Genomic DNA, 248,857 nt, shown 5'->3' with positions numbered 1-248,857 from the left:
GGCGAGGTGCGGGGCAGCGGCGGCGCTGGGCGGGCCGGGTGCGAGGAGCGCCCCGCCCGGCCCGGCCCGGCCGCCGAGGAGGGGTGTGGGAGCGGGTGCGGGTGCGGTGCTGGTGTGGCGGAGGCGGAGGCGAAGGCTCCGTGTCGTCCAACTTTGCTGCTGGCTTTTAAAAGCCGCCGCTGAGGAGACCGCAGCCCCTTACCTTATCCGCAGGGATAGGGATCGGGGCAGCTGAATGCTGCCGAGCATCTGTGAGGAGAGACTGCGGGAGTCTGGAGAAGGGAAGACTGAGAGGGGACCTCATTAATGCATATAAATATCTCAGAGGCAGGTACCAAGAGGAAGGTGCCAGACTCTTTCTGGTGATGCCCAGCGACAGGACGAGGAGCGATGGCCATAAACTAAAACACAGGAAGTTCCACCTCAACATGAGGAATAACTTTCCATTGAGGGTAGCAGGGTACAGGAACACGCTGCCCAGAGAGGTCATGGAGACATTCAAAACCTACCTGGACACGTTCCCGTGTCACCTGCTCTAGCTGACCCTACATTGGCAGAGGAGTGGAACTGGATGATCTCCAGAGGTTCCTTCCAACACTAACTATTCTGTGATTCTGAGTTCTAGCACAGTGGGGCTGATACAGGGCTGCACGGCCTTTGTTATTTTTCTTTACTGCTTTTGAATCTGAATGCTTTCTCCGTGATGTTGAATGCTGCAGGACAGGATTGCCATTTCCAGCATAGGTGTGCACCTGTGAGTTACTGGTGGTGCTGACCTCTGTGAGTCAGCGCAGCTGCCCCGAGGACTGAGGCGATGCCATCAGTCGTGCTGCCACTGCCATCTGCGGGGCCCAAGCAATGCTAAAGGAACCTGGCAGCTCTCAGCCTTGGCTACGTTTAGGTTAGTGCCCAGTTAATGAAAGACTCAGTTGCTCATTACTAATCATCTGAGCTAGCTGTTCTGGCCTTTATTTCATTACAATGTTTATAGCAATTCCTACTACTGTGATGTTGCCCTATTTTTGAAGGGGTTCTTATGAAGAAACCTCCCAACACTTCTGCTCAGCTTTTACTGTTTAGAGTTTTGGATCTGGGATCAGAAATGGTAATTTATCTTCTTTCACTGATTGTGTAATAGGCAAACATGGATTGCATTAACTGTTGCAAATTTAACTCTACTAATCTGGGGTATGCTGTGGGGAGGTAAAATTACTTGGAACACCTCTGCCTGCATACTGAACTTGTCCAGAAGCAGCATAGCCATGCATAGGAGATTATGGTTTACCTGCACATGAGAAAGTATTCTTTTTCTCAGAACTTCTGACCAATAACACAAGCTAAACACTGCAGTATATGCACATTCTCTTATAGGGTTTTTTTCTTCCCCAGCTCTCTGTTACAAATGCAGGTGAAGCAGTGATCATAAATTCTGCTAAGAACTCAGTTGTGGTTTTGAAAATTATTCTAGTCACCACAGTGCTTTGAAGCTGTAGAAGAATTAAATGTCAGGGTAGCTCTAGTTGCATATGAGGAGTTAGGATGTAGCAATTTAAAGGCAACTTACTGTCAGAAAAGAACTGACTAAATTAAACTCACAGTTTAAAACTGAAAGTGAAAAGCTACTGATAACTGGTAGGAACAAGCGAGGTATCAGTCCATCATAGAGTAAACACTCCCTGTGTAGTCTTTTGGTTCCTGGTTAACATTCCTTTCTATGTAAAAAAAACATGGGGCCCAGAAACACGCTTTTTCAATAGCTTCAGTGTTTTCTTATTAAAATTTCCTTTAAATTAATTTTCCAAGTAAAACAAATTAACTTAAATTCCCCTATTGTGTCTATATCTCATTTGTAACTTAAAGTGGCAGTCAGTTTTTTTCCTATGTGTTACTGCAGTTGAAGTCTAACTATCGCACTTATACTGACTTAAGATTGCCTTAATAAGCTTTATATGCATTTTTTAGCTATGATTTGAATTGTCATGCTCAATTTTGGCACTGTCACAAGACTACCCTAGCCAGAGAATTATGAGCTGATGTGTATGAACTGTTGGGATATAGCTGATATGACCCTTACCTGGTTGGCTTGCATTTCTCCTCCAAGGCAGAAGCAGCTTATGCAAAACAATATCTTGCATTAAAATATGGCAGTAGAGAGAACTGAGGAAGATTGATGGTGCGTCTCCAGTAGTCACTTGAGCAAATAATCATAGTTTGTTAAACTGAAGCAGCTTATTCTTTGTCCTAGAAGGTGTTTGCCTGGGAGAGTATGTTGATATAGGCTGCTTATTGTGCAGTAAGTATGGTTAATGACTCCATGCAAACAAACTTCGCTGAGGCTTCTTCATAAATATAATGAGTAAAGGTTATTTAACCTGCTACTGACTCCTATACTTCAGCAAACCATACTGATAAATGAGTAGTGCTCAAACGGTGTTATGCACGAAAATGCCAAGCTATTGTAAATAACTTTATTTAGAAGAGGATCCATCTTGCTGCCATGCTCTCTGGGACATCATTCTGTCCTCAGGTTGTATGGGGAGAAAGAACTTCTCTTGCATGAGGCATTTAAGGTAAAAAGCTGCAACATTCAACGTTCAAGTTAAAGCCTGGTTTAAAACCAGGAGCTCCAATAAACTTTCAGAATTATGAAGGAAGAAAGTCAGGTACGGTAAGGCCTTTGACCTGAGCAGTTTCTCTAGTCAAACCCTGCCACATGGATGCTTTCAGTAGGTATATTTGGCTTAGTGGGGGAGCAAAGAACAAAGGTTCCCTGGAGCATGGGGCCATCTGGAGCTGTGACAGTTCAGTGGTAGAGGATGTGCTCTTGGTCTCCCTTCTGTTAGTGTGCAGTGCAGCAATTCACAGAGAGTGATATTCCTCAGGTGGTGCACATCTGCCTCTTCCTCAGAGGTTCCTCATCGTGCTTCAGGAACATAGTGCACCCTGGTGTTTTAATCAAGTGCTTTGGACTTAATGCTAATATGTACTGTATTTAAATTAAAAACAAAACCAATCCTCCCATGTACTATATAACTACTGCTGTTGGTCCATTTATTATTTTGCCAAAATGCTGATGAATTTAGTTAGCAGTGTTTGAGTGTAATTCATTACAGACTGAAAAAGATTAATTTAATAGAAATCATCTTCGTTAAGTGGCCTAAATACAAGACTTGTTGTTCCAACAGCAAAACTGATGTAGTATAAACACCATGTAATTTTGAACTGATAAAAAGGGATATGTATAACTAGATAATTAACAAAGGAACATTAGTGTGTTAACCTGTAGTGATACTGATATTAGTGCTGAGAAGGCTGTGGAAACCAAAACCACAAAAATTTCCCTTACTAGTATACCTGTGGACACTTTTAACCTGTATACAAACTTTCCAGTTTTCTCCTAAAGCATCAGAGTTTCTATTGAAAACCGTTGTTTACGTAAGATAAGGAGATAGAAAACTATGACCTAGTTCTCTGTCTTCGTATGGCAAAAGAGTTTGTTGCCTGGATTACAATTAAAACTGTATTTAAAATGCACTGAGATAGTATTTCCAAGTATATACTCTCCAATTCACTGTACTATTCGTGTTTCTGTTTAGGGTGACATCACTGAGGTTCTGGGCAAATAGAAGGTGAGAACAAATTAGCCTTTCTCTTGCTTATGTGCGATTTTCTTCCTGAAAATACAGAAATAAGGGGATAGACAGTGGAAGTTTTCCCTCTGCATAATAATTAGGTACATTAATGCATCTGCACTCTGAAATTGCTTTGTAAAATACCTTATTACAATGAGAATATGCATTGATAGGAATTGTTTGCCTTTGAAACAGTTTTCTTAATTGAAACTCTGAAATGTCTTTCTCTGAGGGCAAGCAGGATGTTGGGTATGTATAAATAACCTTTTATTAAAATACCCCTTTTGTGCTTTTTTAATTAAGTCAAAGAAATGTGTATATTACTGTTCTGCACATTTGTTATTACATAAATACTCGGTCTTGCACCTTCCTCTTGTTTAAATGTTTAAATTATGAAAAAAGTATGCACTCATTAGTTGGATTTGATATAGAAATCTGTGCAATTGTTCTCTGCTTATTAGTCTCCATGCCTAAGTGAGTTGAGAATTTTATTCAAGTCTTAGAACACTTGTAAATATAGGTCTGTCTAGTAGGGGGAAGAGAGAGAGACCAAACTTATCAGACATCTCTGTCAGTGTCCTCTTTATTTGACAGTAATAAGCTATCTAATCAGCATATGTGAAGTAGCCTGTGAGGTTTAACAAATGTAGTTCTAGGCTAGCCGTAACAGTCCTTCTCTTGTATGGTGCTGTGTCTCAACAAATCAAACACCAGAACAATTGGACACCAGAGCTCTTATGCCCAAGGATGGAAAAAGTTAAAGGTACACCTTGCAGTGAAACCTCAAAATACAAATCTATGAGGAATGAGGCTTCGCTACTTTTGATATTCAGAAATATTTTTGTAAGAGAGTATGAAAGCATTTTTTAAAAAAACCGTCGAACAGTATTGGAAGATCTGTGCAATTGTTTCAAGTACCTGGTATTTTTCTTGACAAATTAATCCAGGTCTACATTAAACTATAAACATCCCAAGTATTGCTGTTGGAAACAATTATGTTTATGCCCTCAGCATTAAACTATGGAAGACTTAGAGAATAATTACATTTAGAAAACCAAGGTAAATAATTTCACAGAGTGACAGAACAGTTGATTTTGGAATAGGCCTCTGGAGATCATTGGTTCCAACCTACTGCTTGAGCAGTCCCTGACCAGGTAGTTGTGCACATCAGCAACATTTCCCTGAGCCTTCTGCAGACTGAACAATCCCATCTCTTTTGGTCTCTCTTCATATGTCATATGTCATATGTTATCTTTGTGACTCTAAGCTAGTCTATTTCCATGCCACTACAGATAGTGGCAATGCACAGAACAGTGAAAACCAGGACTCTGTTGGCCTTGTTTGTCCAAAGGGCACATGGCTGCTTATGGTGAACTTTATGTTCAGCATCACCCCCAGGTCCTTCTCTGCAAAGCTGCCTTCCAGACAGTTGGCCCTCAGTGTGTACTGCTCACTTGAAGTATTTCTCCTCAGATGCAGGACTTAGCAATTCTCTTTCTTGAACCTCCTGTAGTTCCTGTCAGCCCATTTCTCCAGACTGTCAAAATCCCTCTGAATGGCAATCCTCCCATATATGTTATCAACCAGTGCTCCCAGCTTTGTATCATTTGCAAACTTTCTGAGGGTTATGTCATTAATGAAGATGTTAAACAGTAGTGGCCTCACTGTTGACATTTGATGCATTCCAATCGTGACTGGCCTCCAGCTGGACTTCTTGCCATGGATCACAAGGCTTGCAGCCTGGCTGTTCAAGCCAACTCTCTGTTTACTTCACCATATCCTTATCTGCTTCGTTCCCTGTCAGTTTGTCTATGAGGGTATTATGGGACACAGGGTTGAAAGCATTCCTGAAGTTCAGATTCAAAACATCCAGTTACCACCCCTTGTTCACAAACTAGTCATCTGGTCATAGGGAGCTACCAGGTTGGTTAAGCATTGTTCCTGCTGCATAAATTGATGTTGACTACTCACAGTTACCTTTTTCTTCTTTGTTTGTTTACAAATTGTTTTGAGGCTTAGTTGATCTATCACCTTCCTAAGGATTGAGGTGAGGCTAATCAACCTGTATTTTCTAGCTTTAACTTCTCGCCCTTCTAGAAAACAGGAGGAACATTTGCTTTCTCCCAGTCCTAAGGAACCTACCATTTTCTGACTGACCTTTTTTTGCCAGATGAAGAACTGTTTTGTCTGGTGGTAGGGAAAATACAGTGCTGCTTCTTAAAAATCACTGGCCTATGGAACTATGTAATGTGGATCATGCTGAACAGTAACCAAGAAGAGAAGAGGAGAATACCTGTATTAGTTGTGCCAACTCAACTCCATATTTGAGAAAGTGACATTGAGTTCATTGGGCAGTAAGGTATAACTTCAGGGCTGATGACCACCAGAGACCAGTGGAGGGACCCCAGGGACAGAAGAATGCTTGTGCAAAGGGGAGGGAAAATATGTTACTGATTTTGGGGAAATGATTATCACATGCATGTTCATTCTGGCAACGAATAGGTATGTAAAGTACAGTACATAAACAGGAGCCTTTTCTGTGGACACATGATACTTTGGAGGAAATATTCCCTTGTGCATCCAGCACTGAATAAAGAATGCCTGCTTCTTAATGCTACGTTGGTGTTAAGGAGTCTGAATATCTTCCCTTTCTTTACTTCTTTTTCCTGACTCTCCTTTAAAGTCTTATTCTTCACTTTGGTGGCCCAGCAGAGTTCAGTCCTCCTTGTATTTGTAGAATGTCTGTTTTTCCTGACTTACCCAATCTTCTTGTCCTTTTCTAAGTTTCTTTTTCTTCAGACTTACTCCATGCCTGCTTGCTTCCTGGGATATTAATCCAAAATGACCCACATTTCATAGGGTTTTTTTCTCCAAGGCTCTCCCCCAAATGTTTGCTCCGTCTTGTCTTCTGTTAGGTACTCCAGAGTTTCTCCTTTTAATTTCCAATTATCATGGAGAAAGGCAATCGGGCTTTGTTATCAGTAGGTGTTTTAACAGATCATTTTTTTCCCATTTTCATCTGCCCTCTTTTTATTGCTTTACCTTCTCTTGTCTCCATTTTTATTTTGAGATTTTCAGGACAAGGATAATCCCTCTAAGGTGAAAATACATTCTTCTTAATTATACAGACAGCCACAAAATTGTTATATCCACACACCAGTTTTTTCTTCCACTTTTAAAAAAATATAATGTCCTATAAAAAAGTTACATCTCCTTCTGGGGAATATCATGCTATCCTCACCTCCTGGATAATAAAACCATCTGGCCACAGTATTTTGATATTGCAGAGCCAGAGGCTAAGGAGGTTGGTCAGGAATCTGTCCCTGTGTGGTGGTATGAGAATAAGAAGGTGATGATCAGGGGTGAGAGCATCTGATCGAAACAGCTTGATAGTTATGATATTTTTCACATCTGAAGTTTTTCCCATGGAATTTATGTGAGTCCTTCATGGACAATGATAACTGAGGTACAAAAGGAAATGGTATATATATATATATTTAGATAAATAAACCTGAGGTTATATATATATATTTGTGTATATATGTGTGTGTATATATATACACACAAATATATATTTTGTATGTTGAGTTGTTTTTATTTTTTTAAAGCTCTAAATCCTCTCACTTTTGGGGGCTAACTTTGTTTCAAACATAATCTCTCTGTTCTGGTGTTTTAAAGGTCACCTCTCTAAGGAATATTAAGCAAACAGTTTCCCTTTAAGAGCTAAATATGTTTGCAGGTATGTCCATGGAATTTCACATGCTAAACAGCATATATGTCAAAATATAACTTTTTTTAATCCAAAAAACACATCCGAGAAGTACTGAATACAAGCATAGAGAGGGAAGGAGAGGATCATCAGGTCTTACAGCATTTTTCTTTGTTTACATAGTTTTAAATTTATGTTTTTCATTAATAGTTCTGAGAATAAACTTGGATTGTTTCACAAGTATCTTTAAAAAATAGTTATTGTTAATTTTCCAGTTGAATACACACTATGCATGGAATTTTCCCTCTGAATATAATTTATTTTTCTTTTCATAGTGCTTAATTTGCCATTGATATCACCTCATAATGGCTAATGTCCTGTATGGGCATTTCAGTTCTATAAAGATAAGGAGAAGAATCAAACAAAATTGCAAATTGATTAGATACCTACATCTTTTATTAATTTTGTAAAAACAAACATTTGTTCAATGGGAGAGTTTCAGAGAGCTTCCATCAATGCAAACCTTCTTGCAAATACAAATCTCCCATAAGTAAATGCTGAATGCAAGTTAAAAGTATACCATTTGAAGTGTATAGTCAAGTTTCTATTTTCATATGCTAGACCAAAGCTGACACTCCCAGTTCTTGGCATCTCTCAATCCTTCTTGGTGTGTTCTGTTGCATTCTTGTTAACCCAGGTAAGGGTAGTCAAGAGCACATTCCAAAGTTTTAGTGGATTCAATGAAGGGAAAGTTGTTCAGGGGCTTAGGAATAAAAGGCATCCATCAAGGGCTTGAACTGGGGGAAAAAATTTGGTCTGGAAGCAACAGAACAGAAATTGGGGTCAGAGAGCCCCCTTGGGCTGAGTAAGAGCTGAAAAGGTGAAATCAAGAGAATAGAGACGAGCCACAGAAATGAGCTAAGTAGTGATGTTTCATGACTGAATATGACACTAGATTTTAAGTAGATTTAAAATAGATTTTAATAGTTTGATGTTTCCATGAACAAATATTTGATGCTCCAAGAATACATATAGATACAAATAATAAACTTAAATATATTTATAGATACTGATACAGAAATTAGTCCTTAAGAAAGCAACTGGGGCACTTACGGGCCCCAACACTGGACACCTGTGGTACAAGAATGGTGGCTAGTGTAGGATGTTGTTCCTGACTTCAGTGGAAACAGATCCAGGAGTAGCTGGAATGCTCAGAGTCCTTTCTCATTACGGCATCCATGACAGCCTGGAAGCAAAACCACCTTGGCCAGGTAGGTGAGCAAAATCATAACAATGGTCGTTACTTATCAAAGCTTAGAGGCTGAAGGAAACAAATGCTTTAGAAAGATATCTAACTTAAAAATCAGGTTCAGCCCCGCCTTGAAGCAGAGTGCCTGGCAATTTCTGAAGTCCACGTTAACACTGACTACAAGATAACTCATGTGATTAAATATAGTCATCAAGATATCTCACAGGGTTTTCTCCTCATGTCTCAAGGGCTAGAATTACAGCATACACCATTAGCTTTGTCAGAGACATCCCTAAGGAATGCCTCTTTCCCAAACACCTCCAAAGATATGAGCTGTATTTGCATCTTCCCCAACCCCTGTAGAATTGTCAAGCATCCAGGAATCACTCTCATATGTTGTGCCGAGATCTCCGTTCTGATATCTGTGGGTATTTGCATGCAATTTCATAGAATGTGAGTGGAGGTACACACTGAAGATAGAAACAAAGGTTATGTATGAGTAGCCAGAACTACCTGAGACACCTGTTCTAGCCATATGCTTGGTTCTCATCACAAAGAGAGGTTTGTAACAGTGATTGAGAGATTGAAAGGGACAACTTGACTGGTCTGGACTCTATTTGGGAGCTGTTGAATTATCTGAGGACAGTGTAGCCTGATGACAAAAATAAACCACTAAACTTGTTAAGCAGAAAAGTTGCCTGGCATTTTACAAATAATTTTTAAAAAGCTATTTCAGTGGCCATTACTTAAGTGTTTTAGAAACAGTTGTTTCTAAATAGTAAACACAATATTTCAATCAGATATGAATGATTCCAGAGTTGCTCATTTAGCTGTTACTGCTGCTTCTCCATCTTACCATTATGCTTTCTGACATCCCATTTCCTTTATTTTGTGAAACCAAGCTCAAAAATAGAGCTCTATTCACAGGAACATGACAAAAGCAGCTGTGCAAATATATTTCACCACCATCTTCAGCAAGTTTTCTCAACTCTTTCTCGGGAGCACCTCTTATTAACCATGTCAAATGCAGATACACGTCCTGCAGAAGCAGTACCTGCATTTCTGTACCTTCTATCTAAAGTAGCTGCAAGCAACAGGCCCCTAGACCTAAGAAGCTCTCCTGTCCCAAACTACGGAATGTGTTTATAGCATTGTCCAGACCTGCTTTTTCAAACAGAGAAGTGTTTTTACCAGCACAAAATAACTGTTTTGTTCAGGACTTGCAGTAGCGCAGCCATTTTCACCATTGTGTGCTGGACTAGGCAATGCTGACAGATCATGACTTCAGTCAGTAGCTACTCCTGCACATCTGGGAGGTGCACAGGGTGTGGTGAACTGCGACTAGCTGAAGAAGTGCAGGGTCCTGCATGGGAGGGTTCCAAGTTGGTACCTGATATGTTCCTTACCCAGCTCACGGGGACCACCTATTCTGACCTATACCCGTTTTCCACAGCAGTTACAGACTCTGGGGTTTGCATGGGGACGTGCATCCAGTTAGAAGCAATGAAGGTGACCTGACATATCTGAGCTGCCAGATTTCCTGTGTAGTCTTTGTGGTCATTTGTATTTCTGCTGTGGTTATTTAATTACCACTTTCACAGTGAAGCAGCTGTTAGGTGGCTCAAAGACTAATATACATTGAGTCTAGACAGGCACAGTTTGAAACCAGAGTTTTCAGTTTCTCTCTAGATAACCGATGCTATCTAAGTTTCTGTTTCTAAAAACATTCAACATTTCCATAGTATTTTCACGTTCTTTGCAAATGAAAGATCATCCTTAGTTGTGATGTTACATCCTGCTTGACATGAGTTACTCCATAAGGAAGTGGGGAAAACTGTTGGAGAAATTAACAAGTTTTAGTTACCATTTAAGCCCATTACCAAAGCACCACATTTTAATGTTCTTCTAAATTTATTTGCAAAATTATTCCTATAATTAGCCGCACAACAGATGAGAGAGAAGGCTGAACTTTGATTTATTACAATGGAGTTGGCTCTGAAAAAAGAACTCCTGCTTTTTAAATAGTGATTTGACCAAATTCTACGAACATTTTCTTTTCTCTAAGCAGAACCTAATTTTGTTTGTTGTAAATATTAAATTGTTAAGTATTGTGTGAACTGGGTGTATGCTGGGGACTGCTAATTAGAAAAGATGCTAGTTAGAAGAGGGGTTACTAGAGCTCCTAGCTTCATGGTGGTTTTGGGTAGAGACTTCTGCTTTAGTCAGGACTTTTTTTCAAAGCTCGGTTTTACTGTGGCCCAAAGAGTGACAGGAATGAATCTGATCTTGTGTGGATTAATGGCAGAATGCTGTCTGAAAGGATGACCCTAAAATGGAATATCTACTCACCTCCTTCTGGAATCAACTGGCCTTAGCAATCATCAGTGTCTGTCATCAGGCTTGCTTACATCTGTAAGGGCAGAGTCTTGCTGGGAGCAGAAGTAGGAGCAGCTATTTGCTGTTGTGTTAATGTTAGTGATACCAATCTGGACATCAAGGATGAAACCGTAGAAACAGCTGCAAGTCCATCAAAGTTTCACGTGCTCCTCAGCATGATCTGAGTCAGATATTAAAAAAGTGAACAAACAAATGGTTAGCTAATTTCCCCCAATTCAATTTAATTTTAAAGCCTCAGACCAGAGTACGGAAGTGAAAGCCACAGGGTTCTTGATTTGTCTGTCTCGCTTGTCTGCAAGCCTTCTGCTCGCTATGTGAGCCAAAAAGCCCTGTGGTAGAAAAAAACTGCTCTTGAATGGTCTTATCTTGAGTGCACTTGGAGATGTCATGGAAGCCTTGGCACCATGTCTGGGAGACACAGCTGTTGTGCCCTTTGCCTAAGGACAAAAAGTTCAGTCCTTCACTGGTGAGTCATAGTTGGGTGGATCAGCTGAAATACAAGCGACAAGGTTCATTCTGTGTACTCGTCATCGTGAGCCATCATTGCATTGCATCATGTATTCCAAATCCATGGTGTCAGTGTAAGGTGTGACAGTTAATTTTGATAAATAGGAAGCAAGTGTCTACAAATTACTGTATCCTCTGAAAGGGACTATTACAAGATTACATCTTCTTGTCAATTTCTTTGTGACTCATTCTGTATTTTAAAGCTTCTTTTCAAGCATGTAATTGTGGTAAGTTTGGACATGTAAAGACTATATTGTTTCTGTGTATCACAACTGTAAGGAACTGGGCACCTGCAGAAACCAGTAGGCATTTTGTCTTCATCTGACTTCATCACAGTTGAATCAGAAACATTTTATGCCTCCCCTCCTAGTAACCTTGCCTTTCCCCTTTCTTTCTTCTTCCCTCTTAACCAAATAGAAATATTACTCGGGTGAAAAATACTGTGTGTGTGTGTAAGAGAGAGAGAGTGCAAACATTAGATATGGTTAAATGGACAGTGTTCCTTGACTGCCTAAAGACATTTCTTTGCTTACATATATGTTTTTGTGCTCAATACGGCCGTACCTTTTCATTGGGGTGTGACATACTGTTTCTCAATGCCATGAGAGAGCAGGCGGCTCGCCCAAGAGGCTTGTGTCACATGAACAGGTGTGGCTTTGAAAGAAACTCCAGACTATTTCCAGCAGGAACTTAGTCACCACTGAGTCTTTTCACAGTTACCTACTTGTGAGAGTGGAGCTGATAAACAAACTCTCATTGGGTGATAAAGCTATGCATGGCATGAAGTAATCAGTTTTCCCAAAAGGCTAAAAGAAAAACTCCTCTGGCTGGTTCAGACATTCACATGGCAACTTACGCTTTGGTTAGAGAGCTGTGTGGCTGAAGAGTTTGAGATGGCTTGACCACAGTGCTTCTCTCCATCCTGAAGGAATAAGGATCAGGTGACAGACCCTAAATGGGGAGCAGGCATATCACAGAGGGTCTGAATGCAACCTCTTTGAGAATCTTTCAGGAGACCTATTAGAAAGGAATAAGAGCACAGGCCACCAAAGCCCTGTAGGCAGGGTTTGGCAGAGTCTACACTCAGACAGTGGAAGGTTGTAGCTGTGTTAGCATCAAGGCTCCAGCAGGAGCACTCCCAAATATTCTTCTCTATCTGTTGTCTACAGATGTTCTTGCTTGTATGGAGGCAAGGCAGGGTGGAAAAGGTGTGACAGACAAAGCCAACTGGTTAAGAAATATGTGAATACTTATGCAGTATTTATCGAATTCTGGGAAAAGCAAAATAAACAACTGCTATGTTTTACCATATCTGTTAATATCCTCTGATAAAAAGGAGGGATATCAGCACAGTTAAATAGGTCCTGCATTAAGAGGTGGATAGGATGCTATTATCTTTTCATACATGCTGTTATGCATTAAATATGTAGTCCATGACGATGTATTGCTAAAGCAAAAGAGTAAGCAACTGTTGTAATTACTATCCCAAAGGTAACTCCACACTGATGCAATGCACTGTCAGTTCATCACAGAATGGGTAAGGTGGAAGGGACCACAGTGGCCCACTGCTCAAGCATCCAGAATTGAATGTCTCCAGTGAGGGAGAGACCACAACCTCTCTGGGCAGTCTGTTCCAGTGCACAGTCACCTGCACAGTAAAGAAGTTCTTCCTTATATTCAGATGGAACTTTCTGTGCATCAGTTTCTGCCCCATGCCTCTCATTCTGTTGTTTGGCTCCATCGAGAAGAGCCTAGCTCCATCCTCCTGACACTCTACCTTCAGATACTTAGAGACATTGATAAGGTCCAGTCTCAATCACCTCTTCTCAAGGCTGAACAGGCCCAGCTCCCTCAGCACTTCCTCATAAGAGAGACTCTCCAGTCCCAGTTGCCCTCTTCTAGACCTGCTCCAGGAGCTCCATGTCTCTCTTGCACTGAGGAGCCCAGAACTGGATACAGCACTGCAGGTGAGGTCTCACCAGGGCTGAGCAGAGGGGGAGCATCACTTCCTTATTTTCATTATTTATCCTAGAAGTTTTTTTAAGTTTTAAAGAAACTTCAGTGTATCTTTTTTTTCAAAGACTCTAATAGAACAAAACGACATTCTGCTCTTATGAATCTCACTGTGGTATCTGAAATACACACAGTGTTTGACATCTGATCATGCTGAATTAATTTGTCTTTTTCCACTTCACCTATATTTGTGAAATCGAACTTTGGCTCAACAGATTATTACTTCCCTAAATCCAGTGAATGCCAGCAGTCTTCCTTTTATATACTGTTCCTAGTTTCTATCCACATTTCTGAGGGCTAGGAAAATCATTGTCAAGGCTACAGTTTCCAATTAAGACAATTCTAAAATGGGTAATACAATAAAATCATGTCATAATTCACATAACTGGTTACATGCAAAATCTTTTTTTTATTATTTCTTTTATTATAATTACATTTCAGTTCCACTCTAAATATATTGCATACTCTGTGGTACTACAAAGAAACCAGACTGTTTTTCAAGGAGACTCTAGTCACAGTCAAAGACAGTAAACAAAGATGGGGAAATAAATAAAGGAAAATAAGGTTACAACTAAAACATTTAGTTTTCATACTGTGGAGTTTAGAGATGTCAACAGAAATCCATTTCATAGTCTCTCTACAGCAATATAAAAAATATAAAATACTAGAGGATAAAACTCATCCTTAGGCACAGTAGCTGAATCACTTTTGCTATGATAATTCTGGTAAATAAGAATGCATGTAGTTTCCATGTACTCAGAAATAACAAATTATTCAAAATTACAAAATTATTTTCATAATAAAGGTACAAAATAATTTTCTAACACACCATTAAATTAGGGTTTAATTTTAAATTATGCACTTCTTGAGAATGCAATCTCTCTGTCTGTTTTCACTGGGCATATTACTAGGTTCTTCTCTTTGTTCCAAACTTAAAAGTAAATTCAGTTTCAGTGAATGCAGTGGTTGACCAGTGAAATGACTCTCAGCAGATTTACGAGCTTTGTAAACAGAAAAAAAACCAATCAAACAAAAAAAACCAAACCCAAAACCAAAACCAAACAAAAAAACCACGCCAGTTTCAGGACACAGGGAATATTAAATATTTGTTACAACAGTTGTAAGCTGCTTACTGATTCTGAAGGTTACTGAAGTGTTTTGAAAAATGTTTTAATTAAAAGCAAATCTCTTTGTTATACTTTCCAAGACAGTTGGTAACATTAGAGTGGTTCCTATCTCATGGCTCCAATGTACTCAGGCTTCTTTTTAAGAGATAAACAGGAAGAGTAATTTTCTTCTATTACATTGTTTCTTTGTTTGATATCTAAATGCCACAGCTATTTTCTTACATACGTATCTTAAACGGTTTCATCCTTTAATTCCAAAGCTTTCTGCCCTTCTCTTATTTTTCTAACCTACACATTTTACTGAATGGGAATCTAACAGCTGGCTTTCCCATTTTTATGAAGCACCAGGTCTATCTATTGTACAGAGATTCAGAGACATTCTATATCCTCTTTGAAACTGCAAAGGAAACAACACATTAAAGAGGTTTCCTCTCAAGAACTGGGCTCCTATTCAGTGACAAGGGGGCACCAGCAGAATACCTCCAAAGTAGAGGTAACATGAGAGGTGACATTGATATATATGTTGTAGTTTATTGATTACAGTATATCTGCATATACTACAGTGCCATATATAGATTACTGTCTATGGATTTAACTTTTGGCTTCCATATTTGGGATGTCCCCCAGCAGAGAAAATGCCTCCCAAATGCTTTGTTTATTTTTCTGTGCTGTACTAGCTGTGCACTCTTCCTAATTCTCTTTTTCACGAACCTCAGTCCTTTCATATGTGGGTATAAGAGGAAACTCTGAATTTGAAGGGCCTTCCTAGACCCTGCACCCAGCTGTGCTGCTCCACATCTGTCCTGTAGTGGACAACATGCTCTGAATCTGCTTCTCTTTCTCTCCCTTCCAAAAATCAGTCCTATCCCACAGCTGAAGGAGATCTATTCCTGGGGAAGTGGGTTGAAGTGAGCTTGAAGGAAGAGGAAAGGAGATGCCTGCTTTAAAACATGAGTGAGTACTCCAGAAGTCAACAAGAGACGTGGCATAATTTGTTTGATGTAGATACCTTGAACAGTGATACCAGAATGAGGAGCTAGGTTTTCAAAGAGCTAACTTGACCTGCAGAGCCTGAAGGACCTCAAGACCTACCTCTCCTCAGTGATCCTGCTGTCCAAGCACCTCTCTTGTTGACAGTGTTCTGGCTTTTAGAACCTTAGATGTGCATTTTCTGACACAGAATATAGACTCTTGTGTTCTCAATACTCGCCACAGCTCGATGCTAAAATTTCCAGCAGTTGAGTTGCTTTGTGTTGTGTTCCTGTTCAATGGTCAAGAGCGTGCAATGCCTAAACTTTGTTCTATAACCCAGTAATTTCTCCATATCAGCCTAACTTCATCTCTCTTACTTCCTATTTGAAATCCCTTTTCAGGCCCTTGATTTATAAAGAGACTTAGCCAAGGGATTCCAACCTTAGTGATACAAATTACAGTAAAATTAAGTACATGGTAACTCTTACTTAAAATACGGGATTTGAGATTGTCTGCCATAGATATAGGCCAGGCAAAAAGAAGTTCATGGTAGCTGTAAACTCTCCTGGACAACTAGATGAAGTCCAGAAATCCTCCTGTAATGTTTCTACATGCTACAGGTCTGCTTAGAACCTACTCATCACATGCAGTTGGTTCCAGCTTCCTCACCATCCCAGCCTTAATCTGGTGCGAGGCAGAGAGAAGGTCTGTGGCTCAGAGGTCTGTATTTTGAAGTGCTTGCTTGGAAAAAATATCCCCCTGGATTGACACAGGAGTTTTATTATCACTCTTGCCTTAAATATGCTGTAAAGGAGCAAAGATCTCACCCCACATAGCTGAGAACAGAAGAGAGATCCCATACCAAAAAAGGAGGATGAAATTAGAATGTGGTAAAGGAAAACAAAAAGAAGAGGTTATTATTTAAACAGACAAACTTTTGTTCAGCTTAGGTTGGCTACTACAGGAAAAGTGGATCAAGTCAGAGAGGTGCAGGCCTTCATAAACCTTCACAAACATCAGGATATGTAAGAATGTTGTTCAGAAAACTAGGTGTCGATGTTTGGAAACACAGCCACGTGCTGTGTGGGTTTGGGCCATGCTGCTGTTTGTGCAAAGCCCATGTGTGTGTCTCGCTTGCAGTAAGCACTGTGTGTGCAGCTTACCAAACAGAGGCACTCTGATCACTGTTTTGCAAGTTGGATTTCTTATGGAAATGAATGAGTGGCCTGCTGGCACAGCAATGTGCAGGAATGTTTGGCTCACAGAATTACATATTTCTGCTGATATGTAATGAAGTGCAGCACTAGGAGTCGTTACTGGCTAAGAGCTTTACTAAGAATATCTGCAGCATACACTTGTAAATGTCTAATGGCTGTGATTATGATGCACATAGTGCCAACCATGCCATCAGCAACACATAGGGCAGAAAACAAACCACCTCCTTCTCCTCCTCTCCCAAGGTTCAACATATTTTTCCAACTTTTTCTCCCAACTTATATCCACTTGTGTGGGTTTTAAAATTTTTATTCTGTCTTTTTTAAGTGTATCAGGTCTAGAAAAACCTCATCTCTGCACAACAGGACTGAAGTGCTGTACTGATTTGCAGACAGTTCAGAAGGGAACAAGGTTTTGTTTATATTCATTCTGTCAGGGCAGTGGTTTTCTGTCACCAAGATCACACTAGCTGTCAAACCCACAGAAGCTTTTCACCAGCACAAACATTAACCTAACTCCCAAGTGTGTGTCTTTAGAGTCATGCCTTTAAAGATCTTTAAGAAACTTTTCAAATTTATGCCCACTCTTGCTTTTTCACTATGTGCTAAGCCCCCAGTATGACCAGCGGTATTTTAGTGCTTACACTATTTTATTATGACATTATTTTAGTGCCTTTCTCTTCTGTATATGAAGTAGATTTCTGACAAACCTTCTTAGAAGTAAGATGATAATATTTATGCAACAGATTTTGCAGTCTTAGCTCTTAGAAAAAAAGCTCACTGGTATCGCTGTCAGATCACATGAATTCACGTAGTGTGAATTTTGGTAGTGATTAAGCAAAACCTGAACACATTGATCTGAAGTTTACAGCCAATGAGACCTTGGACTTTAATTCCAATCAGATTAATTCCTTGAATCTAGGAGAGGGGAGAAGGAGCAGAAGAAATGCTATTCACAAGTAGTTTAACTAAGTGCTTGGGAAAGGTTAAATGACAACTGTTTGCTGATAGATGTCAGAAAACTTTGACACAAGATGTCATGACTTAAGATTTTAATTTCTCCCTTCTATTATACATCTCTTTTGCTTTATTAGATGTTGATTGTAGGCAGAGGTCCAGCATTCCTGGAGTTCCTCAGCTTGATGAACAGATAGACATTTTAAAAAACTTAAACCCTTCTGTGTGGATGCAAAAAGTCATCTCGAGAACAGCATGATACCACTCACACTATGGTATCATAGCATTGTCAGTGCTGTAATTATTTACACAGCAATGCAGATATTAGAGAATTTGAGTGTAAGAAGTCAGTGTGTTCTATGCTCTTTTATCTTGCCCCGTGCCTTATGATACTTTACTCTGTCTGTGTTAGTGTGACGAGCCCAGGTGACGATAGGATCTTTCTATCCATTTCTTGTTTGTACGAGGGTGTATGAACATGCAGAGACTTGCTTCACTAATTGCACAGGTAGAGCAACCATGTCCCATTTCCTGTTACCAAGTGTACTGCTATCTATAGAGCTCAGCAGTTTATAAATATTGCTACAGCTTCTTATCAGAACTACATCAACCATAGTATTTCATAACTGTTCCATATGAAAGTGTTCCCAGATACCAGGGTGTGTTCAAGAAGGCCTGGGAAGAATACTGCCCAAGCCCACATTAAGCAAGAGCAAACAAACAAGTAGCCTTCTCTTCCTTCCCTTGTATAACAACCCCCTCTCTTGTGTGCATTTCCCATAGCAATCCTGACAAGCCATGAGCAGACATTGCTGCAGCACTGGCCAGCACTGGAAATTCTGCCAGAAGTGTCTTAGCATTGTTTTCATGTACTTGGTCTTCTTTTGTCCTGAAGTGACTACTGTTCTGGGTGAGGAAATAGTAGGAAGCAGACTTGAGAAAGCAAAATTTAACTGTGTCCTTCTACTCCCTCTGCTCTTCTTTTCCTGAATGTTACGATTTAACTGTTCCTATTAACATACTTTTTTGAATGTTTAAAAGGCATCCTTTTTCAGCCTGCAAGCTGATTATGAACAATAATTTATTCTCACAACCATTGAGGGAGGCAAGCAGATAAAAGTATTTCCATTTTGCTCAAAGGATAATTGAGATGCAAAGTTCAAGAGACTGCTTAAGGCAACATGACAATTAATGTCTTATTTTTGACATTACAGTTTTTATATTTGACATTATTATAGATTTTTTACCAATTGGGAAAGTCACAATCAGAAAAATGAATTTCAAAAGCATTAATCTACTTCACAGAGATGTGAATGAGATCATTGACCCCAGACTAAATTACTTTTTTTCATGTTAGCCAGTGAGATCAACATTTAATTAAATTTCACTTAACAGTCCAGTTGTCACTCTCCAGAGCCAGTACCATCATCCTTCTCTGTGATAGCAACACTCAACAACAACATTCAGCACAAACTTTAACAAAAATTAGTTTGAAAGCGAGTTCATAGTATGAGTGCAAAATCTTCTTTAAGTAATCTTCACTCAGTGAACACCTATCTTCTATCATTCCTTTTACCCTGGTGATGGACTTCCTAAGCTACCTGACAATGAGCAGCTGAAGCACAGTGATTTGGTTTGGAGTTAATAATAGTAACTTCACTCTCCTCACAGATGTTTTACTCCCCTGTATCAACACGACCTTACTATCCAACATATGAAGAAACCCCAGAAGTCTTGAGCTTCTACACTCCTATTTCGTCTTTGCATTTTATCAGCAACAGAGTAGGGTAGAACTGTGATGTCTTGCCTGACAGTTTTGTGGCAAAACCACATTAAGATGCCAAACCATGACCAGTGAACACCAGTGTGCAATGGTCGTAACTGCATGGTGCTAGCAAAAGTATCAAACTGCATTTGCCAAATATACTCCTTTTTGAAGTTCATTGAGGTGCTGCTTCAAAGAAGACACTAGAGGGGATATTTTTTAAACCTGCCAAAGTTGTGAACTTCCAGGATGACAGAAATCAAATAATTCCCCAAAACTTTGCAACTAGTTTCTGCTAGAAAACTAGTTACCTTAGTAAACTAGTTGCCTTAGTAACTAGTTTAGCATGATTTCCTTTAATCCTGATAGTATTTATCCAGGAATATTATAAGAACAAACTCAGCAGTAAGAACAGTGGTCTTCAATTTTCATACGTATAATTCATAAAATTCCAGGATACAACTGTGTGGTCTTAATAAATAAACTGTACAAAACTAGTAAGTTATATTTCAGAAAAAGTAATTTTCCTGGTTTTTATTTTAATTGAAAGATTCAGTACATGGAGATGTTTGTTCATTTATCTATGTATTTTTGTCAATGGAATACATATCAAGTGACATTAGTCCTCATCTATTGCCTAGTCATGATATGTTGGTTATGGTACTTCAGAGGTAACATTCCTTCATTGGGTAACAATTTTAGAAGGACTGAAAGCCCTGCCAGGCAACAAAGCCTCAGGAAGCTTTGCCCCAGCTTTTATTTCTTCTGGGAAAAAAATATATTCTTAGTGTGGTAATAAAGGAGCAGGAGCTGGTGTAATATGCATAGGTGTTATCCCTGGCACTCAAGAGCCCAAGACATACCGTAAATCACAGGGGAAAACCTGGACTGTAGCCAGGCACAGTTTCTTCATTCTCAGGCCAAAGTTAAAGATGCATTGCTGCATCTTAGTTTCACATGCAACGTCTGTATTGCTTGCAACTTACCCTGTCAAGTAAATTTTGCCCTTAATACGGCAGTTTCAATAGTGCCTGGAGCTGCAAGTGTGCTATGTACTTTCAGCTGAATTTTGCCCCACAGGGACTGATGGGAACATACACTGAAAATATACAACTTTTTTCTGTGGTGTACAGATTTAATTTTAAAAGACTAGAATTTCTTCCATCCTGTCTCCTACTAAAGCTCCCTTTGTTCTGTCTCATTTCGGCCACATGAACAGCTCACAGCCGTTCTTTTAAACTGGCTTAGCCGAACTTTCTGAATCTTTCCTTTCTCAATTACCAGCAACAGAGTCAGAGATTCACTTGGAAACACTGCTGAAAACAATGCAAAGCTTGTTGATGGGCCGCCTGAGCCCCAGCTTTAAGTGGAGCTTCCCACTTGTATCCTGATTGTTCAGGGGTCTTTGCTTGGAGTGACCATGCTAAACTGTAACGCAGAACAAGTAAATGACAGCAGACTGACTTTGGGGATACGAATTATAAACAGACCTATACATTTTTGTCTAGTATCACGGAACCACTTAAGGAAGGTTGTTATAATGTATCTTTTTCACTGTTATCCTGTGTTTCATAGAATCGTAGAATGGCTTGGGGTGGAAGGGACCTCAAAGATCAGACTTGGGCAGGACCTATGCCAACTCTAAGTCTTGAGCTCACTGACATGTCTATATTCAAAGAGTGAATTTAAGCTTAGGATCCCTCAGTTCTGTCTCCTTCCCTGAATAACAGTTTACCTATTTCCCTGTTTGTTTTATCTGCACCAACATTGGCTCATATCAAGTAGGGGCTGGCTCAGTGCTGACTCTTGTCAATGTGAGTTCATGGATCGTGAGTTTCCATTTCATATGACATAAAGGTAAACCTGGGGCATGACACCTCTGACAGAGGAATACTTGGGGAATGTGGCCACAGGATGGGCGGTATCTTGATCATCCATGGCTTATGTCAGGTTTATGTCATGGACTGCTATAGGATTCAAGTGTCATCACTGTCAAAGTGGCATCAGCTGATCATTAAGGTGTCCTTAATCCTTGCCCCTTGCCCCAGAGCACGTTCTGTATTATTCACAGTCTTACCTACAGATCAATTCAGGATAAAGAATGGTTGTCATCTTTCATAGCTAAACCTAAAAACATTAAAAAATGGGTAAAATTCTGAAAATACATGACTTGAGTTTTATAAAGTGCTAAGGAGGATTCCACAGTTCTTTATTAACTAAAGACAAAAACGCTCTAAAAAAACTCAGCTGCTGGCATACAAGACATCACTTACTGTTCTTCTTAGTTACCTTTTTGCATTGTGGGTAACACACAGAAACTCCAGGCATGGATAGGGATGTGACAATGATTGATGTTGCACTGACAAAGGATGAAAAGATAGCCTTTGCTCTAAAGGGCTTAATGTTTATAGTGCCATATTCCACACAGCAAGAAGTGACAAAGACAATAAATCATACTTGGGAAGCAACTTCTTGCTGTCTGGGCAGCTGGACCCTGGTAGTGCCAGGGGTGTGTATCTGCTCCTGTTGAATACAGAAGAGCTGTGTTCAGCTCACACTTTTCTCTGTGTGGGCTCCACTGAAAAGCAGGTGAAAACATCTGTTCAGATGTTCCACAGGCAATAAACTAGGCATGTAAATGTTAAAGGAAGCAGATCTGGGGTAAAAATATTTCATTTTCATGGAGTTTCTCTCCTCCTCAAGGAAGATCCGTCACAGCAGATGCCTCTTAAGAATGCACTGGATCTGTATATCCTGCCACGGCACCTGCAACAGGGCTCCACTGGCTGCAGACCAGAGATGAGATTGCTGGCTTGTGGGACTCCTGCAGCTGTTCTGGAGGGAAATATGTTTCCACAAGATGTCTTTCCACAAGATGTGCTCCACAAGAGCACATGCCGTATTATGTCATTTATGTGGAGAACTTATTGGTCTTTCCCCCCAACTAGTGGTGACACTAAGGCCCTGGTGATCTGACAGCTGATAGCAGGCAGAGCAGGGAGATATTCTCCCTTCTTTGGGGCATTCAAAACAGTAAATACTTCAAGAAGAGATACACAAACAGAACAAATTTGTTCTAAAAACATATTCTTCATCAGATGTCTACCCTGGCTCTAAACAGGTGCTGGAATCCATCTACTTGGTGAACATGAGGTGAAAATTCATCACAGCCAGGAGCCATTTGAAAGCTATTGTCTCAGTGAGTACTACATTATTTCCAACCCAAGGGATTAAATAAAGTAAAAGAAGGGAAAGATCTGATCTAAACTCGTCCTAGTTTGACCCTTTCTTTCAGATCATTTAATCACCTTCACCAGCAAATAAACTTACTTCTGATCAAAGCAAAAGCTTGGACTGTAATGTAACCACTGGACTACAGAACAAACATCACCCATTTCAAGAGTCAGGGAGAGGTTTTAACCCCCCAGGAGTTCTGTGTTGTGAGGTAGTGCATGCACATACTGTACCATGCATTTCCAAAGAGCTAAACGTTTAGCTGTAGAAGACAAGATGAAAAGAAGAATAACTGTATTTTAAACACAGGGTAAAGGCAATACATTTAACTAATACCTAGATCCATGTTACCTATATCTGATAAGGCACAAGCTGAACATCTAAGTGAGCCAGTAGTTTTCTTCTGTGGTAAACGGAGAGAGAGAACCATGTCTGCAGAAGAGCATACAACTCAACCTAAATACATGTGAATAATTGCTCTCTTCAGAAGTAATTAACACAATTAGTTTTAATTAGACATTAATGCAGTGATAGCTGGGTGCAATGAATCATTCCCTAAGACTCACCCAAGGTCACATAGGAAGTTAATGCTGGAGTACAGACCAGAGTCATCTGTCTTCTTGTATGCCCTGTCCTTCACAACTGAATGTGCTGTGTTTTACTTCCCTTCTGACCCAGCAGAAAGTTTGAGTAGTTGATGTGACCTAAGAAGTAAATGGGAATTAATACAAAATGTTAGTAATGCTGGGTCATTTCTGTTCCTGTCCGCTGTAGATAAAGGTCATTCTTTTTACAGTAATTTAACAATAATATGTCTGGGAAAATTCTATGGAGTTTCCTTTTAATCTGAAGCCCAGCAAGTTTCACTGAAGCTCTCTTCACTGCAAAATACAGTTTTAAAATATATTGCTGTAAGGTAAAATATACACAGGTATTCTTCCCAAGAAGGCCAAGGCAGTGGAAGGATTAAAAAATGTTTATATCAGATGCAAGGACCACTTTATGATGCTGTACCCACCAGGTCCCCAGGGGGACCTTCTCCAAGACTTTTTGTATCTTCTCTCTCCTCCCACACTGTCTCTGGCTTCAGGAGGCCTTGTACGTATCTGCAAACATGTTATCTCTCTGCATACTAGGGAGAGAGAGAGCTTACTCACAGCTTCTCCCGGCAAATTTATCTGAAATGCAGAAGGAAGGAAAAAAACCCCAACCATATAATACATTTGAGAAGGCATTTTATTGTCTTCTTAAATGAAATCAAGTTCTAGCTTTCCATCACAAATTCTTCCAAAATTGTACCTATCCCTACAATTGCTATTCAAGCAGGGGACCAAAGCTGCACTTAAAAGCAGAGAACAGCCTTTTTAATTTAGAGATCAAGAGAAATTATCTTTTCTCTTTTCTGTTTTCATTGCTGTGTGCTTACAAAAATGCTCTGTCTAATACTTCTATGCCCTTGGAGGGTAAGAGATCATCTGCAGTTGTTGGAGATCAGCTCGGTCAGCATCAGGCTGGCATTTGATTTAGCAGATACCCAGCATTGTCTATTTCCCTTCCTATTCTGAGGAATGCAGCTGTTGTGGGTGTCAGGGGCTTGGGGAATGACACCCTGGTCACCCAGAGGTTAATCCTCTGGTAATGCTGAACCCACCAGAGGTTAACCCTCTGGTAATGATCTGAAGGTCCAGACAGAGAAAATTAAGGGTCATTGTTCACTGTCTGAGATCCTCTGACCCTGCATTAGCAAAGACTGATAAGGCCCTTCTGTCCTTGCTGGCCGTCAAATCATTCAGCTGGTGGTCATCAGCAGTCTGTCACAAGCCTGTTTCTTGAGGCTGTAAGCAGAGCAGTCCTCACGTGGTAAAAAACTAATGGATTCTAGTCTGGATTGAGATTTTCCACATTAAAGACTCTAAAAGCTCAGTTCATATAATTCACCTTCCAAGATAAGAGATGGTAATGAAAACTACATTATACTGGTGTCAGCTTGCTCAAGTTCCATAGATACAGAGTTTCCCATGATGTTACCCATGTCAAGACCTGTTGCTGTAGAGGCTTCATACAGAGAAACTATAGAGAAATTGCATGGACAATGACAACATTTCAAACCATTTTGTTATACAACCTCCCAACCACAACACAGGAAAGAATATGGGAGAGATGGTGGAGAGATGCCAAGTTGACTGCTCTACTGAAGCAGCTTTCTGCCCAGTGCAATATTAGAGAAGTGTCCTTTCCCTGGAAGGAAATATTTTTTAGCAGCATGCCTCAGCAGAAGAATCATTTTTTGTTCTGTTCTGTAAATTCTGTGTGGATTCTCTGAGAACAATCAAGGGTGTGATCTTCACCTTGGCTCTTTCATACCTAGAAAACAGCACGCTACAAGGAGTCTTGTAGTATTATTCTTCAGATAATGAAGAGCAGCTATGATCTTAGGCTGAGGATTGATGGCAGGATGTCCCAATTTTTTCATTGTTTATAAATTACCACCCTGCTATTTTCCTCCTAGTTGTATGAAGGTTTTATGTCATAAGTATCTGAGCTAAAGACTATGTGCTTATATGGTAGGAAAAGTTGCCACAAGCCCCTTGGCCTTCAGTGGTTCTGCTGAAGCCCTAATGCTTCCAACAGAGCAGATGGGCAGAGCCCAGAGGTCTGGAGATCCCTGAGAAACTCATCCTTGGAGATGGCCACAAACACTATCCCAGTCATGAACTGCTACCTGTTTCCTGCATGTGTGTTGATGGCTGAGTTGTTGGGACTGAGGTGCCTCTTTAGCTCATTGACTTCCCAGCCTCACAGCAGCACTTGGCAGCTACAGGTGCAGCCTGTCATCTTGCCTGACTTTAATGGTGGTGCTTGAGGTCAGGCTCTCCTTGCATAGCCAAGTGTCCCAAGCCAGCTGCATCTGTGCCATCATAGGAGACTCTGATGGGACATGAGCCTTGGGGTGTAGCTGCTGTCCCTCTCCTCCATGCAAACACTTTAAAAAAAATGTAAATGAGCTTCTAAAGTCTATATCTAATACTTGCTAGGAACAAAGGAGGAAGTAGCAGATACTGAAGAAAGGCGAGGACTCGAGGATGAGATTCAGTGGTGGAGGGAAGTATGCATATTGCTTTGTTCTGTTTGAGAAGATGGGTCACAGTGGGTCTGCTGGCCAGGTGAGATCCCCCTTCTCCTCTCTGCCCCCATCATTTGTCCCCTGCAGTCAGGGTGCCCCACACAGTCCCTGTGGTTGTGGGTGAGGAGGTCACCAAGAAATGTCCCAGCAAACTGGAAAAGCCTGGGAGAGGGAGATGTGAAGGATCAGCCACCTAACAAAGCACCTGTGTCTCCTCCTGCAACGGTGTGGAGACACCAGGCCTCTGTGAGTCAGTCCCAGGAGAGCTTTGCCCACCCAGCTTAGTGTTGATGGTGGCTTCTTCCCTCTGCCAGGGAGATGTGCTGTGTCTCGAGCCACTTTTGTTCCCACCTTCTGAGGCTGCAAGTTTCCTCCCTCAACAAAGGGTCCAACAGATGCCATAGCTGGCACAAGAGAAAGCCTGGGATGTACTCTTAGGGTGGGTGTCCAATTAGGACTGTGGCAATCATGCCGTATAAAGGCTTGGGAGCTTTAATGTATACTCACTGGAGAAATTATCTATGTAAAACTTAAAAAAAAAAAAAGAAAAAAAAAGAAAAAAAAATCAGAAGTACTCTGTTAGAATGGTGGTGTACCACAGTGCTCAACAGGATTATATAGACCTAGCAGACCAATTCCATAGCTTCACAGGGAGGAAGAAAACTGTGCTTTATGTCCTGGAGCTGAGATCTGCATCAGCTGATATTGATGCCAATGTCAGTGCCTTTTAAAGCCACCTCTCAATTCCCTTCACAACCGGAAAAAAATCAGCCTTTATATATGAAGTAACCCTACAGGTCTTGCAACACTATTGCATAGCACTATATGGTGATCAAAAATAGGTTTTGACTTGAAAATTCAGTTCTTTAGAAGGCATGAAGTAAATATATGTAGCATATTTTAGCAGTTTACACCACATTTTCAGACATGTCCAAGAACATATGTTTTATTCAAATAGAGAAATAGTTCCAACACAGAGTGGTCAGAACTGATACATACTGAAAGCAGAAAGATCAAAGCAGACACCAAAAGGGAAGAGGCAGTCTCTAACTCTGAACCAAGCAATAAAACAGCTGAGATATGCACTTTCCTAAATAGCAAAGGATGACAGGTTTTTTGTAGGAAAACAAGACAGTAAAGCTGGCAGCATAGTGGAAAGTTAGGAAAACAAGATGACAACTGACAGTACTGCACACTGGGAAAGCACACTGCCATCAAGCAGCATCTTTGTATAGCTGCAGTATTTGAAGCATTGTATTCAGTTTTGATGCATTATTATAATTATAGCAATTTAAACTCTGTACCCTACAATTAAGTATCTTCTGATATTTTCTCATCACAAAAAAGGGGGATGACTCAGTGATGCCTTTACTCCAGTGATGAAGCTCATCTGAGAAGCTCCTGTTCCTGCTTCCCTGTTCCTCTTGGCCTGCTGCTTGTCACTCATGGCCCTCCACACCCTTAGTCTCTGCCATGCAGCTGTCTTATGGCTTAAGAGATTATTCTGGTTAAGGATCAACCATTTTTTCCTATCTGGGAAGGCCTATTTGAGACCCAGATAATTCCAGAAGCAAATCTGTTCTCCCCAGCTGTTTATGTGTTTACACTTTGACACTTCGACATTGTGTCCGAATGCTGTGTCATTTGACAAGCCTTACACATGCTCCATCTTAGTGTCGGGAATAATTCCTAGGTTGATGTATACCCACAGAGAATTGCCCATGAGGGACCAACACAACACAAACAATAAATACTGACAAAAATAACATCAACTCTTACTCAACTCTGCCACAAGAGAAGAGAAGTGGATACAAGTGGCCCCTTTGTCAGTGTAACAAAAAGCAGCTCTCAGGCTTAGGGTATGGTACACATGAACTATCATTTTTGTCTAGAGCTGAAGACAGTGGTTAAATTATCCAGCTGCCCTACTTCTCACTCCACTCTTCTGTGCTTGCTGCTTCTCCTTCAACACCACTGGTTCTTGTTTGACCAGCCTGATCACAGAGCTAAGCTGACATAAGACCAGCCCTATCAAATAAGTAAGTGAATGGTTTTACCCTTGTTTGGCTTTTTAAACTGACTCACCTCACCACTTGACTCCTATAGTGTGTCCCGGTTTTTGTGCAATGTTTACTCCTCCAAACATGGCAGCAGTACCCTATCTCCCATATCAGAAACCATCACTATTAGCCTAGATGTGTGTGAGCCAGCACGTATTGGTTTGTCTGCGTTTGCTAGTATTTGATCTAATGGTAACATCTTTAAAAGCAGTTATATGACACAGAGTAAGCATTTTGCTTAATGACTTGGCACAGAGCTTTTGAGGACAGACAGGACAGAAATTGAATTCCAGTAAGTTCAGAGAAATGTACTCAGCAATTTCTGCATCAAGCCTGTACCTCATGCTTGAACATTTCTGCACTTCTTTTCAACAGAGCTCGATTCCTGGAGATGAAGAGTCTCTGAGCAAGTGTGATTTCCAGTGATTAATTGGCTTTATTATTAAAAATTCATTCCCTACTTCAAGTCTGAATTGGATTAATTTTGACTTCCAGCAACTGGACTTTCTTGTACTGTTGGTCCCTTGACACTGGTTTATTCAAAGCGATTGTGGAAACAGAACACTACAAAAAGCACTTTTATAAGATGTTATTTCACTGTTATCCACCTCAAATATTGGTGATAAGAAGTACATTCCTGCAAATCTTCATATTGTCTCCTTCACCTCCTTCACCTTCTTTCTAAGCTCTAGAGAGAGCCGTCAGGGAAGACACCCTAAGTGTACCCAAAACCATTTGTAGCTCTGCAAAGTCCATGTAGTCACACCACCCAAAACTTGGAATGATTTTGTTTTTCTTAGAGAAGCATGCTCAGCTGCATATGTGTTAAGTGGAGGTGGAGGGTGTGTTTAGCCATTATCTGAAGTGTTAGACAATGGCCACAGCTAGACAAGAGATATCAGATGGTTGTGATCACAGAGCAGGAGAGATGCCAAGATGTCTGTTCCTGGATGCTCAAAAGATCTGTCAACCTCATCAGCAAACTTACAATCTGGGATGATTTTTCTGAAGTTTGACTGGAAGAACCAGCTGGTTTTATACTTCTTTTGCAGGTGGAAGATAATATTCTGTTGGATCATCTGGGCATATGCCATCAAAGCAATTCCCTTAAAAGATCAGAGTGGCTTCACTGCACTGTGAGAAGAGGGGAAAAAAGGAGTCCAGGTTTGCATTGGCACCTATGTAAGCCACCCTGGTTGGTGGTAAAGGCTACTCCATTAGGATGTCATATATTCTGAGGGCAACAGGGTTATCGTGGCCTCCATGTCTGTGAGAGAAGCTTTTTTCTTATGGCATTAAACTTCCATGCACAAAGCCCACTTTCTCAGCCTTAGAGCTGCAGAAAACATTTGTGACCTTCAGTAAGAGAACCCCGTAGTAAAACCAGAAAGAAATCCTGTTGAGTGCATCTTTTCTTGGATTTAGGTATCAATGAGACTTCACAAATTATTTTGCCTTTAATGTAATGCATCTAACGCAGACACTGTCTTGGCTCAGTGGGACCATTCTACTACTACAAAACCTCAGCATACTCATCCACAGGACAAGCCCTACTGATGGCTGACCACCAAAATTGCCACTAAAGAGGTCTGAGACTGCACAGTGCATGTGCTGCATGCTGATGTATGATAACTAGTGTTATATCTAATAAAATTTTATTAAATACAATAACAATGAACTAGTCAATGTGCCAAAAATTTCCTAGAAAGGAACATCCTGGAATACGTACAGGCTTTCATATTGGATATTAACTAATTACAAAATAATCTTTGCCATCTTTAAATAAAGTTGTGTGCTATAAGGTTTGGTAAGTTCCTGAGATATTCCCAGGATTTAGACACATGTAGAAAACAGCTACCCCATACAGCTGCATGCATGTCTGTTCTCACAGCCAGCCATGCTGAGCCTCCTTTTGTGTGTTACTCACTAGGAGCAGCAGCTGGGATGACAATCTTTGCAGGTGTTAAGACAGTGAGCCAGTTTCACTCTTGAATTTTTCAGGCCATTAATCTCCAGCTGGCATTAATCTTGGCTCAGTGGGACCATTCTGCTATCCCAAAATCTCATCACATTCACCCACTGGACAAGCCCTACTGATGGCTGACCACCAGCACTGCCCCAAAGAGGGCTGAGGCTGCACAGGGCTCATGTTGCAACATGACAAATGCCCTTCAGAGCCCAGTCTTAGCCAGGAAGCTGAGTCCTGCCCTCTTCCCTTCCAAATCTGCTCTCTTACAACACTGAAGGAAACAATTCAATGAAGAAGGAGCTAAGTTCAAATCCAATTATCTGTTTTCCATGGTGAATTCTATAATCCTTCATCTTTATAGGCACTGTGCTTTTCAGAGCAGGGACTGGGCAAGTACTCTGCACAGCCATGGTCATGGTATATGTGTACAGTCCATGACAAAACTTAACTGAGTACTCCAGGCATGCTGATGGTACAGACAGACCACACAGCTTCCTCTCATAGGTGAAACCCAGTGTGCCAACACGCTCTGTGAACTGCTCTTTGGGCTGCTCTTACACACTGTGCTGAAAACTCATGCTGTCATCATGCAATGGACCCTTTGTGAGAGGAGGTCAAATAATGACTCACTTCTGCATGAAAGAGGTCTGGCACAAAATACAATGTGTCATACTCCTACACTCAAGAGCTGCTCTTCTGAGGAAAATATGCCACCTGCAATGCAAGACTACTTGTCATAATAATGCCTGCCTGAAATCCCAGCCTCAAATTGTAATAACTCAGTAAGCAAGACCCAGTGGGCTGCACTGAAGCATGATGACCAATATCCTTGCCAGGTAGTTTCAGTGTTTGAAAGGTCCCTAAAAACTGAAGGAAGAGGAAACCTATCTTCACCTGTCTACAAGAAAGACCAAAAGGACACACCAGGGATTCACAGGATGGTAAACATCACTGAGGCTGGAGCAAGCCCTCTGGAAGCACTTCTTAGGGCACATGAAGGGAGTGACTGTGGACAGTGTGGAAGGGAGTGACAGAATGGACTGTCAGGGGGTAATCTTGTGTGACAGTTGGGTGTCTTCTGTGAGAAAATGACTGGAGCTGAGGATGAGGGGAGAGTAACAGATGTCATTTACCTTGAATTCAGCAATGCTTAGAACACTATTTCTATCACATTCTTGTATCCAATTTGGGATATTACAGCCTAGGTGGATAGGCAACCAGATGGGTAAATGCCTGGTTGGGTGATAAACCTCAGAGGGTAGTGGATAATGAATTATATTCTGCCTTGAGGCTGGTAACAAGCAGGGTTCACAGGGGCCTGTACTGGGACCTGTCCTGCGTAAGACCTGTATCACTGACAAGGTGGACAAGGTGATAGGATGCAGTTTCATCCAGTTAGCGGATAACACCAATTTACAAGGACCAGTTGATAATGCATGAGGGCAGGCCTACCATCAAGAAGGACCTGGATAGGAAGGAGAAAGGGTTCAATAGGGCCCCTATGCACCTGGGGCAGGAAAAATATGCAGCTGGGCAGACAAAGTCCAAGCAGCAATACCAGTAAGGCTGGGGTCAGTGCTGAGGTCAAGTTCCAGTGCCCCGATGGGCAGCAGGTTAAGTTGCTATCCTTTAAGGTTACTTTCAGACAGAATGACTCTGTAAATGCTTTTGTTCTGAGACCTTTATGTGAAAAAACAAATTTCCTTGAGCCCAAAAATTCCTGTAGGACTTCTCATCCTCTGTGGTTATCTTTTCCAATGTAATGATAAGGTATTATTCCTATGAATTTATTGTGATAGAATTGTATTTGGGACACTTTTAGCTGTGTTTCTTCATGATTATTGGTTGCTAGAGATTCAACTCTGCTACAGTGTCAGAAAAAAAAAAAACAGCTTTACAGTCCTTGATACCAATTCCTGTGGTGTTCTCTGTAGCATTCTCACTTTCTGTTCATTTCTTTTGGTGATGGGTCTTTCAAACATGTATCATGCATGTTTTAACACCATAGTTGGAAAATTCAGATTCACTGATTACTTTCTTTGTTTTGTCTGTCACATTTTCTAAAACACTCTTTTCCTGATTTAGAGAGTGACACCTCAAAATCAAAACAGCTCCCTACTGGGTGCATTCCAAGATGAGACAGTCCTGATAACTGCTTATCAGTTTTCACTGTCACTACCCATGGATTGCAATGCCTCCCAGCACAAATTGGTGAGACACAATGTGCATCCACACAAAGAGTGTTCTATTAATAATAGTAAGGGGCTTAATATATGCATACTAGTAAGCAAGGAGCCCATTACCTTTCACCAGTAACCATCCCTCCTATTTCAATTTCCTTGTGTTATTTTTAGATCACATCCAACCTAAACTGCAGCCTCTTCAGGTTGGGTTCTTTTCTTTATCTGTTCACTTAAGTGACAATAATAAAATTATGCAGAACTAGTCATAAAATCAGAGGTGCAGCTTCTTATCACCATGTTTCGCATAGCAGAGCACTGAGTGGGAGGGAGTGGATTTTGGCAGGTCAAGACAAAAGAGCAATTGGCTTGGTTTTGCCCTGCATTGTGATAAATCTTCTGGCCATGTAGAAGTACCACCTCAAGACACAGAATCTCAGGATTGTTCAGTGGATATGAAAACTAAGTGAAATGTGAGTGTACAGTATAAATCACTGGGAGCTGACTCATCAACAGAAAGAGTTTTGTAATATTAAAAGTGTTCCTCTCTTCCAAAAAGATCCTACTGAGCAAATACTTTAGTATGCAATACTGAGCCTGACTAAGAAAAACCTGATTTGCTTACAAGCACATTGGAAGCCAAGGCTCACTCACTCATTAAGTGTATATGCCCAGTGCAGCATAAGGGTGCCTTAGTTTACACTGGTATCTCCTAACTACTGTAACAAGTATCAGCCACACTAAGGATGTCCATCTTGCAGGGGAAAAGGGGAGAGGGAAGACAAATTGCTTGATTAATGTAAGACTGGACAAAGTACAATGATATGTCATGTGAGGATCAGGGAATGGCATAGCTGACATTTTTAAGAGCGATTTTTATCTTTGCCTTCTATGATTTCAGTGTCTCTAACATTGGCTGTATTCATGGTCATAACTATCCTCAGAAAATGACCATCACACTGAAGAGTGCCTTTGCTGTTTTTATTTTTCCCAGCAATAGAGACTCTATGTTCCCTCTGTGTTCGTCTGTTTCTGTGTGTAATCTTAGAGCTACAAGTTACTTCTTTGCTTCTGGATGCTAAAAGCGTTATAAAGAGGATTACTTTGTTACACTACTCTTGCTCTTGTAGCTTTTATTAAAGAGTTGAACATACCAAAAGACATTTTGCATGGCACATAATTCAGGGGTGTACCAATTCACCAGAGCCCCTGGTGGTCTAGTGGTAAAGGCGCCGCGCTGTCACCGCGGAGACCCGGGTTCGATTCCCGGTCAGGGCCACTCCCGGGCAGGTGGGGCTCGTTAGCCCTTAAAGGCAACCCACCTACGTCCTGAGGACCTCGCTGCCACCGTCCAAGCTCGCTTGGCCCCGGCAGATGAACCTTAGGATTAAAGGGTGGGCTCAGTTCCGCGCACACTGTGTCTCACCTAAAAAATCCAATGCGCAGGCTGGAAGGTGGAAAGACCTTGCCCGGATCTTCGCTCGCGAAGACTGGCCATTATTATTATTATTATTACCAATTCACCCCAAAAGAACAGAAGGAACCTTTCGGCTCACTTTAATACCTGCTGTCTTACAGGACAAGTTTTAAGAATAAAAAAGATCAAGACTTTTGCTTCAAGTAAAAATTAAATAATTGGTTATTATAGTGCAAATGAAGTTAAGTGAAAGAAAAATAAACAAAATACTTCTATAGACTCTGCTTGGAAATGTAGTGTTGCCCATTAATTTCAATTCACGGCATGTATAAAAAGGAAATTTTCTTGGCTGAGTCTGCGTTAATGAATAACAAAGGGATGTTTCTCAGCTTTCATATCTGAGGGTCTCATTTCTAAAAAGAACAGTTTCCAAATACTGCATTGCAAAACAGGACACAGGTGTGGATGCAGCTTACTGAACATAGCCTGAAGTTTTTACCTTTTCCACTGAAGGACCTGTTCTTCCACTGCCAAAGACCTGTTCTTTCTTCTTTAATTCATATTAAATAAATTCATAAGGGGCATGAACATATAAGAAATATCCCTACATGGTGTTTTACCTTGCTTCTCTCTGCTTAATTTATGAAAATACAAATTAAGCAGTTAGGTTTTCTTATCTGTATAGAAATTTGATTTTTATGAATTTACTATTGAAGAGTTCCCTCCAATAGTAATTATCTGTTCTTGTCACTCTGCTCAGCAAATGACAGGGAGAGCTAACTGGACTGAAACTTCAGCTGTACTTCTTCTTAGGCACAGCACACGTCATGAAAACTTTCCTTAATTTTCCAATGCCGTGCAAAAGCTACAACCAGTGTCACATTTGTTACGCAGGAATTATGACAGTCTCGAAACTTCTGACAGATCCCATGAGTGAGATACTAAGAGCATGACATGACATATCAACATTGCCAAAGACAACATGTCATAGAGTCCTGTCACTCTGTCCCTGTCCTCCCTGCAGTACTGATAGAACATGCAATTAGGCTCTGGATGTGTAATATCACCTGTGTTATGCAATGTACTTCTTGCGTGACTCTGTCATTCTTACGCCTGTACATTCCCAATCATGCACTGCAAGAAGCTTTCTTATTCAAACAACTTACTAATTTTATAATTTAACATTGCTGTGTGGCATTGCAGGGAAACTAAACATGGCAAATGATATGGATAGATGCCAGGAAGTGGATGTCAGAATGGGATTACTGAATGGGATTACTTGGCAAGGTTTCAAGGTTTGGTACTTTTCTGTTCTCAAGTTTAAGGAAAGGATGTTTGATTTTTAAATTTATTCCTTTATGGGCTTGACTGTTCAGACCTTCTTGGAAAAAAAAAAAAAATGTGGTAGTGTGAGTCATTGTGGACTAAGCAGGCCCAGGACAGGAGTTAAAAGTCTTAGCAGACATTACAGCTGGAGCATGCTAACTGAAACTGCTCTCTCCTGCTAACTTTCTGTCAGCTGAAAAGTGACCCCAAAAATGACTACTCAAATGACAGTACAGGTGTCTCCAGGTTAGTAAATAGGCTTAAACAGTGCTACTGACACAGAACTGAAGGAGAGTAAACAAGAGGACATCATGACAGCACTTGAACCATATCTGTGTAGAAATTCATCTCAAATTGGTGACACCCCAGTACAAAAGCTCAGATGACATACATAGCAGGGATTGAATATCCCTGTGTAACAGAAGCAAATGCTACATGTCACTGCAAGCACAGTCCAGTAGTACTGGGGACACATGACATACTTCATAACCTACCCCTGTCGATGGGTACATCAGGAAGATTGTGATTTCACTGCAGAATGCCACACTCATTCTTGTCAAGATTCCCATTGTCTCTTTCAGCTGTTGCCATGTGAAATTTTTGCTACTGCTACAGTTTTCAAAGCTGTATTTCTTCCACCTTTTCCATAAGAACAGAGTAATTACAGACTATTGGGACAGATTCTCCATATAAGTTCTTCCAACTAAATTGATAACCCTATGAATTTGCACCAACTCACTTTCCCTCTTTTCCATAACTCTAGCTGTTAACATTAAATGTAATGTTTCAGCAGGAAGCCAGGCATCATCATTTTAATTAATTTCTGCAGTATTAAAAAATATGGCCTTATGCACTGCAGCCAAGATAGAAAGAGAGAATTCTGGCACAGAACATTAAATACCTTGGGAAGGTCTCACTATACCAAATAACTTGCTCAAATATAGTCACAAGCAGAAACCTGACTTAATAACATTTTGCAACAATTATGACACTTTTGATCCATGATCCTGAAAGTATTTAATGTTGAAATAATTTCTCAAAGTCAGTCTTGGATCTAGTAGTAAGAACTGGCGTCAGAAGTGAGAAGACAGCACTTAACAGATAATGCAAAGCACGTTGCATGTTTTTTATTTTATCTTTGTCTCTTGGGCAACTAATTGCCAGTCCCCAGAGTACATTAGACACTCTGTGTTAATAAAAGTTTGTGGCTACCAGCAGTAATGTACATGTCAGAAAAGCTGGACCTTTTCCTTAAATCAATCTATCCTTACTATGAAGTACCTACCTAGCCATTTTTTGTGTGATCATTTTTTTTCCCACATCAAAAAAAAATCAAACCTTTTTCATTAGATCTCGCAGACCATCATAAAGAGAATGCATTGGTGTTTACAAATATTTACTGAAGACCACAGTTTGGAAAATATTTTACTCAACAACATTTACAGTTTCAGGGATGTTACACTTCTGTAAACAGTAGAGCGTGGCTTTTCAATAGGTAATCTTTAATGGTATTTCGATGTCAGTTCAGAACAAAGCCTCCCTCTGTGCTCCAATAGGTGTGGAACATGAAACCAAACAGATGACTAACTAAAGTCTGAAGAAACAGGGTAAAAATGCCTGGAGACTTGAAATATAAAATTTAGCTTCTTATATTAAACCACTGTATCTATCTCCAGATAGATACTCTGCTCTCACATCTCCTCAAGCAGCTGTCAATACTCGTTGCTTCTGCCAAGGGAGTAAACAGATAATACCTGTTGGTGTGGAAACAACTAATGAAAGGTGAAAGGGGAAAAGTGACAGGAAGAGAAATAGTCTATCATTATTGATCTACGTGAGGCTTTCTGACCACAATTCTGCCTTTCACCACCAGCTGTTGGAGGGATAGTTCAGAAAGTGCAGCAGAAACAGCATCAGCACAGTCCTTAAGGCAGACATCTTGACTTCTGCTAAATTCAGTTAAGTTCTGAGCTTGATCATTATGTCAAAGCTTTTGTTTGAAGAACTGAGCTCTCCTTGGAGCCACCACTGGAGCCAGCACTACCACTGCAAAGCCTTGAAATATTTAATTGCAGCACTGTACTTACTCTAGCTCCATAAAAATGGTATCTTTTATGGCCTATTCTTAAAGGGCCCTTCCCTATACCAGACAAGACAGTTTCTGAATTGCACTCCAAATACCCATTAAAGTGCTATCTGATGTATCAGGACATGGCCTTGCAAAAACAACTGCCTTTGTTTTTGATTATAATGCCCAAGAAGCTATCAACACCTTATCATTCTGGAATTGTTCAGTGAACACTTAACCCATAAAACAGGAATTCATAACCAGTTGTTATTCCTCCTGAGATCATTATGTCACTCTCTGCTCACTGGCCACTGTAGTACAGACTGGGACATTTACCCCATTATACAAAGGATTTTTCCTGGCAATTTCTCACTTTTTCAGACTCCCCTGCTATGGGTTTTTGTTCAAGGCCCTGCATCCTAATGATCACAGGGGGCTGCTGATTCCTTTGGCAGAAGAAAAGACCAATTTAATTCTGAGGTTTTTTTTCATTATTGACTGAAGCCCCTGGGCAGTCTCTTCCAATACCTGACCACCCCTACAATGAAGAAATTCTTCCTAATGTCCAGCCTGAACCTCCCCTGGCACAGCTTGAGGCCTTTTCCTCTTGTCCTGTCCCTTGTTACCTGGGAGAAGAGGCTGACCCCCACCTTTCTGCGACCTCCTTTCAGGTAGAAAGGAGGTTGTCTACCTAAAGTATTTTGCTATTTTAATGGAGGACAGTATTTCAGATTCATGCCTTTATGTGAACTGTAGCCTAAGAGTTCCTGGCAGAATTTCAGAAGTTGCTTTGAAGACAGTATAGACAGGAACAGCAGCACAACAACAGCAACTCAACACAATGAGGGAGATGTGGATGTTGAACTCTATTATAAAGGCAGATGCTCTCTGCAGAATGGCATAATGGCATTTCTAGGCCAGAGATGCAATCCAGGACTTCTGGGAGTAATCTAACTTCACACTTTTTATATATCTGATTTAGGAGACAGATTTCTTAGTTAAAGGGAAGAGTAATACCTCCCCCACCCCCCAAGTCTGAGCAATAAAAGACACTGAGCACTCCCCCAGGAACTGAAATATAAAGGACTATACAGGGAGCCTGACTCTAAATAGATGGAACTAAACAATGTATTTGTTATTAAAAACACATGATGACCACTGAAAGGTCCAGAATTTGATAACCTTCCTACCTGTAGAGTGTAGAAAGGGCTTGTTGTTGTTCAGATTTAGACACAAGTCACCATAATTAAGTGTCCATGAAATTGTTTAATTCATCAAATATTGCTGCAGTTGTCCCAGGCAAACAAATATAAAGGTCTGCTGTGTTCTTTTTTTTTCCTTATCTATACAGTTATGACAGAAAGATTACTTTTTTCAACTCAGAAGAATGCTAATCTTTTGTCATCACATTCCTGCCTAAAGAGTTTAAAACATCTTATCAAATCATATATACTGAAGTAAGAAGTTGGTAGAAAACACAGCAACAACAACTACACTGCCTCTTTTTTTAATTCACTGAAAAGATACAAGGTGTTAGTATGCTTCAAACACTAGAATGAAAGTATCATAGTTACGACTACCCCTTACTGCGCCAGAATTTTCTGTGTCTGTGATGCATGAACTAAGAAATGCAAATTGAAAGAAATGCCATTGCAATGAATGTTTAAGCCCAGGTAAGATTCTGACTGACTGAAATTTGTTTTGAACTCCAAAGTGGACAGAAGTGGAAGATCAGCAAAAAGATCTGCAGTATTAGTCACAGCATATCATAACACACAAGGAGTTTGTGATGGTGGTGAGCAATTACAAAGAAAGTTTTATGGCAACAGATATTTTGTCTGGGATATGACTACAAGACTTTCAGCTCTTAAAACTAAATTTGTTCACTTAAGATAGTATTGTATTGAGTCCTTGTAAACTGCTGAGTTGAGTTTCTTCTCCCACTGTTGTCTGTAGTTTTGATCAGGATGGTCAGAAGAGGAGTGCCATGGTGAAAATCCTCTCTTAAACATAAAAGATAAGAACCTCCACAAAATTTATGACAACAGGGTTGGCAATGCCCATATTACTTACCTTAGATGTGTGGTTTCTGCAACATTTCCAGTGTAGGATTCTCTGATTTTGGGTAGCTGTGGAGCCCAAGAAAAAAAAAAGCATGTAAATTAAAGCTAAGCTCTTTCTAAGGCTACATGCATGTTACTATGCAATGCTGTTTTTTTCCTAATGTTTATAGTATCCTTGCAAGCTGTCACATTAAAAAACTGCACCATAGATTAAAGAGAAAGCAGTGGCCCATGGGCCATTATGAGGAAACAGCCAAACAATCAATATTTTCACACATATGTCTTTATGGTAAGAATATACACTTGAGAATTGCCCCTCAGCTCTAAGATTAAAATTGGTAATACACTCACTAAGTACTGTATGTATATAGCAGGAAAGTTAAATAGGCTTGGATGGAAAAAAGCACAGTGAAGGCAGGGCATAAAAATATGTATCACAGGTAAGACACCTCAAAAGACAAGAGATGCATTAAAAGCCTGTTAAATAGAAATTAGTCTTAGGCAGAGAGAGGTTCATTTTATAAGGTCATTATTGAACCTTGGAAGAGGCAAGGCTGAAGCTGTTGATGATGTCTTGTTTAGTGTTTCATTAGATAGACTAGTCAACAAACTGAAACATTTCCTTAATAAGCACTGTTATCTGCAATTTCTAAAAGTTTAATCTGACCCTCCCCTATGATTTCACAGAGAAACACTGAAACAAATCCAGCTATTTGGCCTTGTACTTTTTACTGAAACCACGCTCAAATGCTAGTCTCAGCTTGTTAAAATGGAGATGTTTGCTTTCACCAAATTTCTAAAGCTAGCATACCTGTGGCATAGTATAATACTACATTAACACACCACGGAATGTCCTAGACCCATTTATAAAATGAACACTAATAAAACTCTAAGCTCAAAGATGTAACGGAGTAAAAACTTTTCTCTCATGTTGCTAAAGATTTTGTGTCTCCAAGGTTGTCTGGGGCTGGCACGTCTTCATAGGGTGACTTTTAAATGGGTTTTCTCCACCATGCAAATGGCCCCTGCAGTCACCTTCTACTGTCAGTCTGATGCCTGCTGTGTTTAATATAAGAAGAGGTTTGCAAATGTATTTCAAAAATGTGTTTCAAAAATAATTCTTAATACTAGAATGCTATTATGCAATTACTTGAACTTCTTTCAGGGCTTAGTTGAGACACTCGTGACAGAAGTATTTTTCACACCAATATTTTAATTTCACAGAATTCCTGTGGCAGCATAATTATTTAGTTGTCACAAACTTCCATTTATTTTTTTTCCCCTTTAGAAGCAAGTAAATCAAACAGCAAAGAAAATACATCAAAATTCCATGAAAGCATTGCACTTTTATTTCAGGGACTATCACTAAAGCTAATTCCCCTTTTGAGATTTTTCTGACAGAGTGCTGTTTCTTTAGGCTGATACAAAGATCCCTTGATTGAAGATACCTGAAGATCTGAAGCCCTTCTTTTTCAGTCCGTGGCATTTTTCTGCCTACACTTTGCTCTTGCAAGAGGGAGCTGTTCACCTAGATGTATGACAATGACAGCCCCTAGTGGAGCTCAGTTAAGTCCAGAAGCCTTTCACAAAACCTCTTCCAAAACCACTGAAGGATTTGCATTTCTTGGACGTGTATTTTCTGCAAATGATGTTGATGAATGAATGTGACCACACGTTTCCTTGTTTTCTCATGCACTCTAGCTAGATATTAGCCATGTGCCCTGGTTCATGAATTCTTTTTTTTTCCTCTCTTTACCATTTCTAGACTTACCAGTTATATTTTCTAGTTACCTTTTTTCAGAAATGGAAGTCACTACAAAGTTTTATTGCTTCTCTCATTAATTCACAAGTGAAAAAAAAAATCTACTTGGTATTTGCTCTCATTTGAGGTGGTACAGCCATTATTTACAATCAGATATCTTAAATATTTCTGCTTTTCTTCGCAGTTTTCAGCTGTCTTGTTTGAAAGTGAAATTTTCGTATTTCCCTCTTTCATTAAGTTTTTCAATTTAAAAAGTAAACACTGATATATTACTGTAGCTCTGAGATGTGTTGCAAAACAAAACCAATTTAACAAAACATAATAGATTATAAAATAGAGAATATGATGACTTGTGGGATGAATTTAGTATTCCTTCATATTGAAACATCAATTTTAGAGGTGCATTATATAGCTGATGTAACTGGACTGAGATGTCTTTCCAGTGAAGCTAATTTCAAAAGTAGATCACTGAAAAGTCTTCAGATCCTTAGCTGGGTAGGAATGTTTTTGCATGCTGAGCTAAAGAGCTGAGAGTCACAATTTTCCCTATTTCATGCTATTTCAGACAGTGATAGCCATTATCAGCTAAACATGATTCATACCAGTAACAGATTACTTAAGACACAGGATTTAATTGCAGAAGGAAGACAGTGTGACTTTCTTTCTTCTAAAAATCTTGAGGGTCAGTCAGACAAGTTCTTTAAGAATCACGTTTATCCTCTGATAGCTTTTTCCTCACCATTACTTTTAACTCCAGCTGGTTGGATGTAAATTAATGACTGTAAAAAGTATTTAAATAAATGGGATTCACAAATCATGGTGATGCAGTAAAAGGGTCTTAACTTTTAATTTCCAGTATTCTCACCCATATCCTGTATTTGTAGGCTTGGTTTGTAAAGAATTTATCTTCAAAAAAAATCATTCAGATTTTGAATGACAGTTGGGGTAAATATGAGAAATTAACAAAAAGTCCCCTTTTTTTCTCATAAAAATTATGGGCTATCAAATAATGTGGTATAATGTTGAGCACATTACAACTATGGTTGAATTAATAAATGCACATGATTAGATTCATATTTGCAAAATAAAGACTGGTACTCTTGTATGGCCTGTTCAGCCATTTAAGTGGCTAGCAACATAAGTAGAATTAATTAGGTTTTTTGAATGTAGATTTTATCTAATGTATTTTCTTTCAGCAAAACCCCATTTAATTAAGATGTAATGTATTGTGATGGCAACCTACATTAATATCCAAATTCAATATTAATACAATAATGTATTAATACATGCTTTCATGCTAATACATAATTCACATTAAAACATATTCATGTTAATACATAAACAGGTACATGCTTTCTGTCAAGATAGAACCTGTGAATGGGTGTATGTTATTTGGTAAACATTGTCAATGAAATGCAGTGAAATGCGTGGATGGTTCTTGCTATGAGGAGCCTCTGTGGCAGATACTAAAAGATTTTTTCCCAGTTTCTTCAGCTACCACAGAGAAGTGAGAAATTCTTACAAAATCAAGGAGTTCAAATATCAGGGATTCCTTTTTCTCACAAGTTATTATTTAAATTAAATATGAATATTGCCAGTTCAGGTATGTTGAAGGAATTAGTAACTAGAAACAATTGCTTCAATTCACAAATAACTCTGTTATCTAAACATGTTGACAAATACAGTTTTGCATAAGAAAAAAGGTTTTTATAATACGGTTTTTATAATACACTGAATTTCAGTTTACACTCAGACACTGAGACAACAAAAAAAAAATTGAGTCAAACATTTTAAAAGGCATCACCTACCATTTTCAAACAAAATAAGCCAAATCAAAATGAAGAATCCGAGCAAGACCATCTGAAGCTATTTACTTTAGTAAACATACCCATAAATTTTTTCATTGAAAAAAAATGTATCGAGCACCATGTTCTGATTGCATTTAGTTGAAAATAATCTGGGAAAAAATGGGACAATGAAAATCAGCCTTTCTTTAAAAAAATCCTAAACAAAATTCAAAAAAAATATTGAAGTGTTAGGAGAGTAAGAGATCAAGTGACATTACTTGGGAAGAGTGTTTCAAAGATGTTCTCCTTTAATGCTTTGCTTTACCCCTCTTCTCCTGTCAGTCTTGTCCCAATTGATTCCATTTTTCATTTTGTTTGGCTTTTTAAGTACAGTATTTCTCATCTCTGCCATTTTTTATGTTGGAATCTTGTTCCTGTATCCATTGGTGAAGGCTGGTCAGATATACATATACATTATTCACTTTTTCCTACCTGTAAGGATCTGTTATTTCTTATGTTCTTGGCTTGTTCATATAACATAGGTTAGGGATGGCCACTTCCATGACTCAACATGATTTAGTTTATTTCAAACACAGTTACCTGATCAGGATAGATTAGATCAGTCACTGCAATGCTTTACTCTACCCTTCATGTCTACACTACACTGAGTAACATGTACTGTTTTATTCCATTTTTCATAGAGTTAACACAAAAGATGTATAATTACTTTATTTTCTGATGCAAATTCACTAAAGTACTTGAAAGAAAGAAAATATCTCCGTTCCCAGAGGAGCAAGGGAAGCTGGTGGCTGAATGGGCTGAATTTCACACCAGAGAGCAGCTGCTGGAGGAGCAGCTGGGACATGAGGTGGAGCAATCTCGGCAGATGGACTCCAGAATTACGAGACTGGCCAAGGCACCACAGCAGAGTCCCTTCCCATGGCCTCCAGTGCCAACTGCCAGGCTCAGGGGTGGGTGCTGGGCCTAGGGGAGACATTCAGCACTGCCTTCAGGTATTTAAGACAGAGGTGTCACTGTGGGTGGTGAGAACCAAGCTGTTCCAGGAACAGCCTCCACCAGCCTGTCTTAGGTGTTGACTGAAGCATCAGCCATCTCTGTCCTCTGCCAGTGAGGAGTTTGGGCAGCCATAGCAGGCACAGATGCCTCCCTTGTAACTCTAGTGAGGGGCAAGACCCAAGGTGGGCTAAGCAAAACCTCTCTGTGCCACGGGGGCATGTCCAGAGTCAGTTCTGCTCCAGCCCTGGGGCTGCTCAGAGGGAATATGTGGCACAGAGAGTGCAGCAGAGCTGCCTTTTTACCAGGTGGAAAATAACCATTCGGGCTGAGTTTCTCCACTGCTGACAAAATGCTATGCTTTGAGCATGTTTTATGGTGTGCAACATGGTAAGGGGCTCCATCCTTTACAGGGAAGGAGTGTGCGTGTGCATGTCTGTACAATCGCAGGTCTGGCAGCCCTGGCTCGACACAAGGGTGAATGGATGAGGCCACTGCTCAAGTACCTGGCGGTGTTGCCCTGCACCACAGTGGCCAACATGAGAAGTTCAGCAGGAACAGATCTCCTTCATGACTTGGGAAGCCATAAGTGAGACAGTGTTCAGAACAGAGCAGGTACTGCACTGGTTTCCCCCATTCACGTCCTAGGAGCAGGCAGAGCTGAAGCTGTGGGGCCATGAACTGAGAGCCAAGGAGGAGCAGCTGGAGAGGGACAGGGATCAGGTGGACTCCTGGTATAAGCTGAAGCTAGAGAAGGTGAAAAGAGCATGGTGCAAAGGCTTCATGTGTGCTGCTGTTAGCAAGTAGCTGTACTTGTATTCCACTTGTCAGGAGGCTTTGGGTGTTCCTGGCAGCTGTTTTAGTTCACCTGTGTAAATCTCAGCTGTGAGTTTGTCTCCTTATCCTCTGCAGCAGCTCAGCTGAGCTTTCTGGGCTAGGGCAGTGCCAGGATGGGAGCAAGAAGGAAAAAGCAGGTGGATTAAAGCCCGTTTGCCATGGTAAGTTGGAGAGGACTCTGCTGCTGGTACATGCAAGCAGCACAAAAAAAAGGGATGCTCTGTTGGGTCCACCTGCAGTTCCTTCAACAGCGATGGCACCACCCAGTGAGGTTTCTGTCCCAGGTGGGGTTGCACCCTCAGCACAGTCCTGGGATTGACAGGGACAACACGGTCAGCTCTGCCAGGCTCTACACTACACTGCTGCTGCTGAAGCTTCAGTTCTGATTTCTATGATTAACACAAAATGAAATGAGGAGAAAAAAAAAAAGAAACCAAATTCTCAATTAACACAAGTTGGTGCCACTTGGACACAGCTTAGCTGAACTGGATCAGCTGTGATCCAGCTCACAATAGACTATTTTCTAGAGAACAATGAGATATAGTCAAGATTATGACTGTATTCATAGTAATCTTGTGCTCAACCCTCCAATATATTCTCAAAAACTCTTTCTGGATTTCAGTGATTCATTCTGACAGTTGAGAAAAGAGCACAGCATTCCATAGCACTGGTCAGGGCTAACATCAAATATTTCACCATCATTTCTGATCTAAAAAGCAGCCCAACTGTAAAAGATGAGGATGAGAAACATGTGCAGCTGCCAAAATTCATCTCATCTCTTCCCTGCATTCCTTATCCTCATGGTACTAATTGGCATTCATGTTATTCCCATCCACAGCATTTTCAGCTTCACTCACAAGAAATCCAACTAAAATGCAGCATTGTAGTCTTGAGGAAAACATGTTCTTGCCTGGTGAATCCCAAAGCAACCACTTTGATTTCACGTACACCTCTCCCTCTGCAATCTTGCATGGAGGCAGGCTTTGCCTGTGTTCAGTAGTGTGATGGAAGGCCTTCTTCCCTTTATGACCTTAATTTTAACACCACTAATATACCTTGTATATAATTCTACTTAGCACTTTTTCTCAGTCGTACAAACAACTCCAACACAACTTTTTAGAAGTTGTAGTTTTACAGGTGTATCTGAGGAGAATCACATCATGGAGGTAACTATGAATTGCTGCCAAATTTCTTCTGCAGGATGTGTGCCCCCTTAACCCCTGGATGTGATGAAGAAAAACTAGAGATATAATTTGTCTAGGATACTTCTCTTCCTTTAATCACAGTATGTTTTGCTGCATTGTTTCTTGCAGTAGATGTGTAATTAAGGTACTTTTAACATTTTCCAGAAAAGGCTTTGTTACTGGGGGCATTTCTGTGCTATAATAACCTCTTCAATATGCATAATATACAATAATATATATAAATATTTATATAATATAGAATATATATTGTAACATATACTACAATACATAATATATTATATTTTTAATATACAATAACATATATACTATAATACATAGTATTTTGTGGTGGTAAAGGCAGCATCTGTTGTACGCTTTTTACTTAACTTTTTCACTCACTGGGATGTACAAATACTTCTGGAGTTATTGGAACCAGAGTGAAAAATGTCAATTTTGTTTTCCACAGAAAAAAACTATCCTAATCTGGAACTCAACCTGAAAGGAGTTCTTGGAGGAGCCACTTTTTTCCAGATTCCCAAAACTATTACAGCAACTGGCTGAACGCAGCACTGCAAAAGGTTTCTGCACTTCTAACGCGTACTCTGTGGGTATCCACATCTACAGTAAAAGGAGGACAGAAAATATAATGGCTTTGTGGTGCCAATCACAGCAATAAGGTGCCATCTCAGCAAGCAGAACCACGTCTGGAGCCTAGTTACAGCTAGCCTCTGTGTACAGTCGGGTGGTGTGGGATGGAGGTGGGGGAATGGAGCATTCTCACAACTACTCTTGGAATTTCTGCCAGACCAGGGATTAGCCAGAGTCTGGACAAAGCAGAAATCTGACGCTAGAGTGCCTTCTGGAAAAATACAACAATTTGTTCAACAGACAGCAGCTTGAGGGTTGTGGGAGAAATTTAGGCAGCCGTTTAAAACTAAGTAACTAAATGGCCCTTTTACCTAAGCTGATAGCTTTTTGCAGACACTGATATTTCACACATTTGCCGAGCATGTGAAGAAGAAACATACCTGGATGCTAAATTGTGGCCTCGTTCCGTTTCTGTTCTCCAGGTAGCAGGCAGAGGGTCAGCAGTTTCCGACACAACCACTTTAAAAGCCAACCCCATTCCTTTCTTCCTCTTTCGCCTCCTTTCCCTTGCACGCAGCTACCGGGGGAACAGAGGTTGGAATGTAGTTACTTTGCCGCATTTGCTTATGCATTTACTGCTTTAAAAAATGTGTTCAGCCTTGAAGATCGGGGAAGTTTTCCTAACAGCTAACTCCAAGCGATTCCTCTGCTCACACGCAGCGGTCTGGGACGAGCCGCTCCCGAACCAAGCGAAGGCGGGAAAGGTGGCTGGGGCGCTCAGGGCGGGAGGGGCGGCAGCCAATCATAGAGGCCAGCTCCGGGCGGCAGCCAATGGGAGGGGCGCGCTCGCGGTCCCTAGCGGGCGGGGCGGGGGCGCGGCGGCGCTGAGGGGAGGGGCGGCCGTGAGGGCGGCAGGGGCTGAAGGGGAGGTGAGGTGGGTGACAGATGGCGCGCTGCTTTCCGTCCGTGCTGCCTCTGATTTAAAAACATTTGGTAGAATGTTTTTAGAATTTAGAATTCGGCAGAAGTACCTCATACTGCATATTTCACTGAGAGCGGTGTTCCCTCGAGTTCTCGGAGAATGAAACCGGGTCATATCCTTCTGCGGACTCGTCTTGCCTTAATCCTTGTGTCCCCACAGACTAGTATTTCTAGGCCACAGTCTTTGAGTTTTGAATTAGAAATTTGGAACACACCCGACTGAGGTGGTTTTGATGTTGAGTGATTGACACACCATTCAGAAAGTAGCAGTACCTGAAGTGACTGCTGAGCAGTTCACTACTTTTAGCTATATTAATTGACATTATTTCCCTGGGAGTAGTAGCTGCTATTCTATAGCTACTATATTGCATGAATGCACGGTTATGTTGCTATGAGAAAATTTTTGTCAGTGATACACATAAATGCTATTAAATTGCAGTTCTATTCCCTGCCCTTCAGCACTCAGTGTTAGGCTACCAATCCATTCCCTCCTTGAAAACCCATCCCTTCTTGCTCCATTCTTCCACACCGTCTGTTGGATGTACAACGGATGGAGGGTCCAACAGGTTGTGCAAAGGGTTTTCTTTAGCATTCCATGGTCTTAATCCATTGTTTCTAACTATCCGCACTCCTTCCATCAGAAGGTTCCCCTCTACTTTGTTCTTCTCTTATTTTGTACCTTATTCCCTGTTCCTTTTTTTTTTTTTTTTTCCTGAACCTACCTTTTTACCTCTCCTATTCTTCCTTTCTCTGCCCAGACTCCTCTCAAGTAAGCAACTAGACCCTAATTATTTTTTCCTCCACTGGTTCCAGTTACAGCCATACCTGAATTTGGTATTTCCAAATTTTTTACATAGGCAATTTTAGGCTCTTGTTGTGTTACTGATACTTACTGATACATATATGAAGAGAGCCTTCTGTCACAAGTTTGCCTTATGGCCCTACAATTTAGGTTGGACACATTTCATGTACATCATATGCATTTTTGATAGAATTATTTTACTTAAGCTTTGACTCTTGTACCTTATTTTGATTAAGAACAAATATTCTCTAACCTTGTGCACACCTGAGCTGTGACATAGTCTGTTTTGCACTCACACAGTATCGCTGTCCTCGTATAGTTTTTGTTTCATTTCTGGTTCCCACTGGAAGCATCAGCTAATTTAAGAGACCTGGTGTTCTAGCAGGGCGCTGTGCTCCCAGTTAGTCTATAATCCTATAGTCTATACCTGTAATCTCCTTTACTCTTGTAAAACCGAAGGCGGGGGCGAGGGGGGAAGTCACTTCAAAAATACATGAGCCAGTGAAAAGTCAATAGTTTAGGAGGTAGTCGAACTACTGTCTTTAAAAGCTAATTTATAATCCATAAAAATTCATTGAATCAGATAATTTCTCAAACTTATTGCTTAAGGGAGGTAATTTGTATTACTTACATTCGCTTAATGACTTAAAAGGCTTTTTCTGTGGGATAAACAGCTAGAGGCATAACTAAAATAAAACCCAAAAGCCCAGTTCCTTCAGATAGAAATCAAGTGTGCATGGTCTGTCATTGCTCTGTTACATCCTTCCAAAGGAAGAACACTGAATACTTTGGGTAGCCTTCTTTATGGGAAATGCAGTCCAAGGTGCATATGCTAGAAATTACAAACCTATTCTTGTTGAACCTGAATTTCAACCTTCTTTTTCAACATTTTTAGAGGATATAAAAGGTCTTTAACTAATTCATATTCTGTATATATTCCAGACAATTGGAGGGTTGAAAACATCACAAAACAAGATGTTTGCAGCTTTACAGTATCACTCAACAGACTACTTATATGAGGTATAATTTTATTATTTCCCTTATTAGTCAGAATGAAATATAGCAGTAACTAAAGAAAAGATTGAATGCCCATTAGAAAAGATACTAAGAACTACTTTCTTAGGAATTCTCTTCCAGAGTGATTGTTGTACTGCACTTGCTGGGACAACAGTGAAGTGATTACAGGGATTTTTTTAATAAAAAATTTAAGTGCAGTTTTGCCAAAACTGACAAGCATCCACTATTTTTAGTGTCTGTTGCAAGTTTACTTACAATGCACTTATAAGTTTTCTGCTTACAGCTTTCTTTGGAGAATACTATGCTTCTAATGCATTAAATCAAATTAATTACTTTCCTGAGAACTAATCCAATATTCTATCTACTTTAGTGTGTACTGGGATGGTGATACACAATCCTGTATTTCCTAACAATTGTAGGGAAGAGTTTTTGTAATGTTTTAGCTTAAATTCATGGAAAACAGATGTCTTTTCACACCTACAATGAATATTTTGGCTTTACATGTTTTGATCAGTTAAGATATAGAAACCTTGTGAAGTCTTGCTTTATTTCCTGTCTCCATCTGTGATGTTGCCAATTGCTTATCCCGGAGGCACATGGTTGTAACTGGGTTTTTACTTTTTGCTATTTATGTTTTCAAAGAAAAGCTACAGGCCAAATAAAAGATTTCTCTCCCAGAGTGGTGCTTTGCTGAGAAGGGGTTATTTCTCGTGTGTAAGGTAGCAAGACATGATGTCTTTAAGAGTATAGGGAGAGCACAAGGACACACACAAGCACTCCTGGCACACAGATGGAGATTTGCAGCTTGGGAAGTGGTCTAGCAATAGTACTTGCAGTTAAACTGGGATCCATGTGATGAACCATTGCCCACAACCCTTTCCTTAGAGTAAAGGGATTGTTCCATATCATACCTGTGTGTGTGCCTACTGTTTTCTTAGACTGTAGAAACCAGAACTTTTTCTGTTGTAATTCCAACCGTATGCAGTCTATCGTTCAGTGTTTGTGTGGAAACCTTCTCGCAGTAGTTCCATTCAGTTTGATCTCCTGATGCTTCCATAATTTCTACAAATAGAAAATAGATATATTAGCACAACTTGCTGCAGTCTGCATGCAAAAGAGAAGAACTACATGGCTTTTCTTGAGTTTTGAGTTTTGAGTTTTGAGGAGGAGGACAGTGCTGACAGCAGGACAAATGAAAACTGTTGGAAGGGAAATGATGAGTGACCTTTGGGCTGGCTGCTCTGGAACAGAGTAAATCTTGCTCTGTAATGCTACCAGGAGGGGTTAATGGATGTGATCACACATTTAAAAGTGTTACAGATCTGGCTGTGCAAGGGACATGCCATGCTCAAACCACAGCTTCTTGTTCCACTCTTGTGCCTACCCTGTAGAGGAAGTTACATTGATTTTTCCTGTATCAAATGCAGTTGACTGAAGCTTCCAATTCATAGGAAATCCTGGAATTCAGTGAACTTATATCAAACTGATTCCTGCACACATCTGGCTCAACTGGATGTGGAATCCTGCTCTTAGTGTATTTGTTACACATTTATATCAATTCCAGATATAGCTTTTCCAGCTGCTCTTTAAAAGTGTATCTTTGAAGAGAGGAACCTTTTCAGTCATTAGAGATGCAAGAGGTGTGATCACAAAGTCATCTTAAAAGTTCAAGTTTTTCTAATGTTATAAACTAGCAATACATGCAAGCTGCATGGAACTATAAAAATGCATATTAAAAATTAACTTACAATTAGAACAGAAATTTTTGGAGACCTTAGCATTTCTGCGACAAACAGGGATAAACATGCATTCATTAAATACCATAACCATTAATAATGGCCTTGAAAAACACTTTTATATATTTGAGACAGGCAAGAAAGGTTGTGTGTTATCAGACATTATAAAATTAATCACTTAATCTTAACCTTTACATTTAGAACAATTTAATTTTTTTTTTTTTTTTGGTAAAATGCACAATTTTCCTGATTTAAGGCTGTTACCTGTGATTATGGTCCTAGGGTGTATTTGTTCCACTTCACAGCAGCAAAACTACATACTGGTATTTAAAATTCCCTTCTAATCTCTGTTGTATTATTGTTTGTATTTTTTGTTCAGTAGCTTCTATTTCTACAGTACGATGTCATTTTCCTTTAACCTAAGAGTACTTTAAGAGCTCTTACATCAGAATTCTGACAGTTTGCTTTAATCAAGAGAAGGTTATCATCAGCTCTTTCTGTTCCTGTGATCTCTATCAGAAAATTCACTTTATTTCCTGATAAATGCAGCTATTTCAGAAGCAACTTCAATACCAATTACTTAAACTTATGTACGGCCAGTAACATGTAGAAGACCTAAGTCCAACTACCTGTAGTTGTCTGACTCTGTCTTCTTTCTTCAGAATTTGTAAAAGAGATCACTGAGAAAATGCCACACTTTAACTTATGCAGAGGGGACCGCATTGGATTGGATCTGGTTTTTTACAAGGGTGTTCTAAGGAAAAGATAGTTTTTACATTTTTTGGTAAAATTTACTAGAATTTACATGATTGTAACTATGCCACAGAAGATTAAACTGAAATGGAAAAAGGATTTGTACTGGTGAAGTGACAGTATTTGTTCTCATTGCTTCCCACATCTCCCCCACCGCCCCCAACTTTCTGCTTATACAGGAAGTTTTGAAAAGTACACCAGTAGCATGGTAGTTCTGGGTGCAGTCCAAGTCAGTGAAATATTTCTGTTTTGTCTTCTGGGATGTCTAACACTGCAAACTGTAATTGGCTTGACAGCATATGCCGAGATGGGTGGACATTTCTAGGACTGAAGCAGCACAGCTGCAGTGAGGCAATGTACTTAGAACTACAGAGAAGTTTCTAGAGTCACTCATTATGTTCTCCCACGTGTCTGTAGCTAGTTGCCTTTTCCAGTGTGCATTTTACACCCCAGAGTTTTTGAGAACAACTTCTTTCTAAGCTATACACTCGTTAAATACCAAATCCTGTGTAAGAATAATTTCTCTCTGCTTCCCGAACAAACTGATTGTTCTGTGGCTTTGTGTTATTTATGCAGTACTGTCACATTTCTGTGACAAAAGAACTGTTAGATGGTTTATTGAACTTGGTCTTAAGTGAAGAGTTACTGCAGTTGCCACATCAACAATTTAATTCTAGAATTACATTGATTACTACCATGTCCCCCTGTTTTTAGTGAAAATGAAAGCACTTTAAAGGGCACATGAAAGATGAGAGGCTTTAGAATATTAAAAGTACTTGAAACAGCAATAGTAGGAATGATTTTAAATTGTTTCTGGTCATGTGTCCATTTAGCAGACCATTGCAAGTGTTAAGATAAGCACTTCTAATTGCACATTCAAAGTTTAGTTACAGTGTAGCTAAGCATATGTGCAGGTTTGCATACGCAGAGGCATAGATTAAAAGTTAAATAGCAAGTCAGGTAAATGTTAATATTTTCTCTTAGTCTGAACTGTGTCAGTATTACAGAAGTAATAAGGTTTAAATATAAAAAATCATGTTCTAGAAGAAAACACTTGAAAACAGCGGGAATGTTTGAAAAGGTAGTGCACAAAAAGAGTGGACTTGTCTCTCACAATTTTGTCGCATGCCTTGTTTTGTGCAGAGCACAGCAAGACAGAAGTTTTCCATCTGGAGATTATCACTTTGCTTTCCTCCCTGTTTATATCAAGATGAAAAATATCACCTCACAGGACTCTTCACCGATGATAAATATAGGAAGCCATGGACTAGAGGTAGGTTATATAATCCTTAAGTTTTAATTTAGATTTACTAAAGGAAAAGCTTGTGTTTGTCCATATTATGATAAGTCTGGTTAAAAAAAAATAATTCCCTGAGCTGGTGTTATGTCAGTTAATATATCTCTTGAAGGCAGAACATACTCATCACCTAAGTAGAAACAGGTGGGTAATGAATATTTATTTGTGTATGGGACCATAAATGAGGGTGATATTTGATTAGTTTGTAGAGACTTCTGGAAAGTTTCTGTCCAGAGAAGTGGTTATGGAAGAACACCAATGATCAGAGATAAATGAAATACTAAATCTGATAAGTTGGGAGAGGTTCCAAAAATGATGCTGAGGTTATGAGATATGGAAAAAATTGAGGGTTTCCAATGACGAAGGTAAACATGTATGAAAGTATTTGCATCTTTTGGTGTATTTGCATTACTTTTGCTAATGGAAAATAATAGTGTTGTTTCTTCTATACATCTTGTGTAAAGTTTGGTTAGCCTCTGCAATGGTTTGATCAATAAATAAAAATGAATTTTAATATTTTCTGTGTGATTTTCTTTCACTCTTTTTTGTCTCAGTTACTTCAACACAGAACATGGTCACTATTTCAGTATTGGATCAGTGGAAGAAAAGCTTACCTGTGGAGGATTTCCTGGAAAAGTCAGTAACCTTTAGTTAAAAACGCATATGATTTCTTTGATAACATTCAGATACTTTGTGAATCATAAGCTAATGATGATAACGGAATATGGAAATGTTTTCTGACAGTAGCAAGTGCACAGTGTGCTGGAGCTGTACGCTGCAGCAAACAGCTTAAAGATGGCTTTTTCACTAAAAGTAGTATTGGTGTTTTACAGAGTTCACTGCTTCTTCATATAATTTTTTTAATGGTTGTATAATCTATTTATGACATTGGAGAAAGTCTCTGGAAACTGTTTATGAACATGAAAACAAACCATGAGGACGTTTTGCCCCCTCCTCCTCTCTAAGACCATTATCTCTTGTAACTGTAGATGAAGCTGTTCGAAGGAGGGTATTTATAAATCTTTGAAAAGGTGTAAAAGGCAGCTATCAAAAGTCAAACATATTATAGCAATTAAATATAGATATATTTATTTTAAAATGTTATGTACAAAGTCAAAAGCGTCAAATGAGCTCTGAAATTGAGTTAATTTTAAAAACAGATTTGCAACACATCTTTCCAGCATATATTAGACTCAAAAGAAGATTAGGGTTCTGCAAAAACCAGTAAATTGTGTGTATTTCTGCTTTCAATCATCAGCATGAAAGAAACAGAGAAATTACATTTGTGCTTTTACAGCGCTACCTAAAATCTCTATTATCTTCAAATCTACATAAAAAAGCTGGTTGTAAGGAAAACTTATGACTGAAGAATTAAATACTCATTTACAGAAAATGCCTGTGCCAGGCTTCCCAATACCTCACAGTGGCACTCTTCTATGATTTCACTATGACAATCTTTAATTTCCTTGCTGTATACTAATTGGGCATAGCCCTCTGCTCATTCATGTCACAGAAATGGTCATGCTCATAGAGCAGATTAAGGCTGTGCAGGACATGATGTGGATGTCTGTTTAATTCTGTGCACTGAAATACAATTGAAATCACATTCTGTATCTTCAGAAAAAAATTAGACTATTATATGTAATATAACCATCTTTGCACCTTCAGGGAGTGAGATAAATATTAGGAGGACACTGCAAAACTCATGCAAAGATATCACCCAAGACATTTTCTAGACTAGTAGTACTAAGAGAAAAAGCAGATCCTGAAGAAGTTGTTATAAAGACACAGAGTGATTTAGATATCAACAGTGAGCACTTGAGGAGTCAGATGCCATCTCAAGGAGTATTAAATGCCAAGAATCAGGAATTTTATCAAACCAAACAACATTTACTTTTACCTATTGCTTTGGCACTTAAGTCAGTTATAACATTTAAATAAAACCAAGGAAACCAGTGCACATGGTAGGCAACAGCTACAGAAAATTTGAGACCATTTCACTTAATGTATTGTAAAACAAAGTGGGCTAGATCTCTGCACCAGTAAAAAATTGCTTGAACTGAGACAGGCAAATAAGGAGCAGGGAGTTAAACTTAGGAGGAAGGGATGTGTATTTGCTTCAGATTATTCAAGTGCTTTGCGTTTTGTTTAAAATAAGTAAAGAGAATGTAAGTTCTTATGTGTTTTATGATAGTGGTTTTTCTGGGGGTAGGACTAAGCAGTAGTAGTACACATAATCCATCACAGATCATTATAAATATTTGCAAAGCAAGACATAAACACATTAAAAAAAAGAGATAAAGAGTGTGCAATAAACACAGTAGGTGGTTTGTTTTGGATATTTGAAACGTGACCTACAGTAAATGTTTTTCAATAGATTTATTCTTAGCAAGGAACAGGGAGTGAGTAGTGTGACAACTAAGTTCACATATAGCACTAATTTCTTTCTAATACTCAAAACCAACAGATGAAAGAAAATAAGATGTTAGAATCTTTTCAAAAATTATTGGGAACGAGCACTAAAATGTTCTGCTGTTGTCATTTCAAGCAGTGGTAGGCATTTTTTCTGGAGTACATTGTTCACTGCTGGGTGTGATTCATAGGAGAACTGCAGTCCTGAAGTTGTACCAAAAAAATAAAACTATCTAGTTTAAAGATTCTGCACTTACTTATGGTTTGGCATAATAATTTATCAAAGGATGTCCCAGATGTGCTGCTGTGTAATACATTTGAGTTCAGTATCTTTGGACTGCTTATCATACAATTCAATACAGTCTATTCTAAGATTCTGCTCAGTAGATTTTGAGGCTTTTGAGATTTTTTGAGACTTTGTCCTATTTTCACAGTAGGTATAAGATTTTACTGCTAAGTAGGGGCTTCATGTAGAATTTTTGCTTTTCTATGTGTCTAAATGTTCAGGTAACTAGGTTAGGAGAAATGGTATTTTGAAATAAGCTTGTCAACTTGGTGGTTTGGGATTTGTGATTTTTTCTGAGTATCTCGTCTTGTAAGCCAGTCAGGAGTGTAAACATGAATGACAGATGAAACTGGTCAGTGAAGTGGCTTGATATATTAGAAAAAAATGGTTCAAAGTGTCAGGGAGTCTACTGTCTTCTTGGAGAGGCTGAGAAATAAGAAGACGACAGGAAACAAGTTGAAAAAAAGCACTGAGGGGGAGAAAAACGTTAAGAAGACACTGACTGCCTAAGCAGGTGTGAGAGGACACCTAGCAGTAAAGCAGATAATGAGGTCAGCCTGTAATTCCTAGAAATTGCCAAATTACTTAATTGGATAAAACCCCCTTAGTGGCTTTATTACATGCACTTAGTAGCTATGCTTATTTTGATGACGGAACACAACTGTCCATATTTCAAAGATACTGCTGAAAGTTTTGCTTCATATTGTGAAGATCTAATTGAAGCTAAATACATTAAACGTAATGTAGTTCTTTCTGTGTTCGAAACACTGTACAAGCATTACTTCAACATATGTTTCCATACTTAGAGTAGTTTGCATTTAAAATATTTACTGCTTTCCAGAACAGCCTTACTTAGGGTTTGACTTTGGAAAAGATGTCTCATGTAGTCTCAAATCAGCAACTCACTTAGGTATATTCTATTCTACAAAACTATAGTGAATTCTATCTATAAAACTACAGTGAAATCCACTGATTTCAGTGAAGTTGGCCCATGTGTAACTGGGCAGTGTTTTCAGGTTCATGGATTTTCAAAGGCTTATGCCATATGAAAGTTTTGATATCAGTTATCATCAGTACTGCATGGTTATTGCTTGTGAACTATACCACCTGCTGTTTCAAAATTACCTTTTGAGCTGTAGTCAAAATGTTGTAAAATAGTTGGTTTTTTAAAGATGTGTAGCAGATATTCTTCACTCTTGCTGTCTACACACAAAGGCCTATACTGAAATTCAGAGGTGACTCATATGAGAATTACCTTTAGAGGACTAGCAAATAGCAGGAAAATGCAGTGCAAAATATTATTAAAAATATGCATAAATCAGTAGGATGCACAGTTGAGAAACCCATTGTCTGAAATGAGAATAATAACTTCATTAAGTATAGATTAGTGTATAGCTGATCAATGTAGAGCTGATTTGGGTTCTTCAGAAATGTCAGTACTCATCAATCAGAGCCAATATATTGTTGCAGTCAATTTCAGTGGATAATGCAACATTAATACCTATTTTAACTTTTTATCAATTACAACCATTACAACCATTTTGTCCAGATGCATACTTAGCTCAGAACTGTGATGGTTGGTTCTTTTCCGTAGTCAAATTATTTTGCTATTTATTTGTCTAACAAGGTTTGTTTTATTTGTTCTCCTAAAGAAATAATAGTAGTATTGAGGTTAGTATGAAAAGTGACAGGAAATTGAAGTGGGTTTGTTTCTTCACTTATCTGTCTTTTTCCTATTGCTATTATTTGCAATTTCTTCGTTGTTTTTGAAACACAAGTGTGGTGAGTTGACCTTGGTTGAACACCAGGTGCTCACCAAGCCACTCTATCACTTCCCAGCTGGACAGGGGAGAGACAATAAAATGAAAAATGACTCGTAGGTTGAGATCAGGCCGTTTACTAAAGCAAAGTGAAAGTTTGCACTCACACAAGCAAAGAGGAAAGTAACAAGGTTTATTCTCTACTTTCCATCAGCGAATGATCTTCAGCCACTTCCTGGGAAAGCAGGGTTTCAGCACATGTAGCAGTTGCTCAGAAAGCAAACATTGTAAATAATGAATGCCCTCCACCCTCCTCCTTCCCTTTTATATCTGAGCTGATCTCATAGGGTGTGGAATATCCCTTTGGTTAGTTTGGGTCAGCTGGCCTGGTTGTGTCCTCTCCCAGGATATTGCCCTCGATGTGGGGAGGGGAAGGAATGTTAAGAGACAGTGCTGATGGTGTGCCAACACTGTTCAGCAGTACCAAAACACTGATGTGTTATCAACACCCTTCTAAGCTACCATTGCAAAGCACAGCACTGTGAGGGCTACTGTGGGGAAATGAACTCCAGCTCAGCCAGACCCAATACAACAAGTATACATTTAAATTTTTGCAGTAAATGCTGTGACATTGGTAGGTTTGGTGCTCTTTTCCAGCCGTTATCCTTATGTTCAGTTTAATTCTGGATGTAAACTTACAGAGCTTTTTCTTGGGGAAGAATTAAACATGTAATTGGACCATGGATCCAGTGGATAGTGATAGCAACTCTGTAATTTCTAACCTTCTTCAGTGAATACAGTGATTATCAGAGTTCTTAGAGTATCTTTATGAGTGCTGTTGATTCACTGAGAAGTCAGGGAAGTTATGACATTGCTTGTATAACAGCTTAAGTGCTAGATATTTTTTTCTGGTTTTTTAGGAGACCTATCTCTTCTGTAGAGCTCCAAATTGGAAATGAATTAATGGAAGTTATTCCAAGTTCAAATCCCTGCTCTCAGACTGACATAGAAGAACCCCTTTTACTTATGAATAAAGTTTTTAAGGAAGAATCCACTCAAGAAAAATATTTGAAGATTTACCATGTCACTGAATTTAAAGAACCATGGCAAGGTAAAATGTTTAATTCACTGCTTTCTAACTTTTGGTAGAATCAGCTTGTTGAGTTCTATCTTTTTTGTGCGGGTTCCATAGGCATTGATGAAGTTGTCTGGGTGATTGCAAACCTTTCCGGTTGCCTAGGGTATGACCACTGAAGGCATATATATTCCCTAGAGAAGCAGGGCTTGTATTAGCAGTTTAAGATAGGTGCAAACCAAAAGAATTTTAAGGCTGATGAAATATATGGCAGAAGGTGCCAAAAAGGTGTTACAATAAGTAAATCATATCAGGCATTGAACAAAATGATAATGATCCATTATACATCAATAAAATTAGATCCTTGAAGCATTTTCCTTGACCACATCAAGCAGAATGAGAATTAAGCAGTTTCCACTTTGTTGCTGGGATTTTTCAAACCTGTTGCTGTGATTGTTCAAATTGAGGAGTGTCCCTGTGTGTTTTCTGAAATTTTGCAATTAATAGCGCCCTAACAGATATAACAAATTCTGACCACAGAAAACCTAATGTTAAGAAAGTGTTTGATTCAACTATATTATAATCAAAGAAAGTGATGATATTGCATTCAAGTCACAATTCTGAAAAATAAGCATATTTAAAAATGTGGACCTGCTCTTCCTAGAACCGTAAAGTAGCAGCTCAGCTCAGTTTCCTATGAATTTCAAGCACTGCAATTTGTGAATTTCAAACTCTACCTGTTGCTTCAGTAGTAAAATTCTATATTAGGAAAGCAGTTAGGTATGTGGTAGTATCTGTTCCACTTCAGGAGGGCCCTTTAGTACACATATAAGTGCATACCTGCTTAGACATGCTTTCCTGAGATAGGGAGTAACAGGTTAAAGTGTGTTAAAATAAACAAAGAAATACAGTAATTAAAATATTTTAATCACATTAGGATAATTAGATTAATTGGGAAAATCCTCCTTTCTTTGTATACTTTAGGTACTATGGCTCCTTACAATAAAAAAGTGAATAAAAACTATAGCTAAATTGGGAAAATAAATGCAAATCAAGGCCAAAGCTGTGCCTTATTTGACTTGATTTCATGTTAGTATATTTGGAGTTGTCCAGCTTTCTTTGAGTTAACAAAAATTAAATTAGGTATTTGAGGACAGCAAGTTCAGGTCATTGATACAGTCTTTATTTTCTCATTGATTTTAGCACCTAATTTCGCAACCACTAGTTGACTGAATATTCAGGTACTTCCTACTTTGTTTTCCTGGTTGCCCAAAGAAAAGGAAGAGGAATAGATTAGGGATTTTATAACATATCAGAAAAAATGTCTTTTTTTTTTAATTAGAGGTACTTTCAGCTTTATAGGTTCCTAGAAGCCGTAGTAGCCTCTTCTGAACTGTTCATCTCAATAAACAGAGGCATTTTACAGTGAGGCATTTATTTTTCAATTGATAGATTTCTTTATGGGAATCTAAGTCAGAAGCATAGAACAGTCTAGGAGACGAACATAATCATTATCTGTCACTTCCAGCCACTAGGAAGGAAGGGAAGGTTATTACAGATAGGGAGTCATCCAAGGAATGAAAGGGGGATGTAGGAATGAGGAGACTTCCATGATGGTGAAAAATAAGAAAGAATAAAACCTGCACTTTACAATTTTATGTGTATTATATATATATGTAAAATGTGTATGTAAATATATGTGTATATTATGTTGTAAATGTAAGGGATTGCATCAAAAAGGGATGTGGTTACTGTCTCCGTTCTGTCTCAGTAGAATGGTATCTAAACTCAGAAGAAATGAAAGTCTGTGGAATCCTGTTATCATAGAATAGCCTGGATTGGAAAGGAGTTTTAAGGGCAATTTAGGCCAACCCCCTTCTTGATCACTCAGAGGTCAGCTCAGGGCACTCAGAGCCCTGCCCAACCTCACCCTCAACACCCACAGGGATGGGGCATCAACCACCAGTCTGGGCAACTTATTCCTGTGTTTTACCACCCTCGCTGTACAAAACTTCTTCCTAATACCTCATCTAAATTATCTCTCTTTTAGTTTAAAACCATTACCCCTTGTTCTGTTACAATAATGGCCAGTCTTCGCAAGCGAAGATCCGGGGAAGGTCTTTACACCTTCCAGCCTGCGCATTGGATTTTTTAGGTGAGACACGGTGTGCGCGGAACTGAGCCCACCCTTTAATCCTAAGGTTCATCTGCCGGGGCCAAGCGAGCTTGGACAGTGGCAGCGAGGTCCTTAGGATGTAGATGGGTTGCCTTTAAGGGCTAACGAGCTCCATCTGCCCGGGGAGTGTCCCTGACTGGGAATCGAATCCGGGCCTCGGCGGTGACAGCGCCGCGCCCTTACCACTAGACCACCAGGGGCTCCCTCTGTTGCAATAGGATCTGTCAAAAAATCTGTCCCGGTATTACTTACAGGCCCCCTTTATGTACCGAGAAGCCACGGCGAAGTGTCTCTGGAGCCTTCTCTTCTCCAGGCTGAACATCCCAACTCTCTCAGCTTTTCCTCATAAGAGAAGTGTTCCTTTCCTCTGATCATTTTTGTATTCCTCCTCTGGGCCTTCTCCAACAGGTTCATGTCTTTTTTTTCTACTGAGGACCCCAGAGATGGATACAATGCTCCAGGAGGGGAGCAGGGGAGCAGAATCACCTGCCTTGCCCTGCTGACCACGCTCCTTTTGATGCAGCCCAGGACATGGTTGGCTTTCTGGGCTGCGAGTGCACACTGCTGGCCCAGGCTGAGATTTCCTTCAACCATCACCCCCTAAGTCTTTCTCCACAGGGCTGCTCTCAATCACTTCCCCACCCAACCTGTCAGTGGGCCTGAGATTGCCCAGACCCAGGTGTAGAACTTCGCACTTGTCTTTGTCGAAAATGCAAACAAAGGAAAGAAAGGGAAATACCTTTTCTTTTTAAGAGGCATTGTATAGGAAAAAAAAAAAAAGGAAACAAAAAAGAAAAAGAAAACCAGAGCTTATCCTGTGGACCATTGGAAGTCTAGACTTTGTTGCACTTAAAGCTTTAAAGTCCTAAAATATTTAAAGCGAAAAGTACTTATTTTTTACTGACACTTATAGTATTCCAAAATTTGCTTGACAGTTCTCTTTATTCTGATAATTATTACATTTATCTTGTTTTATAATGTCTTTTTTCTTATTTTCCATCAGATTTATATTTGGAAGAGGAATTTTCTTTTATTGATAATCTTGAAAATTTTCGTAAAAACCTACCAACTTTATCTGTACTTCTGAGCAGACTACAGTTTTTTTTAGTGAAAGATCCCTTTTTAGATTCTGAAGGACAGATTTTAACAGAAGAGAACATTTTCAGGTACCTGCAAGTTGCTGTATAATATTGAATATAAAAAATAATGTGTGTAATGGCATTTGTTGAATTATAACTTTGTAACTAGTTTATATTTACAACAGGTAAAGACTTCAGCTTTTTTTCTTACTTAGGAAAAAATAAATCAGATGAAATTTATATGCATTAAGAAAACTGGATTAATGAAATTATGTCACTTTTGCATTTTGTAAGTGTGAAGTGTACTCAAGATTTTGGTTTTGGAATACTGAAAAAATCTGCATCTTTAAGGGACCTCGTCCTCCCTCAAACTGATTTTACCGATTCCTCCTCAGGAAAATGCCTTTAAATTTAATTGGGCTAGGATTTTATACATGCTTCCACGTTCCTTCTTTCTGTCATCTCAGTCATGCTGTCAGTAAGTCCATGCTCTTATGCTGTTGAATTGTACTTCAAGTCCAAAGCATTTCTTCAGGAAAACAGTGATGTCAGGGACTGAGGAGGAAGTTATCCCCATAAAAACTCATTGCAGTTTTAGTGTAGTGGCCATGAGTGGCAAGCCTGATGAAAAGTTTTCTTTCTCCTTGAAAAGTCTTCATCCCTGTTCTGCTTGTATTCTTGCTTCACAAGGCAAATAGTAGCTTCATTAGCAAGTTTTACTTCTAAGTATTTTTAAAGTTTTTCAGTTAAACCAGGGAACGTGATTTTAGTTGTCATTTTGATTAATAATAAGCACACTCTACCTTCACTGGTGCTGAATAATTCCTGAAAATAGAAACTAAAGGTGACAAAAGTGAATAAGGTCGGTGTTATAGATTACAGAGATTTTATATATATTAAAAAAATTTGACATTGGAAGAAATTTAGGTCCACAGCTTTTGAAGAAAGCATTTTCACGTGAGAGGACTTACGTGATGGGTGTTGAACAATTTTAATATGAGCGGTTTTTTCTGTAACTTTGTAAGACAGATCCCAATATTAAGTGATTCTACTCTGCATATAATGTATTATTTCTATAAAAATACTTCTGGTTAATTCCACAGGTCAGTATAGCATCACTTGGAATTGCCTTCTTAGAAAAGGCATGGATTTAGAAAAATAACTTTTTGCCATGTGTATGGCTATCAAAGCTATTGCTAAGACTTTCAGTCTCAGACATGAAGTAATACAAAGAAGTCACTTACTTTATTTTATGATCTTTTAAAGAGAATGTTTGATTTTCCAAAATGAAATGAAGATGGAAGAGAGTAAAAATGAATTGCAGGAGATTAAAGAGAACTTCTGTACCATACCTATAAAAGAGGAAGAGGTATCATCCTGTTGTTTCATACTATATATTATAGTAGTTGTTGTTTTGTGTTATGCATAGGTGTTTGTTCACTTGCAAGTCATCTTACTGAATTGTCTTCATATTTTCAAAGTTTTCTCAGCCTTCATACTTCCAAGGTTAGGAAACACCAGTATTATTGGTGTTTTTTTTATTCTTGGATGCTGCTGTTAGGAGTCTCCACTCTGATCAGCTTTTTCTCCTGCTTCCGGATGTGTTGGCACTGTGGGTACTTGTTACACTAAGAATACAAATTACTCAGAACAGGAAGGCATGATGTGCATGGGACAGGGAAAACTCCAAGGCGTTTCAGAATCTGGGAAGTCAGCTTTGCTTATTTTTTAAAAAGAAGTCAAACCTGCTTTTTCCTTAATTTTTCAAAATTCTAAAACACAGACTTTCAGTAAAGTAAATGAAGATTTTACTTGATTGGGAACTCAAAGTTCAGATGCACTCTTAACACTCCACTGACTCGATCTGAAATTCTATAACACTGTATTTGACTCTGTATTGAGCAAAGCTTTGTGTATACTGTGTAAATGTCATGTGATTTCTCTCCTAAACGCTTTGAAATTGGTTAGAATTAAGTTATTTCAAGATTTTGAAAAAGCTTTGACTATACAGTAACATCAAAGGGGCTTTACTGACCATTCTGTTGTGATTAATATTTTTTCAGTATTTCATGTTGCCCATTGAGTTAGAATTCAACAAACTCAGCAATGGCAGATCTGATTCTGCTAAGATTCCATCATACTTGGAACTGAAAGAGTTGTTAAATTTAGCCTCAGACACTATGGCTGATGAAGATCTCTGCAAAGAAGTGATCAAAGAACGTGAGAGTTGATTTTCTTAAATGCTTGACCTGATTTTACTTTCATTTGAACACATTTAACACAATGTAACTCTTTTATATTGAGTTCACTTTTGAATTACATCACAACCTATCAAATGAGAATTTCTCTGGAGGAGACTATGAACTGTGCTATACCCAGATTTCTGAGTGTATGTCTCCTCAAGGGGTAGTAAACTATTCGCCATTTGGTTCAATCCATGGTTGTGCTGTAATCTTGGAAACAAATGTAAATGGGCCATGATTTGTGGTATAAAACCTACCATGAATATAATAATTTAGTCATAATTTTTCCTATATGTTTTTAAGTTTACTTTCAGAGACATCCCTAAGAGTATTATATGCAGTACAGTCATACAGTAAAAAATGCTTTGTTGCACTGTAATTGCAAGCACAAAAGCAGATTTCTGAGGACAAAAAGGTTAAACATTTCCATGGATAACAGGAATACTGTAAATGACAGTAGTTATTTCTTTAAAAAAATTTTAGAAAAGTTTCTAAATGCTTTTATGTGTTGGATAAATACAACTGTAATGACAGTTATTGGCTAATGGACTGATTTGTATGACAGTATTTTGTGTAGTTAAAAGAAAAAAGCATTGCCTGATTTATTTTTTTTAATTAAATTTTTTTTTCCACTTTTTTGGTGGGCAAGAAGCAGCTCAAAGGAAGATTCATGCTTCTGAATGTGGAGAGTGTGTGCTGAATTCTGTCTGATAGGGCACCAGTTTGAAACAATCCAGTTTCTTGTTGATGATAGGATCTAAACTTTTAAAAGTGTATATTTGGCTAAGGCAGTTTGATTTGCATTCTTCTGATACACGTAGTAGATGCCATGTTCTGAGCTGAAAGACCCAACCTCTGCTGCAGAGATTTGAGGAGTTTGTACATAAATGTCAGCCTACTGGGGTTTTTCATTCTTTTTTAATAGCAAAAGAATCTACATACACAAACTCCCAGTAAACTATATTTAGTCTACTTAATTGCTCTGGAAATCACTGTAGTCATAAGATCTTGGAATAATTCAGGTAGTGATTATACTAGCTTGTGGGGGTTTTCTGTCACTTAAGGGACAAGACTGAGCACTGCTCTTGTCAGCTGCAGCGTTTGGGGTTACTAAGCATGACTATGATTTTTCATAACAATATATCATGGAGGTTCAATAAAAAGATTGAAAGCAAAAAATGCTCTGACAGGAAAATGTAAGAAATGGTTAATTTGTGGCACCTTTGAAAATCTGTTTTCAGATCTCAAAGCAGAAATTGCACACCAAGTAGAAATTTCCAAGTACTGTCCTATTCCACAAGAGGTTTGCTCCAGTAACAGCACAAGTATGCTGGAATTCTGTGAGTCAGGTAGGAAGATCTGTATAAATCAAAGGGTGATATTTAAAATAAATTCTTTAAACAATTGTTCCTATATTCTGTTCGTGGGAGGACATGCACTGTATAGGTAAGAACATTCTCTTTGTGTAATCTACTATTTTTTACCTGCACCATAAGGAGGTAGAAGTGCCATACTTTCTAGAGCTTTATAGTCTAAACACAACCAATTTTACAGTTCTCTCATGTTGCTTTTGGCTGCAAGTGATGTCTATAAATTTTGCATTTGATAGGCTTTTTGGATCTTTTTTATCTAGCAACTTATCCACCCAGAGAGGGAGGGTGAAATTTAAGGTAGATTGATTAACATCAATTCATGGAATCGAAGAGCTCAGCATAAAGTTTGTTAAAGTCTAATATAAATGCTTTCAAAATAGGGTGATGGAGAACAATCCAGGCAGAAGTGCTGAATTAATAACTTCTAGAGGTTCAAAGCTCCTGTGCAAATGGTTCTGTAATGATGTGTGATCAAGAAATTTTGTCACGTAATCAGCAGAGCTGTTTTCCACAGAAATAAACCAAAAGTGTTGAATATTTGAATATAACATGTGCATTGAATCCTTGATTCTCCTGCACTGGCATTTGGAAATCCTTTGTATGTGTCCACCTTTAATAGGTTGAAAACTCAAGTTGTGGTGTTTACTGTGCATACCAATGCTGGGCAGGTTTGGTGTATGACTGCGCAACCTAATTATCCAACCCTAGGTAAAATTTCCTCAGGTTCCAGGTGTAACCTTTGAAAATAATGTATATTCTTCGCCAGCCCAACTGTGTTCCCTGCTAAATTTTGGCTAGTGAAGTGAGGCAGAAATAAAATGGCTATGCTGGTGGCATTTTTCACCTTTAGTTTAGTGCAGAAGAACCAGTTCAAAGAGTGACATTTACAAATGGATGTGATCTGAGCAGAGTGGCAATACTTGAATGTATATGTACCTCTTGTCCTAATGTCTCTCCTATCTTGGAAAAAGTCTATCCATTATTGCCACAGGCGGCAGCAGTATTATCCACCGGTGCATGTTCATTTGATAGTTTTCCATCCAGCAGTTACCAAAATCCTTGAAAAATCTTGTGTTTTCTCCAGATCAAGATCCCCCTTACTGTATTCGTTTCAATATGCTTTAAATTGAACTGATAGTTGTCCTCTGCATGCTAATAGGATCATGCTCCTGATACTGTATTGTAGTGAAATTTTAGTTGGAGCAATCATGTCTGTTCAAAGTGTCTGGTATAAAAGCTCAGTGCAAATCCACCATGTGTTGTTCCACCAAGACAAAGTTAAACTTACTTTCCATCTGGAGATTATTGCCTAGCATGATGAACTAATCTGTGTCTAGTGAGCTGTCTGACTGCCCTTTACTTCTAAGGCTTACAAACAGGAGGAGCTTAAGTGTAGTAGGTCTGAGCATTTTGAGACCCTCCTCCTATATGCAATAGCGACAAGTTGACTTTGATCTACTCTAGGATATTGTCTGTTCTTCTGGAGCTGATGTAAGAAGTCAAATCATCTTGAATTTTTTTTTTAAAGAAAGTGACTGCATTAATCTTTACTGCCAGATTGGTGTCTTAGCTCTGCCACTGAATCAGGCAAAATTCAATTGTTAGGGCACAGTCAGCTTCCATCTTCTTTTTTTTATTTAGGATAGACTCAGATTTATAGGATAGAGACCTACAAACCTGCACATGCACTGCTAAGACACTGCTTGCTAATGGGAGTTTCTATATTGGGTGTCAAATTTCAGCTGAGATACCCGGCAGTCTTCTTCTTGTTCTAATTGATTTTGCTGTTTGTGAGTTACCAGAAGTGAAATATGTTTGCTTGAACTCAGAGAAGAAGCGATCATAATATAATGGCATTTTCTGTAAACCTTTCATTGTTTACCTTTCTCTCGTGCTAGCCACAGGAACTGTTTATTGATAAAGGGTCTAAGAGACAAGAGAGTTCACTAAGTCGTCAGTGTTACTCTGAGTGTAAAAAGCGTTTACCTACTGTAGCTGACAAAAATATTCCAGTCTTAAAGACAAAAATAAGTAGACAAGAATGAATATGAATATGAATAGTATTGCTGAAAGAGAAAGAATTGTTCTTTTTAGATATGGCAGGTATTTTCGCTGTGCTGAGATCAGCTCCTATCCTGTTCAAAGTAAGGTGCTAAAATTGTTTATCCCCAAAAAAACAGTCTGTGAGCTGAAGTTCACAGAGCTTTTTTCTCTTCCAAGTGGGAAAGAAATTATACTGATTGGAAAGATGTTGTTTTCTTTTGTATCCACTTTTCTTTCTTACCTTTTTTTTCTGCTTCTCTGGTATGTGTGTGTGTTCTCTGGCTTTCTAGCATTGTCCCTTACCCTTCCTGACATAAAATCAGCTTGCTAAGTCAGTCAAGGAGAAGCTGTAAGCAGCTAAACAGGTGACTGATTCATAGCCTGCTGTGTGCCCACTGGCCAAACAATGTGTGTATGAGGATTGCATCTACTTGCTGCCTGTTAGAATTAACAGGGAATCTGTTATAAGTGTTTTCCCTTACAGAGGCACTGGTTTACTTAAAATTTTTCTGACAGTTTTCTCAGAACGTAGGACAAGTGTGTTTTTTGTTATCTCTGCTTTCTGATTAGAAGACTGCCAGAGAGAAGAATTCCAGGGCAATCATGTAAACCACAAATTTTTATGAATTGACACCAAAATCAATGAAGTTGCAAATTCCTAATTTGATTTGAATAAAAAGCAATAATCCATTAATATGTCCACATGTGATACAATTGCCAAAAAAAAAAAAAAAAAGTTAAAAGTGACTTGAAGAGAACTTTTAACATTTGTTTATATACTGCTTTTAAAAAACTGATGTGGTAGTTCAGTTCAATGGTCATCCCTAGAAATTGCTAATTCTGCTTGAAAGAGTAATTTTGTCTTTAAAATCCTGACTGTTTCTGAAGTTCCTGAGTCCATTCGTCTGTATCTTACAGCACCATAACATTATCTGAAGTCTCTCTGCCATATAATTAACTTCATTTATGGGGAAGCATCTAAGAAGGCCAACAGGCAACCATGCTTAATATGAAAACCTCAGCCATGGTACCTGATGATTTAATTATAAAAATCATCTTACATATGAAGAGTATGCAGCCAGAATTACATGAAAGGAATGTAATCTACACATTGTTATCCCCAAACTGTTTGGAAATTGGATGTGAAGTTTTTGGGGCATATAGCTGAAACAGGACTTGTCCTATGAAAATATTTTGTAGTTTAATCCAAAATTTCACCAATATAAAATGTGCAAGCATGTGTATTTCATTCAAAAGTAGCTTTGTGATTTTGATTTTTTATTTTTGTTTTGGCTGGGGCATTACATAATTTCTAGCTGAATATATTCCATATTTGAAAGATGAAATGGAAGTGCCTTTAACTCCTCCATGCAGACAACAAAGTTCATGGTTTAATTTTCTGTGCAGAGGACTTCAGGAAGAACTTCTTCCTCTCTCTGGTAACAGGTAATGAAACTTTGGTAGTGACAAATCCTGTCATAAATCCTCTAAATCATAAATTCTCAAAATTATTAAAAAAATAACTTCATTATGAATCAATACTTAATGTTGTTGGACCTGCATATAGACTGTTTTGTGTGAAAGAGTGACCAAATGCACAGGCTGTATCTATGGCTTTCCAGGGGAGCTTGAAAAAGGAAATGACAGTGGCCTCTGTAGACCTCTTTCTCTGGGGGGATTTAATACCCTGAAAATACAGTCTCCTTTTTGAAGTAGGCAACTGTAAATACTTATCTATTTAGCAGGTGTGTATGTGTGTGTATGCATACATTTATAAGTAAGGAAAATACATACATTGCACAAGCATCACCTACAAAATCTCCAGAAGAGATACAGGAAGGAAGTATTGTCCGTGTTTTGGGGATGTCCTCCAGTAATGGGGTTTGGGCCTTTTCATGCTGCCATAGGATTAGGACTGCTTCATTTTTTCCTTCTCATCTTGTTTTTGAGACCAGGATTCTTTGCCTTGCTATCTTTCTGGCATATGCACAAAGAATTTAAATATTCTCTTGGGGAGGGAACCACAGTCTAGGCAGAATTCTCACTCTGTGCCACTTTAGTTCATGAACCAGCCTTGATGGGTCCTCTCACTCTTTCCTGTTTCCTCTATATGGATAAGAACAAAAATTTTAATGAACAGGAGAATGGATGAATTAACTGAAAATTTAAACACAAAGTAGATATTTAAAAGGTAGTTTAATATGAATCAAAATTCAATGGATAATGCTGTTAAACTTCATAACTGCAAGTCTTTTTTTTATGTTCCCCATAGTATTTTGGTTACAGGGCCCTCTAGGGAATACTTAGAATCTTTGGTATGGCAGTCAGAGAAGTATCGGGATAATATGAGCTCTCTTTTGCTTGTCGGTAAGGATTTCTAATTGATGTTACAAGTTCCATGTATACAGAGAAATACAGCAGAAAAGGTAATGTTATATTACAGAGCACATGTTTTGTTAGAGCATTGAAAATTATCCAATTAATGTAAGCCCCTGAAGTTTGGATTATCTGATTCTTTTAGTGCATATAAAAAGTTACAGTATGGCAACATAGAAATCGGTGTGTCATGTACCCTTCAGCGGAGGTAGTTTGAGTGAAATAAGAGTTTTATTTTATTATGACAGTGTTCAGCTCACTACTGCTAATTATATACAATAACTATAGTAACAGTTTGTTAAAAATTTGTTAATCTGTTGAACTCTTTCCTCTGTACTATTTTCCCTTAAATAATGTTTTAAAAAATTATTAATCAATAGAAGAGTACAGTTATTGGAAAATAATGTTATAAATTCACAAGACCAGAGTTTCTGTTAGGAAGAAAAATACACAAACCCAAAATAATCTGCAGGGTATTTATGACAGCATCAGAATGTGCATTACCATTATTCTTTCATTTCATTTTGCTTGCTTTCATTTTACAAGTCTCAGGATTAAGTTATGTATATTGACTTATTATGTTGTCCAATTAATCTGTGCATTGATTTGCAGTTGAAAATAATGTACAATATGCTCCTTAGTACTTCAGATAGCTTTTTTTCAGGTAAGGATTATGCTAAGCCTTTGTAAGCATGATGGGTTAGCCTACACATAATGAACAAGATAATTTGTCACTTTAGTAATGCAGCTACACATTATTAGATCTGAAAAAAATTTAAAACCCCACCTGATCTCACTCACAGACTCAGTAAGTAAAAAGTACACTTGCTCTGATAATGTCAACTTCTATACTCTTAAATCTGTTCCTGGGCACCGAGTTACAAATGGAAGTATAAACAATGGATATATGGTGTGTATATATATATATAGTAGGTCACAATACTTGGGAGCTTTTATTTACAAAATTACAGTCTGTTTCATGTTTCTAGATTGTTAATATTGTATGTTATTTCTGGGTTTTCGTAGAGCATCAAGCTGTTAACCTTGTGCCTCAGCATCATTCACTGACAGAACTGCAGGAAATGCTACCAGTTGAGATAGAAGCACCAATGCTTAGCTCACTAGAGAAGGGCTGGTGGCTTCATCTGGGTTTAAATCTAGCAGCCACAGAAATTTTGGAGCAATTACATATGGATGACAGTAATGCAAACAGTTTGATTCCTACAGAAATAGAAAAATTCACACGATTTACATCATATCAGCTGGAAAGTAAGTACCTTCTTTTTTTAAAAAAAAAGGTGATAGAAAAGCAAAGATAGGTGCCTAAACAGAGAATCAGGCAGTGATAATCACATATCTCCAAGAACAAAGAAAATTAAGTATATCTTATTTTTAAGAATAAAGTGTTTTACAGCAAAATGAAGTAGCAATACTACTGCAATTAAGGTGAACTTTCACAAACTTAGAACAAATTGTGGGAACAAAAGTGTTTAAGTACATAAAGTTAAGTTATTACCATGCAGGTGAAGAGTAGCCTCCACCAACCATACTATTTTTAATAGAATAGGTTCATACGGGAGAATTTTTAAACAAATAGTAGTTTTGCATTGGGATATTTTAATAAAGCAGATATTCACATAGTCCTGTTTGCAGAAGTCAGTGAGTGTTACAGTGAAAACTATTTATTTTGTGATGCTATAGGGTTTTTGTGCTGACAGTGGTTTCAAATTTGAACAGCTTGTAACTTCAGAATTTCTCATGGACCATTTTGCATACTTGTAATCAAACTTCAACAAAAAAATGCAAAATGTTATTTGGATTTTGTTATATAAGTATGGCTGGACTGCAAGGTACCAATTGTGGTTGTAGAACTCAAGGATTAGCAGTAACATAATATATTGTGAAACAAATAGACACTGCTCATGAAAGAACAGTTCCAATTAACTGCTTTTTACATATAAGTGTTTAGCTACTGTGCTGAAGATTGATGTGCGCCCACAATGCAAAAAATTACAGTTCTATTGAAGCACATCTTTAGAGGGAATGGATTGAATTCATTACTTCTTTTTTTCCCTCAAAAAAAAAAAAAAAGTCTGATAACTTTTCTTCCTAATGAAATGTACTCCATTCCAGTTCCTAGAAATCTAATATCAGTAAAGACCATGGTGAAAACTTCTTCAAACGATAGCATGACCTTCTGTGTCTCAATATTGTGCTTTATTGCTTAGGACTAGTCAGTGGAAGTTTTCTGAAAGTGGACTTTAATGATATGAGAAGGCAGAAAGAAGAAATTTTAAAAATTATTTTTCTATAATCCATCCTAAGTCGTTAACTCCAACCAGGAGAGAGAAAAGAAAAAAGTCTGTATTGCAGCGAATAAATTAAATTTTATTTTTCAGAATGGCTTGAAGAGAATTCTGTGACAAACCAAGAGCTGCTTTCTGATGAAAGACATCAGCTGGACAAAGTAGTAAATCCTGACTTGTCACTGCAGACTCAAAGGCAGTACTTTGGCCTGCCTATGAGTGATGCGTCATCTCCCAAAATTCACAGCACAAATACATCTGGGGGAGAGGTTACTGGAGGGATCAACAGGAAAATAAAGGCAGAAGAGGCAATTTGTTTCTTAAACCAAGAAAAGAAAACTACCAAACCACCTGAATCAGTCAGCTGTAAAGATGTATCCTCTAAAGTAGACAGCTCATGCTGTAGTGAAAAGCCTAGGTCACTTGCACTGGCTACAAAATGGGACAACGATGATTCTGATCTGAACAACTTTATCATGATGAGATCCAAACATACACTGAGACAAACAGAGGAAAAAAATTATATAGACAGACCTGAAAAGGGTATGTGAACCAGTTTATGCTGCCTTTTTTCCCAGATTTCTTTGCTGTTTAACCACTTACAGTAGTTGCGAGTTCATTCTAGTAGATGTATCCTTTGATGTAAATGATGACATTTTTATGGTCTTAATTGAAGCTGATTTTTCTTCTAAGTATCTTACCTTTGAGTTTTTTTCCTTTAGATATCTTACAGGATTTTGGTTGGTTGGTTTAGCTGGAGCGGTGCTTGTTTTTGGAATGGGTTGGGTTTTTGGTGGTGGAAGTGGTATTTCATAAAATAAACATATGAGTTTATTCCAAAAGTAACTCTAAATGATACTTCTGAAGATCTCCTCTGTCTGTATGTTCGGAATCAGATCACTGAACCTCTCTGGAGAAGAAATAGTTATCAAATTCCTTGTGGTTACCAAATAGTAAATCAGTACCCTTACTTCTGTAGAACCAACATAACATAGACAATAAACCAGAGTTGTTCATTTAAGCCAGTTACCTTGGTGCAAACCCCATCAAACAATGAAGCAGAATAGGCATTAGGAAAAACAGCGAGTTGTTGATAGCCCTGTTCTTGTTGATGACAGGGCTTAGGAAAGAATCTCAGGATATGTGTTCAGCATTGCAGAAATGCAAAACAACAGAGAAAGAAAAGAAGTGGAAGAATTTCCTTATTTGTTTTTAAAGAGAAATGTCTGTGTCATGAAATAGCAGTCAGCAGAGACATATTTCCATATTCAATTCTCAGGATAAAATGTATTTTAAAAATAATATTTTTCAAGGTTTTTTGGGCTTGTATGGTAGAATTTTAACATGAACTTTTATCTGTGTTTCAGTTACATGTCCCAGCATAAAAAAATAATAATAAAAAATAATTGTAACATGGAAGTTTTCAGCAATAATTCCTACAGAATAGAGTTGGGATATTTATTTAATTTAAAGCTTGTGGAGGAAATTATTTCTTGGTAAAAGTCATCTGCTGCTGACACTGGTAGAGACACATAAAACATTTCTTGGCCTTAGAAAGCAACAAGCCAAATTTTAATGGTAGGAGAACAAAGTACCTGAACTGAAGTTTTATGCTACCATCTAGTGAACTATGATTAGAACTGCACCGCCTAACAAGGAATCCAAATGTACTGAAAGACAAGCTATGTTATATTCAGGAATAGGCTTGTGGAGGTTTAGTAGGTTAAATGCGGACTAGAACATGTACAGGTACGACCCCAGTGTGGATGTTATTTCTGATATATAGAGAACCCATTAAAATGTGTGGGTCTTACCACATTGATGTAGAAATTATGTAAGTTATTGCATACTTTTGTAATAAAGAAAAGCTTTTATTAAGGGTCATTCTAAATCTAACTCAAAAATAGAAATGCCAGCACTTCTTGTAGGGCTCTTTGTTGACTGGCTTATTTTTTAAAGATATAACCATATTTAATATTTACTTTAGAAAATATAGAGGAGGAAAGTAGTAGAAACACTTCAGTGACCCAGTTTTGAACCCCCTATAGCTTTTCAAAATCAGAAAGGTTGTTCTAAGTTACCTAGAATAAAAATTCATTTTTTATTTTCCTTCTGTTTCTGTATGGTCAGTTTGTTTTCTGAGGAAATTGACATTCAAAAGTAGGAAAAAATCAGAAATATTTTTTTTATTACTTTTCAGTAAGTACTATTCAGTACTATTTTTATTACTTTTCAGTAAGAACCCCTCTCGGAAATAAAGAGATAGAACTGTCAGAAGGAGCTTTGTGGGCAGAAGTTGTAACTCATGCATCAATATTTATCAGAAAGAGGGGAAAGCCACTTAGAAACACTAACAAGTTGCAAAAGATAGGTAGAAGATGATAGAAAAATTGTTTTCTCCTTTCTCTTTTTTTTCTTCCCATTTACATCTTCCATGTTTCTTCTGGATGGTTTACAGTATCTAATCTTTTCTACTCCCACTCACTGTGATATTTTTCATAGTATCACCTCCTCAGTAGTGTCTTTCCCCTCATATGTGTTTTTTCTCCATACGGATGGCATATGATCTTTCTTATGAATCTGTATTCTAGAACTGTAGGACCAGCAACTTATTTTTCCCAGCTCTGTTTTTCTACACTAAGGAAGAGTGTCCTGTAATCCTGACTTCTTGGGCTGTGAAGGCAGACAGGGCCTAATCTGCTTTTGTGTCTCGATGTTTTTCCCATGCTGTGTAAGCCCATGAAAACAGTAAAGAATTCATGAGGAGAAAATGTGTATGTCATAGATACTATTTAAATTGAAAATATTTTTTGCATGTAAAGTAATTTATTGAAGAGTTTTCTTATTCATTGAGCTGGTTTTGTGATATTTGTGTCTAAATATTCCCTTGTGGTTTAATAATTTAGTGCTACAATCTGAAGAAAAACATATGCGTGTTCACAAAGAGGATGATTCTGTTTGTGAAATTGTAAAAACAGAGGAAAAAACCCAAGAGAATGAAGATGGTATCACGGTCAATATTCAAGCATCAGGTATACTGTTTTTTTTCCATATGAAGGTGGGGTGAGACTCCCAGGTAACAAGTATCAGGACCAGAGGAATTGGCCTCAAGCTTTGCCAGATTAGCTTTAGGTTGGATTTTGGGGAAAATTTCTTCATTGAAAGGGTGGTCAGGCGTTGGAACTGCTTGCCCAGGGAAGTGGTGAAATCACCGTTCCTGCAGTTATTCAGATGAAGTGTGACTGTGACACTTGGGTTTGTGGTTTAGTGGTGAACATCGTGGTGCTGGGTTAAGGGTTGAACTTGATGATCTAACAATTCCATGCGTCTATACATCTTTGCAATATAATTTTGTATTAGATAGTACTGCTTAGGCAAACACATAAATTATTAGGCTTAGTCTCTGCTCCCTGTGACTGGAATCATTGCAAGTAAGTGTGTGTTGTTTTAAAGGTAAACTGGCAGGAGAAATGAACTCAAGTCAAAAGAGATTATAAGTCAGAGTCACAATTTAATAAAAATAATACAATAAATACAATTATATAGACAATTGCTTTTAACCTACAAAATCCAGATGTATAACCCAGCACCCTGGGGCACGAACAGAATGGTGTTCTTTGGCCCACCTGGTCCCCCTGAGTCCAAAGTAAAAGGAAAGGAAAACCTGTTGATGAGAGTGGTGGTCGCAGTCTGGTCGAGGTTCTGGTCCTCCTCTGGATCCGAGGAGCGGTACCTGAAGTCCCAAGACCCCAAGATTGTATACACTCAGGTTCAAGTGGGAATGCCCAGTACCTCCCCCAGGAAGGGGAGTTCCACAGTGGGTGATTGTGAATCCTGAGATCTTTTTGGAATCCTTGATGGCCCATTAGCAGACATGACCCCTTAGGCAGGGTGTGGAGGTGCTAACGAATCCCGGAGGGGAGTTATCACACCTCACTCAGTGGTGTGAGGGCAGGAACATCCTCCTATCTCACAGGCTTCTTAACATCCAGCCTATAGCCTGAGGGGTCAGGTGTGTTCTGGGCAGCTGCTGCAGATGGTCTATTTTTAACAGTTCCCTGGAAATGACATAGAGGGTGTAGGATACACAGTTTGGGTTGCACCCATACAGTGATGAACTGGTCCCGGCTGCTCTAACTAGGACAGCTGGATATTTATTTTGGCACAGGTGTGAGAGCAAGCTATAGAATTCCATCTTAAGGCTAAAGCCAATCCCCTGCAAAGTAAAAAGAGTAACTGAGACTTTGAGTTATGTCTGATCTAAATTAGGGGACATGAAAGCTCTTGATGCCAATCAGTACTCTCCAATTTTCTTTACCTTTTCTTTACCTTTTCTTTACCTTTTTTTAAACTTTTTCTCTGACAGAGTAAATGAGAACTGGAGATGGAGGGGATCAGTAGTCATTTTGATAGGAAGTGTCTTGAACACAGTAAAAATGTGCTATGGATTGATCCATGACTGGGCCTTACCCTGTGAACTCTGGCTGTTGTACAAGGAATTGTATCAAAAAACATGTACTGACAACAATTTTCTCATGTGGCAGAAATGGTAGAGAATAACCTAGAAAATATTTATCCAAGCTGTCTTAGAGCCTCAAATCAAGCATATACAGTGCTAGGAAGTTGCAGGCCTAGTACAGATTAGTTTGGTTTTCCATGAAAATGCATTTACTCCAAGCACAAGCTTAATGGGAATGTCTTTCACAGAACCGGTGAAAGAGTAGAGAAGCATTTTCATCTGTTTCCATCTGAGATGGAAATCATAGCCATAAGATTATTTTTTAATTACATTTTTCTAATAAATTTTGAAGCAAGACTCCAAAAATTATCATTTTGAAAATGTTTGCAATGAAGAAGCAGGCTGTAGAACAATGGAATAGTAGAACAATTTTAGTGTGAGTCACAGGAGTAAAAAATCCTAGGTTTTTGTCATGGAGTTTGTTCTCTATGAAATGCATGGAGCAGCATGGATGCCTACCATGAAGATCAGCTTAATTCTACCACTCAGTAACTTCCATGGGGAGCAGCTCTTCCTCCATTAAAGTTACAGCTTTCATGAAGAAGTCAGTGTTGTTAGTGTTTTCTGGGTCTTTGGACTGTTCTTGTCCAATAGTAGTTTATGAAACCAAACTTTATTATCATGTTTTGTTTCTTGTGCTATGCAGAAAGCCAATGCCAGACATACTGCCTCTTGGAAGATGCAGCCATTCCTGTACTAAAAGATTTGACACGTCTGGGTGTACTTGCTTCTGTAAATTGGAGCTTTGACAGTGTTAAATTTGATCATACAAGGTTTTTCTTAAAACAGCAAGAAAAAGTAGTATGCGATAATTTTGAACAAGGTACGTCTCTTAAAAACCATCTCTGGGGTTTTTTGTTCTTTAATACAGATTTAACTGGTGACACAAGGTTCAAGATTCTTGAATAAATTAATGATAAAACTATTAACAGTTTGTCTTATAGACTTACAGTAATTGATTTCCTCTTTTAGTTCCAAACTATTATCTCCTAGTTGTTTAACATTACATTTATTAACCTCAATATTGCAATACAAAAAGTATTCTAATTGAATTTCATTTTAAAGTATTTTACATATGCTTCAGAAATATTTCCTCTGCAGCAAACAATACTTAATATTTTTCCATGCTAGATTTTAAAATTAAAAGCTGTTGTGTGCTTTTGTTGTTTCTTTTCTTTTAATAGCTATATTTCATCCTGCCTGCATGATGCAAAATGCTATGCCTGTGACAGAAATGACAATGAAAAAAAGTCCATACTAATTTGGGTTTTTGGAAAGAGTTTTGAAATGTTTGGAAAACAGGGTAGATGGAGTTACAGTGCTGTTGAAAAATTTAGTGATCTGACTAGTAAATAGTAATGTGAACAGCAGGGTTTGTATGATGGACCAAAAGATGGGAAATGTATCAGTTTCCATGTATATTTAGATTGCCTTACTAAAAGCAATAAAACAGTGAGGTTTTAATGGCACTCCCAAGGGTACTGTTATTCCCTACTCCAGTAAGCACCATCTATCCCTGCACACCTCTCAAAAACACTTCCCTATGTGCCACTTTCTCTGGGTCAGGTGGCATGGGAGAAGTTATACTACATCATAAGCCATTTGCCAAGACCACCAGATCTGAGCTTTTAAGGTTATCTATGTTTCAGTGTGTTTAAAGAAAATCCTGAGATACCAGGATCTTTTAAATTGATTATGTGTATACAGTGAGATTTCTGAAATTTTACACAGACCACAACCACACCTCAGTCTTCTATTTGTAAAGGTAAAATAGATGAGAAGGAGATCATGCTGTTCAGACATGCTGCTCTGGTACACCTGCTGGTGACAGTTCGAGATCTGCTCTTGTCATGTGGCTTGGACACAGCATTAGGTTTGTTTTTGGTAATAAATAATGGTACCCAGAAACACAATGCTTTGTGTGTGTTCCGCAGTCTGTTCTTCATGTTTGTAGCTGTGATTCTTTGCCATCACTGTATAGGCTCTGTTCATGAATAATATACCTCTGTTTATGTTATTCCATTAATTTGTTGAAGAAACATTCTTATGAATTTCCACATATATAATGTGTTGTATCTCAGAATGACAAATTTTCATTGTAATCTCTGTATGAAACTGAGAAACATACAAAAACGGCAAGTGCCTTTTTATTTACCATTTATTTTCTGTGAGTCTGGAATACTTCCCACCTAAAAATATTCTTAGGCTCCTTGGAAATTAAGTACTTAAATGTGAGGACTATAAAGCAAAATCTGAAATATTATCTAATGTGTCATAAGGCATGGAGTTTGAAGTTACAACTGGACTTACACAGAAGCTCTTTTTTGAGCTTTTCTGGTCCTACGCTATTCGGATTTGGAATATGAAAATCCACTGTAACCCAGTTTGATGCCTGAAATGATAATGCTGAGTTTATCAAATTGTCATAGATGTGTATTGTGAATCATCAGATACCTCTGTCAAAATAGATCCATAAAGAGCTGAAGTCAGCATTTATGAATGCCTGTAGGAAAGTCTGACTCCCTCTGTCTTTATAGGAGTTGTTCAGAGCATCTAACTTTGGTCACTCTGAATTATTCCTTAATGGATGGTGTTTCCTTAAAATTGATGTAAAATGGAAAACATCTACCATAAATGAAACTGTAGGGAAAATAAATTCTTTTGTGTTCCGTTAAATGTTTCTAGCAATAGAAGAGTAGGAAGAAAAATACAGAATGAGTAAATAAATAAAATCTAAATAAAATTATTTCCTACAATTACTGTAAACAACATAAGAGGATGGGAGGAAAACAAATGAACAGTTCCTCCTCCACTGTTTATTGTAGCAGAAGCACTCCTAGATGATATTTCAGAATTACAAAACGCCTGTATCTCCAAACCCCAGCAACAGCTGACACAGGAAATCATACAAGTAAAAAAGGTCTGGGAAAAACTTAGTAAAATGGAGCCTGGTTCTAAGTAGGCCTTGTATTCTTCACTACATCTCTTCTTGTGTTGTTGTGATGTGCTGTGCAATTCGTCACACAGTTATCTCAGATGTATGCATTTTCAAATAACCCCATCGTTGTTCACCAATTATATACAGAAGGTATCATTCAGAGTAGAGAACTAGTTGAGAAAGTTTGAAGAGTAGTAAACACACAGGACAAGTGAAGCTTGGGACAGTGATGGCAGAAATACTGATGTTATTTAGTATAAACTATATAGATTAGTTAACTAAAACAGTGCTGCTGCCTGCTTGTGCAACCATAGAATGTCATGTTGAATACCTGAAGTCATATGGCAGGTACTACAGAAAGTATAGCAGTTTTACAAAAGCCATTCACATACCTGATTACTGGCAATAGTATCCCTCCATTTTGGCAAGATATTAAATTTTCATCTGCTTTTGTGACAGATAGCCTTCATGTAGATTTTAAATTGATGTGCAGATTAATTCTCATCATTGTGCATGACAGAATGCTTGACAATCATCTTTTGTTGCTGCAATTGCTTCTTTTGTTGCTTTACTGACAGGTTATTTGTCCAAGGCAAAGGATATCTATAAAAACATCTTAGAATCCTGTTTGAATAACATCTGGAGGCAGTTGAAGATTGTACAGTACAGCAGCCAGAAAAAGCATGAAACAAATCCCAAAATAACAGCCCTTCAGTGTGAAATGTTAAATTGGATGAAAAGTTACGGAGAGAAACACAGTGTTAAGGTTAACAATATAACCAATTTCTTTAAGCAAACAAAATTGTTCCAGACTATGTGAATATTTATAACACCATCTTTTAACAAGATCTGGTTAATGGGAAAAAAGAAGTTTAATAATTACCTTTCCAACTCATACTATCTGTTAAATAAGAGTAATATAAATTTTAAGACCTCTGTCAGGAGCAGTGCAGGTTTCTGTTGGATCAAGTCTCCCCTTGTTGTATGCCTGAGATAACATGCATGTGAATTTTAACATTACCAGTGCTTCATTTCTCTGTAGGTGGTTTTATTTCCCTGGTAAGTATATTGTGTCACATCAGCTACTGAAAATTGTATATAACCTTTTATTTGAAGGCTTCAATCATCTGATGCAGAACGAATCATAGCACAAGTCATGACTGTGCAGCTGTACAGCTGACTTGGAGCACACACACCACAGAGTATGTGGGTATTGTTATCCGTAGATGATCTCTGCTTAACCAGTGTATCAGGCCAATCTCCTACTATTTTAATTCTATAAGAAGCAAATATGCATAATTGATAGCTATGGCATGGAGGATAGAGTTATGGAGGAAATTCAAATTATCCAAAGACTTTTTTTCTGGATATGTGGATATTTTGGGGGGTACCATGCAGTGCAAAATACTACTTACCTTTGCAAAATATTTATTATTTATTTACAGAATACTGGTCACATAATGAGTCAGACAGGATAAAAGGCATAATGTTTTAAGTGTCCTGACTGTTTGGAAGAGAATTTATGCTGCTAAATACAGAACCAAAAAAGATACAAAGCCAAAAAATCAAGTTTATTTTAACTACATTCCATACTTCACTACCTGGAGCTTTCTTCTTCTTTTGTTTCTGTTAAGAGTTGCAGTAAGAACTCAGAATAATTTTTGATCAAATTTTCCTGAGAAGAACAATATAATAGCTTATAATACAACTTTTTAAAATTTAAAATTGAAATGAAGCAACAAAAAATGGTGTTGATTGTTTTGGTGTCTGTCCTCTAACAGACACTGTAAGCTGATTTCAGCATAATTTTCTTCAAAGTAACGCATTTTGCTTTTTGATACGAGGATTATGTTTACTAGAAAACATGACAACTTTGTCATCTTGACGTCAGCTCAGTGACAGTTTGGCTTTTCTTCTGAACTCCGCTAGACTTTTTTCAATTTTTGACTATAATTCACCTGAGTTTTGTCTTGCTTCCTTGACTTGAAGTCATGCAAACATATGCATGCAATGTAAGACTATATATATGACTTTATTCAGAATTATAAATTTTTTACTGTTCCGTAAGAGAGGGAGGTTTCGGTGACTTTACATTTGGAGACAGGTTTCAATGAGCTCAGAATAGGCAGAAGGAGTATTCCAGTTTTAATAAGAAGTAAATGTTGTACTTAATGAACCATTTACTGTTCTATCATGTCACATCTATATCAGTTTATATGATGTAAAATATGAGAATCTGGTTATCCTTTTATTATGCAAAGTTGTTGATGCAGGATTGTAATGTGTCATTTCCTTTGTAAGCAAGAAGCTGCTACTGATTTAGAAAAAAACAAACTTTACTCTTTGATTTATTATCTTTTATCTTTATTATATTTTATACTCATTCTTGCCTTAAGCTTGTCAGGCTGGCAGTCTATGGCCTGGGAAATCTCTTAATTAGTTCAGCAGTTCCTCCCTCCAGTACATCCCTGTCTTGCAGGCTGAATTCTAGATATCCTCAGAATAAGTTTTGCCTCCATAAGGATAATACCTCTAATGTGACAGATATGTCTAGTGCAACAGTAATAATGGGTATAATGTCTTTAGATAATAACTTTAAGGAACATTTTTACTTTGAGACAAATATTCCGGTTTAATATTTCTTCTAGAACAGCTTTATTCATTATAACAATGCACACATACACCCAAGTTTCAAATTGCTGATGGTTGGAGAAAAATTACCAGCAAAACTTTGACTTTGAATATGGGGAGAGCAGACTTCGCACTGCTGAAGGAGCTATTTGATATCTGGGGAATCTATTTTTTAAAGTATTGAGGTTCAGGAATGCTAGTCGGTTTTTAAGAACCATCTCTTCCCAATGCAGGAGCAGGCACTGGAAAGATCCAAGGCATAAAAAACCAAACAAGCAAGGCAGAAGCCTGTCTTGTCTCAGCAGGGGTCTTCTTCTAGAACTTAGATGGGAAAGTATATGGACTTTGGAAGCAGGAACAAGTGACATGAAAGTACTACAGAGAGGTTTTTCACTTCTGTAGGGACAAAATTTATGTGGTCAAAACTCTATTAAAGCTCAAGCTAGCAGCACTGTGAAGGATGGCAGAAAGGGCATTTTAAAATAAGTCAGTTTCAAAATGAGAATCGGAGATAACAATGGTCTGTTACTTGATGAGGTTGGTCACCTCACAAAAAGCGAAGTAGGTGAAGCAGAGATGCTCATTACCCTTTTTTTACCTCGGTCTTCTATGATGGGCCCCCCAGAGCTACCCCCAGAGCCCAGTGTTAGCAGACTGTGACTCGAGATGATGATAAACTCCCAGCCAACTCTGAACTTGTTTGCGACTTGCTGCTCCAGCTGGCTGTGCATAGACCTATACAGCCCAATAGGATTCATCCAAGGTACTGAAGGAGCTGGAAAATGTCACTGTGGGACCTCTCTCCATTATTTTTCAATGATCTTGGGAGTCTGGAGAGATCCCAGCTAATTGGAAGCTGGCAAATGTTGTCCCAGTTTTCAAGAACGGAAAGAAGGAAGCCCCTGGTAATTACAGAACTGTCAGTCCCACTTCAGTGCCTGGTAATTATGGAGAAAGTTATTTTGGGAATTATTAAAAAACATTTGAGAGACACAGTCATTGTCCACAGCCAACACAGGTTCACAAGGGCAAAGTCCTACTTAACGAAATTACTTTCTTTTTGCCCTTGTGACAAGGTCACCCATTAAGTTGATCACACCAGTGAATGTGGTGGTTTTAAATGTTAGAAAAAATTTGGTATTATCTCTCACAATATCCTTCTGGATGACCTGTCCATCAGAAATCTAGACTGGGTGAGCAACTGGCTGTTGGGTTGGGCTCAAAGAGTTAAAATGAAAGGAGATACATCAGGCTGGTGGCCAGTGACCAGTGGGGTTCCCCAGGGCTCAGTTTTAGGACCAGTGCTCTTAAATAAATGGTCTGGATGCAGGAATCAAAAAATGCATGAAGTGAGTTTACTGATGATATGAAATTAGGAGGAGCTGTGGACTCCCTTGATGGCAGATAGGCCTTAGCAGAAAAATCACGATAGACTAGAGAGCTAGACAATCACCAGTTGTATGAAATATAACAAGAGCAAGTGCCAGATTCTCCACCAGGAATGAGGCAATGCTGGTTATATGTCCAAAGTGGTAGAGGAGAGGCTGGAGTGAAGCCCTATGGAAAGACACCCAGGAATTCAAGTCAGTGGCCAGGTGAATGTGAGTCAGCAGTGCCCTGGCAGCCAGGAGGGCCAACTGTGTCCTGGGGGAAATCAGGCAAAGCATCACCAGCAGGTCGAGGGAGGGGATTGTCCCACTCTGCTCTGCACTGGGGTGGCCTCACCTTGAATATTGTGGCAGTTTTGGGTGCCACAATATAAAGATGACATCAAACTTGTGTGTTTTGTGTGTCCAGAGGAGGACGACCAAGACAGTGAAAAGCCTCAAGGGCAAGACTTAGAAGGAGCAGCTGAGGTCACTTGGCTCATTCAGACTGGGGAAGAAAAGGTTGAGGGGTGATCCCATCACAGTCTACGCCTTCTTCAAGGGGAGCAGTGGAGGGGGAGGTGCTGATTTTCTCTCTCATGACCAGCAATAGGACATAAGGAACTGGAATAAAGCTGCTTCAGAGGAAGTTGAAATTGAACACTGGGTGAAAGGTTCTTCACTGGGAGTGTGGTCTCCCCTGCAACAGACTCCTAGGGAAGTGGTCACAGCAACAAGCCTGTCTGAGTTCAAGAAGCATTTGGACAATACTTTTAGTCACATGGCTTAGGTTTAGGTAGTCCTTTGAGGAGCAGGGATTTGGACTCAGTGATCCTTACAGATCCATTCCAACTTAAGAAATTCTATGACTGTCATTCTGGAAAGCTCCAAGGTTTCTATTTTTGCCACCTGTTTAATCAATCTCGTGCTTTCTGTGCAAAAGATAAAGATGTATGCAGGCTGAAAGAAGAATTTTTTATTATTACTAGAGTTTCTTCTGCTTGTCTTCTTACAGATACTAATCATTATAAGAATGGACTCGGAAAGAGAAAAAGCAACTCTTATTCACATGTTATCTAGGGTAGAAGGTAAATAATAATTTTTATATGTATTTTTTAAAGAAAAAATTGCTGTTATTCTGTGTTTTGCTGCATTCCTGTTTGAATGCTTCGTGCAGATGTTTCTCCCTTTTCTCCTCATCAGGAACCTTTCTGTATGTTTTTCTCACAGTTTAATGTTTCCTAACTCTTCCATGAGCTGTTTTTAATGTCTTTTAATTTTTTTTTCTCCTCATTAAGGTTCTGATACAATGTTTTCTTTTGCAGCAGAATATTAGTTCATCTGTCAAGTCAAAATTTCTTTAAGAGAACACAAAAGAGCTGTGGACAGCCCATTGTTTAATTACATTTGCATCTGTTGTCTTGATCAGATTGTTTCATTGCTTTTGGCTGATGGTTGGTCACAAGCTTTCTTCCTTGCAAGTTAATTAAGAACAATTAGAATTTAGAAGTCCTAACTAAACTCCCCAGCATAAAACCTTGAATGAGTAGTTAGTTATAGATCATATTTTTCCTTATTTCACTCGTTTGCTAATTTGTTAAATATGTCAGCATAAGCTGTAGCAAACTCAAGGTAAAAAAATACTGTTTCCAATCTGCCATCTCCCCACTGATACAAGCAATGCTTTCATCAGTTCAACATTTTACCCGTGAGTAATTTTTGTACAAACTTGTTCGGTGTCACATATTCAGCTGGTAAACCAAATATGCTTCAGGAAAACTGTTATTTGAGCCTGTACTTAGGGCCACAGATTCCTTTCATAGTGTTTTTTAAAATCTGTTTTCATAAATCCTTCTTGCATGAACCTTATCAAGTGTCATGTACTGTAATTGTTCTTTTGCCTCTAAAAATAAAGTTAAATTTCCTGTGCTTTTAAAAGAAGAAAACCTGTCTTTTAGAATGTTTTGAAAGGGAGGAGGCATGTTCGCAATGCTTTTACTAATAATAATATTTAATGAAAAGTGTTTATTTGTTTTAAGATCTTAAGGCTTGATTGCAAACCCGGATCAATCCAGCTAACTACCCTTCTGAAGAGAGACATTTGTGTTATGCCAATATTCCTCTTATATTAATCCTCCAGTTTCACTTGTAAAATTTCAAATGTGTAGAAGATGTAAAGAAATTTAACTTATAAAGGGGCAATGGTGCTTCCTTTTGCATTACCATTTAATTTTTCATTTTAAGGTAATAGAGTTGTGAGTTTGTGAGACATGAAACTTTTTTGCATTAATTCTTCTTTTGGTTCCCAGACAGAATTTTCCAAATCATTATACCCAACAGTACAATGCAAACTGAAATTGTGTGGAACTTCATCAAAAAAGACAATGTAGAACCTAAAATTTCAATAACCTGTGTTGTTCCACATTTGCTGCTTACTGCCATGCATTGATTTGTACTCACAGTGGCTCATTTATTTCATCAAGGGTTTCATTCTTTTAAAGCAGGTTTAAAAGCTGTGGATTTGAATTCTGAGAAAAAAGGAACCCTTTTAGCTTGTAAAGATATCATAAGCAAGTAAGTTAAATTCTTGATTTTTGAGAACAAACTCTTTAGTCAGGACTAAGGTCAGTGAAACTTGAGTTACTTTTGTTCATTTCCATGGGACTTTCCAGTCTGGAGTAAAGTTTTCAGAATATAGATCCACACCTTCATTTTTATTTTGTCCACAGTCTTGTAAAATGCTTACTGAGACTCAGAGGAACTTTTAGAAAACAAACAGTTGCATATTCCTAACCTTTTATTTTGTCTTGCATGTTTTAAAGAAATTTGGTTAGAGAAGCATAATTTTTTTGCATGTTTTAGAAAAAGGTGCTGAAAGGGCTTAAGCGAAAAATTGGAAAATTATGACATTGTGGGAATATATAAATGCTTCAAGAAGATAATTAGAGTGGGAGAATTACAGTTTTTAATTTTTTAAGTAATTTTTAAAGAAGTTAGAGTTTTAGATACAGGAAGGGTACTTTTTTTTTTTTTTAAGAATATACTTCACTTTAAACAGCCATAATTTATCAAAGTAAAAATGAGTTTATTTTGTTCTGAGGGTAATTCTTCCACAACTTAACTTTACTAACATTTTGTTGGATTTTTTTAAAGCCTTAATAGATATTCCTGCATTATTGTACATAATCAGCAAATTGGAGCTGACTTCCCTTGGACACACTTTTCATTAGTAATGGAATATGATTATTCTGAAGATTCTTGCTGGAGAAGTCTGTGCAAAAATCTGAATGTTGCTTACATGACTTTTAAAACTACCCTCCCTGAAGCAATACAAATGGGTAAGTGCTCTCCAGAATTGTAATAAACAGGCTGGCATATGAAAGAAAACATTTTCTGTTCCCTAAAATGCTGCATTCTTGTGCCTGTGGAAGAGAATAAGTTATGAAGGCTAATGCTAAGCAAACAGAGCTGGTTTATCTATCCAGCAAGATAGGAAGGTGTTTTTATTCAAGTGTAAACATAGTTTTGGCCAAGATGTAGTAGTACATGTTGGCTTATAAGGCCCTTGTACCAAGTTCATAAGTTGTTTACAGTTACTACAAGCTGTATCCACCCTTCCTCATCCTAAGGGAATGCTGTAGTTCTAAAGAAGTCTGAAATAAAGCCTAATTTCAAAGAGACTCAGAAGAGTTTAATTTGGGAGGGGGGGGAGACGCCTATAATGAAATTATTTTATTGAGGATGAATAAAAGCTTTGTTTTGTAAGTTATATCTATTTAAATATCTAAATGTAGCTTTAGTTTTTTTGCTCAGGAAACTATTGTCTTATATATACAAAATGTTTTAGGGAATCACAGCGATTCTTTTCTTCTGGAAGTACAGATTCCGTATGTATTTCTGACAACTGAAGGCCTTCTTAATATGCCAGATATTCTTCAGCTTTTTGAATCCAAGTGAGTGAAAACCACCTATTTCGTCATATTGACTATTTATTTTTCAATTTCCAGGACATGTATCTTGTCCCACGGTATCAGATATTAGCCATCTAATTGGCTATCAGGTACCTTTCTGCAATTACACTATTAGCATTTTAAGAGATAAAAAGAGAGCTTTTCTGCTGAAGCTGATAGCTTAATTTTGGAGATTCACAAGATGTCAAACAGAATTAAATTGTCCAATTTGCTCATTGTTAACAATGAACTGGTACTTCTAATCAAAATACTCTTTTAATTGTCTACTTTTCCCTGAAAATCATAATGCTATCCAAAACATTTTACTTTAGTGTTTCTTGGTGCTTGGAAGACTTTGGATTTAATTCTTCATAAAAATTGCTTTTGGATTTTTTTTGCTTTTTAACTACTGGACCTATGCTAAAAAAGCAAAGTGGACAATATTAAAACATTTTTATTTTCTGATGCATCACAGCTTTTGGGAGAGGCTAAGTTCAAAACAAAGGCTAATTTATTCCTAAAATTCAGATCTAATATTAACTTAAATTTCAATACTCTGTAATCTGTACAAAAATTGTCATGGTTGTAAATCATTGTGCTTCTGCATTATTTACTTTGACATCATTTTCTTGAATTTTGCTTTCACAGTAATAAATACCTCATAAAGGTACCTTTTATCGTGTGAGGGGAAAGGAAAAAAAGAAAGAAAGAAATAGAGACCAGAGCAGCAGTATCTCTTAAACATAGTGACAGAGATATAGGTGGTTGATTTCACCACCTTGCTGCAGAGACATACCAATCTTGATCTTTGCTGTATCCTTGAGTCAGCTGTGGAGCCATTTCTGAGCTGTGTCTAATTACAGTTCAGTAGGGGGAAAAATATATATATCTTTGACATTTAAAATTTGAACATATGATCTGACATGCTTTTAAACTCTTACTTGTTCATACTCTCTGTTCAGGCTGGCCACAAGCTAAATAGCTAGGAATGTTTTTTGGTACTTTTGCTCCTTGTAGCATTGATGGAGTGGTTAAATAGGTGAGCAAAGAGCTATATAGTTTCACAAAAAAAAATAGTTTACTTTTTTGTTAATGTCCATATAAGTTTGTAGAGGACTTAGCTACTGTTCAGGTCTCTTGTGTTTCCTAATGAAACACTACAGGAGCCTGTGCTGCTGACAGCTCTCAGTCACTCAGAAAAAATTAGAATCATGCCAATGGCAGTCAGGGAGTTTTCGCTCAGTTTGCTTTCCCTGTGCTGCACCACCATGAAAGGAGGAAAAGAAATTAAATATATAAAAGTAGTAAAAAGGAGTTTCTAAGTATATATCTTGATTTATCTATCTGAGTTTTTGTATTAACTTTTCTTTTTTTTTTTGGTAAACTCAAAGGTTATATATGGTCAGATTTGATGCAGTTAGCAACCTGATTGAATTAATCCAGTAATATTTCATTAAATCACTGTGACATTGATGCTCACTGTTTGTATCTTAAAGTGAGCTGAGCATTTGAGAAAGATCAAGGTATGAAAAGACTGTTAAGTCTGTAAGATAAAGCAGTGTATGAAGAGGTATATGTTACTTATTTTGTTTAAGAAAAATATTTTACTTGGCTGCGTTTTAATAAAATAATTTTAATTCTTCAGGTACAGCATTACTTTTGTTGAAAGAACCAGTAGTTACTCCTTAAGGCTCTTTGGAAGTGTAGATCGATATGTGGTGTTGACAATAGATGAATGTACTGCTATCTTTTTGCAGGTACAAAATTAAACTGCTATGTGCCATTTCTGTTACATGTTGGGTCAATTTTAGGCCATATCTACAGGCTTCTTGCTTGCCCTTTCTTCCTCATAATCAGATATAATTGATGCATTGTTTCACATCACAAATTATTTCCAAATTCATTAACTCCAAAATTCTCTGACAGTTTAACTAGTTTGAAGTGTTCTTTGTTTCTTCACGGAAGTGTAACTTTTGACCTGTGATTTGATTGTATTAAATGTAGATAAAGAATGCATACATGAAAATAGGGTTGTATAAAGAAATTTTGTAATAACCAGTTAAATGTATTTGTGGCTATATTTGCTTACCAGTGTGCATGTTAATTCCTCCCATTTCAGATTGTTATCTGAATTAATCTAGAGAGTAATTTGTCCTAATTTTAATAAAAAATAATAGTTTAAACAATAGCATACTTAAATTCTGGTATGCAGGAAGACATTGCTTTTTAGGTAGAAGAACTGCTTCTGAAAAATAGATAAATAATAAAAGAGTCAATAAGTATTGCAAGCACAACACAGACATTCCTACATGCTATTGAAATTAGTGATGTTGTACTTTATATAGTTAGTGTAGGTATAATATGATTTGTATAAGTTAAGTACTTCAGAGGTTTATATCAGTATTTTGCATTAATAAAGTTTACAAAAATCTTAACATCCCAAAAAAGTCAGTGGCAGTGTTTCCTTTTTACAGGAAGAAAGAAGGGCCATGGAACAGCGAATCAGTTTTTTAAAGGTCAAACAAAATAAAAGTTGGGAATGCTAGCTAGTTCTCCCAATTCCCATATGTGTCCTTAATACTTACATTACTTAGCTGTATTTATGTTTGATCTAACTTCTCCATAATATAGCAATGCAAATTAGAAGCTCTGACAGCCATAGTAATGTATTTATTTACTTTTCATTTAAATTCTATGGTAGAGTGTGGAAGAATTAAATTATGAGAATTCCTGTGACACTTTAATATCAAGGCTGATAGCATTATCACTCCAATACACATGCTGTTGGATTGTTTTCTATTCCAGAGAAAGATTGAGTTCAGAGTAAGTTATGAAATTCTTTTGTTATCCTGGTATTTTTAAAACAAACTTATCATTAAAGGAAGCTGCTTACTCAAACAAGTTGATACGCTTTGAACTTCCATGTAGGAATACATTTCTTCTTAGAACAATATGAATATTGTAAGTTCATATTTCTAGAGAGCTTTGGACTTTTCACTGAGTTAGAGTGTTGTCATGGTCCCACTGAAAAACTCAGTGACATGACAAAAGTAATGGTTATCACTGAAAACCCCAAAAAAGTTAGCAAATATGTTTTTCTTGGTTAGGATATTTTTAGTTTTACAAAAGAGATAAAGAAATGGTTCTTATGAAGCAACAGGCAATACTAATATGAGGTGTATTCAAAATCAGCAGATCCAGAAATTTCACAAGACTAAGGATATGAAGCACAGGAATTATTCTTTATAACTTTGAAGTAAATTAACCCCTACAAATGCACAGTTATGAATTACTGTGTTAACATCACCATATATCATTTGCAACAGGCAAACATTCTTCAAGTATTCTTCCTATGCATCCATAGTTCTCCTTTTGCTATGGAAGAACACCTTTTGTTGACATAGTTCATAAGCAATCCTTTATTATCTCTTTTTTTCTGTAAGCAAGTGTTCATTTTCCCATGCATCACGTTTCCTCTCTGTATGTTTTCTCTCCAGTGTCTCCAGTGATAGACCTTTTGCTTCAGGCTGGGCTTGCTTTGTTGTGGGCTGACTCCATTTTCTTCTTCACAGTCCATCCTTCAGCACTCAGTCCCTTAATGCATCCTAATTTTCCTTTCACAAATGTTAATGCTCAAACTGTACTAGTATTCTGAAATTTATTTGATTTCATTTATTAAGACATATTTTGGAATTATTACATGTGCACATTAAATGTTAACGGTCCAGGCAAACTCTTTTACAGGTACAGTCTCAAGGGAGATATTCTACTTAACCTTGTCTTATTTTATGCCACTCTAATTGAGCTTACACAGAAGTCAGAAGAGTTTGAAGTGAAGGTAATTTTTTTCCATTTTGATCTTCACTGGTACGATATTTCTAGAGAGCTCAAACAAGTATGCAGTCTACATCAGGCTACCCATTGGAATGGGCTGCCCAGGGGGAGGGTGGATTCTCCGTCCCTGGAGGTATTCAAGAAGAGATTGGATATGGCACTTAGTGCCATGGTCTAGCAACTGTGGTAGTAGTGGATCAAGGGTTGGACTTGATGATCTCAGAGGTCCTTTCCAACCCATCTGATTCTATGATACTATCAAAAACATAAAATAGCTCAAAATTACTAAAATCAGAGAGAGTACCTTAATTCACTGAAAAGTCTGTTGACTGCAATACCAGTTGAATGAGATTCAAATAGTGTTGTTTTTATGGCTAAGAGTAAAAAATGAGATTGTACCTTTAAGAAATTATTAGAACATAGATTAATCCTGCTTATGTCTTAATTTGAAATTTCAGCTCAGTATTATGTTACTGATGTAAAAGAAGAAAAATAAATACAATTTTCTAGTCTGCTTTTTTAATGTGACAAGACAAATCAACTTTTTTTTTTATATAAGTCAGAAAACATAGTATATAGAATAATCAACATTAAAAAATGGGGCAGAGTTTTCATTCAGCTTACAAAGCTGATGTTGGTAACATATTTTTGAATGAAATAATACCTTTTTTGGCACTTTTTCACTTATTTGCATATTAAATTTCATATAAAATTTATCTAATTGAATGAAAGTTACAGAGCGGACAAAGCTTTTTTCATGCCATGTACACAGTAATGCAGTTTGTGTGGAAATTACACCTTCAAAGTGTTACATAAATTACATTAGGCATCTCAGAATTGCTTGTTTTATTAGGAATTCAGACTCAGAAAATTGATCACATATGAAAAACCTATAGGATAAATTAATTTCATCTGCATAGGATTTCCATAAATAAGGAGTGTCGTTTGTAGCCAGGCTAGTGGTCAGAGATTGGAGTTCCTCTGCATGATAGGCATGGATCAGGTTTAATTACTCCACATTACCAGCTGTTGTGTTCAATTCATCTTTAGTTTTCACCTCAACTTCTGTAGCAAATTAAGACACTCCTTACTACAAGTTTTAACCAAAAATATTTTGCATCACTTTTAGGTAGTTCTTATGCCGGGGATCGAAGAGACAGCACTGGTAATTCGTCAGATTGCTGACAACATTTTGATAACATCTAATGTCAGTCCTCATGAGTGGCTGGACAAATCCTGGCTTTCTGTCTTGCCATCTGAGGTTTGCTTATCTTCCCATGAATTTACAGTTTTCTTCCTGTTTCTCAGGCTCAAAAGCATAGAAATTCTAGGCTTTTTTTTGTTGTTGTTCTCCTAAAATATATTATTTAAATTGCTTAAATAAGCATTATTATATATCTATACACACATATATTTATTTATTTATTTATTTATATTTCCATCATCCTTGCCAGCACAATTAGAGGTAACCTGGACTTTCCCTGACTTCCACAATTAACCTGTAGAGAAGTTTGTCCTCCACATTTGTCTGCCTATTGGTACAGTTCTACAATTCTAGGCACTAAGTTTAAAAAACCTAATTGTAAGAGATGAACATGCAATGGCTGACTTGGGCAGGAAGCCAAATTCATCAGTAGTGATCCATTACCAAAGCCAATGGCATTGTCTGCCAACTTGCTTTAATACTCCTTAGGAGACATTTGTTTAACTTCTCATGCAGTAGGTGATATTGTGTATTTACAGCAAATGTTGGAATAGGCCCATCAGTGATGTTTTGTAGCTTGTATAGTAAGATTTTTAAGTTAAACATACAGATTTGTTCATTTTATGTGAAAGCTTTGAACTCTCATGAAGCTTAGATTGTTCTTGGCTTTTGCAAAATTCAGAAGCATAATAAAGCAGATATTGGCATGGCCTTTCAAGTATGGAATATTGGATTATAGGTTTTCTAATTTAGAGATAAAGGATACTGTTAAAAAACTGATAGGAGTCGATGTATTTTGTCTCTGTTAAAGATATTTGATCCTGTCATCTGTTGAGTACAGAGCTTTATGGAAGTTAGGAACTGGAAGCTGACACTGATAACAGGCTACTGCTCTCAGCTTACTGTGTGTGGCATTCACCCTCCCCCCCGACAACTCCTGCATTTGGCACCTGTTCCATTGCTCTTTACAAATATAACTTTTGTAAAACAAAACCAGTTTTGTCAGTTTATCTTGCTCTAGCTAATTCACTTTAAAATGGAGAATTAATGGTAAATCTGGTAATGTGTTTTCAGGTCAAGTTTACATGATTCTCTGGTTTTATCCTTCAGAAAATCAGTATCTTCAGACTGTGCTTGCTTTTTGTCAAACTGTTCTGTGGAACTTACTCTGTTTCAAAAATGATGCTTTGTTACATTTGTAGTAAAAAAAGGCAGTTGTAATTGGACTGTAAAAGTTCACAGTTTGAAATCTCTACTTCTATGATACACTGTATGACCTATTCATAAAAATGTGATTTTGTAGGGAAAAAAAAATAGAGAAATATTTTGTCAGATACCAATCTAACATATAATTTCCATTTCCAGACAGAGAAATGCCTGCTTACTTTTCCATATATCAACCCTCTGGTTGCTCAGTTTATGTTAAAGAAGGGATCTTCATTGAACAGGTTGTTTCTTGCAAGCTTTAATCAACTGCAGGAACTTCTACCAGAGGTTCCAAAAAAAGTTTTAAAGGTTGGCCAAAATTATTTTTTGTATTAGGTCAATCTTTTTTGCACTGTTGTAATATGTGGTTTTTTGGGGGTTTTTTAGTCTGATGCTACAGGCACAATTCCTGGTATCATTTGAAAATTAGTTATACACTTTAGCATGTCATTCACATCCAAAATGTTGTTAAAAACTCCCTCTCTGCCTTTTACACAGTAACAAACCCATCACTTACAAATTCATAGAACTAAGCATTTGACAGAGCCCTGGATGTTAAGATGAAGATTTATGTGTTCCTACTGTTTGAGTTTGGTCAAATCTGGGAAAACTATAGACTGATTATAGTCAGATAGTTATATAAAAAATGCAGTTACTTTATCACTCAAGAAAATGGTGGGGGACACTGTTCATTTAAGGTGAAGCATTCATTTCAGGTGAAGGAGCAAGTGAACAGATATTTGGAAACTGAATATCAAATTACTATTGTAATAACTGTATATGTGTAAAGCCATGTTTATTGACCTATAAAAATCAAAACCAAACCAAACCAAAACCAAAACCAAAACCAAACCAAACCAAACCAAACCAAACCAAACCAAACCAAACAACAACAACAAAAACAACAGCAACAACAACAAGAAAGGAAAAAGAAAAATATCTCAGTTAAATTCCCCTATGATGCATGATAGGAACCAATCCATTGCAGACATTGGTTCCTACAGTCTTGGCCTAATGAAAGAGAATAAACTATATTAAGGCACTGGTTTTCCTGTGTTTCAAGATAGAGACTATTACTTACCCTGTTTATAGGTTTAAGGCTGTGGCACATTTTCTGTTGTACATGCCTCTCCTGTGTTGGTTCCAATAAACAAAACCTTATACATCATAGAATCTTAAAACTGGTTTAGCTTTTCTTGTTTAACAGATGTAGACAGGTATTATAAATATTCCTCAATTTTTACTTCGTTGTTTCAGCATTTTAGTGACATGATGTCTTCATACAACCTAAATGCTGCTCCACTAGAAAAAACAGTGCAAGGTGAATCACAGCCAGAAAAACAGAATAACCTCAACACAATCTGTCCTGATTATAAACAAAATCAGACTTTAGATCTGCTTGATAAGGCCCTAAACAGCACAGGTAATATCTTGAATTACTAGAAAAATGTGTTCCATTTGAAACCAAGTGAAAAAATCTGAGTGCATTAGAACACTTATCTTCTAAGCATGGTAAGGCCAGTTATTATGAGGAGACAGACTCAATCAGAATGCTCAATGGCATCTTGGTTTTCTATAAAATGTAGAGAAATAAGCTAATTTTTCATTCTCAAAAAAAAATGCTTCAAATTTTTCTCTACCAGGAGCAGCTCATATGGATTCTGAAGCCTTAATTCCTCCACTGAAACTCTGTAAGGGTTTTTTTAAGTCTGATCTTCCAAGCTGTATGCAAAAGAATGCGTGTTCTTCAGATGTAATTACAAGGAGGAAGCAGAGTTTCTTTGCTGTATCAAAGGGCTATGAAGATTTTGCCCATCTAGATGTTCCAAATTCTGTTCGTGTTCAAAGACAGCCATTCAGGATACATGATGGCTCTGATCCTTCTTCTAAAGACTCTGAAAAAGAGGATTTCATTGCAACTTTCAACATCTGTGAACCTCAGGAGAGCTCTAGGAGTTTTCTAGAAGAATTTAGAGATACATTCAAAAGCCCTGAAATTCAGATTGACCAGGCCCCATGGAATGACTCCTCCTCCACAGGCCTGTGTAATTCATTCACATGTGATGGTTTCCTCTCTGACTTCTTTGTTGACACGGATGAGCTTCAAAATCTGAATTTTAACCAAACAGGTAGAGAATCTAAAGGCAAGAGAAAAAAAAGGCCTCCATTCTTACGGGCAAAAGAAAAAAATAAAACAGGTATGTCCAAAGCAAGCAGAATTTGCTGAAATTCTGCTTGTAACTCAACTGGAAAGTTGAAATGAGTATTAGTAATATTATCCTTTCTATTTTCTTCAAATAGTGGTTAAAACCAACCCAACAGTTAACATGTTTCCTTTGCTAAAACTTACTTGCAGGTGTATTTCTTCTGTGATAAAAAGTTCCTAAACAGGTTCTGTTTTGGGCATAAAGAATATTAAAATGAACAAACAAACAAACAAACCTAACAAACTAGAATTGTGTTACTGCTGGGTTTTTTCCTTGGTAAAATATTGAGAAGTGTAGTTCTCCAATATTGTAAGATTCAGATTCTTCTCACTTTAACAGTGCCTGAAATATGGATAATGAACATACCAGAATTATTTTTAAAGTAACAGGAAAGATTCTTTTGTAAACATAAATTTGGGCCAAAGGCGGAAAAAAAGATTGTAAAGTATTTTTTCTATAGGGAAAAAAGAGATTGAGAAAATTCAGGAGTGAAATTCAGATACTCCTAATGGCTGTGTTTTGCTGTTGGTGCTAATGGAGTAAAAATGGCACTCTGAAAATTTTCTAGCTTTGTTTCATACAGTTCCCTTATTCCTGGAATATTTTTTTTAGCTAATTTCTCCAGCGCTGAACTCTCCACTTGAAATCATTCCAAAGCGTATTTCTTCATTATAGTGTGTACTTCAAAACTTTGTTTACCCTGGAAGTATGTACAGTCCTTATACAAAATATTCATTTTTCATAGTTTTCTTATCATTGGTTTTCTTTTTCAAATATAGTCAGCTTGAAACCTTTTTTGATAAGCCATAATATGTAGCCATGGAGTCTTACAATTAAGAAAGCATCACTAGTCCGTGTCAGCATACAGACCATGTACTGCTGTATCATTTATTGTAGTACTTTTCAAATTCTTCTGCTTCCCTGTAGGTGAGGTGCCACATTCTTTTAAAAATCCAAGGTTAAGTTTGCTAAGTTAAGCACCTAATTCCTAGTACAGATGAGTTAATTTATGATTTCTCTGTTGCTGCTTGTCATTAAATCTTTTTGTGGAATACCAAGGTCACCACAGCATTAAAATATTTTCACTGATTAGATCAGACTCATTCATGAAAACATAAGCAACTAATTTAAATTACTCTGCTTCATGGATTGCTCAAGGTAATTATGACAGTAAAGAAAGAAAAAGTTAATTGGATGTGGTGAACTTTTAATATTCACCCTATGTAAATTTAAACATTCACACAGAAACTCTGAACAGACCTATTGCCTTTCCTTTGGGATTAAAATTGAGACCTGTAGTATTGCTGAGTAGTTAACAAGTATTTCAGTAACCTGTAACTGGCACTGGTAGCATAAAATCTTAAATACAGTATTTTCAGTAGAGATCAGGGCAGATTCTTCTGGTACCACATTTGAGAAATGTAAAATCCCACATTTAAGAAATATGTAGAGTCAAGTTAAAAAGACATATCCCCCAGGGATTTCTTCAGGCTTTGGATCAAGCTGTCATTAAACGACAGACAATTAATGATACCATGCCAAGCCAGTATTTCTACTCAAACAGATTAAATCCTTAGGTCAATGTTAGAGTTTTCTGACAATACTTTTTGTGAAGACCAAACAGAATTTTCTTACAATAACTTGTTATGAATAAGCAACTTCTCAAACACTTTATTGTAAAATAACTTTAGTATTAAGAATGTAAGTAGCTTTTTTAAACAACTTAGAAACATGAACATGAATTAATTAAAAAGAATTCACTTTCAACAGTTACTGAATATACTGAGTGTAATATTAATGAAATAGAAATAAGAATTGAAATCTTTTCTAAAATATTGTGGTTAGGCATAGTGTAGGTTGATTTATTTATTTTTTATAAGGTCTTTATACATATTATATATGAACATACTTACATATTCTTATTACAGGATGATATGCATAAAACTGTTCAGTAGCAGTTAGTAGTTGTTAATATTAATCTGTACATGTTTTATTTTATGGCATTTGATACTTTTCATAGAAGGGGTGCTGGTTAAAGCTAGAGTCTTACTTCTTCTGAGAAATACATAGTTAAGTCTGCTGAAGTTAAGTTGAACACATATGAAACATATAGCTAAGTTATGTGCTGCACTTGTATTTTATCATGGGGCTTTTCTTCTACTTCTTTTTCAGATTCAGGATTTCCAGAAGTAGCAGAGTTCAAAAAAAAGAGATTGACATATGAAAGAGTTCCTGGAAGAAGTGATGGACAAACACGTCTTAAATTCTTTTGAACAGAATGGGGATTTGCATGTTACATATATTTTTATTAATCCCTGAAGTCTTTGAAGGGAAATAGATTAATTTTTATTGTTGTTAATTTTTAGAAAGAAATTAGGGTTTAGGAATCCTTACTAGTTCAGGATTCTTTGGTGTGTTTTTAAAGTGTTACTAAACACACTAGTTCCTTGAAGCTTGAGAATTACTGCTTCTCTGTTTGTTCTCATGGGTGGTATAAAAGTACTTTATCACTCCTTATATAAAAAATAAAATATGAATGGAAAAAAACAGACACTGAAGCTCATGGTGTTTTCAATTCATCTATGTTTGCTCCCTGAGCATATAGCTTTCCAAATGTAAAAATGGGTTGGATCTGCCAGAATCTCCAGGCTTCTTATGAGGTCTTAAGAGATGTCTTGCACTTAGAGCTGTGACCCTTTGTAGTTGTCACTTGGGTTCAGATCCACTCCTTCATTCTGACAGCTCCTTTAGAAACCATGTGATTAGTCCCTGAACTTTTTTAATCACAGTTAAGCTACAGAAAAAAAACCTGTTTGTTTTATGGACAACATGTGAAGCATGTGTTGAAATTTAGCATGCCCACAGATTTGATTCAGGGAACTAAGCTGTGACCCTCGCTTTCTGCATAACCTGGTGGAGGCTATTTCTTGGCATCCATGTTTTTCAACCTTCTGGAGTGCTTTGGCAAGTAGGGAGTCATTTGGGAGGGAGTTCCAGATATTGTAAGGTACAGCTAGAAGGGGTGAGAGATAAGGAAAAAAAGCTTTCTCAGCTGTAAGCTACAGAAGAGGATAGAATAGTATCCAAACCCTCACTTTCCATCAAAAGATTGCTGGGAGCAATGGTAGACAGTAGCTGCATTCTGCTGCAGGAATCCACAGGCATGCCTGCCAGCTCCAGGATGTCTCTGTCTGGTCAACGGCCTTCAGCTGAGATGATTCAGGTTTCAAACTCACAAACCTTTTTAAGTTTGATGCAGTTACAGAAAGAGGGGGGGGCAATAAAGAAAATAAAAAACTACTAATTTTATGGTTTATACTTGCAGTGAAAAACTTATTTGACATGAAGCCTTCATTAAGCACATATTCACTGTTTGGATAAATGAAAAAAGCACTTAGGGGAGAAAGATTTTGTCTCAGAGAAAATGGAGTGCTGATTTTTAAGTGAGCTCTTAAAAGCTATGATGACAGCACTAATCACAATTTTAGTTCATAGTAATATTCCCAAATTATTTGTACCCACACTATTAGCAAGACTTTATAAAATACCTTTCACAAGTGATAATATAAAAAGATTTCTAGTAAAATAGCAACCAAGCCAGTGTTTCTGTGAATAAGAGAAAGACTTTAATAAAAATTGCAGTTTGCTTACTATTTCTGGACCATTTTTTTAGTCATTTGACCTAACCATTTTCCACCTTTTGCATCGTGTGTTTGACTTTTTTTTTCAAAATTACGTCCCAGATTGCTAGAACAAGGAATCTCTTCTTTTAAAGTGCAGCTCTACAAAGTCCCAGTCACAGAAGACCACAGCTGGAGAAAATTATAGCTGCCAGTTCCAAGCTATGTATTTGTGTCTTCCTTTGCCACAGGCAAAGGCTGTCACCAGAAATTTCACATGAACAGTTGTGAAAGAGTAGCTTAAATAATCTATAGGTTACTTTGAAAACAAAGGCATGTTGTCTACATTAAATAAGAAAATTCAAGTGCTGCCTGCATTAAGTTTCCATTAAGTTGAAAAAATGTCAGTGTGCAGTTAAGGGCAGTGTAGTAGAAAATAAGGAAAAATGTTTGCAAAGACTGCTTTACTGTATTTGTTTATGACAAGTCTCAATCTCTCACAAAGTTGTCACACAGTGACAACTTTATCATATACTATGTTCTTCCCCATTTTCTCTTTAATGCAGGGTAAAATTACTATGGCACTACAAAGATGTGCTTCCCCAAACCCCCCCATCCCCAAACCATCTAAGAATTAGAAAGCAACTGGTTCTTAGACAAAACCGTGCCACCAGTCCTCCATCAGCAGGTAAGGACACTCCATTCCTGGAACAGGTTTGTAAACTTTTTATGACCAAGTAGGTGGCACCTGTAGATGGAGAAGAGTCTTCCTGATAGACTGGGGGAGAGGACAGCGAGCAAAGGGGGTCTTGTGGTTCGTGTGAGCCACTTAGTGTAGAGACGTGTGCACTCACTCTCTGCTTTACTGTGGGCATCCCGTGGGACCTGCTGCCATCAGATGGTGTGAAGGCCTCTGTGCCACAGACAGCCCTCTTGGATGGTCTTTGGTAAAGCCTGTGAAGGGAGCTAGGATGCTGCCCACAGCTCTCCACCCCACTGCAGATTACACCTGTTAAAGCAGAGACAGCAAAATGCGATGCTTGTCCTGTCAGGACAGTAATGCACAGCCAGGTACACCTGCAGCTGTCCTGTAGACTGGGTAGGTAAGAGACAACCTGTTCTGCTGCCTGCAGAAGCAGACAGCTGCCCAGGCTCATTTGTCAGGTTCCTTGGCTACACCTAGAAAAGAGGACCTGCAAAAGCTGAGCCGCTAAAATGCTGCGTCATCTAGCCAGCACAAAATGACCAGCAGTGGCATGCTTCACCACACTGATTCCCAACAGGAACCCAAGAGCCTCAGTGCCAACCAATCCCGCTCTGGAGCTTATTCTGACATTTAACTCTTGTCACAGCACACAGCCTGGGAGGGCAGAGGTATTGCTGTCGGTCCTGTCCCTGCTTGTACCTAGTAGCTTGGCCACACACTGCCCTGAGAGCAAAGGGGTGCAGCAACCACACTCCTCGGGAGAGGCTGGAATCCCTGTCTGAGGAATAACCACTATACTCAGAGGAAAATCAGGGTGGAGTGTTCCCAATCCATCTCACAGCTGCTGCACGGGTCTTTCTGTCTGCTGCTGGTGCAAGATGCTGATGGAGCCAGGACCTGAAGTGTGCTCACAGCACTGGTGCTCCTGCTGAAAAGAGACCACACAGAACTGGGCAGGGCAGCCAAGAGCCAACCGCGGCTGACTGGCTCTCCAGCAGCTCTCTGCTGCACGTTGTGATTTGGCTACTCCTTATGCCAGCTCAGCAGCCACGCCAGAACAAAAGCTCCAACTGAGGACACTAAGCCAGGAGGGGTATGCAACAGTGGGGGGGATAAGGGTGGGGAGAGAAACAGCTGCGGGAATGAGGGGAGATTTTATGACAGGAGGTAAAAGAAATATGAAGGGCTTGCTGGGGAGGGAGTGGCCAGCAGCCAGGTGAAGGCTGTCCCAAGCCTTTTGATTCATATGATCACCAGTACCTTTGACTTCAGCATTTTGATCTCACTTGCCCCTGTGCAAGCGAGAATAACTATGCTTTCTCTGGACCTCAGCAGTGCATACCTGTGTCAAGTACTAGAAGAAAAACGGCCATATTCAAATAGCTTACAGTGAAAGGAATCCAGAGCAAAGAAAAGCTTTTAACGACGGAGGTTCTCTCAAGAGAATGTGTATTTAGAGGCACAATACATACTGGCAGTATTACAGCTGTCATGTTGGTGCCTTTCTGCAGGACAGCAAGCATGAAAATCTTTTGACAAAGACAGCAGCCTGGAGGACACCCACTGCCCCATTTCAGTTAACATTAATGAACATTAAGTACTCAGACTGCAGAGTTCTTCCTTACAGTTTCAAAATGTGTGAGCCTGATAACATTACTACAAAAATGGTAAATAGATATAAATGCTATTTTTCTTAATAAGACATAGTATCTAAAAATCCAATGGCAACCTTCTTTTCCCAAAAAAGCAAAGCACTTGAGGCCTCCCCTCCCACTGCAAAATCCAAGTACCCTCTTCCTTACGGATTCTGCTCTTTGTTACATTTACACAATGAGCTCAAAGCCAGTATGGATAAGAATTTTATTTCCAAACTTCTAAAAGATTAATACAAACAATACAAAGTAGACAAAATTAAAAACCTATAAAAAAAGTTAGTTATCCTTGTAAAAGTGATCTATAAAAAAGTGAAGAAAAATCAGCAAGTACATTTTCATAAGTTTCTTGTATTGCAAACCTTGAGAGTGATGCATGCAACTGTCTTTGGGTGTTCCTGGATTTTTAGTGTCGGTTTGGTCACATTTTAAATACATCAAGAAAATTCCACCATAACAGTACTTTTACAAATACAAATTAGAAGAAGGATTACAGATTAGAAGTATTGCAAGAAACATGCTTTAGAAATCAAGCCTGTGCTATAAATTGTGTCCAGCAGTTTCTAAGACGTGTCATTTATGCACCGAGATGAACTTGAGAAAAACACGAAGTTGGCTCCAGGTCTTGCTAATGGAAGCAAAATTCCCCCTGAGAACATTACTTCAGCACTAACAGCATTTAGCTGTATATCCTAGGTATTCAGTTTTGGCTTGTTCTGGGGAAAAAAATAATTTTTGCCATCATTCTGGTGTTACAGTTTATCAAGATCAAAGTAAGTAATTTAGAAAAATTCACGTTTTTCATTTCTGAAATGTAAACTTCTTAAGCAATATTTGTATAGTTAGCATAGTATAGTGACAGCGGTGATGATTATGATGAGAGTTACATTAAAAAACTTCAAAAATATTACCAAAAGACAGTGAAATACAGATTCACAAGAACAAACAAATAAATATCTAGGACACTGCTTTTAGCCACATAAAAGTCAGGACACAAAGGGAGACTTTTCTTGTGAAGGGAAGGCAGTTATTATTCATGTCATGCTTGAAGGCAATTCTCTGATGACCTTCCCTGTAAGAGGAAAAAGAAAAGGTTTATTAAATGCCATCTTCCTAAGCTGATATATTTCTCTTACAAATTACAACAGAAAAAGTCCTTTGCACTGAGGAAAACATGAATAACCACTTTTCTTTGTTGGATATTGGTACCTTTGCATATCATAACATTTGTTTTTCGGCTTTTCTACTTTGTTCTAATTTTCTTATGATCCTAAGATAACAAAATAATAATAAACTACATATTTTATCTATCAGCAAAAAAATACTAAATGACATCCTGCACTGAGACATGCATTTCTCAAAGCATAATAAATTAATCTTCAAACTCTTGAGAAAATATTTTGTAATCTAAATGGAAGATGGGATCATAGTCGCATCCTACAATACATACATCCATACGCACAGAGACTGCCAAAAAAAGATGAGGTAGAAAGGCTGCTTCTATAACAGAAGAACACATGCAACAGCCACTATCAATTTTATCTTATTTGCATGAACAATTAAGGGTAGCACCTAAATTAAGAAAATCTACTTTTGCTTCTCCTCTGCCAAGTTTTTCCAGAATAGCATCTCATGTCAGTTGTTCTCTCTCTTTAGGTTCAATCCTGTTTTGTTAAACCTATGTAGCAACAATCAAAGCCATGCTATTGATTAGGAAAAAGCTCAACTGCAAGCTCAGGAACGGGAAGATTTTACAAGAATTTTGTGTTATAGCTTCAATCTGCCCTTAAGAAAGCATTCCATTTCTATTTGACAGCACCCTCTAAGAAAGAACAGAATTCAATGGCTCTTCCTCTCTCTGTAGATTTTTCAGCTCTTTAGTAGGAACTACTTTCATTTTTTTCTTTTAAAGAAGAGTAACCCTTCTGAATATCCTACTTCCACATTTGTTTGTCACGCAAAAGAAATAGATTTTCCAAGTTAAGGTGTGGTCCTGCCTAAGACTACTGACATGCATGGTGTTTCATTCTCCTACTGCAATCACTGTGCAACTAATGGGAGAGGCTGGAGTGGGAATCACGGAATCAGATCCCAAAGATTTGCAAATGCTAGATGGTCACCCACCCATCCATTCTGCAGGTGTTACATGGGAACAAGCCAGGCAGAGCACTGAGGCAGAGTTTGGGGAGTAGCTCCTCCCTCAGAACTGTGCTGAGAAAGGATGTGATTGCAGAGTGCCTCAGTGCCTCTTTCCTTCCACCGCTTTTGGTGCTGTACCAACACTAAGAACAGGAAGAGCCTAAGGACAGACACAGCCAAATAAACTGCAATATGACATTGAAGACCAAATGTATTTTAACAAGGTTCTTGCTTAAGCTGTGAGCTAGTCATTACAACACATGCAACTGCCACAGCTTTGTCTTCTCCAGGCTGGGGACGTGACTTGTTTTTTTTTTGTCTGCCTGTATCAAACACAGCTGTGTATCTTAGACAATTTTAATTAATTTGGATGCTGCTAAGGACTATAGAGTCACTCAAACACAAAAATACACCCATCCTAACAAAAAAAAACCCAACTCAAACAAAACACTTCTAGAAGGAGTGTGGGGAAAAAGACATGCTTCAACTGCCACACCTAAAAGAAACAGAAAACCATTTGCAGAGACAGCAGGGAAATGATAAACACTTCTCCACAAAGAACTCAACATTTAAACAACTATCATCATGTTTCTTTGTCCCTGCAAGGGCTTGAGTTTCAAATCAGAGTGGTTGTCATGGTATCTGTGACTTTATTACCTGTTTTCAGAGTAGAGCACAGGATCGGGGTTCTCGGAATGGATTGCTCCCTGCAGGGACCCCAACAAGCAAGGCATCTTTGCAGGCATTTTGCATACAGTACTGCTGGAGCTCTGCAGCTGCCTGAGAGACCTGAAAAGGAAAAACAAGCCCAGAGAGAAAACTAATTCATTCATTCATAAGCATCTATTAGGCATTTCCTCTTGAAGAGCTATTATCAAACAGAGCTGGAGTGCAGCCAAGTCAGTTCTTGGATTCTAAAACACCCTGTAAGTCAGCACAGAAGCACATTTACAAAGCTCTGTGGAACCATGCATGAAATACTAGGCCAGTGATGAGCCAGGAGAGTGCAAAGGACTGAGGTGCAAGTGTGATGCAATTTGTCCTCATTAAAAAGCACAGAGACCCGACCACAGCATTTTCCAACCTATTTTTTTAATATCTGAACTCTTAGATCCTCAGACAATTTATTAAAAGGATTTTAATTTCCAAACTTTTAAGCAACACAAACCATACCAAGGAATGAAAGCAAGAGAATGAGGATGAAAAGCTTTTTAAGACCATCCAAATATTTCACCTTCCCCAGCAGGGAAGTCAGAACTTCAAATCCACATTCTGGCCCCAAAGAGGAGAGTCCAGATCTGCAGAACAAACCCAGGATCCCAAAGATAAGATGTCCTCAGCACTGAACTCCCATGCTCTCCCAGTGGAGGGCAAGTCGGTCATGTGTCTGTATTCTTGAAGGACGATGCAGAGGAATTCACAATGTCCCAAACACACACTCTAGGAATAGCTGCAGGGAACTGTCAAAATCCATGCCATCTGATAGATTTTTTATAAAAGGAAATAACTGAGCATATTGATGGGAATACAAGTTCCCCTCTGAGCTTACCTCTGACTCCTGAAACAATGATTTTTCTTCTTACACAACTTTGCAGTGTTGCCAAAACAATAACCCAAAGGACCACCTACACTTCCCAGCCTCCTGTCTGAAGGGGCCACCCAGGAGCCCTGATGCAATTTTGGTTCTGGGCCATCCCATCTAACAGCATCTGGAAATATATGGGAAATCTGGCATAGTACATCCTTTCATTTGCTGTTTTGCTGTTCTCCTGCTCACTACCTTCCAACTTTGCCCCGGGGACACTCAGCCTCGTAACTGCCCAAATTTACTTGGCCGTTGTCAGCATTTTTCCTCAGCCTCTCTGGTTCTCTTGGGCAGAGTACAGGGAGAAGTATCCGCAGTAAGGATTCCTACTACCTCAGTGCTACCTTTGTCACTCCCTTACTTGAGGAGAACCCCTCTCTGGAGGCTGCAGAGGTGTCCTGTAGTCCCTTGGACCCCCTGCATTACTACCCCCCTTGCCTCAACCACAGCTGGTACCCTTGCTGGTACCTGACTATGCACCACAGAGATGCCACTTGCCAACACTGATCAGGCCAAGGCTGCATGGAGCTTTTTCCTCAGAGAGTTAACAGTTCCTCACAGCATCTCCCTGCACTTTTCTACCAAACTCTCCATCACATACTTAGCTACATACATCATACATATATCTTGGAAATATACAAACCTGATTTTCTTTTTTTTTTTTTTTTTTTTTTACAAACCAGCCCTATCTATCCCCCATAAAATTCTTCGTTCCTCCAGTTCACATGAAAAGTACAAGTGTTTCTGCCGTATTTCATCACACAACAACCACAGTCCCTGCAGCAGCCTCCCGTGTGCAAGATGTGTGTGGGTACTTCTTTCTACTCAGTTTCCTCTTTCTGAAAATATTGTTCCTGTCTGCGTTTTTAGCTGGCAGGGTAAACAAAATCACCATGGGACTTTATAGTATGAAATGTATTTTTAAAAACCCTTTCATAGCCTGCTTCCGTCTGGAAACACATTGTCTATTCAAAGTAGCCAAAACAATGTTTTCTCCTATACCAGTGTCTGCTTAAACTGAACCAGGTGGTTTTTCACCAGCCAAATATATTCCTCGTTAGTTTTACACTGTATCTCAAGAAACCCAGATGACACTTTTTTTCTAAGATACATTTTTAATCATGTGTCATCTCAAAGCCATGAACAGGTTCCTAGAACTGGGAAACAGATTGCTGTGCACAATGCTGCAAGAAAAATGAGACCGAGGCCAATCAAGGCCAAGCCTCCCTGGAATAAGAGCAAACCCATAATAAATATATAGGAAGTCCAATTCCAAAATATGTTATGGGCACAAAGTACCTGCAAACTATAAACTGTATTTTATACCTCTTCCCCACGCACAAAAAAACCCCTGTAATGGGGTGGAGTGGGGAGGGTATATATACCTCAAATTGAGCAGGAACAGAGATCTGGGCACCAGCAACAACTGATGGTTTGGTCAACCATTTCAGTATTAGACAATATCCCTCTTGCCACAAGTGTTTACATTTGTACTCTGAACTGTGCTGTTTCTCAGATTTCCACACATCACTGCAGTGATAAACCATAGTCACTTGTACTGAATCAAGCATCTGCTAATTCAGTATGTGCTAATAAAATTTACTAACATTAACAAACTGATTAGGATGATATCCAAAAGCCATAGTGGTTTCACCTTGCAGTGAATACTTCAAATTTTCACCAGCCCAGGAACAGGAGTAATGAGGAAAAGTATTTTGAATTATTGTTTAAATCAATTAGCTAAGTTTCTGCAACTCAGTGTACTGGCATTGTTGTCAGATTGAGGAAGCTGGTGTTTTGTGACTGGCCAGAGAAAATGGCGAAAAAAAGGAGGTGATGAGAGAAGAGGAAAGCACCGGACATAAATTATTTTGACCTTCATCCCTTCATAGACTGTGCTGGATTTTGTGAGTTGGAAAAGAGTTGGAAAGAGTCGCTTCTGCAAAGTAGTTGTGGACTCCTCCAGACCTGCTGGGAGCTAAGAGCTGCCTTGGACAAGTCACCAAACCTGAGGAGCTGGCAGTTGACAGGACCGCCTCACCAGTCCGCCTTTGTCTGGAAACATGCAAGCAGGAGAAGGTTCATGCATGCGTAGCAAATGGCCTGCCTTCTCCAAGTGTGCCAGCGGATACCACACCGCGCCGCCTCCCCCTGCAGATCCTGCCAGCTCTCCGAAGCGGGAGGGAGTCGCCTGGCTCCGCTGCGAGGAGCTACTCCCGATTATCTGCTTGCTTGTGCAGAACTAACGAGGGGCTACTGTATTATTTATCGCGGCTCCTTCCACAGTGAACAGCAGTCGCTCCACCGCGCCCGCGGGGCTGGGGCTCGGAGCTCCTCGGGGGCACACGCACTCCTCGCCCCCTTCCTTCCCAGGGCGCGGGCATCGCGGAGGAAAGGGCAGGAGAGGATCCTCTCCTGGCCGCGCCGCGGGGTTCAGGGCACCCCGCGCCTCCCCCCGGCCCCGGGTCTGACATCCCCGCTCACCTTGATCCTCTCCACGGCTGCCTCCAGCTTCAGCTGCTCCACCAGCCGCTGCATGGTGCTCAGGCTGCCGCCCGACGACATGCCGAGCCCGAGGGGAAGGCGGAGGGCGTGAGGCTGCGGGGCTGAGCGGGACGCGGCGGGGCAGAGCGGCTCCGGCGGGCTCGGCTGGGCTCGGCTCCGCTCTCTCCGCCCCGGGGAGGGGCCGCGGCCGATCCGCCCGCTCCGCCCGCTCCGCCCGCGGCACCGCCCCGGCGGACACCCCCAGCGCCGCCGCCTGCGGAGCCCTCGGCGGCACCGGGTGGGGACTGGAGGTGCTTCGGAGGAGGAAAACTTGCTGGTTAAAGTAGGACAGCAAGGGGAGAAAAATAGAAGCCAAGAACAGGAAACAAAACAAAAAGGGGGGAGGGGGGGGAGGAGGAAAGAGAGGGGGGGAAAAAAGGAAAAAGGAACAAAAAAGAGGAGGGGGAAGGAAAAAAAGGAAGACAAAGAAGAAAAATGGGGACAAAGGAAAATAAAATAAGGGCATTAAAAACTGGAAAAAGGGAGAAAGGGAGCAGAAAAAAGGGGGGAGGGAAAGAAGTGAGATAGAAAAAAAAAAAAAAAAAAAAGAAGGCAAGAAAGAAGGAATCCATGGGCTCAGAGAATGGTTTGGGTTGGAAGGAATCTTAAAGATTATCTAGTTCCAACCCTCCCTGCCCTGGGCAGGGATGCCACCCACTAGTTAAGAATATTCAGAGCCCTGTCTAACTCAGCCCTTAACACTGACAAGGATGGAGTTCTAAACATCCTCCTCTGCCCACAGGCAGCTCCATGGCTCAAACTGCATGGCAAGTGCTGCCAGTGTTGTTGCACCTCTGCCCAGCCCTGTTCATCATCATTTCACCAGTGGCCATAAATAAGTCCCCTCACTTTTTGGCAGGTGTTTGCTGGCCATTAGTTTGCTGGCTTGATAACAAGTTAGTGGGTTGAAGCTTGTAGCCTCAAATGGTTGCTCTGAACATAATACAGGACAAACAGGGGATCAAACCCTGCCAGCATGGGTTTGTGGAAGGCTGGCCCTGCTTGATCAGCCTGATATCCTTCTATGACAAGGTGGCCCACCTAGAGGATGAGGCAAAGGCTGTGCAGGCTGTCTACCTGGACTTCAGTAAAGCCTTTGACACCATCTCCCACAGCTCTCTCCTAGAGAAACTGGCTGCTCGTTGTGTTTATGAGTGCACTCTTCACTGGCTGAAGTGGCTGGATGGTCAGGCCCAGAGAGTGATGGTGAATGGAGTTAAATCCAGTAGATGGCTGGTCATGAGTGGTGTTCCCCAGGGTTCAGTATTTGGGCCAGCTCTGTTTAATATCTTCACTGACTACCTGGACAAGAGGATTGAGTCCTTAGCAAGTTCTTAGATGACACAAGTTGGGTGGGAGTGTTGATCTGCTGGAGGGCAGGAAAGCTCTGCAGAGGGATCTGGACAGGCTGAATCAAGGGGCTGAGGCCAATGTTATGGGATTCAACAAGACCAAGCGCTAGGTGCTGCCCTTGGGTCACAACAACCCCAGGCAGCACTGTGGGCTGGGGGAAGAGTGGCTGGAAAGATGCCCAGCAGAAAAAGACCTGGCAATGCCAGCTGATGGTGGCAAAACATGAGCCAACAGTGTGCCGTGTACCCAGTTGATCAAGCAGGCCAATGGCCTCCTGGTGTGCATCAGAAACAGAGTGTGCTGCAGGACCTGGGCAGTGATTGTCCCTTTGTACTTGGCACTGGTGAGGCCATGCCTTGAGTCCTGTGCCCACTTCTGGGCCCCTTACTTCCAGAAAGACATTGAGGTGCTGGTGTTGCTAAATTTTAGGAACTCCCTAAACATGGACAAAGAGTCAGGATTAGAAAGGAGACTTTTATTTTGCGTGGGCTGAGAAGTGGAAGTTTTTCCACTAATCAAGCACACCAAAGTGTAAAAGGCAAGAAAATGTATACACTAAAGTTTACAGAAACCGACCTATCCAATACATAGTAACCACCTACCTCATGCCTAGTCTTTCAGCTTGGCAACCTTATGCAATACTTGTTACAGCCTGTGTGGGCCTGTCTCTGGTGGTCGTTTGGGGAGGTGCCCCCTACACAGTTTCTAGTGAAGTTCAGCTCAGGACAGGCAGGACCCCATGTTGGGTGCCAAAAAGGATGTGATCTGCAGCTCCGGCTTAAACAATTGCCAAGCAGGATGGAAAACACAAAAGCTTTCCACAAGCATCAAGTAACACCTGTTTAACACACCTGATAAAATCTATTTGTATTCAAAAGAAGGGTTAAAGGTGAGAAGGATACAATCAGCTTCCATTTGCAACAGAGATCAAAGGAAGGAACACAGAATTCTGCTTAGAGACTCAGAGAAGTCTGTTTGAACACATCACTGAAGCATGTCTAGAGAAGGGCAACAAAGCTGGTGAAGGGTCTGGAGCACAAGTCCTATGAGGAGTGGCTGAGGGAGCTGGACTTGTTTACTTTGGAGAAAAGGAGGCTCAGTGGAGATCTTATGGCTCTCTACAATTGCCTGGAAGCTATTGAGGTTGGGGGTCGGTCTCTTCTCCCATGTAACAAGTGACAGGACAAGAAGAAATCAGCTCAGGTTGCACCAGGGGAGGTATAGTTTTGATATTAGGAAAAAAATTCTTCATGAAAAAGGTTGTAAAGCATTGGAACAGTCTGTCCAGGGAAGTGGTGGAGTCACCATCCCTGAGAGCATCCAAAAAACCTGTGAAAATGGTAGTTGATGACCTGATTTAGTGGTGAACAAGGTGCTGGTGATGCATTGACAGTTGGACTTGATGATTTTAACAGTCTTTTCCAATCTTAACGATTCTGATTCTATAGGGACAGTCATGCCCATTCTTTTGCTTCAAAGCCTCAGTATGGTCATGGAAAAGATTCATGCTGAATCTCCAAGGTCCTATTATCTTGCCACTTTTCCCCATAATGATCTCACCACTACCCAGTACCAGCAATACTTGTTCATACAGACACCTCTCTAAAGTCAGTTGAATCTACACTGGCTATACTGGGCATAGTATTGTAACTCTCATTAATCTCTGAAAATTTATGCCCAGAGGAAAGACACCATTTAGCGCTACGATGACATGTTAGGCTAGAAATGCTCAGTAGCCTCAGCTAAGAGGTGTCACTGCAGTGCTGACAGCTTTCTAAAGACACGAGTTTTTTCTATCCTTCATCACAAAGTTGTGACTGCAGTGTCACTGCCAGCAAATTTCTGTGCATTCCATGAATTGATGTCTGCATCTGGTTATTTTTAAAGGCCTCACATGTTGAGAAAAGAGGGAACTCCCAGCTTAGCCAGCAAAATAGCTACTTTCTAGAAGGTTGTAGGATACCTGATGACTTCTTCACTCACTTGGTGTCAGGCCACAGTTTTACAGAGACAAAACACTGTTGTTGCTGGAAGATGCAGTTCTGTCCCCTGAAAAGACTGTACCTCCATTGCACTGATTTCCCACTGTAGTGTCAGGTCAGCAAATTAATCAAGATTACAAGGAAGGCAGGCAAAAAGGTAAAACAAGTCTGTGTTTTTACTGCATATTTGCATAACCCAGATACTTGGGAAAGGGCAGAGCAAAATGAGGCACAAGGTCAGGAGCAGCAGCAGAGCTGTTACCCTGCGAAACTGAGGCCACAGGTTTAGATCCTCTTGCACATACCTGCCTCATTCTTTTCCAGATACAACTGTCTTATCTAATAATCAAACCCATTTTACTTGTGCTTCATTCTTTGTTTCTATCACAGCAACCTAATCTTCCCCATTCCACTCTTGTAGGAGACTGTGTTTTGGGGGGGGTGAAGCAGCAATAAACCCAAGATGCAGTCTCATTTCATAAGCATCTTTGCAGTGCCCCCAAGATTATTCCACGAAAGCAAGCACAGCTTATCCTATATACCTTCTTCTACAACTTTCAGATTTGAATTGACAATTAAATACAAAGTGAATTAAGTTTATTGCTACACAGTCTGCAGAGATGAAAGGAAAATCTAGCAGCTCCTCTTCAATTTTACTACTGTGTACAGAGACTTAGTGTGATGCTTCTATCATGCTTTCGAACATGTGTTAAACAGAAAACTGAGACAACATTCTAGAAGTGTGTGAAAGGTAAACTAGCAAAAGAAGCATAGAGAAGCCTCTTCTGTGAAGAATGAGGACAGGTCCCATTTGCAGAATCAGAAACTTCTTGCTTCAAAAATTAATATGCATTTTAAAATGTTTAGCTACTATGGGCTTTGTCAGGAGCAGCACACTCAAAAGCTGCGCTCCCAGAACCAGTCTCCACAGAAGGCAGCTAATTAAGCACCATCTTCAGCAGTTCCCTTCAGAGGAATTTGCTTTTACAGGCGTCATAAATGAGAGGAGAAAGACTATGCTCCTACCTGCCCTTCCCCAGTAAAATCAGTGAGGAGAGAGAAGGTAACAGAATCCCTTTTACCAGCAAATCATGGAAACTCTCAGACCTGGGCCAAGTTACAGAGGAAACCACAGTCTGCTGTTATGCATCATTTATTCTAAGTATTCTGAGGTCTGATCAGAAGAGATAAACATATTGAATACTTTAGATTTAGAATTTAAAGTAAATTCAGTGTGCATATATAAATTTTTATTTACTTAAGGCATCAAAATTGCCCTTTTTAATAAAAGGGTCAGTTTTCCCTTTAACCAATACTTTGGTGAAAGAAATATCACATTTAGTAGACTAATATTCACTGGTATACTTGTTCTGAACAAGCAGGTATAATCCAATGTACAAGATGAAAAAAATGAACACAAAATATCTAAACATACTATTTCATTAATTACTCTGTTGAACAAAGAATTAAGGCTTGTTTGCATCACGATGATGATCAATCATGCATCATTTATTCCCACAAAAAATAAAATCCATTTCCAACTGGACCAGGAATAGCAGTAGTCTGGTATAATCCCCATATTGGTTACATCAAAAAAACTCAATTTGGCATCTTAGAAATTAGATTGAAAAGTAGGAGAAAAGAGAGGAAAACAGAAAACGGTCCTTGCTTCGGAATCCTTTTTATGAATTTCCAGAGTCCACTTGTAGGAACCCTTCAGTTTAAAGAGGAAAAACAGGACTTTCAAGGATTGAACTAGGAACATTTTCAGAAAAACTAGAGTTATGGTTCCATTGATGATGAACGTGAAATATCTAGCAAAAATATGTTGTTTGGAATAATGAATTCCATACTGAGATCCCCACGTAAATGGCATATATACATTGAGCTGAGCCTCTTTAATAGGTCTGATTTACAAAAATGGTAAACCTGTTTTATGCTTCAGCCTGATTTAATAATTCCTGAGTTTTAGATCACTGCTAAGTCACAGCAGACAAAACTCTGAACGATGTAATGAGAAGTTCTGCAAATCACTTTCAACTTTAGCACACATTCTGTTCGGCAACTTTTAATCATCAATAAAAGTCAGTCTTCCAGGTCCTTCATTTTTCATCCACCTCCGGTATCTCTTCCATCGGGGATCCATGGCCATCTTCTTCTTTAACTCCTCCTCTTGTTCTCGTTTATAGACCTGATAAACAGATAGAAGTCTTTAATAAGGCTAAAAAAAACAGCTTAAGGGAGCCTGAAGCGGGATATGTTTATACTTCGACCATTTGCCAATTTATTATTCTTAGAGAAGACTGAATTGCAACATGGAAGCAGACCTTGGTCGACACAAAGTGTCAGAGCACCTGCAGCCCAAGAGCTGTAGTCCAGAGACTTCCCCTTTTTGCTGAGAGCAGAACTACCCTCTTTAAGATGGTACTGCAAGCTCCAGAACTTTTGTTCCAAAGAACTAGATGCTTTTGTATTCAACCAAATACAAATAAGCAACGGGTAATGCTCCAAGTCCCTCCTCCGCACACATACTGTTCAATCCAGATGTTCAGCTCCTCACTACAGTTCTCCCATTTCAAAGTCATTATCTCATAGAATGCTGCTGTGGAACTTTTTATTCCTAATTAAGGTTCTCAACAAAGTTAATATCTCTGCATCAAGTATTTGCAGTACTAAGTGATAAACAATTACATTTCTTACAAGAAACAGTGTCATTGTAATGAAATCTACAGCTATCAGCAAAGCCAGTCATCCATTAAAAAAAAAGGCAACAGCACCTATGCTTTTATTCTGGAAGGCATTTTATGTAGATACAGCCAGTATTAATCTCAATACCACACATGTTTATGTCATCTCAGTGTCATCTGACTTCTCCTGACTCAAAATGCAATTAAATTTAGGGTTCTCCTATGCATGAACAAGATTTTAAAAGTATTATAGATTGCTACATAAATACACCACCTCAATATTCAGTGAGGAATGATTAGGAAAATCTTGAAGAAAAAAATATTGTGGAGCTCCATGATACACCCGTGTATTGAATTCTTGATCTTTCCCATCCTGAAAGGGACACTAGAAAACTGTAGACATCTCCAATGATGAAAGAACAGAGAAGCTTTTGGGAAGAAACACTTAAGAGCATGTTTTTCAGCCTAGAATATACATGACTAAGTTCCAAGTAAGGATATGGTAGTGGCACACAAAAGCACCAGTAGCCCAAGAAGAGAATAAAGCATTATTCTCCAATTCCAGTAATACTGGAATGAGCAGGAGTCTTTGTGGCTTCCAAAAAAACCCCATCTTCTACCATATTCTACAAGTGTTAGTGAACTGCTGACCAGATGGCACAGCAGACACTGAAAGCTTTAATGCATTCCAGTGACTAGGTAAGTTTATTAAAGAGAAACTTATTAAAGCAATTACCTACAAAAGACACTATTTCCTCTCCAGGAAGTCGCAAATAAATATTACTATACAGGTGCAACTTTCATGTATTCTTTACTGAAAATCAACAGCTGGCCACAACAGGAAATGAGTGTGGGCTAAACAGACTTCACTTGTGGCAAATACAGCTCTTTTATATTCAGTGACCCAAACATCACTAGCTAAAAACATCATGGATCAGAAACCATGACTTTTTTCCCCATCCTATCTTACCTTTTCCATGTAACACTTGCTTTGACTAGTAGCATTGCTCAATCTTCGCACTTCCAGATTGCTTTCTAGCAATCCCCTCCTAACTGAACGTGCATATGCACCTGCCAGCCAGTCCTTTCCTGACAAAAGCATCTATTTTACTATTTTCCTCTTGAGGTTTCTAGACTAATACACTCCTGCCTTCTTTTGAAGAAGCATTCTCTTATCTTTGGTGTCCTGCCACCATCCCATTTCCTTTCACAGCAGATGCAGAGCAGCAGCAGCAGCATCCCCTCTTCCCCTTAAGTAGGCCAAGTTTGTATTTTGAAGTTATTTTCTTTAGAAACCTCCCACCCAGATGGCCCACAGATGCACCTCTGCAGCACAATCGGAGTATTTTGTCAATCTGCCATGCCCCAGCAATCCCAAATCATTCTGGCCTGCAAATTCCATGCTGTGGTTAATGTTCTTTTGCTGCTCTCACAGAAACCTTAACAATTATGTATTGACTATTTAGTAACTAGCTATGCATGGCAACAGTACCAGTTGTGGCCTTATATACCATCCTTACTTGAGCAGGTATTCAGCACTGCAAGAATAGTCCATGACTCACTGAAGGTCAAAGAATTATCAAGAAACAGTTGCGGAAAAACCCAAAACAATAACAACAATAGCAACAACCACAATAAAAAAAATCATTGAGCTTGGAATTAACAGCTTAAAAGGCTGATGACACAGGAGTTTCAGACAATCAGGGTAATCCTTATTACGAATTATTGCTTTTTGGAGAATACAGAATAGTCTTCAACCTGCCATAATAACCTTGTCATAACACATTGTTGTAAGAAAGCCTTTCATCAGATTCAACTGAATCTTGTATGCATACACGGATGTCCCTTGACTGAGCAAATCCTTTCCTATACCCATGGGCATAGTCAGGAGCTGTTGTCTACCAGGCCATGACCATAAGACGTCGAAGAAAACATACCATGTGGTTGTCTGACAGTTTTCAATTTAGAAAGCAACAACTGAAATTGAAGCAATGCTTCGCACAGACCCATCCCAAGCACCTTCACCAGACGGCTGTTCTTACTCTGGGAGCAATGGATAACTAACATTAGTTTTTCACCAGGGCTACCCACCTCATAGTTTTCTCGTATCCACAGCTGCCGCTCAAGAAACGTCTCTTTCTGATGATCTTCTAGGCTGTCAAACTGAGACTGAGACATTTTCATGTACCTTCGTATGATATACAGCTTCTCTTCCACACCATACTCTTGCCCTTTAATAGTGAAACAGTAAATCCACCAACAGTACCAAGCTATATATTTGCACAAGTAAAAAGGAGCAAGAAGGATCTGAAATAGAAGGATATCATATATCTTGGGCTTCTGATAACCACCCTTTATATCTATTTTATTTTTAATAATGTCTTTGATAATTTCTTCCTCCTCTTCACGAATTTCTTCTTTAGACCGCCTGTTCTTGCCTTTTTCTTTAGTCTTGTTGAGCAAACCTTGTTGTCTCGCAATCTCAGTGGCTTGTATGCGGTATTTTGGCACAGTAGCTAAGTAGTTGATAGCTTCATTGTAACTACTCCACCAGCTGAAGAACTGTAATTTAAGAACAGTAAAAGTAAAAAACTTATTTTTATACAGACACATTCCTATCTGGAGGCTTGACAGGAAAAAAAGGACATAATGCTGTCACACGCCTTCAACCACAGTTACATCACAGTAAGGGTAAAAACTGAGGTTAACAGTTCTTCTGTGGTATTACAGAAGCTGTAATCATTCCTCTGAACTCAGTAAAGCACCTGGAAAAGAGATGCACAGAACCGTATCTCACAGCAATTTACAGGGACAAGCAAGGACAAGCAGGCACTGTTCTGAATGGTTTGTTTATGAGAAGATGGTAAACTTCTGAAGGTTAATGCCAGGCTGTGCCAGCCATTCTCAGAAGCCCCACTCCTTGGACTTATAAATAAAGGAGCCAATATATGAACATTTAATGACACAACATTACCCATTGTTCATTAAACAGAGATTAAGTATGTGACGATCTCATTTGCCTGACAGGATTTACTTTACAAGATTCAACATCCCTCTGTGATCTCCCTCCTCCTCTGAATTTCAATTTGTTTAAAAAAAACCCAAACAAGAAACCACAAATATATTGCCTGGGTGAACACAGAATCTGAGAATATCCTGAGAATATCCTGAGCTGGAAAGGACCCAAAAGGATTGTCAAGTCCAACTCCTGGCCTTGCACAGCACAACCCCAAGAGTGATTCCTTCTGAAGACAGGAGGAGCACGACTCTCACAATCAGCTCAGAACTGATGTTGTTCCCATCTAGTGCCTTGTAAATGACATGAGATGAGGCAGGGGAATCATGGAAGAAACCAGGCAGGCACCTGAGTAGAGGCCAAGAAGTAGAAACAACAAAAAAGCGAGATGGGCAAACCAGTTTACACAGGTGCTTACACTGAATTTGCAATCATCTGGCAGGTGGACTGCAGGAAAGTGTCTCCACTTACAGCCAAAGGAAGAAATAAGATGTGAAATGAAACTTTTGCCATTGGAACAAAATCAGAGAAATCAGGTATTTGGTTGCATGTCACATTAGAATTTATTATTCCAAACTCTCAAATTCTGACTAACATGTTTTATCATTTCACCTTCCAATATCCCACTGACAGTCAGATATCTGCACCACAGACTAAGCCGTGACTTTATATCTTAAACTTCTTGGCTATTTTTAATGATGTTTGAACCAGCAATCCAACAGATCCAAAAAAAAGTTATGCACCTTCCTCCTTTTAAATATTTGTTAGCAACAGCACAAGTTTTCTCATCTAAGACACAGACTGTTTTCTTGACCTTGGACCTACCACCTTTAGAGTAAACTCTGCTGAAGAGAATTTGCTTCTCTCCTGACTTCATCATTGTGGTGTTTCAAGATTTAAAGGTGTAAGATCCAAACCGTAGTAAACTCCTGATCCTCTATGTGAATTGAGTCTTGAATTTAATTTGCAATTAGTCTGTTTTTTAAAAATTTACTTACGCATCTTGACAAACTGACACACCCGTTATTTGGAGCACTGGTCCTGCCTGTGCTCAAGAACAGGCTATTCTGAGCCTGCCAGGAAGAACTGCGTAACTTCTTCAGAAAAGCTACACTCGTCTCAATGAAATTAAAAGAAAATAATCTCTAGTTTTGTTCAAGGTACCAAAGGCAGTTAAAAATCTGCTCAGTACATCCTGACTTCAGGATTGTTATGGACACCACACAGAACTTCAGCACAGGAACAGACCCTCACTTTTTATTAAATGGCACATTATGACAGGTTTCACTGCATCTCTCTCTTCAGAAACTCAGAGAATGATGTAAACATGAAATTTTACCTGAAACACAGAGATGGCACACACAGTAACTAGGATCACTATTCTGACGTCCACTTTAGGTGCCAATCTCCTGCTGTAGTAGTGGTAATAATGCCTGTAATACTCTTCAGGATGATCCAGCATGTAGTCATAATCTTTCCGTGTTTCTTCATCCTGCAAGATGAGATGAAAAACACATTCAGATTCAGATTCTGAATGACCATGCTGCTGTAGAACTGGCAATAGATCAAGTGAGTATGAAGCACAGAGGAAGATCTTTGGTCCTTTACTCATATTCTCACTTATTTTGTTCTCACACTTATTTGCTCATGTACGTAGGTCTTAAAATGAATAAGCAGGCACTGTGTGAAAGACATTTAAAACTAGAAAATAGGCAAGCAGTTGAAATCCACGTGGTAAGTATTTTTAACTTCAGAAAGGAAGTCTAGATGGACTGGAGCTAATAAATATTGCTCTGGAAAAGATTTTCAGATGAAGAACCGATTACAAGATTGTTTTACGAAACTTTTAAGAATTAGTTTACAAGGCTGTGGAATCTGTCCAATGGAAGGCCATTTCAAAACCTCATTGTTCTCATTTTCTCTGGGTTTTTCCTCATTCTCCCCCATATAATTTCGGCATGGGAAATTTAATTTTGACAGACTCAACTGCATTCCATTCAACAATCCCCTTCCGAAAGAACAAACAAACAAACAAACAAAAAACCAAACAACTTCCCTTTTTTAATTCCTTGTAGTCTTAAACCACCTACAGGTCTCTTTCTTCCATTCCTGGGCTCCATCTTTGCAAAATCACACGTTTCGCCCTGACAAGCCTTCCCTTACAGATCCCATTATGCTACCCTGCTCACTGCTACTTTTACAGGTATGCCTCTAAGATAAAGAGCAGTCGGCTCGTTATAAATAAATAAAATAAATAAATAACGTTTTTTAAAAATATTTTAGAAAGGACGAATCCTAAACACAAAGGGATTTCCAAGGGCACTCCATCCTCCTCCCCGCGCTCCCGGGCTGGTTACCGAAGGAGGTTTTTTTCGGGGTGTTTTTCCTCCCCTCCCTGACTGCTTACCGGAGCGGCTCCGGCCGCGGCGGCGGTCCCGCTCTCTCACCTTGAGGGTCTCGTAGGCGGTGGCGATGAGCAGGAACTTCTCGTGTGCCGCCTGCGCGCCGCCGGCCCCGCCGCCCGCGGGCTCCGCGCGGTACCGGTCGGGGTGGTACTGCCGGGCCAGCTGCCGGTAGGCGCGGGCGATCTCCGCCTTGCTGGCCTGCCGGCTGACGCCCAGCACCTCGTAGCAGACGCGGCGGCCGCAGTAGAGCCCGTCGGTGAGGCCCCGTGCCGGCCGCGGCAGCAGCGCCGCGCACAAGCACAGGCACAGGCACAGCGCCCGCGGCCCGCCCGGGCCCCGCAACGCCGCCATTTCGCCGCCGCCGCCGGGCCCGGCCGCGATCCGCGCCGTGCGCGCGGCCGGGGGCGGGGCCAGCGCGGGGCCAGGCGGGGTCGCGACAGGAGGCGGGTCGCGACAGAGCACGCGCTAGGAGGGGGTCGGGAGGATGGAGCTGCGCTCTTCTCGGCGCTGCCGAGCGATAGGACGAGTCCTTTCCCCCTGCCTTCTCGCAGGCTGCGCCCGCTCGTTCTTTCAGGCGGCAGTGTGCCCGTGCGGCCGGCAGCGCCCGCGGAATCCTGGGATGCATTAGGAACAGCGCTGCCAGCAGGTCGAGAGAGGTGATCCTGCCCCCTCAGGCTCAGTGAGGCCGCATCTGGAGTGCAGTGTTCGCTTCTGGTCTCCCCAGCGCAAAAAGGACGTGGAGCTACTGCAGAGGGTCCAGCGGAGGCCACGAAGATGATGAGGCGTCCGGAGGATCTCCCTCATAAGGAGAGACTGGGGAAGCTGGGCCTATTTAGAGAAGTCTGAGAGGGGACTTTAATGCATACAATATCTCAAAGGTGGGTGCCTAGAAGAAGGTGTCAGACTCTTTTTCAGTGGTGCTCAGTGACAGCACAAGGAGTAATGACCATAAACTAAAACACAAGAAGTTCCACCTCATCATGAGGAAGAACTTTACACTGAGGGTGGCAGAGCACAGGAACAGGTGGTCCATGGAGGTCCTGGAGTCTCCCTCTTTTGAAAACGCACCTGAACATGTTCCTTCTATAGGTGACCCTGCCTTGGCAGGGAGTTTGGACTAGATGATCTTAAGAAGTCCCTTCCAACCCTAATGACTAGTGGAGTCCCCCAGGGATCAGTGCTGGGCCTAGTCCTGTTTAACATCTTTATTGATTATTTAGATGAGGGGATTGAGTCCACCCTTAGCAAATTTGCAGACGACACCAAGTTGGGAGGGAGTGTTGACCTGCTGGAAGGCAGGAGGGCTCTGCAGAGGGACCTGGGTAGGCTGGAGAGTTGGGCTGATTCCAACGGGATGAAGTTCAAAAAGGCCAAGTGCCAGGTCCTGCACTTCGGCCACAACAACCCCTGCAGCGCTACAGGCTGGGGACAGAGTGGCTGGAGAGCAGCCAGGTGGAAAGGGATCTGGGAGTTTGGATGGACAGGAGGCTGAACATGAGCCAGCAGTGTGCCCAGGTGGCCAAGAAGGCCAATGGCATCCTGACCTGCATCAAGAACAGTGTGGCCAGCAGGAGCAGGGAAGTGATCCTTCCCCTGTACTCTGCGTTGGTGAGGCCGCACCTTGAGTATTGTGTTCAGCTCTGAGCCCCTCAGTTCAGGAAGGATATTGAGGTGCTGGAGCAGGTTCAGAGAAGAGCAACCAGGTTGGTGAAGAGACTTGAGCACAAGTCCTATGAGGAGAGGCTGAGGGAGCTGGGGTTGTTTAGTCTGGAGAAGAGGAGGCTCAGGGGTGACCTCATCACTCTCTACAACTCCCTGACAGGAGGTTGCAGCCAGGTGGGGGTTGGTCTCTTCTCCCAGGCAATCAGCAGCAGGACAAGAGGGCATGGGCTTAAGCTCTGCCAGGGGAGGTTTAGGTTGGATGTTAGAAAGAAGTTCTTTCCAGAGAGAGTGATCAGGCACTGCAATGGCCTGCCCAGAGACGTGGTGGATTCACCATCCCTGGAGGTTTTTAAGACAAGGCTGGATGTGGCACTGAGTGCCATGATCTGGTAATCACAGTGGGGTTGGATCAAGGGTTGGACTTGATGATCTTGGAGGTCTCTTCCAACCCAGTTAATTCTATGATTCTATGACTCTGTGACTCTTCCAGGGGAAAACCTTTTAAAATAATCCCCAAGCCCGTGCCAGGTTTGGGCTTGCTTCTGGCCTCCTGTGGTGTGGGATCCAACACAGTTTAACTGGAGGCCCCAGGGTGGGAACTGCCCTGTGCACTCCCAGCCCCCCTCACTGCACAGACCCAGAGGGAGCTCTCCTCCTGCTGTTGCCTGAAGAGACAGCTGAGAGGACCTCACCAAGCCTGGGAGTATCTGAAGGGAGGGTGTCAGGAGGGTGGAGCCAGGCTATTCTTGGTGGTGCCAAGCAATAGGACAATGGGCAGAAACTGATGCACAGGAAGTTCCACCTGAACACGAGAAAGAACTTCTTTATTGTGCAAGTGACTGCACACTGGAACAGATTGCCCAAAGAGGTTGTGGAGTCTCCCTCACAGAGGAGATTCAAGAACTGTCTGGATGCAATCCTGTGCAATGTGCTCTAGGATAATCCTGCTTGAGCATGGAGGTTGGATCAGATGTCCTCCAGTGGTCCCTTCCAACCTGACCTGTGATTCTGTGTGATTCTGTGCACAGAGCTCCCTGGGCTGGTGGCTGTGACAGCCCTGTGATCTCCTCTATGTGAAGACTCCTGGAAAGGAGGACTACATCTTTGCTCCAGTGTAACCAGCAGGAACATTACCTCGGTGTTAGACCTTTCCCAGGAAAGCCAGAAATATGCTTGATGCTGTAAATATCCACCACAAAAATGCTCAGCTCATCAGAGAGCGTGTGCTGTTCTTACGCTAGAAATGAGTGTGCCTCCCATGTAGCTGGCATCCTCTGCCTGCCTCCTTTCTGCATTAATAAATGCTTATTATTTCATTGAGACATGGATGGGTTCCAAATCTCATTCCTCAAAAAAAAAAAAAAAAAAAAAAAGCTTCCTCTTTGCAGCTCACTAGAGACCAGCCTCTCAGTGCTCTAGGTTAGCAGTCAAGTCCTCAGACAAATTGTGGTGGGTCAACCTGGACTGGACACCAGGTGCCCACCAAGGTGCTCTATCACTCCCCTTTCTCAACTGGATGGGATTAAAAAATGATATGGAAAACAACTAATTGGTTGAGAAAGGATGGTTTACTAAAGCAAAAGCAAAAGTTTGTGCATGCACTAGCAAAGAGAAAAAAAAAAATTATTCTCTACTTCCCATCAGCAAGTGATGTTCGGTTACTTCCTGGGAAGTGGGGCTTCAGTGTAGAGGTTGCTCTGCAAGGCAGACATTGTAAATAATGAATGCTCTCCCTTCCTCCTCCTTTTCTTAGCTTTTGTGTCTGAGCTGACAGCATAGGGTCTGGAATATCACTGTGGTTAATTTGGGTCAACTGGCCTAGTTGTGTCCCCTCCCAGGATCTTGCCCATCCCCAGCCTACTGATGGAGGGTGGAACGGTGGAGAAAACAGTGTTGATGCTGTGCCAGTGCTGCTCAGCCATAGCCAAAACACTGGTGTGTTGTCAGCACCTTTCTAGCTACCAGTGGAAAGGACAGCACTGTGAGGGCTGGTGTGGAGAAACGAATTCCATCTCAGCCAGATCCAACACACAAATGAAGCTCTGAGACTGTCCCTTAGACTCACTTCTGTCCTGGGGCTGGCCCTGGAGCTGTAGGGAGAGGTCACCAGCTGCTCCCGTGCAACCTGCTGAGTTGCAGCAGTAAGCAAGCGGGGGACACCCTGTCTTCGCCCAGCTGTGCCCCAGGGGCGCCACTTGGTTGCCAAGATGGTCCTTACGGAGACCACACGTGGCATCGCAACGCTTGGGAGAAAAACGCTGTGCGGTGGTCGCACCTCTCTCTCTCTCTCGTAGTCTGGGCAACCCCAGAACGGCAAGCGAGGAATTTTTCGGAGCACCTTTATGCCTCCAGTATTCCAGGCTTTGGAATACAGCGGCTCGGCCGCGCCGCTGGTGTCGGTGCTGGGCGGGGCCGTGCCGCTCTCGGTGGGTGTGTGCCCGCTGTGGGCGGGGCCATGTCGGGCAGTGGGCGGGGCCATGTCGGACAGTGGGCGTGGCCATGTCGGGCAGTGGGCGGGGCTCGCCGCCTGCTGGCGAACCTGCGGCCGCGTGGGGGCGCTCTGCGCCGCTCCCGGTGCCGTGCGAGCTCCCCGGGCCGCGCCGGAGCCGCCATGGAGGTCAGCGCGGACTCCGGTCAGTGCTGCCCCCGCAGACCTCCTCCGCGGGGCCCGCCGGGCGGGGCGGCGGCGGTGGTGGGGCCGGGACGTGTGCGCGGCGGGGGCGGGCGGCGGGGACGGCGGCTCTCTAAATATAAACCGGCGGTGACTAGAGGGCAGGCGCTGCCGCTGCCGAGGGCAGCCGCAGGAGGAGGAGGAGGAGGAGGAGGAGGCAGGGAGGGAGGGAGGGAGGGAGGAGGAGGCGGCCGCCGCCGCCGCCGGCCCGGTGCCGGTGCCGGAGCGGGGTGGGAGGTGCAGAGCGTCTCTCGCCGCCTCCCCTCCCCTTCCCAGACGGCAACATGGCCGCGGCCGCCCAGGACGAGCTCAGTAAGTGCCCGAGCGCCGGGACTGGCAGCGGGGGCGGGCGGGCGGGACGGGGTCTCCCCGCAGTGGATCCGCTCTGCGGCGGAGCCCGGCCCGCAGCCCGGCCGGGCGGTGACGGCAGCGGGGCTGGGCCGGCCCTGGGCGGCCATCTCGGGAAGCGGAAACCGAAAGCAGCGGCGCTCCCCGCATCCCGGCCCTCGGCGGGCGGCGCGGCTGTGCCCTCCGCCGCCGGCTGCGTGACCTTGCGGGGAGGGAGCTCGGGGCGGCGGGACCCGCGGCACGGGGAGCTGCCTCAGCTCGCCGGCCCTCAGCGGGCACTACCGGCAGCGCCTCTGCCCGCCGGAGCTCTCGACCCGCGTTGTCGGACCGCCGCGTTCGAAGCGCAGAACCGGCGTGAAGTCAGGGCGGGCAGGCACATCCTGAGGCGGGCCCCAGCCCGAGTGCGGTGCCGGGCGGGGATGCGGGAGCGCATCGCCTCCGTGCGGCTCTCGGCACATGACCGGGGATGCCGCAGCCGCCCGTTCGGCGCGACGGGAGTTCGGCCCTGTGTTCTTGTCACCTCCAGGCTCCTCTCTCAGAGGCTGCGGGGCAGCACACAGTCAGCTGCTCTTTGGAGAAGCCTATGCAACTTTTAAAAAATCGTTTTTTCTTTCCTTGCCTTTTCTGTCCTGGCACAGAGCTGGTTCTTAGCCGTGAAGAATTAATAGCAAGATAACATATGACTCAGCCAAATGACAGGGCCTTTAGTTGCCCTGAAATAGTACTTGGCAGTCACCAGAGAGGAAGAGCAGAAGAACTACTTCGAGCATATTTGTACTATTTGCTTTCGGTACTAAGGCATTTCTGTGTGATGTGTCTTCGGGGTTTTTTTTTAGTGTGAGCTGCTGTGTTGACAAGCTCTTAGTTCTGCTCTTTGTTAGATGTTGCTGGAAAAGGCATATGATAATGGACGTCCTTTATGTAGCCGGATCCCATGGTGGAATAAGAAGGATCTTGATCCTGTACTGATCCTTGAACTGGAGGACCCAGATGCCATGCTATTTATTCCACTGACAACTGGGGCAAATTGTAATAATGGCAGTGAAAGCTTTCACTGCTGCTGTCATCCAGGAGATTCTATTGTCAGCTTTGCAATGCTGAAGTGATTCCCCTTGTTGAAACCGGTTAGCATGAGATCTCTTGCTTGTAACTCCTTGGCATTTATCTGTGTGTAATCTAGCTTCCCAGCCTCCAAATATGATCCTACAAAAAATTAGTCCTCATCCATGTGCCTGTTGCTACACAGCCCTCTCTGTTAAATTGTGCTAAAAGGACAGATGTCCCTAAATTGAGGTCCACATTAATAATTTCATGTTGTCATTCGGGTTACTTGACCACTGCATCCTTCAAAATCGAGAGGGTTTTATTTGTTTGGTTAGTAATCTTTTTATTTGTCTGGGGGAAGGAATATCTTTTGGGATTTTTTTGTTTGGTTAGTTGGTTTGGTTTATTGTTTTTTTCCCCTGGTACTTCATCTGTCACTGAATAGAAAATACCGTAGTCTTAAAAAATAATTACAGCTAAGGAAAAAGGAGTGATTTTATATAGAGAAAGAGAGGGAGACTAAGGTTCTTTGTGGGCTTGCTGTCTTTTGATATGTTTGAATAGTTAAATTTCAGCATATTTGGAAAGAAATCCTTGCCTTTTTAGGATGATAGTAGTTCCAGAATTAACAAGAGTAATTACTCTTAGTTTTAGATTGGTAAACCAGTTTTCCTTGCTTTATATTCACATGGCTATAGGAAGCTTTGTTCTGTAACTTCAGTCAAACACATGCACTCTACCGTTTGTGTAAATACTGTGTAAATGTGCTTACCATTTTAGAAGACAAATTATTTGAAGGCAGCATAAGATATGGCAGTTTAAAAAGTAATGCAAAATCAGTACATTGGCCCGTAAGCCATAAGAGTTCAGATGCTAGAGAGGCAAGTTAATCTTGAGTGACAACAGTCAGCCACTCAAATGGAGAATCTATGCCTGGCATATTGCAAATATTTGGATTGTAGTGTGCTATTCAAGCTTTTACATAAACTTTCCTATAAAATGGAAGAATGGGATGGGAAAAAAAGATAATATATTCCTCCCTCCAACAGGCCTTCCCAGTCTTTTCCGATCAGATCTTGTAAAACAACCTGGTGAGTGGCCTACTTGTCCAAGTGCTCCCGTATGTTTTTTGGGTGTAGGCACACAGTGGGTTACTGGTAGAGCCAGGAATAGCACTAGCAACTCCTGACTCACTGTTTGCTGCTGTAATCATACTAAATGTAGTTTCTCCCAGAGTCTAATACCATTTGAACAAGAATTTGACTCCTATTTTAGTAGTTGCACAGCAGATGAGAGCTTTATTCTTTCTTCTGCATGTGGAATAGTGCCTGAGACAATTGCCTGGCTCTGGAGAGACCAAAGGGTGTGTTTGGTCTTTTGCTTTAGCAGGGACTTGCCCCTAAGTCTACCCCTGCCATCCAGGAGGTGAAGTTGAAATGCTTTTGTGCCCAGGACACTATTTCATGTAGGGCTTTTTGGAGAAGCGTGGGGAGATGCTAGTCAGATGTAATGGTCCTACAGAGTTCAGGTAATAGAGAAGGGTTTCAGTGGTTTTTGTTTGATTTAATAAAACAATTCTAGAAATTACTTATTTTGTAGCAATCACACCAATCTGTCAAAAAGATACTTTTCAGGAAAGTAAAGACAGCTTCTGACTGCATACACAGTTTTTTGCTATCCCAGTCTCTGCTTTGTTTTGCAGAGGACTCGGGCTCTCTTATTAGTGCCTTGGGTGCTTTAGTGGTTAACAGTCAAATTATGAAGTACAGTTAGTTTGACGTGTCCTAGCCCTAGCAGTTCCTAGAGTTGGTTTTCATAAAGGAAGAGTGTCTTTTATTTGACATTCAGCTACACAAATACACATTGCCGAGGGGTCTGTGTGGAACACCTGATGTGCTGTGCATAATATCTGTAAGTGCCAGAGGGAGTGAATTCGACATGGAACTGTGCTTAGCTAAGTTGAGAGAAGATTTATGACATAAAATTGTGTATAAACAGTGGCATAGCTATCTCAATAAAGCCCTTGTTAATGGCATTTTCCTTCCTTTTTTTTTTTTTTTTAAATTAACATAATGAAAGAAAGCTCTTTGAATTCTTGGCTTTGTAGAGGTAGCTATTTCACTGCTAATCCATATTTTTATCCTTTCTGTGTATTTCTTTCTGTTGTTGTTGCCTTTGGCAAGCTCCAGTATTTATATTTACCAAATGGAAGAAGAGGGCATGTTGCTTCTGTGGGGTTTTGCTGTTGCCTTGGGAGACTACAAGATCAGTTCTGAAGTAACAAAACTTAAAATAACTCTGATCCTTTTATGGGCAGTGTTGCAGGATTTGGAAGTTCATAAGGTATAAGTTAGTCTTGTTGTCAGTATGGCTTTCTTGTAGAATTTGTATACATTACCTGTATTTTGAAAGCTATTCCTTTCCTTTTTGCGTTTGCAAGGTGATTGAGTACTGAAACCTGTGTTCCTCCTTGTAGTCTTAAATGGAGATCGGAAAAAACAGAAGTGAAACGTGCATTTTCTCACAGATAGGTAGCTTCATTGCCATGGTAACTTGGGGATTTCAAATTACAAATACACTATGTCTGTTCACTAAATTTGGACACTGCTGTTGGAAACAGGGATACAAAGATACATCTTGTTTTCCTGGCCCTTTGTTCTGTTACATACAGTGAAAGGGAATGTCTTCTTCATATGCAATCCCTGTTGTTAAGTCCTCCCTATTTGTTTGTCATCTCCTAAACACCTTTTTTTCTTCAAGAAAATGCCACAAAAAATGGAATATTATGTAAAAGTACTGCATAGCAGCGTGGAAAGAAGTGAATGTGCCAAAACACAAAAATAACTGTTACAAATTCTGCATGGACCTAATTGTATGTATTTTAAAAGTAAAACTACTTAGTTTTTCTACTCATGCACTTAATTCTTGGTTTTGTTGGTTGGTTTTGGTTTTTTTCAATCCATAGTAAAATAGTAACTGTCTTAACTGTGGCACGCATATGATGTTTCTAAGACTAGTTATTAAAGTAAACATCATTTCTCAGGTGCTTTATAATGGAGTGAGCAAATCTGGCTGGGACAATTGTTGGCATATAACTTGTAGGCAGATTCTGGGTGCCATAGCAGTGATCTTTCTTCTCAAGGAATTGTGTCCAGCTTTTGTGTTTTTAAAGGGAAACTTGCAAGAGTATACCAAAACTTATGAATTCTGTGATGTGCTGATTTAATCTTGTGTTGTTTTTTTCTGACAGTCCCTGCCAGAGCAAGGGGCTCTTAACGTGAAGTGGATCTGGAATGCTCACAATGATCTCCGCGATTCCTACACCTTTCTGTTGCTTCTGATGTGGGGTTTCTTACTGGAGAAGTTTTTGTAGAGCCCTGCAGGACTGGGCACGGGGATTTCCAGTGTTTCCAGTGAATTCTCCTTCCTTTCCCTCTTTCTGCCTTTCACTTTTGACTTTCTCACTGTGTAAATGAAATAATAGCAGTCCTTGGGTTTTTTTGTAGTGTGGTTTATTGGTTATTCTTTTTTCAGTTCTCTGAACTGCACTAGAAGTTGGTCCTTTGCCTCTGATAGCTTGTTCCTCCCCCAACCCCGTGTTTCTCAAAGTTGAACTGCAGTAGATTGAGTGGAAGTAATTTTATAAACCCGTATAATTGGCCACAGGATACTATAGGTGGGAACCAATACCAAGGAAATAGTACATTCAACCCTCATCTGAAATTTAGGACTCTGAGACTGAGGAAGGAGAAGCCTTTGTAAAATCTCAGATCAATAAAGTATTGGCATTTTAGATAGAGATAAAGCTATCTGTGCCAAGTGCCATCCCTCTATTACTTCTCTTCCACTTCTTCCAGAAATTAAAAAATTTTCTTTAACTGTATTAGACAGCTTTCAAAAGGAAAACCTGTAGAAAATGTGTCTCTCCAGGAACTGCATTTTAAGTTCAGTGATGGTTGGCAAAGGTAAAGATACATAAAGCTTCATAAAGATACATAAAGCTTCATAAAGATACATAAAGCTTCATAAAGATACATAAAGCTTCATAAAGATACATAAAGCTTCCTAGTTAAATTTTAGTGCTCTTACTGTCAAGTTGTGGTAAGATTGCATAGTAGTTAATTTCAGTTTCTAAGGCTTTTCCCGAACAGTTTTTGTCCTTTCACTCTGCCCCCCTCCCTGCACTTCCCCCAGAGTATGTAGTAAAGCAAGTTAGATCTCTTGCTTTACTTATTTTGGTTATCGTGTAACCTGGTGGCTCTCTCCTAACATTACAGTTGTGTAGTTTCACATTCGGCAGTAGGGGCTGTATAACCAGATGGAGAAGGGTTTAGCTTTATACTTAAAAACTTGTAAAGTGAGTGATATGGGGGAATGAGATGGGTTGCGAGCAAACCCTTTACCTTTTTCGATGTCTGGTGCATAGTGGTGTGCTCACTGGCATAGGCTGGGTGGAGGCTGTGAGGAGACATAGGAGGGAAAGACACTTGCCCCATGCCAGCCATCAGGTCTGCAGCACACATGGAGGTAGGAGATGGCATCTGAAACCGAGGTACTTTATCCCCAGTTACTTTACTGGACTGTTGTGTGTGGTGCTTTAAATCTCCAGGGTTTATGCTTTCCTGTAATGTATGCTGTCAGCTTGAAAGATGGTCTTAATTGTTAGAATAAAAACTGTGGAGAAAATGGTTGATGTGCTGTACTTGAGAGGGTTTATAGCTCTTTGTTTTCCTGTCCCACTGCTATGGATACAGGCTGCATCAGCAGCACGGGAGGGTGCTCTGACAAACTTCTGACCAGTTTCCTAACTACAGCCAGGCAGCCAGTATCCTTGAATTTGCCGAAGTGTCTTGTTGTCCTTATGGTTAAGGGAAGGATACCTAATGGTAAGATAAGGGCTTAACTGAGTATGCAGCAGAGATATGAGAAAAGTAATAATCATATCTCACAGGCAGCATAAACAAGGGGGTAGCTTTTTGTCCTCCTGATCTCTATTATTAGTAGTAGTATTAGTGTTATTGTTGGTGCTGCTTTTAACAGCAAAATAATAGAGGAAGCTGGAAATGGGGTAGATGCTTGCAATTCAGTGCATTGCTGCATTTCCTGAGGGCACTTGAAGAATGGTTTCTGTGTCTTTCAGAAGAGGGGGGTTTGGTCCAATGAATACCACAAATGGCTCTTCCTTAACGCTTGTGTCTGGTCTGCTGCTATGTGAAGGAACATGTTGGGTAGGACTTACGTGAGGATGGTGGATCTGCAGTGTTCTCGTGGAGTTCTAGGTCCAAGCTGTTATTTCAACTGCCTGGCGTGACTTCAGTAGTCCCCTAGTGCTGGTGGGGTTGTGAGACACCAAGGATGTCCTGTAATGGGGGAATCATTGGTAGGGAGGGAGAAGTATGACAGGAAGAGGAAGGTGAAGAGAGAAATAAATTGTTAGGATTGAAAAAAATATTAGAATATGAGATAAATATCCTGAAGCTGTTGACTACCTGACATCCTGACTGTTCTGTGAAATCTGTCTGAAGCAAGACATTGAGTTGCAACTGAGTTTACATTATAGGTGCTGCAAAGTTTTGACTTGTAGTTTTGTTGACAGTTAAATTTCATAGTCCTCTGTCTTTTTATCTGTCTGTCATATTTGCTCAGCAGAAGATGAAATCTTGGAAGTGGTATGTTTGTTTAATCTGCATCTGGCAGAGGAGGAATGATGCTGTGACAATTCTTAGTGCAGAGATAGCACAGGTTTTAAAAATAGGACAGTGAAGGCTTCTGAAGCTACATCATCATAGGTTTGCTGGCTAGAGCTGTATTTGCATTTTAGCATCCCTTTTGTTCACTTTGGTTCCAGTCAAGTATCCATTCACCTCAGTCTTTACCTCTGCCCTGTACCAGTACTTTTTTTCTCTCTCTTTTTTTTTTTTTCCCCTCACTGTAGTCCGTTATAGCCAGGTCAGTGATCTTCCTTTGCTGAGGTAGGCTTCTTCTTGGTCTCCCTCTAATCTCAGTTTGCAGCAGGTCACTTTAGATTAGTCTTTGGGGGAATGATTTCCACCTTCTAGGGTGTCTTAAGACCTTTATTCTGTCAAAAGCCCTGGGTCTCCTTGCAGCCTGTGGGTCTGGTCTGCATTGCTGCAGGATGAAAAACAAATGCTCCTGATCCTGTACACAAAGACTCTTCTCAGTCCAGGTGTTGAGAACGCTACTGTTGCTGCATAGGCTTTGCTTTGCTTCACTTCTGGTAAGCTGTTGGGACAGCTGTATATTGGCAGTTAAAATAAGGCCTTTTCCCTTGTTCTTTATAAAGACAGATGGTCCTCAGTCCTTGTGCTTGAGCTGTTCACAGATGATTTTGATCTCATCTGTTTCCTTGAAATATTTTTGTTTGTTTGTTTGTTTGTTTGTTCCTTCCTGGGTTTGGGGAGTAGATCTGCTGGCTTGAGGAATGTGAATTTGTTACATCACCAGAGCAACTTTTTAGAGTGATAATAGGGTCTTCGTGTTTTAAGGTACAGCAACATGTCCTACATTTCACACTTGTGATCTTACTCCTATGGATATTAGTGCTGTCTTTTGAAAAAGAAATCAACTAACTGTAACAACTCAGTAACTGGTTCAGCAGACACTTTTATAACTTTGTACAGATTTTCTGGGAGACTTAAGTGCCCCAATGGAAAGTTGTGTGCTGAACAGGTTAACCTCTGTTAAGATGACCCATGAATACTCCCACGAGTATCAAATTTACCCTGGAACAGTAGTCTTGAGCTTCAATCTAGCTTGTTGATTGTGCTTTGAGGTGTGCAGCCTGTTCCTGCAAAAGGAGTCTTAATTGCTTCTCTCTTTGTTAGAAGTAGTCTCCATGTAATTGTGGAGGCTAGCACTGGAAGCCATCAGGCTTGTTTCTGCCATCAATAATTTTCTAAGTATTAAAAATACAAGAAGCATCTGTGCTGAGTGCTGTTGAGATATAAGTACTCTAATAACACTGTGCAGCATTTTTTATAAACCTATTAGGAGATGTTCAGAAAAAGTTGTTTTCTTGCTACAGCAATTTTGAGTTTCAACCAGTTTCTCTTTTTTTTTTTTTTAATTAACTGCAGATCAACTGGAGCGTGTGTTCTTGCGTCTTGGCCATGCAGAAACAGATGAGCAGTTACAGAACATTATTTCCAAATTCTTACCCCCTGTTCTCCTTAAGCTGTCCAGCACACAGGAAGGAGTTCGCAAAAAGGTGAGAGTTCAGTTTGTCATAAAGGTATGTTGTCCTGATCAGGAAGAAGGAAATGCCCCTGATGTATCATGATTTGCTGTGCTTGGATGTTCTCTGTGAAAAAAATTACTCTTTGAGGAAACATTTTCATGACCCTAATATATATTACGTTTATATTATACATGTATTTTATCTGTTAGAGCTTAACAAAATTGTCATTGCTTGTAGCTACAAGGCTTTTGCAGATGTGTGGAGGCTGCATTTGTTTCCACTTGAGGCCAGTTAGCTCTGAGTTAGATGGAGACTGAGCCTTGCTGCCATAGGGACAGTTGCCTTGGCTTCCAGGTTAGGGCTGTTGAGCTTCCAACCTGACATGTGAAGCAAGTGTGCTTCTATGTGTGTGATATGTCATGGAGACCTCATTTGGCTGATAACTGGAATAAAGAGCAAGAACCAAACAATTTTGAAGATGGAATTTGATACCTACCTGAAGGAATTCAGTTCCCTGCTATAGAAGGCAGCTTTATCAGAGAATTAATTCAGGTACATATTAATATAAATTACATATAAACTCTTTTGTCTTTGGCTGTAACCCGGCACAGGAACAAGGACCAAGCAGTTTCAGAGGTGGAATTTAAGAGGTAGCTGGGGAACTCAGTTACCTGCATTAAGTTTTAGGTCTGGTGATAGAAGTGGACCAGAACCTTTTGAAGCAGAGTGCAGATGAAGTGCTGGGGGTTAGAGATGGAAAAGAAGCTTTTCATAATCCCCTCCTTGTCTTGTAGAAATGGGGAAATGATCATACTGCCACAGGATTTTAGTAGATTTCAGAAGCTACAAGTAACTATAACACAGATTTTTCTCCAAGTTCTGCACAAAACATGGTCCTAACAATGGTTACATGAAAGTGTATCCACAGATGTCAAGCCATTCCACTGTGCCGAAAGATGGATACTCCAACTTAAATGGAGTGTTTTTCTGCATACCTGCTTGCCATGTGCACTTGAAGCTGTGAACAAAGGCATTCAACCAGCTGGTGAAATTTCTTAGGGTATTTTTGTATGACATTTTTTTGTAATCTGGAATGTGTTGTAAGTTATTTTGTACTGTTGTGAGTTCAGGAAAGATGGAGGACTACTCTTTGGAAAAGTACATTTTAAGAAACATCTCAAAATCACACAGCTTTTATGGTATATTGTAGTAATACAGTATATTGTGTAGAAAGAACTGGTCATCTTCTAATCCCTCATGGTATTTCTCTTGACAGAAATTATGATTATAGCATGGTTTAGGACTTATGTGTTTGTCTTAACAGTCACTTGAGACATGTCAGAGTGGTTTCAAGATAATCTAGTAAATGATGGCTACTGTTTTCTTAGAGATTAAATTTGTTAGTAGGTTTTTTGTGTTAGAGTGAATGACAAAATAAAATGCATTTCTTTTTCCTTTTATGTGGTTAAACTATAGATATTTATCTACATCAGATGATGATAGTATTTTAAGCAATTATAGCACTTCCATGCACTTCTTAGTATTTGTCAAATTCATTGTAGCCATGGAAATTATCCTGAATTCTGCTCTTGCCATATTAGTGAAGGGCATTTGACTTTTTCAGGCTGTGGTTTGACAAATGAGTTAAATTCTACTCTAGGATGTATTCTGCTAAATTAGTTATTACCCTAGCAGTGTCACACAAAAAACTAATCTGGCGTAAATTCACTCTGCTGGTTCAGAGGTGCTCCAAGAATTATTTTTGCGCTGACAGCATTTGTGCCAGACTGGACACCCTGTCTCTTTAAATGCAGTCATACTTGGAAGTGCTGACATTCACCTGTTTCAGGTCTGAAGAGTGCTACTGGATGAGATCCTTAGTGCACTGATTTGATATTAATGATTAGAGTAGTAGGGCATGAGCTAAACTCTTATACATACCCAAATCCAATCATATCCTTTCTTACCAGGCACCACTGGTCATTTGAACACATTCATCAAGGTCTGTACTAGTTGTGTTTTCTACCCTTTCTCCAAGGAAGATCTGTGCAGACAAGTTTTTTCCTCTCTAAAATAGTATGAATTTTTTGGCTCTTATTATAATAAATTGACAGCAGCAAAATTTGATAACTGTCACCATTACTTAGTTTGTCAGCTTATCTCTGTTCTCAATCACATGTCTGTGGTCAGCTCTGCAGTTTTGCTGGATTATAGCTGGACATTATTTTGTTTGGCACTTAGTCATGGAGTTGGATGTAAAGATGATGTCTTAACTCAATAAAGTTCAGCACGTGTATGTGTCTATTACAGACTTCAGTGACAGCAATTTAGCTGTTTTTTCAGCATACTGTGTCCAAGGCAATGATCCCTCAAAACCACGGGACACTGTGGCTTTTTGATTTTTAATTTCTTGAAGTCAACTTGAATCTAGGACTGGCTCTGACTGGTTTTACTGGAACTGAGCTGATTTCATCTAATGTCACTTATATTTTTGTACCACTTTGCATGAGAATCTGATAGGGTTTGCAAGCAAGATGCAGATGTTCAGTGTGATTTCTCAGAATGGATACTTGTTCCAGAGCAGAGTTTTGTAGTTTTTCAAGTTCCTCCATTTCATTATGGTATCTCATTTAGTGGGTTTACAAATGACACTGCTGATGCTATGCTAAGAATAACTTAATGGGATTGTAGAATTATGGGATAATTCAGCTTGGAGTGGACCTTAGAAGGTCTCCACACTAATCTCCTGTTTAAAACAGTCCATTACAAGTTCAGTTCAGGATGCTGAAGGTTTTCTTGAGAAACCTCTGAGGATAGAGACTGTACAAACTTTCTGGGCACCAACTTCATTGCTTGAGAGCCCTCATCATGAGAAAGTATCACTTTCCTTCCCTCTGTTTTCAGCACACTGTGGCCCTGGCTTAGCTCGCTGTTCACCAGAGCTTGGGACCATCCCCCTACCACAGGAGTTGGCTGATCCCATTGGCATTGCTGCCAGAGCTCTGCCTACCCGTGGCAGGGCTACACACTGCTCCTGCCTGACATTCACAGCACTTCTATTGGCTTCCCCTCTTGGTGGAAGCATCTAAGTTCTGTAATGTTCCACTCCAAATGTAGTTCTCATACACTTACTTGATAGCTTTATTATGGGTGGGCCTTTTCTCATAATTTATTTTGGTTTGTGTCATGAATTGGAGTTATTCTGCAGCCCAACATAGAGCAGCAACGCAGATTTCCAAGCCAGGCTCAGTTCTGAGGGATGTTAACCAACTGTAGAAAGAACTGGTCGTCTTCACTAATCCTTCCTGATATTTCTCTACATGGAAGTTATTGACTGTAGCATGGTTTAGGACTTGTGTTTGTCTTAACAGTGACTTGAGACATGTCAGAGAGGTTTCAAGATAATCCAGTAAATGATGGCTGCTGTTTTCTTAGAGATTAAATAATCGGTAAACTCAGGCTTGATTTGTTTAGAGTAGGCCTGCCTAGTGGACTGAGGGTGATGCATGGAGTCCAAAGCAGTAAAATTAACGGTGCTTCTTTCAACATTTTTTGTTTTTTTCTCTTTCTTCCTGTCAGGTCATGGAGTTGCTAGTTCATCTGAATAAGCGCATCAAAAGTCGTCCAAAAATTCAGCTTCCAGTAGAGACATTGCTAGTTCAATATCAAGATCCCTCTGCAGTGTCTTTTGTCACTGTAAGTGTCAGTTCTTCTAAGAATGTTTGCTGTTTTACTTGTAACAAGCAGAATATTCTTTATAGCTCCTGTATCTGGCTCTGTCAGTTTTCCTAGTAAGTATGTTACTTTTACAAGATTGAAGTTCTAAGAGCTTTTTTTAAACTAAAATTTATAGTCTGGTATGGGTGAAACTTAGTTTAATAAACCATTTTTCAGTTTACATTAGTGATAATTACTCTTGATATTTCATGAATGCATGAATTGTCATTATCTGTATTGTAAAGGGTCTGTTCATTGGTAAAAGATGCATCTTGCAAGCAGCTACCAATCCTTATCCTAATATATGCAGGATCAGAGTGTTACTTAAAACCACCGGTATCTCTAAACACATGAGAGCCTGTATTTTTATGTGGTTTTAGGATCAGGACCTTAGCTGAGCCGGAAAAGAAGAAAAAAAAGTTATAGATGGCAAAACTTTACTAGATTTCATTTAATCTAGTTTGAAAAGTGAAAATGGTTTAAAAATGTTTTTGTGAAACCATGAGACAATTTGCATTTCGGTTTTGGTAGATCTGTTGGAAACCAGCACCATGAAACAAGTGATAAAATCGTAGGGAAACTTTGTACTTTTCATTATGCTATTCAATCATGAGTAGCATAAATTAAAAACAGTGCCTTGGAAATTCATGGAGAAATATTTAGACTTTAAACAGTAGTAACATAGAAGTAATCTTAGATTGTCTTTACACAAGTAGAATTACTGGCGTTCACCTTTTAGAAATGGCTGAGGGCATCTAGGGTGGATTTGTTTTGTAGAGCGAAAAGAACCATCTCGTTTAAAGAGATACTTGACATGAACTGTGCTTTTGGCTGGACATGTCAAAAACCTCTTTTCATTCATGTATCTCAGTGATGCATCTTGTTTTGCATCATAGGACTTCATAGAATTTTAGCTTAAATGCCATCTACAGAGTAGTGTAGTGCTTCCCTCTTCAGCACTTCTTTCAACCAGGTCCCTGAACAAACTGTTACCTCTGCAGTTCTTGGCTGAATATGGAAAAGCAGGACAACAGTTAGATAGTCCAGTATTCAGTATTGCTTTGCTGTGCTGATCTGTCACTGGATTCTTAATTGCACTTGCAGCTTTTAATTGTGATTTAGAAACATGTTTTCAAGAGAAACCTTGCCTATGCTGCTGACTTTGTATTTATGCAATACTGCTCTCTATTTTATTTCAGAAATGGGTAGGACAGAACTTTATATTTGCTTTTATTGAAACTCTTGCTCAGGTACAGCTGCTTTTAGTGAAATTGGCAGTGAATAAGACAAGCCAGAGAGGGATTTCTTTGCATTGTTGATTTCTGCATTGTTGTTTTCTGCCTTTTGAAGTAGAGGCCCAGCAAGACCTACTCTGAGTAGTTACTGCTGAGCCTACCTTTCAGTAGCTATCAGTCTGACAAGTCTTAGACTTAAAAAATTGGTCTTCCAACACATATGTTTTTCCCAGCACCCAGTTACGTAACACATACAAGAGTTTAAAGATCACATACGTGTTATGCACTGTTGCAATACTATGTGCTTTTTCTACTCCTTTAGAATTTTACCATAATTTATGTTAAGATGGGATACCCCCGTCTGCCTGTGGAAAAACAATGTGAATTGGCTCCAACCCTTCTCACTGCAATGGAAGGGAAACCTCAACCACAACAAGACAGGTATAACCACTTATTTTTGTAGTCAATGCTGTTGGTATTGTTTTAGTAAAATAATTTATATCAGTTTGTTAAAATATGTCTTTCCTTGGATACTGTCTTCATTGTTTGGGATGTTCTTGGCTTGTATGGTTTGGATCAGCAATTCAGTATTTTGGATTGTATGAAGAACTAATACAGTCTGCTGTTGTAATAATACAGAGGACCTGCATCAGCAGACTCCTTGTATGATAAGAGGCCTGTGTTATGATGGAAACCAAGTGCCTGTCCCTATCCCCTATATATCTTCATCAAATTCTGGTTTTCAGCTTCGGGTCAGACCTTCAGTAAATATACTCTGTCTAGCAGCAGGAACAGCACTAGATGTCTCAGACTGGCCACTCTAAATTGAGAGAGAACCAAAATTCCTACTTTATTGGTACACAAAGTTGTAATAAATAAAAAAAGACTGAAGTCGGGGACTGCTCTATATTAACCTCTAGAAAACCATTAATAATGGACCTCATTTACATTGAGATGAGTTTCTGCTGTGTTGGCATTGGAAAATGACATTAAAATAATATCTTAATTCACTCTACATTACTGTGATGGTGTAGAAGTATTTTAAAAGTGACCTTATTGAAAGGTCTTGCAGTAAAATCATGTTGCTGTTCATGAGATCAGTGGGAAAATCTGGGAGCATGGTTCTGCCCTGTCAAAAAAACGAGTGCATGAGTGAAGAGAAGTGCATGAGTTTGGAAAATCTGGCTGTACTGCTATATAGTCAGTATATATAGTAATATGTAACAATGTATTTGTCTATGTTTCATGAGAATGAGAAAGTCATAGATTGTATTTTTTGGCATAATTGTGGAGCTATCAAAGGTCTGGACAAAGGCAGACTATCTCTCCAGATGTGTATCTGTGCATGCACGCAGAGATACATGTTCTATTTTAAGGGGAAATCTTAATTCATTTTCTGACTTTCATTTTTAAGTACATCGGGGGCAAATAGAGGCCACTGAATATGTCTAACTTTTGTTAATATTTTCTCTTTTTGCTATTAAGGACCAGATTTGTTGTAAAAGGTTTCTCTCTTGAATGTTGTGAATAAACAGGTGTGGTTTTTTTAATGGTTGCAGTAAATATAATTGTTTTTCAGCCTAATGCATCTTCTAATACCAACCCTTTTTCACATGAAATACCCTGCTGAACCACTGAAAGCAGCAGCTTCTCCCTTTAATCTTGCTGAAAAACCAAAGACTGTACAGCTGCTTTTGGACTTTATGTTGGATGTTCTTCTTATGCCTTATGGGTGAGTTGATACCACTCTAGTATCAATGTGTTCTTTACATGTGAAACATTACAAACTACACCCTTGAAACTCATTTAAAATATGCTGTTATTTCCTATCTCAAATGAAACCAGTTACATGTTTCAGTAAGATAGAAAGCAGGGTGCTAGTGTTAGGAACAGGATCACCATTTTCCTTTTTTTTCCAAAACCTCTCTTTTCTACTTAATTAGGTGTTCTGCTAATCTGTCCTTACCTATTGTATGATCAAAGTGAAACTATGAGACATGTGACCTATCTGTTAAATAACCAAACTTTTCATGTAGAAGTCTGACCAAAATGTGTGCTTTTCTTCCTGTAGTTGAATTTTAAGGCTTATACTACTCTGGGGTTATAAGCAAGCATAATCTCTGAAAATCTGTGCTTTACACAGGGGAATCTTTAGTAACAAGATTTGTCTTTCATCTGTCTTCTGGTGAAAAATGTTTAGACTGCAATGGTGTTGTCTTAGTGTGATTACTCTTTCTGAAAGCAAGAACAATGTACAGAGCAACTTAAATTTATTGATCACTGCTTTGTTAGGAACCTTCTAGTGTCTAAAATCAATACTTTCTCAAAATCTTCCACCTTATTTTCCACAAACTTTTTTTTGTTGTCTTTGTATTGCTAGGGGAGCTTTTGCTTTGAAAGAAAATAGAAATAATTTTAATGGTAGAACATGTGTGTTGTGGGTTTTTTTGTTTTTTTGTTTTTTTGTTTTTTTTTGACAAAAACATATTTCCTATGGGATTGGTTCCAATAGAATTTTTCTTAGCATATAAGTCTTGCTTACCTGAGTGGATTAACCTAAGGTAATTAATTTAAAATAGTGAGCATGTGATCTTTCTCCCATTAGCTTTTGCTGGAGGCTGTGCACCCATCAGATGTTTCAGGGGCCACTTCCTTTCTGTTTGAGTGTGTAGAATCTTGCAGCTTCTAGTTTAAAATGCTTAGGCTTCTCTTCTGTTCACAGCTCAAACTCTTCAGTTGGCCCAGGTTTATGCTCTTAGCTTAATCCCCACACTGTTGTGCCTGTAGCTTCAGCAGTTGAAGTCCTTGGGCTTTGCAGTGAGACTTTGCTCCCTTCCACGCTTATGTACTCTGGCCAGGGAGGAGTTTTTAAATCACAGAATCATATAGATTGAAAGAGACCTCCGAGAAAATACTGAGATGTCAAAAGTAGGGGGTGAAGGTTTTAATTTTCTTTCCAGAAGGTGCTCAGAGAGTGACTTCAGCTAGCTCATGGCTCTGGATATCTGTGTCTTAAGGTCTTGCTCCCTGGGGTGCGGCGTGTGACTGCAGCAGTTTACATGTAATTTGTGCTTGTTAGAACTTGCTCTGTCATTGCCCACTTAGGAATTAGCCTTACCTTGTAGTAAAGGAACCAGGAAACTTAACTGTAGGGCTTAAAGCTAACAATCAAGCATTTAAAGCGTTGATTAATGAGACTTGGAATGAATGTTTATCCTTATTGTTGAGACTGTTTACCTTTTTTTCTGTGCTGAATGCTGTGAATGGCTGTCTGGGGTCAAGTAATTCTTGTTGGTCTCTGCAGTACAGTTTTGATGCCTTCATGCTTCCAAGGATAAGTGGAGAGGTGGAGTGGCTTTTGTGAAAGGCTGGAGATGTGTAACAGGGCAACTAGACTGGTCAGTCTTCCAAAAGACCAAGACTTGTAAACTTAATCTTTTTGGTTTTGCTTTCCTTCCCTGTCCGCTATTTTCCGAGAGAGTCTCTCATTTATTTATTTTTTATATCAGCGTTTGTTTCCTGCCACTTTGTATTGCATATGCTTCATTATTTCCCTTGGTAGGTTTGTGTTTTTCACATATAAATGTCGTTGAAGCTTTTAGCACAAGTTTCTCAGATGTAGTGCTGTATATGTATTTTTACTTCTAAGACAAAAGAGATAATTCTTTCTGGTTTGTAACCCGTGAACCTCTTCAGGAAATGCCGGTGAACCCTCTCCTAACTGAGGTTTGTTTTCAAACACAGTGAGATCGCTTATGGCTCTTGCAGAATATGTTCGGATAACTGGTAGCCGAGTCTCAAATTCTGTTGTGTATTGGAGTCATGGGATAAAAAAAAAAATACATGAAGTTGGACAAGTTATGTGTATTCCTTCATTCCAGCATCTAATTCAGCTGGTAGTGTGCATTGGTAAAGCCTCTAATGAAAGTCCTTTCCCTCCTGCTTAGGTTCGTATTGAATGAATCTCAAAGTCGACAAAATGTGCCCTCCACCCAGGGCCCTTCATTGAGTAGTGCAGGAGGTTCTGGAATCCCTCAACCACCTCCAGGGATGAGCTTTTATGCAGCCAAAAGGGTAATTGGAGATAGTCCATGGACACCAGAGCTGCTAGAACAGGTACTCAGAGCTGTGGGGTTGGTCCTTGGAGAACAGGGAGTGGGCACAGGAATGGTTACAGATAGAGGAATGGAAGGCCAGAGGGAAATATGTAACTAATTCTGACAGATCTTTATTTGCCCTGAGGGAATTTTTTGAGGGACTTTGCACGATGCCTTAAGGAATTTTGGAGTGGTGAGACAGGAGGAAGGTGTCAGCAGTTCTCAGAGCTGACTAGGAATCAGCCGTGACTGCAGCCTGCTCCTGTGTTTTCTTCCTAAAGGTTGCAACAGTGTCTTTTGTTCATGAAGCCTTTTTGGCAGTGGAGTAACAGCGTATCCTTAATGGTCATGCTGATACTTTGCTGCAGGGGACTGCTTTGACAGCAGGCAAGAGAATTGCTCGGCTAAAAAGAGGAAGAGCATGTGAACTTACCTTAGCAAGCAGAAACCACGATTTCAGACATCTGAACTGCTACAGTTACTGTAACATCCAATTTTTTTGTCAGTAATATTGTCTTTACTTTCCCTGGTGTTGAACAGTGTAAACTGGGAATAGTGAAGTTCATTGAAGCTGAGCAAGTGCCCGAGCTCGAAGCTGTTATACACCTGGTTGTAGCCTCCAGTGATACAAGACACAGTGTTGCCACCGCAGCAGACCTTGAGCTAAAGAGCAAACAAAGGTATGGTCTGGATGTTTGGAGAAGACAGTGTTAATGTCTTAAGCTAGCTACAATGAATGTAATGCTCTAGAGAGGATGTGCTCTGAAAGGAGGAAGGCTGCAGTCCCCTGTGTACCTGTGAAGCTGCCATGGATTCACACCAGGCTGGGAATGATTTGGCTCACCACCTGGGAACATCACTTGGCTCTGGAACTGACAGCTTTAGCTGTGTGGTTTTGATAAATTTTTTAGTATTGCTTTTGAGCCATTTTCTTACCAAATGGTAGAGAATATCAGTAGTTTCCACGTTACCCTCTGTGGATTCTCAGTGGTCAATGAGGCCCTAGTAAATGATTCTCAGAAAAGTATATTTTCATTTAATTTATTAAGAGAGTAAAGACAATAATTGTGAAATGGATCATAGTCTAGGAAGTTGGCAGCTACTGTTCTCTGCATTATTAAAACTTCATCTTGGCTGCAGTTCACCTTTCATCATCTAAAGACAATGCTTCTGTCTTTAACTCGTCATGGGGCCAGAGTAATGGCTGTTGGTACTATTGGCTGAAACATTGATCGTGCGAGGGTTGCTGGCTCGTGTAGGACGAGGGAGCAAGGCAGACCTGTCTTTGAAATGTGCAGGTGGCTTCTGTAGGACTGTTTAACTTAAAGTCACACAAAATAACTGTGTGGATGAAATGCATGTTAATATGTAATGTTAAGTGGGTTTTATAAGAAATATGTGCTAGTTCATAGCTTACCGTTCTGTATTCAGTTGGTAGATTACAGTGGTCCGTATGTCTTATTTCAGTGAGAGAGAAGGGAACACATAGATTTCTCACAAATTATTTGATAATATGTTGTCAGAAATTGTAAGTGTAATCACTTCACATTCTTTATGATTATATATATGTGGGAAGAGTGGTTACAAATCAAACCAGTTCTGGGAGGATTGTGAATATGATGCAAAATGCTGTAAACCACATATATTTTGAGAAGCAATCAGAGGTCAAAATCATAATATGTTGCTGTTCAATGTGGTTTTTTTCTTCAGTTTAATTGACTGGAATAATCCTGCTATCATCAACAAAATGTATAAAGTGTATCTTGGGGATATACCACTGAAAACCAAGGAGGTAAGATTTGCCTTCAGAGTTGCATATCTTCTTAATTTCTGAAGAAGTAATTTTAGTTGCCTTATTTTATTTGAAGAAGATATACATTTATTTCTTAAATCTATCACTTCCTTTGATCTCTACTTTCACTGAACATTTATGCTATTGAATAATTTTTTTCTCTGACCCACTGTGTTCTGATTTGCAGTAGAAGGTTATTAAGCTAACTTAAAAGTACTACTGTCCAAAGATGCTCTATTTCATCTCTGTTTCTGGCAGGGATCTGTTCTCAAACCAGAAATGAAACGAGAATCAGTCAGCACCCGTGTTAAATTAAAAATAGTTCCTCATCTTCTGCGATCCAGGCAAGCTGCAGAAATGTTCCCAGCTAACATTCAGGTAATGTTTATGTTCCAGAGATGCTTTTCCTAATAAGCTTGGTAATACAGTTCCTCCAGTACCTAGAGAAAGGAAAAGTTGTTACTGATGATAGTGTTTAGAGGAGAGGAGGAATTGGAAAACCTCTGAAAATGAAACCAGACACTCTCTGATCTGCTCCTTCTCCCATTTGGTCAGGTGGTTTACGATGGACTCTTTGGTGCAAACACAAATGCAAAACTGAGAAGTCTGTCATTGCAGTTCGTGCATCATATTTGTATCATGTAAGTAATTCAGAGAGTACAGTGGTTTTTTAGCTATTTGCCCAGAAACCACTCTGTTTAATAAATATGTAACTGAACCAAGAAATACTAAAACTCATAGGAAGTAATGGTTTTTTTTAATTAATCCTGGTAGTTCCATGTCTGTCCTTGCACACAGTAAGCTGTAATTTCTCAGCTTTTTCAGTTGAGAAAAAGTGACACTAGAGAAGATACTTTTAAGGATGCAAAAGATAATCTTTTGTTTGTTGATGTCTCTAATTGCAGTTGTCCAGAGAGTAAAATAAAGCCATTAGGCCCAATGCTTTTAAATGGACTTACAAAGCTGATCAATGAATACAAAGAGGTAAGATGAAAGGTTCTTTACTGTAATTATTCAGATAATTTTATGAAAAGACAAATACCTTTATGATGGAAACTGATGAATCTTTTTGTGGTGTTTGCCTGGGATAGCTGTGAAAGGATCCCTTTTAAGAATTTTTGTTGGAAGAGAAGCAAATATTTTAGAAGGCTGTAGAGGAAAACTCTTTTATTTGTTTGACACCTACAGATAGGTGCTTGGGCACCATTTGCAGAATCACAGGACATAATAGTGTTGGGACTCTAAAGAGTGAGGCCAGAGTACTATGTTGCTGCTGTTACTCTGGAGCACACAGGGACCTCAGCTGTGGGTGTCTATCCTGTTGTGATAAGCAACCTACTTGTAATACTTTCCATCCTACCTGTCCAGAGATGGTATTGCAATGGGAAGGGTGTTAACAAACAGAACTGCAAATGCCAGCCTGGCCTGGCGAGGTGTTTCCAGTGCAATTTCAGAATGCAAATTCCACACAATACCCCTACATATACCTTACAAAGGGCTGATGTTGCAGATAACCTCTTGCTGCTTCATTTGAACTGTTGAATGTGACCTTCTGGCCTGAATTGGTGCTTGAATGCATGGGCCGCCCATGCCATGGGGAAGGGCATGAAAAAGGAGTGTTTAGGAGATAGTAAACCCATATATAAATGTGCTGCGGGATCCATTGTGCAAACAGCTGCTTTTGTTTACAGCTGCTGTTTAGGTCTAGTGGAAGGTTTCTGTCCCTCTGTTACTCTTTCTTATACTCACTGAATCTCCTTATTTGTCACTCTTGAAATAAAATGTGATTAGGTGACACCAAAAGGGATATTTACATTTTACCACTATTTGCAGTTGTTCTGTTTCTTGGAGAAAAGTGTGCTTCCTCTGTTCCTATAGAATGTTTTTATTCTTGGATAGGAATATTTTATGTTTCAGGATTGTTTTTCCATGAAAGACTGTTTGAGCAGTTTGTAGGCAGGCTTTAAAGTTAATGTTTAATTATAAAAATATACCATCATATATTTCTAAGGTTTTGCTGAATTTTATTTATTGTTTTATCATTCAAGGATTCAAAACTGCTGTCAATGGCATATTCAGCGGTTGGAAAGCTGTCCAGGTAACTGAAGCATCATTTAAGCAATGGTACATTGAATAGTTTTTCCAGAGTAATCAGTTAATTCATCAACAGCAAGCTTTATGCCACCTGCCAGTTCTGCAGCTGAGTGCATGGTGCAGAGAAAAGCATTATGCTTGTGACATCTCCAGAGATGTAAAAACAAATATGTTTTAGTTGATAGTTTCTCTAGCAGTGATTAATGGCAGCTCATGAATTATGAACAGAATTTAAGAAATAGTTTCACTTTTGGGATTGCCTGAAACATAAATTTGAGAAATATACAGCGAAGACCAGAGGGCATGAAGCTGGACAAGTGTCATGTGCTGGTGATCTAAGTGATTATCCATAGAATGTTTTGCTTTCCAAACTGTGTTAAGGGAGGGAGAGTATGCTGTTTTATGGTGGGTATGGCTAAGATAAGGCAAACCCTCTATGCTGACTCTGATTGATTGACCATTATAATATGGGATGAGGGGAAGACCAAATGTGAAGAATTTCAATTGTAAAAACCAAAAGCTTCATGAATTAAAATATCTTGTTTCAGCCGAATGCCTCAGCTGTTTACCAAGGATATAGCACTGGTACAGCAGTTTTTTGAAGCTTTATGCAAGGTGGGTACTGGTGGGGCTTTGTGGAATCATTAATGTTTTTTACTAGTTTTGCCTTATTCGTGCCACTACACTCTGTAAAGTGAAAACTCTTGGTTTTGTGCTGCAGGAAGATGCTGATACTAGACTTGCCATTCAGGAGGCGTTGTCTATGATGGTTGGAGCATACAGTAACTTGGAAGGAGCCCAGCGTACCCTAATGGAAGCTCTTGTAGCTTCTTATTTAATAAAGGTATTTTCAGTGGAGTCAAAATTGCATACCTTAAAAAAAAAGGCTATTAATTGTTTTCCTGTTTCCTGACACTTCTGTTAGATACTTTTAGAATAAGTCTCCCTTTTCTTGCTGAGTGTGTTGGCCTGTCTGGGAGGAGGAGGGAGTGTGTATGCTCAAATAAAATATTTTTAATATGACTCAGTGGCTGCAAGGAAGGTGACAGTGCAGTTCTCTATTTGAGTTCTGTTTAGCAAACAAACAAATCCGTTGCAATTGCACTGTATGTGTCTCATAGTCTCCTTGTAAGGCAACTTCTGAGAAGCAGATTATTCAAGGACAGTGTCTTCTGAAATGCTTTGAGACAGCAAGAGTTTGGTAGAAGGGATCGTTCACTAAGTGCGGTTTCAGCGGACTATGTGATTTCTGACACTCCTGGGAACTTCCCCAAGAATTCAACCTTAAGACACTAGGCTAGAGTAAACCACACTTGACCGACTCTCTTACTTTACTTAGTATCTTCTTTGCGTCCAGAATACCCCAGAGTCTGAATTTTTAGAAAGTGTTTTTTGTATACTCTGTGTTTGTGTGGGTATATATACTCAGGAGGTATATGTATTTCTTGTGTAAGAGACTGTTTTCTTGCTGTTGATTCTTGACTCTTTTGCTCAAGGGATTTTGATCTCCAGGCAATATATTTTGGAGACTCTCTTTAGAGAGTACAGACCTTGTAGACAGAATGACCACACTAGGCTCATGTTTCTTTTCAACCTCTGGCTGTGCTGCTCCAAAGCATAGCTTTGTTTTCTGTGAATAGATGATGTATGTTATATTAATTTCAAAATTGCCTGGATGGAACAGTTCAGTTGTCCAAGAGAATGATAACCCTGATTTCCCCAAAATGTGCCTGTATTTAATTAAACATTTCAGTCCCCACTTGTGTGTATATGAGAAGCTTTTCCCCACCTCCTGCCATATCAAGAGTTAGCATGAGCAGTGTCTCAAAATGTCTAAACTCTTTGAGTCATGTTGGTACCAAAGGACAAAACAGTCGACTAATGATGTGAAAGTTGTGAGTGCAAGTTATTAGTGCTGTCATTTAAAACTCAACCATATGTTTGTGTCTTTTCCCTTTAAGCCTGAAGTTCAAGTACGTCAAGTGGCTGTGAAATTCGCTAGCACAGTGTTCCCTCCAGATCATATCCCTTCCAGATACCTACTTCTGTTAGCTGCAGGAGACCCGTAAGTTATTTTCCTCTATAAGTTATGTTCATATATATATACACACACACATATATGTGTGCTCATGCACACATATATTTGCATCCAATATATATTTGGATTAAATATGAATGCCTCAATATGCGTATGTATGTAAGTCTGCACATAAATAACTTACAGAAGATCAAATATGGTAGTTCAGAAATCACTGTATGCACAGGGACATTCTTGGCAGTTCTGTGGAGAACTGTTACTGTGCTCTGTGATAGCCTTTGCTTTGGATTGTTTTTCTTGTTTCAGATGAAGTGCTGTCACTAGAGCACTTCATGTTTAATGATCAGTTGCAATTGCAAAGTAGAAATGCACTAACTGAAGTCAGTTTTGCAGTGGGTAGGAATTATTTTTTCCTGGCAGATTTTATCAGTCTATTTTTAGCTGGTATTTGTAGAGTCAAGAGCATGCACTTGTGAGAGTTGCCGCACTCTGCTGAGGTGTAGGTGACTTGTTAAATTACACTAATCATTTCATTTGCAGTTTGGTGGGGATTTTTCCTACTTACTTTAATTGCTCAATTTTTGGTGTAAGTAGCTATTATGTAACTAAGGAAAGCTGAACGGATCAATTGCAACAAACAGCTCTGTCACTGCAGTGTCAGCATTGTTTCAGGATAGTTATATGCTGTTAAGGAGATAATGATAAACCTGGTAGGTATTAGCTGAAGCTTGACTATAGGAAGTGGTAAAGAGGAGTAGCAGATAGGAAGACAAAGATGTGGGAACCAAGAACTGCTTCTGAACTGTAGAAGGATGTAAGAGGAGCAGAAGTGAGCTCAAACAGATGGTTTTGCGGAGGGCATTCATTTCTATTCTTTTTTTCTTTCCCCTCTTTAAAGAAAACAAATCATTAAAAGTTCTAATACAAGATATTTTTTTCCTTCCTTTCAAAAAAACGCCTCACATCTCATTTAAAAACTGTTCTCTCTCTACCTCAGCTTCCCAACATACCTTGCTGATCATTAGAGACCATTTGTTCTATCCAAATAATGTCTTTTTTTCATCTTTTCTTATGAAAGACGGGAGGAGGTACATGGAGAAGCCCAGAGGGTACTGAGAACATTTTCTGGAAAAAATGAAAAGGAGAGTTCTGGGAAGCAGCTGCCTTCCTTCCCTGAAATGGTCCTTTACATTCAAGACAAGGTATGATGCTTCTGTCTCAAAAAATTACAAATACATACCTGATGCTCAGGCATGTGGTCTTTTCCCTGTGTCTGTCTCCCTCACCTGCCCCAAGGAACAAAGTTAGCAAAAATCACAGAGAGGACCACACATAGTATTGAGTTGCCAAGATTAACACTCATTAATTTCTGCTGGCAGTAATTGCAAGAGGTCCAAGTGTTAAGTAATGAGGCAGATTCTTGAGCAAAGGGAGTATTTTGCTTTGTTGAATTTGTGCAAATGATGTGTGGAATGGGCAGTCCAGAATTCAAGGCTGACAATCCAGCATATTTCACAAATAGGGCTTGCTCACAAATGTATTGTGAAGGCACAGGAGGACCATTTTCTTTTTGGCTGAAAGAAAAATAATGTGCATAAAACAGAAAAAAGATTCTGTGCCATAAAGGAGATACTGAAACAAGTAAAAAAGTCTGATTTGTGACTTAATTTTAGGCCTAATTTTTCATCGTCACTGCAATTTATGGGCATAATGGCCATGCAACTAGCTTTTCACGAGTTTAGTGGAATGATGTGCCAAAAACTGTGCCACTCAGTTTATCCTCACTGTTTGCACTGAGAGCTCATCTAGAAAAGTGTTGAAATATATTCTGTTACACAATTCCGTGTAGAGTAGCTATGGTGGGTTTATAAACTGTAAAGATGTGAAGAGTCATTAGCAGGTTTTTTTTAAATGGTTATTTAACTGGTTATTGAAATATGTATTTAAATATTACATTTATATAATAATATTTATATATTATAGCAATAATACTTATAGTATTATTTATAATTTTATAATACAAATATCTTTATATTATAAATAAATATGTATTTATTTAAATATATATTTAAATATATATTTATTTATATATATGGTTATTTAAATATATATTTAAAAGTTAAGAAACCAAGACTGAGTTTTAGTGCATGTCCCTTTGTAGATAATTTTAAAATTTTCCTTAACATCTGTAATGTCACTTAATAACTATGGATCAGTGTAGTTTAATCACTGCTGAGAAAAAGCAAGATTCCCTCACTCATGAGGAAACTTCAAGAAGAATTTTTGAGCACTTTTCAGATCTCCCCTGCATTCCTGAAGGTGTACTTCAAAATCCAGGAGATGCAGTAGTCTGATTAGTTATCTCTAAATGCGAATTTTCACACATCATCAATAATCTGTGAGTGTTAAGAGATGTTTGAGACTTCTATATGCATTGCTTGGCACAGCTGGCTGAGATGCAAAATGGCTTTCCTGCATGAATTAGCACAATCCTTCTCTCCCCCTACAAGAACATATGTGTGAAAGAGTGGGACCCAATCTGCTAGGTGTGAATGGGAACCCATTCTTCAAGGGAATCACCTTCTGTTCACTAATTCAAGTTTTCTGTAATGATTCTGGATGTCCCTGAAATACAGTGCAGCAAAATATCTCAGCATGTTTAGACAAGTGAGGGTCTGTTGACATCTGCAATTGTGTGTTCATTCACGTGCAAGGCTGCCTAGCTGAATCGAGCCCTGCACTGATGCACATATATAAATATATGTTTAATATATACATGCTTTTCTGCAACATTTGCAGTGGGTTTCACTGGAAATCTCCTGTTCAGATGTTTTTCTTATAGAATATTCCTGGTTGTCATAGCTAACATGTACATGAAAAGAATTTGCTCACTTGCCGCAGCAGCCTTCCACCTGCAGAGTCTGAGAGACTCCCTGGATTTGGCTGGTGCAGCACAGAGCACCCACCTCACACTGCTGGGGAAGTCTGGCTGCTCTGCAGCCTCTCCAGGCAGAGCTACCCTCTCAAAGCTTCCTGGCTGCCTGTCAGTGGGGCACTTCAGAGTTTGAAAGTTTGAGGTATTTTGTTTTTAAATTCTAAAGCACTTCTTTTTTCCTTGAAGAGAAGAAAGACCATTTTAGTCTTCCAACTTCCCCTTCCATTCCCTCTCATGAATTCAGTTTCCGCATTCTAAGTTGATAGTAAAGTAGATTGACTTGAACTGTACCATTTCCAAGTGCACTGTGCCCTTCTTGTTACAGAGCTGTTGTACATTTATTAGTTGCTAAGTGGAGGATTAACACAGTCAGATCAGCAAAATTTCATTGATCTTTCCAACATCTCTGCCATTATTGGTCTGAATGTTCCACTCTTAATATACTCTGTTGTTTAGGCCTCTCACCGAATGAAAACCCCTGCTAAATATATGACTGGAACTGCAGCGTTGCCTTTTAATCCTGCCACATTTGGAGAGGTAACTGTCTATTATTGTCTATTAATGTGTACTATTATTCATTTAGGAAATACTGCAAGAAGCTAATAGCTACGATAAGTCACCTACATTTTAAAATTCTTTTAAACAGATGTTGGAGTTAACTCTCCATCTTCATTCTTAAATGGCAGTCTGAACAGGATTTTCATGGGGGATTGGGAGGAATGTTTCTGAGAGGGTTGCTCCACTGCTTTCTGCAGCATATGTAGTGTAGGAACATGTCAGAGGGAGAAACTGGAAGTCCTGTTCAGAACTCCTGTTATGCTCCTTGAGGCTGTTCTTTTCGTAACAGATTGCCAGGCTTCAGAGACCTGTAGACACAAAGTCAGATGGGAAGCAAGATCTGTATTAGCAGTGTGTTGCCTTGCGTTTGCCAAATTGGTATAGGGTACAGGCTGAACTGCTTGCAAGGAGATTGCATCAGCTGATGATAAACCAAAAGTCTGCATATGATTTAATCTTTAGAGAGTGATGCAGGCACCATAGGGATACCTGCTTACAGAGGTGTATCGCAGAAACTGGCCCTGAGATGTGTTACACTTTATATTTGTTCTTGTGTCTACACTACTCTTCTGTCTAGATTTGGTTAAAGAAGAAACTGTCTAGTTTTGGTTACATTAAATATAGCATATTCCCTGCTCTTTTTTCTCCTCTCTGTTTTTTCAAGCACTCATGCACTCAGTATCCTGTGTTTTTATCTTCTCTTCTTAGATAGTTCTATATCTGCGGATGTGTCTTGCTCACAGTGCTGGTGTGGTGCCAACCTCACAGAGCTTGGCAGATATGCAAGATCATGCTCCAGCCATTGGACGTTACATAAGAAACCTCATGTCTGGCAACCACATAACTTTCTCTTCCTCCTCCTCCTCTTCAAAAAGTGCAGAAACCAACCCTGTACATATATATATTGGCCTTCTTCAGCAACTCTTAGCTGGTGTTGGAGGTAAGAAGCCGTGTGCAGCAGCATCCTGAAGAAAAAAATGTCTTCCCTTACTAGAAATTAGTTGCCTAGTGCTTTGAACTTGGCTACACCTATCACAGACTTGCAACGTGGACTGTATACTCTGTATTTTAAGCTTGTTTTCTTCTATGCTGTTATGTAGGTGGGAGAGAACAGGGCGGTAAAATTGCAGCATCATTTGGCATAATAGTGTAAAATTGTGAAGCCATTGTCTGTAACAGCTTCCTTACCAGTGAATGCTGTCTTCCTCACTCTGATAATAGTCTATCTGCCACAAGTGTAGTCTAAAACACTTGAATGTGTTTAGAACAAATTGCTACCATAGTGTTTACTTCTATTGGCTTCCCTAATATTTCTAAGAAATACTGTACCCTATTATTCTGTATTGTTTGTTATCCCTAGTGAATTGCAGATAAATGCTTTGAAATGCCCAATACTTCTTAACCTCTTTTTACCACTGATTGTTAGATTGTTTTAAATACTGGAGTTGTTTAATAACATGATTCTTTTAATTACTGCTTAGGTTTGCCAGTCATGTATTGTCTTCTAGAAGTTGTTTCAGTGTATCCAGAAAAACTAGCCACCAGATTTGTAGACAAAATGGATTGGATAAAGGTATACTGAACCAACCCCCCCCCCTTTTTTTCTTTTGTTTTGGTTGGATGGGATTTAGCATTATCAAAATCTGGCATAGGTCTCGTGGTGAAACAGAATATTGTTTCCAAGTATGCACTTAATCTGAAGTCCAGTATTTATACTTACAGTCAATACCTCATGAGATGTTATATGTACCAGGAGGGGGAAAATTACTTTTTAGTTCTTTAGTTCTTTGGTGTTACTGATTTACCTACACCTGGGTAATCTATGTTGTCAGTCCTGCAGGCATAGTCAACCAGTTTTTTCTCTGCAAAAGACAACTGAAAACAATATTCTGCACATTTTTGAGGAAATTGGTTAACAATGGAATGTTTTAATGGGAAGATGTGAGTGGCTTCTCAGAAAATGGGATTAATTTGATCCCTAATTGTTTTAGAGGCCTTTCTTTGGAGTTTTTTTATTTATTAGCCTCAACCAAAATAAACAAAAACCCCCCATAAACTGGAGCCTGCTTGGGAATAAGGCAAAGAGAATTCTACTTTCCCTAGATTCTTTTTTCAGATAACTTTGTGCTTTTTCATGAATTTACTTCAAGTATCGAGGATTTTTGAAGCTCTTGGAGGTTGCCTTTCCTTTCATTGGGGGAATCTGGCAGAAACCAATACTTACAGGTTAAAAAAAAATAAAGCGTGTTCGAGTAGTTTCTCCTGATAATATCTGTGCTACATTGCACTGTGTGTGGTTTATCACGTCTCATTTACATGCAGGTATGAACTGCAAAGGAGAGTACTTAAAAACATTCTCCTTTTCAGTATTCCTCATCATTTTTAGAAAAGCCATTTCTTTTCTTTGGCCTGGTGTCCATTTGCAAAATTAAGCTTCTAGGAGTGGTTACTGATAATATCTAGTTTCAGAAACACTGTTGTAAATTATCCTTTTTGTGTTTTTTGCCTTGCCAAGGGAAAGGAACAGGTTCAGGAGTTTGTTAGAAATCAGCTTTGTGATCTCATGCAAGCTTGGAGATGAAGTTAGTGTTATGTTTCATGAGGCTGACAGAGGTCATTTCTTGTTTGCTTGCTTGGCTCATTTTGCTTTCTTTGTGGTGGCCCAAGCCATTCAAAGATTTGGGTATGAATTTTTCATGGGAGTCTGTTGCATTATGCATCAAATTAGTGGCAGAGGTAAGATTATTGTAACAAATGACCCAAGGCTTTCAAAAGTCAACTTTTTAACAATTTACTTAGATAATACAAGATTTCATCTCCAAAGTGAATAATTTAGCATTGAGAACTGTGATTTCTTGGACTTTTTTTTTTTGTCACAGTTGCATTTAAGTGATTTAACCCTCTTGGGCCTTTTCCGCCCTTTGATTATTAAAAAGAGTATGGAACCTGTGGTAGCTTTGGAGAAATAGTGGGTTTAGGCTGTGGGTTTTTTTAGCGCAGTGTGGATGCAAAATGTGAGAGCTCTAAGCTGAAGACAAAATTTGACCAGGAATTCGATCGACATATTTTGACACAGACCTGATGGGTGGCCCTTTTGTGGCTAGTGTCATCTTCCTCCAAAAAGCTGAGTGTGTAAAGAATACTTTGCTGAATTGAGGGCTTTGTTTCTCACAAATTGATAATGCTGTTGTTTTAAAGAGTGGTTTCTGAGTTAAGAACTACTTGCGTAGCTGCATGGCAGTTGTCTCTGTATACTGAATCTTTCTATCAACAGCCTGTATAAGAAGCTGCTTCCATATTTCATGGTTTCGTTTTGTTTTTTAAAACTCCCACAGAGCCTGATGAACACTAACAAGGAGGAAATGCGAGAGCTTGCAGCCCTGTTTTATTCTGTTGTGCTGTCTACCATGTCTGGAGATGAGCTTAGGGCGGCCTTGGAGCAGCTGATCAAGATGACAAAAGACAACCATGTAACTACCTTCCTTTGTCTGCTCCTTGTTTTTATTCATGTCATATAACTGATAGGATATTTGAATCTCACAGTGTGTCAAGGTTGTATTAACCTTAATCTCGGTGTACAATTAAGTAGCTGGCTTCCAACAGGATGGTGAGAAGGGATTTTTGTTGTAGGTGAGTGGAACAGGTCTTTAAATAAATTAATCCCTGAAGCTGTTGTTAAGATCAGTAGCGGGGTTTCCTGGAGACACGTCCCAAGCAAAGCACTGTCGTGCATTTTACCATTTCTAACCAGCTAAATAGCCACGTCTTATTGAGTGGTAATGGATCACACTATCTTCTTCAAACAGTTTACCAATTCCTTATTCTTCAGCATCTGCAGGTACCCACAGAATCTAGAAAATGTTTAACTTATTGAATGTTTAACTCTTCCCCTCCTGAGCCATAGCTGCCTCCTGGGTCCTCATTGCCTCAGGGTCTTGTGCTGGGTTAGGACTGTGGCTTCTTCCCTCTCATTCCACAAGGACTGCTCAGCAGCCCTCCACATGTATCTTTACATGATGGGTTTGCTTGCCTTTCTTCACTCCAGCAGCTTCTTCTCTCTTTCTTGTCTCTCCATTTTGCCACTACAAGCATGGAAAAGGAGTTCTGTAAACAAATTGGGCAAGTTTCTGTGCTGGTGTCTTGAATCCCAAAGGGGAGGGAAAGGAGTAGCATTCCAGGTTATATTTCTTGAAAATGTTTTTGTATCGGTCTCTCTGAAGGACTTTATGGGCCACCATTTTACATTGCAGGTGACAGGCTCAAATGCTGACAAGAAGTGCTTATCACTTTATGTCATAGTTAACAAACATGATTTACTTTGAATCTACGAAAGCTGTACCTGTGAGCCAAAGCCATACCATTGCTCAGTTCTATGTAGGGTGTAGCTCCTGTGATTATGAAGCCAGCACAGACAAGTCCCAGCCCCCTACTACTGCTTTCTGCCCATGTCGCCTAGGAAACTGTGGTTGAAGTTTCACAGAGCCTGTCTGAGAACAGCAGTGTGAACTGTGAAAGGAAAAAAAAAAAGCAGGATGTTCCTATGCCTTTTTGAATCTGAGTCAGTTAGAGCTCTTATTTGCTGTGAAAGTACAAAACTAGTTGAATCAGTACAGTTAGGGGTGGTAGTGATTCAGTATGAAGGGATAGCTGAAGTGTAGACCCATCTTCTGCTGGCTTTACTGTAGTGAGACCACATCAAGGAACAGTCCCTGGTGGCCAAACTAGGTTAAAGATCCCATTCTGGCAGCACAGTTGCACTGGTGCAACTTTTTGTAGGGTTGTGATACAAAACAGAGGTACGAACTAATCAAAGTTTAAGCCCCTGCTCCCATCCTTTTTTTTTTCCCCCAATCAAGGTAGCACTTAAATCTTACAACCTTGTTTCTGCACAAAATCCTTTTGATAGAATTCACCTGTAGAAATGAACATTGTCATTAGATAGTCTCAGCATTGGAGAAAGCGACTCTCTTGACATTTAATTGTAATAATTAAGTTTCACCATTTGTGGCCTACCAAACTGTGTAGAGGCATTGTCTTCAGTGTAGGCCAGCTGTGTTCTCATTCTTAGCAATGCAAATCTAGAGCAATTCCCCTTTTCTGCTTTTTACTAGAGTACAGTTTGTCCCCTTAGTCTGAGTATGTCCATTTTTTAAGTAGAGACAATGTAATATTGTCTTAGTTTACCTTTGTATTTTGTCTTAAGGGCTCCACTCATCAGAGAGCACTAGCAATATCAAACTGTCTGTTGTTGCCTTATGTGTTAGAGAGCTTTGCATTCTTCAGGGTGCCTTCTGATCTGGCTTGTCCATATGTGTTTTTAAATCAGTGCTTTGTGCAAAGTGTCACTTACTTTGAAAATGAGATTTTTTTGCACTGTTGGTGTTGTCTGTAGTGCCCGGAGGTCCAACATGGATCCTTGTTGGCTTTGGGATTTACAGTAGGAAGGTACTTGGCCAAAGGGAAAATCAGAACAATGGAGCTACATGACATAGAACAACCAAACACTGCAGTCATGCCGGAACAAGAACAACTTATAAAGTCAACAACAGAGACAATAGGTAACTTCTTGCTAAGACTTTGCTGCATGTAACAATTGTTTTCTCAATCCATTTGAGGCTGAGAATTTTTCTGATATTTTCTGAGATACTCAGCCCATAGAACTGTAATCTTGAGTTCAGTTTTTGTGATAGAATTTAAAGCATGTAAGAATGTAATCTGGTAAGTTATATGGACATAAACCTTTTCAACAAAACCTAGGTAGACTCAACTCAGACCACGTAGCACAATTACATGCAGTGTCACTGCTTCAGTTCCTTTCAATTTCTCCTTTCACTTTGATTTTATTCTAGCATAATGCTTCCTACTAGCTTTAGAGGAGATAAATGCTTTGCTTCTTGCATGGGTAAAGTACAAGTGCCTACCAGCTGCTAAACTATAGTATAAATTTGAGTCATTCTGTTTTGCTTTTTCCTGTAGGTTCTTTCCTGGACAGCACCTCTCCCTTCCTTGTAGTGGCTGCTTGTACGGCTCTTGGGGAGATTGGCAGGAATGGCCCTCTGCCAATTCCCAATGAAGGAACAGGATTTACAAAGCTACAACTTGTTGAAAATTTATTGGCCCGGATCCCTTCTAGCAAGGAAACAAATAAGGTAAGATTTTGTTGTGGTGTTATGATTAATTTTTGAATGTGTTTGAGTGTTTCATCTCCAAACTCAACCTCATTTAAGGGAATTAGGCTTGTTGTTGGCCTTATTGAGTCAGAGTTAGACTAAAGATTCTTCCAATATTGTCCAGCAGTTGATCACATGTGCTTTCTGCAGTTATAAGTAGGGACTTAAGGGATGAAAATATGAATAGTCATATTTTAATTCAAGAAAAAGGGGAGTATCTTCTTGTAAATAATCCTCAGAGGCTTGTGTTTTGGAAGAGGGGGGTACTGATCAAATAAGCCACTAGCTTGTATGACTTCTGGTAGCTTAAACAGAACTTCAGCAAGGATGAGAAATAGTGGGTTTAAAATGTATCTCCTGAATTTACAGGAGAGTTATGTGATGGTGTTGGTTTTTTTGTTTGTATTTAAGATGAAGGAACGAGCAATACAAACATTAGGTTACTTCCCAGTGGGAGATGAAGATTTTCCTCACCAGAAGCTACTGTTGCAGGGTTTAATGGATTCTGTGGAGGTGAGACACTATAAATGTATTATCCTTTATACTACAGTGAGTATTTCTATTTGGATGCTTTTTATATACTCTAGAGCCAGATTTACAAGGGAAGTTGTCTTTTTGTAATAGTGCCTCTGGGTTTTTTAAAGCTGCCTTGAAATAGAAAGCAGAGGTAGACTTTGGGCTTCTAAAATGTTTTATGCCACAGTGTTTTACACACAGTTTAAAAACTTGGCATTCAAGGTCTCTGTCACAGTCTGAGTAAAATGCACATTCCCCTTCAGGAGGATTATGGATTTTTTTTTTACACACTGTATATGTAAAATCTTAAGATCTTATAGTAATGAAGCAATAGGTCTGTATTTTGTCCTTCAAAAGTACCCTAAAAGTAGTATCTGAACTATATCTGCTAATACAACTCACTTGAATTAGAAGCTTTGTTTATAGGAGTATATGTATGTGTTCTCTGTCTTAATGCATCATTGTAGTGCACAGTACTTCAGAGCTGTTATACATGTTACAATGTGCCAGATAGCAAAAATAAATAATCAAGCAGCTTTTTTAATGTTCTTCATTTACAACTTTTTTTACCTTTAGCTGCTCATACTGACATAGGATTCTGCATTGTAGAAGCAGCTGTTGAGTCCTCCAATCTGCTGTGATCAAACAAGCAAGAATCACAGAATAGTTTGAGTTGGAAGGGACCTTAGAGATCACCTAGTTCCAATCCACCTACCATGGGCAGGGACACCTCTCACTAGACCAGGTTACTCAATGCCCTGTCCAACCTGGCCTTGAACGCTACCAGCGATGGGGTAGCCACAACTTCTCTGGGCAATCTGTGCCAGGGCCTCACGATCCTCACAGTAAAGAATTTCTTCCTAATATCCAATCTGAACCTACTCTTTCAAGTTGTTAATCAACTGTCCTATCACTATACTTAGAATACTAGGAGCACTGTGTACATAAACATAAAATGATGTTTAAATGCTGTGTTTTTCTCCTGTAACTGCATGGGGGCTTTGCAACTTCCTTTATAAAAGGTGTACTTGAAAAAAAAAACAATTTATCTTAGATTGCAGGAAGCTAAGGGCTTACTTCTCCAAGTGCCTGAACATTTTGTCCTTCCAGAGAGTAAGGAAAGCAATCTAGAAGGTACTCAGCAGGCATGGAAATGAGTTCTTACGAGTCAAGATTCATCATAAATAATTACAGGAAAGTAGCAAAGTTCTGCATATACTGTTCTTGAAGGCTCAGAGAATAGTGTAAGGACAGTGAAACAAAACAAAGTACTGTCTGAATTCTTTTAAAGTGAAAAGAGTTTTCTGCATCTTTTAAAAGATCAGCTTCTGAATGGAATTACAGGAGGCTCATTTACTACTGCATACTATAACAAAGCTGGAGTAACTTTCATTAATCACTGACAGTCTCGTTCTAACTGTTTTATTTTCATCCTATCTATCCAGTTCTTTCTTTTCACTAAGTTGAACTTATGCAGAGACTACTCAATACTGTGTATGCTTTAAAAAAAAGTGAAAATTTTAGCTTTTACCATTCATTTTGGAGAGTTTGGCATCACCTCTTTTTCCTTCAGTTTTAGTGGGTCAGAAGCTCACCAAAATATATTGATCTTATTGCAAATTAGTGCTGAAAATTGGGGTTGGGAGAGGGACTGTGTGTTTGTATATTAACTATGAAAATTTTGGTGTATGTTGAGTTAGTACTGTCCGTGATGCTCTGATGTGTTTTCCAGGCCAAACAAATAGAACTGCAGTTCACAGTTGGTGAAGCCATTACCAGTGCTGCAGTAGGAACCAGCTCAGTGGCTGCACGTGATGCATGGACAGTCACAGAGGAGGAATATATCCCTCCTTCAGGTAGGCATTCCTATTGTGGGAGCTGGCTTGGGAAACACCTGGACTAACACTGAGCTCCATAACTTCAGTTCTGTGCTGTTTGGTTTATAACAGTAGACATAAGAGACATTTTGTGTTTGTGTATGGTATTATATACAGGTCATTTCACCTCTTCAAGTCCATCTGCTCAGAGGGGAGAAGACATTGTTTTGTGGGCTGTTTTAATAACTTCTTAATGAAATGTCATTGCTGCTTGACTCCATATTTGTTTTATTTTTTCTTATTGGTTTACCATGTTGTGTTAGTTCTTAACATACACGAATCTTTTAAAATGACTTTTTGAAACCTGCACTGGAAAATAGGGTTATAAAATTATATTGCAAGTGTTTTCCAACAGCTTCAAGTGCTATGATTAAGTCACATTTCCATGCACTAAATGCAGAAATTCTATGTAAGAATTAAGGTTCTGTACTACTGGAATACAAGCATGACAAAATGCTGACTTCAAACCAGGCAGCTGTATATATAAGCCTCAGACCTGCAAACATGTGTTTTAATGTTGAGAGGGTGGTCTTAGGTCTCTAGTGTACATGAAGCTGAGCTCTTACAGCATGGGGTAGAAACTTGCTCTAGAAATTTTCAGTCTTTACAAAACAAAAAAAGTAGTGCCCTGAGTCTTGGGTAATACGAATGGTACCTCTTCTTGGCCATAGGCTCTGAAACACATTCATGAAGGGTTAGAAGGACAGTGTTTCTAGTAGGAGAAATACTTTCCAGTGACTCCAGTGAAGGCTTTTCCTAAATAAGTAGAGATTGAAGTGTCACCTGAGTACTCATGGGCTTAATAGGTTTTTCATTGCTGCTGCACATTATTTTGACATTAAAAATGGGTATGGATAATTCTCAAAGCTCCCCCCTCCCTTTCCTCTTTCTTTCTTTCATATAGATTTGAAAGTGAATGACGTGGTTCCCTGGGTCCTGGACCTTATTTTGAACAAGCACATCATCAGCCCCAACCCTCACACTAGGCAGGCAGCTTGCATCTGGCTTCTGTCAATGGTGAAGAAGCTGAGCACACACAAAGCAATTAAGGTAAGAAGTATGCCTTTTCCTAACACTGGCTCCTTGGTTTTGCTTCTTACCTCGTTTCTGTCCCTCTCTTCCCCTTCACTTCCATTGCCTCTTTTCCTCCGGTGCTGGTGCACTCCTTACTGAGGTCTTTTTGGGTCATGGCGTATCTTCTGTTAATAAAGGAACAGGCTAATTGGCAGATGAACAAAGCTGTTTGTCACCTTTGTAAACATCTGACTTGCACTCAAGTCAGAGTAAGCTCAGCATAAGTTGCTGTTTTAAGATGAAGTAGCAGTACATCTTCCCTTGGGAAGAAGAGATTGGTGTCTGTATAGTTTCTAGGATTCATATTTGGAAAATATAAAAGGAGGTCTAGGAGGGGAAGAAGAGGGAGAACTGGACTAATTTGTTTCACAGAGTTTATCACAACTTTGGTACCTGGGAGCAGATACGATGTGCTTTATGTACAGTGTATTTCTAGTACACCTTGATGAAAGCCTCATGCTTGCAATGCCCTTCTGTAATGAGAGAATATGAAGGGTCCTATACAGGGACTTAATAATACATTCCCAACCAAAATGTCCTCTCTCTGCATAGAGGTACTACAGACTGTGATGGGACCATGTAACCATTTTGTGCTTTCCAGGTAATGATAAAGAGCTTTGGGTCAGTAGGTGCTTTGCAGATGTAAGCTGTTACATGTAAAACCTCGTGCGTGTTACACTTATCTAAACAGTGCACCTTGTGAGGGCTGGCAAAACTCACTAGTCTGGAGGTGAAGAAAGCCCCATCTGGCTGCAAGGCAGATTTGTGATGTGCTGCTGACAGGTATGAGGCAAGGAAAATGTGGCTTCCTAATGTCATGGTAGCTGTAAAAAGGGTGCTGGACAATTAACTGTTGTCTTCAGTGTCAGCCAGGCTGCTACTTACTGGTCAGGAAAGAAGGGCAGTTCTTGTCATAGGTGTGGTTCAAATAAACAGCTCCATTGATAGAGTAGCCTCTGTTTATCTGTTAGGGCCTTGCCTGGAGACCAGACAAAGGATCCAAAATAATGACCCTTTTCTCTTCTTACAGTCTCATCTCAAGGATATTCAAAGTGCATTTGTTTCAATTCTGTCAGATAGTGATGGTAAGTATTATCACATCTTAAGAGCTGTGTCTTTTGATGGGCTTTTAACAGAATAGGAGGAATCTTTGAACAGGCAAAAAGTCAACCACACATTCTCTTTCAGTCAGCATTGAAAGATGACTGTAGAAAAGTCCTGATGTTAATAGGAATGATTTCTTTTCTAGGCACCACATGCAGAGATAAGAAGCACAACTTTTTTGTGTGTTTTGGTAAACAAGCACAAATTTGCCCTTCCAGATTGTAGTAACAGAAATTATTCAATGGTGCTACTTCTGCTCTGCTTAGGGCAGCAGGATGTGTATCGCAGGATGTGTATCACAGAGTTTTGCATGGACAGGAACACGGAGACCTCTTCAGACTAGCACATTTTGCTATCTGCGATGTCAGCGAGGGGGAAGAGTGGCATCCAGTGGTCTACGCAAACGTCACCAAAGTGAAAGAGAGTGTTACCATTAGTATTGCTGGACTTCGAGTGCCAGAAGTGTGTCAGAATACTATGGCTCTTGGAACTCTCCCTGCTATGTCAAAACCTGCAGTAACAGTGTTTGTGTCAAGATATCACCTAACTTCATGGGGTTCATGCCTTCAGAAGCAGTTGCTGCTCCAGAATACAAAGTTTGTGTCCTGACAGACTAGAGCTGCTCTAAAGTGGAGAGCTGTGAACTGCAGTACAGAACTGCGTTTGCTACATCTTGATTTTGGTTGAATCTTGTTTTTTGAAATTTGTGTGCTGCTTAATTAAATGCTTATCTTTATTTTTATTTTATAAAATCTCTTGCAGAGCTTAGTCAAGATGTTGCTTCAAAAGGTCTTGGGCTGATATATGAACTAGGAAGTGAACAGGATCAGCAAGAGCTGGTCACTACTCTTGTTGATACCCTTATGACTGGGAAAAGGTACAGTGAACTCAGAACACTGTGTGAGAGTACTCTGAGCTTTATGTCTTGTGGGAACAAAAGCATTTCTTTTTTGTGGAAAGAGATGTTTTGTCGCCAAGGGCAAGCCAATATCCATTCCCAGAGAGTCAAATTGGGACATTTCTTAATTCAGCCTATTAAGAGTTTTTTGTGACTGAAGTTGTTCTGGTTTTGTTCCTTTCCATAAAGCTTCAGAATAATGTTTCAGTCTGATTCAAGCAGTTCAAGTCAGTTGGGGTTTGATTAAATTTCCTGCTTGCTGCATTGTGTAACTGCAAAGAACAATGACTACTTGCAGCAACTCTGCACATAGTGAATGTTGCAGAAGGGGGACTTGCTTGTGCCTGAAATGCATCTTTTTCTGAGAAAGTGTTGTTAATGGTCACTTGTCAGCTTTAGTGGGGAAAATGCTGGTCTTAATCACTAGCAATGAGTTCTGTATATCGGTCAGTGCTGGAAATGCTCTTTAACAACCTACTCCTGTCTTAACCTGGTGTGGGTTTGCCCGCTGTGAATGATAAAAACCTAGGCTGGTAGTGTAGAGATTTATTGGTGGTAAACGGGTGGTAAACTAGATGAATGGGAGTGGTATTTTTATATTTTGAAATAGAGATTTGCAGTCCATTATGTGGCTGTCTGAGCAAAAATAAAAATCCAACATTCAGTGTTTTGACTTTCTACCTTCTGACTGCACAGCAAAACTCTCACTTGCTGCAACTCTCCTTAACATTACAGGTGACACAGGTTAATGAGATGCCTTGCAATGTGTTTGGCTTTGCACAACTGTATGGTTTTCTGTGGTATTGGAACTGAAAGAACGTGAAGTTACTGAGTTAATAAAGAAAAACAAATTATTTGTTCTGTAGTGTGCAGCCTACTCAAGGGTAGAGTTTGGTAAAGCTAATACTGGACCTCTTTTCTATCAGAGCCAAACATGAGATGACTGGAGAAACAGTGGTGTTTCAGGGTGGTCTGAGCAAAACCCCGGATGGGTAAGTTTACTGACAGTCTTGACACACAGTGCTTGAAACAGTATTTCTTTGCTTATAAATCTGCTTCCTGAGCTTTTTGTTCCTTCTTGTTCTCTAAGTTATTAGGTATTGTAGTATTTGTGTAGCTAAAAATAGTCACACTGACGTCCCTTCTGCTTTTTAAAGTCAAGGTCTTTCTACCTACAAGGAGCTTTGTTCACTGGCTAGTGATCTTAATCAGCCAGACCTGGTGTACAAATTCATGAACCTGGCCAACCATCATGCCATGTGGAATTCTCGCAAGGTAATTCTCTGCTTTTGTACAACTTCCATTCCCACTGTGAACCCTGGAATCAACAACTGCATTTCTCTAGCTTTGCTTCCATGTTCTATGGATAACTGCATGGGAAGGGCGTTGACTCTTTGGTGTCAGGACAAAGGCAAATTTACCAGCCTGAGAAAAAAAATTAGGGTTACTTGAAATCCTTACAAAACATTGGTATCGAGTGTTCATATAATCCTACGTTCCTCTCTGAATCAACTGGATCCTTTCCTTTTGTTTTTTGAATGTTCTTAGAAGACAGGTCTTAGGGTGTTCAAACAGTGATAATGTTTTCAAAACTGCATTAATTTTCGAATACTAGAGAAAAGTGACCTTGGTTATCCAAAGAGGCAGAACAAAAAGTAATTGGCAATAGATTGCTAAAAAGCACTGTTGTTGAAAGTATCTTTTTTAACTGAAGTTTTGATATTTTTAAGCTACTGGGACCTTAAACAAAGACAAGATACTGTTGGATCCACTTCCTGCTGAAAAAAGAAGCATCATAAATTAGAAGATTTTATTATACTATTCAGAGCTTTAACATGGGACTCTTTGCACTGGCTTTACAGAAGCATGGAAGAACTTGTTCTGTCTCTGGGAGCAGGCAGAGCACCTTTTTTGTGCTTGCATGCAGAAGACTTATGTAGCTGTCTCTGCTAAACTGCACCTTTTGTGCTCTGCCATGCTTGCTACCTAAGTTTTTGAGGCTCTGGCAACACCACTTAGTACAAAAAACAAGCCCTAGTTTTCATCCAGAGTTTGGCAAGTTAGCACATCTCTCAAGACTTCCCTGGCTTTGCACTAGGAGTTCAGAAGTGTGGGAGCATAGTTAGTTTCCTGACCCTTGTGGAATTTCACCAGCCAGAATGAGTCCAGAAAATTCACTCAGCAAGTGTATGCTGAGCTTTGGCATTTGAAGAATTTGCAGAATCACTGAAGGGAGCATCTGAAAGTCTGTGCTCTAAACCCCACAAGAGCTGGGCAGAGCATACTGTTTGGGTCCTTGCAGGTGGTGCCTCTATTTTCCTTGTACTTTCCACAACTTCTTGCTCTCCACAGCAGGGGTCATAACTGAGAGTGTGTCTTTATTGCTCTTGCTTGACTAGACTAACCCGGACAGCACATCCTGTTCTGTGAAATCCCCAGTGCGTGGTTTTTAGTGGCAGCTTTTGACACTGCACATCAGGAAACATAAGTTATTAAAGGGAGTCACTGCACTGCCTGCATTGAGTAATTTCTTCTTGGGCTATTTGGCAAAATCCCATGGGATTTCACAGGAAAGCATCAGTTCCACTGTAGTAGAATTGACAGTGGAAGTGGCAGTTGAAGAAACAAGATCATGGAAGAATGCTTGAGTTTAAAGTAAATATGGACAAATTATAATCCTCAGAAATTTGAGGTTCTAGAGCTAAAGTGGAGTTGTTTTATTTGTAGTGTTTCCATTCCTATGTTGTTCTAATTCTTATAAATGCAGCAGAGTTTTAGGGAAGCAGTGGCCCACCTTCACCAGTTTTGCCAAGAAAGAATCTCTTTGGGAAGAACATATTTAAATCTTCATAGTTTTAATTCACCAGTACCACTTTTGCAAATGAGGTAGGTGTCTTGAAATAGAGATTGGAGAGAAGGAAGTTTTGAAATAATATATTGTCTGCTGATTGTGACTGTATGCTTGAGATCACTGTGGTACTGTAGCCCTGAGGATGGACCAATTCTAGTACCATTCTAGTCCTTTTGATTTGGTCTAAATCTACACTGTGTCAGTCAGCTTTGCCCCTGACTGTGGTGTGCCCAGGAGCAGTAAGTGAGAGAGTGAGCAGAGTGGTCTAACAAATACTCCTTTGTCATCATTTCAGGGAGCAGCTTTTGGTTTCAATGTGATAGCTGCCAAGGCTGGAGAGCAGCTGGCTCCATTTTTGCCCCAACTTCTTCCCCGGCTCTACCGCTACCAGTTTGACCCCAACTTGGGCATTCGACAGGCGATGACCAGCATTTGGAATGCCTTGGTCACCGACAAGTCTGTGGTGAGTGAACAATACAGTGGGGAATGGTAGGTTTGCTGCCAGCCAGCAGTGTGTCAGAGATCCTCTTGGGACAGTTGGATCTTGTGCAGAAAGGGGTAAGGTCCTGCCCTATGGAGAAAGAGGTGTGTGAATCCATGGATGAGCTAGGGAGTGCACAGAGGTTTTGCACTGCCTCTTATATGTGAAACAATATTGCAGACCTTGTTTGTGCAAGTATTAAAAATTATGGTTTACTTAAAATGGGATCTTTCCACACTTCAATATTGCTTTGATCTTGCTTATCAATCCTTATGGCCTAGGATGCCTTCCTAAACAAGGGCATCTAAATATAGTTCCTCCATTTTTAAGTGGGAGGAAGCCCATGGAAGGATGCTGTTCCATCAGTTTGAGGAGAACTCCTCCCAGACATATTTCAGGAATAAGTGATTTTCTTAAGATGCTCTTGGCCAGGTTCTGCAAGGCCTGGAATTGGGTTTGTAAATACTTTCTCCTAGGAAAGCTGATCTTAATGTGAAGTCATTCCCTCTGGTCCCTCATCAAAGCAAAATTGCCTTTCATGTAAATACATGTTTGGTGCTGCATTTTAACAGTGCAGTTGTTAAAGACCTTGAGGGACTTGTTAAGCAAGCAATGCAGAGAAAGACATGTCTAAAGCACAGTCAGAGTAAGTTTGCACAGCTCTGATGAGAATTACTTCATCTGATGTGGCTGAAAGTAGGTTTTATTGTCAAAAAGGACTCTCTTTTTATTGACTATAGGACAAGGATGCATAGCCTGTGCCTATTTCATTATTTTTCCCTTTTTTAATAATAGGTTGATAAGTACATGAAGGAAATTCTTGAAGATTTGATCAGTAACCTAACAAGCAGTCTGTGGAGGATCAGAGAATCCAGGTATTGCTAGAAAAAGTATTAGATTTGTCTTTGAACTCTGTTATTTTCTCTTCACCATAAACTTGGTAGCCTGCAGAAGTTGAGAGGAGAAAGAGGACACGTCCATTCATCAAAACAGAGGCCTGCCTTGTAGCCCACCCTTGAAGTATGATACAATCTTGAAGCTATTTGCGTAATTGAACCTAAAATCTTTTATTGCATGTAGCTTGATACTAAGCAATGTTCTCTGAAGAATGGGTTTTGTGGTCAAAAATTTCTTGCCTATCCTTAGTCCTGAAATATTGCTTTCTCTTAGAATTGTCAGTATGACAATTGCGTACTTGGCAGCAGGATACCATTTTTAATAAGCTGCTTTTTGTTTTTAATAGTTTGTGGTGATGCTCTATTGAAAACTTTCATTTAATTTCAATTCCAGGCTCTATACCATTTTGATTTCTTCTTATCCTGTACTTACAGAAAAGAAATCTAAAACAATTTTGTAACTGGAATGTTTGCAATAGCAGTTTTCATCACAACACTCTTTCTCATTTGCTGTCAGTGTTTTTAGGTTTTACCTGAATGACTGAACACTTTTTTCTCTGCTAAAGGAGGTGATTTTATGATAGAACAGGTTTAGGGTTTGAGGAAAATAAAGACTGTGAAGCAGTTGTCAGGGGGTTTTTAACCATTTACTTGTATTTATAAACATAGATGTGTATATACCTATGTCAAGTAAGTACACTGTGAAAGAAATAAAATTCCTTGTTTGCAGTTGTCTGGCACTAAATGACTTATTAAGAGGAAGACCTTTGGATGACATTATAGACAAGCTTCCAGAGATCTGGGAAATCCTATTCAGAGTGCAAGATGACATTAAGGTAATGGAACTGATAATTCAACAGGAATCTTCAACAAAAAACAGTACAGTGATCAAACTCTGAGATGTTTAAAGAGATTCTCTTACAAGTCAGCTTGCAGCCAGTGGGAGTGTTGAGTATTAAGCAGAAGAAATTCAGGCTCCTTGCAAGTAAAATTTCCATGCCACCTTGGAAATTCTGTATTTTGAAATGTTGGGTTTTGTTCCTACTGTGCTTATTCTTGGTGATTCAGGATTTTTACTGGACATAAAACAGTTCCTGAGTATTTCCTTAACTATTGAATATAGAAAAATTTATTTTGGGCTGCTTGTGTATGACTTGCATGTATGAAGTCAGCGTCTTGGGGTCCTTCCAGGTTTGATCTATGTTAATGTATTAATTGTATCAGATATTCAGATGGACCAAAGCCAAAATTTCTTTCAAAGTTATATTAAGTATTGGCCATGAAGATAGCTGTGAAGATAGCAGTATTAACTAGTGTTATACTTATCAATTAATATGAATCATTCTGTAGAAGAATAAAAATAGCAGCAGTGATTGTTGACTTCTCTTCTAGGAGACTGTGCGAAAGGCAGCAGAACTAGCCCTAAAAACTTTGAGCAAGGTAAAACTCTTATTTCATCATATGCACATGTAGGCAGACATGTATGGTTATGATGTCAGGTAATTGTTCGCTGTCGTGTCTGCAGGAGTGACTTGTTTACCATAGTCTGTTGTCTTGAGAAGGTCTCTAGTGTAAGGTGCAGTTGGGAAAAACCGAGTAGCTCCCTAGATAAGCATCACCACATAATGCCCTGTACTTCTGTTGATGCTGGTGAAGTCCTGTTGCTTGTGGATAATGTGATGTTAAGTTCTGTACAAGCAAAGGAAGGATAAAATTAACTGGTTTTTTTTAATCTCTGATGCCGTTTTTTCCTCATTTAGGGGTAGGATTTCTTGTAACTTCAGCAGTTGACCTAGACTGACTCATCTAGTTTACCAAGCCTTCTAGAACCTCAGTAGTGTGAAACTGAGTAATGGCGTATATTCTTCATTGGTGCTATTACTGACAAGATTTATTGGGTGTAGTACACACATCACTTAATATTTGGCTTGGTAGTCCTGTAAAAAGTCATGTTATTTGAAATCCCAACCTTTGCAATGTACGACATTTTAATGCTACAAGTGAGGATCTGGTCCCAAAATGTTATCACAAAATGTTGTGATTGCAGAATCTGTTCTGATCTGGGACTTGCTGCTCTGCCTTGTGCAATGGTTGAATCCCTGTGGCTGAGATAGGCTGTCCCTCAGCTGAGAGTTCATTTGATTCGTCTCTTCGTCCAGACTCAGGTCAAGACCTGTTAGGCTCTTAATTTGCCTTTTCTGGAAGCTGACTGTAATTGAAAGCTGTTTTAAGGATATGTCTTAGGGTTTAAGTACCTTTTGGAGAGGAGAATGAAGGTGTAACAGCCTGGGTTTGGCTGTCAACAGTTTCTCTATTTGCTGTTGCCTTCTTCTGACTGAAGGAGGAAGTGCCTTAATGTATCTGAGGGGAAGGTTTGTACAGGTTTGCAACACTGATTCTCACCTGTCCCCAGGTCTGCGTGAAAATGTGTGATCCCTCCAAAGGAGCAGCAGGTCAGAAGACGATAGCTGTGTTGCTTCCTTGCCTCCTAGACAAAGGCATAGTAAGCACAGTTGCTGAAGTCCGATCTCTCAGGTTAGTTTTGCATCGTATAAGTTTGCCAGGAGTTGTGTCATGATTTGTCCCAAAGAGACCCAACTTACTCACCTGAGTTGCAGAATGTTCTTTGTGTTTGAAGTGACAAGTTGTTTCCTGAAAGAGCTTTCCTGTTGAGTAGTTTCTCTCTGAGTTTAAATAGCAACTCTGAGAACTCTGCCTGTCTTTGAGAGTATCTGACCTCCCTTCAATGTCCAGATTCAGTTCCCAGCAGGAAGTTCTCTTTTCCCAGCAAACTGATCTGCAAGCCATGTGCTGTGCTAAAGCTGTCCTTTGGGATTGTTGTATCTGTCCTGCGTGCAAACAAAAAATCCTGTGGTAGTTCTTCAAACAGCCAGGTCTGATTCCACAACTGGTTGTGAATATTGACAGTTCTTGTCTCAGATGTGACTGCATTTGGTCATGCTGTTCAAATACATTTTATGCCTTGTAACAGTTCAATGGCCCTTGATGTGTAGGGACTTTATATGTTTATCAGTTTGTAACCTTGTTTATTCCTTCATTTGCTTGAAGTACAGAAAAACTGGAGTGTAGCTCAGACTTGGAGTGTAGCTAGCTGGTCTTTGCAAAAATAATTGCTAGGAAGGTTAGAAAGCTCCTAACAAATGATAGTAAATATTTCTTGAGGTTTTCTTCATATCTTTTGAATATATGAAAACCCTTTGTCAAAATGCAGCATGAGAGATGTGGTCTATCTGCACTGACAAATGCTATTTGAATAGATATTGGAACTTATTTTTTCTTAGACAGAAATAATGAATGTCTCTGGGTAACTTTGCCCAGCACCTCTTTAAAACATGGGAATGTGTTGTTATTTCATATGTCTGTCTGCAGTACTGTCTCTTTGTTTACTTTGGTCAGGGTATCACAATCTCTGATCAAAGCATAACAACATCAGTTGGAAGTTCAGGGCTAGGGTGTGACTTGACTTAAGCAGAAAAATACACATACTTTTGTTTGCAGGTAGATTTATATTGTTGTATCTGCATTACAGTAGAACAGGTTTTTAATTCAGTCTGTGTGTTCCTCTTTTGACCTTCCCTTTAATCTTTCCTCCAGCATTAACACTCTTGTGAAGATCAGTAAAAGTGCTGGATCTATGCTGAAACCTCATGCACCAAAACTTATCCCAGCCCTGCTGGAATCCTTGAGTGTGCTGGAGCCTCAAGTCCTCAATTATTTGAGTTTTTCTGCAACTGATCAAGAGAAAGTAAGTGCAGCTATAATGGGAAAGTATCAACAGAACACATATAACAAAGATTTAAGCTTCATTAAGTAAACAGAAAAATAGCAGATTTGTTTAAGAGGTGTTCAAAGATGCAAAGAGAAATAGCTATTAAATTACTAAAATTGATCATTGGAATATGACTGGACAAATGTAGGAGGTTTTTTGAAGGATTGTGATTTTTTTGTTTTTAATTCCCTAGACCACTACACATTTTAGAAAGTGAAAAACAATCTGTAAAAACTCTTGTTAACTGTCACTGCTATTTTTCCCAAGGGATTAACTTCAGTACTTCTTATGACTTAAATTAGAAGGTATGCCATAGCAAAGTGTGCTGGAGGTGGATGTTGTCAGCACAATGTCCTTTAATCTTTCTCAAAGAACCATATTAATTAATAGCAGTCTTCTGGGAAAGTGGTGGAAACCCACTGTTCAGAAGCAAATTTAGCTAATTTCATTGCAGAGAGGGAAAAGCTCTTTGCAAATGAGAAGGAAGTGAACAGTAGTTCAGAGTGGGATTTTTTCCCCCTCTCTCCATCCTTCCTTCCATCCTTTGTTTTTTTCCCCCATTCATGTGATGTCAGGACTGCATGTTTTGGTTCCTGTACTCCAGCTAGAACATCCATCTTCTGCTGAAAGGGAAACATTCATAGACTGTAGGTATAATTGCTTTCTGTCTGTATGCATCTGAAATGGTGTGAGGTAGTGAGTTCCAGCTGATGTTGCCCTTTCCACTATTTTCATGTTGCATTTACACTTGGGTTTGTTTGGGGTTTTTTCCTGGTTTTTGTTTGTTTTGGGTTTTTTTGTTTTTTAGACTGCCATGGATAGTGCCAGACTTAGTGCTGTCAAGTCATCTCCCATGATGGAAACCATTAACATGGTAAGTTCTTGTTTCAGAAGGATTCCAGTGTAAAATATGTTGTAGGAGAAGAGTAGGAATTTAAATGGGAGCTTTACAGACTACCTCTACAGGGTTCATTTTATTATCACATCTCCATGTGGCTGTCCACTTTCTTTTTCATGTACTGACTTCTCATCGTGTCATCAGTGCTTACTCTTTAGATCTGTTATGGTAACCTTGGCTCCATTTAGAGTTGAATGGATTGTTTTTCCACCTGAAGACCTGCCTACTTTGATGAAGAGGGCATCCTTCAAGTGCTCTTCTTTGGATGGGGGCTCAGCTGGTTCTGGATTATGCTAGCTAACATTTATCTTCATCTCTGACCCACTGTTCCACAACCAGCTTCTCACCTGGGCCTCCAATTTATGATAGTCATCATTCTTAAGCCAAAAATGCTGTCCTGCCATTGCCTTGTTGTGCCTCGGATATCCCTACCTGGGCCTTGCCAGTGCTTTGGTTATGGAGATATTTAGAGAAAGTGCCGATATCACTGAACACACAGTCAGCTGCTGGTGTTTGGCACTGTAGTTTCCTGCTGCTGGAGGAGAAGTTGATGCCCAAATGCTGTGCTGGAAGATCTGTCGTGGTAGAACAACCTGCCCTCTCTAAGAACCTGCCCCTTCCAAAGAAAAGATCCCTCTTTTCTGCTCAGGCAGTGCACACAACCAGGGGCATGTGGGCAGGTAAGGGATTGCTGAGCAAGTTTTAGGAGAAGCATAGCCAACAGAGCTATTCTTTATTTGTTCTCATTATGGAAAAAATAACAACAGCAAGCCCTCCTGTACAAAACAGTATGTAGAGCTGAGGTTTGGTGTCAGGTGAAACACATTCTAAAAATAGAGTGCAAAGTGGTTGGGAATGAAAGGCTCCATGTAAAAATGTACTCACTGCCACACCACAGGCTGCAGCAGCTGCTGCTGTCCCTCCTCCAGGACATGCCTCTCCTCTACCAACCCTCAGGGGACAGTTGTGGTGCCCTGATTATTGATTGGGATTTCTTAGGGGAGAGGAGAGATAGTAATGGCTTCTCTGGAGTAGTGTGAAGACATCCTGGCTTATGAGCAACCTTCTCTATATTCTGGGGCTGGCTGAAGATTATATGGAGTATTCCAGTCACCTTACCAGTACCAAAGGGGCAGTAACAGCTATCTGACTTCTGAGGCTCATAAAGAGTTACCTTCATTTAGTATGTGATCCTTGAATTTGCTAGAGATCAGATCTCCTCTCTGCAGACATTGTGCTGGTAACATGAGGCTTTCTATTTCGCCCAGTGGCATTTTTAAGTATAGCAGGTTAGAATTTATACCAATAATATCTTTCTTTATACCTTTATGTCACTTATATCACTTGTTTGTCTTAACCTGTTTAAAAACTGTCTTGGCTGGTTTCATTTCATTGTCTAGTTTGTATACGTTACTGCTTTCTGGTTTCAGACAGTTGGGAAAATTGTCCTGAGATAGGCACACCTCTGCATCTCTTTCTCTCTCCAAAAGGAGTTCTTGCTAGATGTTACTTTCAAGTTTTGTGAAGGGTTGGAGTGCAGGAGTCCATCAGTTCCAGCAAATGATGACTTTAGCCAGGTCAGCTCAGCAGAGAAGTGGGACAAGAGAAGCTCTACGTGGTGGAAGCCACTTTGTGGTGGCTTCTTCTTCTAGTGCAGCAAACTCACAATTCAACTGAGGACCAGCCATCAGTGCTGAGGCAGTCTCAGCTGGAAGTACACCAGCTTAAGTCTGCCACCATTACCTTTCTTTTTTGTTTCTTTTTTTCTTTTTTTTTCCCTCTTTCTCATCCCTTCCCTTTCTCTAGAGCTTGCAGTATTTGGATGTGTCCGTCTTGGGTGAGCTGGTTCCTCGTCTGTGTGAACTGATCAAAAGTGGAGTAGGCCTCGGCACAAAGGTATGTCTGTGGTTTTAACAGTTCAGTATGAATGAGACCAAACTGTCACTTTAAAAGACATAGTCAAAAGAACTGTATTTACGTTGATACTTCTCTGTATTCCCTTCTCATCTCCAAATGGAGATGAAGTGTCATTTTACATCTGAGTCCCAACCCACTACATCACTATCCTGAAGGTGTGCTGCCCTAACCTCCCCTGGGCTACATGGCTGCTGTGACACTTGAGTGCAGAAGGTTGTCCTTGACTGTAGATCTTCCAGGACCATCTGTCTTGATTGTGGGTCCTTTTTTACTTTCTAATTCAATTCTTTTTACTGCATCAACCCTTGGCTTATCAGGATAGAGGCTGAGTGGGTCTAGATCAGGTCATGCAAGTGCATATGTAGCACTCCAGCAAATATTAACAGTAATAACCAGGGGCTAATACTTTTATCTTACCTTTGTTTCCCTTTGCAATTTTCCAGGGAGGCTGTGCCAGTGTAATTGTGTCATTAACCACACAGTGCCCTCAAGACTTAACACCTTATTCAGGTATGTTTTGTTTCCAGTGTCAGGTTTTACAGGTGCTTTTTGTTGCTGTGGTATTTCCTCCCTTGATTTTATCACATGAATGAGGTTTAGGTGTGAATCTTTCTCGGAGAACTGTTTAAAGTTACCTTTTTTTTTTGCTTGAGGGCTTTTTGTTTGAGGTCCTGGGGGTGTTAAGTACCTCACCAAGGTGGAAGAGGCAGAGGAAGGAGTTGAGGGAATTCACTGACATCCCACAGGAACAGGCAAAAATATCTCTCAACTCTCTGGGAGCAAACTAACAATTCCTGTGTTAGTGATGCACTGTCAATAAGCATTTTTTCCTTCAAGTTGAGCTGTGGGAGCACCATAAACAGGGACTTTGCATCATTGGGCCTCCTTTTTACAATTTATTGTGGTTTGATAGTAGAAAGAAGATCACCTTCCTGTTGCAAAATAGAAAAAAAGCTGAAAGCATGATCCGGTGGGGTGCTCACAGTCAGGAACGTTATCAATCAGGGTGTGCTAAACACTAGCACTGGTTTAAGCATAAGGACCAGAGAGACCTATAGCCCCCCAGACATGCAGTGAGGAAAAAATGCATAAATTCAGACAGTCTAATGAAGTGCAGGTTATTGTAATTCTTGCCACAGCAATAAAATGTGATACTTTTGAGAAAGCAAAGTCTCTTCCAACAGGCAAACTTATGAGCGCGTTACTTAGTGGCCTGACGGATCGCAACAGTGTGGTGCAGAAGTCCTTTGCCTTTGCTATGGGACATCTAGTCAGGGTGAGTTGGAGTTGGGTTTGTGTTTTATCCTGCTTTTTTGCTGATTTTTTTTTTTATTAAGTGTTTGAGTGATTTGATTCTCTTCCCTGTTACAGACTTCCCGGGACAGTAGCACTGAGAAGCTGCTGCACAAACTCAGCAGTTGGTACATGGAAAAGGAAGGTACGTTGCTTTTGGAGTGTTCAGTTACAGAATACAGAGCAGAAAAAGTTCCTGGTTATGGCAAAAGCTAGCGAAGAAACACTTCTATATTGTGCATGCTTGGCTGAATAATTCCTATTCATTGGTATACCATACTGTGCCTTACTCTGCTTCCCAAGAGGCAGACCAAGCAGTTAAAAGGACATTCCTGCTTCCCAGTCATAATGTGGCTTGTTTTGCTCCTTCAGAGCCAGTTTACAGAGCAGGCTGTGCTTTAACTGTGCATGCCATGGGACGCTACAGCCCAGATGTACTCAAGAATCATGCCAAGCATGTACTGCCATTGGCTTTTCTTGGAATGCATGAGGTTCCTGAAGAAGAGAAAGGAGATAAAGAGAATTCTACTCTGTGGACTGAAGTTTGGCAGGAAAATGTACCTGGTAAGTTGTGTTAAGATTAGTAAAGGTTTTTGGGAAACATGGGGCAAGAAATATCATGCCTTCTGGAATTCCATTTTGGAAATACAGAATTTTGGGAGTAAGATTTTGGAAGATTTTTTTTCCATTTTCTTACTTGCTGAAAATTCTTGAATAAATGTTAGCTTCTCTGGCTATATATAAAATAATTACAAGGGCATTGATCACAAGAATGGACAGACAGAGTTGAAAGAAGTATTTTAAGATCGTGAGACACTGAATACCACTGTAATATAGCCCTGATCCTGGTGCAGATAACTGGACATCTTTGGAAATTTTGATGCTAGCCTTTAAGGGCTGAGGCACACTGAAGTTAGAGAGCCTGTGTCTGTGCTTGGAGATCTGCCTGATTATACCTGTGGTTTTAACTTCAGTGAATGAATCTGTGCTATAAAAGGGCTGTTCTGTCTGTAGAGGAAGATCTGGATGCATGATAGAATTGTTTGGCTGGCTGCTTCTGTGACGTGATTTCAGATCTGGTCCTTCAGTCACCAGGAGTTGTAAAAAGGTTTTATAGTGACCTGTTCTTGAGAGAAAAAACGAAAGAAGAAATTCTGTTCCTTAGAAACAGACTAACACAATGTCTAGTGCTTGCTATATGGAACAGCTGAGCTGAGCTCTGTGTCTAGATACACACCAAAGGCTTTGGTGTTCCCTAGAAAGTGAATTGGTCTTCAACTAGCCTGGGAGGAACTCTTCACCCCTTTGCCTGAAGAAGGCTTTTCTGATGTGTTTCATGGCCAAAAACCCCAATAAATCTGTAACTGGTTGTTTGGTTTTTGTTTTTAGGGAGGTGGAGGGTGAGGGCTTGTTGTTTGTAGTTTTGTTTTTTGGATTTTTTTCCTAATAAGATCAGATTTTTGTTTGTTTTTGTTGCAAAATTACAGTTTTCCTCCATTTGATGTGCAGGTACTCAAGGTGGCATCAGACTATATATGCAGGAGTTGATAACCATTGCCCAGAGGGCTCTGCAGTCCCAGTCCTGGAAGATGAAAGCCCAGGGAGCAGCTGCCATGGCATCAATTGCCAAACAGACAGGCTCCCTTGTTCCACCACATCTGGGAATGGTGCTCTCAGCACTGCTGCAAGGCCTGCCAGGGAGAACCTGGACAGGGAAGGTAAGAGGGAACTGTCAGCTCGTGGATCACTGTGAGCCCAGTAGCATGTGTTCCTTGATCCAGGAAATGTAATGTTCTGTGCTGCAGAGCAGCACAGGTAAGTTCTTTTGCCCTGCATTTAGCAGATAACACAAATGACAGGGAAGAAAAGTAGATTGCTTTAGGAATTGGGTTACCACTTAGACTACTTTCACTGCACCATATTCTAGCCTTGAGGGGTACTAGCATGTGCTCAGAGGCACTGCAAGGCCCCTTTCTGCTGCCCGTTCAGTGCAGAGTGGAAACCAAGTCCTTTGCAGCCTCTACAACAGGAATAGGAGGAGACAGACATTGCTTCTCACAACTGGTGTCACAGGCATATTTCCCGACTACCTGTTGCAGCAGAGTACAAAGGTTTCCCCTGTGTGGCAGGATTGCCATTTGACTGTGTGTCCGTTTTACTCATTGCAGGAGGAACTGTTAAAGGCCATTGCCAGTGTTGTCTCTGCGTGCAGGTAAGTGTCTCGAATAAGGTGGTACCCTCGGGATCTGAGATCTTAAAAAGGAGGTGGTTACACAGTATTACTGCCTAATGGGGTGCTAAGAGACTCTGGAAGGTTTGTGATTGCCGTTCTGATCTCCTGTCAGCATGTGAGAAGTCTCTCTCCACTTTGCATGTCGATGTGTGGGGTTACTGAAAGTTAGGAGGGGCAATTGGTGCTTCAGAGAGACCTGCAGAAGCGCTTGATTTAGGGAGGAAGAGGATGTTGAGAGGCCAGAATTGCTACGAGGAAAGAAGAGAGTAAGGGTAAGGATGGACTTCTTAAACGGAAAGAGAGAGGAAGAGGTAGAAGTGTAGTGAGGGTTAAGTGCCTTGGAGCATGTGAGAAAAGAGGAAAGAAAAACAGAACAGACAAAGAGCAAGGAACAGCACCAGAGTGTAACTTCTGTTACAACTGCTAGTAGGCAATTGAGTGCCTGGGCATAGGAATTAATTTTTATCTGGGAAAAACTATTTTTGGGAACAGAGTAACATGGGTCTGATAGTTCCTGTGTGCCTTGAATTTCAGTGCAGAGCTGCAGAAGTCAGTGCCTGGTCAACCTACCATCAAAGATACTGTCCAGGCTGTCCTGAAAGAATGTCTTAAAGAGAACCTGAAGTATAAGCTGGTGGCACTGCGCTGTGCAGCTGAGGTGCTGCAGGCAACAAAGGAAGACCGGTTCCAGGAACTTACAGAAATCGTCTTTCCCATGATAAAGAAGGTGACAATTCAGCTTCTTGAGCTTTCTCTATCAAATCAAAACACCCAAGTGGTGACAGTCCAGCTGATGCTGGCCATGTGCCAGGCTTCTGCCCAGAAAGCTGCTGGTGTGAGGGAAACCCCACATTCAGCCAGGTCTTCGGTGGGGCCGATACCAGATTGTTGGTGAGCCCTGGGGGGTTATACCTGTGCTGCCCAAGTTCTGAATTACCACAACTGTTCTCTAGACAGTCCTCCCTGTGGTGTCCAGCACTGCCCTGATACAGCATTAAAAGTTAATTTCTGGCTGCTCTACAGGCAGCAAGAGACTTCTGGGAAGCTGTGTAGAGTGCTTCTGTTTAGTATCATCAGATCTTGGCAGTTCTGCGAGTGGGACTTGTATAGCACAGGCAGATGTTTGGAATCCAGGCCGCAGAGCCTGTGGTGCACTTCCACACGCTGCCAACGGTGCCTGAGCTACCAGAGCCTGTCTCCATCTGTGTGGAGAAACAGGCTGGGTACAAGGACTGGTGTGTGTGCAGACACCAGGGAAGACTGAGCTGCACTGCAGTGTGTGCCCAGCCTGCCCTTATCCTTCTGTCGATCATACCTTCCCCCTTGGCCTCTGCAGAACTCCCTGGAGAGCATGGGTGCGGGTTTCCCAAAGCATGATGAAGAGGATGAGGACATGAGGGAGAAAGAGGTACAGATGGAGTCCCTGATCTGTGCCTTCGAGACCCTGGGCAAAGCCTGGCCAAGGAGCCCCGAGACACAGCGTAAGTCAGCTAATGATGTGCAGAGCAAACTGTTTCCTCTTAAAATGAAAAGCAGGAGGGAGGGAGGAACCTGGAGATCATGTGGGGAGTGGGGAGGCTTTTGAGAAGATGCAGGATCTTGCTGCCTGCAGCTTGCAAGATATTAGTAAGAAAGTTGCCCCAACAGCTTTCCTGCAGAGTAGCCCACCCTTGGGGAAATTCTATTACTGTTGTCCTTAATTCACTTCACAAAACTGTTCTGACTTTGCAAACTTGCAGGACGCCTGAGGTGGCTTAGCTGATGAAAAGCAGCCTAGTTCTGCTGCTCTCATTTATGTCTACATCAAAGCCAGTGGAAGATGGATGAACTAGGAATATCTGGGAGGGGAAAAAAGTTGCTTTTATTAGCATGGCAGAGTGTGTAATATAACTGTTTCATCTTCCAGCATTTGCACGAGTGAGTTGATACGAAGATTTTCAGAGTCACTTGTTACAGGATGTTGACTTGGTCATATGCAGTAACTAGCTTGATGTCACTTGGAGAGGAGCACCTGGGAAACAGACTAGGAAGTGTTTCCTTCTGCCTTTCTCTGTGGTAACACAATGACATTCTTATTTTCCTGTAAGGTTGCTATCGCCAAGAGTTTTGCAAGTTGATGTGTGACCGTCTGAAACTCAGCACGTGGAAAGTGCAGCTTGGAGTGCTACAAGCCATGAATGCCTACTTTCAAGGGTAATTCTTCTTTCTGCAATCCACTTCAGTGATTTGTCTTCTGTTTGCTTCAGACTGTTTAATGAACCTGAGGGTGACACTGGATTCTTGGGGAAGTTGAACAGACTTCTTTCTCAGTGATGCAGGGTGCCTGACTGTGTTTGCATTTGACAGGCTAATGCTGTTTGATGCGGAGCACTCTGATCCTGTGGCTTTGACAGAAATACTGTTGGAAACCTGTTCCTCTATCACCCATTCTTTAGGTAAATTGACTTCTCTTGGTTTATGATTGATGAATGGCTTGTTAATACATTTGTCCTCTGGGGGGTTGGCTGGTAGAGGAAATAAAATGAACATAAGATGTCAGAGGTAACATTTTGCCCTCCCTTGCACTGGACTGTGATTACTGTGATACTGCAGTAACTGTTTGAGACTGTACTGTGCAGAGTGCAGTGCACAGAGAAGTGCACTCCTCTGGTGCAAGAGGGCTCTTAAAGGAGAGGGAGAGGTAGACAGCAGACTGTGCAACCTCTCAGAACTGCAAATCAGAAACACAGTAATTTTCTTCATGGGGAAGGTGGACCCCATGTAATCAAGCTATTCCTGATCTTAAAAAACCACATTTTTCTCCTCCACAGTTTAAGGCTTCTTGGATACATATGCATTATGTATCCAAGATTATAGTATCCAGGTATCCAAGAGATACCCCAAATTTTCTCAGATAGCCAATGCATGAAGCTCCAAGGCTTTCAGGAAGTTTGTGCTCTCCCTGAGCTGGATGCCCATGCGGATACAAGTGCTACTTGTGGCACACTGACAGTCATGGGGCCCTTCAGTACTTTGGTAGTGTTCCCACTTGTTCTATGACTGTAACAGTGCCCTGGGTCACATATCTGCATGTGGCTCTTGTTTCTGCTGTGCCTGAAGGCAGCACCCACTTTAGCACTAGCTACCAATTCAGACACTCCTTCGGAGAAAGTTTTCTTTTAGATATCAATCCTTATGGAATGGAGATTATTAAGGTACTCACCTTAATAAGATTTTAGCTCAGAGAGCAAATAACTTCTTGTGACAAACTTGTGCTTGATAGTGTAGGGTTTATATACCCTCACCTAATGCTACTTGTTAACATTTTCATGATCTATAACCAGTACAACTTCCCAGAATGGACTGTTACGCACAGTTGTCTGCGATCCCACTGCAGCTGTGCCAGTGTTTTGTTCCCTTTTGGCATGTGTAAGGAACAGGAGCTGTGTGGTAGTAGCAGGGGCAATGCACAAGGTTTAGTTGACTTGTCAACCTCCAATTGTTCACTTTCTGCCATTCAAATGTGCCTAACTGAGGAGCACTGCAAACTGACAGCACAAATGAGAGCTCAGTGAATTGTGCTAATAGAAGTGGTCTGGAGACCACAGTGGTGACTGCTTTTTGTACAGTTTGTGTGCATTTGGTTCTCAATGTGGTTGTGGGCTTTCTTGTTTGTTTTCTTTAAATCCCTTAGAAAACAAAAGCTACACGTCCATAAGAACAGAAGCTTTATCTGTGATACAACTGCTGCTCACCAAACTACAAGGTGAGACTTTTTTACTTGCCACTTGAAGAGCCACTGTTGGGTAAAAATGGCCCCTGGTTGAGTTGCCGGAACCATGGAGAGATGGCCTTACCTTCTGCTTGCAGCACTGGGCGATTCTGGGGCAGCTGGGACTTGGGAGTTGGGGAGGGCTTGAAGTAACTGGGACTGAAGTCAAGGTCTAAAAAAGTACTGTTGGTTACTCCTTGGATGAGGAAAATTCAGCAAGGAGGGTCCCATGGGGAGCACACAGAACTGAGTGAGTGTCTTGTCAGATTCTGCATTATGTTCAGTCTCCACAGAGGAGGGAGCTTCTGTTTGTTCCTTTCTACCCTTTCAGTGTCAAATTTAGTTCCTCATTGTTATTTAGGATTTAAACCTTGCAGAATTGACTTCAGAGGATGAGTCTGATCAGGTCTCAAGGTCGTATGTGTACTGTAGCAAATTTTTTCTTTGGATTTCTGTTACGCATTTTATGTTTCCTTTATTCTACAAGTCTTCTTACATGCCTCTTTCATGAAGGAGTTGTAACATGGGAAATGCTTGGTTCTTCAGGCCTTTGTATTCACATGTTACAGGCTTAGACGATGAAGACTAGCCTGAGTGAGAGGGACTCCTTGTGCAGGAGACAGCACGTGCACCTGAGTGTCCACTTGAATTTGCGTTCTGCTGAAAGCGCAGTATGGACTGCCAGGGAAAGGTTAAGGCAGTCGCTGTTTCGGCCTGTCTGGGGAAAGAGATGAGCTTTTGGGGTTTTTTGGTGTTCTGATGTTCATGTCCAATGTCTGTCTTTATCTACACAGAAGCTCAACAGTGGGAAAGCCTGACACCAGAAAGCAGGGAGCACCTCATTCGTTCATTGTCTACGATGGCGTCAGATAGCAGACCCGAGCTACAAGAGAGGGCGTTTGTATTGAAGAAAACACTTGAAAATCTTGATTAAGTTGTAAAAAGTAAATTTCAAAGTGCCATGTAAAACAAAAACAAAAAGTGCAGTGGTCTGAAAACCAAGTGGGGAAATGAAGATTACTTTGTAGGATGCATCATTCCTGGCCAAAATAAAAAATGCCTTAATTTCTTTTCCCCTTTAATGTTATTTTTACTCTTTTAAGCTGATGGTTACTTGTTTTATTGGTAAATACCTCTAACAGTCTGCCCTAGAATGTAAGTGTGCAACATGAAAAATGCAAGGGCAAGATGCTTTTTTTCTTTAAATCGGCAAAAGAATGTTACATCCCCTTTGTCCTTCAAAGGAATTGTTGAAAAACCACCAATGCAGAAAGTGAAAGCATATGTGATTTTCACTTGTTGTGTATGTAGAGATCTGTTAGCTGGTGTATAAACAGTAAATCTTCAGGACTCTGCAATAGTACTGGTGTTCATCTTAAGAGAACTAAATGCTTCCCTTGATGATGTATGTGTTAAAGTCCTGTGGCTTCCCAGGGGCAGGGTTTCATCTGACACCCACCTCTGCATCTGCTTGCTCCTCCCTTGCAGCCTGTTGTCTGTGCATGATGAAAGGCAGAGTACTGTTAACTTAACTCCTTCCTCCTTCTCTGACCTCAACATGGATTGACCGAGATTATGCCTCCCCCAGCTGGCAACCTCGGCCTCCCAAACTTTAAATGAGAACTTTTTTCCTCAAAGGATGCACAAGAGAGCACTTTACTGAGCTGTGTGGGACAAAGTTGGGGCTAGCTGGTACCCAGGTGGAACACTGCTCTTCTCAAAATTGTTTTGCATGGACACTCCTCACCTCCAGGAAATTAAAAAAAACCCTGAAAACAATCTTTTCTAGATATGTTTTTGAAGAGCGTTTGAAGTTTGCAATGACACATTTTTTTTAAGAGTGGTAATGTTTTATTCCCTTCCTGTTCGTAAACTTGTTCTTGCTTTGGAAACCTGTAACAATTTAAACTTGTCAATATTTGTAAGAAACTGAATCATCTGTCATTTATCAGAGCCCAAGTCATGATGGTTTCTAGCAAATACTTTTTAATTTGCACTTAAGAAGCAAGATTATATCTGCAGTAACATGGGAGTAAAATTGCTCTATGGTGATGTGGCCATGCTGCCTATCTCTTTTTTTTTTTTTTTGTCCCCTCCAATAAAAGACAAACCTGACCACTATAGCAACAGACTTTTAATAGTGTGAAGATAGCACGGCTCCATAACCTGACCAGTATGTGTACAGCTTTTTGGGGATAAATGCTTTGCTGATGGTGAAATAAAATCATTGATGTGGGCAATATCACATCCATGGCTTTCAGCACAGGAAGGTGTGTTTCTTTTCTTACCGTCTGCAGCTTCTTTCAGATCTGCTCTGTTAGGGAGAGGGTTGCTCAGATGACAGAAATCATGTTTCCTCCATGCCCATTTATTCAGATTCAGGTATGCAGTACCTACTTTCCCCTCAGGTGCCATTTCCCTGTCAGTGTTTTTTGGTACTGTAACAATCTCGTTCTTGCTCTCCATGGGAGGAATATAATTTGTGAACACTTGGTAAGAAAATGTCAGGAAGAAATGGGCAGGCAGAGCTGTCCCACTGTGGCTCTCGTGTAGCAGAAACCTCAGCGAGCACTACACATTGTACACTAGAACTGGTCAGTGGGCCACTCCTTGGTGCTGGGAGCTGGTGCTATAATGTTTTGATTTACACCTTGTTGCAGGGAGCTGCTCTTTGTTTACGTGTAGTTTGAACTATTGAGCACAGTGTACATTTAAAGATTTTACTGGGCAAATCACTTTGCAGTATCTTTAACAAGTTGCTTACCGTGACATGTAGTGTCATGAGTTTTCTTTTTTTTGTATTAGGTGAATATTACCAGTGATGCTTTGCTGTAGCAGTTCATTGTCTGACTTGGGTTTTTTCATATTGGTGAGTGACAGTAACAGAAAAGCAAGAGCCTCCATGTCTCTGGTAATTTGAGTTTTCACTGTGGACTGGAGTATTCAGAGGCAATGCCTGGTATGGTCTAATGACTGTACAAAGAATAACTGTAATCATTGTCAATAGCAACCTGAATTTCTCTTTTGGGGATTTATACTAGAGGGAAGAGCGTATTCTAGGAACTCTATAAACAGCTGGATTAACAACTCTGGCCAAGAGTGTTAGGAAGGTTAGAGATGGTATGACACTTTCTGAATCACAAAGCAATATGTCTTTCTCGTGATTACAGAGCAGATTCAGAGCTCCTCTCTAAAGCATGTGCCTATACACAAAACCTACCTGTACAAAAGTTAATTAAGTCAGAGGTTTGATTTCTACCCCCCTCGCATTTGTAAACTTGATAGGATTAAAAAAAAACGTAAATAGATGTGGCCTTCCTAGAGTTTCTCCTCTAAAAGTGATTGCACTATGTAAAACACACTGTACTTTGCCCAGCACGGGCATCTCTTGTGCTGCTGCGATGCTTTGTATACCCGGAGTGCAGTGCGCAGACTTGACTCTAGCACTCTCATTCTGACTTACAAGACGTTGCTTAAATGGATGTATATTGAGAAAAGTTTTCTAATGTTGCAAGATCTCCATCAAATTCACTGCAATCTGTACTGTCCAAGTATGTGAATGGTCTGACTGAAAGAAAATCCTCCTGCTTACCAAAAAGGTAAAATTAAATAAAAGCTGCATGACCTGTTCCTCGAAGTGACTGGTGGTGGTTTTTTCTCTTGGGGTATTTTATAGCATCCTTGTGTTCCAAACTCAAAGTGCACTACTGTTCTGCTTTGCCCCTCACCCCATGGATATGGATGGTAGCTCTGCAGTTTTAGAAGGAACTTAGGGGTTTGTTGTTTCGTTTTTGGTTGGTTGGTTGGCTTTTTGTTGTTTTTGTTTTGTTTTGTTGTTTGGTGGGGGGGAGGTGTTTGTTTAAATTTTTTTTTTAAGCCCACAGGTTGCAACCAGGCAGGGTTAGGGGAGATACAAATTCTTTGTATATATTATTTGTACATTCTTACATTCTTTGTATATATTATATATACATGGAATATGAGGCCATGAGATTAATATTTAACAGCAATTTGCAAATACTGTTAAAGTAACTTGGGAGTGAGTGGTTCATGATTGCTTTGCTCCATAACAATTATAGTTGCTCAAAAATCGCTACAGTTTTCTCTGGAATTTGACAACAGGCAAGGAAGATAGTGTTTGCACTTTGTAACAGGTCTTCTGAATGCTGTAAAACACTGAGGAAAATCTGATTTGACTACCATTCTACAGCTTCAGTTCCTCCTGTTAAGCTTACAGAGCTTATATACATTTCTGTGTAAATGCTTACAGAGGGATGATAGGAATTACTTATGGGATACCAAGAGGTGTGGTCAGCTTAGCAAATAGTACAGAAAACAGTCTCTTTTGAATTTTAGTTTATGAGGTTTTAATAAAGTAAAAACACTAAAAATACTTTAACATTTAAAAATGTTTTTTAAAAGCAGTTTAAAAGTATAAAAACACACTTAACAACCTGCTCCTACACACTGAAGGGTACAGTTTCTCCGCTTTGCGTATAGTCTCTCAGGGCTTGTACTTGCTCTCTTGGTTTTTTTGCCAGGAGACCTAATAGGTCTTCTTTGATCGTATCTTGTGATAGTGGATACACCATCCAAAAACCTGGTCTTGTAGAGGACATTCGCGTTGCTAAACATTCCATCCTTCAAGGACACTACAATAAACTAAAACAAAACAAGAAAAGCTTGAAGTAAATGCTGCCATCCAAATAAAGACTTCAAGCAACAACAGAAAAGGCTTCTGAAGAGAGAAGTCCTTTTACTTTATTTGGCTAGAAACTTGGTGGTAATTCTTAAGAAAATATTTTAAACAAGGCCCAGCAGACCCACAAGACAGACATTTTCTGCAGCTAATAACATATATCCCTGTCCCTGTCCCAGTGCTTGGCCTGGGATACAGTCCATAACGCTGGATACCAATTCATGGTGCATCAGACACTGGAAAAAAATTGTTGCTACTAATTTTGTAAGAATGCAGGATGTTTCATTGTCAAAATACACTGTTCTAATAATTTTACCATGCCAGTAACAAATGTTCCCCTCCTTTCTCTGATAATTTGAAAAGGTCCTAACACCAAATAGACACATACTACCCTTTTTTCATGTATAGGCCACAGTGATAGAGATTCTTTTCACTAGTGCCTGGTTTATTTTACTAGGGTCAACATGAAATATTTTTAACCTCAGGTTTAAGAACTCTGGGAAAAAAAAATTCAGGGTGTTGGTCATGCCTGAAACTGATCCTGTCACAGATATTCTTTCCTATTACTACTTGTCTTCTAACCACTGCAGCAATGGCTTACATTAAGACATGATTAAGTTTCACCACTGCCATATCATCAGTGTAACTTCCAGCTGAAACAACTCAGAAATGCAACACACAGGTGAACAGCTCAGAGTCCTCAGTGGCAGACTGCCTCTGGAAATAATGGATGGAGCTCTGAGCAATCTGGTCCAGGGGAAGCTGTCTGGGCCCATGGCAGGGGGGTTGAAGTAGATGATCTTCAAGGTCCCTTCCACCCCCAACCATTCTATGACCACAATAGTTTCAAGATCATACCTGAGAGTGCCTGAAATGAGTTTGAAGCATCATCCCAATATTTTGGGTATGAGACAGATCAAGGGCTGCATCCACTTCATCCAAGATGTAAACTGGGGCAGGCTTGAAGAGAAGCATGGCTAAAATCAAGGATAAGGCCACCAACGATCTAGGATGGAGAAAGAAAGCTGATTTACTCTCTTGTCTGAAAGGCTTTGGCTTATGAAAACAATTGTTGTAAGGCAGTGAAGCTGATGAAGGGGCTGGAGCACAAATCCTGTGAGGAGGAGGTAGTAGGGTTGTTAAACCTGAGAAAAGGAGGCTCAGGAGAGACCTTACTGCCCTTTTCAGCTACCTGAAACGAGGTTGTAGCCAGGTGGGGGTTGGTCTCTTCTCCCAGGAAACAAGTGACAGAATAAGTGAAAATGGCCTCAAGTTACACCAGAGGAGGTGTAGACTGGATATTGGGAAAAATTTCTTCACTGAAATGGTTATCAAGCATTGGAACAGGCTATGCAGGGAAGTGATTGAGTCATTGTCCATGGAGGGATTTTGAAGACGTATGGATGTGGCACTTAGGGACGTGGCTTAGTGGTCAACCTGGCAGTGTTAAGTTAATGGTTGGACTCTATGATATTAGAGAGCTTTTCCAATATAAACAATTCTATGATTCTAAAATGCTCTCTCAATGGAATGACAGCTTGTCCTTTCAAAATGTGATGCATTCCGTCAGAAATGGTGAATGTTACTTACTTTTTTATTGAGATATCAGATTAGTTGGTTGATGATTATTTAAAATTATGTTGCTGCTCTATTTTCAGTTCTGGGTTTTGCAAAGATGTTTTTCAGTGTACAGTTCTTGAAGTATTCTGTTCTTAGAAAGTTCTGTATCTGTCTCACCTCTTCCAAAATTCTGTTTCTGCTTTGTTATATTTTTTTAACTTGCAAAGCAGCACAAACCCTACACAGTAGCTGTAGTCACTGGAGATGAAAACTATTGCCACGACACTACTTTTATACTGGGGCAAATCTTGTCTATATAGATTTTTAAGATTACAGTTCAAAGAGAGGAGCATTTAATTCAACACTATGTCAGTACTACCTAGAGTTAACTGCAGTTTTCTTACTACTCATTTCTTTTGTCACTTCTTCATGGAGTAAAATCTTGTTATCTTACACCAAGTGATGCATTATTCTAAGAATGAATAGTGCTTCTAATATTGAGTCAGTTTAGAAGGAGGAAGAGTCCCTACCTCGACAAGGGAAAAGATTAAATTTTTTGCTTTTCAGAACTTTAATTAGTTAGATGTATCAGTTATACGCACAACCACTATGGAAAACAAATATATTCACCAACCTTTGTCCTCCACTAAGTTCTGTTAAGTTTTCCTTCCAGGTGTTTCCTAAGGCAACTCTGAACTCCACACCACCCAAGACACTGTTGGTTTTAGAGGCTACCAGCATAGCTTTGGCTCCTGGCAGGAGTGTCGAGAAAATGGAAGCAAAGTCTTCATTCACCTAAAAGTCAGAAACAGAAGATGTATGAACGTGCTTTGAATCAAGAGCCCAAAGAGCAAAAATGGTAAAAGCTGCACAAAGCTCAGGACATCTTGCCCAGTTTAACCCAATGGCTCATGTCTTGAAGATTAGGACATACAGGATAGTGAGAAAATACTAGCATACAGAATCTTATTTTTCCTATACCGATAAGAGAAGCAATGCCAAAGGATATGACACTTCATACTAAGCATTTTAGAAGGATCAAATGAAATAAGTATGGGAAGGCTTCTTTATGCTATCAGCCAGGGAAACAGTTATGCTTTAACACAGTTTTATTAATTCGTAAATTGTGATTTCTCACAATTAATTAAAGGACTATTAAAAGTATAATCACCATGTAAGAGGTACACGCTGGCATCCTCCCCACTCTTATTCTTCCCATGTTTACTTAAGCAATGCCCAAGTATTGGATGAGATGCAACTTTGTAAATGCAAATTAAAACCTTCAAAGTTAAGGAATGTATCTGAAAACACACTTATTCCACCACCCATGATGCTTCGGAATACAGTTCACCAATTTTTGCCAAACAAGATTTTTGCAATGAAAAGGTACCGTTTTGTCAGTGAGTACAGGCAATAATAATTAAAACCAATACTTTGTATGTGTGTAATTCAATCTTAGATAAAATTGATTTTCTCAAAGGCCAAAAAATACAAGTTCTCCTGGTACAGTGTAAAGAATGTGTCAAAAGCTTTCCATGTAGAAAGAGAACATTTTATACTTTTTTATAGTTTTCATTAATCAGAGAACTAGTAAGAAGGCAGAGTGCTTAGGTAATAGAAACATAAATCAGATGTTGCTCTAACCCAAAATTAAGTATCCTATCAGCAACAGGAACAGTACCCCATGTCCACAGCCCCACACTGTATGGGGCTACAGGGAACCAGAAGATTTTAACCCTGGTGAAATATTGCTTTAAGATAAAAAAATCCTGTATTTCAGCAGGCCAGTAGTATAATATTCCTTAAATTTTTGTGGGCACTGAAAGGGAATGGTGAAGTACAATTCTCAGAGAATATCTTATTCTCTCAAAAGTGAGATTAAACAGGAGAAATGAAGTGGTTGTTTTTTAATTTAATACTAGGCAAGGGATATTAGTTCTGAAAAGAGACTTTTTTCCCATGGAAATACACAAAACAGTTATCTAAGCTAAATCTGATGTTCTGCTAAAACATCAGATTAGATTTCAAGTTTCATACCTTTTTCCAAGCAATGTCTAAAGATTTTTTTTTCTTCTGGTCAAGCTCGTCAATAACTGCAAGAATTTTTGACTTGTCACACTCTACAGTTTTTTTTTTCTTCATTAAGTCATTGTACTAAAGAAAAGAGAAGAAAATATTAATTTCAATGAATTTTGTGCTGAAATAAATTTTGTGCTACTCTTACAGCTTTACCATGTCTTTTTTTAACTATGAAATAGTCATTAAACATGAGACAAATCCAATGCATTCATTTAGCTGCATGAAGGAGGTAAATCTGGGGATATTGTTTGCAAATTAAAGCATTGGAATTTTCAACAATCGGCAAAGGGGAAGGCCAGCAGTACTCTGAAACTTGCACTTCCACGTCAATCATGTTTCATTTGCTCTTCCATAGAAGAAATTGTGCTTCTGGAGGCTGATAGGAGGAAACAGTCTAGAACAGTTTAAGTTTGAGTCAGTGGGCAGTTTTGAGACAATCCTGGAATGGCCTGAAGATACGGATCAGTTTGAGATAATTCTAGAACACCTTCAAGCTATGATGCTTGAAGATGAATAATTTTTTGATCTGCAACTTTTACGACAGTAAATAGTTCTCAGATAGTCAAATAGATACCACAAAGCTTGCCTAACACTGCAGCTTAGGATGGACTGGGGTAGGAAATAATAAAATAAATCTTTTTACCATCCAAAGTCAAGACTATGAATAACCTATAAAACTGGTGTGCAAGTGAACAGTTCAAAGATGTTAAGATTAGTATAAAAGATCTAGCAAAAAATTTTGTGCTATCTCATGAAAGTCTAGTTTTATTTTTGGTGTATACAACATATACCCAAACTACACAATCTTTTTAGGTTAAAGTACAGAAATGTTTACCTTCTCCTCTGTGTCAGCGAGCAGGTTCATAGCTCTTGGGTTCACATTCTTTCCAGACTTCTCTATACGGTCCTGCAATTTCTGCAGCTTTTGAACTGCCTCCTTAGGATTGTTATTTTTGAAATCATAGGGTGTGTTTGGCTGACCAAAGAGTGCTCTTTCTGAAGCTATCCACTTGTGCTCTGCCAGCATTTTGGTTATCTGTAAACAATAAGACATGTGGAGGCCTTCCCCAAACCCTTCTCAAATGGCAAGAATAAAATAACAGAAAAAACCCAAATCAACATCCTAAAATTACTCTATAACATTAATTCTTCTACCCCAATGCAGCAAAAGTGTGTATTTTTACACTGCTTCAGGTGATTTCCTTAACTGTACACAAACCAAGATTTTAAGGTAGCTTTCATATATACCTTACTTAATTGAAACACTTTTTTCTCTATATCTGGACTACACTAATGTCACTAAATCTTGCCTTCTGTAATTAGTTACGTAATTTGTCTAAACAGTTAGATTGTTCTTAGTGATCACCTTCTCACTGCTATCTACTCCCCCTTAGTCCCTACAGATTAACCTCTAACACAATGTACAATTTTCACTCCGTCTTCCTGGGAGAAGTTTTTACATCCAGGATTGCAAATGATAGTGGTTAAGAAAAACAAGGGTATTTCCTTTGCACGTGGCAAGGGAAATAACCACTCCTGGCCACAAGATGGAAAGAAAAGTACCATTTTTAAATACCTTGGCAGCAGCATCAGCAGCCTCTTGTTGACATTTGATGATGTTATGTTCTAATTCTTTAATCTTAAGATGTAATTCATTATTTTGCTCTCTGTATTTTAGCATCTCTTCAGATTTTTCTTTAATTGCATTATCCTGTAACATGATTACTTCCTTTTGTTCAGCCAGCTCCTTCTGTGATTTCTCTACAGATTCCTGAAAAGCAAATCAAACAGGCATTTTTTAGCCTCTTATAAAGGCTGGTGTTAGACCCTTACAAGAACAGACACAGCAAGTAGAAAAAAATTCACATGTGAAAACCAAGCAAAAAAAATAACTACCTGGGCAGATTGAGTGCTGGTAAGCAAATCTGAAGAGCAAAATATACATTTTAATGTGAGTTTTAGGGGATCACACCTTCAGTAACATCAAAATGGATAACGAAACACAGTATTCACATTTACCTCTGCCTTAGCAACCTCAGCTGTCATAGCATCAACTTGCTCCTGGTAGGATTTGATTGCTTCCTCTGCAGCTGCTATCTGTTGTTTACAGGAAGCCTGTTCTTGTTTCAGCTCTTCAAGTTCCAGAACTAAAGCTTTGACTTCCTGAAGAGACATTTTCCAATTTATTGCAGTTGTATTTAAACAGAAAGAATTAAGATTCAGTTTGATGTAGTAAATGCTACCCATTCTTCAGCAAGGGGACAATCTCACCAAAAAAAACCCAAAACCCTCAAACAAAAAACTTTAGCAATTCCTGTGTCAGTGACTACAGAGTAGTATATTAAGTCTCAGAACTGACAGTATTAAAACCTCAGGAGAATCAAACTTTCTGATCTCTGCAACCACTTTATCATCGAGAAAACTGCCGACAAAGGTGAAGGTTTACCTGTTGCATATTCTTTATTTTTTTGCTTGAAGCATCTGCCTTTTTCTTGGCAGCAGCTAGTGCCTGCTCAGCACTTTTTTTTTCTTCTGCATATTCTGCTTCTGCATTTTTCATTTTTTTCTCTAATTCCCTGTATTTGTCTTCTGCTTTCTTTTTTCTCTCTTCAGTTTTGTTTAATGTCTCTTCACACTCCGCTGAATCGAGAAGAACAGTACTGAGACTGGGCATCATTTTCATCTTTAAATTTACATCCTAAACTCCAACTGAAATAAATCTGTATTTGCCCCCAACAGAAAAAAGTTGTACACTCACTAGTTACTGAATTCAGATACTTCACTGATTATCCTAAGACAGTGTGCTGTTTTTACCAGTTATTCGTAGGGAACCAAACAGCCTTTAAAATTAAGGAAAATATGCCTTTTTTTTTTCTTTTTTTTTTTTTTTTTTTACAGGGGCAAGCATATGCCAAATCACATGATCAAGAAGTAATTAATCAGATGGCTACCTAATAAGATACCTCACCCCTAGAATACTATGTCTAGATATGTATCACTTCTGTTGATTTTTGTCTTTATAAGTTTTACTTGTTGCTGCATTTTGTGCTTTTATGTTTGTTTTTCCTTAGCTATATGAACACTCCTTCTTTTCAATGCTTTCTTACTAAGCAAACTCAAACAGCCTGATACCCATCTCACTCTCAGCAGCTGATTTTCAGTTAAAAGAGTAAGAACACATTTGTCACCAATGGTTTTCTTCAGGGAGAGCAGCACTTCCTCTTGTTTGTGATAAGCACTTTGATGAAGCTTCTTTTGCAGCAGCTCTGCTTCCTCAGACTTCATCTCCCACTGCTGCTTCAGTTGCCGGTACCTTTGAAGACAGCAGTGACACACTCCTGTAAATCGAGGGGTACACAGCACCGCCCTTCCAAAGTTGAAGTAAGTGAATAAATACCTATATTCCTGTTCTAATGTGAGATATAGTGATGACTGTAGGACAAATACGCCTAAATGAATGAAAGTCTGATATAATTGCTATAATAGTAATTGTGAGGTTTGTAGGTATGCAAGTTATCATATATGTAACTCCTGCCTTGTAGCCTCAATCAGACATACTAAAAACAACTGCAATTCAGAGATCACTGGTTTTTCAACCAGCATCACGACAGATGCTAGGCTGAAACATTGAAGAAAAAATATCTAAAAGCAAAAGTCCTTCTTCTTGGCTATATTTCTGGAAGTCTACTGCAACTCAAAACAATGCTGTCTACCTAGTAGATAGCATACTATGCAACACTAAGTTCTCATGCATTTTTGCAGAACTAACACATTTTTCTATTAGATCTTTTAAAAATACGTTCAGTAATTGAGTAACTAAGAATCAAATCTACTCAAAATTATGTAATTTAAACCATTAAATAGTTCATACTCCTTTTTAGCATCTTCATATTTTCTTGCAAGAAAAGTAAGAGATATCACAAACTGGAATTCTGTATGGGTGTTAATATGGCTGAACAGATCCATTCTACAATGTACTTCATGAAACTTTAGAAAACCGCAAGTGATTTCAAGTAGACATCACTGTTTTTCCCTGTATTACTCACAGCAAAGTTTTCTTGCGTATGTTATCTAAAAACTAAATTTGCTTTTTGATTGCTGAACTTACAAATTAAACTGTGGTGGGAGAGAGGAAGGGAATAATTATCTCCATATTTCTCCATTCTCAACAGGCCCTGTGGCCTCCCAAAACACTTCTTTATATTAAATTTACTCAGTCACATAAGAGAAATGATACACATTTTATAGTGCAAACCTTACTTTTCAGCAACCTTCTTCAAGCTTGCCAGCTCATTCTCTACAGTCTCAAGTTCAGATTCCTTTGCCTTGAGTTCTGCTTCAATATCTTTCATTTCTTGAAGTTTAGATAATATTGGTGCAGCCTGTAAGGACGCACCTGTTCAGTGAAAAAAAACAAAAAGCCAGGCTAATAAGAATTAGACTAGTGGATTCACCATTGGTAATAGCAAATTCTAAACATTAACAATGATGCAGGTTGGTGATTTATCTTAGTTGCAAAACAGATAAGGCAGCTAGGCTAAAGTTATGACTTCTCTCCTCTGTTACAAAACTTAGTTCTGCAGGCTTTGAATACCACATATGCATGTCTTGTGCAAAGAACTAACTTTTCATAATCTATGAAATTATCTCAAATCCATTATGAATTACTTTTAAAAGTGCTTGAATATAAAGCACCTCTCCTTCCAAGAGGATTATAGAACCGAGATTTAAGTATCTAAAATCTAAATTACTTTAAGCAAATAGTTTTCCATTAATTTTAATTAGATTAAGGAAAAATATTTCAGCTCAAGACAATCTTAGTTCAAACAGATGATATCATTCCCAGTATGAGTCTACACATGCAGAGCAGTAAACACATCAACAGACACACAATATTATTATATGAATAAAACCAGTAATTGCCTCCATGCAGAGTGCCTTGGGGGTCAAACACATCTCCATCAAGAGTAACCGTTTTCGTCATTATCCTTTTGTCAAAGGTCACTTTCTTAGCATTATCCATGCTATTGCAGATCAGTGTTGTCCCAAAGACATATTCCATTGCTTTCTGCAGTTCAGGTTCATATGCAACTAGAGCTAGGGCTAAATGCAAGTTATTGTGACCAACCTAGAAATAAAATAAAATCCAATTAGTATGCCTCAAGTTATAAGAATTTTCAAACTTAATTTTTGTCTTTTCTTTCATAAAAACACTTTTTAAAAGCATCATTATATTTTAAAACTATTTCAGTTACTAGTGAAATAATTAATACCCATTTAAAAATTGCACAGCTAAAAGGATACAAAAGAAAAAAATCAATATACTCTCAAACCCTATAAAAATTCTTATTAGTATAACCATTAAGAAGCCCATGTTTTCAACATAGACACAAAATGAAAATAGGACATGAGCAATATAGTGTAAATAGTGTATATATCCACATACCAAGCTTTGGGCCAGCTTGACCGTGTCTGGTTGAACACATCTGGCTGAAATTTTGTTCAGTGGAATGATGGTGTATCGATGCTTTAGTTCACCCATTTCTAAAAGCTTTTTGCCAGTCACCTGAAAAGAGTTACAAAGCATACCTGAATAAACATCTGATTTTGTAAAGACAGACAAGGGGGCATTTGAAGAAGAATACATTGTTGCCACTAACTATGCACAGCTCTCTTGACCCAATTTAAACATGTAGGTGGGTTCAAACCCCCTCCTAAACATGCAGTAACAATGCACATGATTGCCAACCCTGAATCACACAACCACATCTCAAAATCCAGAGTTCTGTACTAAAGCAATAAACTTACCTCTGTGTCCACAATAACGTTATAGAGTTTCCCTCCAGCCACTGCCTCCAGGGCTTTTGCTTTGGAAAGATCTTTCACAATTATAAGAGTCACAACAAGGCCTTTCACATTGCTTGGATTCCAATTTTTTTCTGGATATCTTAAAATAAATATAATAATCATGTTGGTTTTCTCCTACACATCTTAAAGATACTATATTTAAAACTCGTGATGCCTACTATACTGGTGTAAGAAATTCTAAATTCTTTTAGAAAAGAAAACCAAACACACAGAAAATGGTTAAATGCAACAATTCAGGGCAAGAGATTTGCCAATAAAGAGTCATTAAACAAATGTCCTTTCTGATTTTTGCAATGGGTTCTCTTATTACCACAGGTATAGGAGTATATTCAGCCTATTATATAAACAAATAAACCTTTGGATACAGGTATTGGATTGGTGGAGACAGGTGGCAGTGTTGACCTTGGCCACAGGCAGGACTCATAAGGATTACATATTTTTGCAGTTTAGACCCTTGGATTCTATGGCTTTAGCTACTAAAGTTATGACTTGAAAACACCATTAGACAAAACTTCTAAGTTCTAGTGACTTCAGTAAGACTGTAACTTTTCCTGACTTTCCACCCCGCCTCCGTCTTCACTTTGCAGGGCAGGTAAGACAGTCATTGTTCACTGGCACTAACAGGAAAGCAACATCTAAGCCACTGGGGGAATTATCTGCTAAGTCCCATGAGCCATGCACAAAAGACCCCAAAAAGCACTTTCACACGTTGTTCAGGATGACACTGAGATCTTACTTGTACTCAAATTGCAGATGAGGAAACTTTGCCATTAAACTTTCAAGCAATTCTCTCAGCCGGCTGATCTCAGACATTAATGCCTTCTTTTTCGCTGGAAGGGTTGCTTCTTTCTCTTCTTCAGAGTTGAACACAGGTAGTAGGCATACATCCAGAGCACAGAAAATTTGTCAGCTTAAAAACTGGCATCTTCACATATGTAGCAAATACTTAATTCAAAGACTTTCTAAAATTCTTTCTAGATTTTCAGTTTAGACAAATTAACACCATCACAATACCAAACATGCAAAAAAATGTTTTAAGTGTAATGGGCTTCTCTAAATGCCATTCTGGAATATCAGTTGAGTTTTGAGTAGTGTCTGGAACATCCTTTACCTGGCATGAGAAACAAACTTTAAGGAGTCTTTTAGGTGAGAAAAAACAGGAGTTAACAGGGACACTGTTCACTTTATTCATGTAAATTTTTGCTGGAATTTAAATTTTCCATCCAACCTTAAAACGCTTGGCCTAAAGTTTATAAAATCAAATTATTTTAAGCTACCTTCTGTGGAAGGTACAAGTATGCAGAGCTTTGACCAGAGAAATTTCTTTGTGCATGAAAACAGAATACTTGGTTTTTCATTTCCCTCCTGCATTGGGTCTGAGTGGGATAGAGTTAACATTTCCCACAGCAGCCACAGAGAGCTGTACTTTGTATTTCTAGTAGAAAGTAGTAGTTGGTATAACACCAGTGTTTTGGCCTTTGCTGAATGGTGTGCTGTCTGTCGCTCCAACCCATCTTCCAAAATCTGGCAGGCTGGAGGTGGGCAAGAGGTTGGGAGGGGGCATAGCCTGGATATGGGACTCAAGGGATATTCCATATTATGCAAAGGTATGTTGAGCAGTAGAAGTTAAGAGAAAGGAGGGGGGGAGGAAACATCCATTATTAAAGCCTTTGCCTTCCAAAACAGCCCATATGCATACTGAGGTCCTACTTCTCAGGAAGTGGTTGGATGTTGCCTCCTGATTCCTGATGGGAAGCAGAGAGTTAGATGCTTTTATTTTCCTTCACTTCTGTGTCCACCAGCCAGTGGTGGTGGTAGCACCTCTGGGATAACATATTATAGAAGGGGAAAAAGACCCAAATCAATCTGCAGCAGCCAGAGAGAGAGGAGTAAGAATCTGTGAAAGGAACAGCCCTGCAGACACGAAGGCCAGTGAAGGACACAGAGGAAGTCCTCCAAGTGCCAGAGCTGAGATTCCCCCGCAGCCCATGGTACAGACTATGATGAAGCAAGTTTTCCAGCTACAGCCCATGGAGGTTCACAGCAGCAGAGTGAATCCTCTGCAGCCTATGGAGAACCCCATGCAGGAGCAGGTGAATGCCTGAAGGAGGCCATGACCCCACGGGGGTCCCACGCTGGAGCAGTCTGTTCCTGAAGGACTGCACAGCACAGGAGGGACCCATGCTGGGTCATCTTTGTGAAGAACTGGTCCATGAGAAGGATTCAAGTTGGAGAAGTTTGTGGAGGGCCGTCTCCCATAGGAGGGTCCCCAAAGTGGAGCAGGGAAAGGGTGTGAATCTTCCCCCTGAAGAGGAGGGAGCAGCAGGGGCAAAATGTGATGAACTGACTGCAGCCCCAATTCTCTGTCCCTCTGCAATGCTCAAAGAGAGGAGCTACAGAAAATCAGGAACGAAATAGAGCCTGGAAAATTAAGTTTAACTGATTTCCCAAAATCAAGTCTGTTTTGCTTGTGACAGCAATTGCCAAAGGATCTCTCCCAGTCCTTATCTCAACCCACAAGACTTTTGCTATATGCTCTCTCCTCTGTCTAGTTGAGGAGGGGGATTGATAGAGCAGCTTTAGTGGGTACATGGCCTCCAGTCAGGGTCAACTCACGACACTTCTATATTCCCTTTTCAGATTCCCCCAAAACTCTGCACCCAAAGTCTGTACAGACCTGTATAGTTCAGCTCCTTCATTTGGTTCTCCAGGGTTTTTCTCATTTTTTCGACTGCTTCAAATGCTTTTTGGTCTTCTGTGTAGCCTTTATCCATCTTTTTAACTTCAGTTTCTTTTGTCTTTAGTTCTTTTTGTGCGTAATTCAACTTCATTTGAGCCTGTAAGGAGTAAGCAGATATGAAACCTGATCTTCAAAGACAATCTGGCAGGTGCAGACTTGGAACACTTGCACCAACAAATCTGTAAAGTTTTCCACTGGTTGCAGATATGCCAAAAAGCAGCCTTGGCTTTTCAAAATAATGGCACAGGTTATTTGGACATAAAAACCTTGATCCTTCGGTAACATATTAGCACATGAATAAAGCCTGAGAAGGAACAAAGTAAAATAACATGGGATACAGCTGGTCCATTCTTGTTACTTTCCACTGAAGAATTTTTCCTGAATTGAGACAAGGAAGGTACACTTTCAACTTTGAAAATTTAAATTCCACTGCTAGAACTATCCCAGCAGAGGTTTCCTGCCTTGAGACAAAAGAAATGGCATTCAGTCATGTGACTAGCACACAATTTAGCTGAGGAGGAAAGTTTCTTCTAAACTCTCCATTCACAGTCTCAGGCACCTTTGTTCTGATTCCATTAAGTTACTGCAGAAATCTCTTAGTATGAACATGTATCATGGACAGCAGTCTATTTTTTTTCCTATCAAATACCATCAAACATTTAAGTACAGTGACTCCTCCTTTATATCTCAAATGCCAGTTTCTATACTTCCTCATAGCAATATTACAGCTTTTTCCTATGCAAGGATATTTTGTTTATATTTTAGCAAGAAATTACCTTAATGCATATGCTAAAATGTAAAATATCTGGCATAGATATTCTGCTTCTCTTTTCATTGACCTTTCAAGCGTCACTGAGTTTTCAGCCAATGTTTAGAAGAAGTATGAAGGCAGGTCTGAGACAGGCAGAGCTTTTATTCTTACCTGTTTAGTATCCGTTACTGCTTTGCTAATTTCATTTTTGCAGATCATCATCTGCTCAGAAAGAGAAGCTTCTTCCCCATTGTTATTGTTGCATACACCAGCAGACAGAGCATTGAAACGTTTCTGTGCTGCAGCTAAAGCATCTGCATCTTTTTCACTCTCTTCCTCTAAAGCATTTAGTTCTTTCTCTTTCTTCTTTAGTTCTTGCTCCTTTGACACCAGTGCTTTAGAGTCCTTCAGCAAAACAAAAAACAAAAACAAAAAAGGAAAAGAGAATCCGAGTCCATTAACTTGAAATTCATGTGTAGATGAGGAACTACAAGTAGTTTCAACTACATTTCTATGGCCCTTTATCAAATTTTGTAATGTTACAATATGTCTTTGCATGTTTTCAAATGTGTTCTTGCCCCATAAGTGCACTAAAGATCTACAAAGGAAATACAGAAAGTATGACAACTGCCCAAAAACTTTAGGAATTATCTCTTTCTTTCCAATATCTAAAAAGTGATCTTCAGTGCTTCTCTTGCATAAAAAACATCAACTGCCAGAAATACACAAGGTAGAAATTTCTCATTTAATTTTAAGAGTAACTTATGTTCAGAGAGCATAATAATTTGAAATTATAGCAATCTCTCCTGAGGTTAATAGAGGGTTGGGAACTTTCTATTGCACTTGCTTTGCATCTGCATCATGTCCGTTACTAATGGGAGCCTACTACCTTATGCTGCACAAACAATGTCCTTAACATTTATTTCTGCTTTCCTGATGTATTTTTTACCCATCACAGGATTTTTCTTACTATAACAGACAAGAAAAAACAGTTGTACCCACAATCTGAATTAATTTAGCATGTAAAGAAAATTATATACAAATATCTTACCTTCTGCATACGTGTTACCAGTTCGTTGCACTTTATTTCTTCACTTTTTAAGTTTTGCTTCTTGAGATCAAGGGCACTTCGTGCTTTGGTATTAACTCTTTGATTTTCTGAAAGAGCAGCTTCCAGTTCACGGAGTATACCTCCAACTTTCTACAATCAGTAATAAAGGAAAGTTAATTTAGTCTCTGAGACTGATACAGTACCTGTAAATATTTCATCTTCTGTTGACAGCTTTACATAGAATGACATCTGACCAAGCATGCAGTTAGACTTCAATACAAACAGGTCAGAATATTTCTTGTCTGGGAAATTCAACCTAACTTGAAGCTACTGTTGAAGACCCACATCACTCCATATGATGGGACCTGTACAGAAGTTGGATTTAGACATCCAAAACCCCTATGGACCATTGTATCTAATCAAATTTACTGCCTCCAAAAATGAAGTCAATACTGATTTTTTTTTTTTTATAAAAAGCTTCCTTTTCTTTTTCTTTGAAACACAAACAAAAGGGGAGAAAAAAATGTCTGGCAAAACTTACCGTTGAATGCACAGATGAAAATATGAGGGCATAGTTTCTATGCTTTGGTTATTTTTCATTTAAAGCAATTGGAAGTAAACCATTTCAGATTTAAAAAATTTTAAAATTATGTCTTCTAGACAATGGCCAAGAACAACAATGAATAGTGCGTAATCTAAGCAACCCACCAGAAGAAGATAAAAATTCAAGGGTGTATTATCTGTAAAAATTATTCCCATGTCATAAAATTCTTTATATTCAGGTATTCAGATGAGCACAACTGTTTTCACTTACCTTATCCTTCTCCTTTTCCATCTCCACTATATCTTCATTAAGTTTTTTCACCCTCTGTTCTGATTCAGCCTTTGATTCACGAAATTTCTCTATATTAGCTTGCATTTCCTTTAACTGATCACTGGAGGATTCTTTTGTTTTTTCAGCCTGAAAAAACTGATAAGCTACACAAGAGCGGCTTAAATGTTCTGCTTCTCGTACTAATTTCTGATGTTCTAGATAGGCTGCTCGTCCCTGAAAAGACCAAAAAAAAAACCCAAACCAAAACGCTCTAAAATTTGAAGGAAAATAATGACTGTTACAGAAATCTTCTAAGCACTTCTAAACATAAGTATTTGTAGGTAAGAGAAAGGATTGTAGGTAAGAGAAAGGATTCTCCATGTTAATATAATTGACTGCACAGCAGAAATACCACTGGACCCAGTTTTTTTAAGAACTAAGACATGTTTTCATATTCTAATTTTATCTAGTTCTTTTGTTTTCTTCCTTCTCCCTACATTTCTCTCTAGGACCTCTTAGATGTCCTGAATGTCACATTCTCTGTATTTGGAAAGATGATAACATTTCTCTCTTAAACGATTCTACAAAGCTTGAAAACATACTATTGTTTTAGCCAACACATACTGGTTCAGGGCAGCTGAAAGTATTTTTTTAGTGCTTAAAAGACCTACTTTATCTCACTTTTAATTTTTCCATACCTCTCTCAGTTCCTCTAAAGTTGGACTGATCTCTTCACTTAGGACCTGAAACACATAACAGAACATTTATATTCTGATTTTTTAAAAATCTAAACATGTGTAAGCATGACTATCTAGTTCCGGGTGGTGAAATGAAATATTCATCAACTTAGAAAGCACACTAAACTAATTATTCAGTTATCTCTAACAAATATGAAAGAAACTATACTTTCCAAAATGTAGTACCATTTCAATGCTTTTCAGTCTGAATTCCTTCTTCTCTATGGTCTTCTGGACAGCGTTCCTCTTGCATTCATACAGCCTAGTACCAGCTGCTTCTTCAATCATGGCTAAAATCTAAAATTAAGCAATGCAACAAAAATTGGATGTTTCTTCTTATGCTAGATTTGCTCAATTCAGTTGGACATCTCATCTCCTTCCAACACCTTTATTTTTGTTGTCCCCCTCCCAAAATATGGATTCTTGTAATTCAAAGCAATTCAGTAAAACTTCAGACAAAATAACTCCAACAAATTTCCTACCTCTTGTGGCTTCATATTCAGAACTTTGGTAATTTTTCCCTGGTGAGAGAAAGATAAAACAAGAACAGTGTTTGTGTACCATGCAGTAGTAATAAGAAAAAACAAAACTCCAAACCCCAACCAAAACTATTGTATTTTAAGTTCAAACACTTTTTTTTTTTCTACAAGGATAATCAAGTTTACTGAATTGTTTGGTTATTCAAAGTTAAATAAGTCACACTTTCAGTTAGCAAGCTTGAAATGGTCATCACAGGTATTTTAAGCTCATATTTAGGCTCGTCCTCCACATTCCTAATTACAACTTAAAGGAGTAAAGCACGGAGTTTGTTCTAGAGTCTTACTGAGTTGCTGATGTTGAATAAGTTCCTAATCATAAACTGATTCTTTTGGAGATGTAGCTCACATGTAACTGGGGAAAAGCAAAATATGTACATAACTGTCACCATATCCCACCCCCCCACTCAATTTGGGACAGTTACATTTGACAGAGTAAATCCTCATCTGTTTTATTATTCCTTGCAAATATTTCAGGGATTTGCCTAGTCCCTGTTTTGATGTTTATAAGAGACTTTTCAATTGGTCAGCCTTCTTTCCTTAATTTTGACTTAAGAAGGCACATATATCAAAATATTGTCTAACACTGAACACATATAATACAAAATAAAATCTCTGTAATTTTAGCATAATAATAAAAGCAACACATATCTGTTAAAGAGAAAAAAAAGAAAATAAAATTGGAATATATTTTAGAAAATCTTGCTAACAGTGTGCTACAAGCGTGTTTTAGGGTCAAACTGCTGTACTGGAAATCTTAACAGATATTTCAATTTTACTCAGTAAGATGTTGCTTCAGTTAGGATATCAAGTGTTTTCCTGCTATCTATCCTACCTCAAATTTAGTGCAAGTTCTATTCTTTCTGGATTTTATAAAGATGCACACAATACCTGCATAATGAGGAAGTGAGGATTGTTGACATTGAGTCCAATGGAACAGAAGAGATCCTGCACACGATTGCTGGTAGTACTCACACCATTGATAAGATACTTATTTTTACCTCCAATGACAACCTGGAGAAAGAAGAGAAAACAAAGAAACTTTAAGTAACAATACATAAAAAATCTGAGCAAATCACATGTACTACATCTTTGTGTACACATGTATGTGTGCACTATACAGAACATCAAAACAGACCTTGTTGGACTGAAGAGGCATTTAAAATATTTAACTAAAACATAAGATTAGTCATTGAGGACAATACTACAAGAAAATTTCCAAAAACACTTCTTTAAAAAAAGAACCAAAAAAACCCCAACCCCCCCCAAAAAACAAACCAACAAAAAACCCCAAACCAAATCTCCAACCTCTTCATTAGAAAAATAAAGTTTCCTTTGTTCTTGGAGAACAAATTTAACACACAGTTCAGATATTAAGTGGAAAATATGGAAGTAGAAGTAAAATCGAAACACTGAATATAAAATTAGAACTTGCGTTATGAACATTTTTATCTAGTACACTGGATCTACTCCTGCAGTTGTGCTAAGGACACTGTGTAATTGCAGAAACTCAGGGACTTTAAAAAATACCCGGTTTTTGTCCTTGACCAGTCACTCTGTTGAGCATGGCAAAAATGTATTTAGGCTACTGAACAATACAGATATTAAAGACCCACCTGTCTAGTCACGATAATCTGATCATTAGCTTCAAATCCAAGTGGACTCTGACTCTTGTTCGAATTATCAAAGGTAATTGACACAGTTGCCTTTGTAATTCCAGCTTGCCCACTTTTATAAACTAGATCTTGAAAGTTGGAAGCTCGCACCTAAATCCATAGAACAGATAAATACCTTTTTGAAAGAAATTAATTTCACAGCTTCAGTGTACTGTAGGTTTTGGAAAAATTAAGGAAAAAAATGAAGATCTACCTGCATACTTAAGAGTTCATGTGAACTGATACATGGGAACTGCAAGGTGTATTATTCTAAAACCCCAAGTAGAGTGTGCAACTCTAGTTCTAGTTAGCTAATTGCTTCTGCATGAGGTTTCTGACAAACACTGAATAGATGTTAAAAAAAAGCCAGTCACCAGTACATTTATTTAATGAGCATTTATTATTTGTAATGCAGTTCTCAGGGAAATTATTCAGAAAGTGTTCCTGGATGTGTCTACATCTGGGGGTAGGCAGATGGTGGAAAAGAAGGGAAATCAAAAAATCATCCCAAGATACAGATTCAAATTGACATCAGAGATATCAATTTTATTATAAGAATAAAGCAGATATATCATCTCTTAAATAGCAGGCACTGCATGAAAACCATTTTTAAATTTTTTTCTTGTGAACCAGATGGCCAAATGTTGAGACCCAATCCAGAACTGAAAAAATTATTTACAAATAAACAAGTTGGTGACTAGCTGCAAGAGACCTTGGGTTTGAGACTGCTACCTTTTAAATGGGTATTTTTAGGTTATTGTTCTAAGCCACATACTATTCATGACTGTAGTGTACCGATGAAATTGTAATTCAACCTTAGAGTAAGAATGAGAAACAATGTCAGAGACCCAATTTCATGCATTGAAAAATCCAAATAAATAAAATTATTTTTCCAAGAAGCACCACTTCAGGTCTTCCATTGGAGATATTCATTATAATAATATGAAACGTTGCTAACAGAAGACAGACCTTTCTTAAATGCCCTGTCCCTTTACCTGTGACAGATTGCTGATTCCCAACACGAAACAGATAGAGTCCAAGATATTGGACTTGCCACTACCATTGAAGCCAGTAATGGCATTGAATAATGGGTCAAAGTCACGAACTTCGGTCCTTTGAGCATAGGATTTAAATCCTTCCAGAACAATTGACTTGATGTACATCTTCTCTATGGCCCTGAGGGACCAGGCAAAGTATTCCTCCGAGTAGCACAAAGAAAGTTATCTGGATTATGACCTTATATATTTCAAAGAATAAAAGAAATAAGAATTAGCAAATTAATCATACTGCATGCCAAACAAACAGTAATACGTGTGAGCAAATGGTAAGAACACATGACTTTTACAACTAAAATATCATGCATTTGTAAAACGAGAAATGCCAAGTGGACCCCAGATCCAGGCAGCATCCCCACAATAACCTGTAGTTCAGCATTTCTAAGAGAAGTGACTTTACACAAAGCTCATCACGACACTTGTATGAAGACTGGTGGCAAACCCCCGTTTTTTCACCAAGCTACCCGCCAGCCAGCGAAGGGGAAGGAAAGGCACGGGTGTTTCAGAAGCGGAGCCCCCACTTCCCGCCTGCCGGACTGCTACGCCTGCTTAGCCCCACCGTCCCCGAGGGATGAATCCCAGTGAAGATGCAGCCCCGGCTCTGAGGCACTGAGAGCACGGACCCCTCACAGCCCCCTCCCGGTCCCCGCTGCCGGCATCGCGCTGTCCCACGGCCCCCGCCGGGACCCGATCCAGGGAGCCCTCCCTGCCGCGTGCAGCTCCGCTCCCCTGCCCGCCCGCAGCGCCTCACTCGCCCACCTCCGGGGCAGCTCCGCGATCCCAGTGCCGCTCGTCGATCCCGGCGCCGCTCGTCGATCCCGGTGCCGCTCGTCGATCCCGGTGCCGCTCGTCGATCCCGGTGCCGCTCGTCGATCCCGGTGCCGCTCGTCGATCCCGGTGCCACTCGTCGATTCCGGTGCCTCGCAGGGCGCAGCCGCTCCCGCCGCTCACCACGATCAAATTTTGGCGCCGAACGCCCGGGCCGTTAGAGGCGGTGCCTCATGGCGGCCCCAGCACGGCTTGCAGCGCCTCCTTTCCGCTGCAGGCACTGGGGGTGTTCCCGTCGCTGCTGGGTGGGGGTGAGCACTGCTGTACTGTGGCCAGGAGGGCGGGCGGGCGCGGCCGAGAAGGGGCCCCTCGGGCAATGGCGGGGGCGGGGTGCGCGAAATGGCGGGGGCGGGGGGCTCGAAATGGTGGGTGTGGGTCCCGTGAGGGAGGGCGGCCCGAGCCCCGCGGGCGATGGGGCAGCGCGAGAAGGCTCTCGGGCGGTCGTGGGGGTTCTGTGGAGGGGCTGAGGAGCTGGAGTGCAGCGGCTCCGGGCTGCGGCGGGAGGTGTCTTTGTACCGCCCTGAAACCGTCTAAAATGAAGGAAGTGCGGTTCTATACTTAGGACATGCGTTCCTACTACACCACTATCCCGCCCCGTTCTCCCCCTCCCCCCCTTCCAAAAAAAGAAAAAAAAAAAAGAAAAAGCCATCTGTGCCTGTTCAAATCTATTGCTTCCATTCAAGCAGAGTAAGGAGAACTTGTTCAAAATTTGTGAGTGCGTGTTACTGGAAGAACAAGAGTTGTCTAACTATGTCTTGCCGCGTCGGTTAGAGCGGGAAAGCAAAGTCGGCTGGATGCATTTGCTCTTTCCTGAGCTTCCTGTAGCTGTGCTGTATAAATAGACCAGGATTTTGCAGGAGAGCTCCGGTGTTGCACTATCAGCTGGACAGTGACCATTGACCACTGAGGTCTGCTGTAAAACTTACTGTCCTGAACTATCGAGTTTAATGTTATTTTAATAATTTTAAATAACTCAGCTTGCAGGGCTACATTACAGAGAAAAAAATATCGTGTATTTGCTCACTTCAGGAATTACCTTGGATGCTGCTGTTTAAGGCACTGCTGCTGGAGGTACTGCAGCCAGAAGAACTTGATGCTCTCTTATCAGCTGTTTCTTTGCTAACATCTGAACACCATACTGAGAAAAATTATTGTAAAGTATGGAGACAAATCAGATTGATGCTGTGTAACTATACAGCCACATCAAATGCCACATTTTATTTGACGGGTTGAAAATGATCCGAACGATTTTTTAATCATTTTTAACAGACAAAAAAATCTGCTGTCTCTGGCAAATGTGCTTGCATGTTTCTTGCCTGAAGGAGAGGTCCTGGTTCTCTTCTGTTAGAGGTGGCTGCTTGTACTACACTGTATCTTGTACTTACAAAAATAAAATACTTTCTTTTTCTTAAAATACTCATATCACAAACTACTGAAGCTATACCATATTTGTACCTTTACAAGTAGAATACCTACTTGTGACTTCAGAGCTAGGAAGTATCTGCTGTACATGTGGTATAATGCACATTATCAGAGAATCATAAAATTATTTGGGTTGGATGGGACTTGAAAGATCATTTAGTTCCAACCCTCCTGCCATGGTCAGGGTAGAATACAAGAGTAAAGTATCATGCTCAGCCTATGTGTGCTGCAGCAGTAGGGAGGCCCTCAGGCCTCATTTTCCAGATGCTGTGCTGATCAGTTCTCTGTGCTTGCACTCTTCCACTCCAGGTTCTTCAACTTTCCTTGATATCCCTCTTTTTTTTTTTTTCCTCATGTCCTTTTAATTTTTCATTTATCCATCTCAGTCTCCTTAATACTGCAGAATTCTTGGAGTGTTAACAGATAACAGGTATGTCTTTTGTATGCTAAGTGGGCTGGAGCAGCAAGTTTCTGTCTTGAGGGAGAAGCTAGTTGTGCATATTACGAGCAGGAACTTGTTCAAGGATCAATCTACATATTACGAGCAGGAACTTGTTCAAGGATCAATCTGCCCTTGCAATATTACAGAAGTACAGGAGGAAGCCTCAGAGGGGTGGCTGGGGCTTGAAAACATGTTTGTCATTTCCCTTCTGACTGCACTTACTACACTACACTGCAAAAGATGCTTATGCTGCAAAGGGGTGTTGCTGCAAATCCATGAAGCAAAAGTGTTCTGCAGTATGTCTCTTTGATGAAATTTTACATTTACTGATGTTGCAATATGTGTTTGGCCTGTATCAACATTTAAGCAAGGGAGAAGTAAAAAGAGTGCTTGAAAGAATCTGATGAGTGCTGTGCAGTGACCAGGGAAGCACAGCTGGCCCTTCAAGAAGTTTCAGCTTGATTTGTCAGCCCACATCACCTGCAGTGTCCCATAGAATCACTGAATTGCTAAGATTGAAAAAGAGCTTTAAGATCAAGTCCAGCTCCAGTCAACCCAGCACCACCACCATGTTCACAAGTAAACCATGTCCTCAAGTGCCGTATCCACATGTTTTTTGAACACTTTCAGGGATGGTGATTCCACCACTTCCCTGAGCAGCCTATTCCAACTCTTGATGTGAAAAAAACTTTCATAATATCTGATCTAAACCTCGAGCACAGCTCGAGGCCATTTCCTCTAGTCCTGTCTTATCACTTGTTACCTGGGAGAAGAGACCAACCAACACCTATCTGGCTATAATCTTTCAGGTAGTTGTAGAGAGCGATAAGGTCTTCCCTGACCCTCCTTTTCTCCAGGCTGAACAACCCCAACTCCCTCAGCTGCTTCTCGTATGACTTACTCTCCAGACCCTTCACCAACTCCATTGTCCTTCCCTGGACTTGCTCCAGCACCTCAATGTCTTTCTTAAAGTGAGGAGCCCAGAACTGGACACAGAATTTGAGGTGCAGCCTCACCAGTGCAGGTGAGTGATCATTTGCCAAAGTCCTGCTGGCCACACTGAATTGCTTGTATTTCTGATCCAGGGCAGGATGCCATTGGCCCTCTTGGCCACCTGAGCACACTGTTGGCTCATGTTCAGCTGCTGTCGACCAGCACCCCCAGGTCCTTTCCTGCTGGGCAGCTTCCCAGACACCTTCCCCACCTAGCCTGTAGTGCTGCCTGGGGTTGTTGTGAACCCCTTGGTAAGGTCCAGCACTTGGCTTTGTTGAACCTCATACAATTAGCTTTGGCTCATCGATGCAGCCTGTCCAGACCCCTCTGCAGAGCATTTCTACCCTCCCGCAAATCAACTCCCACCCAATTTGGTGTCATCTGCAAAATTGCTGAGAGTGCACTCAATCCCATCTTCCTATTTGTCGACTTCCTGCTTCTTTTTTTGTTACTGTTCTAAAGAATCTCACTATATGCAATTTCCGAGAGCTGAAGGGCAACAGACCTGTTTCAGTGAAGGTATTGCTTCCCTTTTCACCTCCTCATATGAACTTGCTCTTTTGAACCTCTGCTGGAATTACAACCTTGTAACAAAGTGCAGGGTAGCAAAGTCTTGCAGCAGAGCCATGACTATTCACCTACAATCTTTGAGCTTCTTCCAGGACTTAATAGTATTGCGTAAGGAAGTGAAGTTTCAGCTTTATTGCTTCATAATGCAGTGTCATGCTTGCTTAGAAGTACAGTCTCTGCCAAAAGTAACACGGGAGTGGTTTGCCTTTACTTTGTTTTTAGGAAAAAAAAAAAAAAAAGTAAATTTTGAGAAAGCATTGTAATAGCTAAGCCAGAGGGGAGGAACAGGTAATTTTTGCTAAGACTTGTAGGTACATATGATTTGAGGCCATGATCACTCCCAGGTAATTGGTAATTCTGTATGTGCATGTGATCCTGAGGTAGCCTCTGTATTATTTACTCCCTTGGCAGTCTCTGCTGCCAAGAAGTCCTTTTGTGTTTGTTTGGCTGGGGTGGGAGGGGAGGTTGCTGTTTGTTTTCTAAGGTATTTGGCGAGTCCTTCATGCTGGTGCCTGGCAGATTGCTTTGAAACGCTGCAGGAGTCATAAATTGGATCTGGGGAAAGAAACTAGATGAGATGATGATTACCTGAAAAACTGCTGTCATGGCGAGTTTTTCCTCAGCAATGATCTACAAACCGTGTCTGGGGGATACACTTTACTCAGCTTTTAATCATACCCTTTTCTTCCAATGTAGATGTGAGCAGAGGTGTTCCTGCTTCAGAATGGAGATAAAAGTACTGCAAATTATGAGTGTCAGGAAAATGAACTGTTAAGCGCCAGATTTGAATTGAACTTATTTGTAACTGACAGGCTGCTAAAAAGAATTTGTCCTCAAGGTTAGATTTGGGCAAGTCCAGGCTAGGAATAATAGCTGGGATTACCTAAGAAAGGTAAGCTTTTCTGGTTTGACTCATGTTGCCTTGAGAGCTTTACTGCTTTTCCACTTGAATGTGAATATTCCCAGATTTCAGGTATCACCACCAGCTCCTCAGCCTCCAGTCAAACTATTTCGATTTTTTTCAGGCTTGTCTGTCTCTTTTATTCCTGATCTTCTTTTTCAGTTGCTAGTATGTAGTATGGGATTCCAGTTTTCACCTCTTCCTTCTTCTCTCCCTCTTTCCCCTGAATTTGAACCTTTTTTCTCATGCTGATTTCGCAGACCGAGCTGTGACAACCTGCATGAAGTGCTTTGCTTTCGGCTCAGCTACAGTTTGCAGCAACTGCAGTGTCTGAACACAGGTAAGATCTTTGCTTTCTTATGTATTTGATTAGTTCAAAGAAACAAAATTTCCCGTTCCATTACTTCTTTCCTAGGTGTTCTTTATTATTTTATAACTTGATGGTCTAGATGAGGGGACAAGGAGGGTTTGAAGGACATCAGAATAAATGCTATCTTAGACTTCAATTTCAGTAAAAGCTTCAGCGGTTCTTTTGTAAGAAAATCAAGCAGAAATGCATCACCTTATTTTTTAAATAATCTTTTTATCACTGTCTTGGGCTATTCTTTCTGAAGTTTTTATCATAACAGCCTCTTTGCTGTAATAATGGTCTGTAAAACACTTTATACAGAAAATACACAAAAGAAATATATTATCCAAACCTACTGACACTGAAAACGAAGTAGTTTTACGGTTTACAAGGGTAGGTTACTGCTTTTGGAGCTGAGATGGTAACTATCACATGCTCAGTTCAGTAAAACTTTAAATGGGACCCCCAAAATGTTGCATCACTGCTATTTATCCTTTGGAGTATGCTTAAGCATCCTTTGGTATGCTTAAGAAAAGTAGTTCTTGCCACTTCTTATATTTTATATCTAAACATACAAAATAATCTTGGTTTGTTAACCTGGAAATTGGTTTGTGAATCCATTAATGAAGCATATATGCCTGTGTTCTGTTTTCTGGTTTTTTGGTTTGGTTTGGTTTTTTGTTTTACAACCTACAGAAAACACTCCTAGTCTTGAAGTGGCTATAAGGATGTGATTTCAGTAGGAAGAGAGAAGTGGGCAGCAGAAATTTTCTCCAGTTTCCAAAATTAGGCCTAAATTAATTTCACTAATTTAGTGAAATTAATCTTTCAATATTGTTTGTAGGCAGGATCATTGCTTTTCTGAAAAAGTAGAATTTTTTAATAGGAATGTGAAGATTGGTGTGAAAGAGAGGTCTAAGAGTGGAAGCACCAAAAGAAACAGTTGAAGGAGGATAGAAATGGCCTGTACTGATGGCATTTAGGATTGCAGATCATCATTATTACGTAATTAGTGTTTGAGGGGGCCAGGTAGGGAAAACAAGGCTCAGCCTGAAACAGGTTGTATCAGGTTCGAAGACTCGAGCTATTAAGAGATGATGGTGGGAATGTAAAGAGCAGGGCTGGAGCCTTGGGGCGCAGAGAAAAAAGAGACAAAAAGCAGGGAGTCAATATTGATGACTCACAAACGTGGGACACGATGGGAGTCAAAGCATTTCTGAATTACTGTTGACTCCCCGGGGGTACAAATGGCACATCAGCGAATAGCTGCCAGCTTAGCCAGCATCCCTTTGTCCCTGGTCATTCCTGGCTGGAGTACACTGGTGGGACAAACCCCCTCTGTGCCTGTGCGTGTAAGCGAGAGAGTGGGATCAGTTTTGTGTTACTCTGAACTCACCTTTCGCTCCTGTAAGCCCGTTTGCTGGCTTTGCTTTGGTATTGCTACGGTGTCATGGTATCTTTTGTTACAGCTAAGCACTGTTAATACCAAACCAAATACAGCAGCAGATGGAAATGCTGGTTTTGGCTGCCCATTTACCGAGTGTGGGATGCTTTGACATTGAATTTGATAATACTTTTCTACTTTTGTGGAAGGTGTCTTGATATAAGTGATTTCCCTAGCACACAGCTCTGGTGCTGGAACCCTTCAGCGGTGCTGTGTTTATTTCTAATTGAGGAACCAGGAATACCTCTATTTCATCCCAGAAGCCTGTTAAGTGCTGATGAGTTTCTGGATTTGGTGGCTTAAGTTTTTATCTAAATAATGGAGAGCTTGCCCTGTTTTCATTAGTCCTTGCACGTGCATCTTTAGTAAAACACTTTGCCTTCCCCTCCCTTCCTCCTCCCCACCCCCCCCCGCCTCAGGTCCTTGTTCCTGATTAGTACTTCTGTCTCCATAAGTTTTGTAGTTAAACACGTCGCTATGTTTTAGGTTCTTTACACTTTTCACCCTTCACATTGTACTCGAATGTTTTCGCAAGGACAAAAGCTGAAGACGCATGGTCCCTGGACAAACTTTTCTTCCAGGCCACATGCCTCATTGCAACATAATCGAGGCAAAATGACAAAGCTTGCTAATGTTTCTTAAGGTTGCTCGGCAACGGTGAGGCTTAACCACAAATGCTCTGATCCTTCGGGGCGTGCATTGGGGACAGTAAGGATGTCAGAGCACACGCCACGAGTGACAAACGTATGGATCACTTGCTATGCTAAACGATAAATTGAACACTGAATTTGACATTTTTTAGTTAGATATTTTTCCCCAGAGGGAGAACTTTTGTGAGTTCTAGGGTTGGACTGGTAAAAACTGATTCGAAGAAATTTCTGTGCTGTGGGATAGGTCTCCGGACTGCAGGTTTTTGTGGTTTCTAGAACCCCGTGTTTGTGCATTCAGCTTCGCGTGTTGCGTAACGTCCCTGTGCAACAGGCTGGGCACTGAACTTGGGGGGGTCTGGAGGAATTATCTCATATCTTAATAGGAAAAAGGTGACACACAATGGGTGTGTCCTATGCTATGTTTGCTGATGGTTTGCACTTACTCCTGGGGAAGTGTACTGAGGGCGGTACCAGCCCTATCTATAAAAGCCTACATTTTCACTTTGAAAGTGTGTGTCACTGAAGGAGTCCAGCCGAGTCGGGTGCAGAAGGTTATTGAGTAGACTTGACAGCAGAAGAAAGCCTTCCACCTGCCTGCCCTAAGTATAACTTCTCTTTCTTGTTGGTGCACTTGTATAAGAAGGAAAAAGGGCCTGTGAGGTTAGAATTATTGCAAGTTTTTTTTTTTTTTTCTGTCTTGTGTGGAAAACACTGGTAACAATGCGCTCCCAGTTCCAAGCCCTAAGCTTGGCAACCGGAGGAGCATTTTCTTTCAATATAATGAATGTCACAGAAAGAAGTCGTGCTTACCTTTGCTTTTCTCAATTGTACTTTGGTTCAAGCTTGTAAAAGTTTAGGTTCAGTACTTGTCCCAAGTAATCAGGGATTTTTTCCTTACAGTATTTTTTTTTTTCACGTTAAACCAGTAGATTTTCTCCCTTCAGTATCTTTAGGGTGGAAGTCATACAACATGCCAGGGCTGAGTTCCCACTCCAGGGTTTGCTGCCAGCAGGCAGGAAGGTCTGGCAAGTCACAGGAAGCTCTGGGTTGCTAAGGCAATGCGGGCCTTTTCAGACATTTTCTTAATCTGGTGATACTGCCACAAGTAAGCAATGGCTTTCTTGTGTGATGGCACATTATCAAGATAATTGTTCTGCCTCATGAAGTATAAACCAGCTGCCACAAGCAGCCTAGTAGTGTCAGGCAACCCTTTGACAGGTGCTCTATGTGTTGTTTGTTGTGCAGGATGGTGACTGCCAAGGCGTGGGTTCTGAAGAAGCATTTTGAAGGTTTCCCCAAACCCAGCGACTTTGACCTGAAAGAGATAGAGCTGCCAAATCTAAAGGATGGGGGTGAGTGAAGCGCTACCTGTGATTGCTGTGCACCTTAGAACTGTTTGCATGTTTCTCTGGCTTGTACCTTCAAAAATGCTGTGACATGGCTTGGACATGAAGAACAAGTGTGCTGATGGGTTTGGTGATTTATAAGTCGTGCTGCCTTCTGATAATACCCTTTGAAACAATGGCTGAGTGCTTCTAACTCCAGCACACAGCATCTGGGCCATGCCTTTCAGAGTTTCAAGCTGCCTAATTCCACTTAGTGCCGGATGACAAAGACATTCAAACCTGTTTGCAAATAAAGCTTACTGGAGAAAACTGCTGAAGTGATACAGCCTTAAAACCCACAGCCACAAGGAAATCAGAATTTGTTTAATTTAGAAACAGAGAAGCTGATTATGACACAGAGAAAATGAGATAACTGTTGTAAAATCCAGACATGCTTTACTAATGAAAGGTTTTTATCAACGTTGTTTTGAAAAATATTTTGGAAAAAGGTGGAGGAGACAAGATCTAGGAGTAGGTATTCAGTGGAGTTTTTCATGCTGGTAGGGAAAATACTGATAACAGTGCTGGGGGAGAGCAGAGAGACTGTGCAGTGGCAATGAGCCTGCAGCTGGGAGACCTCAAGGCTGGAGTCGGTAAAGGTTAGTTTTTTATTTTAAGAAGGAACACTGCGAGACTTCTGCCTGCATTCAACACTGGTTTTTTTTTGCCTGTCCTTATATTTTTTTTGCCTAGTCCTTAGTCGTGTTAGATTTGATCTGTTGTAACAGAAAGACAGGGTGAATATAAACAGTAAAAAATGGACAGTTTTTATGCCTGTGGTTGTCTGTTTTGAAAAGGGTAAGGAATATGTTAACTTATTATATACAAGAGTTGTTGATAAAACAATGAACTTTGATTTTTCCTTTCACGTGGACATCTGCACTGACCATGCTGTCTTGAGCTTCATCCCACCACTTGTCCTTTACAAAATTTACTCAACTTTAAAAGGTTCACAAAAGAAATTGCATTAAAGTACCAGTTATGTTTGCAACTTAAATGTTTGAAAAGTGATTTCTTCTTACATATACAGACACACTTAAAAATTTCATGCCTGTGAGTATTTAAGAACATGGAGTAATTTTTTCCTTCCCAATTTAATCCCTACAGCAAAAAGAGACATAACTTCATACTACAGTAACACTTTTAAAGAAGTTGGCCTTCCCTTTATGTTACATGGCCTTCCTGCTCACTCTCGAGTAATGAGAAGATATTTCTATCTGAATGTATTTCTAGCTTGTACTAAATAGACCACTGCAGCACAGGCAATGAAAAGTATTAGTAGGTGGAGATGAACAGATAAAACTGAGGTGTGAATAAGAATTTAAATTAAAATATGTTTAATGGTACATTTTCCAAGAACTAGTGTCACTAGAGACAGTAAAGTGGATTAAGCTACTTAAAAAAGATAAATTAATGCTTTCTGTTTAGGGCAGTGAAGTAGTGTTTGTATTTGACTTGAGCCAGGGTTTCTTACTACCCTCTGGTGGCTGAATCGTGAGATGCCCTTTTACACATGGGTCAAAAATAAGAGTTTTACTTAGGGGTTCTGGCCACTTGAGCCTTCTTCTAAAGAGAGAGGAGGCAGATGCAAAAAAAGCAGGGTTGAAAATAAGCCGGTCTCTTAGATACACTACAGAAAACGTCCTTTGTAACAGCATATATCCATAATGAAAACTAATGAATGTATTAGTTATTTCTGGTAGGTTTTCCCTAAAGCATGGAGGTTTTGAGCTGTCAGGAATTCCAATTAATTTAGCTGAAAGACTGACTTGTGGAAACTATGCTTTGCTGCACTGCTAATGTCCAGGAATTTGCTTTGTCTTTTGTTGCAGAGTTGCTGCTTGAATCAGTGTTTCTCAGTGTTGATCCTTACATGAGGTATATATTTTTCTTCTTTATGAATTACTGGCTAAGATGCCTAATTCCATCAGCCACTTAAAACTCAAAGGAACATGTACTGAGAGTTGTCAACAACAACCCTTGTTGTCAGAATCCTAATGCCTTTGTCTGCTTTTTATAAAATGTGTGTAAATTACAAGACTCAAAATATGGAGCTGCGCCACATTTAGCTAGACACTAGGAAAATTTAGCTGCTGCCCTTTTCTTTGAATCTGCTGTTTTTCCTTGTTGTGTGTTCCACTGAAATGCAACAGGCTCAAATGAAACTGCAGGCCTGTAGAAGTACCTGCTTCATTTACCTTAGCAACCTTTTACTTAAGAGTACATATTCTAAGTCGGACATTGCTGATAGACTGATGTTAATAGGGGGCAGTTGAAGGTCAGGGAATCTAGGTATTTTGAAGAGGATGCTGGTGGATGCAGATGTCAGTTCTCTGAGTCTTAGGCTTCTTGTGGTGGTGGACCATGCTGGGAAGATTAGTGATATGGTGTCCCCCAACACTCCCGTCTAGTATTTGGTCAAGATAGGATGCTCAAGTAGCTGGCTCTGGAAAACATCCAGTTATGCCACTACAGTGACAAGCTCTTTGTGATCTGTTCAGCAGCACTGCTGGTATTCTCTTTTTGGTCAGACAGTAGCTACAATTGTCATAGTGTATCTCGAATATTATTAAAGTTGCTCACAATAAGCCATGGTTGCCTCTGTTACAGACCTTACAGTCGAAGGGACATGAAGGAAGGGGACATAATGATAGGCACACAGGTTGCCAGGTAAGATCTTCAGTTCTTGTTATCCATGCATATGGCAGATCTCAAGAAGAATGTGCTGAAGTTGGAGACATCTGCAGTCTGTGTTACCTATTCTTGACTTGAGTCTGCATACTTCTGCAACTGTATTCTTATATGTAATTGGTTGGAATCTGTTTTTCCTCTAAGAACCACTTTTGCCTCTTTTGGAGAGCATTTAGGCATCTGACAAAACCTATACATTATTTCTGGTGATTATGGTCTCAAAGGCAAATTTTACAGGTATGAAGGACCAACTATTGTATTTGCCATAGGTGCCACCCTCACATTTTAAAACCTGATGTACTAGTAATTGTATGCCCACAACCATGCCTGCTATCTGCTCCAGCTGAAAATATCTCACAGTCACTGAAAAATGCAGCTCCAGCGAAAGGGCTGTAAGTCCATCTTTTCTGCAAGCTTGTGGTAATTTAGCTACACAGATGTTTCCCTTTTTCAGCTTGTTGCTGCTGTGCTGCCTGTAAGTTGCTGCTTAGGAACATCTGTGGCCTTTGACTCTTGTGTTTCTCTGCAGGAACACAGAGGCCTGGGGTAAATTAATAACCAAGTCTGCTGAACAGAAGGCCAACTGTTTCTAATAATTCAAAGCTGCTTACCTACCCTTTTCCAACATAGTTTTCCTGTTGAGACAAGGAAATTGAAGTTTCATTTGGTAAAGAGACACTGCTGATATGAATTTCTCCCTCTTTTTATATACTGCTTTCTCTCTGGTTTCATTACCCCAAGAGGTTCCATCTTCAGGATCTTCAACTTTTTAAATGGGTTTCAGGTTGTCTGAGAAGGGAGTTGCTTGTTACAGCCTATCTGCAGCTCCTGTGCTTTATTGCCAGCATTCTCCTTCCTGCATTCTAGCTAACAGAAGCCTAGTCTGAACTCATACTAGGTGACAGTCAAAAAAAGAGTTGGCACTCATGTGGAAAAACTGGATTTTTTGTGGGCAGAGCTGAGTCTAGAATCATCTTGGCCAATGTCTCCCTGGTAATAAGAGATTGCAGACATTTCAGGAAAGGCACTTGACACCTACAGCATCAGCAGGCATGGGCTAAATGTCCTGATTTGAAATATTTCTTTGAAGAATCAGTACTGATTTGTCTCTGACAGGGTATTCTTTTTTTTTCCTCTCTCTTCAGGATTGTAGAAAGCAAGAATCCTGCTTTCACAGTGGGAGCCTTTGTTGTGGCTGACAGTGGCTGGAGAACTCATTTCATCTCTGATGGGAAAAACCTACATCTCCTTCCTTCCAGTTGGCCAGAATCACTCCCCAAATCTCTAGCTCTTGGAACGGTTGGCATGCCAGGGTGAGTCTTGAGATGAAAAGGCAACTATCATCTGGATTTTGCTGTGCAGGATTTTTCTGCCTATCTGTATGACCCTTGTCTTGTTCTACAAGCATGTTGCCTGTTCACTCTGATAAGAAACATGTGATTCTGGTTGCCCTTACCCTGTAGAAGACCTGAAGTTTGGCCCACCCTCTAGATCAGAGGAGATTTGCCTTGGAGATTATGGTGCCTCTCTTTGAGGAGCTATAATAAAGAAAAAAAGTAAGAAGGTTGGGTTAATTTTTGTATTTCATAAAGAATAAGGAAAACCAAATCTTGTTCTGATTGTGATGATATTGTGGTTCAATGTGGTCAAGTCCTATCTCTGAGTCTGTCATTTTTTACTCCTCACTGAGCCATTTTTCCCTTTTCTTCACAGCCTCACTGCGTATTTTGGACTGCTGGAGGTCTGCAAGATGAAGCCAGGAGAGACGGTGCTGGTTAATGCTGCAGCTGGTGCTGTGGGCTCCGTGGTTGGGCAGCTTGCTAAAATTGGGGTGAGTGGCTTGAACCGCTCATACTTGCTCCTCAGGAGGCTCAGCTGGGAGACAGGGCAACAAGGCTATGAATGATCAGTAGGGCAAGCATCCCGCACTGGGATCTTGGGATGGAACAAGCTCCTGAAGATGTATCAAAGCTAGTTAAATGTTTCCTAGAGCTCAGGAACTCATATGGTGATAATGGCTGCACTTTAAGGGTGAGGTCTGCACCCAGCACTCTTTGAGTGTCAGCCTGTGTTGTCAGGGGATACTTAAAAATGTTGTTTTCCTTTCCCTGCAGGGTTGCAAAGTGGTTGGCTGTGCTGGCTCAGATGACAAGGTTGCCTATCTGAAAAAAATAGGCTTTGATGAAGCTTTTAATTACAGGACTGTTAAATCTTTGGATGAAGCACTGAGCAAAGCCTCTCCTGATGGCTACGACTGTTTCTTTGATAATGTGAGTTCAGAGAGAAGGCCTTACCCTGGGCAGTTGTCATTTTCCATAAGTTACAGCAGGATCTCAATATTGTATACATCTAATTGCAGACTACACCAGGAACTCAATACTGAGATCCATTTAATCAAGAAAAAGAACTTTCTGCTTTCCTGTTCCCTTTCCACACATTTTTCTGCAGCTGACTTGGGCAGCAACAGAAAGGACAAAGATTGAAAGGCAAAGCTGGACTGTTGGCAGTGTTTGTGAACAGAGAGAAAGAAGTTTTACTTCTCTCTCTGAAAGTGTGGCCAATTTTGGGGAGGTAAGGGTCACAGTAACATTTAACTGATGCTGAACAGAGACAGCTCCAGTCCATTCCTGGCCCACCCTGGACCAAAGCCAGTTCTCTGCTATTGCAGAAGGGGAGTGAGTGTAGATTGCTCCGTATTATGTGGTCACGGGGGCTGCACTGGTGCTTGTAAACAAAAGAATGGCAAGGCCCACTTGTAAAACTACTGGACTGGCCCATAGAGGGTTTCTGACCTCTCCCAAGTATAGCTGGGATAAACGGGGACTGTGTACTGTTCTCAGTAGGCTGTTTGAATGTCACCATGTTGTTCTGAAGAGAGTTTAACAGTATGGATGCAGTTAAACCATGTCAGTTCACCTTCAAAACAGACAACCAGCCCTGGCTCTTTTAATTTCCTACTAACTTTCCTACAGCTAACGTATGTATTATACCTGATAATATAATACCTGGGCACAGAGGCATTAGCAGATGTAGTGGCCTAAAACTCCCTGGCTAGCTACCTGGTTTAAAAAAAGCCATCATCACCTCTTTAGGTCATCCTTCTTTCAGCAGTCTGGCGAACCAGGGATTACAGTCATATGTGGATTGCAACATACCTGCCTTGCCCTGGTAATTGACAGGAATGCCAAGTTCAAGGAGCAGGGTTCCAGAAGCTCCTGGTTACTTTGTCTTATCCTTCTGAATTTCATGTCCAGTGCTGCCAAGGTCTTAATTATGTTTTATGGTCACATCCATTCCCTTTCCTCTCACTTCCAACTTCTGTGCAGAGTTCCCCCCAGCAGTAGACTTTCTCACAGCTTCTCACCATTAAAAGCTTCTGATAAAAAACACATCCCTGTTTTGAAGAAGAGAATCATTAAGTAAAAGCTTGACATCACCGCGATGTGAAGATGTAAAAGTGCAGACTGGTGTGTGGGATAAGCTGGTGCTTCTTACTGGCCCTAGACATGCCATTAGGAGGAGGGATCTATGTGCTCAACACTTCCAAACCAAGATCTGTGAAGCAGATTTGGAATTAAAACTGATTTGCTTCATAACTAATTTTTAGAAGAGTGAGATTGAGTCCTTATAGTGTTGTCTAAATGTAAGAGTTTCTGTAGCCACCAAATCTTTGGAGTGGTGCAACTCACCTCTCCACTGCCTGACTGCACCCCTTGGTGCAATGATGCAAGGTTGGCAGATTTTGGTAATCAATACTAAATGCTGGATTGTCTCTAAAGCTAAACATGCTCTGGTTTTTGCAGGTGGGTGGAGAATTTGCCAGTGTTGCTATCAACCACATGAAGAAATATGGAAGGATTGCAGTCTGTGGAGCCATCTCTCTGTACAATGACTCTGTTCCTCAGAAAGGTGTGGGCCTGCTTTATTGTGTCTAAAATGATTTCCTGTTTGGTGATGGCAGAGAGACATAACAGGAGTCTTTTGAGATTTTATTATTTGTTTCCCTGTGCCATTTAAGTGTTTTATGTGTGTACATTCAGGTAACTAACCACTGCTCTGGGGCAGCGGGAGCATGACCACACTCCTCGTGTGTACGTGCACTCATCCTCCTTTGTGCACACTCACACTGGATGGAAAACATCAGCTGATTAGAAATGAAGAAGTGACTAAACTACTTTAAACAGGACTCCACAGGGCTCTAAGCAAATATAGATCATAGAAGGCTGGTGTGGTGCATGATGTCATTTACACAGTAGTACACACTTTTAGATGAGATAATGGATTTCCCTCAGGTTTTTAGACGATGCATCCTAGCGTTTCTTTCCCACCTGCCCCCCCACCATAACATTTCAGCTACTAGTGAAACTGCTGAGAAATATGGCTGAGATGAATATTCACTTTCAATAACATTTAAGTTTTCCAAAATTGCCTTCTAGAAGAAATGGGAGGTCTGAATTCTCTTTGACAACTGACTGGCTTTGGACTCTCAGATCACATTAAAAAATGAAACAGGCTTTTGAGAGTGAGGACACTATCCACATTTTTGTCATTGAGGAACTGTGTTTCAGAGTTTATAACTTAAGTTTTGGGAGTTAGAAAGAGGATGAGAGCCTGGCAGGCTGTCAAACAACCTGTCAAAACAGTATTTTTGAGATTCAGCTGAAGTACCTCAGTTAAAGCTGAGGCGAGTTTACTTCTGAATGAAGCTGTTTTCAGAAATGTTGGTGTTTAGTCCCCCAGCATTACAGATCAGGCTTTTATTTCCCTGTGTGGCTGTTTATCCATGAATCCTTGGTCTGTTGTCCTGGAAATTCTGTTTGGAGAAAAAATATCTGTTCCTTTTGACTGAAACAAAAGTGATTCAGTGGTGTTTACTGCTAAAAGCCTGTTTTATGCTTGGGATTTTTTTTAAATGAAATTGACACTGCAGATTGCTTTCTGGTTCCCTTCTCTTTCAGGGCCTTACATGCAGATTCCAATGATTTTCAAAGAGCTTCAAATGGAAGGGTTTCTTGTGAGCCGCTGGAAAAACCGCCTGGAGGAAGGCGTGAAGGCCCTGCTAAAGTGGGTTGTGGAGGTAAGGAAGGAAGGGATAGTTTTCTGTAAGGTGTACTCACACCTTAGCTTCCCTCTTTGCAAGGGGTCTCGTGTCATAGCTGTTTAGGTGAGGTCCCAGCATAGTACTTTTCTTTTCCCTGACATGGTCTTTGAGCCTTTTGGGAACACTCAAACCATAGTAAACATGCCTGATCCCTTCTGCTTTGTTGAGACCAGTGGTATTAGCTTTTGGAATTAGATATATTCCAGAATACATGTAGGCTTTGAAAAAGGATGCTTCCAGAGTAATTCAAAACAGTTATTTGCTAATGAAGGTTTTCATATTTGGGGTAATTCCTCTATTTCTCATTTGGTCATTTGTAGTATGAGCAAGGATTTCCATTGTAATGTTGTGCTGAAATTACTGGCAAGAATGAATGTTTTTATGGAATTGGGGGCTGGACTTTAAAGGGACTTAGTATGGAATTTATTATATTTTATTTTTCTAAATAGAGGCTGAGTTAGTAACTAAGTTGGTTTATGGTTGTGAGAAGTTTGTAAGTGTGAACACTAAAGGCTAAGAGGCTCTGGCTTTCACAAACATGAGGATTTGGGATGGATCAGCTTTTGATCACCTGGATTTGCAATTCCATATTTCTGTATGGGTAGAGACAGGCCTGGCTTTGGGGAAATCCCACCTATCAATTATTTGGGGACCAAGTAGCACTTAATCTATTCTGGAATGTCTGGCAGTGACTTTTGCTCCCTGTTATGACTCCAAGCAGAAGGTTTTACAACAAAAGCAGATCCTCACAGCAGCCTACTTAGTTTTACAGAGTTAGCCTGGTGCATGCCAGCTTGCATGTTTCAGATGAATCATACATGCTGGAGAAAATTTTGTTGCAATTAATTCAATTTTGTGGATGAAAACTCAGCAATTTCCTTTCTTACTTTTGACAGGGAAAAGTGAAGTACCATGAACAAGTCACTGAAGGATTTGAGAACATGCCAATGGCTTTCATTGGAATGTTAAAGGGAGAAAATCTTGGAAAAGCTGTTGTAAAAGTCTAAAGGTCAGATAGTCCTGGGAGACTGGTGCAGAAGAATGTGATTCTGTTAAATACTTTTAACTCACTTGTCAAAACATATGATTAGGATGTTTCAGTCTTTTTGCTGGATGATTGGTGATGGTAACTTCTGCTAATAATTGGGCTAATAAATGTAAGAATATGCCAATTCATGAAGAATTTGAAAGATATGTCCCAAAACAACACAAAAAAAGAACCTTAAAATTGCTGAGCATCAGAACTGTATCAGATTTAATAGTAGCATGAACCTTAGTATGAGCAGGCTTGTAGTAAGGAAAAACAATTTCAAAAGCTTTGCTAGCTGATGGCACATTTAATGTTTACCCATTGATTTGTCCCAGAACTTGGCAAAAGGGATTTTTTAACCACAACCAAGAGGTGCATAACAAGCTAGGCTAATAACATATGGGGATTCCCAGCTTCTTCTCTAGCTGGTGTGTTTGTTTTTTTTTTTTTTTTGACCAGGCCGTCCTTGGTAAAGGGGGGACTGATACCTCAGAATTTTTAGGATTTTTAGCTTTCTGTAGATTTTAGAATCAGCTGTGTAGTAAATATAGCTTTTTAGTATAATTGTTTAGTCTCTCACACTTTATAATAGTAGTTAACACTTACTAAACCCTATTCCCCCATTTCATATTGAATTTTCTAAATTCTTTAGGCTTGTTTAGGCTCCTTTCAAGGCAGGACTATAGTAAACACCTGTTATGTTTAAGAACACTTGCACCCCAGGCCTGAACAACAAGATACCATCATATCCAAAGCAACCCTCAGGCCTGGAATCTTCAAGAAACTCCGAAAACAGTACGTGCCATGAAAAAGATGAGGAAGAAAGGGGTCTTGAGATCCTCAACTCAATTCCAGAGAGGCATGCTGGGGAGCAGATTTGGGGAGGAGCTGGGGGGCAGACAGTTCTGGGATTGGATGCATAATACCATAAAATTGTAGAACCACTGGACACGGGGTGTGTCTTTTCTGTACCACTCATGCCAGAAGGCCTTCATTAAAGAGCTGTTCTCCATCTTATCTACTAAGCCTGGAGATTTTTCTGCTCCCAATTTTAAGGCAACAAAACTTTTATCAGACAATGCAGATATCCATTATTCTGAGATTATGGAAAGGAAAAATAAAACTGTTATTGTGTATATTTTGCTTGTGTTATAGTTCTGTTTGTAGAACACTCTCCCTTTCACTTCCTTGTGGCTAACACAGAGGAGCTAAAATATTAAAAGCACTTATTTATCCCAGCAGATGTCAGTACAGGGGATATGGAGAGGTCATTAATTTCCTCGAGAAATTTGGTCACTGGTGTCCAAACTTAAGAGTTGACCTTGCCATAGTGTCTACCCTGGCTCTCCTGGGAGGTGAGATAAATATGATGGCCCAAGCTGCATTAAATTGGTGTCCAGCACTCACATGGTGCCAAACAAAGGAGACACAGAGATTAGCAACAACAAATATTTAGATGTTTTGAAAAGACCAGAACAAGAACCTGCAACTATGGGATACAGAGAGGTATTGAAAGTGCCGGTGATCCATTTTCATCACTGTGGAGGACTGCTTGGTTACTTTTAAGGTTTCGTTACTGATCTGTAAAGATGGATCCTAACTAGCCTTAATGTCTTTGCAGTGCCAGGATTAGATGCTCTGTTTGTCAGCAAGAAGAGATCATTTACTTAAGTTGTAGATTGACCAGTACTTGCCAAGTGAACTGAAAAAAACACGTCCTGAAGTACAGGTCAGCTGGCCACTGGGGAAATAATGTATCTTGGCACAAGCAGGGGACAGGTTGTGGTTGCTTTATAGTGTTTTCTGAGGAGACTGAGTTGCCAGTTTGAGTTGTCTCCAGTGCTGTGGTTTTACAGTGGCCTTTGAAAAAGATCTGTGGCTTAATACTACTGCACAGCATGGAAAGGGGTAAACCAGAAAAAGGAACATGTTGTCAGTACACTTCAGATCCATTGAGTAGGGGTCTGCTGTTGTTTGGTGGCTTTTCATTAAAGAATTTTCAGAGGGCTTACAAATTCTAAAATACTGAATTGTTTTAAGTCCAGTGAATTAATGATCTCTTTTTTCAAGTACAGTTGTGATTTGGAAATGAACTAAGAATAGTCACATGGATTTCCTGTCCTTTGGTCGGAGTTACAGAAAGATTTGTCTGTCACAATAATCTTGGCTCAGCCTGCTTTCTCCTAAAATACTGATCTATACATTACTCACTGTGTATAGATTTCATGCTTCATGAATTGCAGTTCATTTTGCAAGACTGTTTTACCCTCAAAATGTATTTTTGTTGTGTAAAACTAACATCACACTGCACAACCCCGAGCCTCTGAACTTCTCTAGGGAACACAGCTATTTCCTCTTGAAAATTCAAGCTCTTACATACGAGGAACAGCACCACATAAATAATGACAAAAAATAATACCCCTCATTGTCTGGCACTGTCTGGAGATCTTAGAGTGGTTTCTCACTGTGAGCTTGGTTGTCACTGAAGTTCTAAAGTTCATGGAGCAATACCTGAATTCTTGTTGAAAATAAAAAGGTAGTACTAAAAAGTAGGATGAAGATCTCTCTTCACTGCTAGCCCTGTGAGTACAGTCATTGTATTGAAGTTGAACAAGGTGCCAATGCCCAGTGCAGAGCAAAGGCACAGTGCTGTGTTGCTGGGATAGGCCTTTTCTGCCAGTGCATGGCTATGGGTGCTTTTAGAGGCAGAGCATGGGTAGTACCATTGAGTCTGGTCTGTCCTCCAACAGCTGCACAAGGCCTGAGAGCGGCTGTCTGCCAACTACCCCTTCCTCTAACGCTATCACTCTGCAGCTGAGCTTAAAGGCTTTCTGGGAAAGAGTGAGCTCTTGGTGGCTATCAGAAGCTGTGCAAGGGATTACCTGGGACTAGGTCCTCCCCAGCACTACAGCACATCGCCATCAACAAAGATGAAAAGGGTGTCAGCTCTGCCCAGGATGCAGTGCCCATTCTTCAGTCACCCTGCAGCTGGGGTTGTGTTGATAGTCATCTCTGGTCTTTTTGTGCTGCTTTCCTTAAGTCCGCATGGCCATGTTTGTGCCACTACTTAAGTTATTCTTCACAAGTAGGCTTGACAGTGGGATTGTTATCCCAGTTCATTGAGGGTATAATATATGAGAGGAAGAGGAAGAGTTTATTTAATAATCTTCAACGTAAACAGCTGCAAGCTTCATCATCTGTTGGCTAAATAGCTCTTCATTTACACATAGCATTATTTCTAGGGTAGTGGTTAACTGCTTAATGCCTTATGCTTTCCTGTGCAAAATGGATCAGTCTCTAGATTGGAGGTGTTGCAGGCTAATAAATATGCAACTTTTGTGCCCTGTTCCTAAGCAATGGCAAGCTGGGGCTCATGGCAACAACCTGTCTGAGTTCAGGCCACAGTGGGGACCAGCCTTGAAGAGTTTACCATGGCCTGCCACACCAAAGGTGGCCTCAGGAGGCCCTGGGACTTGTTGCAAAGGGCTGAGGGTTGCAGAAAACAGGGAGCTCTTTCTGGAGTGTGCTGCTGCTTTGTTGAGCTTCTCTCATGGTCCTTCAGGATGGGTCACAAGACAACATGGCCCAGCCACAGCATCCATTCTCATATGAGATCTGTTCCCCACATGAATCAAATGGAACCTTAAATCTGCCACCACCTCTGCTGCAGCTTGTACTGAAGTAAAACATATCTCACATCCTTTGCTCTGACGTTGCTCCCATGACCCCAGCCTGTAACTGTTCATTTCTCTCATCATCAGCTCCGGATGGGTCCCTCACAGCTTAGCTTGCTGCTGGCCATTAACTACAATGCTGAGAGATGCCTCCTGTCCCTGTCAGTACCTCACCACTATCTCAGTGTGGGCTCAGCTTCCTAGGAAGCTGAAAGCCTTTGGAGCAGTCCTGTTAAGTGGTGCTAAAACTGCCCATTGCATTTCCCTTATCAGCAGGCTTCACAGTTTCAGCTACTGTTCATGTACTGAGAGTACTACAGGTCCTTGCTCTCCCCCAGGCTGCTCTCTCAGAAGAACTAGAAACAGGTGCAAAGAAAGGTGAAATACCAGACTTCATTGTCTCCCTGAGGAAATGCCACAGACTGACTCAAATGGAGGGAAGATTACCCAAGCCTGGTCTAAAACTCTTCTTCCTTGTATGCAGCTGGAGGTAATGCCTGGCTTCTCCACCCCCTGGGGTCTGTTCACACCTCTGCCACATCCAGCACAGATGCACCAACTCCTGTGAGCCAGGCAGATGGTGCCATGAGGACAGTAGGAACTCACCATTCCCCGTGCATTCCCCTCTAGCCCCTTACCTAGAGGTACTACTGTCACCCCAGTGCTGTCAGGTACAAGTACAAGGCATTCCTAGAGCTTGACTGTGTATAAATATACATGTATAAAACTGCAGGAGCAGAAGACCTTTGGGAGAAATAGTGAGGAGGGAGAGCTTTGCACCTGTTCAAGGAAACTTTTGCTGCCAGGCAAAAGCTTTAACATAGGAAGGAACTTGTGCTCATGCGGGATGCTGTACATGTTCTCTTTGCTTGTCTGCTGAGAGGTAGCACTTGCTATAAATGATAAAATTCTCACAGACATGCCTGGAGGCTCCCACAGGAGGGCCAGGCAGGCCACAAAGCACATGGGAAAATCTCACGCTGGGGTTTTATTGCACGTATGAAAGGTGTTGTTATAAAAAAAAAGTTTCCATTTTCTCATTTTCAGCCAGCTGTATTGCTCATTAGATACATACATTGCAGTGTTCTTGACTGTTAAAATAAATTCTCTTTAAAACTAGCCACAGCCTGGTGCCTGGGGTTACCTGTGTGCATATCAAACCTTGCAAAACCCCACAGACAGTCACAGCCACCTTGTGGAGATCTGCGTGTCACAAATTTGTGTTGGTCAGCAGCAGTTAGAGATATGACTTCATGCAGCTCCCATGTATTTCTCACCTTTTCTGTCTACCAACCTGGGCCATCTCAGCTTTCCCTCCACAGAGGAGGAAAAACTGCATTCTATGTGGATGCCCTTCCCCATCATCTCTGAAAGACTTCTGCAAGATCCTCAAACTCATCTAGTGCTTCTTTACCAAATCCAGAGGCATCTGGCTGGGTATACCTCTCATCTGCATGAAACCTCCATTAAAAATAAGGATGCCACAGTATGGTTCAACCTCCACTCTGTTAACCTGAGCAGAACACCTGAGCTCCTTATCACTATTCCTGTCATAGTTTCATGCTTGGTCTTCTGACTGAGGAAGACCTACAGATAAAGACTTCAGCAGCTGGGGTAGAGTTGATACTCAGTTACTGCTTCAGATGAAACACACAAACTTCGTACCTGCTAAGCCCCTGCCCAATCTGTCCTGCACTGCCTACTGCCAGCCTGTCAACGTACGAGGTTTCATATAGGAAGGTTTTGGTACTGGAAGGCCTCAGGGGTGGCTACTGTGAGACAGCACCAGAAGCTGCCACCACATCAGACAGAGCTAATGACAACCCACTCCAAAAGGGACCTGTCACTGGTCAAAGCTTAACCCTCTGTGATATTTGAGAATTTAAAAAAAAAAAAAAAAAAAAAAGGTGCTACACTACAGCAGCAGAGAGAGAGTAATAGGAGCACATGAGAAAAAGCATCTTATAAGACAACTTCAGGTCAGTGAACAAGGAGGGGGAAGAGATACTCCAGGCTGGAGCAGAGATTGCCCTGCAGCTGTGGTAAAGACCATAGGGAGGCAGGCAGCCCATGGAGGTCCACAGTGGAGGTGCTTATGTCCAGAGCAGGAGGATATGCCCAAAGGAAGATGCAACCCAGTGGAGAACCCACAGAGTAACAGGCTCCTGGCAGGACTTCTGGCCTGTGGAAACGAGCCTATGCTGGAACAGGTTTCCTAGGAGGACCTGTGTCACACCAGAACAGTCTCCCAAAGAACTGTCTCCCATGGACCACACACTGTACCAGAAGAGTAGGAGAGAGAAGGATGATGATCCCCTGAACCACTCAGGTAAGGAGGTGGAAGAGCCAGAACTGAAACCAAGTCTGGGAACAAGGGGAAGGATAGAGGAAGGTGAGTGTAGATTGTAGATTTGTTTGCATTTTTTATTATCATACTCTTTTTAATTGCAATGAATTAATTTCCCCAAGTCAAGTCCGTTTTTAATTGCAGATTGATCCCCTTGTGCTAATTTTGAGCCAAGAGCTTTTCTGCCTTTTTCTCTCCTTGTTCTGCAGGGACATGGAAAGGGGTGTGGTAGTGCAGATCGTGTGGTGATAAGAGGGGCAGCCAGCCAAGGTCACCTCATCAATCAAACTCTCCCACCCTTCACCCAAGGCCAGGGACCTGTACTACAGAGTTAGTCCAGCAAGGATTTCAGCAGCATGTTCCTCAGGCCAATTCCTTGGGTGATTAAATTTGCATGTAACAGAGCACAGCACAGAGGAGCTGCTATGCCACAATTTTTTGGCATTGGTAAAACAATAAAAGCCAATTTTTAGCTTGGTAGATCCAGCTAGTTTTGATGACTGAACAGTTAAGAATTTAAACATTAAAATAATCACCACCACTCTTATTCGAATAACTCCAGAGGGGAATCAAATTCTAACTTCATTCAGGTCAGGTAAGAATGACAGGCAGATGGCTAGTTAGAGTTGAAGTTAGGTTGACTGCTGCATGTAGAAGAAAGGTGTGGGTGGTTAAGCATCCCAAGTGCATGACATGCACTTCCCCAAGTGCACAACAGCCAATTCAGAAGTCATAGATGGACTAAAGGAGTGTCACTATTTCACTGCAGTGTAATCACACACAGTGCACTTGTCCACTCACTGTGACCCCTTGGCCCTTCCTTTCATTATAGTTAGTACTCTCTCATAAAGTCTAATTATTCCAGCTATGTATTCTAATTGCTTGTGTTCAAGGAAGTACTTCTTATTGGCCAGCCCATTATAACCAAGCTATGCAACAGGCCTGTAGACAAAAACATCTTGCTCTGCTTGTTTGACAGCAAGGCACAGATCCCACCCATGTAATAGCCAAATGATAAAGACTGCAGTCATTGCCTGAGGGGAGAACTTCTTCCTGAAATCCTTACTTCCAGAAGAAACCTTTCTATGTTTTTTCTTTTCTGCTATGTACATCAAGTTTTCCAAACATTCAAGTCAGTTGGCCATCCATCACTTCCCACTAAAAGGCATCTTTTCAGATGATTGAAGCAGCCAGTTCTGTTCATGCAAGCAGCAGAGCTCAGGGTTTAATGAAAGAGTGAATGCTGTGCTACTGTCTGGCACATGGCAATAGTGGTCTCACATCTTTGTTTTTCTTTGTGAAAAAATGTACCCACTGAGCTATCTATTATTACTTAATACCCACATGGCAGGACATATATAGTCCAAGGGTTTAGCAAGGATAGTCATACCCGTTCCATTTAGGACACAACGTTTATTTGCTATACCTAGGCTTTGTTAAAGGCTGACACGCCCTGTCTTTGCCTGTTAAGAGACTCAGTCCAGGTCCCATCCCGAACTGGGGTTCTCTCCTCCCAGTACAGGCACTGTTGCTGTAGGAAGTGAAGCTCCTTACACATAACCAGAACAAAGCATAGGCTTTTCTTTCCATCACCCATAATGACAAGGATCAACTTCAAACACAATTTCTGGCATAACTATGTATTTTAAGAGCATGCTCTTGCTATTTCCTTTAAAGCAAAGGTTTACCTAACACAGGCATTCTCACTGCATACTCCTCAAAGAGCCAAGCCTTACAGAACCCCTTTCAAACAAGGCTGTGCAAGTTACTTTCATCACAGCATACTTACATGCCAGTTCTCAGGATGAGAAGGTACTGCAGCACAGGAAGCTGAACTCACTGCCCTTGTAAGAACTGCTTTGCACCCTCATTTCAGCACAAGAGCTATCCCAGGTGTTTTGGTCTTCTCAACCATGACTTGAAGTCACTGTCACCTGGATTCTCCAAAGCTACTACAGAGTAGCATCTTATTAAGAAAGTAAACAAAATGCTAAACTCAACACACAAGTAGTGATGTCCCATTGACTACACCTTTCCCTTGTTGTAATAGGCAACAACCTGGTCTGTCCTCACCTCAGTAGAAATATTTTCTGTTGCAGCTCACTCAAGCATCTTCATTTCTTAAGGAAGAAGTAGTGCTGGGGCCTCCTACTGAACTGCACATGGAACTTTCAGCAGAAAAAATTGTTTAAACCTTTCTTTCTGCCAGCTACTGCCCAGAGGGACTAAGTCAGCCATGCAGAAATTGCTTTCAAAAGCAGTGCTTGTTTTTCTTGCACCAGCTTCATTTTATTCCCTCCTCACAAGTCAGTCCATGACACCACTTGGGGTAGTGATTTCCCCCTTACCTGTGAACAGCCATTCAAACACAGAGCTGCACTCCTCTTAGTCAAATAGCCAGAGCTGTATGGAGAACATTTTGCATGATCTTCTCATTGCATAATCACAACCTAGAGCTTAATCCAAGAAGATCCTTGATAGCTCATCCTCAAATAAAGGGTGTGGTCACTTCTTGGACTAGAAAAATCTTGTTTCTAATTGGGAAGGTATACAACGAGCTTTTGAAGGCTCCCCTGTTGAAACTTAAAGAGCCATGAAGAAATTCATGCATGCTTGTGAACTGAGTGTCAGGCTGAGTCACAGGTGAGCTCACTACCACAAAGAGGCTCACTCATTCCACATCTGCATATGCAGCAGGAAGTCTCACTTTTCAGTGAGTGATACTTAATGAGCAGCACCGCTCACCAAGCCCTACCCACAGCATCAGGATAGCTGCTAGCTACAGCCCTGCTCCCCTACTTACTGAATTCTTGTACAGGACAACACCCAAGCCAGCAAGGAAGCCGTTTTTATACCGTGGAAAAAGCACAGCAGTTCTGCTTGGTAACAGTCCCAAGAGTGGGTGAATGGCAGGTATACAAAGGCTGGCAATTCAGCATTCCTCTAGACAGTTTGATTCAGGTTTGAAGACCACAGAGTCCAGTTCACTGTTCAACACAGTGTCCAGCATGTTCTAAGAATGCAGCAGTGCAATCAAGTGAAAATTATTTGATATGAGAAAATACAAATCTAAATTCTCTTGAGCTTAAGCCATTGCAAATTTTACTTCAGTCATTTGTTCCAGACTACTGCCTAGGAAGAAAGCAGCCCAACTCAGACTAAACACACTTTGTTACTAACAGAACCAGAACATACACCAATGGCAAGGCAAAACTGAAAAGGCAAAAAGGCAGCAGCTCCTACTTTGCACTTCCATGGTAAGATTGGTATTATGCACTGGAAAGACAAGTTTTAGCTTTGAAGTCTGAAATAAGCTTGAAAAACTTTTTAATTTTAAGAGAGTCTTTTAACTAAAAAGAGGAAACAAAAGAAAACTTATTGCACTCAGTGACTGCCCTCTTTTCTCTGACTCCCATTTCTCTTTTTGTAAACCAGATTATAGTCTGGTGACTACCATCTGAGTAAGGAAACAGACTTCTCCTAAAGCAATGGTCATTGCTATCTCATGCAACACAATTTTCCACCCCCAGCAATAGATCAGTTTGTCTTTGACAAAAGTCTTTGTATCCACAGAATACTCCTTTAACATAGCAAAAGTGACACCTTATTGATATTATGAAATCCCTCAAATTTTAATTGAAACACACAGCAATATCCAAAAGTGAAGAATTTACACTTTATTGTATTCATTTATATAGATCAAGAGGATAGTTTCCACCACTTAATGTAGCTAGCTTGTTTTGGGGTTTTTGTTTTTTAAAGTAGAAAAGTTACAGGCTATAATTTAGCCGAAGCAGTCATGCTTCACTGTCTCCATGGCTGGAGATCAGACAAGACTTTTAATGGTCTCTTCCAGCTTCTCTTTATTGGCCCCAGAGAACTCCTGCACCTGCAATGAGAGATTGATTTTTAGAACTGTTGCATTCAGTGCTTCATAACTTTAGTTGCATAGCATCCAGTCACATACACATCTATTTAACTCTGCTATGACTAAAATTTTTTCCAGCCTTGAAACAGGGAGTATTTTGCAGATGTTCATCTATTTATTCCCCACTCAACTCACACAAAAGTTGAGACAAAAGCCTGTCAACCATCACTTCCAGACTACCATTGATCCTGAATCAATGTTGTATAAGACTCAAATAGAGTCTTGAAGAGACTCTGAAGGTCACCACTTATCAAAGGTTGCTCAAAGTTACCTTGTGCTGCTCAGGACCCTACCCATCCAATTCTGGAAGCACTGTTCCAAATTACCTATCCCTGAGCCTGGCTTCTCCTGTGACAACTGTCCTTCTTGCAGCATCCATGGCAAAAAGAGAAAGGCAACATTCATGTCTCAAAAACAGCAGCTGCGTTCCTGTACCAAGAGGGACTCAAGGTACAGAGCAGAACTACACTACAGGCCTTGAAACTGCTTGCTTGATACAAAAAGCCACACACAGACTGTCACACTAATCTCAATTACATCAGGAAGTTGTGGAAGTTCACCCTAAGAGAACTGTCAAAGGGTCATAATTAGTCATGACTTGGCCCCATACTAAACTGAAGGTCACCCTACATCTGACACTCTCTGAGGTGCAATTCCATTATTTTCAGTCACAGAACTTACACCCAAGAATTGTTTTACTTTGGAAAAGCCTGCCTTCTGCTTACTTGGCAAACCAAAAACCTAAGAAAACACATTTACCTCCACAATTCTTGAGTTCAGGCAGAGAGCTATTCAAACTACTCTGCACTATGCTGTCAGAGCATGATCTGCATCCCACCTCATCCACCTCTTGGCACAGTAGGCACAAGAGATCTCCTCAGTCCCCTGACAGGGACAGGACCTTCACAGGTTACTTCACAGACTCCATGTGAAATAATCCAAACAGTTGTTTGCTGTATATAATCTCAATCAGGTTAGAGACTTTTGTTTGGGTGGGATTCCATAGGCACCTGTAGTTATGTCTCTGCTTGAATAGGAGCTGCACTGGAGAATACTCCTGAAGTAAAAAGCAGGGTGCTAGGCAGACAGACCAGCAGTCTTAAACAAGACATGTCACCCCACTATCTCTGATGAAGCTCTGCCTGTAAGTTTGACCTGTAACACTAGTTCAGTTCACTACCTGTGAACAATACAGTGTGGATCACCAGTCCACTGCCGGCCCACGTTACATTTGATGTGGTGCTAAGGTGAACTTGCTTGCTCTCAGGAGTGTTTAAATGCTAGTGGTGCCCCAGAGACATTATCAAGGGACAGCAGACTATTCCCAGTCTTCTTTCAAGTGCTTAGTTTGCCTGCTGCATTTCCAAAAGAGAAGAGCCTACCTTCTTTCCATTCTTGTAGAACTGGAACGTTGGCATGCACTTCACATCGCAGTGTGAAGCAACATCCTGGAAGAGACAAAAACCCCAATGTTCTCAAGGATGTTAAATTAAAAAATCCACTACCTTACTTCTGTTTAGGTGATAGGGCAAAGCTACTACTGCTCAAGATAAAACAAAAGCACTTTTATTAGTCGCTCACCAGCAAAACCAGGGCAGTGCTAACATCTCCTTGAAGTAAACCTCAAAGATCCCCTCTTCAACATTTAATTCACGCAATACCAAACCAAGCCTGTACCTATACTCTAGAAAAAAACAGCCCTCTGCATCAAAACAGATGTGACTGTAAGGCTCAAAAGCCCTATGGCAACTCTTGTGCTTTAACCTGATATTTTTCAAGTCCCTATTTGATATTGCTGGAATTGCAATACAGCAGACATTTTATTGCACTTAATTCAAGATTTAATTTCATTTTTAATGAAAGAGGAAACAGTCCAAACACCAGTGGAGAGACAAGACAGACCACCAGACAGTTCTGAACCAGTAGGTTTAGGGAAGATTGCATCAAAGCAGCTTAAGGCCTTAGACTAACACTCCCTCCCAAAGTAAAAGGCCAGTGTTCCCAAGTTATCTAACACATGCAATAGGACTTCAAGTGTTCTGATAGCCCAGGCAGTTTGTTCTGCTGTTCTCTAAAAAAAAAAAAAAAAAAAAATCCTTTCCTGCTAAAGCCCTATGTCTCATTTTTAAGTTTAAGTAATCTCTTGTTTCGTTTCAGTATGTGTGAGGACATCTCAAAGAGAGTTCTCCTTTGTCACTTGTGTGGAACTCCCTCAGCACAACCCCAGACCTTACCTGGGCATCATCCACATCAATTTCTATGAACACCACATCGCCATACTTCTCACACAAGCTCTGAAATGAAATAAATAAAAAACTATGCAGTTACATTGTTCCAGGAAAACTTTCTTTTAAAAGACACATTCATATACATGGTAAGGCTGGTGCTGCTTAACCCCCCCATTGAAATACGCCTTGTTACCTTAAAGCAGCTGTTTTCCTGACCAGAGCAAAAACCTTTTCTGCTCCAGATTCTTTCTGGAGAAGCCTGGTGAGACTTCTTCAAACATACTCCCCATAAAGACTCAAATATCCCAAGACATAGGTGAAAAGCCTGCTTTTGCAGCCTTCAGCTGATCATCAGAAGATGATATAGCCTATCTTATACTTTACCAGGAGATAATATTGCCACCTAAACACTGCTGGATTAATTTCATAACTGTGTACAGAAGGATAAGCATCATTTCCTCTCTGTATCCCACTCTTGAGGCAATGCAAGTGGCAGATCCCTATGGACCTGAAATTCATGTAAGCATTAGGACAGCAGAAGCTAAACCACATTTTAGCTCCCAGCTATATTAAAGGTCAGTCTACTTAAACCGATAGTCTGAAAAGTAGATACTTCTGCAACTTCTCCCTTTTCCAGAAAATGCTGGCAATCACACATGGCAAAAGAAACTCTTTTCCATGTTATTGTCAAGCAACACAAAGAAATTTATATGCAATTTAATGCAGAAATAAAAACAGAAAAACTACTTACATGGAAAAAGGGCTTGATCATTTTGCATGGTCCACACCATGTAGCAGAGAAATCGACTACAATAAGCTTCTCACCAGCAGATTTCAGTTCTGCCTCAAATTCGGTCTACAAACAAACAAACAAAAAAAAATCACACATAATTTCCCCCTCCTTTCCTAAAGGATATAGACTAATCCAAATGGTGGCTAGCTCTCAGCCCTAACACATTATGGTAGCTCTTTAAACACTTAACTGGGTTATTTGTGCCATCATGTAAGTGCTTCACTATGAATTGCTTTCATCAGTGCTAGCATCAATCCGTGTCCTATAAGTCTTAAATGAGAAAATGACCACAATGCTCTGTCTAACTCACTGAATTGTGGAAACATAAGCTAGAAATTCTCTAGTTACAATGCTTAGCTCTGACAGCGCTGTCTTATCCTTTAGAGTTTTTAATAATCCATTTTCTCGTTTCTGTCTTGGAAGGAAGACTTTAATTTTCTTCTGGGACAGACTTTCCTCTGCAGAATTGGAAAAGGACACAGACACAAACCTTTGTACACTCCTCCAGTTTGATGTTTTTTCCAATCAATGGCTTACTGTACAGCATGTTTTCCAAAGCAAGGTCACAAGACAGTTATTTTATTTATTTTGCCAAGTGAACCCACATGCAACATCACTAGCCAAAGCAATGCTATACATGCAGTCTGCAGAAGTAAACACCCAGAACTTAATTCAGAGTCTTCAGGTCTGTGTGTTGCACTTAGTCACACCAATCATTTCTGGACAACGTTCCTTGAAATTCAGCATCCTTACATGCCATTACTCATGTTTTCTGGTCAAAAAGTGGATATTTTAATAGAAATGAAAGATGTTAAAAGCAATAAATGCTCGCATGCTATCAAGAGGCAAACAAGTATCTCATGCAGAAGCAGAAAGTGCTGATCAGCTACTTCCTGACAGTCTCTTTTTCAAAGAAATTACAAGCCACTTCAACGAATTTAAACTTTTGTTCTCAGGGCAGTCAAGCTTCAGGAGAGCTGTTGATATAAACTTCATCTCAAATCATATATATAAAAGACAGCTGCTGTACTCCCCTAGCTGAACAGACCAAGCTGCTGGAGTTCTATCAGCAACAGCTAACTGAAAACAATGTGGTTGCTCCCAGATACACACAGTAGTTTGTTTTGCAGTGCAGGAGCTAAGTAATACCAGCTTCTGCAATCAATCACAATAAGTCAACACCTGATTCTAGTAGGCTATTCCTCCCATTAAAGAATACCATGCAGGTGAGGAGTTGAAAGTGCACACAGTCAAACTGGACATGAGTATATTTAACAAGCAAGCAGATTCCTGCATAAGCATTCTTACACATAATCAATTCTATGTGAAAATCTTCACAACTTCCTATAACTTCCCCGAGAATTATTATGTCTCCCTGTTAACAGACTTTTCCCCTCCCCATGCAGCTCTCTTCAGAGTCAAAGGCTCCATCCACGTTGGTTCTTCCATCCTTGCATCTTGGACAGTCACAGTCTACTCTGCTACACGATGAGTAGTAACACTGCACACCACCTACTCTTATTCTGAAAGAAATAGGAACAGTTAACTTTTCCTGCCTCCCTACATCACCCCACTCCTGTACTGACATAGTATGCATTCCTGTGCCCCAATTCCAGAAGCATCCCATTCCCACAAACAGTGTTTAATATCCCTGTATACAGCAATCCATGGTAGCTGTTCCCTGCAACTACTTACACAATAAGGTCCTCAGTTAAACCTCACTATTTTGGCCTTGAAATCCTACTACTGATTTTCAGTATAGCTTCTCACCCCTCTGCACTGTAACATCACCAGCTCTTTACTGATTCCACTTTCTGCACCTGCCAGTGAGACCATCCTCTTTTAACCTCATGTCTTCTGACCAGCTACATAATTACTGTATTCTGAAAAAGGAAGCCCAGCCCTGGGATGTGTTCTTCATAGGGCCACACACCTCAGGTTTGCTACTGCACAGAATACAGAGAAAAGTGGGAAGGCATGATAACTACAGTCGGTCACACACTTTTCACCACCGGTGACCTGGTCCTGACTAAAAATCAGATGTCACCCTGCAAGTCATCTCTAGTGTCAGCTAAAATTGCTGTGGGAGTGAAAAGAGATGCTGGGTCTGAAGGTGTTACCCTTCCAAGTTAAAAAATATTAGAACTATTGAGAAGTTCTGAAAGTTTTGCCATAAAATTTAATTTCCCTGGAGGAAAGAACACAGTAGAAGGGCAAAAGAAGATGCTTGACCTGTTCAACTGACTTCCATAGTTGTCTTTTGTGTTAACTGTGAAGTTACAAGTTCTCATACGAAAAAACAAATAATCAGTTACCAAACAGGAACCTCCCATCACGAGACCATTTTGTGACACTATTAGAGGATCTTACAGCTTTGTTAACCAGCAATTTCTCCCTTTTACTGGGGCAAATCTCAGCTAGCCAGCTGGTTAGTTTTGTCTTTTTTTTTTTCCTTTAACATTTAACTACAACCTCCCTGTGCACAGGCAAGACCTCATTTGGCTTGTATTGTCCTCCAGCAGAAAAGCACATGCTGCATTCAGCAAACACGTTGGTAGCAGGCATCTGTTGCCAAGGGCCAAGCAAGAGAAAAAGCTCTAATAATGAAAGCCTCAAGTGCATCAGAGATTCCCAGCACCAGGTAATGCCTCCAAATGGAGGCTGCTAGCCACAGATGGTGCTGAAAGGAGTCTCCTGCCCTCAGCAACAGGTAAAATAGGTCCATGCTATCTGGCAGATTTGATTAAAACTTAGTTATAAACAGTCTTTTTAACTCATATCAAATCACCCTTGAACTTGGATTAACCTATTCATCAGCTGATTGGTTACTATGTAATTCAGGGGTTCTCTTTTTGTAAATACAGAAGCTAGCACAAATAGACTGAAGGTTCAACTGCCTGAACTCCCTAGCAGATACCACTTCTAGAACTATCACCTGTAGCTGAAGCTGCAACTTTTCAGTATTTCCTTTAATTTAAATAACAAGAGAGGCATCTAGTACAAAGAGGAAAGCTTTGGAAGCATCAGCTTTTTAAGTTTACACACCCCATTAGCTTCTGCTGTAGAGGCATTATGTTCCACAGGCAAACCCCCTTACAAGTACTGACACATCTCAATGACACATACAAACCATCCGAAGTACTGCTCCTGTGCCCTAGCAGGGACTGCAGAGGGACCACCCTGAAAGTAACCATTTTTCAGAAACTAGTCAGGTTCTGAAGAGGTGTGAGGGGAAAGGGGCCACATCCAGCTAGCCATCAGGTCCACCTTGCTTTACAGACATCACTCACAGAAGCTCTTGCAGATAGTTGAAGAACGGGTTTTCCCCTTTGTATCAGAGAAGAATACAAACCTGCTTTACTGAAAGCCAGAATTAATCCAGAAATCCCAGCTGCACTGTACTTGAATACTCAGTGTGGTGCTGACGTTAAAACCTTGTTGTCAGTATGACTGTTGAGTCCGCACTCTCCACGGATGAGCAACAAAACTGTGCTTTAAACTACAGCAGACTATTAATCAATGCTCATAGCTAGGAGGACAGTGGAAGCCTAGTTAATTTAGAGCAGGCTCTTCCTCCAAAGCCAGGTTTATTGACTCGCCATTTTTAAGCTGTTCCTGCCCATAACAAAAACCTCCAACCTTACTCAAAGTTTGCCCGTTCTGTACCACCATAAAAAAAAAAAAAAAAAAAGAGGAAAGGAGGAAAGGCATGAGCCAGAACAACACTTTCATGTTGAGTTCACATACCATTCCATCTCCAGGACCTGAATTATAAGGCGTTTCATTCATTTTAAAGAGCTTTCTTCATGCACAGGTTTTTGAGCTGGGGTCACAAGTGTTAGTTTGTATACTCATGTGTAAGATGTTAACACCTTCATAGTCCAGTGGGGGAGGTCTGACATGCTTTTCATTTATGAAGTGAACTGACTGTAGAAGAGCACAGCCTAGATGACTAACTTGGATGCCATATAGCATCACTCACAGACACCTCAAAATGAAATTAAACTGACACATCAACCAAATTTCAAGTTCAAAATGCAAGACTAGCCCAACAAGACCTTTCCTGAAATGAGGAGTTCACTAAGTTCGCATGGAGAATATTTTTTGAGACTTGGGTTCATAAGTTACAGCTAACAAATACTCTATTGTTGTCCATCAATCGTATCAGCTGCTGTGCACAAGACCACATGCTATTTCATCACCAGCACGGTATTCTCCAAGTGTTGGCTTAGGCTTTATTACTATTCTGTATCTCAGAGCCACAGACGTGTTTGTATTCACAGAACCATTCAAACAGTGGCGTGCTGCATTAGCATACTGAAAACGTCAGACAGCACCATTGCAAGGGAAATACTTCTCATGGCAGCAACTCCTGTTTTTTGAGTACGGGAACGGGCTCTAGCAGGTCCTCTCAAGTCAAGAAAACTGGATTCACGTTTTCCATGAACTCCTCCCCGGACTACAACTTAGGCCAATCTCTACTAGAAGATCGACTGGCCCTCTCCACACTAGCCGGGATTTCTGAATTAGGGTACTATATCACAAAATCAATTACGTCGGAAAAGATCTCTGAGATCATCGAGTTCAACCTATGACCCACCACCACCTTGTCCACTAGACCATGGCACTAAGTGCCACGTCCACTTTCCTTAAACACCTCCAAGCGATGGTGACTCCACCACCTCCCTGGGCAGCCTACTGCAGTATCTAATCACCCTTCCTGTGAAGAAATTCATCTTAATGTCCAACCTAAACCTCCCTTGGCACAGCTTAAGACTACGTCCTCTCCGTCGGTTTCTGTTTGAACCCTGTTACCCGCTTGAAAAACAGACTCTTTTCGTTAAGATTTTAAAGGGCGATGAGCAGCAACCTGTCACAGTGTGGAATTACATCATCTCCCTCCTCTTTCCGATGCCCCGAAGCCTCGGGTCGCGCAGTTACCCGACCCCTCCCTGCGGTCTGACCGAGCCCCCCGCCGCGATTTCCCCGCTTTCCCGCCGCAGGCGCCAGGGAGGATCCGCCTGCCCGGGCGGAGCACGCACTCTCCCCGCCATCTCCCGCAGGCCAAGGCCTCTCGGGAGCCCGGGGCAGCCGAGCTGGGTCCCCCGCTCGCCGAGCTGCCCCCTCGGCAGCGCCCCCGCCCCGCTCACCCTCCCGCCGGGGAGGGGATGCTCGCCCCGCCACGTTCGCCTCTGGCGGCGAAAGGACGCGGCCGCCTCGCCCGCCGGACTCACCAGGCTGCCCACACTCTTCACCATGGTGGCGGCCGGGGAAGGAGGGTCGGTGGCTGAAAGGCAAGAGGCCGAGACTCCGCGCCCGATCTCCGAGTGCTCCCGCGCCGCCCCGGCTCCCCCTTATATGCCCCGGGCCGCGCCGCGCATGCGCCGCGCCGCCCTCCGCCCCGCTGCCCGCCCCGTGAGCGCCGGGAGGGGGGAGCGGGCCGGGCCCCGCGGCGGGGGGAGCGGGCGGAGGGCACGGGCCCAGCCCAGGCAGGGAGTGGGCAGTGCATCTCTGCTGGCTGCCTGGGAGAGGCAGCAGCGGTAGCGGCAGAAGGAAGGAGAGCCCGTGGGGGCTGGAAAAGTGCTGTGTAACGCTGAGCAGGAAGTGCGGGGCTCCCCCGCCCCGCCCGCCGGGCCGCGCTGTCTGGCGCGGAGCGCCGCTCTCCTTACGGGAAGGGGTGGGGGCGGGCGCAGCCCACGGTGCGGGCGCTTCGGGGCTTCTGCGGAGCGGGAAGGCAGGAGTTAGGCACGGGAACAATTAGTCTTTCTCCTTTTTTCCCGTTCTTGTTTTCCTTCCCACTTCCGAAGGCGCGGAGCGGGCGCCGTTTCCCTGTGGGGTGCGGGCTTTCTGCAGCTCAGACGGCCCAGCGACACGAGCGGCGCCTGCCCGGTTAAACACTGGAATCAGCCGAGTCACTGAGCATCTCTAGGAGTTTCCCTCTTGGAGGGACTCTGCCGGGTCCGTAAAGAGTCCTCACAGAAAAAGCTCAGCCTTCCCTGCCGAGGGGACCTGTCGTGAAACGTTAAATTCCCATTTACCGAGTTTATTTCTCTCTGTTTTGGAGATATCCTTTGTTGTACCCCATGCTGCTGCACCACTGCCCGTACAGACTGCACGAGTGCAAAACAGGGCTGCCCTAGTCCTTCTTTCCTTCCCTTGGGCTGGAAAGATTTCCTTTTGGAGTAGGTGATACTAGGTTTTGGGTTACTTGGTGCCTGGTGTGTCACAAATTGGGTGTTTCTCCAGGTTTCTCCAGCGACCAGGTTATCAGCCTGTGGAAGGTTTGCTCTGGGATGCAGCTGAATAGAGGATGAAAAGAGTTAGTGTAGGTCTTGAGTAAAAGACATACTTCTTCAATAAAAGGAAGAAAGAACACAAAAGGCAGTTTAGCTTGGATACAGGTGCCAATCCGTCTCAACAGGATGTGCCTTGATATGTTACTTTGTTTATGGTGGACGATGAAATAACTTAGTTTGTATTTTGCAAGTTTACTAAGTGTGTGGCTTACTACAGCTGCAGAATCACTAGGCTCTTTTCTGGCCCTGTAGTCGCATCCCCTTTGCTTTTCTCACTGCTTGCTGGGTGCAACTTCAGTTGCATCACAGCAGGTCTTGTCCCACCTAGCCCTTTCCAGGCCTGGTTTTGCCTACCTGAAGCATTTTTGGTGCTGCTCTCCCTGCTTCTTCTCCTGCCCATTTGGTGCTATGAGCATCCCCTTTTTTTTCTTTGGTGGCTAAGATGTCTGTGGGTGAGAAGCAGCACCATGAGGGCTTGGTGGCTTCTGCCAGCTTTTGGGGGTTTTTTTGCAGCTGCTCCCTGCTGCTCTTGTATCCATGTGCCCTGTGGCAGACAGAGGCAGCTGGTACATGTGCCATGTGTGGTTTTGAGAAGGTGCAGCTGTGGTTGCTGGCTCAAGGGAAAGCAGGAAAACCTCATCAGCCAAGGCACCTTTCTTTGCCACCTGCTGCCCAGCAGGATAAAATGATACAGAAGCCCAGACTACCTTCAAAATCCAGCTCCAGAGTGACCCGGCTCAGTCTAGCGTCACGTGGCTCTCGCAGAAGCCAGTGCAAGCAAAGGCAGGAAACAACTCACCCAGATAATAATTTCTTACTGCAGCATTCTGTAGGTGAATGCGAGTGGGTAAACCCTTTTTGAACTATGAGGAGACGTGCCCCCCTCTCCTCAGATCCTGTCTGTGGCTGTTTACCTCCTACTGTGCTTATAGTCAAGTACTTAGACATACAGCAGTTTGAAGTCCAAAATGTTGCTGTTGGATTGTTGTATGAATGTCTAAAATAACTGGACAGTAATATAATTTATGTGATTTATGCTTGATTGTTAGACTGTAGTAATTACTGTCATGACAGTGCATAATAAATATGACACAGAGGAGTGTGGATCCTCTGGATGGGAAAAATAAAAATCTACCCACCCAGAAAATGCATCCTATTTTTTTATTTTTTAAATTTTTTTTTTATTTCCTTCTTTTTTCTTCTTCTTCTTCTAAACTGTGGAGTGCCTCAGTATTTAGCTCAACAATGCTGTAGCTGTCCCACACACACTGAAACTTAAACACGGGGGCTTCAGCTTTTCATGTACCCTCACTCCCACCCACTTTCCTCATGGCCATAACTGCAACATATTTCTCTCCCCCAGGACGCCAGAGAGTGGCTGTTAAAAGTATGCAAGTTGACTGCGGGGAAGTAGGAAATTACACGAGTTGCTATATGCTGTGTCATACCCAGGAGTCACTTGATAGGATGGTGGCCAATAGATGGCTCTTGACCAATGCAGGGGGAACCAGGAAGTAACTGAAGACACATCTTTGGCCTTCAGGAATATGGGTTTGCTTGCTTCCTAAAGTCAGAGAATGTGGCCCGAGGAGGGACAGAGTAGAAATGCAATGAAAGCTTCAAAAATCAGTCCTTAGATAGTTTCTCTTGCAGAAGCTCTGGGGACACAGATGAATGCTTGTGCTCCCCCGTACACAATAAGTAAGTTTATATTGCTACACTCCTTGGATGTGTGGAAGGACTGTGGAAAAGGAAGTTGCGGGTCTAAATTTAGGTGCCCTCAAGAGAATTAATCAGCAGCACTTAGATGTAGGCCAGTAAAAAGGACTGCATTTTTGGAGAGCTCATACCATGCCATGACCCTCACAAACATCCATGTTCCACTTCCCCACAGGCATGCAATGGAGAGGGAGGAGACACAAAAATGAGAGGGAAAAAGGGCAAAGAAAATGGAGAAGGAAAAAAGAGCAGGGAATCAGATCCAGCAGGTTGTGCTACCTTCTCACAAGTTAACCTCTCTGACCCCCTGTGAGCATATCTAAGACAAGCTTCTGTCTCCCCAAACCACTTTTAAATCTCGTGATCACTCAAACATGTCATTCAGTAAAAGGGACAGCTACAGGGATAATATTAATACAGCTGTGGTACAGATGTTCTGTCATGTCCAACATGAAGGAGTGGTACAGAGAGTTGCAGAAATGAGGAAGCTGCTAGAGGCAACAACTTTAGGAGTAGCAGCATCAGATTTTATCATAGGAAAGCCCGGTTATTTACCAGTGTCTTACAATGGAAATTGGGAGTGCTGCAACACAGCAGCAGCCTTTAATTGTACTTTCCCTTTCCTTCCAGCCTTCTCTTCTGGTGTATTTTGCTTTTGTAACCTCCTATTAAATTTGTAATAAATATTTAGTAATTGGATAGGTGTGCTTGGTGTTGTGCCAGCATAAGTCACAGAGCAAACATGCTTCTCTCTCCCAGGATGATGTACTACAGCTGTAATTATCCAGAGTATTTTGAACGCTTGGTGTAGCATGTGTGGTTAAAAGATGAGAGGAGAAATTGAGGAAAAAAAAAAGGAGAACAAGGGTCTTGGCCACAGTTCATGTCCCCTTATCAAAGGGGGATGTTGATTAGCAAAGCAATTTCTCCTGGGAATCAAGAAAACCTCCACATTACTACCCCCCCCCCTCCTCCCCCATTTTCACTTCAGTTTTAGTAAGTTCTTTGGAGAAAAGAGTCTCAAAACACTCCAGAGCTAATAAAGCTGGTATTTTGGTACTTATATTAGAAGGAACCTGTTTGGTTTTTTTTTTTTAAAGAAAGCTGCTATGAGCTCACCTCAGTCTATGGCACGCTGTGGCTCTTCAGAAAGGAAGGTGCCACTGGCATGATGTCTGCAAACCTGGGAATGGACATCTGCACTCTCTGATATCAAGGCAGTTCTAGTCTGTTGCTGAGAGACTTACATGTGTGTGATTGCCTTAAGTATCTCAAACTCACCCTGAGAAATTCAATCACCTCCTCTACGCTCATAGCCTCTGTTCTTCCTTGGGTAGCAGAGCACCCTGGAGCAAGCAGACCTGCATTTTTCCTAGGAGACATTGTTGTGGTTTTTTGACTTTCCAGAGAGTCCTGTCTTTTTTTTTAGAGGATCCTTCATTTTCCTAGGGGATGCTGGTGGATTTATGTGCTCCCAATGTCCTCTGCTGTGACTCAGGAACAAGACACTTTGGGGAGCAGGAGGGTAAATGCCAAAGAGTATTGTAAGGTGCTTGAGCTGGAGAAAGCTGTGTCCAAAGAGGGAAAGAGAATTTCAACACTGTGGCAAAGCACGAAGCTGAAATGTAGCACTTTGCTTGTACTGGGTGTCTGCAGAGTAGGAGACCAACAGACTCCTGGAGAGGAGATGAGAAATTTTTGCCTTCCTGGGGATACGTGCATTTTCACAGCTTTTTTTTCTGGGGACAATATCTGCTGGTTTGGCCTGATTGTAGGCAAATGCTGGTGTATCAGCACCAGCTGTTGGTGGCAGCTCTGAAGATGTCTTTGAGGAAGCAAGTCATGAAGAATAAGTGTATATGTGGTGTGTATATGGAGGACAAAATGGCTGGTGTATGTTTTGCTCCCAGTTGTGGTGGGTTGACCTTGGCTGGCCACAAAAGGCACTCTATCACTGCAGCTTCCAAACTGGGCAGGGGAGAGAAATTAGAACAAAAGTTTTGTGAGTTAAGGATGGGGAAATCACTGTGCTGTTACTGTCATGGGCAAAACAGTCTTAGCTTGGGGAAATTAATTCAATTTATTGCCAGTTAATGTCACAAGTAGGATAAGGAGAAATAGGAATAAACCTTAAAATATCTTTCCCTCACCCCTCCCTTCTTCCTGGTCACAACTTCACCCCCGATTTTCTTTACTTCCTAGCCCTCGGCAGCTCAGGGGAATGGGGAGTGAGGGCTGCACTCAGGTCATCACACATTGTCTCTGCCACTACTTCATCCACAGGGGATGGAATCGTCACACTCCTTCATTGCTCCACTGCGGGGTCCCTCTCACAGGAGACAGTCCTCCACAAACATCTCCAATGTGGGTCCTTCCCACAGGCAGCAGTTCTTTGTGAACTGCTCCAGTGTTGGTCCCTTGCTTGGGGTGCTGTTCTTCACGAACAGACCTCTCTGGTCACCTGGGGGTTCACAGGTCCTGCCAGCAAACCTGGTCCAGCACAGACTCCTCTGTCCATAGGACCACACATTCTACCAGAAGCCTTTTCCTGTGTGAGCTTCCTATGGGGTCACAGCCTCCCTTGGGCACACCCCTGATCTGGGCATGAAATTCTCCACAGGCTGCAGGTCCTGATGATCCTGCTCCACTGTGGACTCCTATGGGCTGCAGGGGGACAGCCTACCACACTATGGTCTTCACCAGAGGCTGCAGAGGAATCTCTGCTCTGGTGCCTGGAGGACTTTCTCCCTCTTCTTCTTCACTGATGCCTTCTTAAATCTGTTACCCCAGAAGTGCTACCACATTCACTGGTGGGCTCACCCTTGGCCAGTGGTGGGTCCATCTTGGAGCTGATTTGCATTGGCTCCATTGGACATGGGGGAGTAGCTTGTCATATGAGCCACTCCTGCAGCCCCTGTGCTACTGAAACTTTCAGACATAAACCCAGTGCACAGGGGATTCAGTCTAGTGCTGTTCATTTAGAGTTTATCTGAAAGTAAAATTAGTTCCTGGAAATGACTAATGTATGTGTTTCACCCCAGATGAGTCTGCTCTTTGTTGCAAGGGCAGGTTCCCAGGAAATCAACAGGGCCCACTTAAGGACTGCCAGGTCCTGCCCAGCATCCACTAGGAGAATCTGCCAGATGCTCATGATTTTCTTCACCTTAAATGCAAGTTTATGAATGAAATACACTGGGTTGGTGTGTTATCAATGAACTAACACTGACATTTAAGTTAAAAGCCTTGATGTCACTCAGAGGTGTTTTTGTGAAGCAATGTAGAGAAGTTGCAAGCTGTAATTATCCTTAGCTGCCTTCTCAAGGCTTGGCCACAAACAGAAAAAAGCCCCCATGCACCAGAGGTGGGCTCCTGTGGTTTCTCAAAGTGTTTGTTCTGACTGGCACTATTCAGGTGTCATCCCATCAAGCCAGACTCTGATCTCCTGACCAGTGTGTGGGTCCAATGCCTTTTGGCAGCTGACTGTGGCTGACCCTACTGTGCTGTTTGCAGGAGGCAGTGTGTGAGAGGGGACGTGGGGACAGCCGAGCTTCAGTTCTTCATTTCGCTTTGCATCATATTCCGATTACAAACTGGTACCAGTGACAGACATTGCTTTTGACTGTCTGATATCTAAAGATGTTCTGCTTTGTTTCTCTTTCTCTTCCTCTAAGCTTCACCCACTCCCCTGCCTTGTTTTTTTCTTAATTTTTAACCTCTCCTAGGACTTTTTTCCCCTCTCCTCACTTTGTATCTTCATATGGAAACAAAATACTGCATTTCTGTGTAGTTCTTAATCTGCTTCACAAACCTCCACTTACCTGCACAACCAGCAGGCTGAGGGACCCACATGTGGGGCCTCCAGGCATTTCTTCTTCTATGGAGACTTTTACCTTCAGCATTGATGCATTTGCCAGGTCTGATTTAGAAATACAAGATGTCATTTGTATGCTGCAAGTTGTTCAATGCCTTATCAGGAAGGTGTGGAGCTTACATACCCCATCTCTCTCATGCTGCACACTCCCTGGGCCGTGGCACAGATGAATTTGGCCACAGGATCCCTAAAATGTCAGTGCCACTATGGTCCTCTGTGCTCCAAAAAACAATGGATGCTGGGCATTGGGGCATCTTCACCAATTTCAGAGTGTTATCTCTCTTAGGATCTCTGTGTAGGTTTTACTTTCATGCTCCACTTGTGACCCTGCAATGGGTGACCTAGTGTCTGGAGAGATTTTAGCAGGTGTAATAAAGGAGCTGGCAGCAACGTGAAGGAAAAATGATGGAAAGAGAAAGGCAAACTGGCTTTGCTCCTCCATCCCAGGATGTCTCAGGGCCTTTGCATTACCCTATCCCTGGGATGGCATCACATCTCTCCTGCAAGGTGCTCCTCAGAGCACTAGAGCATTGCCTCAGCACTACTTTCTGTCCTTGCAGCCATGGCTCTCCCTAATTTGGAGGGTTTGATGAGACTTTTAAAATGCAGCTGTATGATTACTTCTGTGGCCCATTGTGGTGGGTTGGCCCTGGCTGGACGCCACATGACCCTCAAAGCTGCTCAATCACTGCCCTTTTCAGATGGACAGAGGAGAGAAAATATCATGGAAAATTTGTGGTTTGAGATAAATACAGAGAGAGATCACTAACTGATTACTGTCACAGGCGAAACAGACTCGACTTCGAGAAATCCATTGAATTTATCACCAATCAAATCAAAGTAGGGTAAGGAGAAATAAAACCAAATGTTAAAAAAACACCTACCACCCCAGCTCTCCCTTCTACCTGGGCCCACCTTCACTCACGATTTCTCTACCTCATCCCCCAGCAATGAAGGGGTATGGGGAGGGTTGCACCCATTTCATCACACATCTCTGCTGCTCCTTCCTCCACAGGTCTTCTCACGCTCTTCCACTTCTCTGACTTGGATTCCTCTAGGAGTGCAGATGGATGTCTGCTCCACTGTGGAGCTCTGTGGGCTACAGAACAGCCTACCTTTCCATGGTCTTTACCACAGGCCCCTGTAGGACTTCCCCCACATTCTTCTTCACTGACCTTCACCGCTGAGTTGGTTCTTTCACAGATTTGCACTCCTCTCTCTGGCTGCAGTGGCTCCTACACAATAACTTTCCCCCCTTCTTAAATCTCTTACCCCACAGGAGCTACTACCTCCATTGCTGATGGGCTTGGCTTTGAGCAGCAGGGGTCCATCGGGAGCTGCCTGGCATTGGCTCCAGTGGACGTGGGGGAAGCTTCCAGCAGCTTCTCACTGAATCCATCCCTGTAGACTGCCCCCCTGCCACTATGACAAACTTGTCTTGCAAACATGATACATCCATAAACCATTCAGTGTCTCATTTTCTTACCGAAAAATGAGAGTGCTTTGTCTCTTGGTGCTGGCTCAGGTCAGGGGATGGCTGTGTGTGGGTATGGAGCTAAGTTTAAAAAACATGTAGTCTGTGATATCCTAGATGCTCTTTTAACAAAACTGTGATATTCAGCGAAGAGAGCTGTGCACAAGCTCCAGTTTCCAAAAGTACACATGCAATTGCATTTTTGTGCCTGAATAGGTGATGCTGAAGAGCCTGTGTTTACAGTGCAGAAGTTGTCCAGCTGACATTTTTCAAAGCAATTATATTTTTAGATGTGCAAATTATGCAGGGATGGGTGGGAAGATGGTCACCACATCCTGGAAATTCTTACTATCCTTTAAGGCACCTGTAATAAAGCATTTGAAAAATAGAGCAAACAAAATTGCTAGCCAGATCAAAACAAGTTGAGGACTTGTGCTGAAATGCCCTAAAGCAGACAGGAAGAAACAACACTGGCTGACTATCTCATGAGACATGTACTCTTGCCTTTTCCACAAGCTTGGAGGTGTCTGTGATTCATGGAATGACAGGGAGGCTTGAGGAACCACATAGCCAGAGCTCCGGGACAGAGGAACCTCCCTTCTAGTGTTAGGCTTATCCATCAG

The 248,857-nt window shown here is 40.4% G+C and overlaps 7 protein-coding genes, 1 long non-coding RNA gene and 1 pseudogene across 11 annotated transcripts; 4 read left to right on the top strand and 5 right to left on the bottom strand.

Moving 5' to 3' along the window:
- Nucleotides 1-10,238: 10,238 nt before the first annotated feature.
- On the bottom strand, nt 10,239-46,838 carry LOC126647148 (uncharacterized). The gene is made up of 4 exons (XR_007630512.1): nt 46,596-46,838; nt 38,994-39,049; nt 10,940-11,147; nt 10,239-10,424 (listed from the first exon to the last, which is right to left on the bottom strand). It is a non-coding gene; the product is annotated as an uncharacterized LOC126647148 (long non-coding RNA).
- A 2,075-nt stretch (nt 46,839-48,913) lies between these two features.
- On the top strand, nt 48,914-97,999 carry SHOC1 (shortage in chiasmata 1). Its single transcript, XM_050328917.1, has 29 exons — nt 48,914-48,958; nt 52,588-52,717; nt 53,296-53,377; nt 58,120-58,310; nt 61,454-61,616; nt 62,796-62,898; nt 63,593-63,749; nt 65,014-65,121; nt 68,505-68,634; nt 69,461-69,555; nt 70,591-70,833; nt 71,964-72,413; nt 74,777-74,902; nt 77,036-77,212; nt 78,155-78,262; nt 79,906-80,093; nt 82,788-82,863; nt 84,315-84,413; nt 85,830-85,899; nt 86,479-86,663; nt 87,173-87,278; nt 88,921-89,032; nt 89,977-90,098; nt 91,020-91,113; nt 92,239-92,370; nt 93,679-93,828; nt 94,777-94,942; nt 95,163-95,717; nt 97,899-97,999. Exons 1-29 carry the CDS (start codon nt 48,914-48,916, stop codon nt 97,997-97,999), a joined length of 4,464 nt encoding a protein of 1,487 aa, XP_050184874.1.
- A 3,899-nt stretch (nt 98,000-101,898) lies between these two features.
- GNG10 (G protein subunit gamma 10) lies at nt 101,899-108,080 on the bottom strand. Its single transcript, XM_050329195.1, has 3 exons — nt 107,913-108,080; nt 104,501-104,632; nt 101,899-102,776 (listed from the first exon to the last, which is right to left on the bottom strand). Exons 1-2 carry the CDS (start codon nt 107,991-107,993, stop codon nt 104,507-104,509), a joined length of 207 nt encoding a protein of 68 aa, XP_050185152.1. The 5' UTR covers nt 107,994-108,080; the 3' UTR covers nt 101,899-102,776; nt 104,501-104,506.
- Nucleotides 108,081-112,783: 4,703 nt separating this feature from the next.
- Nucleotides 112,784-119,766, bottom strand: DNAJC25 (DnaJ heat shock protein family (Hsp40) member C25). The gene is made up of 4 exons (XM_050329194.1): nt 119,458-119,766; nt 118,350-118,502; nt 116,086-116,556; nt 112,784-113,498 (listed from the first exon to the last, which is right to left on the bottom strand). The coding sequence occupies exons 1-4, from the start codon at nt 119,764-119,766 to the stop codon at nt 113,376-113,378; spliced, it is 1,056 nt and encodes a 351-aa protein (XP_050185151.1). The 3' UTR covers nt 112,784-113,375.
- A 133-nt stretch (nt 119,767-119,899) lies between these two features.
- Nucleotides 119,900-122,397, top strand: LOC126647057 (uncharacterized; annotated as a pseudogene).
- A 1,254-nt stretch (nt 122,398-123,651) lies between these two features.
- ECPAS (Ecm29 proteasome adaptor and scaffold) lies at nt 123,652-184,190 on the top strand. Of its 2 annotated transcripts, none has more exons than XM_050329359.1 (49): nt 123,652-123,710; nt 132,238-132,368; nt 135,918-136,034; nt 137,613-137,731; nt 138,870-139,022; nt 141,238-141,406; nt 141,928-142,067; nt 143,098-143,179; nt 143,438-143,557; nt 143,735-143,820; nt 144,085-144,163; nt 145,228-145,277; nt 145,822-145,888; nt 145,995-146,117; nt 147,235-147,338; nt 148,390-148,513; nt 150,703-150,783; nt 151,513-151,744; nt 152,286-152,377; nt 154,140-154,274; nt 156,197-156,362; nt 156,781-156,953; nt 157,386-157,487; nt 159,223-159,346; nt 160,272-160,417; nt 161,472-161,526; nt 162,308-162,422; nt 163,370-163,435; nt 163,601-163,718; nt 165,590-165,757; nt 166,571-166,650; nt 167,402-167,507; nt 168,064-168,111; nt 169,085-169,206; nt 170,287-170,437; nt 171,270-171,335; nt 173,166-173,255; nt 173,720-173,786; nt 174,461-174,552; nt 174,648-174,714; nt 174,942-175,133; nt 176,079-176,287; nt 176,738-176,781; nt 177,337-177,529; nt 178,139-178,283; nt 178,890-178,995; nt 179,149-179,237; nt 180,476-180,547; nt 181,348-184,190. In XM_050329359.1, the coding sequence occupies exons 1-49, from the start codon at nt 123,689-123,691 to the stop codon at nt 181,485-181,487; spliced, it is 5,538 nt and encodes a 1,845-aa protein (XP_050185316.1). In that variant the 5' UTR covers nt 123,652-123,688; the 3' UTR covers nt 181,488-184,190. The 2 variants fall into 2 exon arrangements, with proteins under 2 accessions (XP_050185316.1, XP_050185315.1); XM_050329358.1 differs by lacking the exon at nt 123,652-123,710 and adding an exon at nt 123,942-124,060.
- Nucleotides 184,191-184,999: 809 nt separating this feature from the next.
- On the bottom strand, nt 185,000-204,958 carry SMC2 (structural maintenance of chromosomes 2). Its single transcript, XM_050328915.1, has 25 exons — nt 204,858-204,958; nt 204,039-204,279; nt 203,005-203,154; nt 202,280-202,402; nt 201,335-201,373; nt 201,039-201,149; nt 200,814-200,858; nt 200,116-200,349; nt 199,302-199,451; nt 198,422-198,655; nt 197,437-197,596; nt 195,496-195,613; nt 194,700-194,838; nt 194,338-194,457; nt 193,815-194,019; nt 193,152-193,287; nt 192,080-192,204; nt 191,338-191,531; nt 190,911-191,054; nt 190,468-190,662; nt 189,727-189,927; nt 188,850-188,966; nt 187,447-187,607; nt 186,111-186,258; nt 185,000-185,215 (listed from the first exon to the last, which is right to left on the bottom strand). Exons 2-25 carry the CDS (start codon nt 204,204-204,206, stop codon nt 185,000-185,002), a joined length of 3,633 nt encoding a protein of 1,210 aa, XP_050184872.1. The 5' UTR covers nt 204,207-204,279; nt 204,858-204,958.
- A 116-nt stretch (nt 204,959-205,074) lies between these two features.
- Nucleotides 205,075-223,040, top strand: PTGR1 (prostaglandin reductase 1). 3 transcript variants are annotated; one of them, XM_050329408.1, is made up of 11 exons: nt 205,075-205,177; nt 209,515-209,594; nt 212,943-213,049; nt 214,915-214,960; nt 215,693-215,752; nt 216,919-217,086; nt 217,487-217,604; nt 217,888-218,043; nt 219,577-219,682; nt 220,732-220,850; nt 221,771-223,040. In XM_050329408.1, exons 3-11 carry the CDS (start codon nt 212,944-212,946, stop codon nt 221,879-221,881), a joined length of 990 nt encoding a protein of 329 aa, XP_050185365.1. In that variant the 5' UTR covers nt 205,075-205,177; nt 209,515-209,594; nt 212,943; the 3' UTR covers nt 221,882-223,040. The 3 variants fall into 3 exon arrangements, with proteins under 3 accessions (XP_050185365.1, XP_050185364.1, XP_050185366.1); XM_050329407.1 differs by lacking the exon at nt 205,075-205,177 and adding an exon at nt 208,867-209,245; XM_050329409.1 differs by lacking the exons at nt 205,075-205,177; nt 209,515-209,594 and adding an exon at nt 212,230-212,300.
- Nucleotides 223,041-231,587: 8,547 nt separating this feature from the next.
- LOC126647296 (thioredoxin) lies at nt 231,588-240,250 on the bottom strand. Its single transcript, XM_050329417.1, has 5 exons — nt 240,109-240,250; nt 234,833-234,937; nt 234,088-234,147; nt 233,236-233,301; nt 231,588-231,814 (listed from the first exon to the last, which is right to left on the bottom strand). The coding sequence occupies exons 1-5, from the start codon at nt 240,130-240,132 to the stop codon at nt 231,752-231,754; spliced, it is 318 nt and encodes a 105-aa protein (XP_050185374.1). The 5' UTR covers nt 240,133-240,250; the 3' UTR covers nt 231,588-231,751.
- Nucleotides 240,251-248,857: the final 8,607 nt, after the last annotated feature.

The sequence above is a fragment of the Myiozetetes cayanensis genome, unplaced genomic scaffold (assembly GCF_022539395.1).
Source record: "Myiozetetes cayanensis isolate MyiCay16 unplaced genomic scaffold, myiCay2020 scf4, whole genome shotgun sequence".
Taxonomy (NCBI): domain Eukaryota; kingdom Metazoa; phylum Chordata; class Aves; order Passeriformes; family Tyrannidae; genus Myiozetetes; species Myiozetetes cayanensis.
Note: the sequence above shows the minus strand (reverse complement) of the source record. Positions and strands in the feature narration are given on the sequence as shown.

Excerpts from the sequence above, each read along its gene's own strand:
- LOC126647296 (XM_050329417.1), bottom strand. The coding sequence starts at position 240,132 with ATGGTGAAGAGTGTGGGCAGCCTG. Across the intron at positions 233,302-234,087 it reads TTGATGTGGATGATGCCCAG|GATGTTGCTTCACACTGCGA; the intron begins GTAAGGTCTGGG and ends TGTCTCTTCCAG. Across the intron at positions 231,815-233,235 it reads TCTACAAGAATGGAAAGAAG|GTGCAGGAGTTCTCTGGGGC; the intron begins GTAGGCTCTTCT and ends CTCTCATTGCAG.
- PTGR1 (XM_050329408.1), top strand. The coding sequence starts at position 212,944 with ATGGTGACTGCCAAGGCGTGGGTTCTGAAGAAGCATTTTGAAGGTTTC. Across the intron at positions 214,961-215,692 it reads AGTGTTGATCCTTACATGAG|ACCTTACAGTCGAAGGGACA; the intron begins GTATATATTTTT and ends CCTCTGTTACAG. Across the intron at positions 215,753-216,918 it reads ATAGGCACACAGGTTGCCAG|GATTGTAGAAAGCAAGAATC; the intron begins GTAAGATCTTCA and ends CTCTCTCTTCAG.
- ECPAS (XM_050329358.1), top strand. The coding sequence starts at position 124,033 with ATGGCCGCGGCCGCCCAGGACGAGCTCA. Across the intron at positions 168,112-169,084 it reads CCCTAAAAACTTTGAGCAAG|GTCTGCGTGAAAATGTGTGA; the intron begins GTAAAACTCTTA and ends ACCTGTCCCCAG. Across the intron at positions 173,787-174,460 it reads AGACTTAACACCTTATTCAG|GCAAACTTATGAGCGCGTTA; the intron begins GTATGTTTTGTT and ends CTCTTCCAACAG.
- SHOC1 (XM_050328917.1), top strand. The coding sequence starts at position 48,914 with ATGTTTGCAGCTTTACAGTATCACTCAACAGACTACTTATATGAG. Across the intron at positions 62,899-63,592 it reads TACCTATAAAAGAGGAAGAG|TATTTCATGTTGCCCATTGA; the intron begins GTATCATCCTGT and ends ATATTTTTTCAG. Across the intron at positions 78,263-79,905 it reads TGGCTTGGACACAGCATTAG|GTTATTTGTCCAAGGCAAAG; the intron begins GTTTGTTTTTGG and ends CTTTACTGACAG.
- DNAJC25 (XM_050329194.1), bottom strand. The coding sequence starts at position 119,766 with ATGGCGGCGTTGCGGGGCCCGGGCGGGCCGCGGGCGCTGTGCCTGTGC. Across the intron at positions 118,503-119,457 it reads CCGCCTACGAGACCCTCAAG|GATGAAGAAACACGGAAAGA; the intron begins GTGAGAGAGCGG and ends CTCATCTTGCAG. Across the intron at positions 116,557-118,349 it reads GTGCCATCTCTGTGTTTCAG|TTCTTCAGCTGGTGGAGTAG; the intron begins GTAAAATTTCAT and ends CTTAAATTACAG.
- SMC2 (XM_050328915.1), bottom strand. The coding sequence starts at position 204,206 with ATGTACATCAAGTCAATTGTTCTGGAAGGATTTAAATCCTATGCTCAA. Across the intron at positions 197,597-198,421 it reads CAGTAACGGATACTAAACAG|GCTCAAATGAAGTTGAATTA; the intron begins GTAAGAATAAAA and ends TACTCCTTACAG. Across the intron at positions 194,839-195,495 it reads CATCTGCAATTTGAGTACAA|ATATCCAGAAAAAAATTGGA; the intron begins GTAAGATCTCAG and ends ATTTATTTTAAG.
- GNG10 (XM_050329195.1), bottom strand. The coding sequence starts at position 107,993 with ATGTCGTCGGGCGGCAGCCTGAGCACCATGCAGCGGCTGGTGGAGCAG. Across the intron at positions 104,633-107,912 it reads CAGCCGTGGAGAGGATCAAG|GTCTCTCAGGCAGCTGCAGA; the intron begins GTGAGCGGGGAT and ends TTTCCTTTTCAG.